This window comes from Thermobia domestica, chromosome 11 (assembly GCF_964235325.1).
Source record: "Thermobia domestica chromosome 11, izTheDome1.hap1.1, whole genome shotgun sequence".
NCBI lineage: Eukaryota > Metazoa > Arthropoda > Insecta > Zygentoma > Lepismatidae > Thermobia > Thermobia domestica.
The window spans coordinates 4,489,969-4,757,868 of record NC_137464.1 but is presented as its reverse complement, the minus strand read 5'-3'; the positions used below and the strand labels follow the sequence as shown (position 1 = coordinate 4,757,868).

General features: G+C 37.0%; 6 protein-coding genes across 11 annotated transcripts; 4 read left to right on the top strand and 2 right to left on the bottom strand.

The window, feature by feature from the left end:
- The first annotated feature begins 4,919 nt into the window (after positions 1–4,919).
- On the top strand, positions 4,920–59,929 carry LOC145663531 (cytochrome c oxidase subunit 7A, mitochondrial-like). 2 transcript variants are annotated; one of them, XM_081729639.1, is made up of 4 exons: positions 4,920–5,051; positions 8,531–8,722; positions 56,982–57,156; positions 59,751–59,929. In XM_081729639.1, exons 1-3 carry the CDS (start codon positions 5,037–5,039, stop codon positions 57,129–57,131), a joined length of 357 nt encoding a protein of 118 aa, XP_081585765.1. In that variant the 5' UTR covers positions 4,920–5,036; the 3' UTR covers positions 57,132–57,156; positions 59,751–59,929. The 2 variants fall into 2 exon arrangements, with proteins under 2 accessions (XP_081585765.1, XP_081585767.1); XM_081729641.1 differs by lacking the exon at positions 56,982–57,156.
- A 4,984-nt stretch (positions 59,930–64,913) lies between these two features.
- On the top strand, positions 64,914–106,901 carry LOC145663841 (uncharacterized). Its single transcript, XM_081729952.1, has 5 exons — positions 64,914–65,013; positions 67,162–67,314; positions 74,662–74,811; positions 83,269–83,415; positions 106,607–106,901. Exons 1-4 carry the CDS (start codon positions 64,987–64,989, stop codon positions 83,398–83,400), a joined length of 462 nt encoding a protein of 153 aa, XP_081586078.1. The 5' UTR covers positions 64,914–64,986; the 3' UTR covers positions 83,401–83,415; positions 106,607–106,901.
- Positions 87,337–101,812, top strand: LOC145663840 (uncharacterized). Of its 2 annotated transcripts, XM_081729950.1 has the most exons (5): positions 87,337–87,677; positions 93,233–93,459; positions 95,114–95,289; positions 96,502–96,598; positions 100,503–101,812. In XM_081729950.1, the coding sequence occupies exons 1-3, from the start codon at positions 87,605–87,607 to the stop codon at positions 95,141–95,143; spliced, it is 330 nt and encodes a 109-aa protein (XP_081586076.1). In that variant the 5' UTR covers positions 87,337–87,604; the 3' UTR covers positions 95,144–95,289; positions 96,502–96,598; positions 100,503–101,812. The 2 variants fall into 2 exon arrangements, with proteins under 2 accessions (XP_081586076.1, XP_081586075.1); XM_081729949.1 differs by lacking the exon at positions 87,337–87,677 and having other exon boundaries at positions 87,684–93,459; positions 100,503–100,651.
- A 7,032-nt stretch (positions 106,902–113,933) lies between the features above and the next one.
- Positions 113,934–155,527, bottom strand: Alg12 (Alg12 alpha-1,6-mannosyltransferase). 3 transcript variants are annotated; one of them, XM_081729948.1, is made up of 9 exons: positions 155,390–155,527; positions 152,972–153,097; positions 149,214–149,346; positions 145,016–145,189; positions 141,720–141,873; positions 133,101–133,245; positions 128,888–129,114; positions 126,850–127,095; positions 113,934–125,779 (listed from the first exon to the last, which is right to left on the bottom strand). In XM_081729948.1, exons 2-9 carry the CDS (start codon positions 153,095–153,097, stop codon positions 125,332–125,334), a joined length of 1,653 nt encoding a protein of 550 aa, XP_081586074.1. In that variant the 5' UTR covers positions 155,390–155,527; the 3' UTR covers positions 113,934–125,331. The 3 variants fall into 3 exon arrangements, with proteins under 3 accessions (XP_081586074.1, XP_081586072.1, XP_081586073.1); XM_081729946.1 differs by having other exon boundaries at positions 155,269–155,395; XM_081729947.1 differs by lacking the exon at positions 155,390–155,527 and adding an exon at positions 155,094–155,382.
- A 9,700-nt stretch (positions 155,528–165,227) lies between these two features.
- On the top strand, positions 165,228–206,255 carry LOC145663837 (thymidylate kinase-like). The gene is made up of 5 exons (XM_081729945.1): positions 165,228–165,436; positions 174,406–174,514; positions 180,353–180,443; positions 182,012–182,200; positions 201,082–206,255. The coding sequence occupies exons 1-5, from the start codon at positions 165,253–165,255 to the stop codon at positions 201,193–201,195; spliced, it is 687 nt and encodes a 228-aa protein (XP_081586071.1). The 5' UTR covers positions 165,228–165,252; the 3' UTR covers positions 201,196–206,255.
- Positions 206,256–217,996: 11,741 nt separating this feature from the next.
- On the bottom strand, positions 217,997–247,578 carry LOC145663836 (uncharacterized). Of its 2 annotated transcripts, none has more exons than XM_081729943.1 (4): positions 246,782–247,578; positions 240,049–240,180; positions 232,969–233,244; positions 217,997–220,488 (listed from the first exon to the last, which is right to left on the bottom strand). In XM_081729943.1, the coding sequence occupies exons 1-4, from the start codon at positions 247,352–247,354 to the stop codon at positions 220,243–220,245; spliced, it is 1,227 nt and encodes a 408-aa protein (XP_081586069.1). In that variant the 5' UTR covers positions 247,355–247,578; the 3' UTR covers positions 217,997–220,242. The 2 variants fall into 2 exon arrangements, with proteins under 2 accessions (XP_081586069.1, XP_081586070.1); XM_081729944.1 differs by having other exon boundaries at positions 232,969–233,241; positions 246,782–247,577.
- Between the last annotated feature and the right edge of the window lie 20,322 nt (positions 247,579–267,900).

The following is a 267,900-nucleotide window of genomic DNA, read 5'->3' as shown; positions in this document are numbered from 1 at the left end:
TAAAGCAAGTGAATGATGATGGAATAATTGGTGGAATGAGAAAGTGGGAGGAAACGGAAGTACCCTGGGAAAACCTACGGACAGATGTTGTCCATCACAAACTTACCTGGCCGGGGATCGAACCAGGGTCTCCACGTACCAGAGGTAAGTGTTTTGTTATTGTTTCTTGTATCTTTGATCTATCCCCTAATATTTGTGTGTTACTCTGTACATCACTGCAGTATGATGGCTTTCTTATTTCACTTTTTCTCCATTTGTTCGTTTCCTACCTGTTTTTAATTGTCTTGATTATTCCGTTTTCTTCTCTTACTTTTTTGTTTTCTAGTTGGAGATACTCGCTTTTAAACTCCGTGTTAGATTGCCATACTAGCAACTTAGTGCTTTTTTGAGGTTGATTGGCCAGCTTTTGATTTTTTGAAAGCTTCATCCACAGAATCCATGCTGAACTGAAAATTATACATCATTTGTGGAGCCATCTTTTTTGTTATTTCGTTCTTCTTTCCACTTGTTTCTTCCTCCACTTATTCTTCTTCATTCTCTTTCTATTGTTCTCTTGTTCGTTTTCCGAATCTGTCTTTTCTTCAACCGAAATATTTTTTTTTATCAGTGTTCTTTTTTGCCTTTAAGGATTTCCTTTTATTTTAATGATTTTACCTGCATGGTTATGACAACTAATTTTGTGCACCACACGCCTATACAGACAGCTTAGTTGCATATCTACATGCAAACCTTTAGAGGTTTCTCTTGTCGTCTTATATATCGGTAATTACTAGCAGATGCCCCATCTGTTCCTGTTAGTCAATACTTTGCGTTGTTCCTTCTGTACTTTCACCTGAACTCGAAGTCTTGCACAAAATTCAAACGTCTTGTATGGGGATCTATGGGAAGCAACCATGGGCGCTAATCCTGAGGGTGACGAGAGGGCCCAGGCCCCTAAGGTTTTCTTGGGCACAGTGCCGTAACAATGGGCAGTGCAAGCGGCACAACGCACCGGCACCCCGTCGAGGCCGTTAATTACTCATTCGGCTACTGAATACTTATATTTTATTATTCATTTCTTATGTGCGAGAGAAAATAATTGTCAGTTTTAAAATTGCCAGTAATTTTAGTAATATATTTTTTTTCTGTTTCTGAGGCTCCGAAACTAGAAGCCTCCCTGAACCCGTTTGTTACTCAATACTTAATACTTATATTGTTATTCACTTCTTATGTGTGGGAAAAATCATTGTCAATGTTAAAATTGTCAGCAATTTTATTACCATTTTTTGTTTTTGTTTTAGGCCCTCCTTATTTCTTATGTGCGAAAAATAATCATTGTGGTGAAATTCTAAATTACTTGTAGCTTTCGTAATATTTTTTTTTTCTTTTTGGGGGTCCCCAAGCCAAGGGGCATCGCTAAACCTGTTTATTACTCGGTACTAAATACTCATATTCTGTTATTTATTTCTTATGTGTGAAGAATTAATCTTTGTGAAATAAATAATATGAGTAATTATGGTAACGCTTTTTCCGTTTTTGGGCCTTGCCGATCATGCATTAACTTTCCTACGAAGGTCACTACGAACGTTTTGAGATGTGAAATAACTTACATACTTAAAATCAATTTAACACTTACATTTTCTCAAAGTATTCACCACTACACTGTACACACTTTTGCATCCTCGAAAACCACTTTTGGAAGCAGTGTTGCCAGTCTTTTTCTTCAAGTGTTGAAAGTTCATTCTCGTAAGCCACTACAGCTTCTTCAGGGCTGCAAAATCTTTTCCCACGCATGCGATCTTTGGTCCTGGGGAACATAAAAAATCACACGGGGCCAGGTCAAAGCTATACGGCGGATGAGTCATAAGTTTGACCTCCATAGATTCTAAAAACTGAATTGTGATGCTGGCCGTGTGCGCGGACGCGTTGTCATGATGAAGCAGGATTCCACGCAATCCAGTTCTTGGACTCCGTTCCCGAAGATTCTGGAACACTTTTGTTAGGCAAATAGTGGTGTACCACTGAGCAGTAACAGTCCTTTGTTCTTCAAGTGGAACAGTTGCAACATGGCCAGATTTGGAGGAAAAAGTTGCGACCATCTTCTTCCCCACACTTTGCGGTCGCTTCAGTTTCGTCTGGAAAGATCCAAACTGTAGACTGGCGTTTACTTTCAGGGTCAAATTGATAGATCCAAGCCTCATCACCAGTAACAATGTCAGAGACGCGTCGAGAATTGCCTCCATCAAATCTTGCAAGCATTTCTTCACACCATTCCACACGCATGCGCTTCTGCTGTTCAGTCAAAGTGTGAGGCACCCAACGAGATGAAACCTTCCTGAGCCGAAGATGATCATGAAGAATTTTTGTTACTGCTGGCGATCCAATGTTCACTGTAGATCCAATGTCCTTGAAAGTTGTAGGGCAACACAGCTGTTGCCGGACGTCCAGCTCTCTCTTCATCTTTAAGCGATGCCCAGCCTCTTCTGAACTTACCAAACCACCGAAAAATTGTAGTACGGGAAGGAGCAAGGTCCCCAAATGCCCCCTGCAAACGGTCAAGGCTTTGTGTCTCGTTCAAACCACTTCTGAAATCGTAAAGGATCATTGCCCGAAAATGGTCCCTTTCGAGCTCCACTCTAGACAGCCGAATACTGCTCACATCAACAAACAAGTGAAGGCGATACGGCCAAGCCGATAAGCGAGGCGAGTTAAAACTTGCTTCGCTCCTTCGCTCTGGATATCACTACCGAACGCAATTGTTGGAATTCAAATACTGTGCCACAACAATGCGTATCTCAAAACTTTCGTGGTGACCCTCGTATCAATTAAATTACAACGCAAGTTCTTTGAAAATGGTTACTTTATGGGAACAAAATCAGGAGCTAAAACTCCTCGACCATGGTTGTTTTATTCTTCTCTCATGGATAAAGTGTACTGTGAAACTTGTTGGTTATTTGGTGATAGATTGACAATATTCATGGTTGGGGACATCTTTCTTATAAAATAACTGTTCATGAGGGAAGTGTGATTCACATGGATACTACAAAGGTCAGAGTTAGTTGGATGAAAAATTCATTAGTATCAAGAAAATGACATAATTGGATCCATCAACTCATAAAAACATTTATCTACCTTTTGTTCAGATTTTTGCAGCGTTCCCTCTCGATTTGACCTTCAAATGACCTTGAACCTGACGTGATGGAGGTTAACTAACCTTGGATTCGGAATCAGAGACCCCAAAAACCCTAGTTTACCCTAATGAAACTTTTATACTTCATAGATAAAATGTCTACCTAATTATTATTTTCAGTTTACGAGGGAGCGTATGCCTTTAAGTGACGATATTAATCACCTGATATCTCAAAAACGTGGGGGTTAAGGGCTATGTTCCCATTCAGACTTTTCATCAGGGAACCAAAATACACAACATACTGTAATATCAGTCAATTTAAAGGAAACCAGATTTCCATAAGCTCTGAGCGGGGTCCTATTTGTATGTATCCTATCACATAAGATTCACTTGTCCGCAATTCTTGTCATTAAAACTTCAATTTATGTATAAATTAAAATATATTTATTTCTCGAACTCAGGTGGGCAATTGCCTTCCTGTTCCCCGGTGTTGTGCATAGCCCTGCCCGAAACAAAATCCTAAATACGCCACTGGTTTAGGCATTCTTAAGTAAACTCAAATTTTGGCATACATGTAGAGCAAAAGGAATTATTATTATTTTTGTTATTTTTATTCTAAAATTCGAGAAAAACTTTTAATCTCATTGGAATAGTTTAGGATAAAGGAATTTACTTATTACAAATTACGAGTAAAAGTGATTAGAAGTCCCGATATTCATCCAATACTGGTTTACTTTTGCACACCACATTTTGGAAGTTTTACAGATAAAATTCAATACTTTGTATGAAAAGGGAGATTTATAAAGAAATTTCTGCAGGCGATAAAATTGAATACAAAGTAATACATCAGTATTTTACGTTTACAAGTGTACGATTACTAGTGTAAAATTATTATAAGTGCTTTATGACGGATAAAATAAGTGAGTGCATATGGAAAATGACTGTATTAAATACTATTTTCCACCGGTGGTATATCTCTGCAGTGTACAGAAGCTGTATTTTATGTTTAAAAGTGGAGCGTTATAGTATGAAACCATGAGAAGTGCTATTGAAACTCGTATAATTGCCAAAACCTACGTGTTTTCACTACGCGTATACCCACCGTCGCTGATACGCCTGCTCCCTTCGGACGCACCCGCTCGCTGTCGCTCGAGCTCACCAGTTTCGCCCTGTCTGACTAGGTTAGATAGCATTCGAGCTTTTTAGTGACCATTTAGTACAGGATGTGTTGTTTAGTACAGGTTTGTGTTTGTTTCTTTTCACTGTAGTTCTTATGCCATACAACCGGAAGCGGTATATATACGCAAATCATAAAAGAATTGTAATTTATCACCAGATACTTCTGATGGCCCTCTTGAATTTTATCTACGCCAATTGCGAAATTTTCATGTCGACCAGAGTAAGTCATTTATGAGATAAGAAGAAGGAAATTAGTGAAAGAATTATAATTTTTCAATATTATTTCCAAAAGGAAATCTATATGATTCAATCATCATCTTTTATCATCATTCATAAATTTAATCAATTTTTACATTAAAATTACTAATTATATCACAAAGCAATTATCAAAACTCGGTGGTATACAAGGGCGCCCATGTTGTGGTTTCCAAGGGAGGGCAAGTATAAGCAACGTTTCAAATATAGTTTCAAGTTTTGCTGTAACTAATGTAAAAATTCTATTGGGTTTTCGATATTCCCAAGTACAATTTCCTCTTAGGGGTGGGGGCGATTGCTCCACCTTGCCCCCCCTGATGGGCGCCCTTGGTGGTATAGGTGACTGAGACCAAGGGCTGTACCTGAAAAAAACAAACTTCAATTAGGTTAAGAAAGAAGAAAAGTAGATCACGAGTTATGTGTTTTGATAATAAAATGCCGATTTATATTTCAGTATAATGCCATTAAAAAGGAAAAGAGAAAATGTCTGAATATGAAGATATTTCAAGTAAGTATTTTTAGTATGGTTGAGCAGTAGAATGTATTCTTACTTCAGAAAGATGGCTAGATAGATAATATTGAAAATAGTTTTATATATTACTCGTGAGATTCTGATGAGATAGTTCTTAACTGTTTAATACTTTTTCTACCGCAATTTAGATTATATATACATTTCTCATTTTCATGCTGTCCTATTTTATGTCCATAGGCATAATTTCATTATTTATGTAATTCATTGATCAGAAAACGCACTGCTAGTAAGTAATAAATTATTTCTTATTGCACTGCTGAGTGCGATTGGTGCAGATTAACTTTTGAAGGGCTCATTCATATGGCTTTCCGGGTATGGCTTTTTGTGTAATCTTCTGACCCGAGAGCGATATCTTTCTATAAGATATTCGGTATTATAGATTATGTAGATTTCGTATGTCGAAAGTTTCTAGATACTAAAATTCAAATAGCGTTGCTGTAGTGAAACATATCACGGCTTGTGTATAGCCCGCTCCCCCCAGTTCTTTGTCACCGGAACTGGAAGAGTCACTACTACTACTGCTATTACTAGTACTACTACTACTATTACTACTACTACAGCTACTACTACTACTACTACTGCTACTACTACTAGTACTACTACCGCTACTACTACTTATACTAAAGCCTCCTTACCACAAGATTTACATCTTAAATCTTGATAATATGTGATTCCGATTCATTATGAACTAATATGAATCGTTAGAATCACTATGATTCGTTAAAAATCACTGGGGGGAGCGGGCTATACTCAATCCCATATCACTTTTAAAAGCGTATGCCCTATAGTGCTGAAAGGTATTACTACAAGGATGCAGGTAGGGGCCTGGAAGTGTAGGTTATTTTGAGCCTGTTAGTTGGCACAATGTAGCTCAAGCTACGTGATTATCGTACAATGATATTTTACTATTTTAAGTACGGTTTAAATCAAGAGCAGTGCCGTGTTCATTTAGAAAAATGTTTGGGGGACTCTACCACTTCACCTGCGACCGTTTTTAATTGGTTTGCGGGGCGAAAAGGCCTGAGATGAGTCTCGCTCTGGGCGCCCTAGCACCGTAGTTATGGATGGAAATGTTGTAGTAGAAAGAAACCTTGTGAAAAAGGATCCCTATATCATATACGAGTAAATTTAGTCAACCTGGACAATTGGATCAACTGTAGCCCAGTCCACAATAAAAGATTATCTCGATCTCTCCAACCATTGAGATAGCTGGGTCCCACATGTACTTACGTCTGAGCAAAAGGGTGACCGCGTGAAGTGGTGCGGCTATATGCGTTTTGCAGGGGAAAGTAAAGATGTTTATAATGTCGTTACAGGTGACGAAACATGAAGTTACAACTATGACACCGAAATAAAACAGCAGTTGACAGTTTTTTTTTGTTTTTTTTTCAAAATGAAATTCCACCTTCGAAAGTTAAACGAGCACGGAGCGTAGGTAAATTTATGGAGGCATCTTTTTTCTCTAAGATAGGCAATGTAGCAACTATACAATTTGATGATCGAGTTACTTATTGGTTTCCGAGTGTCATTGAAGCTTGAAACTCTGCCCACCGAAAGTCTCCATTGTCTTTCTTCTTCGTCAGGACAATGCATAGTCACACACAGCAATAAAAACTTTCCATAGGAAAGTTGAATCCATTTTTTACCGCACTCGGCTTATTCTCCAGATTTAGCTCCTTGTAATTTTATCTTCTTCCCAAAACTCAACAAAAGTTTTGAGGACGTACCTTTCAAGCATGTGAAGAGGTTATCGCAGTGCATAATAATGAAATTTCTGGTTCCAAAGTGTATTGATGCTTGTGGAGATTTTTTGAAAAATTGTAAAAGGTTTTATGTAACTAAGTTGATTTTTCAGAGTATCTGGGAACTTTCGGCATGCCCTTCGTATCAATTCTTCGCCAAAATTAATTTTGTCGAGCAGGTGACAATAAGAAGTTTAGTTATTTGGATATGATAATCAATCAGTATGATGAGAGACATCTAACGAGCTAATTAGATCTTCGATTTCTGAATAGCATCTCATGAGGTTTCCATATGAGGGGTAAAAGTGAGGGGTAACGCGGGAGGATGCCCTCCCCCACCTCGAAAAAATATATACGGTGTCCCCGCAGTTCCTAAAAAAATACAATGAGCAAAGATAGACAGGGGGAACGGCGTGACGTCATGCTGCTACCTACCGTCCCCCTACCTTTTCAGATCCACTTTTACCCGTCCCATATAAAATAAATTAAATTGCGATTACATATTATCATTCTCGTACAGGCACGTCCTTTAGGAAACAGTATGCCAACGCAGACCTCTCTCAATTTAATTTTGCCCTGACAAAATTTTCTGAAAAAATGTCTGATAATAAATGTGTGGTTTTAGAGATATCTAAAGGAAAAGGTGGTAAATGTTACTATGGGAAATTTTATAGTAAATATTTTCATAAGAATTGCATGGATATTATATAAAGTATCACAAGTGATAATAACAGTAATTTGATAACCAGGCTAAAATGATTGGAAACAATACACTCAGGAGCGGAGCGGCGAATAGGGGGGTAAGAGGGGACAGTTGCTCCTCCACCTTTTGAAGTGACCCCTTAATGCATATAGTTTCATTTGGAAATGTAAAGTTTTCGAATGCATTACTGGTTCATAGAAAAAATGGTGCCATATAATATTTGTCGTTGCGTGAATACATATTGGTTATTTGTCTTCTAAATTGAGTTTTAATTGCAGTACAAAGTAATTAATATTGCAATTGCGTATTCCTTTAAATGTCGTAGTATATGCTTGTAGTATTTACTGTCTTTCATTTTCTAAGAACAATAACATACATTTAATGGCATGTGTGGAATAAAAAATTATAAGTTGTTCATTAATATCCAGTTTCAATGCAACTTCCACAAAACAAGCCTCATTATTCATTACTATGATTAATATTATTCTTTCTATTTATCTGTTTTGCAAATTTGTTATTAAATAATCTGATTACACAATTTTCCAGACAGAATTTTAAGATGTTCATGAGCAAGGAATCAAATCTCTTCTTACACCTTCCTTGTTTAAGAGTACAAAGGGTTAGTACCTACTTTCGTTGCTCTTGTCAATTTAATTAATAAAATATGAAATACGATATACGGCATTTTAACTGAAAAAGATAGTATCCAATTAGTTATACAACCTTTCGTCAAAGTGTTAGAAACAATCAGGAAAATAACAATGATATACAAATACTCAGATTATGTCTTCCCCCCCCCCCCCTCCTCACTTTTAACGTCCAATTGCCACCACTGAACTCACTTATTTATATGGATTTAGGTGTTTTCAAACGATAAAAATTATGAACGTTTATTGAATGTTGTTTGTTTAGTGCTCTTACCTATCCTTGATTACTTCAATTTTGTCTGTGTACGTAACAAATTGTTGCCAAATGCATCCTAGTAATCCTGAGACGTAAATGTTTTGCAGATTCCCAATTACATCGTCCAGACAATACGGAGATGTTGTATCGGTAAAAACCAGGAGAAAGTGTACAGAGTAAATGCTAAAGAGACAAAAAGAATTCCTTGTGAACCGCCATGTTGTGACGGAGGTCCAGAAGCTTCTAAAGATATTCCGGAAGGTTATATGAAACTGAAGCAACTTCAAGAAAACTTTCAGGTGACTTACAGTTGAAACATTCTTTTAAAATACTATAAAGATTCAGTGTTTTAGATTAGAGCTAAAAGATGGTACACGGAAGTTTGAAGTTTCCCATCAGCTTTTATCATAAAAGTTTTCTCTTGTGTACAATAGTAACAAGTATTACAGATAAAATGTAAGTTCCTCTAAGTAACTTGGTGATATGCTGGTGAGTTATTAGGAGCCCAATGACCATCATCTTAGCGCCTGTTGGATTAATGCCTCTTCAATGACCAGGCGTCTTAGGTCCGTTACACAGTCACGCGGAGCTCCGCGCGCGTAGTCCCGCGTGGCAAAATTGTTCTATTGTTTCTTATGAGTGCATACATAGTCACGCGGAGCCTCCGCGTGGCCCTATCCGCGCTTCGCCTTCGCGAGGCGGATAGGGCCATTGAGCAAATGGGTGCTTACATAGTCAAGCGGAACTCTGCGCGCGGAGCAGCCACATCCCTTTAAAATGTAAAGAGCAAGGTGCATAGTAGCAAAATCAAAGTGGAGATTGATCCAGAAAGACTTATTACAGAAGATGAATTAAGACCATGTTTGTGGTATCCCGCTTGCATAGAATACGAAAATCGTGAGATTCGCAATTTTTCCAATTAATTCATCGAACGACCGGACTGACATGTTAAAGTAATTGTGGAACGTTTTCTCATTTTCTCGCAAACCTACATACAGGGTCACAAAAGCTCCCTTCAAACTTCTTTGAGTAACTAAGGGGTGGCTTTGGAACCGCCTATTTTTCTGTGTCCTTCGTTTTCTCTTCTTACAGAGATAATAAGAAGCCACTATTGCTGTTTCGATCTTACTCATGTTGACTCGCAACACTGACTGAGGAGAATTGTATATGTAATCACGTGACGCGTAGCGCGTAGCTACGGATGACTGTAAGCACACACGCGTAGCGCGGAAGACGCACGACTGTGTAACGGACCTTAGAGAGTAGGTAGTTGACCAATTACTGGAGATTGATGACTTCCGTGGTATTCTGTCTCCTTTTATCCAAAAATGTTGCTGACTTTGAATTTACGTCACTTGTCGATTGTTGCCGATCTTTGACAACGTCTTCTTCGTGGTTGTCGTCTGAAGTGTGCTTACAGCCAGCACATGGTGTTGGAAGCACTTGGAACTTTGCAATGCACATAAAACTGATGCTGTTCAATAATTATTTTACCAGTCTTTTTCTGATTCTATTTTATTAAATCTAGATATGGTGTCACGTAAGAAGGACCCGGACAAAAGGGCGAGGACAGAAAGGCCCGAGTCAAAACGGCCCCGCGTGAAAAGGACCCCACGTTAAAAAAGCCTGAGATAGCCTGAAAAGATTCAGAAGTATAAAAACTATTATTAAATGAAAAATATTCTTTGGACAGTACCTGATTTATTTGTGTTGAAAGAACACATGTGAAAAAATATAAGATTAGTAAAAAAATATTGACAGACCAGCAATAACGATACGTGTGGAAGGAGGAAAAGTAAATGTTGCAGATGGGTATTGATGCGAAAACTGCATTAAATGGAGTATGGACCTCGAGGCAGATACTTTCGATTCCGCGATATTTGATATTACACAATATTTTTTGAATGGAGAGGCGTAGGTTTGACACATTAATTTAGACTAGACTTTTCCCACAAATGAGAATAAGAACTCATTTTTAAAATCTATGATCATTAGTTTGCGAGATAGGGTGCTACGTTTGACATTTTGTATCTAATAGACCAAAGTATCTGGACAGACAATGAGACACGTAGACGGAGGGAAGCAAAAGGTTCCAGGTGTGTGTTGATGCGAAAATTGCATTGAGTGAGAGTGTGGACATAATCTTGAATTCCGCCATATTGGATATACAATATTTTTTAATGGAAAACAGTATGTGTGGCACATCAATTTAGGCTTCCTCTTTCTTTTACGAGACAGGTGTGCTATGTGTAACATTTGTATCTAGTAGACAAAAGTATCAGGACAATCCAGTAATAATATGGGGGAGGAAAAGCAAATGTTACAAGTGTGTATTGTTGCAAAAACTGTATTGAATGGGAATGTGGACATTGTTCATCACATAAATAACATGAACCAAATTACTATAAAATGTCCTCAAGAGTTATGTTATCCCTCCAAGTTAATACAGTTAGTATTTAACAGCAAACATACGATTTACAACTTCCTTTAAGAATTTCGGCATGGTTGCTACAATTTTCCTGGTATAGTATGGGGAAATATTGTTCCACGCTCTATGCAAGGCTTTTCTCAAACCTTTTACCGTATCTCGTACATATTGACCTTACGTTGCAATTCTCCCAAAGATTCTCAATGGGGTTAAAATTGGTACTGTGAGGTAGGGTTTCGCGCACATTTGGGCAGTTTAAAACAATCACTTCTTTACAATATACACTTTGTTCGGGATCAATATCTTGATAAAATTAAAAGTCCTCATTATTTTCAATTTTTCGTATTTGGGTGAAAACTTGTCCTAAGAACGTTAAGATATATTTCTCTTACCAGAATCTCATCAACACACATTAACTCACCAACGTCTGATGAACATATATAACCCAAACCATTACACTTGCTCCTTCGTATTTTACGGTAGGCTGGAAGTTCTTGACACCTATCTCTGTATTTACTTGTCGAAAAACTATTATTAAACTATCATGTCCCTGCAGGTTTAATTTACGTCGATATACAACACATATTCCCACCAATTTAGGGCTTATCTTCATAAGCTCTAGAAAATTTTAGTATCTTATATTTCTTAATTCTTCTTTTGAATAATACATGGTTTCTTTCTAGCTATTCTACCATTATATCCTTCCCGTTAAATCCACACGGTACAATATACTGATCAGACAAAACGTTACAACCAGTTACTATTTGAACGAAGTCGTTAAGCTGTACTGAATATTCGAAACTGCACATTAAGAGCATCACGTACTCTACAATATTTTACAAATGGAAGCAAACGAACAGGAACGTTAAAAACACAATGAACACCCTCTTGATTACTTCCTTGTACCAATACTTTCCTCTGCTAGAAATATACGTCAAACGTAGCAACCCTTTCTCGTAAACGAATGGCGGTCGTTCAAAAATCAGTTCAGATTATCGTTCCTAGGAGGATCTAGCCTAAATTTGTGTCACACAAATACCTCTTTCTATTTAAAAATATTGTATGGTATATATTGCGCGGAATTCAAAATGGTTGCCATGATGTACAGTCATGTCCAAAATGATTGTCGCATATCTATAACTCTTTTTGTGGGAATGTAATTTGATAATGATTTTGCAGGGTACTTTTAAAACTGATTCTGTATGTATTATTGGGATATGTATATTTGTGGTAAATTTCATAGGAAAAGAATTATAAATAAAATTAGAATGAGTAAAACAAAATGTTGCTAAATGGACAAGAAAGTTTTATTTTCGTTTTACTGTTCTTATTTACTGCTCTTTTGACATGAAATTTACCACATACACCCTCCATTCCAAAAGAAACCGAACTTTTAAAAACAAATAGTACCACTAGTGTCATCTGTTGTAATATTTTACCGGTAGATGGCGTAGTCCCTCATTGACAACTGGTATAAATGTCATGACATTTGGATGCACGGCAACAAAGTTATTGAGTTTCAACTGTCAGTGTGTTGTGTACATCGGTCGGAAAATGAGTTTCAAACAACGAGCTGCAATTGAGTTTTGTGTTAAACTGGGTAAAACGTTTAGTGAAACGCACCAAATGCTACAAAATGCATATGGTGATGAGTGTCTATCCCGTACGCAAGTTTACGAGTGGTTCAGGCGATTCAAATCGGGTAGAGAGACGCTGGATGATGACGAAAGATCAGGCCGTCCCAGAACCGGATTATCGGAAGAGAACATCGAAAAAGTGCGTGAATTCATCAAACATAACAAAAAAATCGTCGGTGAAAGTTATTGAAATGGAATTAGGCATTCGTCAAACAACAGCATACCGCATTTTGACCGGTTTTGGGCCTTAAGAAGGTTAATTCGCGGTTTGTACCACACAAACTCACCGAAGACCAAAAAGTTGATCGAATTGCGCATTGCAAAGACATCGTTAAAAGTGCTCGGCAGGATCGAAACTTCTTGAAATCGATTGTAACTGGTGACGAGACGTGGTGTTTTGAATATGAGCCCGAAACAAAGCGGCAAAGTGCTGAATGGAGAGCGCTGGATGAAGGAACACCCAAAAAAAGTCGCTTGGTGAAGTCAAAAGTTAAGGTGATGCTGATTTGTTTTTACGATTCAAAAGGAATTATCCACAAAGAATTTGTTCAGCCCGGCCAGACAGTCACTGGAGAGTTTTACTTAGGCGTCATGAAGCGTTTGCTGGCAAGAATTCGTCGTATTCGGCCCGAATATCGCGAAATCGGCAGTTGGACTCTTTTGGACGATAATGCACCATCACATCGTTCGCGACTTGTAACTGAATTTTTGGTCAAAAATCACATTATTCGGTTGCATTACCCGCCCTATTCACCAGATCTTGCTCCGTGCGATTTCTATCTGTTCCCGAAACTGCATTTGGCGATGAAAGGAAAGTGGCACGCATCGATTGATGCCATTGAGAAGGCGACGACCGCCGTCCTAAAGACCATTCCAATAAATGACATGGAGAAGTCGTTTGACAACTTGTTGGAACGTGCAAATATGTGTATCGATGCAGAAGGGGAATACATTGATTAATAAAAATGATTTGTTCCAAAATGTACATTGCTTTTTTGTTTTTTTTTAAAACGTTCGGTTTCTTTTGGAATGGAGGGTGTACATGTCTTTGCTCATTATAAACATACACCGTGTACTAACATTATAAGAAATACCTAGCAAAATCGTTATCAAAGTATATTCCTAAAACAACATATTTATAGACGTGGAACAATCATTTTGGACATAAGTGTACATGCAATCCTTTAACGCAGTTTCAACACCAATACCAACCTGTAACGTTTTCATTTCCTTTGTCCACTCGGGTCTTTTTTACTGCCCTGCCATGACACTTTTTTCTCTTAGATACAGGTCAAACATAGCACACCCTGTCTCATAAACAGATGGCAATGTGTCAAACTGAGTTCCCATTCTCATTTGTGGGAATATTCAAGTCTAAATTGAAGTGTAAAATCATAGCCTTTTCCGTTCAAAGAAAAAAGTACGATCTGTAATATAGTGGAATTCAAGATGGCTTGCACTTTGACCACACTCCAAATCAATGCAATTTTTTGCAATAATATCAATTGCAACATTTAATTTTATTCCGTCCACCTTTGTCATTATTGTTCTGTCCCAATACATTTTACTAACCATGTTTACAGATCCACATGTACATTCTTACAGCAAAATTAAAGAAATGTTTTCAACAGAATATTTTTCATACTAATATGTGCTTTTATACTTTGATCCAGGGGCAGAAATGGAATTTTAGAACTAAGGAAACAGTCATTATTAGATAAAGTGTGATTGCGCCATGTCTCGAGAATACAAGCTCAAAGAGACGCGGGTGAAAGCAAACCTCCATGGAGAACCAACTTAAGCGATAACGATTGTTGCAGAACAAACAGCAACCAAACAAAATTAAGATCACCATTCAAGTTTCCTTTTTGTTACTAATAACCATTGATATTCTTCCTTCTGTTGGACAAAAACTTCAACTTACTAAGGGGACACTAGGCCCTATCTCCTCGTGCATCCCTGATTTCCACTCCTGCCTTGATTTCAGGCTTTCTGGCTGTGGGACCATTTCTATCCGGGCCCTTTTGACGCGGAGCCGTTTTGACTCTGGCCTTTTTGTCCGGGCCCTTCTGACAAGTAATCCCAGATATTTATGCGCTGTAAATTATTTGAATGTGTATTTTGAAAAGAGAAATTAACTGCTATGGTTATAAATAATTTTAAGGAAAGTAATTTAATTTTGGGAATTAAGAAACTTTGAGAACGGTATATTGCCAGTAGAGGGAACTACTTTGAGGGGAACAGTGCTTAAAATGTTGGAAAACGACCAATATAGATTTGGTCTGGTAATTGGACTGACTCCCTTGTACCGTTATACACTATATAACGGTAAATTGAGGGCCCGAGTGAGAGGAGCTGTGCCACCTCGACAAGAAATGGAAATAGAGTTTTCTAAAGCATCGTATTGCGTTAGTACAATAATAGGTCAATTTTTTACTTCTTAACTTATTATTAAGTAAATTATACATAAGGAAAAATATGAACTTCAATGTAAATGGCATTTATTATGAAATGCATGATATAATGTTTGTACTATACCATGTGGAAAAATCAATCATCAAAGAGTTTTAATATGAATTAAATACCTTTGCTTTAGTGACAATCATGTTCACAGATTTACATATGAACTACAGAAAGACAGCATATCTTCTGGAGTATCTTTACTGTCCATTATTTCTGTGAATTTTTAGCAAACATCACGAAAAACTTGATGAGTATGTAGCATTATTGCCATGAGATCTTTTAACTTCAGGGCTGATATGGGTCATCCATGTGAATCGATTAGTGGTAATTCTTCAAGAAGTGTAGTACATAAGAATAATCAACCACGAGATCTCTTCTGGTTTTGGAGCGGTAAAATGGCATCTTTTTGAAGAGTTTCGTGTCAAAATAGGTATATTTGAATATGAGTGTGCCTGGTAGTGTTCTATCAAATTTCCCCTCAGTTATTTACGTAATATTCTTACGCTTTTGCATTCGGTTGGAATGCTTTTGTCGTCGTTTTGAAGAAATAAAAGAAACGATAATCGTTAACTTCGGAAATATAGCTCACTGGTAGAATGAAGAGGTATCTGAGAAGACGACGAATGTTATAGTCTATAAGGAATACGAGTTGAAATAAATAACTACGACTATTAAAAAAAGAAAGTCGAGGGTTTTGGTTTGGGAAGAAAGAAAAGGAAAAGCGTTAGGACGTTTAGGACTTTAGATGTGTGTTTCGTACCTCAGCTCCTGAACGTCGACTGGTCATCTCCATGACTTGGCTTCTGTTCCAAATTGGCGTGAAAGTTGGAATAAACCTCTCCTGCTGTTGCTCACACTCGCTTCTCTCGCGCTTCTCGTGCACTCCTCCTATCTTCCGGGTCCTGGGACGTTTTATAACATCCAAAGAAGGAAGATAGCCATCGAAAAGACGGAAAACATCCTAAGTACGCACGTGTAAGGATTGAGGAAAATGCAAGGTAAATGGAATTCTCGACTTGTTTAATTATTAGTCAACAGTTACAGAACAGTTCGGTTACATCAGGTTATATAAGTTACACAGAATTACAAAGAATGAGAAATCGTCTGCTGAAGAGAATTATTAAATGTTTGCTGACTGTCTTATTATTCCAAGTTATGACTGATTTTCGTCATCCATAGAAAATAAAGAAAAGAAAAAATGAAAAAGTAAAATCGTTATTAAATCTTGAATTGTCTTTATACTGAATATTAATAATATGGGGGAAATCCAATATCTACAATATGAAGCTAGCACCGGATATTGCAACACTACTCCGCACTCTTTTACTGTTCAACTGCTAGTACCTCTTCTATTGCCGATACTAGCATTACCGGTAAGTGGCATAGCTCCTTTCACTCAAAATGCTCCTGGGGACGTATTCATGCATTCAGAATGTCTGCTGCAAAAAACGCGCGAGTTATGTCATTCGCAAAGAGTGAAACACGTTCTTCAAAACAATCATCACAAATCAATGGTTGTTCACAATTGTTTCAGGACGTCAATAATAAACCTTGAAACAATAATCAAAGAAAGGAATCTTTTATTCCTGGATAAATAAGTAGGAAGTGAACTTTGTGGTGGACAAACACTGTCTGCTTGGGTTTTCTCGGAGTTCACCCGTTTCCTCCCACGTTGTTCATTGCACCATTCCATTAATTTCTCATCATCACCGTCTCCTTTAGCCTAGCTGGCATAAACGTGGGACGTAAAACTCAAAGATTTCATTTCCATTTTCAGAGGAAATAGGTAGGTGTCAAAATGACCCCCGTGGTAGTTCTAGGTAAATCACCATTTTTTTTAAAGAAAACCAAATATAATTGAAATAAGGTATTAAGGATATAATCACTCTGGTTACACAGAAGAAAAGTGGTGCCATATGTTTTGCATATTTTAATTAATGTTCAAATTAAAGGATGGTGAATGACGGTGAGGGGGCAAAATGACCCCTTTGGTAGTTCGTGTGTTAACTCTCCACTCAACGTTGTGTGTGTGTGTGCTTCATCATGTTCTCTTGTGTTATGCTTCTTGTATGTTCTTCTTAAGAGAAGGAGGTGATGAATTTGAATATTTCACGTTTTTAAGAACTCTCAATGCTAAGTTAAATATAATGTCTGGGATGAAGAAATTCGGAAATAGGCCAGAACTGTTTCCACGTACTCAGAAGCTTCTTAAATCTACTAAGTCTGCTTACCGTAACTACCAAGTATACTTAGAAAACCTAAGAAAGCAAGAAGCTCAAAAGAAGAAACAAAACAACAAACAAAGAGAGAAGTGATGGAGAAATTAACAAAATAAAAAAGGGGCATGATGAGATTTTGGTCACTTTTTCGTGTGCTTTTGGTAACTTCAACTATTTGCAAGAGACCAAACTACTATGAGCACTGGGATTATTAAAATTAGGTTATATTAAAAAAGACAAAACAGAAAGATACAAAATATCTGTAAATTGAAAAACTGGATTTCTGGAAAACAATTAAATCAATCAATAATTTTCTTATGAGAAATATTCAGAACCAATGACGTAGCCAGGAAGTGGCAGAAGCGGAGATCAAATAATATTACAACAATTAACGTTAACAACAGGGTTAGAATATTAAAATAATGAAATTGCAACTATGTAGCCTATAGTATTAATTACCAAACGAATGTGTTTTGAGCATGGGACGAGGGAATTAATATTTTGAAAAAATCACTCACTAAAACTTGCTGGGGGTGAATAAATTGAAATAATGGCAGAATTTTGCAAAATAATTACAATAATTCGTATGTAATCAATGCACATGTAATTACTGGGTACAATATTGGTGCTTAATTTCTAATACAGTGAAACCTCTCTTAACGGACACCTCTCAATAGTGGACACCTTCATAAGAGGACAAGCTTTCTTATTCTTCCATGCCATAAATATGTGCGGTGTGATGTTATGAGAGAGAACACTTCCTTTTAGGGACATCTCTTATTTACGGACAAATAATCGGTTCCATCGATGTCCGTTTTGAGAGGTTTCACTGTATTACTTAGTTTAATAATAATAATAAATACTCAAATGTGTGAACTTCCTTTATTGAACTTATCACTGCGAAGAGCTGATATTATTATTATTATTATTATTATTATTATTATTATTATTATTATTATTATTATTATTAGTAGTAGTAGTAGTAGTAGTAGTAGTAGTAGTAGTAGTAGTAGTAGTAGTAGTATTGCAATAGTTGGGTAACAAAATATACTGTTTTCTTTGAGTTTGTTCAAAAAATGTTCACTATTCTGAGAGTACCCCCCCTTTTATTTTAAACATTCCCCCGAGTAAAAATTTCTGGCGTACTTACTGAATATATTAATGTAGAACTACGCCTATCATTTATATACGATTATGATCAAAAAGATAATAATGTCGTAATTCTGGAAACAAAAATAAATAAAATGAAATAAATTCCTCTTAGCCCAGCCATGCCTTTCTCCTCCACCAAAATTTCTTCACTTCTCTCACCTCAGAGAGGGTGTAGCCCTCTAAAAGGGAACTAGCCTATGGCTAGCACTATAAAAAGAACGTACGGAAAAGGTTCATAAGCTTCATAATACATTGTATACTTTTTAGATAGGGAAGATCAGGTAGCAGTGACGTATGTTATTCCTCAATCTTCCCTAATCATTATGCGTGTGTATAAAAATAGTAAATCAGAAATTCTGTCTCGTACAAATTGAATGAGAATCTAGGAAGAAAGAGGACAACCATGAAAAAAGTTGCTGATAAGATTATATCGCGAAGAGTCTTATCCCCATCCCCTCTTCACAAGCAAAATCTGAATTGACTCTAGGATACTAAGCCCAACGTTAGTTAACTATTAATAATCAAGTAATAGCAGCGCTTATTCTGATACTAAATGAAGGTGATACAATGTGTGCAATCAAAATACAATAATAGCAAACCAAATCGATCCATTTTACAAGTTAGTATTATTATTTACAAATATTTTTGAAGTAGTTCTTTTATGTTTACTAGATGGCAGCAGCTACAATATTGTAATTTCACAGATAGTTTCCCTGATTCGTTGAAATAACATAACATTCTTTTAAAAGCGCTAATAGAAAATTATTATGTTTTCGATACTTCTAAGATATACTTAATATAATGAATAACCTGTATGTAATTTTTACAATTTATCTCAGTGCTCATGAGTGTATAGATATATATAACCGAAATAAAGTGTTACTAACGCGTTTAAGAAAGAAGTTCGTCCACTCTTCTTTAGAAAAAATACTTTTTGGAAGGGGGCGATCAGGTAGCAGTCACGTTTGTGATTCCTTAATCGCCCCTAATTGTTATACTTGAGTATAAAAATAGAAAACCAGAATGTCTTCTGCCTCGCTCGAAACTGGGTATGGGTACGATGACTTTCTTCCGTGAATAGATTCATTTACTCTGATCACGAGCGGATCCAGGACCGACTTCGGGGGGGGGGGGGGGGGTTGTCAAACTGCTACTTCTAAGGGCTCCAAACTTTGGGATGGGTTTTATTTATATACATAAAATAGGAAAGTTTCCTCTTCTGGGGGCGATCGCCCCTCCCCTGGATCCGCTTCTGACTCTGATATTGATTTGCTCATAGGAATACTTTAGATTTTAGCGTGTTCTCTTCGCGCAAGTGAATTGGTTAGGAGTAATTCGGTTATTGAGTCAATTATTTTTCCGCACATCTATTTTGCACAAATGAGTTATTCGATCGTGTGAATTGAGTGGAAATTATCCAATCATATGAATCGCTTGGGTTACTGAACTCCTCTTCTGCACAATTTAATTAATTAATTTGTGACGAAATGCAATCTCGTGTATCATTTTTCCCATGCTATACGGACAGGTTGGATTGAGGTGACTGACTACCTTGGAAACTCGTTGTAAGCTTTATTGTGAATATGAAATTTCAGTGTGGTGTTGTTCTGCCCTCATCGTAGTTACTCTTGCATCCAGCTTTCATGCTAGGGTATCAGGTGAAAAAATAGGACTATCACATTTTATTTTGCCAACTTTACTTTTCGAGGAAACACTTAAGTTGCAGTATACTCTTGAGCGTTTTCCTGGGATATGAGTATTTATAACCATTTATTTCTTAACATTTTATTGTCGTAAGCTTACATGTTAACATGGATAAAGATAAAACTCTAAGGTCTATGTAAAAGCTAAATTGATGGGTTTGGTTTTAAACATAGAAAGCAATATACGATTGGTCCGTAGTAGCATATTCGTTTGTGGAGCGTAGGTTCTTATATTTTATTTTCGCACTTCATATAATTTTGTAAAGGACACAGTATTCATGGATTTTTTAAAATTATATTGCATTGCCCTATACTCTAAATGGAAGGATTGTTAATGAAAGTTAATTACCTCGGACTCAGTGTTTCTTCCGGACACTTATTTTGGGGGTAGTAACCCGCGGAGGACTGCGCGTGCGCCCCAGAAGTGACCAGAATAATACGTCTATAATATAGTAATAAATAGAGTACTACCAGAAATGCCCCTCCTACTACTCAGTGTGCTGCCCCGGAACACTTTTCCTGAAAGAAACACTGCTTGGACTCCGCTATACTCTATCCTAAGGGACACGGTAGCTCACTGATTGCCTTCCCGCTGGTCTAGTGCCCTGATCTAGTCCTGAAAAGTGGTAGAAAGAGAAAACATGAGACAGAAACTAAAAATAAAAAGTGGTAGAGTTCATACTTCTGGCGCGTGAGGTCCCTTGCTCGATCCCCGGCCAACTTCTGTATTCCTCTTTTGGAGTGGCTTTTTTGGTCCTATTATTCATATTGTCCCCTTGAAAATAAAGAAAGAAATCAGCCCATTCCAATGTCAGAAACCTTTAAGATTAGTGTTAGTATTAAACAACTGTAAATGAAGCAGGCTGTGTCATCAAACTTAAAATAGCAGAAACACAAATGATATTTCTTTATGTTCAGTCCACCTGAAAGAAACACACACATCAGATTCAAGTCACTGACAAACGATACTGAAATAGCAAAGTTAATATTTAGATTGTATGTTCATATTGCCCATGTGCAGGCTGGAAGCAACCCATCAAGTTGGTGATAAAATCTTAAGTGATACACATAAGTTGGTGATATTCTTTACAACACTATAATCACCAAAAGAAGGTTAATTCGATACATGGTATGACATTTTAATATATTGGATACTATAATAAATATCTTTAAATACATTGTTTAATTGTCCGAAATAAGGTGTGCTTAATAATTTTGTAAATGTGTCGAAAATAGTTAAATTTTTTACTAGATTGCTAAGACTAGAACAATACATCAGTGCATAATCATACAGAAAGATAACAAATACATTTATAACATTATTTCCTCATGTCTTCAGAGTGGAATATACTTTACCGATGCATTTTGTATTAATCTACGCTTCTGAGATAGTATAAAACGTAGTGTTTCTTACCGATAACTTCAACTCGCTCCTCATTCCGAGACTCAATCTTCGTAATACTTCTACAACTCCCTGGCTGGAAGAAAAGGCGGTTCCACCTGCAGCGTAAGAAACTAATCTGCTTGAGCTAGCTATTTATTGGCTGTATTCAAAGATATTTAAGTCACACTTACATTAATGGGAGAAGGAAAAACCTATCACCAATATATCACAAACTTAGGTACCTAAATTTATGTGTTTTTATGCAGGCCTATATCTTAGCATAGTACGTGTGTATTTTTCTTTAATATCTTACCGCAAGGAAGGTTAAATTCTTAAACCCCTTACTTACGCCACTGTATCAATAGTCCAAATGAAGCTAATCAAAAATGTGAAACTACTTTTTTAACGCTCGAAAAAATTTGGGGTTTTCGGCAAAAAAGAATAATAATAGTAACAACGAAAATCACAATTTTGGGAAAGTGAAAAAACCGCACATCTTCATCGCATTTGTACCGAATTTAGTGATGTTGCGTCTAAATACTCTGTAAACATCAGAAATCAGAGGCGGCTTTAGGATTTTAATTTTGGGTAGGCCTACTCCCTCGCTTATGGATACATATATATATTTGATTGATTAATGACAGTGGGAAATTACTTTTACAATAGTGGTTGATGCAACTTGTTAAATAATTATTTAAAATAACATAAATAGTGCAAAATAAATTCACTCTTTATTGTATCTTTTAGCGTTTATTTTTTTATTTCAAAATTTTTGGGTAGGCCCGTGCCTATCCGGGATACCCGCTAAAGCCGACACTCTCAGAAATTGTATCTGAATGAATTGAATGATACCAAATGATATGCTCTGGCTGGGAGGATGGAAAATTCATAGGACTATAAACATACCAGATTGACTTCCGTTCCAGGCGCTGCTATCGGCTGAAGGAATTCCATTCTCTTTCGCTAGGACTCTCTCGCAATTGTTTTCTATTTTAAAATTAGAATAAAAAATAAGCATAATGAATTTGCATAGGTGAAAACCAGTGATCGAGCTTTCATCTCTGTGAGCAGATCAGTAATCATAGAAAAAAAATTACCATGGTATTTTATATTTGCAAATAATAATAATATCTATGAGTGTGCCGCGAGAATTCAAGTTACACCCGTAGTGTGCCGCAAGTTGAAAAAGGTTGGGAAACGCTGCAATAAGCAATGATTGAATAGAATATTTGTTGACAAGTCAAAGTAGAATTATTATTATTTTGAAACGAAACCAGCACAATCAAACACTCTTTCCAAAGCTTCGAGGACAAGTGAGTCATTTGGCATTTTCCTGATTGTGATCTCAACAACAGGGATGTGATCCAGCTATGTATCCAAGTTTTCCCTCTCCCCTTTGTACCGGGATCGACTCCCTGATAGAGTTCTGACTGGATGAAAAGGTTGTGTATTATTGCATTCTTACCTTTCTACACTCTTAAAAATTTCCTTGCTCAGAAATGAGAAAAATGCATGTTCAAAACAAAATAAGTAATTTTTACTCATATTTGAGGAAAAATGTCTCATTATTTCCAAACGTGTTTTCATTTATGAGCTCAAGGCAAATTTTCAGGTTCCCATTTATGAGATTTTCTCACTTCTTAAAAATGAGAATGGAATAGTGCGTGATTTTCAATATCATAGATGATTTAAAAAACAACGATAACAATCTTACCGAAATAATATTACTACGTTTTACTAGGGAGTAATATTATTAGGGCTTAATTACTATTCAGGAAAGGAGATAATGGATTTCAGCTGTAGCAGAATGCGAATGGATATGAGTACGCAGTAGGTGATGCAGCTGAGGTGGCGTATGAATACACGTCATGTGACAGCGGCGAGGAGCAGCGTACATGTCAACATTCGAACGTAAGTTTGGGTGAATTGTAAACACTACCATAGACTAAAAGTTACTGTAGTATACTGTAGTATAGTAAAAGTACTGTAGTGTAGAACGCTGACTCCCCCCCTCATACAGGTTATATAGGCTATAGCAGTCAGGTTGGCTCTTTATGTATCAAAGCTCAGTACTCAATTTACATAATAACGAGTGCAGCAATAACAAGTGAAGGCGGGTTAGAGCCCCGTAGGACACGTTGTTTTCTATATTACAATAGAACGGGGAGGCATGTCAATGTTTTACACCCTTCGTCATTCGTTATAATGTGCAAAATAGCTTATGTACGGAAACAAAGAATACATAAGTCATCTGTGTAGTTGGAAACAGCGTTACAAAAGTGTGATTTATTATTATGGAATTGTAATACAAAGGTACTTTGTACCTTTCACCTAGCATAGCTAGGCGCCTCCGTTCTTTCACTAAAAGTAATCGTTTTAATGACACGCGTTTGCTGGTTATTTATGACATAGTACTGTACGCATTTGCTCTTGATTTAACGTAGAGGCTGTGGTAGCTCAGTGGTAGAGCACTAACCTCTGGTGCGATGAGGCCCTTGGTTTGATCCCAGGATTTCCAGCTTGCGGCAAGTGGGCTTGCTGTTGGATAAACACAGTGTGCATGGGTTTTCTCGGGGTTCTCCCATTTCTTCCCACTTTCTTCATTCCACTATTTTTTTCATTCTCATCATAATCGTCTCCTTTAGCCTATCCAACACAACTGTGGGAAGTAAAACTCAAAGATTTCATTTATTTTTTTTTAACCCAACGTCCCAGAATTGTGCTCCAAGGCTATAAGAGAGACAGTGATAGAGATGGATAATAATGGTGTAATGAAAATGTGGACGTACGTTTCTTGGCAGTTTTTGCATGGGTTTGTGACCTTGTTTCCAATCTGAATTGAATCCTAGCAGTGGAGTTTCAGCACATTTATGAGGGGCACAAACTGTCGCATTCCCCTGCAGTAATGAAGAAGGTGGAAGGTAGGGGGTGATTCCTGGAGCTCCAGACCTTCCCCGAAATCGCTACTTTTATGTAAATTTTATCTAATTTTAGGTACAATTTTACATGTTTTAATACAATTTGTCCTCGTATTGAACTTGGAGCATCTCTGAAATAAATTCCTGCGTGCGTTTCTTGTAGGAGGAAACTGAAAAGTCCTGGAAAAACCCACGAACACGGTGTTTCTCATGTAGGTAACTTTTTTTATGGTAGAGAAGTAGGCATATTGGACTACGATAACTCAGTGGTAGAACTAAACTCCGATGCATGGGGTCCTTAGTTTGATTCCACCTCCGTCAAATGGGCAGTGTGAGTAAACATACCGGTATTATGTATGTTTGCTCGGGATTCCCTCACTTTCTTCATTACAGCATTTTCGCTCATGATCATCATAACGTCTCCCTGAGCCTCGTAGCATAAGCGTGGGACGTTACACTCCAGCAGAAATTGTTCTGTTATTCTGAAGTAGACGGATAATTCTTGAATCTGAATTATCAAGAAGTTGGTATAATGTTGGATCAAACGGGACAATCTTGAGTAAACCACGCCGATGAAAAAGAAAAGTCTTGAGAAAGTCGACAGTGATGAAAAGAAAAATGTTCAACTGTCTGATGCAGTAGGAATAAGTAACGCACCTAAAATACAAGTCATCATGGTATTCGTGGAATTTTCATGAATTGAAGTGAAGATTAAAATGTTATGTTTTAAAAAATATCTATAACTGTAGGTGTTTATTTAGTATAAATTCTGGGTGTACTAATAGTTTGAATTTTTTTGCAGCTTTATATTTTGTTTATATTCTTTTCCGTCTTCTCGTATTTGAGAACCCTGTTTCTGTGCACCGTTTCTCGCTTTTGAGGGAGATATTTCTCAAATCTTTTTGAGAAATGTGTTTCTCAAAATTGGGGCAATACTTCTCATTTCCTCAAATGTTACTTTCTCAATTATAAGAAAAAATACATTTTTTCTCAAATTTGAGAAAGCATTTGCACCCTCAGAAATGAGACATAATTCCTCGCATTTGAGTCATTATTTCTCAAAATGATTTGAGAAAATCGAAATCTCACTTTTAAGAATGTATTAGTCGGTGCACAGATAAGAAACGGATGTTCTCAAATACGAGGAATATTTTCTCGAATTTAAGAAACCATTTTTAACAGTGTAGTTTTGCTTAGATTTTAAGATGGCAAGAATTTTTCCATTCGAAATTTTAACCCTTATTGAACTTGTGGAATATAAACCTTGTATATGAGATAACAGACTCTTTCAAGGACAGAACTGAAAAGCAAAAAGCATGGCGAGAAGTTTATGCAAGCCTTGCCCAGGATTTTGAGTTCATGGACAAAAAGAAACGAGAAACGACAGGTAGGTATAGTAGCCTCACTCTATAGGTAGCCACTTTCTCACAAAGGGAAGCCGCCCTCGTGTGCGGTTTCTTTTCATACTGTCCTGTTTGGTTTTTTTCTCCCTTGAAAACTGACTGACGGGCAATAAACTGAACCTAAACTGTTGCCAAATTTTTGTCAATGATCCTTTTTCTTTCCTTCTTTCTGTTAAAAGGATAACAGTTTGAGATAGATAGGCTCTTGAGTTGAATGCTTGAACACACACACTGGAGGGAAAGAGAGGGAGAGAGAAAAGGGGGCGAGGGAAAGGAAGGTACACGTATGGCAACGTTAGGCTTTTTCTTCTTCCAAAGGGACCACAAACTTTATGACGACTTCTTTGTGCTAAATTCAAAGTCTCCCGACTGGCTATCGACTGGGCGCGCTTTCTATATGCAACAGCGCAAATATGTCTTCAACAATTGGGGGGACGGGTAAGATCGTTCCCATATTTTATATTATATATATATATATATATATATATATATATATATATATATATATATATATATATATATATACAGTCTCGGTAGATAGTACAGTCTCGGTCTCGGTCTCGTCTCGGTAGATAAGTAGCGGTCTCGGTCTCGATCTCGTCTCGAGTCAAAAATCGCCGTCTCGGTCTCGTCTCGGTCAACAGATGCTTGTCCCGATCTCGGTCTCGGTCTCGAAGGCCAAGTCTCGGTCTCGTCTCGGGTCTCGTCTCGTATGTCTCGAAATAAATAGTGTGAAATTAAAATTGTGAAAGTATTATTAACGTACAGTCTGTCGTTTTCGCTTCTTATTTTTAGCCTTCATTCTTGACTTAGAATTATGGTATGATGTACCTCTTCGTACCTAATTTGCTAGCGCTAATGCTTTCCATGCGTGTGTTCCAGGTTCAATCATCAGTGTGGGTATAACATACATGGGATAAAACCCTAATGGTAACCCATATTTCACTTTGAGTAATAGACTTTGTCTCATATAGCCTCAGTACTGCCTATACAATTAAAATCTGTTGAATTATCTCCAATACTATACAATAGTTTATTTCCTTCCTTTGAAACAGAGTTGTTCAATACCTCCTAACGGATAACGCAACACATAGCAACACGAATGTATTCAATCGTACCGAAATTGAAATTTTACAATTGCTCAGTTATTATCCAATACATTCTGCTTTGACTGTCATTTTAAAAACAGAATTCAACGGTCATTATCTTAACAAATAGAGTAAATTATTACTACAATATATTTTGTTTCAAATTGATCAAATGCCTTATTATCGTTTCACACCTCAGTGTTTAATTGACACTTTAAAACAGGCACTTCCTTAACCTTGTGGTGGAAGCTACGGCACTCATTTTTGCTGTCTGTGGTCTCTGGTTGGATCACCAAACAAGTTAGATTCAAAGTCCGATGCTTCGTATAGTACACGTCCCACTTTATGTACATTCTGTTTCTTATACAAGTTCATAATGTCGTAATGTATTACATAAGCATATATCCAGTATCGTAACATAGATTAAGCTTATTCCTGAGCTCTCAGCGGTGCATGTGATCTTTATTAGAGAAAACTAAACATGCTTTCATTACGTTGAAATTTTAAATTGATTGAAAATTACTTGCGAAACATGGACATACATATTATATAAGTATATAGGTAATTCGAGCTATCTGTATCTATTTTCTCTGTCCCGGCAAAAGAAGTGATTCTTAACTTTCTAGTTTTCTTTTGTATTCATTTTCGTAGTTTTACTGCAATATGAAGGATCAAAAAAATTTTTTTTTTCGCTGTACGAATTTCGTTAAATTTTGGATCCGTTTTTACCCTACCTTACCTAGTAAATGTTATATATATTCACTGCTGGATGAAGGTCTTTCCAAGTCTTCTCCACAACTATCTATCTTGAGCTATTCTTTTTCAGGTCACTCCCCAGTTGTTCTTGATTTCGTCAAACCTTCTTGTATAAGGACGTTTCCTAGGCTGTTCTTATCTCGTGGTATCCTGTCTAGAATTGTTTTTGTCCATCGATCATAATTTCTTGCAATATGTCCAGCATATTTTCCAGCCCATGCTAAAAATAATTTTATTTAGTACCAGTCATTAATTGCCAAATAATTATTTCTGCTGTATACATTTGGCCTACAAATAGTTCAAATCCGCTACTTTTGGAGCACAGACACGCTAGTTTTTGATCTTCGAATCTGACAACACTGACTCAATGATTTAAATCAACACAATGTGAGGATCTTCATTTGGTCTAGTGGCTAGCACGCTTGACTTAATTTCGCGTGGTCCCGAATTCGATTTCCGGTGGGGGTACAGTTGAACGACTGAAGTGGTTCGGATTCCATTATAATCATTAGCTCCACGTCTCCTTTAGACGCCCTAGCATAATCGTGGGACGTTAAACTAAAACAAACCAAAACAAAAATCAACACAATGTGTATTACTAGCTGTAAGTCCTTGAATAATTTGCATATAGCTGTATGGTATGGGTCGAGTTTGAGGTAGTCGGTGGTCAAACTAAAACAAGTGAAATGTAACTAGGGTGTAATTAGAACTTTTAATTAACCATGGTTTTGTGTACATCACAATTAAGGCTTAGGGAAACACTAGGGTTACTGAAAAGTTATCAGTTACATTTAATTTCAGTTACAATTTGCATTTACATGTATTGCTGGAACCAAAACTTTGACATTAACATTAACATTATAAAGACTGTGAAAAGCATCGTCTTTTGAAAACATTCTTGTACCATAAAGCAAATTACGTGTAATTTTCAAATATTTTGCAGTTTAGCTACGTTATTTGCACTGTATTTAGAATAATATTTAGCATTTATTTAAGATGGCAACACTGCTTAAAATAATGGAACTGCGACTTATAATTAAAACCACCAGAAACTATTGTTGTAATGTTATAGAAGCAAACTAAAGCAACAATCATTATAAAAAATTAACATAAATACGTTATTTTAAGCAGTATAACTATCACTATCCAAGTGTTTGGCATCTCTGAAACGGTTTAAAATAATAATTGTTGTAAATGACATTATGATCACTGAAGTCTTTTGGAAGCATCTACATGAGGAGACGTGATATGTCCAAGGTGACCAGACGTCCCGTTTTAGCCGGGACAGTCCCTTATTTTCAACCGTTGTCCCGTTTTTTTCCTGATTCTCAAACGGGACGCCTAAATGTCCCGTTTTTAAGCAAACATGACCCAGGTGTCCCGTAATTATTATTCAAAATATAAATGGTCAATGCTAATTCTACACTCTTCCGTACCAACACGCATTGGGAAGGTTCAGGCGTGCCTAGAACTTCTGAATATTCAAATGAGAATTGAGTGTTCTGTGGTTCAAGTGGGAATTGAGTGGGAATTATGAGTGTTGAAGTAGTTTAAAGTATTTTTGGGTAGTACTTAAGTTAGAAACGCTGTGTTATTATTCTTACTTGTGTATTTTGTAAATTGAAAACACTGCTGAGTCCCAAAATGCAATGTATAAGTCTCCCCCCCCCCGTCGCCGATTCATATGCGTCCCGTTTTTGAAAGTAAAAGTTCTGGTCACCTTGGATATGTCAGCACGTTTTCGAAGTAAAGTCTTTAGAAAAAGTTAAATTTTCCATTTCTGGTAACTTTGTTCCTTCATTCATTCGAAATACATCAACCATGATCATAGTATTTGACGCTAAGATACAAATCATGCGCATTACACCGTGTATGCTATTTGAGATATAAGAGATCTCCAAAATGTTGATGTTTGTGATACTGTATTGTCCTTTGTTACACGGAATAATGTATGTGATATTGTGGTTTTATTTAATTTCTAAATTAGAAATAGGTAATACTTTACATAGTGCAATTTGAGAAAATACAACTTTATTTTGCGTTAGCAACACTGCTTCTTTATCTAGTGGTATTGCAGGGTATCTAGAAGAATTTTCCCTTCAATATTTCACACAAGATGGTACAAAATTTCAGCATTTTGAATATATATGGGTAATATAGCCCCTTAACGCTCAGGTATACACTGAATAAAATGAGTTTCAATTCTGCTTTGTACTGGATAAAGAGGCAAAGTATGGTCTAACCCCACCCTTGATCAGAGAGAGAGAGAGAGAGAGAGAGAGGAGATTATATACAATAGCAGTGGATTTTGTTTCGGGAGAGGCTTGAGGAACGGGTAAGAAACATTTGTGTTGTACGTGCAATGCGAAAAAATGATCATAAATATGTTTCGGGAGGGGCTTGAGCCCCATACCTACCCTCTAAATACGCCACTGTACATCAGTCAACTGTTCCCATATTAGCTCACACAGGAGCGAAACCAATTTTGAGTAAAGGCAAAATAACTATCAATATTCGAGACGAGACCGAGACTTTCGAGACTCACCAAGGTCTCGTGTCGGTCAAGTCTCGATTTATAGAGGTCTGTCTCGGTCTCGGTCTCGTCTCGATATGTAAAAGTCCGTCTCGGTCTCGGTCTCGGTCTCGTCTCGGTATATAAAAGTCCGTCTCGGTCTCGGTCTCGTCTCGGTATATAAAAGTCCGTCTCGGTCTCGGTACCATCTTTAATTAATTTCATCTTAGTTTCCTTTCTGGCGACCGGACACAAATAATCAAACTCCCCCCCCCCAAAAAAAAGCACATTTCAAATCGGATTATTAGGGGGAAAATTCCTCCAGTTCCAAGATTGGAGGGGACATGTCCCCTTCATCACCCCGGGATTTGCGCCAGTGTATGTATGGAGCAATGTAAAACAAAGTTGCTAATTCGAATCTTATTTAATCTACTATGACATTAGTGTTAATTGCATGGAAAACAAAGTAATATACATACATACAATATGTAACAGTGTTTCGACAAAAATTAAAACTAATATAGTTTGTAATGTACCGCAGCATCAATTCTCATGGAAACGAAAATAATATGTTTACGAAATCTATTTAAAACGGCACTGTCTAAATATGTTTAGCCTATTTTTTCTAAGTTTAGCCTATTTTTTCTAACTTTTGTACCGTCCTCCCCGTGTAACGTGGGTTCCTGTCACCACGGCATGGCGCGTCCTCAGATTGCGGATCGAGGAGAAGGCCTCTAGGTATAGAGGTTAGCTCCAGCTTGGGGGTTTGGGTAAGGCTAACAACCTCATCCTGAAAAAAAAAAAAAAAAAAAAACACTTGTTCAGAAATATTCACAAAAGCCTCGGACGAGGACTGATAACTTGGCACAATCTCAGCAAAAGAAAATGGACATGAGATTTGGAATATGGAATATTAGAAGTCTTTATAGGGCAGGCCCGTTAAAATCCGTAACGAGTGAGCTGGAGAAATACAGGATGGACCTAGTAGGAGTTCAGGAAGTTAGGTGGGAAGGAAATGGATCTGTGAATGCCGGAAATTTTACGTTCTTTTACGGGAAAGGAAATAAAATTCACCAGTTAGGAACAGGGTTTTTCGTTTACAAACGAATACTACCAGTAATTAAACGGGTTGAATTTTTTACTGATAGACTTTCTTTTATTACTCTTAAGGGACGGTGGTGTGATATTATTGTTTTAAATGTACATGTCCCAACTGAAGATAAGGATGATGATATAAACAACAGTTTTTACGAAGAAGTGGAACGGATATTTGACCAACTCCCGCGATACCATATGAAAATTCTACTAGGGTATTTCAATGCGAAGGTAGGACGAGAATATATTTTCAAACCGATTATAGGGAACGAAAGTCTACATATGGAAAGTAATGACAACGGTGTTAGACTCGTGAATTTTGCAACATCCAAAAACCTAATCGTGAAGAGTACAAAATTCCCACATCCCGACGTTCATAAATACACTTGAACATCACCAAACGCAAAAATCATAATCAAATTGATCATGTTTTAGTAGATAGAAGAAGGCAATCTAGCATAATTGATGTCCGGTCGTTTAGAGGGGCTGATTGTGACACTGATCACTACCTGGTAGCAGCGATAATACGAGATAGGTTATCGTTGAATAAAGGTAATATTCAATGTCCGAAAACGGAGAGATTCAATTTAAAGAAATTAGAAGAAAGCCAGGTAAGAGAGAAATACCAGATTGTTTTTCGAATAGATTCTCGGCTTTAGAAGATTCGGAGTTCACTAGTGTTGAGGATATCTGAATTGAAATTAGAGATAGCATTAAAATTTCAGCAAAAGAAAAGTTGGGACACGCGGAAATACGTAGGAACAAACCATGGTTCGACCAGGAGTGCATTAAACTAGCAGAGAAGAGAAAACAGGCAAAATTACGCTGGCTACAAAATCCGTATGAAATAACTACACAAAATTTCGCAGATATCAGGCGGGAAATTTCGAAAACTTTTAGAACAAAGAAACGCAATTTTTTAAAAGCTAAAATTAAGGAACTTGAAGATAATAGTAAAAATAAAAACATCCGGGACATGTATAAGGGGATCAGTGAATTTAAGAAAGGCTATCAACCTCGTGCTTATATATTAAAGAAAGTTGACGGTACAGTTCTCACTGATACGGATAGCATCTTAAATAGATGGAAAGATTTCTTTGACGATTTTCTTAACACGCAACCAAAAACTAGTGTGCGTGGAGAAAAGGAGATACACACCGCAGAACCGTATATTCCAGAACCCAACCGAATATGAAGTAGAAACCGCTATAAAGAAATGAAAAAAAAACACAAATCTCCGGGTGTAGATGAAATTCCGACTGAGTTAATTTTAGCTGGAGGCGAAAAATTGTAGAACAAGATACACAAACTCATTCTCCTTATCTGGAACAAGGAAGAATTGCCACAAGAGTGGAAAGAATCAATCATTGTTCCAATTCACAAGAAAGGCGACAAAACTGACTGTCATAATTATCGAGGCATTTCTCTTCTGTCAACATCCTATAAAATCCTTTCAAATATTCTATTAGCAAGATTGACCCCATACGCAGATGAAATTATTGGAGATTATCAGTGCGGAGTTAAACGAAATCGATCAACTATCGACCAGATATTTACCATTCGCCAAATACTCGAAAAAAAGTGGGAATACAATACTCCGGTACATCAACTATTTATTGATTTTAGGAAGGCGTACGACTCGGTTAGGAGAGAAACATTATACAACGTTCTTACATAACTTGAAATACCGAGAAAGCTAATTAGATTAATTAAGATATGTTTAAATGAATCCGAAAGTAAAGTCCGGGTAGGAAAATTTTTGTCCACGAGCTTTCACGTCGAAAATGGCCTGAAACAAGGAGAGGCGTTGACGCCATTATTATTTAACTTCGTTCTGGAATACGCTATAAGGAAAATCAAAGATAGCAACCAGGGCCTAGAGTTGAATGGTATTCACCAGGTCATAGCATATGCTGATGATGTAAATTTAATAAGGGATTATAGGAGGAGAACAGAAAGAAATGCAGAGATCTTATTAAACGCTTGCAGGGACATGGGTTTAGAAGTAAAGGCAGAGAAAACTAAATACATGGAAGTGAGTCGGGACCGTAATACGGCAAATTATGGATGCGCTAAAATATTAAATAATACTTTTGATAAAGTGGATAGTTTCAAATATCTAGGATCAATGTTAACATACAAAAATCATATTCACAAAGAAATTTCGTGTCGACTGAAAGCAGGGAATTCGTGTTACTATTTGGTTCAAAATCTCCTGTCGTCGCGAATTGTCGAGGAATTTGAAGCTTAAAAGATACAAAACTATAATCACGCCTGTTGTTCTGTATGGTTGCAAAACATGGTCACTTACTCTGAGGGAAGAACATGGATTGAAAGTATTTGAGAACAAGATCCTGAGAGGAATATTCGGACCCAAGAGGAACGGGAATGGGGAATGGCGGAAACTTCATAACGAGGAACTACATAATTTATACGGTTTACCCAACATTGTTAGGGTCGTCAAGTCTAGGAGACTTAGATGGGTAGGTCATGTAGCTAGAATGGAAGAAAGTAGAAACGCTTTCAAAAGCCTTGACAGGAAGACCAATTGGAAAGCGACCATTAGGAAGACCTAGGCGCAGATGGGAGGACAATATTAAGATGGATGTCGCAGAAATAAGAATACAAAGTAGAAACTGGATGCAGTTAGCTAAAGATAGAAGTCAGTGGAGAGCTTTTATGAACACGGCATTGAACCTCCGGGTTCCATAGGCCATAGAGTTAATTAGTTAGTTTAGTTAGTTTGTACCGTCCTCCACACCTGTTCAGAACAGTTTTTGTAGTCCTTGTTTTAAAAAAATAATTTTCCCGATTATTATTACTTTTGTTTGTTTTCGTATATGGAGAAGATATTTAGAAACACAGTGCAGAATATATTGAGTGTGTTGCTTACTACTTACTTACCACTGGCAACGATATTGTCGGGGCTTCCACAGATCTTGTCGGCTACGTGTGCAAAGTACGCCGACACCGACACCGATATTATCGGGGCTTCCTCCGATTTTGTCGGTATCGTGCGCAAACACGCTAAGGCTTTGGGATAAGGCACGTGCCTTGTAGACCCCACTGAAAGTCTATAGGGAGAAGACCAGAAAACTGTTGAAGATTTGTCGGCTGCGTCCCATTATGTAGGCATCCTGGCAGTGGAGGCACTGCTGCCCCCACTTTGTCATGTGATTCATAGGAGGAGCTGGAAGTCGGTCGTCTGCTTCTTATAGTAAATCCACCTGAAATGTAATACTCTGTCGTAAATCCATGTTGTGATGTTTACATACAAGATCATAAGGTATTGTTTGTATACAGTAACACGTGGTACATTACAATATATTTTTATTAAGTATTGGGTTGCTTTAACGTAATACAACGGGTGCTTAGAAAATACGGTGTCAGTGATGTACAGCCAGCCACAAAAGTAATTCTTCCCTAAGCGCTCAAATTCCATTACTTGGGGTCCAGGTCTTTTGCAGTTGTGAGAACGCCTAGACAGATGCAACCCAACTTACACCTAACTTTTCTCGGCACTGACAGCAGTTGGTAGCACTGAGTCAAGTCTGTATGGAAGTAAAATTGTGAGTAGATAACGCACGAAACATTTCTCCATTCTGAGATCAATTTTTCTGGTTTAGAGCATGTTGTCCAATGAACATATATTTCAATCTCACTATTGCTGTGTATGTAATGTATTTTTTCATTATATACTGTATAATCAAAGAAATAAAAACACTGATCGCATATGAATCAGAAAATGCTTGAAAGTAGCTGAAAATATCAAATCTAGAACAACTACTGGAAATAACTTTGTAAATGATTGCCTCCATTCAGATACCTTCTCCAGTTCTCCTCATTCCAACATCTTCTTTCTGGAGGAGAGAAGATCTTGCCTATCACACTCAACATGCATTGAAATTGAAACAAGAAAACTTGAAAAAGCTTCAGCCTGGCCGGGACTCGATCCCGGGTCCACCAAAATGGAAATTCAATGCGCTAACCACTCACCCACCAAGCCATTTAATCTTCCACCCAAACTAATATCTAGTTAAAATCGTTTCATTGAAAAATATAAAGATACTCAAATATAACCAAAAAACATATATAAACAAAATATAAATAAGAAGATATAAGCAACTAGTATGAGTGCTTAATGACTTACCCGAGATTTCCTTGTTTAACTCAAAAAAATGTTATATAAACGTTCCTCAATGAGGAAAATATCACGAAACGTTCTTCAAGTTGAGGCTATGCCATTGGCAGAGGCATAACTTGTGGGGTAAGAGGCAACTGCCCTCCCCCCCACGACTCAAACTCGACTCATCTCAAAACAGACATCTCTGAGCTCGACTCGAGAACTCAACTCGGAAAATTTCCTCCAACTTGACTCGAGTTTTTCTCAAGTTTCGATTCGATTCGAGTCAAAACGAAGAAAATCGAGCCAAATGCTGTGTGTAGTTTCAAGTACTTTCTTCAAGTATCCTACATAAACAATATAAATTATTATCAATGATGATATAAACTGAAGATAAGGATGATGATATAAACAACAGTTTTTACGAAGAAGTGGAACGGATATTTGACCAACTCCCGCGATACCATATGAAAATTCTACTAGGGTATTTCAATGCGAAGGTAGGACGAGAATATATTTTCAAACCGGACCATATTAAATAAGGGGATCATATTGACAAATCTGACAATAATATACGAATATATATTATTTCTAGTGCGCCTAATAGTAGACATTTTTTTTACGGAAATGGGCCCACGACTCATTATTGTTTTATTTACCTTTAGTGTGCTGTTCTGTTTATGTAATGTAGTGAACCTGTTTGATGCTTTACTTATAATTTCATTTTCGTATCGTATATGGAGTAACACAATTTTGTCTTAAAATGGGAGCCCCTTGAACGGCGGGGAGCTTCCCTGTAGGTGGGGGCAATGGCTCCCTTGCCCCACAAGTTACGGCCTGTCGTCGTGGCAATCATATTTTCTTCATTGGAAGGTATTATTTACGAAATTGATTTTTTTAATTCTGTTATTTCTTTATTATTATTATTATTATTATTATTATTATTATTATTATTATTATTATTATTATTATTATTATTGCAAAGTAGAGACTTGACAGCATATTTTATATTTTATGAATTTTCTGATTGGATTTCAAGTCTTTTTGTTGAATAATTAACACATTCCACTTCAGGGGGTTTGGAGGAGGGAAATATTACCCTGTTGCTTTTCATTGGTTTACTTGCACGCTACACCAAGCCTGGATACTACATTTCACCTTTCTATATCTACGGGAAGTACCCTAAAGGTTGTAATGATCATAAGAGAATAAGTGAATAAGTGATGAGATCAATGAACTTTGCGTATTAACAACATTTCAAATATCAGGTTGTCAGAAAAGTCATAACGTATTTCTGTAAAATACAACAAATGATAGTTTGTAGATATACTAGAGTTATTCGGATCATGCAATAGTTTGTCAAGAATAGCTAAGACGTTGAGCGTTTTGTGTAGTAGTGTTGCTCTTTGTTTGGTTTAGTTTTGCAGATTTGATCAGAGATGGCGTGTGTCAAGGAAAAGTTGACCTACCACTCACCACGACCCATTCTGACCCATGATTCATCACCCAACTTGGCCCTCTTTATCCCACTACGCACCATGACCCACTCCGACCCACCACCCCCATGAACCACTGACCCACCAAAACACATCGTCATCAAATCTGACACATGATCAAAGTTCTCTTCTCTACCGACTAAAGAGTTTATACTTGTAATAAAACCAGGTTGTCAAATTCTAACTAATCGAAGTTTGAATTTCTACGGCTAATCCCTCAAACACCGCTCTGTTACAATAATGATGGATCTGACCTTTACGATATAAAATGGTAAAGTGTTTGTCATGGGCAAACTTACGATGAATTTCAATTAAATTATCATGGTTTAATTATTTCCGTGTTGAATTATCGATACTTCTCAGTGGAAAAGCGGATGAAATTTGAAAGTCCCAAATCAAGGTACGTAGGCCATTACAGATAGAAGCTTACATTACAAATTTTATGTCTATTTTTCTCACAACTTTATGGGTTTATTGCCCTGTGCTCTAAGCGCTCCATATAATAAACAAGCTTTTAGCAATTATTATAAAGCGCATGGTAAGCATATATGGATATATGATGCGAAGCACTGTATTTTTTGTAGAGTTGAATTGAGTTGATTTTGGGTTCAACGTCCCTTTCAGCAGCGAGCCTATATGAAATGGACCTACCCCATGCCGTAAACGTCACCAACACCTAGTGGCCCACTTGCGGGTAAACGTCGATCATCAATATAGAGACGAGTCGAAAGATTGCCGCTAGTGTCCCACTGCCGGCAGGGTTCCGTCGAGTCGAAACAGATATCTCGCGTCGAGATGTTGAAGTTACCACCGCGTCGCAGCGAGGACTTCGTTTTGGTCCGCGCGCCTTCGGTTCGTCGCGGACAATCGCGAAGAGACCAACACGAACTATCGCCAGTCATGTGCATGCGGTTATTATTACATATTATTTTTTCCTGACGAATTGTTCCTAAAGTGATCTCCGAGGGTCAAGAATAACCACTGCCTCAACATTATGAAGTGAAAAATTTTGAGTGGGATAATTGTATGAATTTAGATGGCAACTTTCGTCGATCATTACAAAGTGAGTATGGGAGAAATATGAAATAAAGTAAATAGACATTTTGTTATAAAATTACATGGCGAACGCATTTTATCTTATCCCAAACAGTTATCGTCTCATATATACGGTTAAAATAGCAATCAGATTGACCAAATTAAAACGATCTCAACCATTTATCTCTTTACAAGCGACGTCTCTTTCATCGCCTCCGGGCGAAGTCGAAAAAACACCCGCCCAGTAGTCATAAGGTTGATGGTTCGAACCTCCTCTGGGGTACTTTTTTTAGTGTTTTTAGACTAACCTTAATGTAATCAAATCACACACATAGACGATTTAACATATTTTAGGGTAGTAATTTTGTGGTTCATTGGCGTTTTGTCGCGTCAGAAGATGCTGTCTACAATGCAGCGAGCAGAGAGGGTCGGTGGGTCAGAGTGCGTCATAGTGAGTGATGGGTCACGGTGGGTGGTGTGTCACAGTGGGTCACGCTGGATGATGGGTTGCAGTGGGTCACATGTTGTTGACCCACTGCGGTATTGAGGAAGGTTCGTTAGATTAATTAACTTTAAAAAATAATCCAGTGCCCTGAAACACCAGATTCCAATCAATTTAAGTATCTGTCCAATGCCGTACCGTGAAAAATCAGGGCTCGAGGCGAGAGCATATGGCAGCGCCTCCGTACATATGAGTTGTCAATTTAAAGTTGACTTCTCTGGACTATTATTTCTGCATAATACTTTACTATTTTATCAACAATGAAATCAGAAAGTTTCAGCATTATTACACTGGAATCGTAAAAGTGTGTAATTACTGAATTCACTACAGCTCCATTTTTTCCTTCTGCCAGAACAGTACTTTCCTAGAGCAGTGGCTTAAGCGTTAGTTTCGTAATGTTAGGGATGCGAGGTCGATTCCGCGAGTGGCAATTCAGTAAATTTTTACAATCTACAAAACTGATACTTCTGATGTATACTAACGTGAAAAATATTCAATTTCTCTGGGTCTAAGGGTTGAGACGACCTCCTTCACAGGTGAAACGCCAACAACACAAAATTACATCATCCGTATCAACTTCATTCGTAACCGTCTGGCAAGTAACGTGTTAGGACAAGAATTGATGAACATAAGGGCTAGACACGTCCTTACTGCTGTAGTATGGGCCAAAACTGAGTTCCAAGAAATTGTTGTTAGCTGTACGCAAATTGCTAATAGTGATCGAAATTACAATAGGGATCGCTACTCACGAGAATGATCCTATTTCAGATGTCACCTCTCCTTTCTACTTACAAGAAGGGCGAAACAAAATGCATGGCCGTCATCAGCTAACAATTCTTTATATTCAATTTCTCGTCATGAAATGATAATTCTATCTGTAAATCCGTATACGTAATAATATTATTGCGTTCATGTGTAAACCTAAGAAACATCTGACATTCTCTATATCTTTTCTGTTACTATGAATACCTCCGACTATGTTATTTTTTCTCTTCTTCTGTGGTAATAATAAGAATAAGAATAAGGATAATAATAATTATAATAAAGGAATAACATAAATACAATACCAGTTACATAAACATTATCTTTCCATTCAGAAAAATTAATAATTGCTACGACGGGATTTGAACCCAGGTAGCTACAATGAGAGTTTCCTGTTTTCACAATTTCTTTTAAACAAATCGCCTCAACCTGAGTATTGTTCGTTACTGGCACCTCATGTCCTTTCGACGTGTTCCAAACACTGCAGAACACGAACACCGAAATACTTAGGACAATTAAAATTCCGACCTTGCCCTTCAGAGGAATTCGAACCCCTAGTCGATTGAGCATGATGAACAGCAGCCTCATGATCATTTGTCCTCAATTTGTCACAAACTCCTCATATGAATATAAGAAAATAAACTACAGTAATAGTTATGGAATATAAACATAGAACTGTCTATTTCTACACGTGTTGATACAACTTAAAGAATGTGATATTAGGTTCTGTCGTGTTTTCTTCTTTGGAAATTAGAAGTAAAGACGAATTGTAATGTAAATCTCATCACGGCATCGGGACATTCCCGCAACTGATGACCAGCGCCGTGACTTAGATTATTTTCTGGGGGAGTTTGGCGAGGAAGACCCGGGTTTAATTCCCGACGGGAGCTCATGTGGTTAGGATTTCACGTTAATCAGTAGGTCCCGTTTCATATAGCCTCGCTGCTGAACGGGACGTTAAACTCAAAATCAACTCAACTCTTTTCTGGAGGACAAGCATTAATAAGCTTATTTGGGCCCCTACAAAAAGTTGATTTCTAATTATTGGGCACCTTCTCTCCAACTTTCTTTTAATTTTTATGGGCCTACCGGAGCCTGTAGGCCCTCCCGCACGGCAAGGTCTGCGGTTCCGTTAGCTACTCTCTGGGACCATTCCATACATGGCAAAATTATTAAGGGGACAATATTGATAAATCTCAAAGGCATATGAATAAATATGACTGAAATGGGTCCACGACTCATTTTTGTTCTATTTATCTTTTGTGTGCTGTTTTGTTTATGTAATGTAGCGAGCCTATTTGATGCTTCATTTCTAATTTCATGTTCCTATCGTATATGGAGTAAGAAAATTTTGTCTTAAAATGGGCCCCCTCGAACGGCGGGGCGCTTCTCTGGGGGTTGCCCCCTACAAGTTACGGCTCTTCCGATGACGTAGGCTCAACTGAAGAACATTTCGTGATACTTTCTTCATTGAGCAAGGTGTATATAACTTGTTTTTGAGGTAAACAAGGAAATCTCGAGTAAGTCGTTAAGACACTCACAGAAGTTGCTTATATTTTCATATTTATATTTTATTTATATTTTGTTTATATATATTTTCTGGTATATTTGAGTATCTTGTTTATATTTTTCCATGAAACGATTTTAACTAGGTATTAGTTTGGGTGGGAGTTTAAATGCCGTGATGGGTGAGTGGTTTGCGCATTGAACTTCTATTTGGTGGACCCGGGATCGAATCCCGGCCAGGCTGAAGCTTTGTCAAGTTTTCTTGTTTTAATTTCAATTTCAATGCATACTGAATGTGATAAGCCAGATCTTCACTCCTCTAGAAAGAAGAAGATATTGGAATGAGGAGAATTGGAGAAGGTCTCTGAATGGAGGCAATCATTTACGAAGTTACTTCCAGCAGTTGTTCTAGATTTGATATTTTCAGCTACTTTCAAGCATTTTCTGATTCATATGTGATCAGTGTTTTTATTTCTTTGATTATACAGTATATAATGAAAAAATACATTACATACACAGCAAAATTGATATTAATATTTGATGTTCATTGGACAACACGCTCTGAACCAGAGAGATTGAACTTAGAATGGAAAACTGTTTCGTTAGTCACCTACCTTACAATTTTACCCGTATAAACACCTGGATCGGGGCTACCAATGGCTGTCAATGCCGAGGAAAATTACGTGTAAGTTGGGTTGCATCTGTCTAGGCATTCTCACAAATGCAAATTACCTGGACCCCAGAGGTTAGGGGGGAATTACTTTTGTGGCTGGCTGTACAAAGTAAAAATGAACTTTTTAAAGGTAAATATATTCTTACCTTGTTTGATTACAGGCGAAGTTCGACCTATTCTGCTTCATCTTATTGGTCAACTATTTAATTTGGACACAATTCATAACATCATCCACACATTTTGGAGCATGGGAGTCCAACCATTCTGCATTTTCAGTTCTTTTTTTCGGTGCAGCCTCCCTTGCAGTTGCAGGATATGATGTGTAGAAGCTCCTTGGATGTAGGTGGTAGTGTGATAGGCTGAAGAATACACTTGCCATTTAAGTATGTATCCCCATTGTGAAGCGTCCAGATCATGTCCTAGCCACTGTTGTATTTGGTGGTAAACTCGGAGGAAATGTTGACATGCTGAAGCTCACATTGGAGGCAGAGTTGCTAAATTAATTGTGGTCTTGGGCACAAGCCTGTTGTACTTATAAACTCTCATTTGATCTAAAGATTTAAAATCACGGCCTTTATAAAGTTCAATGAGGAAATTCTTTCCCGCTTCTGATACCCTGTCATAATTCTTGTCAATCGTATTAAATATATTAAATATATTTGTCAATCGTTTCCTGTAATTGTGGGTTGTTTTCAAAGTATACTCCAAGTCATTTTCCCCTTTCTTGTAAACAGTAGAAACAGTATCGCTTCCACTTATGGCATACACATAAAGTATATGTTTTTTTTTTTTCATATCACCAATCTTGTTTTGGACATCTGAAATATTGTATAATCGGGCCGCATGTGACCTAACGCTTCGTAAAGTTGTGACGACAAGTTCAGATACGTACGATCAAGTTGTTGAATCTTATGTGAGTTATGTGAAAACTTACTACATCAAATTATCAACTGTAGTTTTCGATGGTTATGATGATGCTATCATATAAGAGCAAGAAAAAGCTCGAACGGTAAGGAAACGTAACTGTTCAAATATTTAAGTTGAAAGTGAAAATGGTTACATGAAAATGGTCAAGTGGATTTTCTGTCAAACAAATCAAACAAAATACAATTAATAAAACAATTGAAAATTCGTCTTGAGAAGGAATGAATCCACTTAAACGAAGCCAAGAGAGACGCTGAAACCTTAATAGTTACTACTGCTTAGGAAAAAGTCAAATGTATTCGCAAAGTGACTGTGGTACCTTCAGATAGTGACATTCTGGTAATGCTTGTGACGACGAGAAGCAACCATTAATCTCCTCATATCCAGCGTTGGTTCACATGCGGCCCGATTACACTATATTTCAGATATCCAAATCATGATTTTTGATATGAAAAAAAAAACATATATTTTTTGCGCACGCCATGACTGGAAGTGATGCTACTATTACTATTTATATTTTCATAACATTGAAAAAATGTCTTGGAGTATACTCGAAAAAAGCCTACAACTACAGGAAACGGTGTATATACTTAATACGACTGACGCAAATCGTGACAGAGTATCAGAAGCGGGAGAGACGTTCCTCATTGAACTTTATAAAGGCCGTGATTTTAAATCATTAAATCAACTGAGGGTTTACAAAAACAACAGGCTTGTGGCCAAGACCACAATGATTACCACAATTAATTTAGCAACTCTGCCTCCAATGTCAGCTTCAGCACAACATTTCCATAGAGTTTACCACCAAATATAGCAGTAGCTAGGAAATTACCTGGACGCTTCCCAATAGGGATGGAGACTTTTAAATGGCAAGTACGAGGGCCATCCGGAAAGTGGTACCCGTTTGCGCCGCATGAAGCGCTGACGACTCGGGGAGCCGCTGGGCAAGGTCAGACCGCGTTAGTGGCTTGTCTGCCTGCTCTGTGCGAGGTTGCGTGACGCTAGCAGTGCCTATGTTGTGTTTCTGCTCGTTTATAATGATTAAACGAATTGAGAACAATGCCAGTTGTGAAGTGAGGGCCGTGATTAAATTTCTTAATACACAAAACGTTCGACCTTGTGAAATTATTGGCAAATTAAGGAGGTGTATAGAGACAATGTGATGGACGAGTCGTCTGTTCGGCGCTGGTGTCGCAACTTCAACCTGGGGAGGGGGAGTACACACGACGAGGAGCGTTCAGGGAGACCATCTGTCATTACAGACAAACTTCTGAGGTCAGTAGACGAATGCGTGAGGAACGATCGGCGCGTCACAATTGATGAACTCTGTGAACATTTTCCTAATGTGTCTCAAACAATTGTTCATGAAATTGTCAAAGACATCTGCATTATTCAAAAATCTGCATGGTGTGTCCCTCGCATGCTCACAGATGAGCACAAAACCAAGCGCATCGCTGCAGCACTGACGTTTCTGAGACGTTATTCCGATGAAGGAGACTTTTCTGAATCGCATCATTACAGGGGACGAAACATGGGTTTGTTATGCATCACCTGAGAGTAAACGACAGTCCATGGAGTGGCATCACGCTCATTCACCAACCAAACAAAAAAAAAAAAAAAAATCAAGACACTTCCGTCCACCAGGAAACTCATGGCAAATATATTATGGGAACGACGAGGTGTACTGCTCATTGATTTTATGGCCCTTGGAGACACAATTAATGCTAATGCGTATTGTGAAACATTAAAGAAATTACGGCGGGCAATACAAAATCGACGGCGAGGTCTGTTGTCTACAGACGTCATTCTCCTTCATGACAATGCCAGGCCCCATGCAGCTGCGAAATCGCAACAACTTCTGTAGCAATTCAACTAGGAAACCTTAGACTATCCACCGTATAGCCCGGGCTTGGCCCCTTCGAATTTTCGTATCTTTACTAAGCTTAAAGACTTTCTGGCGGGAAAAAGATTTGACAGCGATGAAGAACTTAAACGAGGCGTGACTACGTATCTCAATACGCTGGCGGCGGAGGGACAAATGCCTCAATTTGCTTGGTGATTATGTGGAGAAGTGGTGTAAAGTATGCTCTTTCCAATAAAAATGTGTATATTTGTTAATATATACTACTGTGTCTTTATTGCACAAATGGGTACCACTTTCCGGATGGCCCTCGTATATTTCTCAGTTCACCAGACTACCTCCTGCACCCGAGAAGCTTCTACACATCATATCCTGCAACTGCAAGGGAGGCTGCACCGAAAAAAAGAACTGAAAATGCAGAATGGTTGGACTCCCATGCTCCAAAATGTGTGGACGATGTTATGAATTGTGTCCAAATTAAATAGTTGACCAATAAGATGAAGCAGAATAGATCGAGCTTCGCCTATAATCAAATAAAGTAAGAAAATATTTATCTTTAAAAAGTTCACTTTTACTTTGTACATCACTGCAAACCGTGCTTTCTAAGCACCCGTTGTATTACTTTAAAGCAACCCAATACTTAATACTGAATATAACTACCTAATGATGATTGCAAATATACACTTTAGGCTAGGCCTATAAAATCGGAAACGAGAAAATGGTGGAGAAGAAGACGCAACCTACCGTCAGATTAAAATAAGGAGCTCAGTGATTACGCGAATTACGTGAAAGCGCGACATGTTTGGTTTAAATGTTTATATACACTTAAGTACTGATCCTACATATAAAATATATATGCCATTGAAAAGTTATGTCGTTGGATTCATATAGTTTTTGCAATACTTGCGATACTAAGGCTTCCAAAATATTTTTAAAATGGAAAAACAAGGGGGCTATTTTAATTGTTTTATAAGTTTTATTTTTTCGTGCGACATTATATGATGTGAAATGTGTATCTCACAATAAAGCTAATTCTTTCTTCATTCATTCAGGCCCCGTTTCAACTCCGTATGTATATTCGTTCGTATTTAAGAACGATTCCAGCGATTTTTATAGCGTTTCTCCAGCGTTCCAGCAGTTCAGCCGTTTGAAATTCCATGAAGCGACCACGGGAGATTAGGGGACGTTCAGTATGTTGTTCAGAACATCAAATAGAGCAAATGTAGAAATTTTCAGCTACACATAATTATTTGTAACATTATTACGTAAAATAACCGGCCTACTCGTGCTGACACAATAGTCGCGTGAATGGCGGCCAATAATGCAGCGCGCCACTTGAACACACGTAGCTCCGTAACTATTAGTCTTATATGAACTATAAAAATACCAATGGAAAGATGAAAGTTTGGTAAAAAAATTTTTCACACGGGTAGTTTTACGATATCTGCGATAGGAAAAAACCAAGCAAAGAAAGAGCAAGTTCGTATAATTTCGACTTTTGAGGGGTTCAATGGTTTTGTGCGGCCTTGGATGATGTGTAGTTAAAGTAGGGATGCGCACGAGTCGAGTCGAGACGAGATTTAAGCCTGTCTCGACTCGACTCGAGAAAATGTCTCGACTCGTGTCTTGACTCGACAGTCTCTGTCTCGACTCGACTCGAATTCGAGTCGAGACGTCTCGAAATTCGAGTCGAGACAAAATATATGAGTTAAAATATACACACACATCACCCAGACCATTATGACTACCTACCTAATTGTTAGTATGTCCACCTTTTGGCACGAATAACAACGGCAACGCGTCTTGGCATGGTCGCAATGTACCTCGGTGGGTCGCTGGAGAGAGTTGGCACCACATATGCACACACAGATCATCTAATTCCCGTAAATTCCGGGGAGGGGGTGATGCGCCCTCACGTCACGTTCAATCACATCCTAGATGTGATCGATTGGGTTCAGATCCGGAGAGCGTGGGGGCCAGCACATCACTTGGAACTCGCTCCTGTGTTCCTCGAACCACTCCATCACACTCCTGGCCTTGTGACATGGTGCATTATCTTGTCGAAAAATGCCACTACCGATGAGAAACATGGCCGTCATGAAGGGATGTACGTAGTCTGCAAGCAGCATTCGACGCCTCGGCCGTCATGGTGCCTTGCTCGAGCTCCAATAGACACATGGATGCTCACTTGAATGTTCCCCGGATAATAATTAAGCCGCAGCCAGTTTGTCTCCGCTCCCCAGTATAGATGTCAAGGAGCTGTTCCCTTTGAACACGACGGATTCGCACCTTCACATCGTCATGATGAAGATGATATCGGGATTCATCAAATAATGCAACGCTCTGCCATTGTGCCAAGCTCTAGTGGCGATGGTAACGTGTTCATTTCAGTTGTAGTTGCCGATGTCGTGGTGTTAACATTCGCCGTCGTTAGGAGTGTTCGGTGCACTGTATGTTCAGACTAATGTTGTGAAGGTCTGTGAAAAAAAAAAACAGAAATATTGGGTAAAAAAAAAACAGTTTTTTACGGTTTTCCCGCAATGGGGAAAAAAAGGAAAATTTGGGTATTATCAGAATCATCATTTTTGTTAATCACAGAATCATTTTAGTTAATATGTTAAATCAAACATATTTCATAGAGATATCTTCATTGTTCTATGTAAAATTCCGGAAATTTTGAAACCATTAGAAAAAAATAATTTGTTCGGAAATATTGGCAAAAACAGGAAAATATAGTTTAAAAACTATTTGTTGGCCTGATGCTAGTAATCTTACTTGCTGTAATATGTCTGCAACATATACAGTGGGAAGTCGAAAATTCGAACTAATTGGGACCACAGATAGTTCGGATTTTCAAATTGTTCGGATTTTCGAAAATGACCAAGAAAATGCCATTTAGGCTTACATATACTGTACGGTATGTTCTTCTATCGATACAGTGGTTATTCAGTACATACAGTAATTACAATACCGTACGTAAGGCTACTTACATTTAATGTTTCTGAAGAACCTGCTTGTACTCTAAATAACACTGTTGTTGTAAGTCACACTTAAAACTTATAGGCCTAAGTAAAAAATAAGAATAAAAATACATGACGAACAATTACATATAAATTAACTTTTGTAAAAACACTGACTTCACATAACGTCGATGGACACGCTATTGTTTGTTTATTGCTAGCGTTAAGACAAAATGTAAAAAGCTTCTAGGGACCGCGTTCGGATTTTTGACGTTAGGATTATCGACGTCCTACTATATATACAATGTATTTCGCTAACGGAAAAATACTTAAAGCAACAGGTTTTAATTCTACTTTACACACATATACCGCACAAGTGAGTAAATTTGAGTAGCGAGAAATATATTAAGTGAAACTTCCGTTAGTTATTATTACAGACTAGCAGAATATCCGTTTTTCGCACAAGGAGAATACGTTTCATTTTGGACACAGAGGGCACCAAAACTGTCACCAATGAAGTTGTGGAGCCCCAAAACTATGAATTTGACATTAATACCGATAATTTTCAATTATCTTTACATGTCACCATCCCCCTTAGAGTACTAATGGGGCTGAATGGCGAGTATGGATTCGAGGCCATTTTCGATCATGTATATATCTATATCTATATCTATCTATCTATCTATCTATCTATCTATCTATCTATCTATCTATCTATCTATCTATCTATCTATCTATCTATCTATCTATCTATCTATCTATCGATCTATCTATCTATCTATCTATATCTATATATATATATCTATCTATCTATATCTATCTATCTATCTATCTATATATATATATATATATATATATATATATATATATATATATATATATATATATATATATATATATATAGATATATATACAGAGGCGGATCCAAGGGGGCTATCCCCCCCCTCTCTTCACACTGCATAAAATAGGCTTCAATCCTACTTTACACTGGATAAAACTGCAAACTATGGTTTAGCCCCTCCCTCGATCATATCCTGGATCCACCACTATACTGTATATAATGCTCAAAAAAATTAGGGGTTCAGCTGAAACATCACACAAGACCTTAAGATAGTGTATGAATAAGCTTGTGTTTGACTCATATATATCATACAAGAAGGAATGCTTTAAGATACACTAGAAAAATGGGGCACATACTGGTGTTGGGGCACGGAAAACCTTGTTCACATAGCTCATGACACAAGACGGTTATGTGTGTACCTCTCGAACTGCTCACAAACAGGCAAGGCAACAACACTGATTGTTCCTTAATATGTCATATGATCACTTCGAATAGCCAACAGAGCCTCGCACCTGCGTGGCATGGATTCAATCAGATTATCGATAAGTTCTTGGGGAATGTTGTGCCACTCATCCAGAAAAGCGACTTCCAGCTCTGGAATGGTTGTTGGATTTACTGGCCTAGCGGCAATTCGTCTGCCATGCATATCCCAGACATGCTCAATCGGAATGAGATCCGGAGAGCATGCTGGCCACTTCATCCGAGCGATACCCTCAGCATCCAGCATCTCATTCACTAACCGAGCTCTGTGAGGACGAGTATTGTCATCCATGAAAAGGAACGAACCACCAATGGCACCAGCATAAGGAAGAACAAGAGTTTTCATGATCTCATCCCTATATCTGAGAGCCGTCAAAGAGCTATTTCGGATGATGTGGAGCTTAGTACGCTCACCAATGCTGATTCCTGCCCACACCATCAGTCCACCACCATGATACTGGGATCTTTCTCGCACAAACATGGGATTGTGTCGTGTTCTACAATCTCTCCAGATGAAAACACGTCGATTATCAGGCTCCACACTGAATCGAGACTCGTCAGAGAACAAAACATTGCCCCATTCATTGCGTCCCAACTCACGATGTTCCTCTGCCTACGCTCTTCGATCAACACGGTGTCGTGCAGTTAATGGGACACACACCATAGGCCTACGTGCGTAAAGACCACCTTCTCGAAGGCGATTGCGGACCGTTTGAGTAGATATTGTGCGTCCTGTTGTTGTTCGGAAGGCTTGCGGGAGCAGAGTTGTATTCTGACGCCGGTTTCGACGAGCTGTTAACAAGAGATAACGATCGTCTCTGGCTTTGGTTGCTAGTGGACGGCTCTATCCTTGTCTTCTTCGAACACTTCAAATTGTTTGAAATCGATTCCACAATCGGGAAATCGCACTTTGTGCCACTCCTATGGCATGTGGCACCTCCCGCTGTAACTGACCAGCTTCCAACCTGCCGACAGCTCGCCATGCCAACGATTCTGGCAAATCACGTTGTTGCGCAATTTCACTACGTAGATTTGTAACGCACTAAACACAATGAGAACAAAGGTATCCTGGAGCTGGAATGTGTTAGCGCCACGTCACTGATCACGTGCACAGATGTTTCAACCTAATTTTTTTGATCAGTACTGTATATATATGTATATATTAGCTAAATATACCCATTCTTCGCATGGAAGTCAAGGCCTGTGGAAGTATTACCCTCATTTCCGCGACCGCGAAAACTATGGATCTGAGACTAAATCGATCATTTTGGATTACTTTTACATTTCTCGGTATATCCCCCCTCCCCCGCTGATTCTCGGTCCGCATACAATGGTAGCTGAATTTGCAAATCATCGCTAATGGAACTGTCACCATTGTTCTCAGCGATCACGAAAACTATAGATTTGACACTAATATCGGTCATTTTGTATTACTTTTACATGTTTCGGTATCCGCACCCCCCGCTGACTCCCGGCCCGTATTCAATGGTAGCTGAATTTGCAAGTGATCACTAATGAAAGTGTCACCATTTATCTCAGCGACCGCGAAAACTATGGATTTGACACTAATATCGGTCATTTTGGATTACTTTTACATCTCTCGGTATATCCCCCCTCCTCTGATTCTCGGCCTGCATACAATGGTAGCTGAATTTGCAAGTCATCGCTAATGGAAGTGTCACCATTGTTCTCAGCGACCGCGAAAACTATGGATTTGACACTAATATCGGTCATTTTGTATTACTTTTACATGTTTCGTTATCCCCACCCCCCGCTGACTCCCGGCCCGCATACAATGGTAGCTGAATTTGCAAGTGATCACTAATGAAAGTGTCACCATTTATCTCAGCGACCGCGAAAACTATGGATTTGACACTAATATCGGTCATTTTGGATTACTTTTACATCTCTCGGTATATCCCCCCCCCCTCTGATTCTCGGCCTGCATACAATGGTAGCTGAATTTGCAAATCATCGCTAATGGAACTGTCACCATTGTTCTCAGCGACCGCGAAAACTATGGATTTGACACTAATATCGGTCATTTTGTATTACTTTTACATCTCTCGGTATATCCCCCCTCCTCTGATTCTCGGCCTGCATACAATGGTAGCTGAATTTGCAAGTCATCGCTAATGGAAGTGTCACCATTGTTCTCAGCGACCGCGAAAACTATGGATTTGACACTAATATCGGTCATTTTGTATTACTTTTACATGTTTCGGTATCCCCACCCCCCGCTGACTCCCGGCCCGCATACAATGGTAGCTGAATTTGCAAGTGATCACTAATGAAAGTGTCACCATTTATCTCAGCGACCGCGAAAACTATGGATTTGACACTAATATCGGTCATTTTGGATTACTTTTACATCTCTCGGTATATCCCCCCCCCTCTGATTCTCGGCCTGCATACAATGGTAGCTGAATTTGCAAATCATCGCTAATGGAACTGTCACCATTGTTCTCAGCGACCGCGAAAACTATGGATTTGACACTAATATCGGTCATTTTGTATTACTTTTACATGTTTCGGTATCCCCACCCCCCGCTGACTCCCGGCCCGCATACAATGGTAGCTGAATTTGCAAGTGATCACTAATGAAAGTGTCACCATTTATCTCAGCGACCGCGAAAACTATGGATTTGACACTAATATCGGTCATTTTGGATTACTTTTACATCTCTCGGTATATCCCCCCCCCCTCTGATTCTCGACCTGCATACAATGGTAGCTGAATTTGCAAATCATCGCTAATGGAACTGTCACCATTGTTCTCAGCGACCGCGAAAACTATGGATTTGACACTAATATCGGTCATTTTGTATTACTTTTACATGTTTCGGTATCCCCACCTCCCGCTGACTTCCGGCCCGCATACAATGGTAGCTGAATTTGCAAGTGATCACTAATGAAAGTGTCACCATTCATCTCAGCGACCGCGAAAACTATGGATTTGACACTAATATCGGTCATTTTCTATTACTTTTACTTGTCTCGGTATCTCAACTTCCCCTTCCCGGTGACCCCAGGCCCGGTGCCGCATAGCATGAATTTGGAAGTTAATGCGATCGGAGTTTCACCATTTATTTCAGCGACCGCGAAAACTATGAATTCAACACTAATACTATATCTGTTATTTTCTACTACTTTTACATGTCCCGGTAAACAACCCCTGAGACCCCCTGGTTCGAATTTTGATAAAATCGTTTAACTCTGGTCTGAAGCCTGGACCAAGGTATTCGTGACTAAAATTTGGTAACTCTCGGTCAATTTGTCTGGTTCCCAAGCCGGTTCCGGTAAACGCCTCCCCCTGAGACTCCCCTGGTTCGAAATTTAAAAACAATTTTTCGTCTTGATCTCGGGCCTAGGCCAAGGTACCCCTGATCAAAATGTGGTAACTCTCGGTCCACTCGTCTGGTCCCCAGGCCGCATACAGACAGACAAACACACAAACAAACTATTTATTTTATTTATACAGTATTAGACTAGATAGATTTTTGCAAATTATACCAGATTTTCATATTATCTTTCCGAACTAATTTTAGAGACCCGCTCCTACTTATCTTTATATGTATACAGTATAGCTATATTTATATCTATATCTGGTCTTACAAATAATAAAGACTCTCTAAAAATATTCTATCAAAATGCTCGTAGCTTACGTGGTCGAACATGTGATTTCTTTTGTAGTGTATTAACTAACAATTACGATCTAATTGCAATCACTGAGACATGGATTAACGAATCTCATTATGATGCTGAGTTATTTGATAACAGATATACTGTGTTGAGACAAGACAGAAACTCTGTCAAAACCTGTAAAACAAGGGGTGGGGGTGTTCTTATTGCAGCCCTAAGTAAACATTGCATGTTCTTATTGGACAGGTGTGATGATAATTATGACTGCTTGATTGCCAAAATAAACAGTGAGGGGAAAACCATATATATTTGTGTTGTGTATTTCTCACCGGGATCTAATATTGAATTGTATAATGATTTATTTACTCGACTTGAAATTAATTGTCCTCAAGGTTGTCCTGTTCTCCTGATTGGTGATTTCAATTTATCGGAAATAAACGGTACGGAATTTAATTTTGAAACAAGCTCTTCTAAATGTAAGAATTTATATGAATTTATGTCTTATTATAATTTGGAATCATTAAATAATGTAACGAACGAAAATAATCGTACGTTAGATCTGGTTCTGTCTAATATAACGAATATAGAAGTCAGTAGGGAATATTGTCCACTAATTCCAGAAGATGTACACCATCCATCCTTAGTAATAAACGTGATGCAGCAGGGGACCGCGAAGATTAAAAAGAAAACTAATATATCAGGATATAATTTTAGGAAAGCTAATTTCTTAGAGTTGTATCTTGAATTCTCATCTATTGACTGGAACTGCCTAAAGAAATATGAAAACGCCAATGACCTAGTTGATAATCTCTATTATATTATTTATAGTGTATTTGACAAGTGTGTGCCACTTAAAAACAACTCAAGAACAGCTTATCCATGCTGGTTTACAAATGAAATTATCAAAAAAATCAAAACTAAAGCAAGGTATCATAAAAAATACAAATGTAATAAAGAAGTAAATTATCTCAATAAATTCAATGAATTGCGTAGGGAAATAAAGAAAGAAATTAAGCTAGCATACAGAGCGTTCATACAAGATTCTGAAAATAACATTAATAACAATGCTAATGAATTGTGGAATTTTATAAAAAATAAGACTAAGCATCTTCTTGGGGGGAAATTAAATTATGAGGGACGCGAACTTTATCATAATGATGAAATAGCCAATGCTTTTGCACAGTATTTCTCGTCAGTATATGTGCCAGATATAGGCTTCAATGACATTCCTACGAACAATTTATTAACTTATGTAAGTAACAAACTAGAGTTACTTACCATTGAGGAAATCACTCAATCTGAAGTAGGAATGGCAATCAAAAAATTAAAGCCCAGAACTGCTGTTGGCCCTGATGGAATACCTCCATATATCGTAAAGGGTTGTATAGATGCGTTTACATATCCGCTAAGCATTGCATTCAATCTCGCTTTAAAAACATGCGTTTTTCCGGATAAATGGAAATCATCTATAGTTTGCCCAATACCAAAAACCAATGATAAACATGAAATAAATAACTACCGGCCTATATCAATTTTACCTACTTTTGCAAAGATATTTGAACAAATCCTATACCGACGGATAATTGACCACATCCAACCCGTAATCTCACCATATCAACATGGCTTTATCCCACACAAATCAACAACAGCAAACCTTGCACTTATCACAGAGTTTATAGCAAATTCGTTAGATGTAGGATGTCAGGTTGATGTAATATATATAGATTTTGAAAAGGCATTTGACAGAGTTAATCACAAGGTACTATTACATAAGCTAGGCGAATATAATTTCTCTTCTCCCTTGATCAAGTTCTTTTCATCATATTTAAATCATCGAACACAAACTGTTATCTACAAGGAATATAAATCATCTGATTATATTGCATATTCTGGAATTCCCCAGGGCTCTAATCTAGGTCCGTTATTGTTCCTTTTATTCATTAACGATCTCCCTGATCATATATTATTAAGTAACAAATTGCTTTTTGCTGATGACCTCAAAATATATGGTAGGATAAAGACCATCCATGACTGTCTCGATTTACAACGTGACATGGAAAATATTGCTAATTGGTGTTCTCTTAACAAACTTAATGTAAACATAAACAAATGTAACATTTTATCGTTTACCAGAAACAAAAGTCAAATAGAGTTTGATTACTCAATGAATCAGATCTTACTAAATAGATTAAATTCAGTCAGAGATCTTGGAGTTATATTTGATACGAAACTGACATTTAATAACCATATAGAGAACATAGTTAACGAATCTTTCAAGATGTTAGGGTTCATAATTAGAATTGGAAAGGAATTTAACAATAGTACTACACTAACAAAAATGTATTATGCCTATGTGCGATCAAAACTGGAATATGCTGCTGTGATTTGGAACCCATCACAACAGCAATACAGACACCAACTGGAAAAGGTCCAATCTAAATTTATCAAATACTTGACGTACAAGACAACTGGAATCTATCCATATTATGAAAATTATCTAACATTAATAGACAACTTCTGTATCCCTACACTTGAACAAAGGCGAAATGTGACAGATTTGATTTTTCTCCATAAAATAGTACAAAACGAATTTAATTGTACAGATCTCATATCAACATTAAATTTTCATGTCCCAACACTTAAAACTCGTGCTAATAACTCTGGTCTGTTTTATTGCAAAAAAGTAAGGACCAACGTATTATTGAAATCACCAATTTGGAGAATGTGTTCTACTTATAACAAAATATGTATCAAACACAAAGAAATTGACATCTGCAATATGAACTCTATGTTTAAGAAAACTATTGTAAATGTATTATGTAATACACCAACACTATAATTGGGCTTATGCCTGTTGTGTTGATGGCAAATAAATAAATAAATAAATAAATATGCATATAACAAACGCAGGAATTACCCCATAAACAACGCTCCTGGAGGACCCCTTTCTCAAAAAATTTGCTGGGGAAACACTTGTACAAACTTCAGTTTTCGTACCGGACGATTACCGAGACCTGGTGAAAAAAAAACTCCTTTAGCGATCGAATTAAAAAAATAGTTCTCCTCAGGTTAGTATTCACTGATAATATTTTTATAAAATTTAAATTTGATGGGGAAATCAGTGGACTTTGAATACATCCACATCGTATCCACTGAGTTGCGAAATTGTGTACCTCCAGACATGGACGGCCGAAGAAAATTTTCTAGGGGGACATCTTCAATGTTTGCTATATTAGTATGGCATTTAATGTGCATGGTTTGTTATATTACGTATACATTTTCGTGAGCCAGGGAGGTTCATTCTTATCAAACACGGAGATTATGAAGGAGCAGATCTACTGTACAAAATATAATAAAAACATCTCTTTCGGATTTCTATCATCCCGCAGTCCAACCCCGAGACGGAAATATAAGAGATAGGCTTTTTGTTTTTAAACAAGATAACGTGTCTAGCGAATGCTTTACATTGTGAAGATTATATTAGTTAAAATTAAACGAATATAATTTTATAACTTAATATACATATTACTAAATGTTTAGCTCCCCGTTGCTATGTTGTTAGCGATGCGCCTTTCTCGAACGAGGTTTGATTCATGGTAGGAGCTCATGTGTTTCAAATCCGACATTAAACTGTACGTTCACGTCTTGTAGAGCTTTGCTCCTAAAAACGACGCTAAACTATAATCTAATTTAATATTACTAAATATTAAAAAATAATGACTTACCAATGTGACGTCATCAAATCCATTTTATACTTTCACTTAATCCAGTGGATATTAATATAACAATTACAAGACACACGCGCATATAAATACTCAGAAACAAGCATACACACGTACACATACACAAATATGAACATTTCAAATCTATTTACATGTGGTGGACTGCACTGCATCAAGCACTGTTATCTTCGTCATCTATTCATGTATCTGCATTTTCTGATTCATCCACAGATTTGTTATTTGTACGCATCAATCATTTTAGCATTTTCAGGAAGGTTTAGGGTTCGTTCTTCATTTAAAGAGTCGGTTCTCTGTATTGGAAACAGAATGAGGGGCGGGAGGGGGAATTTATACTTTATGAATGGTTAACATTTTAAGAAATATATACAAAACATGCCGCTTCCGATGCAGCACTGAAGCATTTCTTTTAGCGGTGTACTACTAGTGGTACCCTGATGATAATACCCCCTCCCCTCTCAAGTTGTAAAGTGAGAAGGGACAGAAACATCCCAGACACTCAGGGTTCAGTTGACAATAATAAAACTATGGGTAAGTAAACATCTTGTGCAGAGTCACGTTTTGCTTATTTTTGAACATTTCTGTGAAATCAACAATACAACAGTGGAAATACTAACTGGTTTTATTACTCCAACCATCGCTTCAACTAAGGGATAATTCCCAACGGTCAGTGAGCCATCTAAATTTTCGTTCTTTTTCTGTTTTCGTTCTCTTTCTCTTTTTCTGTCCTCGTTCTTATTCTCCACATGTTTAATGAAGTAGGGGGCGCCCAACCCCTCAACATTTGGACGTCTTTTCCTCTTGGTTTCGCCACTTGTTGAAGACAATCACCACAGCACTCCTCGAACACCTGACAAGTCCTGCGGTTTCCGAAATTCTCGTGCCGAGTGTTTCTGAGCGAGTACTTTCTTCAAAATAATATTAAAAATTATAGAAAGATTTTCGAGACATTCGAGTCGAGTCGAGATTTTTACCGGCTGTCTCGACTCGTCTCGAATTTTACAAAGAGTGTCTCGAGTCGAATCTCGACTCAAATTCGAGTCGAGTCGAGTCGAGATTCGAGACATGTCTCGACTCGAGCGCATCCCTAGATATAGAGATTTGCAGTGTTTCCTCTCGACTTTTGGAGACTTTATTATGCATTAATGAGTGCCTAGATAGTAGAGAAAGACTGTCTTAATATTTATATTACTAGAATTTTTTTTTATTTTTTTTTTTTGCTCAGTTAGTGAGACCTAGACTCTATATGTTTCAGATGAAAGATGGTTTGCCTATTTACTTGAAGGGAGGTCAAAAGGATAAGATCTTGTACCGAGCAACATGGGTGCTTATTGGTTTTGGACTCGCCATGTGTCTTCACTTCTTTTACATTGCTGCCAGCCCTAAAATGAGAAACGATGTGTAACAGTTATATTTCTTCTTTTGAGACCGTAAGTAGTATTTCAGAATTGTAATAAAAAAAATAATATTCTTACGTTGAAATCACGTAGAAACTCAAACTGAGTGAATTCTTGTTAAAAGTAATAGAGCATATTTCTAGCAGCGATTTGTGAGCTTTTTCTGTTATGCAAGAAGCTGTAAGTTAATTTCTGAACTAACTACATTATACCTTGGATTACGATTAGGAATTAGATTTTTGAGCTTTCGGTATCTATGCTTATGTTAATCCGTCATTTATATGGAACGATGTCCATCGGTGATCACACAGACCGGGAAATTGGGGAGGAAAAAAGGAATGCAGAAGAGAGGAAGCAGCCTGAGTACCATCCCGGCATTTGCCTGGTGTGAGTGAAGAAAATCCAGGAAAGCCTCACGCAGGATGGCTGGCCTGGAAAAAAGCTTTAATACTTTTTCAAGGCGACAGCGTTAATGACTTCACTACGTGGGGCCATGATATTACACGTAAATTTGTAAAATGCAACATTTAGTAACGAATTGTTAAATTAATATATGAATAAAATTTTAATTGTGCTCACCAGCTTTTCAAAGAATAATACAATGATTTCTATGTGTAATTTTCTAGTTCCGTATTGGTTCGAAAATAACCAGCACTTTTTGAAAAAAAAAAATCCAAATTTCAACTGCAAAATGTTAAGGTAGGTCTTTAATTCGCGTCCTTACAATCATTATAAGACTATTACACAAAAGTCAACTGAATTCACACACGTAACCCATTTGTTCAAAATGTTACAAAAAATAGTGACAGTACGATGTATTATAAAAGTATTCAGCAACTTTGCAGCACACCCCTGTGGCGTTATGCAACCATGATCTCACTAAAGAATGTGTGGTTGCCTATAAGCATGCTACTTTGCCGTAATTAACCAACAGACTTTGAGATGTTTCATGATCTAACTTCAACCATTACCACCAGATTTCAAAGAAATTTATGTGGATTCACCGGGGAGGCATACTCTTTCAAACAAAAAGAATATTCAAAATCGGTTTGTTGGAGTTATGCGTGAACATACCTACAGTATATAGATATACTGGGTGTTCCACTCGAAAGATGCCCCACAAACATTTGCTTAAATTACACTTAAAGGCTTTGCATAAAAATCAGGAAATGAAATGAACATGTTATACCATGTTTATGGGGATATAAAGGTGAGTCACAAAAGGTGCTGGAAGTGACCGCCTTCGACTTATGAACACAGTTGTACACGACGCTGCAGATTCTCGAATGTTCTTGGCAGAACCTCTGGTGTCACTGCCTGGATTTCACGGATAATGTTCTCTCGTAAATCTTCCAAGTTGTGAAGTTTGTTCCTGAAGACCTTGCCTTTTAGTCAGGTGGTATTAAATCAGGTGACAATGGAGGCCACACTTCTTTAGAAATCACGCTGCTGGGTAAAAATAATTCGACCTCAGCCATGGTCATTGGAGAAGTGTGTCATGTGGCACTATCATGTTGGTACCAGCCGAGGGTAAGTCCCCTTCATCGTCCAAGTGGTTCATAAAGTCTCGAAACATTTCGATGTAAACTGCACTTGTCACAGTAGACTTGAAAAAAAAATTGGTTCGATTATGCGACGCTGTGATATTGCACAGAACATATAGGCCTATATATATAGTGTGTGGAAATAAGTATGTGCTTTTATTATGTAATTAATTGAAAGTTACTTGAATCTTAAATGTAATAGGTAGTTTTCCCTTATTACCATGGGCGCCCGAAAAAAAAATTCTAGAAGGGCTCAAATCCCGGGTTGCTATTTTACGTTTGATATTTTTTATTTGTATTAAGAAAATTTTAATAAATTTAATACATTTTCGTGAGACAGGGGGGAGTTCGGGCCCCACCCTGCCCTTCCCTTCGGGCGCCCATGATATTACCAGGAAGTCTTTAAAATAAGAAATATCGCTTACTTGAATTTTGAAAAGGAAAACTGATATAGGTAAGAAGTGAAATTTAGATTTAAAAGCTGTAATGTATTCTGAACATTGATTTACCTATGTAAGTTACAGGAAAAGTAATGTAAGTACATATGCAGGCATTTGCTATATAATCAAATTATGTTATCATTTTGTCAAAGGACAGTAATTTCATAACATAATTCTACTTAATAGACATGTGTAGGGAAATAATTCAACAACATTGGCAATATAAACCGAACCTACACCACTTGTAGGTGGATGGTTGCAGTAATGTTCAGAATGTCACTACAAACTAAGTTGCAGCTGGAAGCTTTTTCACGTTTACAAAGTCATATTACTTCAGAAAATTACGAAATACTTTTTAAAATGAAAATAAATCAGGTTGGAATGAGCTCAGATCAAATTTTGCTAAGTTTCGATTATTGCTTTCGGTGTTCTGAGAACTAAGAAGATATATTGAAACGTTCGAGAGAAGTTTAATCACGTGAAAAACAAAATAAAAACATTTACTAGTATAATTTCTTTTCCACTTTAGTGATCTTTTAGGTGCTTTCTTTCAGTATTTATCTCTTTCTCTGACTATATATGTGTATATAATAATCCAATTAAATTTTAAATAATTACGTACTATGTATTTTTTTCTTTACAGGGAATGCTTGTCTTCCGGAGATGACTTGATTTCTTATATATTTACAATGGAAAACTTTGATAACTCTTTTTACGTAATCAATATGAACGTGTAAAATCATAAGCATGTAAATATTTGGAATTTTTATGTAATTTTATATCAGTATTTAAAATGAAATATATTTATAATTTAATCGAAAAGGTTTCAAATGTATTGTTATTTATGAACATATGCTATTTACAAAAATGTTTTGTTCTGAAAGTAATTCCATAAAAAAAATGGTAGTGCTTTAAAATTACCAACGAAAATATTTAACACAATATATTTTGTGCTAGATAAAAATAAATAACAGTCCTTCCAACTTCATTTTTAGACTTCCAAATTACGTTATGCATGAGTGTTAGGAGTCCTATAGAACATGTTCTTCATTGAAAAGCATCAGAGCAACAATGTAAGAGATATCGATTTTTTTCGGAATCGATTTGGCGTCCCAGGAATAGGTTCCATCTACTCCGTTAACCCTCTATTCAAACCAGAAGTTGTAGAAATTGACCGTTTCCGTTTTAAATGTTGATCACAATATAACAAAAAATGTAATCGATACCGACAAGGAGATTTTTTTAGGATCGATTCAGTGTCTTAAGAAAATGTACCATCTTCACCTGTAATCCTCTACTAAAACCATCTTCACCCATAACCGGAAGTGGTAGAAATTTACCAGTACTTCCAATTTAAATATTAGTATTCTTAGGCGAAATATCAGTTTCACGTCCCACGATTCAGGCCCGTATCCACGGGGGTCTAAGGGGCCGGGCCCCCCTAAGATTTTGCTGGCCCTCTAAAATTTTCATGGTAGGCTTGCAAATGAACTATAATGTGGTTGGATCGGCTCCCCTAAGTTCTACAGGCCCCTCCCCTACATTTTTGGACTGGCTACCGGCCTGCCACGATTGTGTCCTTTAGGCTAAGGGAGACGAACGATTAAGGAAAATGCCCCACGCCGTAAACGTCGCCAACATCTAGTGGTCCACTTGCCGGTAAATGTCAATCGTCGATATAGCGACACGTCGAAGGATTACTGCTCGTGTACCACTGGCGGCAGGTTTTCGTCGAGTCGAAACGAGCGAAGACTTCATTTTGGTCCGCGCTCCTTTGATTCGTCGCGGAGAATCTCGAAGGGACTAACACGAACTATCGCCAGTCATGTGCATGCGGTTGTTATTAGATATTATTTTTTCCCCCATTGTTTCTAAAGTGAGCTCCGAGTGTCAAGAGTAACCTCTGCCTCTACATCAATGATGTAAAAAATCCTGAGATGAGTGTGTATAATTGTATGAATTTAAATGGCAACTGTCGCCGATTATTAGAAAGTGAATATGAGAGAAGTATGAAATAAAGTAAATAGACGCAGGTCAATTTGTTATAAAATTACATTGCGAATGCATTTTATCTGATCCCAAATGGTTATAGTCGAATATACACGGTTAAAAAAGCTCTGATTGGCCAAATTAAAGACACCTCAATGATTTATCCCTTTACAAGCTAGGTTTTCTTCATTCCCTCCGTGGCGAAGTCGGAAAAACACTCACTTAGTAATCATAACGTTGGTGGTTCGCACCCACACCGGAGTACTTGTGCTGCTTTTAGACTCACCTTAGTGTAAACAAATCATGCATATAAGAGATTTAACATATTCTGGGGGAGTAATTTTGTGATTCATTGGCGTTTCGTTGCTTCTTTACCACTGGTGGTATAATTTTCAAAACGGAAGTGCGGCCATTGCGGATCGTCGGTGCGGGGCCGCCAATTTTTGGCGAGATGTTAGTTGTCCATTGGTGGTCAACCGATGGGGTGAATAATTATGGAAGCATTGAGAATATGGGAGACCCCGCACCTGGGTGTGGATGACATCACAACGACGCGCCATAACGCCAACAATAATCTGTCCTCTGAGGCGCATTTCAATGTATACAATGAAGTACCGTAATTGAAGAAAGATTCGCTATTGTTGAACTTTAAGTGCGGATGCGGTCGATAAAGGAGGGAAGGGAAAAGTTCGCCAACAGTTTTCCAAATCGTCAGATTCCCGCCAAGTTTCCAATTCTAAATCTGCTGAAGAAATGGAGAGCAACAGAATGGGTTGCGATTACGCCTCCAAAAGACCTACATCTGAGTTTTCAAGCAAAATGCACGAAATGATGACAACATTGGCCCAACGAGGTGGTACCTCCGACAGAACGTCGACGTGTGCTCCATCAGTTGCACATGCGGGTGTACATGCAATTATGGTGCATGAATTAAAACTACTTGACAAGATAAGCATGCCAAATATTGCAATTGACTCAATCAGATCATAGCGGATGGGTTTTTGGGCCCAGTTATCTTGTGGGTGATAAAGCTTGGTTTCATCTCTCTGGGTATCGGAACTCCCAGAATATGAGAAACTGGCCCCAAAATAATCTCCGTCTTTATTACAAACAACCAACAAAAGGTGGAGATATGGTGCGCAGAATTTGCTCAGCACATTGTTGGCCCAATCTCCTTTCACGAAGGAGGAACACCACGGTATCCCTCAGAACATCCTAAGAATTGCACGCGCAGTTGACCGAGTAGTATTGGCATTTTCAAGAAGACGGGACAATCTGTCCATGAGGCGGATCGGCGCCGTATTTCCACACGATGGATTGATCAGCAAGGACTTGTGCCCACCTCGGTTTCCAGATCTATCCACATGTGAGTTTTACCTTGGGAGAAATATGAAACACAAAGTGTACGTAAACAGTTTCCTTGCAGCAATTGAAGGACAATAACATATGTATAGCGTTCAGCATTTCTCATGCAGAACTGCAATCTGTCGTAGGAAAAATGCTATCTTATACGTAAATACGTCTTCAAGTCCATGACGACTACATTCAATATATACTCTTTTATTATTTTTTCAAATGTGCTGTACATATTATATACCGATATATCGATCGGAACTTACACAACTTAAAGGTGTTCAGATCTTGTGTCAGGTCTCTTTTTCTCTTTGATTTACAAAGGGAAGAATTCCTATCTTTGGAATGGACTCGAATTTAATTCATTTTGCGTATGTCTTGCTTTGTGACACGTAATTTGAATATGAATAAACCAAATTTAATTTAAATAATAGCTATCAATATAATAAATGCATTGATATTTGTTAAATTGATGCATTTTGGCAAAGCACGGGTCATTTTACTATAGAGACTTGAAGCAAGGACCATTTAACTATATGAAATTCTCGTACAATACCACGCTCTTAGCTAGACTGACATGGTATACTATACTTCCTAGACGCTGTTTACTCCCGATCTGTCTCAACCCACTTGTTTACTTCATTGATCTGGAAGCACATGGAGTTAATACTGTACTGCGCACACCCTACGGTTCTACGGCTTTTGCTTATTGATGTGACGTGGCAACAGTCTAGTGAAATTCAAGGACATGAAATAATGAGCAGCCAATGACAAGCGCACTGTCTTCTGCTTTAGACGATAGTGCTACGTGGTTAGAGGACTGCTCATACAGAGACACGACTATAAATAGTGTACCGTGGTGGGAACATCAGTTAATAGCTCAGATTATGATTACTAAATGCTGAACTAAGGGATGTAAAATATGGGGATGAAAACTGGTGTCCTACACGGAACTTAATTGTAAAGGGTTAGTTTGAATATAAATAAAATCCAAATGTTTCATTTTTTATTTAAAAAAAGTGATTAGTTCGAAAGGTGAGGTGAAGAAAGAAAGGTTTAGATTATAAATTAAAGGAAGAGCACTAGCCTGAATGATCCTTGGTGACTGGTGTTGTCCTCATCGACTGAAATGGTGAACCTATGTTTCCGGTGTCTTCTCTCTGGAGGAAACTGGAGACATTGGAGCTAGCTGATGACTGGAACCTAATCCTGTCAAGCTGCTAGGGGCGTTGAATCAAATCTTCATGTTGCTTGGGCCATGAATGTAGTTCTTTATCTCTGTTCAATGAATTAGGTGTTTTGCCAAGGAGTTTCTGCGGCGATGAACCTTCAGAATGATATTCAAAACAACATGGAGCTAAATGTCTCCAATAAAATGGTATATTCTTCACTCGATGTAACCTCTATCGAATCTTTATGTTGAATACCCCCCGTGGTTTTGTTAAACAGAAAGCTATGAATTTTGCGATCAGTGAACTAGGAAACACCAGGCTAGGCGGAAAGGAATGCATTTCAGGAAGCAATGGAAACTAGTCTGGCATTTATTGGTATCTTTTGTAGTGAGGAAATACATGCTTATTTAAACTGTCTGTGAATGTATATTATGAATAAAAGTTTTGTCTCGATTGAATTGAGGATTACGATGTTTCTATTAAAATTTAGTTATAGAAAGAAAATTATCTAATTAAATAATAATGATCAATTGTTTAATATATTCAATATTTTTATTAGTATAGGTACAATTACTTGTTTAATATCCAAGAGTAAGATTTAAATACAGATCAGTTAAGTTGGACAAGTAGAAATAATTAATAACTGTAATACCAAAAATCTCTCCACTGTTTCTCCGACTGATTATAACTAACCCTACTCAACCAAATTCCAATCACATACTACGAAGAAACGGACGAAAATGTTACACTACAGCAAGCGCCACGCACAACCTTGAAACTTCATTTGCGCTTGATCAAATTTCCTGTAACAGTGTTCAAACTATGTTTTTTTTTTTTTTTTTTTTTTGTATTGCAATAGATGAGTCTTCCAGTGCTAATTTCCATATGAACCTATTTACAAATTATGACAGAAGTACACATGACTATGAGTTACTTCACAACAGCTAGATACAAAAGTTTGGAGTTAAGTATCAAATCTATATTTTAACTATAGTTGTAAATTCCTTTCTATTATTCGAATCTGCACGATGTGAGCTAGGAAAAGAGCAAAAACAATGAAATAACCATTGTACTATATCTGGCTACACTTCCTTAATCATTTTATATTTTGACGTATATTTAGGGATTAAGATTCATCGTTTATTCTCATCCATTTTTCTCATGAATTCTTATAGTAAAAATACTTTATTACTAAACATTTCTGTATAACAAAACTCAAGTAGTATGGACGACTGACACCTACGTCTGCATCTGAGGATATAAAGTTCTATTAAGCAACAAAGAAAAAGACTCATAGTTAATAATCTTGGGCCTGGATTTTTAACTTCTATAGCAACAATCAATAATAAGAAAGGGAAAGCCAAAATGGCCTCTAGTAGAACTATATTACGCGTAAGTGTTCTTTTACTTTACAAAACACGACTTTTAAAATATATGATGTAGTTTAAAAAAAAATGTAAGTATTTTTACCTTCTAAAACAAGAATATATATTAATATTGAATTCAGATTAAGGGTTGGGTTTACATTGCTTATCAATTTGGAATGAGTCCTACCTGATGAGTGAAGAACATTCATTTGGAAAATTAACAGGTAGTCTAATTTCAGTGCTCAACCTTAAAAATAAATATCATTGTTAGCGAAATGGCTGATACTGTTAAGATAATCATATTGTCAAATGATACAGCAGCATCATTTCAGGTTTTGCTTGTGGTGGGTGAAGACGATCCAACATAACTAGATTTACACGTTTTCCATTAGTATTTTGGGGCTGTGGTGGTTTAGTGGTGGAGCGTTCACCTCTGGTGCATGGAGTCCTTGGCCCGATTCCAGCTCGCAGCAAGTGAGCTTTGTGGTGGACAATCACCGCGTGTAGGGGTTTTCTCGGGGTTCTCCCGTTTCCTCCCACTTTCTTCATTCAACCATTTCATTCATTTCTTACCATCATTGTCTCCTTTAGCCTAGCCGGCATACGGTACCGGTACGTAAAACTTAAAGATTTCATTTTAGTATTTTCATTAGTATTTTGTTACATTATTGATTAAAATGTATACCTATCCCAAACTCAGACCCAAATAACGCCACTGAAGCAATATGCAGTGGTGAAATTGGAAATAAATTACTGCCGATATGCGAGTATTCAAGGTGTATAAAATAACATTGATAACAGATAGCCTCAGTTCGCGTTTAGCGTTCTGATTGGCTCCCTGTCCGTAACGTCATATGGAGGTATTGTAGGCGAAGATTTTCTCGTTTGCCTGGCTGTTGCATTTTGCGCTTCACTTGTAAAACTGGATTTAAAACAAAATATAGGGTGTGCAAGCAGAAACTCGGCTCTGAAGTTGGGTGCCTTCAACAACACTCTTGAACGCATCCAATTTTGCCGTTAGTGCGACTATATGTAGCTTAGGCATTGCTGGTTTTGTAACAAGGTTCAGTCTGACACAAGCTGTCATATCGTTTGTATCAAGTGTAGTAGAGATGGAGGTCGATAAGCAACATTTACGCCATTGCATTTTCTTCTGTTTTTAAATGAAAAAAAAATGCGGCACAAGCAATAGAATTAATTAATTTGACTTTGAGTGAACATTCTGTGAGTAGTCCAACAATAAAAAAAAGTAATTTGGAAGATTTCGTGGCGCAACGTTTAGTCCGGAGTACGATCCACATCCAGGTGCAATGAAAAAAATGAGGACGAAGAACTTCAAGTGTTATTGGATGAAAATCCACGTCAAACGCAAAACGAGCTTACTGAACAGTTAGGACTTACTCGCCAAACAATATAACTTAGATTGCATGCAATGGGAAAGATACAGAAGGAAGGCCAATGGGTTACATATGAACTGATGGAAGAAAACAATCACCGAAGAGTTAACATCTGCATGAATTTGCTGTCGCGGCACAAAAACAAAAAACTTTTTGCACAAAATGTCACGAGCGATGAAAAGTGGATTTTGTATGACAGTACTAAACGCCGAAAAGTGTGGGTTGATCCAGGCCAGCCATTAACATCAGCTGCAAAAAAAGGAATATTTATGCCAAGAAAGTGTTACTGTGTTTTTGGTGGGATTGCAAAGGTGATCATCATTTACTACGAGCTTCTGGAACCTGGTCAAACTGTGACAGCTAAACGTTACCAGACCAGATGATCAAATTAAATGGATACAAAGGACCATTTCGCGGCCAAAGAAGTCGGAAAGTGCTATTGATGATTGACAACGCTCTTCCACATACAGTAAAAGAAACCCAGGAACTCATCTTCGCCTTAGGCTAGGAAGTTCACCAGCATTCGGCGTATTCTGCAGACTTGACGCCGTCTGATTTCTATGTGCAAACTAAATTCCAATAATAATAATAATAATAATAATCACAAACTTCATGAAAAAACACATGAAAGTCGGGACATTTTAAAGGCTTTCCGGAGCCATGTCGGGACATGGGACATATTCTCCGAAATTGGGAAGGTGGTAATCTTATTCCTAGTTACGCCAACGTAAGTACCCACAAAATTATTATAAGTAATTCTCGTTTTACTATTGCAGATAACTCCGCGCTTAGCGCATTCACTGCGAATGTTTGGAAGCGGGGGACTAGAGAGCCCAATTTCTAAGTCTGCATGTCCTGGAAACAAAACATCTAATGCTAATATTGCTTCTGCTTTTTTGAAGTTGAAAGAAATCCCAGAAAAGTATCAGGTAAATATATAGAAAATATTGTTTTAATTATTTATTTACCAAATACGACTCGTATGGGTCCCACTGTTACCAATTGCATTTTATGATAATATCAAAGTTCCAATTCAAAAGTCGTAAATTCCTGCATTATCAATGGACTAAACTTTATCCTTATCACCAGAACAAGGATGTTATAAAATAGAGGATCTGCCCATATGTACGAGGGTCATTCAATAAGTAAAGAGACAAAGTATATATTTTTAACACTAATCATTTTTTTTTTATTCAGGGGTGTTAGCTGGCAACCTTGGGATATGCTCTGATCTGCTGTTTCATAATTTGATGTCAACATAACTTCAAAAATATCAATTCATCATGGCAAGTCCTCTAGAAGATTGCACCTTAGAAGAACAGCGCTCAGTCATTAGGTTTTTAGTCGCAGAAGGTGTAAAACCAAGTGAAATTTTTTCTCGAATGTTGAGACAGTACGGTAACAGTTGTATGAACCGTGCGAATGTGTACAAGTGGGTTGATCGGTTTAAAAGTGGCCGAACAAGGTGATGAACCCCGATGTGGACGTCCAGTGGAAGTTTCTGGTTCTTCGTTGGAATCGAGGATTGACGGACTTATTCGTGATAACAGAAGAATTACTGTTGAAATGATAGCTGAGGAAGTTCAAGGTAAGTGTTGGAACTGTTCACAATGTCATTAGGAACATTTTAAAGTACAGAGAAACGTGTGCCAGATGGGTTCCCAGACGGTGCAAAGGTGGCTTCGGGGTAAATCGAAAGATTTCTTCGCCAAGGGAATTAGGAAGCTGCAAGAAAGATGGGACAAATACATAACTGTAAAGGGTGATTATATTGAAAAATAGCCTTAGTTTTGAAAGATTGAAATAAATCTTTATTGAGCTATAGCAATTTGTTTCTTTACTTATTGAATGTCCCTCGTATCTTCATCTTATTAACTTAATGAAACCAAAAACAACCGAACATCGGCACGTGTGATTGGCTAGTGTCGTTTCCGCCATCGTCTGATTGGCTACTGTCGTTTCCGCCATTAATGTTGGCTCAAAACATTGCGATTTTATTGGGCAGAGTCGGGGGGTGTAGAAACTGTGACGTATGGCTTGAAGATTTTGTTGTATAGGCAGATCCTCATTTTTTTTTTTAACATCCTTGCACCAGAGTGTGTTTAGAAAGTCGTTAAATACATAAGAGGGATTATAAATGGTTCATTGGATTTGCAAAAACCATATTAAAAATTTTATGGTTCATTCATTTTATAGTAGACCCTACACGTGTTTTTATTAAAGTATCTGGGTAAATATATGTAATGCGATGATTGATATATGTAATTCACCTAAGCTTTTAGCTACTTTTTCAGCACAATAGGCCTATTTAATACATAATGCTGAAACAAAGCAAATTAAATAATTTCTTCTTGTAGCATTTAGAGGCATTACAAATCTCAATAGATAAGGAATCATCGTTTATTTATTAGTCTGATAGTTTAGCCCTTTCTGGTTCTTTGTCGAGTGGAACACGACATTTAATCTCATTCATTCCAATCTAATGTCGAGTCACGTTCGACATGCTTTTGCAATTTATTCCGTCCAATGTCGAGTATAGCTTAGCTCACGAATCTCTGCCGCGATTGACACTAACGAGGAATTAGAATCGCGGCAGAAATTCGTGAGCTAAGCTCTATTAGCTGCTTGATTTCTTTGTAACTGCATCCATTGGGCAATCTTTATTGATAGAATGTACAAGCCTTTGTTCTGGCGGAAGGCTCTTCCGGAAGGATTTCTGTACACGAGCCACCTCCTGCCGACAGGACGCACCTCCTCAATGGAAAAAATGTTTGTCCTTCCGGAAGGACGGAAACCTTTCAGCAGTACGCATTTTAAAATATCATGCTCTCTTACTTAAAAAATATGCTTTTATGGTACAGTGCGTCCCACTAGCTTTCGAACCCGAAAAAAACGTTATAATTTCCGAACAAATATACATAGGAAAATGAAATTCACAATACACGTACCTTGTTTCATGCTGAATACATGACCGTCACAGCAGGTGCTGAAAGTGTCCTCCCTGGACGTCAAGACATGTTTGTACACGGCGTTCCATATTGTAAAAAGTCCGATGTAGAGTCTCCGGTTTGATCTCATGAATCGCATTCTCAATGCTGTTTCGCAACTCATGCAGTGATCGTGAGTTGTTTCTGTAGACAACCTTTAAGAAAACTCCATAAGAAGAAATCAGGTGGTAACAAATCCGGGGATCTTGGCGGCCACAATCCTTTGGGATTATCCTGTCACCAAAAAAGGACTCGATTTCTGCCATGGCCACGTTGGAAGTATGGCATGTTGCTCCGTGTTGTTGGAAATAGCCGCGACGCAGTTCTTGATCGTCCAGCTGATTCACAAATTCACTGAAGATGTGTAAGTAAACTTGTGTGTTTATTGTATCTTCAAAGAAGATGGGTCCAATGATACGCTGTCGGGAAATTGCACACCAAACTCCCACCTTCAAGGGATGAAGTGGAATTACATGGTACAAATGCGGATTTTCGGCGGCCCACACCCGAGTATTCTGCAAGTTCACATAACCGGAGAGATGGAACCAAGCTTCATCTGTGAACCAAGTATAGTCTAAGATTTCTGGATTGTCATGCAACAAAGCTTGCAACCAACGACAATACATCACGCGCTTTTCCCAATCTGTAGTCTTCAATTCCTGGACGACTGTAACGTGATATGGAAACAGCTTGGCTCTTTTGGCGGCTCTTTGCACAGTTGACTTTGACATCCCTACCTCTTGTGATAATCGACGCAGGCTCTTTTTAGGGGACTTCAAAAGACGTTGCCGTACATTCTGTACTGTCTCCTCGGACATCCGTGGACGCGCGCCTCCCATGTCCCGTAAGCAACGTTCCTGTTGTTTCGAACTTGTTTACCAAATGATGTATTGATGATTTCGATGGTCCTTTACGGCATCCAAATTCACGGCAAAATTCACGTTGAACGGTCTGATACGATCCCGATATCCAATATTTTTTAACAATGAACACGTGTTTCTGTATGGTGTACAGAACCATCCTCGTGATGCAGCGACTCGAGTCACACTAACGCACGCGCACCACGCCAAGCAGCACTTCTCCTGGCGCCACCTATCGTCTTTGTTTTGACGTGTGCGCTTCTGTTCAACCGTTTCTCGTGTTTAGCATGAAACAAGGTACGTGTATTGTGAATTTCATTTTCTTATGTACATTTGTTCGGAAATTATAACGTTTTTTTCGGGTTCGAAAGCAGTGGGACGCACTGTATAAGAGGAACTGCCAGTAAATGGATCGAGTTTTACCTGAAAGATAGGTATCAGGTAGTTCAAATTACGAACGATAAAAATGACAAAATTCGTAAGTTTAGTAGTTATAAAGGTAAAATACTAACTGGTGTACCTCAAGGATCAGTGCTCGGTCCATTGCTCTTTCTTATATACATTAATGATTTGACAAAAGAAATGTTGCCTAATAAGTGTGTTTTATTTGCTGATGACACCAATGTTATTATTACAGGTAACTCACGACATGATATTGAATGTACTCTAAACACTGCATTTTCACGATTAAGTAACTGGTTAGGTAGCAATAAATTAGTTTTAAATAATGATAAAACATCCTGCTAATTTTTTTATCCTCTTCAAAAAAATATTTCTTACGTAATGGTTAATAACAAAAAAGTTGACTTTTCTATTTCAACTAAATTTCTTGGTGTCACCATAGTTCGAAACTAACTTGGAATGAGCATATTTCTCAACTCAACAAAAAATTAAGTAGTATTTGTTTCGGCCTCCGTAGACTAAGAAGTAATGTCACAACAGAAGCTTTAGTTTCAATGTACTATGCAAAATCCCATTCTTTAATAACTTACGGTATTATTTTGGGGGGTTATTCTACTGAAGGTATTAGCACGTTTCGCTTACAAAAGAAAGCACTAAGGGTTGTGTTTGGATTGTCACCAAAGTGTTCATGCAAACCCATCTTTCGAGGACAAAAAATATTACCATTACCTTGTGTGTATCTATAAAAAAATATCTTGTTTACCGTAAATAATAAACACATATTTATTGAAAACAGTAACGTCCATAAATACAATACTCGATACGTTAATAATTTGCATGCTATCTCCCAAAATTTCTCGTTTCTTCAAAAAAGCGTTTATATGAGGGTCACTACGAAAGTTTTGAGATACGCATTATTGTGGCACAGTATTTGAATTCCAACAATTCCGTTCGGTAGTGGTATCCAGAGCGAAGAAGCGAAGCAAGTTTCAACTCGCCTCGCTTATCGGCGTGGCCATATCGCCTTCACTTGTTTGTTCACGTGAGCAGTATTCGGCTGTCTAGAATGGAGCTCGAAAGGGAACATTTTCGGGCAATGATCATTTACGATTTCAAAAATGGTTTGAACGAGACACAAAGCCTTGACCGTTTGTAGGGGGCATTTGAGGACCTTGCTCCTTCCCGTGCTACAATTTTTCGGTGGTTTGGTAAATTCAGAAGAGGCCGGACATCGCTTAAAGATGAAGAGAGAGCTGGACGTCCGGCAACAGCTATGTCAGATGAAAACATTGCCGCTGTGGAACAAATGATTCGAGAAAATCCTCGAACAACTTTGAAGGACATTGAATCTACAGTGAACATTGGATCGCCAGCAGTAACAAAAATTCATGATCATCTTTGGCTCAGGAAGGTTTCATCTCGTTTGGTGCCTCACACTTTGACTGAACAACAGTAGCGCATGCGTGTGGAATGGTGTGAAGAAATGCTTGCAAGATTTGATGGAGGCAATTCTCGACGCGTCTCTGACATTGTTACTGGTGATGAGACTTGGATCTATCAACTTGACCCTGAAAATAAACGCCAGTCTACAGTTTGGATCTTTCCAGACAAAAATCCACCCACGAAAGTGAAGTGACCGCGAAGTGTGGGTAAGAAGATGGTCGCAACTTTCTTCTCCAAATCTGGCCATGTTGCAACTGTTCCACTTGAAGAAGAAAGGACTGTTACTGCTCAGTGGTACACCACTGTTTGCCTAACAAAAGTGTTCCAGAAGCTTCGGGAACGGCGTCCAAGAACTGGATTGCGTGGGATCCTGCTTCATCCTGACAACGCGTCCGCACACACGGCCAACATCACAATTAAGTTTTTAGAATCTACGGAGGTCAAACTTGACTCATCCGCCGTATAGCCCTGACCTGACACCGTGTGATTTTTTCTGTTCCCCAGGATCAAAGATGGCATGCGTGGGAAGAGATTTTGCAGCCCTGAAGAAGCTGTAGTGGCAACACTTGAAGAAAAAGACTGGCAACACTGCTGCCAAAAGTGGTTTTCGAGGATGCAAAAGTGTGTACAGTGTAATGGTGAATACTTTGAGAAAATGTAAGTGTTAAATTGATTTTAAGTATGTAAGTTATTTCACATCTTAACACTTTCGTAGTGACCCTCGTATTAACTGTACAAAAATTTTCAATAAGTTACCTGACTTTCTAAAGCAAAATAAATCATATTCTAGTTTTAAATCTGCTCTTCACAAGTTCTTAGTAGATAAGTGTTACTACTCAGTAAATGAGTTTTTGAAGATAATGCATAAATGTGTTTTGTTAATTATGTTATGAATGTGTAAGCTTATAAAAGTCATGGTTATGTATGTATTTCTTTTTTGGTAAGTTTTTATAGCATTTATATATATATATAATTATTTTGTAATTTTGACAAGTGTATGCGTACTCGAGAATACTCTCATTTGTATGCAAAACAGGCAAATAAATAAATATACAATAAACAATATAACAGTAGGTTTAGTGTTTCCCAGTTATCACCGAAATTCGCTCTACTCCACACATGATTGGTGTTTGGTGGATCAGATGAGGAGCGTAAACGTACAGACGATCACCTTTAGAAAACCTCTCGCCATTATTAAACTAACAGTCGTACGAATATGATTCTTTCTTGCGCTAAAACGAGAGTACATGCTCTTTCCACCAGGAGAACTTTGTCCTGCTGAACTTATAAAAAGTACTCTAATTAATAGATAAATATGGCAGCACTTTTAGGACGGTATGTCCTGCCGGAAGAACGTTGTATGTTCTAAGGTTGAACCATTATTTTCACTCCTGCTTTAATAGATGGCGTTAATGTGGTAGGTTTTAACCTTGAAAGTAAATTGTCATATACCCAACGCTGTAGTTTGGCAGATTAATTAAGGTCTGTTCAGACAAACTCGGGAAATATAAAATAACCGCAAAGTGTTAGGGCATATGCTTGTTTGTTATATACAGTAACACAAAATTAGAAGGTCTGTAGATCAGCAAAAAAATCTTGTTTTTTTCTGTTCTCTTGAAAAATCGGTAGATCTACAGATAAATCTGTTGACAACGTTAATAAGCTTCACAATGATGTAATACACGATGATCGAAATTTCTTGTTACTTTACCTCCTCCTAATGATGTAGGAAAACAATATATTTGGAGCTTCATATTTAGAACTAAATGTAATGCGTATTACCTGGTTTGTTATGGATTCTAAAATTGGATCTATTTTCTGAAGGTGCATACATGTTGTGACCAAACAAACATCAACCAACCATATCCATTTGTTTTCATTGGGATCCAATGATACCAATCCGTGGGAAAAATCCCATTTTGTGAGATTTTTTTGAATTTTTTTCCAAAAGGGATTCTGCGGGTTGCTGGTTTTAAATATTACTTTATTGTGAATCTTTAAATAAATCCAAAATTTTGCCGCCCCCTAAATTCTGCCGCCCTGTGCTCGAGCACAGAATAGTACTTACCTAAATATAGGCCTGAACACAGTGCAATATAGGATTATGTAAATTGGTACCGGTATCTATCATATGTTAATATCTTTTCCTTCTTATAACCAGGGATGAAATGGGTGAGTGTATAGCGTATATCCACCAAATATACAAGCCTATTGTAATTGTGTATTAAGCCCTGTAATAGGTGCAAATAAATAAATAAATAAATAAATATTTTTTATAGTTCATCATTTACGAAAGAACAAGCCAGGCCCGCAACCAGCCACAGAGGTTTGACGGGGCCATGAATATGTTAGGAGGAGGGCAAGAATTATCTTACAAATATCTAAACTGTGTTTTTTGAATTAATAATAGAAATTTGTATTGAGGCCTGAGGGCACGAAAAGTTTAGGGGGGCAGGCCCCGTAGCCCCCTCTAGTTGCGGGCCTGGAACAAGCTTATACGGAGTGGACATATACTATAGTTTTGAAAAGTTCCAGCGTATTCTTACCAAAAATTGTAGCATTGCCTTATATTATACTATTGCAGACGACTCCGCGCTTAGCGCATTCACTGCGAATGTTTGGAAGCGGAGGACCAGAGTGCCCACCTTGTAAATGTCCTGACGACAAACCACCTACTACTACTAACATTGCTCCTGGTTATTTCAAGTTGAAAGAGATCCAAGAAAAGTATCAGGTACGTAAGAAAATATTGTTTTATTTATTTATTTACCAAATAGCTCTCTTGTAGCAAGACCACCCACAGATTTCATGGGTCCTACTGGTTTCCAACTGTATTTTATGAATATACCAAAGTGACAATTCTAAAGCTCTAAATTCCTGTATTATCAATGGACTAAACTTTATTTTGTCATCAAAGGGTGTCTCGTTAAACCTAGTTTAACTTTATGTAAACTAATCTGTAGGAAAAATGATGGTGATTTCGTCACTATCGGTAATTTGAAGAAAATCAGAATTGAATGAAAACCTTAGAAGAATTTTTTCTTGCCACCCTTCCCGGGTTTGCCATCCTCCACCTAAATGATAATAAAAAGTAAAATGTTGTAATGGACCAAAATTCTTCAAGTAATTGTTACAATTGCAAATTTCTTCAATATCTATATAGTCTCCCTGTGAACATTAACGAGAAATGGCGAAATTATTATAACCAAAAGACTATGGACGAATACTGAACAATTTTAATATTTGGTCTAGGAATTAATTCGTGCGGGTGGACAAGAGATGGCGCAACGAACGGAGCGTCCCACAGTTCCGTGTATCCACACATGTGTTGCAAACCCCTGTCATCGCGTATCGTTCGTAGTATAGGGCAGTGGATTAAAGCGTCAACAACACCAGTTTGTAGTTAAGTGAACATGGCGCAATTTGTGCCTGATAAAGTGTTTTTGCGGGGTGTCCTGCTGCATTACTTTAACATGCAGAAAAGTGCGACTGAAAGTCATCGTATTTTGGTGGAAGTGTATGGTGACCATGCTCTAGCTGAGCGAACGTGTCAGAAGTGGTTTGCACGGTTTAGAAGTGGTGATTTCGGCTTGGCAGACCAAGAGCGAGCTGGACAGCCAAAAAAATTTCAAGACGAAGAATTGACAGCATTGCTCGAGCAGGATTCGTGTCAAACGCAGGAACAACTTGCAGCAGCATTAGGCGTTGATCAAACAACAGTCTCCAAACGCTTGAAAGCCATGAGAATGATTCAAAAGATGTCACATTGGGTTCCACATGAATTGAAAGACAGAGACGTTGAAAGACGAAAAACCATTTGCAAATTGCTGCTTCAACGACAGAGCAGAAAGGGGTTTCTGCATCGAATTATTACGGGTGATGAGAAGTGGATCCATTACGAGAACCCTAAACGAAAAAAGGCCTGGGTGAAACCAGGTGAACCAGGTCCATCACAACCAAAACGAGATATTCACTGTGCAAAGGTTATGCTGTGCATATGGTGGGATATGAAAGGTGTGGTGTACTATGAGCTGCTGCAACCGGGTGAAACTATGAATGGAGAACGTTATCGACGACAATTAATGCGTTTGAAGCAAGCTCTGGCCAGAACACGACCAGAATGGGAGAACAGACATGATAAACTTATTGTTCAAGATGATAACGCTCGCCCACATGTCGCAAAACCGGTCCAAACCTATTTAGAAAATGTCGGATGGGAAGTTTTACCCCACCCGCCGTATTCACCAGACGTTGCTCCTTCGGACTACTACTTGTTCGATTGCATGAACAACGATTTGATTGGACAGCGGTTTACTTCTTCAGAAGATATCGAAACATGGGTCTCTGACTGGATCGCTTCCAAGGATGAGGACTTCTTTCGCCACGGAATCCGTACATTGCCTGACAGATGGGCGAAAGTGGTGGCTAGCGATGGACAATATTTTTCTTAAGGTATTTATGTATTTTGTGTTTGTACTACAGCTTCAATGTGTGCGTACCAACCGCACGAATTAATTCCTAGACCAAATAATTAATAGCATTTTTTATTAAAGCACAAAACACAACTAACTACTAAGATATATACTTAAGATATATTTGGACAAGTACAATTGAAACATACAAGTCGAAAGAGAATAAAACCCATGAGCTTCAAGTCTAACATTAACACAGGTTTGATTTTGACAAAAAGGTGTGCTCTTATGCTTCATTAAAAGCATATTTACATAGTATTTTCAACTGATACGATTATGGTAATTGGCTTAGTTTCTCGTTTTCTTTGTTACTGAAAAATTAATGTTATTAATACTTAATGTTATTGTTATAATACTTAATTTGTTAATGTTATTAATAAATTTTTTGGCTTTCAATTTTTCAAAATCTCTTATTATTGCATCCGTGTCTATTTTATTGAGTATTTCATTTCCTATGTTCAAAGTTAGTACATTTAATCGTTCTTGAGATATAGGGAATCACAAATAATTCTTTATTAATTTTAGCTGAACTTGTTTAATACACAACAAATTAGAAACGTGTGTGCCTTAATCGATATTTATCTTTGATCCAGTGGCGGAACTTCAAAATCAGCCCCCCCCCCCACAAAAAATATCCTTTCAGGACTCCTTAGGCCCAAAAAACAAATGTCTTTTCATGTCACTTTCCAATAACAAATCAGTCCTCTCATGTCTCTTTCCAATATACATTCGAAATCAGGCAATGAATAGCATAATGTAATCACAAGCAGTGGCGCACCGAGGATTTCTTTTAGGGGTTCGAAAATTTTTCAGAGTAGCCTACAAAATGCAAATAATTTTGTGTCCCCTGAAATTGTGCTGTTTCTTAAAAGTTATCACTTTCGAAATTTTATCCAGAAGTCCTAAGAAACTTTTTAGGGCCTTCATTTTCCTCCCATTTTCTTTCAAGTTTCGTAGCTTTCCTTTTCGATAAAATGCTTCATTTGTTTTTTTTTATTGTCGGCCATTATTATTACATGAAAACAAAGTACTATTGAAAAGTGAAAACACTTCATCATTATAAATTTAAAAATGCAAACGACTGAAGATAGAAACGGAAATATTGACGAGTGACAAATGGATTATTAGACATTAGCAAAGTGAGTATTAAGCAGTGTGCAGCAATTGTGAGCCAGTGATATTATGAACTTAAGTGAAAATTTCCTTCAGAAATGATCAAAAGTTCCATTTGTACCGCCCGTTTTTTCTTAGTATTCGCTTCCCCTCCCTGGACCAAGAGACAACATAAGCCTAGAGCCTTTCTATTTGGACTATGCCCCTCCTGGCACTGCTGACAATATGTGATTTCCCGTACCTTCCTCAAAAGAGGAGGGACAAGTTGCTGCGACCGAGATCTTTCAATTGTTGGATGCGGAAGCATTGCCACAATGAATTATTTCACAGGATTTACTGTGTTCTGTCTTGTTAGCCATTCTAAGTAGCCTACGATCTTCACTCGTCAAGACCAAAAGACTGAATGACAAATTGGCAACACAGCTGAGGTCATTTACTTATTTTCGCTACGCAAAGGGAGCGATTCCTCCGTCAGAGGACGGCGGGGATGTGGCCGAAGTATAGTTCGCATAGTTTCCGAGGGCACAGTTGGAATAGACAGGCTCTAGTCGCTTGAACTTCGTTAAAGTGCACTTCATTTACGCTGACCTTTCTCAACTCTTAACTGTGGTCATTAAACAGCAACAATATGCGGGGATACTGCACAATGTGGAGCAGCCTTGAAAACATTTCTTTCTACTCTGATAATACCACCCAATCCGTAAGCAATACGAGCAGTTGACTTCCTTTTGTTTGTTGATCCATTCCTAGTTCCTCCATATTTGGCAATTATATTTTCTAGCAAGGTCTCGGAAGGGTTGTTGGGAGAGGAATGAAGACCCTGTTACATTAGTATTTTGTGCATATGATCGGATTGTGGAAAGAATGACGCTGTCTTTAGTCGTGCTACCGTAGTACTTAATATAACATCTATTGGAAAGCTAAATTTCTCTATATTTTATCTCATATTCGTAAAATCTTCCATTTTATTAAATCTCCCTGCACCGCAGGAAAATTTCCTCAAACTTGCATCACTTTTGAGTGTGACATTGGTGTTAACTGATGTAGGAGTCCTTTTCAATTTTATAGGACTGTTTTACAGCCAACCACGCAAAGATTCGACTTTATTGTCCTTTTGATGTATTTTATCTGTATCTCAGTTTGTACAATATTTATTTGAAGCTATTTTTCAAAAAGTCTCATAACATATTCTCTAATAAATATCTATATTTAAACACAAAAGTCCTTTTCCAGTTGGCGCCCTCTTCACTCGGCGCCTCCTCCAAACATGTATTTAGCAGGATTCAAGATCAGGCCCTGGGTGTACGATTACCATATGCGGTTTCTTCGCAGGAGATCTGGGTTCAATCCCTAGTGAGATCTTAGTTCACTATTATCAACCAGAAACAAAAAGATCAAGCATGGAATGGCGCTATAGCTCGTTACCGAAACCCAAAAAATTCCGCACTCAACCATGAGCGGGAAAAAGTCGTGCTCACACTCTTTTGGGATGCAAAAGGAGTCATTTTGGAACATTACATGGAGAAGGGAGCAAAGGCAACCAGTTCTTCTTATTCATATCTGCTCAGAAACCAACTTCGCGCGGCAATTCGGAGTGAATGACGAGCACTCTGACTTCAGGTGTATTGTTATAGCGTGACAACGCTCGACCGTATACTGCCCGTTTGACATTTAGGCCTATCCAGGTTTCGAAATTTGAATATTTCCCACATCCACCTTATTAACCAGCTCTCACCCCTAGTGACTTTTATGTGTTTGGACCGCTCAAAGAAACGTTGGGAGGCAAGCATTTCAGAAGTGATGAAGAGGTGAAGAAGAGGTATGTTAAAAAAAAAAATTAGAATATTTACAGCACTTTTAAGATCTTCATTTCAACCACCCTTTTAGATGGGATATCGTATTAAACTGAAGCTCCACTTCTCGTATAGCCACGGCGATGAAAATCAATTAAATTCCAATCGCATCAACCATTTTGATATGTAAATTTATGTTCTCTTTAGTTGCTTGAGTTCGAGTTTAGCGTCCCTTTCAGTAGCAAGGTTACATGAGACGTGGTCCTACAGCTTGACGTAGATTCCGAACCACATGAACTCCCGATAACTCTCCAGCTCTGAAGATTATTTTCGATAGTGTAAACCGCAACAGGAAGAATTTCATTTTGGGATTTAAACTCAAAAGTCACTACCTAAGGTGCCGGACGTACACGGGGGAAATATCCCCTCTAAGGAAAACCCTATGAAGAAAAACTGCATTACTAATTATGTCCACAAGAAGCGAATTCGACTGGTCTGTTACTTAATCATACACTCCTGTAATCCACACAGATGAGGAAATGTATATTCTTCTGCAACCATTCACGTGAAAGATGCTGCTTTTTTTTTTTTTTAATAGAGAAATTGTGCCTATATAATTATAGGAGGTGTGTTCAAAAGGAAACCGAACTCTCGAAATAACGCGCCAACCGATAGAGGGAGCGCGCTGCGGCTACTGAGCGCACCTAGCGACAGGTTTAGACAACAAATTGCCATTTGCCTCGTTTCACTATAACAGTTAGTTGCCAAGCTACAGCCGCTGAAGGGAGCACGTGCACAAGCTGTTCATTGGATTAGTGATAACAGTGAAAATGAAAGAGTTTGAACAACATATTATGTCTGTGAAATTTTGCTACAAAACTTGGCAAAACATTTTAATTGCTTTTCATTTCATCCAGGATCACTTAGTCAAAAAAAAAGCATGAGTCGGTCAAAGATCAAAGTGATGTTGGTTATATTGTTTAACTGGTTTTCAATTCTTCGTCATGAATTTGTATCATGTGGTCAGATGGTAAACAAACAGTTGTACCGGGACATTTTAGCACCGTCGAGGGATGTTGTGTGCAGCAAGAGGACTGAATTATAGGAAAACCAGACCTGAATGGTGCACCATGCCAATGCGCCTAGTCATGCTTTCGCTTCTCATCCGCAGTTATCTGGCAAAACGTCAGACTCTCACCCTATTCTCCGGATTTAGCCTCAGCAGACTTTTTCCTGTGTCCCAAACTTAAAATCACTTTGAAAGAACGTCGTTTCCAAATAATAGAGGAGTTTCAGAACAATGCGACACGAGACCTGTGCACCATTTCAGAAAATGCGTTTGGGAACGGTGAGTTGCCAGTAAAGGGGACTGCTTTGAGAGGGACAGTGCGTAAAATATTGTGAAATAAGTAATACAGATTTTATAGCAAAAGTTCGGTTTCTTTTTGAACACATCTTGAATCTTTCGGACGGGAATTTTGAATCTCCGTTTTTCGTCTTTCTTTGTCAGGCCAGTATCTACATTCATATCACTGTATACGTATTTAGAAATAATATCCTAAGATTAAAGACGATATTACAAAACCCAGGAAGAGATGAACATCAAATTGTAGACCAAGACCCATAACCGTGCGTTCGCATATTCAGGGTTATCTTACCTCCAACGGTACTTCCCGGTGCGAACTATTTGTAATCTCGATATGTAAATACAAAGTACTGGATACAGTTCGAAAATGAAATCCCAGCAAAATGTTCTTTCCTACAGAGAACTATCGTTTGACCCTAACAGTACAAGATGTGCTAGGCATGTGCCATTTAGGTGCCCCAGCTACTTTTTAGGTACCCGACACTTGGCACATGTGATATTCATGTGCTAAGTATGTACTTCAGCTACTTACAGTTTTAAATACTTGTTACACTTAATTGATATTTGCAACTATGTACTACAAATACAGCATTTATATACCTGGCTGTTTCGCACTCTAATAGTCATTTGTTTTTATGTCGTCACTTGGGACATTTATCTGTCATGTTCTAGGTACGTCCTTTAGGTACATATTGTTTCAGATACCCTAACACAGTGGCGGCGTAAGGACGGGGCGAGCGGGGCCCCGCCCCGGGCCTCACTTTGTGGTGCCCCCTGGGTGGTAGGTAAAAAATAATTACTAAATAACCTTGTTAGCATGAGTCGTACAAAAAGAAAGAAAAAAGAGTTTTAAGTATCGTATATGATCACTGAAGAGAAACTGAATTTTAAAGTGAATGGGGCTAATTGTAGGACAAAATTCTAATCTAATGAAACTCACATAGAGTAAACTCAGACAGGTGAGAAACCATCAATAAACTTAACTATATGAGAAATTGCATAGGAGAAACACCAAGGGCGAAAACCGAACAAGAAAATTCTAGAAAACAGAGAGTTTATATTTAGAAATCGCATCGGTTGTATTATTATTCGCAATTTTTTTCATTATCAGCTTATTGTTACATTTTGTACATAAATTTGTCTCTAAATGTATTATTAGGACCATTACTTTCACTATTCCATCAAATCGCAGTACTCGTTTAAACTAGGATAGAATAGGTGTAGGATAAATTCTGGATTCTTTGTTGCTACGTTTTGTTTGTTCTTAAGATTGTTATTTCTGTCATGGGTTGTAGTTTCCGTTACACTTGAATCCTTAATCCTTTTTTCTATCGTGTCCTTTGTTTAAAAATGAATACAATAATAGCCCTGATCCTTTTTTTTTACCAGTCTGAAGGCGGTTGTGAGCATTAAAAAATAGACAGGAATGCTGAATGTCATTCTTATTTATTTAATATATCCCAGATAAATGTTGTTTAAACAGACACACCAATGGGAAAGGGGGAGGAGTAAACAGAAATAATGATTATGCAAATGAATGTCAAAAATAGCAGTGTGTAAATCATGATTGTTCGAGAAAGGGCCCCGATCTACTTCACTGGCCCCGGGCCCCAGTTTGCCTTACGCCGCCACTGCCCTAACAGCACAATATGTGCTAGGCATTCGCCATTTAGGTGTTCTAAATTCATCTCCCACATTTGATGCATTTGTTGCTTCTTTTTCTAAGCGATTGTCTACTAGAAGCAATAAACACATCAACTTTATTAGATGATAACTGTTGCCGATCATTTGAAAGTGAATATGGAAGAACCATGAAATAAAGTAAATAGACACTCGTCAATTTGTTATAAAATTAGATGGCGAGCAGATTTTATCTGATCCCAAACGGTTATAGTCGAATATATGCTGTTAAAGGAGCACTGATTTGCATAATGCAAAAGACCTTAATAATGTATCCCTCTACAAACGACGTTCTCTTTATCATCTCTGTGGCCAAGTCGGAAGAGCATGCGGCTAGTAACACAAAAGTTGGTGGTGCGTGCCCACACTAGGTTATCCCTGCATTTTTTATTTATTTTATTTATTTATTTATTTTTTTTGTTTAAAGTGTTGTTTAGACTCACCTTAATGCAAACACATTACGCATATAGGCGATTTAACATATTTTGGGGGAGTAATTTTGTGGTTCATTGACGCTTGCAGCATGGGGAACATACCTAGAACATACTAGGCACATTCCCCAGGTACATGTCAGGCATGTGCCTAGGGGCGGACATAAGACTGTGACTATTACTTGCCATCCATATGATTTCTTTCTCAGAAGTATATGAGGCACATACTGGACACATTCCCATGTACCTGAGGGAACATGATAGACACGTGCCTGCTATGTAATTGTGCTGTTAGGGGACTAGGCCGCACTGAAATGTTCTTTTTAACTGTTGCAGGTGAATGACGGACAACCAATCTACATGAAAGGATACAAGGATAAGCTTTTCTACCAAACAACATGGGCACTCACTTGGCTTGGTCTCTTAATGTGTCTTCACTTCTACTATGTGTCTGCTAAGCCCAAATGAAATTAACAGTCAAAGGTATAGTTTTCTTTAGTATTGGCTCCCGGCGTAGTTTCACTCAAGGTGTATATATGTGGTACTTTATTTCTCGGTAACTATCAGCTAGATCTGAACGAAATTTGGTGGACATGTAGCCAGTTCTCTAAGAAAGAAAGATTGCTCTATTTAGTGGCCGAGTTCGGCCAGGCAACAAACACTGTCAGTGCCGTGCCATCGGGGAAGCGAGCGGGGCGACGGCTCCGGGTGCTGAAGTGAGGGGAGCACAAAATTCGGGAGGAAAAAAGAAAAGAGAAGGAAAGAAAAAGAGAGAAAAATACTTGGAATATTACTAGTATGTAGTTAAATCCTCTTCCTGTTTTAGGAAGTGGTCCTATGATGTTACCCATGTTAGGAAAATGCATGTGTACATATAAAAAATGTAAAAAAAAAAAAAGTACTCAATATCAAGGAAAAGCAGGATTTATTTTTGAAAATTTCCTTACACTTCGCGTCAACCATGGTGGCGCTTCGCAGCTAGTCTGTTGACCTCACTCATATGTGCGGGTCGCCGTCGTATACTCTCGGCCCGGGCGTTGATTTTCTACGGCATACCACTGCATTTTGTCCCTTAGCTTTAACACTGGGAGCTTCTGAATTCGGTCCACCGACTGTGTTCCTCCTCTTGCTGCTTTTCAGTACACAATTTCCATGTTGATTGCAGTACGTAGCTTTAGATTCTTTTTTTTAAATAGTCGTTGTGTATTGTGTTTTGTGATCCAAATTTATGATGCCCATAACAAACTGTTCAGAATTGGAATGTTCGGAATTAGAAAGCGATGTACTGCATCAAATTAGTAAATTGCAGGAAAATAAATCAACGAACTACGAAATACCGACAAAAATAATAAAACTATGTAAAGAGTCATTAACACTCCATCTAACGTATTTATTTAATCAATGCTTAATAAATGATGTATTTCCTGATGCTCTTAAAATAGCTCAAGTAAGACCAATATACAAGAAGGGAGATTTTACATCCATCGAAAATTACATACCAATTTCACTGCTACCTACTTTCAGTAAAATATTTGAACATCTAATAAAGAGCAGAATATTGGATTTTCTCATACGCCAGAATATTATAACGAATGAGCAACACAGTTTCGTGTCCAACCAAGGCACCCAAACCGCTATCTATAGCTTTAATAGACCATATACTAAAAGGAATAAACGAAAATTTTTTTAGTACTCTGTAATTTTTGCAATATGAGTAAGGCGTTTGATATAATAAACCGTGAGATTTTTCTTTAAAAAAATAAAACCTAGAACACTACGGAATACGTGGGAACTGTCTCAAATATTCAAATCTTATTTACAAAATAGGAAGCAATCAGTCGAAATTATAAGAAATACGGGTGATACTCAAATAAAATATAAATAGACTTATCGAGAAATAAAATATGGAGTGCCACAAGGCTCGGTTCTAGATCCACTTCTGTTTCTACTATATATACATGATCTATCTAGCAATATAGATACCAAAATTATACTTTATGCTGACGATACTTCAGTTATTAACAAAGGAAAAATACAAAAGCTCTTCTTAATAATGATGATGACATAATAAAAAACATTCACTTTTGGTTTTGGTTTTAAACAACACGAAAACCAATCTATACTTTTCCACTCAGGACATGCTAAAAATATCAAATCTACAATAAATCTACAGAACCCATCCATATAGCTAGTTAACGAAACAAAATTTTTGGGCATAATAATAGATGAGCACTTCAGATGGAATAGTCATATCGAAGCAACTATACATAAACTAAATTCGAGGCTATATGCTCTAAGAGTGCTAAAAGACATATTAGCTTTAAAAGGCTTAATACAACTCCACTATGAGCCCATATACCCTATCATAATGTATGGCATTCTATTTTGGGGTAACGCAAATAAAAGCAAATCTATATTTATTAAACAAAAACAAGGTACTGCAAAGTTACATTACACAACAAGCTCCAAATTGTACTTCAAAAAGTTAATGATATTAACAGTTCTATCTATTTACATATATGAAGCAACCGTTTTCAGTCTAATGCAAAATAAAGATGAGACGAAATATCATCATTACAATACTAGAGATCAAAACAAAAAGTCTTAATTTACTAGATTATCACTGGTACGACAGGGCCCCAGACATATGGCAAATAAAATATGCAATGCTTTGCTCGGTCTATAAAAACGCAGAAAAACTTAATTTTATTAATTTTAACAAAACTTAAAAGAATTTTATAGTGTAAAAGAATACCTAGAAATATGTGTAACAATGTAAATTATTTTACCTATATGTATAATCATCATGTAAATAATTTATGTTTTTTATATATAATATTACACAAATATCATGTACATGTGAACTGAACCCACCAAACCCCATGTATTGGTCAGATGAAGTAAATAAATGAAATGAAATTACCCCTGCCGTTTTCCCTATCTAATGTGTGTTCAAACATTTGAATTTAACGAATTTCGGACTTTCCGTGTAATGACTGAAATTTTCCTTTTCTTTTTGCCTATGCAACAGAAATCCGTTATATATAGCATCTCAAAATAAAAAGAAATTGGTAATATCGCATGTACAAACATGTCCCCAGAAGCCTAGTTGTATTTGCAACTTCTTTTATGCGTATAGTCTAGTTGAACCTTCCAATATTTTTTGCACTGAGAATTGTTTTACTAAGAATTTACTGAAAACCGGCGACTCTCCAGTTTCGAAATCTTCTAGTTGTGATTGTGCTCACCTAGGTATCAGTCGAGGTAATATTGCTCCAAATATTAAGAGGAAAAAATGCAATACAAGAAAAGTAAAAGGGAGTTAAAAGTGGTGTATCAAAATGCATTGCGTACTAAATAAATAGACTGGAACTAGAGTTGTCACGTTTTGGTAAGCCTAAAATGGGATACAGTTACCAAACATGTGTGGAAGCTACTCAGCTTCAGATTTGAACATGGAATAATTTATTATTAATAATAAAAAGAAATACATAGACTGTATTCTTAAATTAAATTATAGTGAAAATTTAAACCAAAACCACAAGAAATAGAAAACTCGTAGCGTGAGCTTGTTGGCGGAACAAAAGTTATGAATCAGTGCGAACAAAGGCGGTAGGTTGAACAAAAGTTATGAACCAGTGCAAACACAGAATAACGTTGAGGGTTGGTTGAACACAAGTTATGAACCAGTACAAAGAATAATGTTGGCATTAGGTTGAACAGAAGTTATGAACCGCTACAAACAAACGAAGAATAAGGTTGCGGGTTGGTTGAACAGAAGTTATGAACCGGTACAAACAAAGAATAACGTTGGCGATTGATTGAACTGAAGTTATGAACCGGTACAAACAAAGAACATTGGTGGTTGGTTGAACAGAAGTTATGAACCGCTATAAACAAAGAATAACGTTGGCTGTGATTTCACTGTTGCCAACACAAAAATTTTCAGCGATAGAACTATATCAATAATTATAGATTCACATCGTGGAACGAAATTTACAAATGTCACTAAAAATTTCTACTGTATATTTTGTAGTTGGTGTCCCGCCATATTATGTGTCCCTCTTAGGCACAATTAGAAACGCTCACAATTTTCTTTAAAATTCGGGATGTCACGACTAATTTCAAACGGGGGTAACCCTAGCTGGAATCTATTTCAAGATAGAACACTCAGGCAGCAAAAACCATGTTTGGTCAGCAAAATCCATATGGTGCCTTCCATTTATATTCAGGCAGAACATGTACCATCACCATCTCAGATACTGTTGAAACTTTTTTTTATAGCAACTAGACATGTTTTTAAGAGACCCATATTTTTTTCTTTTGTCGAAAAAAATTTTCCCGCCAAGTAATGGGCCATCAAAGACGGGGAGTACAATTTATGAATTGTAGAAGACATGGAAAATGGTCAATTTCGGAGCCTCACCATTCGGCTATGGAGATAGGTAGAGTTATAATTCTTGTTGTGGTATCCCAGATAGCACGTAAGCTTAAATCAAGGGTCGCTTTCCCTTGATTTTGGCTTAGCAATGTACAGTTGATGCGACAAGCGACAATCAACGTTTATTTTCGCTTGTTTTAAACTTGACAAGAAGCTTGAATTTATCAACTTTCTACTAAGCCTATTTCAAGCTTGATTCATAACGCTTGACGTTCGTCGATTGTTTAGAAAATGGAGCCATCTGTAGGATTGGTGAGTAGTCTTAGAGATTTGGAGCTTGATTTCTTCCAAAAGGTAAACAAAGGTAAGCTATGTGTATAAAATGTAGTAAGCCCTACTTTAGCTTTAGTTACAAAATAAAAAGGTGATTTTTGTTAGACTGGCACGCTGAGTGCTTTTAGGATAATTTTACAGACTAGTGTTACTTCATTACTTTCCAAATATGGATGGAATTTTGATGTTTATACCTTTTATTTTTATTTTATTTTTTTTAAGTATGTGTTCACCCGTATAATGTATACCATATTTGGCATTTATTCCGAAGTTGGGCGTCCGGTTTCGCCACGTTTTTTCGCTGTCATCTCCTTTCTACACTTTCTGCAATTTGTTATTAGGTTCATAAATCCGTGCTCTTCACAAACTTTTAAAAGATTTTGCTCGTTATCAACGTATTGCTTCACAAATGTTAAAGCTGTTAGTTCATTGCCCTTGTACATTCGCCATGTTGATAACATAAATGCTCGTTACTTTCCCACAATGCAACCGTTTGTTTACCTTGCGCTAAGTAGTTCCCTCCGCTCGCCGTATAGTCCCATGTTTATAACCGCTTATATATAACAAAGAAATAGACTTTTCGAGACCCTTATATATTATTAAGCACACAAACGATCAAATTATTCATATCTTTTCTGTAAATTTTAAAAATTTTGCTGGAAACGGACGCCCAACTTGGAACTTAACCCCCATATTTAGCCATTGGATTCTTTAAAGTCAGTGATGGCTCTTGACAATTAGCATCAACATGGGCGCCCGAAGGGGAGGGTAGGGCCCGGGCCCCCCTTTGGCTTACGAAAATGTTTACGTAATATAGCAAACCACGTATATTAAATACCAGGCATAATATAGCAACCATGTAGATGGGCCCCTACCTAGAAAATTTTCTTCGGGCGCCCCTGAATATCAGTACAAAAATTAGAGGTTTAACTTCAGCAGACGGCTTTACCACATTAAAAATTTATAGGTGAAATACTTGATAACTGTTAAGGCATTACTTTAACAGACGGCTCTACCATATTTATATCGATTTTGTGGTCATTTTTCACTAGATTTGAGATAATACTGTTACATGTAGATAATTTTGGAACTTGGGGGCCAAAATCCGGTAAAATCACCGTGTTTACAAGAGAAATGAGTTGGTGTTACGTAACTCATTACTAACATAACTAACCAAACCTAACCTAACTAATCAAAAACACAGAAAATATAGGTGTTCTCATTTATGTGGATCGCTCACACGCCTGCTCGCTACGGACGCACCCCCTCGCTCAGCTCGGGACCCCCTGCTGCGCTCCTGCTCTAACTTGGTAAGATGGCATTCTTGCTTTTTAATGGCCACCTAACACAAGTTGGTTCGTGGTTTATGCACTAGCTCCTCATTTAGTGGGTATTCTACAAAAAGAAACCGGAAAATGCAATGTGTGAACATTTGGTAGAACCGTCTGCTCGAGTAATACCCAAGTATCTCAACCTAGCCTAACCTAAACTAACTTAACCTACCTAAACCATAAAAAATACACAATATATAGCAAGAGAGTACAAAATTTAAGCAAAATATTGCCCCCCTCATTTCCAAAAATATGCCGTTACATAACGCTTTACGTAGCATAGCTGAGCGAGCGAAGGGGAATAGAAGCCCCGTAGGACTCGTTTTTTCCTACTTTTTAATTTACACACGTTTGGCATTGCAACCATTGCAGACGGTCATTTTCCAAAGCTTCATATATACTTACTGCCATCTCATTCCTTGCTTGTATTCATCTGCCTACCGCCTTGTCAATTAGATCCACCAAAACATACTTAATTTCCCATTTCGTAGGATTCTATATAACAGATACGATTTATTAAGTCTAAACACATTAAAATAATTTATTTAATTAGGTAGAGCCATCTGCCAAAGTTAACCCCATATTAATAGTGAAGGTAGTTAAATGATAATGTAAGTGTTTTAAACTCAATAAATTGTATGTGCAAATGAGTATACAATGGAAAGTAAGTATGTTATGCTGGAGCTATTTGCCAGGGCGCAAGGCGGTTGAATACAAGCAAGGAACGAAATGCCAGTATTTGTATGTTCAGTTTTGGAAAATGAGCGTCTAGAATGGCTGCAATGCCAATCGTGTGTAACTTAAAAGATAAGCAAAAAAAAAAAAAAAAAATCCTACGGGGCTTCTAATCCACTCCGCTCGCTCAGGTGTGGTTCGTAAGGCGTTTGTAAAGTAGTGCCCCAAATCTAGTGAAAAAATCAACAAAATCCATATAAATTTGGAGAGCTGTCTGCTAAAGTAATGAAAATTACGTTTTATCTCTACAATCGAGGAGAAAACTGCTTTGAATTAATACATTGCCTAAGCTTTCTTGTTTTAGCTTTCACCGATACTCTACAAATTTTAACTGATGTGGCTTTCCCAAGAATCGGTACGGATGATATTTAAATACAGCAAGCCTGGACACTCACTCATTTTAGAATGCATCGTGCCTATCTTTCATTCCTTATGTTCTTCCTTATTTATTCGGAGGTTGGGGGCAAAATTGAAATAGTTCAAATGAAGAATATAAGTACTTATGTCCGACTTTATTTAGTAACAATTACTCATTCTAAGGTATACTTCATCAATCTTAGATTAAATGATATCACTCATTTCATCGCTTTACAATAAGTACAAGGAAAGGTTCGATCCGGTATGGACTTTTGGGTTTCGGGTAAAAGAACGATGAATTTCGAAAAATTACTTATTGGATATTAACAATATCTCAGAGTGGATTATTACGCGAAAATAAGTTGGCATATTAGTTTGAAGTTTGTAAGGTAAGAAGTCGAGGGTGTAAGTTTGAAGAAAACTAGGTTTTTCGTTGCTTACATTTTAATCTTTTTATCCTCTAAAAACAGTAACTTCTGTCTCTTCATTGATTTTAGTGCTTTTGTTTACTTTTTTTTGCTACCAGCTGAATGAAGTCTGGATCTAAAATCTCAGAAAAATATTTGCAATCTGAACAGATGTAATAAAGAAATAACGCTAATTTTCAGGATTGGCAAAAACCGTATTCTTGTTTTTTTTAAACTTTTTTTTTTACTTAAACCGGAATGTTTGCTTTAAACCAGGTTTCTTTTATTTAAATAGGTTTACTTTAGATTAAAGTGGAGTAACCGTTGCCCCTTTTTTTAAGAGTAAAGGTAATTTGAGGCTGATGATTCGATTGAACAAGGTCGCAGCCTCGAGGAATGACCGCAACCCGCTCACACTAGAGGTCATAGGTCAACTAGTTCTGCAAACGATTTACCAGTACATCATAAATTATTCAGAAGTCTACTCCTTCAGCATTGGTTAAGCTTGAATTTTCCTTGTCGGAGGCATGATCGTCCACAAGTTGAGTGGGGGTGGGATTTGTGAAAAATACTTTTTAACTTGTCTCTTTAATTGTGATTTTATTTTATCAAGTTTGGAGTTCCTGCCGAACTGCCTGTAGTGCGCTGTCACACTAGCGGATGGTCAACAAAACTTTTCCACAGAAGCTGATTAAGTGTCTAAATTTATAACATTGGAAAATAGATCGACGAAACAGAGATTTCTATTAGGTTTGACTGGTTTGTTAATAATAATAATAAAAAAGGTTTTATTTAGAAAGATAGTATGAATGGTCCAGAACTATTAGTCACTTCTTGTATTGATTAGCAAATTAAATTAAGCCTATATTTCTGACTTTGACTAAATTAGATCTTCTGTACTATGTAGTCTTTTAAAATTGTCCATTGATTTAATGTGTATAACTGTAGAGTGATTCCACTTTGCAGTTCTTTCCCTTTTGGTTCTTAAGTGGCTCCTAAAATATTCACAAGTATGCAAGATCACTGGAACGTATTTCTATCAGTTGACCTCCGTGGATGATGGGTCTGTGGATTTATCGCCTTTGTTATCAAGGGATTCTGGTTTCGAGTTCAAATGAAGAACAATATCTCTCGAGTGCAAACTGAGTAGTGGTTCGGATCTCACTTTAAGCTGTAGGTCCCGTTCTTCATAACCCCGCTGTTATGTCCTTAAACATAGAAAGACGAAGGTGGTTTAATTTGCCCGCACTTTCTTTTTCTCTTTGCCCGAACAAATGAATTTTACAACGTTTGAAATTTTTTGTATTTTCTTCTGTAATCTAAACTTAAATTTAGTTTTATTAGAAAGCACATTATTGTGGTAGTTTTTTTTTTAGCGCAGGTGACTAAATACTTTTTTTTCAGCAACTTAGAAATGTTAAGAGAAGTAAAGTTTTACTTTAAAAGGATCATTGTAAACTTATCTATTCTTTGAATGGATGACTAAATTAACATAATCTACTTTTATACATTGAGCAAACGTAATACTCTCAGGTTTAGTATAGTAACTTGTCTACACAGGCTAATGTATTTAAAGCTACTTCATGTCTGCTAACCAAATTCGGTAGTAGTCTGTACTGGGACCTATATTTGTAATATTTCCTATTAAAATAAAATTTCACAAGTCTTAAAATAATTTTACAACTCATATTTATTAGTAGCAGTCATTAAATAACTTTAAAATACATTAGTAGGCTTAAAATTGGAATTTACAACCGCGAGCAAAATTGACCCCTCTTAGTCTTTCACGTGACCAATTATAGTTTAGTCTTCCTAGGGTTAATGTTAAGATACACAGATGACTAATGATAGTGAATGATTATGAAGGAATTAGTGGCATGAGAACGGGAAAACCCTCACGAATATGATATTGTCCATCATAAACTCATGAGGTCGGAGATTGAACCAGAGATCCGTCGCACCAAAAGACAACGTTCTACCTCTGAGCAATCAACCCTTTCCTTCCGCAGTGCTGATGAATGATGTCATACTCTAATGACCTGGTCATAATTCTCCAACGTGGTGGTCTTCTACACACGTCTTCCTAATTGTGCCCCATTTTTCCCCCAAGATTTCTGATTAAATGAACAGCGAAATCATATTTAAATAAAATCTTTGAGTTTTGTCCCACAGTTATGCGGGGCAGCCTAAAGCAAACGGTGATGATGAGAATGAATTAAACGATGGAGTGAAGACAGTGGAGGGGAACAGTAGAACCCTGAGAAAACCCACGCACACGGTGTTTTTCCACCACAAACGTACACTCATGTCCAAAATTATTGTCGCATGTCTATAAATCTGTTGTAGGAATAAAATTTGACAACGAATTCGCCCTGTATTTCTTATAATGTTGGTATGTGTATAATCGGCAAAGACATGTATGTGGCAAATTTCATGTCAAAAGAGCAGTAAGTAGGAACAATAAAACGAAAATAAAACTTTCTTGTCCATTTGTCCATTCTAATTTACGTGCTTATAATTCTTTCCCTATAAAATTTTCCACAAATACACATTTCTCGATTATACACATAGTATCGGTATTAAAAGAATCCTGCAAAATCATTATCAAATTATATTCTTACAAGAAGACAGTTATAGATATGCGACAATCATTTTGGACATGAATGTACATTTTATTGTTTCAATGATTTGTGAAATAATATGTTTTCTAGTTATAATAACACCTTCAAAACAATATTTCCTAAAATTTATTGCAGATATCAGAATGGTATTTGGTCAAATGCAATCTGCTTTAGCTGACCTTAGTGAAAGAGTATCTTCCGTCGAGAAGAAGGTCGACACACTTCTAAGTAATGGTGTGAGTGTGAAAGCAGAGTTCATAAACGAAGAATCCGAACTTCTTGGCCTTCTGCCTCTGCGAACGTTGGATGATTTTCAAACATTTGAGAGAAAGCTTGAAGATTCTAACTTCGGAAAGAAATATGTAAGTGTCCTATCAAAACTGTACAAGTTGTGAAGGAGGTTTCAAATCTTTGTTATATCTTTTAATTTACGTTTTTTTGGAACATCTCTCTTTTGACTAAATGTTAGCATCAACTTCATTTTTGCCAATTTAACCATTATCATGTGCATTAGCTATCTATTATATAAAAGAGAACGCACAAATCCTTTGTTAGCTCATCACGCTAATACGGCTGAACCAATTTCTTTCATTTTTGGGGGGTTATTAGGATTTGGACCCTAGATGGTTTTTATCATATCACTTTAATTTTTAATTACCAGTGTCTTGAGATAATTGACCATTCAAGTGTCCATAACGTACAAATCCTTTGTTAGTTCATCATAGGTATAAAAATAAACGTATTTATATGCAACCCGCATGACCGTGTCACTCGGCGGGTTAACATAAATGACAGGCGCTATAATGTTAACATTTACTGCAATTTGAAAGCGAAAAAGTAAAAATTATCTAAGTAACAAAGTTTATTGCGTTCCGGGGTGACCGCAGCGAAGCGGGGTGAACGCTGCTAGTGGACTATAATTTTGATCAACTTGCCACTCATACTTGCTAATATAGTCATTTAGGCGGCAATTAAACCTTTGCAGTCATTTTTTTTTTAGAAAATATGAAAAACCTAAAAAAGTAGGTTATCTTGGTATTTTTCTAATTCTGTTTAAAACAGCACTTACATTGTCACAGTAGATTAGATATCTTTTATCAGTCTCACCTATCCGTCACGGTAAATGGGGATTCCTGGATCTGGTTTCTCCAGTCAATTTGTTTGATTAGTTTCTAACGTATTTTTAGTTTGGGTTCGGTTTTTCTTGTTGAGAGGCGTGCATGTGTATGTATATATTTTTGTGATAGATCAATAGTGTTATCAAGACATACATTTGAAGTTGAAAATAATTCAAGAAATTTTATTACTTATAGTCAATGAAGGAACAAATTGTATTGTGAAACTGATTTGAGGATATCAAAAGATAAATAATAGAACATCCTTGTAAACTAGTAGACAAAAAGTACCAAATCTTTACTTTCTTTATTCCTAAATTCTGTTACCTATAATTTAAGGTAAGTTGAGCCATTTTTAGCTAGTTTCTGTGCGTCATTTAGCTATTTTCTGACACTACTTGTTGGCAGCACTGATTAACGCAATGTTTCTTGTTACTTTTGGAAGTGTATGTAATTTCCATATACATACACACACACGCACGCACACACACACACACACACACACACACACATATATATATATATATATATATATATATATATATATATATATATATATATATATATATATATATATATATATATATATATATATATATAGTATTTTTTTCTAATTCGAACGGACAATGGTCCTTTTAAATAACCGCTATTCCGATATAAAGCTGAAAGTTACCAAATAAATCCCAGGCAAACAGTTTTTGTTAGTCACGTAGCCCATTTGATACGACCTTCTATGAAACTCAGAACCCCACGCCCTTCTTTTTTCACTAGTATCATTCATGCTTCGTGTTTTTTTTTTTTTGCCACTGGTAGAAAAACATAACAATATGGACCCTTATATATATTGTTTTTCTTTTCGATTTCAGTATGCATTAGATCTAAATAATTTCCATTCTTTCAGGTAAAAGTATTACTGTCAATTGGTGATTAGGATTTAAAAGGTTTCGTTCACAATGCAATAAGAAGAACTTTGTGCGACAAGCTCGCAATGGAATTCTCCTACTCTGGCAGGAAATCAAGCATCATGAAACAAAAAGCACACCTTTGGGTCCACCCAGATATGCAAAAGGATCCACAGTAAGTTGATTTGAAAAGTTGTACTGAAATATTTAACTTCATTTATTTATTTATGCTAGTAACCATACAAAATTCCAGTTTGCTAATTACTAAGTCTTACTTCTCTCGTACTGGACGTGTGTTCTCATATTAGTATGTCCCAAGCAATCAGAAGTAATTCTTCACGAATAAAGTATGCTTTGAGTACTTTAGGGTGCTTTTACTGTCAAGTAGTAAAATATGTAAATGTGTTCGCCCTTACTGGGTGAATATAACATCTGTGTAGAATATATAGGAAATTCAATAACTGATCCAACACTACATTGTAAACAAAGCTTTACTGGCAAAGTACACATTTAAACAAATCTTTGCTTGAAAAGGCATTCAAAAATAATTTGTAAGGTGTACGGAAAACCTAAAACCAAATAAAAGTCCAAGGTAGAAATGATTCCAGGGCTAAATAAAATCAATATTGTCAACGAATTTAAATTGAAGTACAGTGTAGGAATCACTACTGTGAAGTATAATTTTGCACCAGACTTTTCGTGTATACCTGTAAACTTGATACTGTCTACCAAACGAATATAACTTCGTTGGGTTGGCAACACTGTTAGTCTGGTAGTATTACATAGTATGCCAAACGGTGTCCCCTGCCGATATTTTAAAGGGGTAAAATTTCAGAGCTCTTTGTCTAACACTAGAACGCAGATAAAACACTAGAAGAACATAGCTTTCGAAGTTACCATAATTCCAGTATAAAAAGAGAAAAATTGCAGGCTTTCAAGACGGCGAATAGTCAAACTTTCGTTTTTCTGTCGTCTTCATCTTTCAATTTTTCGTGACAACGAAGTTAACCAAAACCTAATGTGTTTTTTGTAGTGTTATTTAAGGTGACTTTAAACGTTGACTCAAAACCATATCACCACTAAGGGCACCGGAAGAAAGTCATGTTACAATTGTATCGAAAAATGTAACTTCTCCATTATATAATATACCAAAAGTGTGGTGGAAGATAACTTTCTATAGTACCCTTACAGAAAATTCACAAAATAGGGGCCTAGCTTAGGTGACTTGAAAAATAATATAGGAATTAGTTTCAGCTCTAGGTATCCATGTTTACAAACCATACCATAATTCCGTAAAGCTATTTAAGAGGGAGATTTATTTCAAATGACAGTTTTTTAAAGAATAAAAATCGCTATTATTTGCTTGAAATTCTATCTTTCTTTTCAGCTGCTGTTCGTAAGATGTACACCGACGCAACAGAAGAAATGGTGAAGGAAGTATTGGGTCTTTGGCTGCAGCAGGCGAAGCCTAGACTACTGCGTATGTAAGTATAGTTTTACCTATTTTCCTTACAATCACGAGAAAGGTCCTAAAGTTCTTACCATCACTAAATAAGCTAGGAATCTGCAACTTAGTCCATGGACGCGTTCTTCTCTACATATACGTTTTGTATTCACTACATTTCTCACATCTATAGGTCACTAGATCAATATCATATGCATAGAATTCTGTACATTTGGAGGAAAAAGAGATTTCCACCGTTTCAATGCCTCTTACTTTCCCGGACCCCAAAATATGAACATCTTATTATAATAGTAGTAATTCTCCCTTTTTTTCTTCCTTTTAGGATATGTATCATAAAACGCTTATGTAATAATTTTAAACGAGAAGTTGAAATATCGAATTCCATGTTTCAAATCTTAAAAGATTTAGATATACCGACATTTTATTAGAATAATTGTAATCCGCACCTTTTTTCTCCTCTCCACATCGTTTCTTTCCCTTTTTACTAACATGTCAAAAAAAAGGCGGGCTGAAACACGTGGCAAAGTATTTTAAATGAGAAATCGAAATATTGAACTTCAAATCTCTCACCTTAAGGGATTAAATACTTTACTATAATAATTATAATCCCCATCAATTTTTCTTTCCACCCCTTTTCTTACCTCTTAGGCATATTTCAAAAGCGCTGAAATTCTTATCTACTTATTTTAAAAAATATTCAAATACCAAATTTCATGTTTCAAACCTTCATAAATTCAGAGATTTCGACATCTTATAATAATTGTAATCCTCACTCCTTTTCTTTTCTTTCTCACCTTTTTTCTTTTCTTCCTTTGTACTAAAATATCAAAAACCGCTTAAATATGTCAAATTATTTGAAATGAGACATCCAAATATCAAATTTCAAGTCTGTAACCTTAAGGAATTCAGACATATGGTCATATTTTAAAAATACGTCCCACACCTATTTTCCTCCCCTTCCCGTCGAATTTGCAAAAGTCCTTCCTTAGTGGTATCCTACGTAACAAATCCCATGTACTGTCCATATTTAACGTGTCTATCTTAAGCGATTTGGCCTGTGCAAAGATCGGTCGGTCACTCAATCACTTAGGTCTGTATTTTATATAGCGAGATGAGTTCATTTTTACGCACTCATGTATTAATACACAGTGAAATGAGATAAAATGTTTACCTTGTATGTACTTATTATTTTATTATCCCTTATAATTTAGCAGCTTCCTGTTACTTTCCTCGGAGGGTGGACATTTTAACTAAAATCGAGATTCATTACTGTTTACATTTTTGTTTTCTTGTCTTCTGGAAGAAAGTACCTCTGTTAATTTTATTTTTTCATTACTCCTATCTGCTGAATGAAATCTTGTTTTTTTTTTTAAGACTAACTTTTATTCCTTGATTAATTTTGGTGTTGATTACTTTTCTATACTGAAGGAAATTTCATTTTTTGAAAACTGCGATGTCACAGTAATAGAGAGATAGACACTTACTGTTATATTTGCCTTCTAAAAACATTTCCTACCTGCTGCATGAAAAACAGAAAGCAACTAACCTCTTTTTTTCTTGACTAATTTTAGTGTTATTTTACATCTTTTCTATCTATTGAACGAACTCATCTCTTGAGAGAAAAACTACAATACCACCCTCTTTCTTGATTGATTAGAGTTAATTACTTCTTTTCTATACTAAATAAAATCATCTTACATTCTGGAAAACTCTGCAATGCCATTGTAATAGAGAAATATGAAATTGCAGAATCTTCCAGACGATAAGATTATTTCGTTTAGTATAGAAACAAGCAATAAAGCACTATAATTAATTAAGATACAGAATGGTATTGTAGTTTTTTTTTCTCAGAAGATAAGGTTTCATTCAGGAGATAGAAAAGAAGTAAAATAACATTAAAACTAATCAAGAAATAGTTTTTTCCCCTAGAAGATAAAGACTTCAGCAGTTAGAAAATTTTGTTAAAAAACAAAATAATAGTAAATGCACATTTCTCTCTTACAAAGACATTCCCGAGTTTTTCGGAAGATAAGACTTCATTCAGTATGAAAAAGAAGTAATCAACACCAAAATTGAACAAGAAATGAAGGTTAATGTTTTATCCACATGATCAGCAGTGGCAGTAATAAAAAAATAAATTTAAAAAAATTAAGAGTAGTTCTTTTCCCCAAAGACAATAGGATGGAGCACGCCAAAGTATGAATATGCGTAAACACTCAACAACAAATTACCAGGAAAATAAATAGGGATACATAGGTCTTAAAATGCATTCAGAATTTGACTGGATTGAAGTAAATGAAGTGATTTTCCTGCCTTATGCCATGTACACTGACAAATGTTTCTGCTTTCAAAGATGGAATATAAAGAACTAGGTCGATAGGTTGCAGGAGTATTTATTACTTCTCTATAATGAATTGTGAAACGACGCTAATGACCCCGACACGACGTTCCATGAATATGGGTCAAATAAACTTAGTGTTACAGTTACGGTAGTGAGTCATCCCTTCTTCATTTGATATGTATGACTAAGGCAATATGCATGTTTTCGTATCAGTGATTCTTGTGTTTTGAAAGAATGAAACGTTGCAAAGATGTATTCCTCCGCTGTAAGGCTCAGGATTAAAATCCATTTGTTTTACTGTCACAAATAATTCCGTGAATTGTTGCTCAACACCTCCTTACGTATTAGTCGCCAGTAACTTTTTCTTTTTAAGAGAAATATTTCATTGAACTTCTAAGGTATGTTCCAAACTCGTTGCAAAATGGTACGAAGTTGTCCGTGTACACGGTACCTACTTTAGTAAATTCTACACTTTTCCTGTGAATTGCGAACTACACTTTCCCATGCGTTCTGTTGTACATGACGCAGGATAACTTCTTGTAGGTCATCATCTATGATTTGTGTTGCCCCGTGAAGAATACAAGGTATATAGGTTCACACACTTATGGCCTATCTTTCCGGTGAATCGTGAGATCAGATTGCATTTCATACAAGGCATGGAGAGAAAATTAAAGAAATATGTAAATATTTGTTCTTCCATCTCTCAGTGATTTCTTATATCAGTGATCACTTCGTTTGTTTTTCGTAACGCCGTGCTTATACAACAGTACCGAGTGAGTCAATATGACATTTTCTGGATTTATCTCAACTGATGTTCTCACAGAACAATGCACGTTTTCAGCTAGGAAAAAAAACTTCTACTGAAAATTTACTGGCACTAGAACATTGAAATAAGTAAAGTGAATAAATACCATGCAGTGGTAGCAGTGATGAAACGAGTCACATACTTCGTGACTCGTGATCCCGAAGTAGTCAGATCCCTGATCCTGTATGACCCAGACAGATCCGTGCGATCCCGAGACGACTAAATATCAGACTATGGGAGAGTATGTTGTAATTGTAACAAACGCGATTCTTTCCTTTCAAGTGTTTCTTATGAGTGATCGTCAAAATTTAATCGAATAAGGTTGTAAAACGTAAAATGTATAATATAAGGGATGCCGCTGAACCGAAATAGTGTTTGCGTAATGTTTGTGTATAGTAGTGTTTAAAATTACTTTATTAATTTTCAGTATGTGAAGATGAATTATATTGTATTTGACATAGTCAAGACACTTTAAATAAGAAGTGTCACACTGCAAATCTAACATCTGAATAGGTGAGCTCGATTAAGGAATATTAATTCACTATAAATATTCTACCGTAATGCTATAGAGATCATATTTGGAGTGCTTCCAAGCCATGGATCACCAGATCTGAGAAACGAGTGCCAGACTCTGTTGTCTTGTGTGGCACTTACTTCAAAGAATAAAATGTATTTTAATGAAAGCGTATTTATAAGGTAAACAATATAAATGTTTTCTTTTAACTGTGCAATCAATTACATGTTTTTCAGTACGTATTTCTGATCGTTATTTTGCAGAGAACGAAGAAATTCAAAACCTGTAGTGGAAGGTGATACCATTGAAGTTAAGGAACCCAATTAAGGAAATAAGTTAGAAATTATACAAAAAAAATGTAAATAAGTTCAATAAATAACATTGTAATACAAACTGATTGTTTTCATGGAACCTTATATCAGTTATTGCGTAGAATTTAGGGATAATTTATTTCAATTATGTAGTAGCAGCAGAATGCGAAATAATAACAGTTATGATCGGGGAGAGATAGGAGTAAATAAATAAGTAAAAAAGAAATTGCACTGGAAAGTTTTGAAATGAAGTTTTCATATATTGAACATCCAAAATTATTGAACTGTGTAAGGGTTAAGGATAATGCTTAACCACTAGGTTGTCCACTAACTACACAGATTTACTGTAAATAGTTTGTATACTTCTGACAGTGTCATTATTGCCTTATCTCTCCAGTAAATTATTGAGGATGAATTTTATTCCAAAATTTTGAAGTGTGGGAATGGCCATCCTCAGTATTTCGCACTCTGTGTAGCAGTGGTTCTAGGATTTAATTTATATTTCTTTCTTTCCTGAAATCTGATAATTTAAAAGTTTGCTTAGCCCTTGACGCTTGTCTAGTGGTGTACGTCTTTGGTGCGCCTAGGGTCGTGGTCGATTCCCAGTGGAAGACCTTACAAACACTGAACGCATTACTGTTCGGATTCTACAGGTCAGTGTCTCATATAACGCTTCGTGCTGAAACGGGACGCTCAACTTCAAAATCAAACTGTCGTTAATGGTAAACTAATTGGGTGCTGATCTGCCAGGTCGCATAGTATATTCACCAAGGAACTCAGGAAAAGTGTTGCTTTCTATGTTGAGATAAGATACTAATCTCAATAGACTGGAGTATGAGGTATATATTCAACACCAATATTGTGTGAGACATGGATTTGTAATTTAACATGATATCTCAATAATGTTACTCAAAAATAAACCTGAACCTCGTGCTGCAAAGACGCATAATAGACGAAGGAAAGAAGCATAATACAGATTGTGAAAGTATACATATTTTGCTTTGATTTTGACCGAACACAACTATTCTTTTTCAGAACATTGCTTATGTAGGTTTAACAGTTCTTTCGTCCTCACCTTTACGTTTATTTTTGCAGGATTGTTGTCTATATGAGTTTGATTTCATTTTGTATAAGGTTTGATGTGAGGTCCAGTAGTGTCAATCTTGATACAGATTTATTTCTGCACGTGAGAAAATGATTCATCTGGTTGGCGTCATGTATAATGTTTGATGTGAAGGTTAGTATAATGACCAGTGTGTAAGTTACATAAATGATGGTGTGTGTTCTTTTGCCATCTGAGGGTGTTTGGATATTGCCACCACTTTATTGGCATTCTTTTAAAAATATTGCAGAAACCATAGCTTACTACTATGTTTACTATTAATAGTAAGTATGGTATGGTTTCCCCTATATATATTTAAAAGAATGCCAATAAAGTGATGGCAATATCCAAACACCCTCAGATGACAAAAGAATACACACCATCATTTATGTAACTTACACATTGAACATTATACTAACCTACACATCAAACATTATACATGTCGCCAAGCAGATGAATCATTTTCTCACGTGCAGAAATAAATTTGTATCAAGCTTTACTGAGAAGCTTGCAATAAACGAGACATATTAAGCATGTGCTAAACTTGAAGTGGACAGCTTGAAATAAGCTTGAGATGACAAGCCTGTAGCAAGCATTATGTACCAAGTTTGATATAAACTTGAGGTAACAAGCCTGTAGCAAGCATTACGTACCAAGTTTGAAATAAACTTGAGGTAACAAGCCTGTAGCAAGCATTACGTACCAAGCTTGTAATAAACTTGAGCTGACAAGCTTGAAACAATCTTACAGTATAAGCCTACAATATGCTTGTCGCCTGTCAACTTCGTCGCTTGAATCAGCCTTGATATACGCTTAAAGACTTGTCGTAACAAGCTTGGGACAAGCTTATATCCTTGTCACGACAAGCTTATATCATGCTTGTGGCAAGCTGTTTCTGCTATCTGGGATGTACATAGGGATATAAATAAACTATATTTTATTATAGTTTGGTTTGCGCATGCGTATCTTTCTGTACATAAATTAACAAATGAACGTCAATTTATCTGAAAAGTCGAAGTTTGCGAATTTTTTTCGAGCACTTCCGGTTCGAATTTTAAAATTTTGTTTTCACGGTTGGTAAGACCTAGTTACCCGCTTTCCGAAAAAAAAAATTGTATCGCTTCTGTGGTCAACCGTTTTGTCGCAAAAAATTCGAGAAATTGTAAAATTTTCAAAAATCGCCATTTTTGGGCGCCATTTTCTCGAAAACACCATTTTTTAAAAATTCTGAAATTTTGTCAGATGGTTCAACTTTACCTGAATAATAAACACACCAAATACCATTCTCGACCAATGCTTCATGGATTAACTGCAGCCTTTTAAAGTTAGCGAAGTTTCGCTAATTTTGATGTCACAGTTAGCAACACTGGGAACAATGAAAGTGCAATGATTTGATGATGTTTGTGGTTCATATTCATTAAATGAAGAATAAAAGGTTTTCTTGGCTAGTTTTTTATTATTTTGAACAAAGAGGCTCTCTGAAATAGTAAAATGAGCCCCCCCTACTCCTCCGTTTTCTTAAACTGAAGTAACCTGAGGTGGAAATTACGATTACGAAACACACAAATTTTAAGTTTACTTGAAATGGCCATCCAATGAATTCTGATGATCTATAAAAGGCCTAAAGTATTACCTCAGTATGATTTGGAATGCTCCAGACAAAGTCTCAATTAAGTGCGATGTCATTACAGTGATCGGAAAATGACAAAAAGTTTAAAAAAAAAAAAAAAAAATCGAAACGTTTTCTTACGCGTTCCAAAGAAATTTACTGAATTTTTAATCATAACAATCCCAGCATAAAAATGGGTCACTCGGAATTTTATAGTATTCGACTAAAGTGTGTCAGTCCGCAACCTGAGAGGGAAGTGAGTGTGTGTGTGTGTGTGTGTGTGTGTGTATTGTGCAAATTTTAAGTTAGCTGCTACTGCATTGCTACAAATCAAAGGTGCAACCTGTATTGAAGCTGTCATGAGTGACCTATTTTCTTTAGTAGTATGATCCGTAGAAAGTGACAGCTGTCTTCTTCAAGAATGTGGTGAATGTCCTGGAGTGGAAGAAATAAGTGTGGTGTCTTTAATTATCTTTTCTTTCTTTTTTGAGTTTTACGTCCCACGGTTATGCCGGCTAGGCTAAAGGAGACGGTGATGATGAGTAATGAATGAAATGGTGGAATGAATAAAGTGGGAGGAAACGGGAGAACCCCGAGAAAACCCACGCACACGGTGTTTGTCCACCACAAAGTTCACTTGGCGGGGACTGGGATCGAACCCGGGACCCCAAGCACCAGAGGTGAACGCTCTACCACTGAGCCACCGCGGCCCCCGTCTTTAATTATTGATCCTGATGAAAATGAAAGTGGTTATGTATGCCATATGGGAGGATAATGATCTCGTTAAAAAAAAAAAAAAAAAAACTGTGCCACTTTCTGTTTTCGTATCGTACATTGCCGGTTTAACTGTAAGAATTGTAATTCATGACTACATCAAGAAAATCCAAAGAGAATCAATTGCTACCGAAAACTACCGTATAAAATTTCAAGATACAAATTCTATTTTACTTCATGTGGACTTCGTTGAAAACTGGACTGTTATTCTGCAAAGTGAAATTTAGAGTTATCACCGAAATATGAAACAATTGACAGTTTTGTTGTAATAAACGACGGTAAAACACACGATTCGGCTCATGTACTCATAGTCATAGACAAGATTCTAAACACTCGAAGAAAAGCGAAAATATATTTTATAGAAAAAGGTTTGAATACGTGAAAATAAGTGTCTACAATTTCCCAAACCGTGTCAGTGATTTCTGATGGTGCTGCATCCCACTTTAAAAATCGCTTTCAGATGTTCGAGATGCAGACAGGTCCGATAAAGCAGTGTTTTTGCAGTGAAATCGGCCATGCAAGGGTCTCTGCGACGGTAGTGGGGAAGGGGCAAAGAATGTGGCAACGCGCCATAGCCTTAGGCTAAAACAGATACACAGTATTAAAACCGCAGAAGAAAAAAATGAAATGAAATCTTTATGCCGGTTAGGCTAAAGGAGACGGTGATTATGAGAAATGAATGAAATGGTGGAATGCAGAACGGCACGAGCTGGGATTAAACAAGGACCCCAAGCACCGGAAGTGAACGCTCTACCACTGAGCCACCGCGTCCCCACTAAAACCGCAGGAGAATTCGTGAGTATAGTGCAAGTACAAACTCCGAGTATTACTCTCGTTTTATTACCTGGAACTGAATTCGACGACGTCCGGAAGAAAAAAGGGAAAGTATGCGACCGGTGACTGGTATTCAACGAAGTTATCTTTGGCTTTCGGAAAATTGCGAAGTTTTTATGGCAGTAACGGGTCACCATGGACTAACTTCATACTTCCCCCAAAATCGAACTTTTGCAATTCAAAGTGTAGATTTAAGGAATCTGCAAAAAGGAACTTTTGTTATATACATATACGTATGATAACCAGTGGTGCGTAGCAGAAATATTATGAATAAATCATGAATTACGTGAAGTTAGGGTGCTCTTTATGCTTCCACATGAACCTTCAGCAGGGTACAGGTTTCCAGAAGAGCATAAGAGAAGTGAAAATAAGTGTTTTGTGACTATCGACAATGTGCTACGCAGGGGCGGATCCAGGACGGACTTCTGGGGAGGGGGGGGGAATTGTAATACTGCTACTTAGAGCTACTTTTAAGAGCTCCAAACTCTGGGATGGGTTTTATTTATATATAAATAAGAAAGTTTCTTCTTCTGGGGGAGGGGGCGGCAATCGTCCCCCTAGATCCACTCCTGGATGAGTTATGAGTGAACCAACATCTATTGGAGCATCTGCACGGTTACATGCTATTAGCAAAGAAAACAACCAAGCAAATGATTGGTCCATGTAAAAAAAAAAAAAAAAAAAAAAAAAAAAAAAAAAAAAAAAAATTGTTTCCGAAGACCATTTTAAGTAAGTGAACTTGAAATTTGTGTGTTTCATAATCGTAATTTCCACCTCAGATTACTTCAGTTTAAGAAAACGTAGGAGTAGAGGGAGGCTCATTTTACTATTTCAGAGAGCCTTTTTAATCAAAATAATAAAAAAAAACAGCCAAGAAAACCATTTATTCTTCATTTAATGAATGTGAACCACAAACATCATCAAATCATTGCACTTTCATTGTTCCCAGTGTTGCTAACTGTGACATCAAAATTAGCGAAACTTCGCTAACTTTAAAAGGCTGCAGTTAATCCATGAAGCATTGGTCGAGAATGGTATTTGGTGTGTTTATTATTCAGGTAAAGTTGAATCATCTGACAAAATTTCAGAATTTTAAAAAATGGTGTTTTCGAGAAAATGGCGCCCAAAAATGGCGATTTTTGAAAATTTTACAATTTCTCAAATTTTTTGCGACAAAACGGTTGACCACAGAAGCGATACAATTTTTTTTTTTTCGGAAAGCGGGTAACTAGGTCTTACCAACCGTGAAAACAAAATTTTAAAATTCGAACCGGAAGTGCTCGAAAAAAATTCGCAAACTTCGACTTTTCAGATAAATTGACGTTCATTTGTTAATTTATGTACAGAAAGATACGCATGCGCAAACCAAACTATAATAAAATATAGTTTATTTATATCCCTATGTACATACCACAACAAGAATTATAACTCTACCTATCTCCATAGCGGAATGGTGAGGCTCCGAAATTGACCATTTTCCATGTCTTCTACAATTCATAAATTGTACTCCCCGTCTTTGATGGCCCATTACTTGGCGGGAAAATTTTTTTCGACAAAAGAAAAAAATATGGGTCTCTTAAAAATATGTCTAGTTGCTATAAAAAAAAGTTTGAACAATATCTGAGATGGTGATGGTACAATTTTATATTTTTTTGCCTGAGTTGAAATGGAAGGCACCATATATTTGATAACATAATTCATAAAAGAGCTCTGATACAATATTCTCTTCCTTTCCAGGTTATCTATAAGCCACAAACGAATCATACTCAACATGTAAACAAATAACTTCCTGTTCAACTGATTTTATACATTTTAATGAAGAGTTGTCCACTAGAAAATTTAATGTGAATTCATGCAAATAATATTTTGTATTGTGCGGTCTAAGGTTAATTGTATAAACAATATTTGAACTGTATCTCTGAATGAATACTTTTCTATTATTTTATGATGCTTCTACATGTAAATTAATTTTTTGAATATTTTACAAAGAAAATTAATAAATTAACACCGGTTTATATTTAATTAAAGCAAATTATGGTTTTATTATTTATTAGTTTCACGAAGTACAGCAATCGAAAAGTCATTTAGTATCATGAGAAAAAAAAATATGTACTCATATTTTTAATTTATCCGACGCATTCTCACACTTCTTTTTTATCAGATCCACAGAGTGAGGCAAAAAGATGTTAACATTAAATGGGTGTTCTTTTTGCAGTCAGTCAGATGGTTCGGGATTAACTGAACGACGAGTTCGGTAAACGTTGAATTGGTAAATGTGGCCCCCTCTCCCATGGCCAGCACGTTCCCCCGACCTGACGCCGTGATATTTTTGGTTGTGGGGCATGGTCAAGGATTGTGTATATGCCAGGAAACCTAGCAACTTGGACGACCTGAATCACCACATCACTCAGGTCATCATGCTATCCCTGCTGAAATGGCCCAGAAGGCCATACAATCGATAATAGACAGACTTCATAAGTGCATTGAGCGGGATGTGTGCCAAATTGAAACTCTATAGCCAAATCCTTGCCTTGTAATTTCACGTGAATAAACCCTCATTTAATGCTAACATCTATCTGCCTCACCCTGTATATCCTTTTTCTTGAATAAAATGTTTATATAGCAGTGAAAATCCCGCCATCGACTCTGGTAGAAGCCATGCAAGAATCAATATTATTTTACCTTTGCCGTTATGACACCACGAACTGATAGTACCTCGATGAACTACTTACGAAACTGGACTTAGATCGATCAGAGCAATGAGTGCTCAACTAATCGGCAAAGTGGTGTAAGTGTTGCTATTTTTACGGTAGTTATTCAGAGTAGTACTTTCGGACTATTATGCAGTAAAACAGCCAGAATTCCAAGGGAGTCACCTCAAAAATCTTTATATTATTACTTATTAAAAGTCTGTCATTCGACGTAGACGAAGGAAGCATTAAGTTTATTTGTTACGATTGAAGTAGAAATTTGATGTAGTTTCATTATAATAAAAAATTCAAAGTTAAACTCTGACCAAGGAAATCTAGACAAAATGTGACTCGTTACAGAAAAAAACTAAAAGTAAACACAGCTAGCAGCACTGAATACTCACAGTTGTTTTTCAACATGTATTTGAATGACAAAACATGCTGTACCCATTTACCTAACGTGTGTGGGTGAGAACAAGAAACTAATAATAATAATAAAAAAAGTAGGATGACACAGTCTTCTCTATTAGTACAGTGCAAATTTTAATTTGTAGGGCCGGAATTTAATCTTCTTGCATTAGGTTTACCTGGCATTACCAGTTCCAAGGATCATTGTTAACCGATGTCACTGAACCCATTTCACACTCTCCTTTACTGTCTGAATCATCATGTCACACGTTTCTGACCATCCATTGAATGATACATCGTTCTATTACATTTTCTAAAAAGTTATTGCTAATACTAATACTATTAAATATTTTACTAAAACTTTTTTGTTGTTGAAAATTACTGTTATAGTTCTATGAAGAATTTGTTCGAGCTAGAAAATCAACTGCGTCCGTCGAACTGCCCTCTTCCTTTCATGTAGAATGAGAGATTCATTTATTCCTGAATTTTTTCATGTTTTTCTCTTCACAATACAGTAATTAAATGATTTTCTGTCTTATAATGAGAATAAAAATGGAACATATCGTTATTTTCCCATTAAAACTGAAATGTTTAGGAAAGCCCAAAATTTCCTAGGCAAAAAAAAAAAAAAAAAAAAAACTTTCTTTTCAGAAAAATTTCGAGCCCTTGGATCGGTGGAGTAAGATTTGCATAAGCTCAGTCAGTATAGATGTAAAGATGTAGGGAATTGCCACTTCAAACTTATGGACGCAAGTTCTTGGTTGATTTAGGGTTTAGCGTCTCGTTCAGTAGCGAGACTATATCAGACGTGGATCTACAGCTTAACGCGAGATCCGAACCACATGAGCTCCCGCCAGGAATCAAACCCGGGATCCAGGTTCTGGAGTGGATATTAGGAGACGCGGTCACTCCACAGTGGTCCCAATTACCCTAAAACGCGGTCAAAATAGGACCGAGCGAAGTAGCTCAAGTGGTAGAGCGTTGGCTTCGCATTCGGGAGGTCGTGGGTTCGAATCTCGCTGCCGACCATCCTGACTGAGGTTTTCCAGGGTTTCCCTCAGTCCTACCAGGCAAATGCCGGGATGGTACCTACTAAACAGGCCCTGGCCGATACCTTCACAAATCCTTTCCATTGTTATTGTTGTTGTTGGATATCCAGTGTAAAATGGCCTCTGAGCTGTATCTGGTGATTGTTAAATAAATAAATAAATGAAATAAATAAAATTATTTTTTGCTACATTTCGCGTCCTGGTTGAATATATTCTAATTCATTACTTATAGTACGAGATAAAAACCATAATGAGGTACTTATAAGTTCATAAAATCTCATTAGAAGGACAGACAGACACATACTTGTTTATCACTGTCATCGCTGTGAGTTTCAGGGATAGAGAATCTCTTCTGTGACTTGGTTACTGAATTTAGAAGACCAATGACCTCTTGAGGAAGACTTCAGCTTTTTGGTTTCATCTGGAGTTGCAATCTTAGTGAGGAAACATGAGGTGTGATGTTTCTAATACGCGGTGTATGATGTCAATATTTGTTGCCTCTTTTGAAGTTTTCCTGGAGTGAAACTGCCTATATTCTTTAAAATGTTTATTCCTGGCATCTTGTGCTTCTTCTGACATTTGTCCCATGGGGAGCACTGCTGCAGAAACAATGACTGCACCGTAAACTAGAACTTTGTGGACAGAGGTAGGCATATAATACCAAGAATATAGGGAAACGAAGAGTTCGGCTGATTCATTACAGTAATTATTAAACGCATCAACTTTGACGGAAAAGCCACTTGATAACATGCCCAATATAACACCGAACCTATGAATCAGTTCATGATCTGTTTAGCTGACACTTATTATTTCTCAAAACAATGTCCTGACGGTATTACCGTTATTTGAAGAACCACTTCCTCCAGATTTTGGTTGGTCAACAATGATAACTGATCTCTCTTGAAGTTTTTCTGGATTGTTTGTTTTCGTCTATGAACTAGTGTTTCCTCTTGCTGGCTACTGCTTGATCTGCAGTCTATATGAAACATGGCGTAAACATTCAAACAAATCTTATTCAAATATGGAAAGTGAAAATTCCAAAATCTGAATGAGAATTAATCTATGTCTTTTCCTGTCAAAATACCCAATTGGTTCACCATTTCTGGGGTAGCTCCGCAAATAGCAATTCTGGATGGATGTTGAAGTTATGGCACTGCAAACTTTTCCATCTACCATCGTTAATGAAAGTTGATGTTCTATTTGTATTATTTTGCCCTTAATTGCATATTCAGTTTTGCTGAGATTCTTAATTTGCTGTTCGAAGTTGGAAGCTTCTTTTCTCAGGAGGGCCTGAGACTCTTTTCGAAACTGAAATTTAATAGATCGACAAAAAATGTGTGGAAGATGGTTTAAGATTGTGCCATCTTACTGTTGGCTCAAATCGGTCATTCGTGAAGTATAGTTGTAGTGGGAATAATGACATCAAGAATATGCCTGAAAATTCATCTTGTTCTGCCATTTGCGTGTACTGTGACTGACCACTACTCCCATCAAATCCCCATTTGGACAAAAATATCAGTGATTTTAGATAGTTTTTTTTTTTTTTTTTTTTTCAATACTGACTCTTGCACTTGTAGCAGTCAATGGTGGTATGATCTAGTAAATTTTAAATATTAACTTCAGAGTGTTCTTCTGATGGTTACATTTTGTGGCCAACACCGCTTTTAGCAACCAGAAATCTTTTATACTGTGTGATGGATAGATGTCAGCATTTAGAATTCACCTCTTGCCTGCCTCAACGAACAGAGCTAATGCGTTATCTTTTGTGTAGCTTCCAATAGGTCGGCTTTTTGAAACAGACTGCTAAGCTCTCATAATTTTAATTGCTAACGTAGGCGATTTATGCATTTCGTCAATCAGTTTTGCAGAATCTATGTTGCCACTTTCTCTTTCCTTCATAGCTGCTACAAATGTTAAAGATTCTGCACTCTTGAAAACTTGCTGGTTCACAGTTCCCTTTTTTTTTTTTCGTTCTAACGCTGCTGTAATCGAAGTCTGCTTCAGTCTTCCTCTCCTAGAAGTAGAAGAAGATGGAATTTCAACATTAATTTTGAAAGTAGAGTCTTGGTCCAACCACTTTGCGTTGTTTCTCAGAAATGTCTGTGAATTCCTTCCCGCCTTGTTCAGTCGGCGAAATAACTCGCTACAAAATCACGAAATATCCTTATCAATATGTTTCCGTTTCTTGTCTGAATCTTCTGTCCCTGTTTCTTGTATTACGTAGCTTAACAAGAATGCCTTTTGTTCTTTCCTCCCAACAGATTGTAATTGTAAAATCCTATACAACGTTTCTTGTAGACGTCGATATTCCATTTTCAACCTGTGTATAGGAAAATTTACTTGTAATAACATGTTGCTGCAATACTTAATTCTGAACAAAGACAGTTTATATTAAATTGGAAACAGAGTATAACACCCGTGCTTACATGAAAATCAATAGAAATGACTTTGTTGTTTTGCTACGGAGTTCATCTCTCCTGTTTCATTTGGCATAGCCAGATACTATTTACAATATAATTTAAAGTCGCAGGACACCGCAATTTGTTTTTTAGGAGGTAAATCTAGAAGAATCATATAACAGTAGATTTCAGTATCAGGAAACACCAGGAAAATTTTACAGCTCTGCATAATTACATGAATAGGATTTCAAATTAACCCTATAATACCCAGAGTGTGATATCATGGAATCAAAAAAATATGCTTTCAAGTACTTCTGGGAGGACAAAATGACAAGAAGTTCAGCAATAATCCAGTAGGTGGTGTTGAGCGTACTGTTACAGATGTGTCACAGTGGGCATTAGCAGCAAAACACCATTGTATTCAATATAAAGAAGTAAAATCCCAATGTTACATATATGTAACGCGGGGTATTATAGGGTTAACTTATAGTCACATTGCTATGTATTAACTCATCAAGAACCAACAGTGTACCTTAAAACGCATTATTTTATGGATATAACTAGAGAAAATATACAAGTCAATTCACAGAACACAATAATCACCAGAAATAATAAACACGGATGACTATATCTTGTATTGAAACAATGAGTATTTTACCACACTAACGCTGGAGAGCAAACCACACACACAGAACCTACTACTTCAAGCTATCAGTACTCTCTGGCGAGAGGCTTATCTCTTCGTGCCCTTCAGTTGTATTATTGCCACACATACTAGAGAAAATATACAGTCGAAAAACGTGGATATTCGTACTTTAAAAATTGCAATTTTGTCCGGGTTTTGGGCGTGTTGGAACCACTGTGCACTCAGAATCCAGGATGAAGGGAAATGTGCAAGTGGTTCAGGAGATGGTCGCGCGAAGTCCTCACAAATCACAAAGACAGGAAAATGGTTTAACCTGAAAACACAATTCGAACCGTTCCGAAGGAAGAGTTGAATTTTCGTTCATGGAAACCACTTTATTGCCAGGAACTATCGGCGGAAAAAGGCGAGTATGGGGAGATGATGGTTTCTTGGTACAAAGATTGGCCTGATCATTTCAACAATATTCTGTGGACAGATGAAGCCATGTTTTATTTTGTGGGGGCAGAGGGGAGATTATCGCAAACCTAAAACTCCTGATGAAATGGACGAATTAATTAGTTTATAGACGAAGCTATAGGTGGGCATTGCTCCCTCCAACTTTTTGACAAAAAATAAAAATGCCACCTATAAGATCCTTCAATTCTCATTTGTATTTACCGTGCCCCCCGCCCCCTCAGGAGACAATTCCTAACTCCGCCCATGAATTAGTCAAGTTCTTGCAAACGTACCATTGGGGTGTTTGCTGAAGACTGTCGAAACCATTCCCAAACGTTTACGGACACTGACAGGCAGTGATGGTGCTTGTGTGGAATTTTACCAATACGTAACAATCCTATTATCGTAACGAATAAAACGTTTTTTTTTTTTTATTTCTTTATTTCATTAAAGTTGACTAAGAATTCGAAGACTAAGAATTTTCAATAGAGAGTAAATTTCCGTCCACTCTGGATTTCTCCAACAATGACGATGACCAACATCATCTCGAAAGCATTACGTAAATAATAAAAAATTTGTTACACTTCCTTAGTATTTCTGTAATATTTTAAAGATACATAAGAATTTAAAAGTTACAATGAAAATCACTATTTTTCCCCATGTGACTTCAGTAAATTCACTGTTTTACATTTTTCAAAGCTAACCATTAAGAGTCTGACTTACTAAAAATAATACAAAATTTACCATTTTTCTTTTGTTTGTTTATTCATAAATGAAAGGAAATAATGAAATACAACTTACCACAATCATAGATAATGTTGTTCTACAACAGAAAATATGAACCTCAAGAATTTTTAGTGTTGCCACCCATAGAAATTACAGTACTGCCAGAATAATATTTTCCCCAAAAATCTAAATTAAGGCAGCGACTATAGGAACGAACTCAACTGCATTTGATTACGTATCGTGTTGTCTTGGAATCCTGTGAACTACTTTTTTTAAATAATAGCTATATTTAGTTTGTAATAAACAAAATAATTTCAACATAGAGTTATTAAAATTAAATAATAATGTTACTTAAAAAGTAGTTCACAGGATACCAAAATAACATGATTCGTAATCAAATGTAGTTGAGTTCGTTCCTCTAGTCGCTGCCGTAACTTAGATTTTGGGGGAAATGTTATTCTGGCAACACTGAAAATTCTTGAGATTCATATTTTCTGTTGTAGAATAACGGTATCTATGATTGTGGTAAGTTGCATTTCATTATCTCCTTTCACTTATGAAAAACAAGCAATAGAAAAATGGTAAATTTTGTAATATTTTTAGCATGTCAGGCTCTTAAGTTAATACTCTACATTTCACTCAATTGATTATAAGTAGCACTAACTATATGCATTTCATTTTTAAGTTATTATTTAATAAAAGACAAAAGCATCCCAAGAATATAGTTTTATATAATTCCACTCGTGATATACAACAGCATTTGTTGTACACATTTATAACATTTTGCAGATAAAAAAAAAATGTGTTAAATTTGATTCACTCTTAAGCAACGCACACAATATTTATAAAGCATTCAACATAATTTTCATTATTTCAATTTAGAGACATACTTATTTATACTTGTCTATTTAGATGAAGCGTTACCACATAATGGATGTTAGTTGCTTCTCTCAGTCGAAGAATTTATAATCGCTCGACTCCGACCAACTTTCTGTGATTGTATCTGTATGAACGTGTAGAGGATTGTATTGTGGCTAAGTGGTTAACGCAGCATTTTTCACACACTTTTGAAGTGGGGACCACTTTTATTGGTCAAAATGCTCTACAGATCACCCTCTTCTTGTCACCTTCAAAAGGAAATTTCTATTTTAATTTCCTGTATTTTTATATTCGTAAAAAGTAGAATGAACTAGAATCTCCTTAATTTTATATTAGTACTAGCTGAAATGACCATTCTTTGCACGGAGAAATTACGAAGGATGATAGAAAAAAATGTTACAAAGCCTATAATGGCTTATGTGTGAGAGACAGCTGAAAGATCAACACACCTGATGATATAGGACACACAACACTATAATCACAGTTTTTGTTCAACCGCTTATCACAACGGCAGATGAAGTTTCCTATACCATTTGTATAGAAATCCGACGTCAAGTTCTAGTAGCCACCGTGAGACAGCGGTTTGGACATAATCACACGCCAGATAATGATGGCTAGCCATTTTTTGCTTTAGTACAGGGAAAAAGTGATGTCACTGGGGCTAGGTCAGGGCTGTAGAAGGGGTGCTCTAATCGTTCCAAGCGTAACATTAGTGGTTGAAGTACTGGGTCTACCGTTGTGTCCAGGGTTGCCATTAACAGTATTGGTTCGACTTTCTTTAAAGGCACGACACCACTTCCCTACTTGTTGGTTTGAAATTTAAACTTTCCCCATACATCTCTACAATCTGTCTATGAATGCCAGTATGTGTAGTGTTTTCGGCCTACAGGTACAGCACCAATGACCTTACTTCTACTGTTGACCAATTTTCCAGATGAGCCATCATTTTTAATATCCGTTTCTCGGGTATACATGAGTAGAATCCGAAGTCTTCAAACCTGCACCAAGACAGACATGTTATTAATCTACAAATACATTTTCGTTAAGTTACAGTGCATAACATAAAATGTTTTATGCATTGTAACTTTTTCTCTATCATCCTTCGTATGTTTATCTAAAGTAATTGAACCCCTTCCTCCTCTTAACATATGTACGGAGGATGTATTTGTACTTAAAGGGTATCGGCAGTGTCACTATTCCTTTCATGGATTGAACATTAATATCAAACGTTTTCTATTGTTTCACATGCCATCTGATGGAACTGAACTTGAACTTTAACATCAGGAGGGTTACTAATAATCTCAGCAGCCCCCAAAAACTATGGATTGGGCACTAATATCTGTCATTTTCGATTGTGTCACCTCCTTACGTCTTCTCCTTCTCTTGCTAAAAATGTAATAAAACTAACTTAAGCCAGGGTCTACTCATGTACCAAAAATCATCAAAATCTCTGGAGCGGTCCAGGAGGAATTAGCCGTCAAACATATATTTACGTCATACCCTTTATCGAAAACGAGCTAAAGACATTCGTGTTCCAAAATAATCGATTCGGTGAAGCTAGGAGATGATCGTGGATACAAATATCGTTACATTAATTTTATATATATATACACAAGATGGCCCAATTGCCAACTCTTAAACGGGAATTTAAAAAACGCTAGGACATGGGTCCTATTCTTTTAAAGGAAGAATTTATGTTATCTTCCTACGTAGAGGGAATCGTGAGCTACTCAATATTCCCCCTCTCTTAGGGTACGCACCTTAACCAAAGTACCATGATGAAACAAATAAGTTATGCTATGGTCCAGTCAAGTGCCTATGGTCAGGATATGATCAAAACTCATCAAAATCGGTCCAGTACTCTACAAGGAATTGAGAGACAAACATAGCTACACTCATTTTTATATGTATAGGTTAAATATATGGAGTAAGTACGGTAATAAAGATCATAAAATGTCAGACTTTAGACAGAAAGTGAAGACGGCTGCTTATGTAATTTCCGAACTCTCTTTGAGATTCTCAATTATTTTGTGTAAAACGTAATTCACTTAAATATTTTTTCCTATCGTTTTTGGGCTAATGTTCAATTTAAGAGGACCACAAGAAAAAATCTCGAGAAACACTTGTGCTTCGCAGATCATAGTTTGAAAAGCGCTGAATTAGCGTTTCAGTTCTGTAATTCGGATTCTACATTAAGTTGTAGATGAACGCCTCATGTTGCCTCTGTGCTGAAAGAGAGGTGAAAGCTTGAATCTGGCCCAAACTACAAAACCGTATTCACTATTTTTCCTTTCTTTTCCAGTAGTTAATGGCAATGCAAAATCCTACGAAGATGTTTTTAAAATATGGCAAAATTATCAATTTTATATCTATAGAATAGGAGTTAAAACAATAAAAAACAAGCTAAATAGAAAAATAACAAGCCTCCACAATCAAACCAGAGTACACTTGCTAAGCTCTGACTGTCAATACTTAAGAGGCCTCATCCCGGCGAAATTAAAATACCGCTAATTTACAGTAATTATGTGATATCTCCAAATAGATAAAAGCTAATTGAAATGTGGAAGAGCGCCCTAGACAATATTATTTTGCGTGAGGTACCGTTATCACAAGTCACCAAGTGGCTTTCCGTTTTCAGCCGTTTAGAAACGCGAAAATAAATGCCGATTTTCAAAATGGCTGGAAATCGAAAGCAGATAAGTGAGTCGTTATAACGGTATCTCATGTAAAATAATATTATCTAGGGCGCTCTTGTTCCATATTTCAATTATCTTTTATCTATTTGAAGATATCACATAATTACTGTAAAATTAGCGGTATTTTAATTTCGCCGGGATGAGGCCTCTTAAGGAAAAATCTGTAGTTACACGATATGCAAAGTCAACCAATGCGATCACTACCTTGGTATTTGGTATTATTCCTGAGTAATGTTCAGAATAGCTGTGCTCGATTTGTATGACAATTTAAATTCGGTTTAGGTAAAAGATGACATTTACATCTTTGGTCGGAGCTACAACTGTACAATCGTCAGCAAATATATATATACACATCAGACATGTTTCACCACCTTTAGACATCCATATCATTCATCAGATTTTGAACTTCCACTGATAACATTTTTTTTTTTTTTTTTCAATATCGTGTCTGGACGGAGAAGTTGATTTTAGCACAGCTTCCTCTAACGTAAATTAGTGTGTTTTAATTTAGGATAAAAAACACTGAGTTCTTACGAAATTATCGATAAAAGAAATGTTTATCATAGTAAATCAACTTTTGAGCATTTTTACATTACAAGCAAGCACGTCTTTACGGTTAATATTCATGTTGTTACACTGGCCCTAACTTCACAGAAATATACTTTTCAACATGGTTGTATCAGTATGTCGGAAAAAATAACGGAACTTTTTTCTTTACAGACATGGCCGTGCCGTGGAAAATCAGCGCCCGGGGCGAGAGTATGCGACGGCGCCCCCATACATATATTCCAAGCAATTTTTCCTATCTTTTTTGTCCCGAATTTTTCGCCCCCTTACTTCGGCGCCCGGGGCCGTCGCCCCGCTCGCCCCCTCCCCCCCACGGCACGACCCTGTTTACAGATAACCATTATCTCCATCTATTGAAGCAACAGATCACCGAAAAGCAGGATATCTGCTCAACAAAAGGAAACCACAATTATGAGGACCGATTAACGGAGTGTCAAGTTATAGCAAGAAAAATGAGTGTATCTGGTGTCACCTCGTAACAAAAACATGATGGAGCAAAGAGTAAATGTTAAATTTTGTTTCAAACTAGGTAAAACATTTACACAAACATTGGAAATGATGAAACAAGTATATGGTGATGAATGCTTATCTCGTACACGTGTGTTCGAGTGGTATACGCGATTCCGGGACGGTCGAGAGTCCTTGGAAGATGACCCAAAGCCAGGCAGACCGAAAAACAAAAATCGCGATGATTTGGTGGAACAAGTGCGTGAAATGATCGCCCATGATACGAATTCGACTGTAAGATGGATGGCGGAGGAATTAAATACGTTATGGAACGTTTGTGGAAGCGAATCGTTCGGGATAAGGCCCGAGTATCGAGCGTCACGCAGTTCGTCTTTATTGCACGACAATGCACCATGTCACAGAAGCGTCGCAGTTCATGACTTTTTGGCTAAGAAACAAATTTGTGTGCTTCCACATCCTGCGTATTCGCCTGATTTATCGCCGCATGACTATTTCCTATTCCCAAAATTAAAATTGGCCATGAAAGGAACATTTTATAACAATGTTACACGTGTCCAGTCTGCAGTGACGAGGGTCATTGAGGCGATTCCGAAAAAGGACATTAAAAGCTCTACACTAGCATTGGTTGAACGTGCCCAGCGGCGTATTGATGCGGAAGGGATGTATTTTTTTAAAAAAAAAGAAGTACAGTTCGTAAAATGCCTAATTCTTTTTGTTTAATTTTAAAAAGTTCCGTTATTTTCCGGACATACTGTGTATATTATATTATGTATACACCATTGTAGCCAACAGAAAATATGTAGTTATTCAAAACACAATCTAGTCCCTTTCCTCTGAATAAAAAATGCAATAAGTCACACTCTCTACCTTTTTAAAATACACCCTACACACTTGACAAATATCAGGCAAGTCAGAAGGAATGGTTCACATGTGAAATTTTACGCCTTCCTTCCATGTTCTATACAAATTCCATTGGATCGAAGTTATAAACAAGAATTTAAAACATCGGAATCGTAACAGTGTCTTCCTCAGATTGTCTTTCCTTCTCTAAGGACATTAAAGGAAAGATTATCCCTACGTAAACAGTAAGAACAACAACCTAAGGACTTCCTGTTGCGGAGTAGAAACGATAAGAAGTAACGCTTTTTATTTTATCTATAATCTTTTACTCGGCGAAACTTGAACAAAGGAATGGTCATAATAATAATATAGGACAATCCGTATAGTATAGAATGTTTTTAGAATTCCAAGCATAACAAATCCATATTTTAGTACTTTCAAACTCTTAGAAACTACAATGTACGAAGGACACTTCGGGTCGTGTTATGAATTGCTATACTGGTCTCCAAGGAACGAATTTAAATTAGAGAGATGCATTTGAAGAAAAAGAAATTTTGAAATGTTTAAGCATTTAAAACACGGTCAGTTGCACAAAATCTGTACGTGATAGGATAAAATAATTAATTGTTTCCTGATCAGAGTATTAGATTGACCTATCTGTCATAAAATATTTAATGACGCAAAATCTTCACAGGCTTGTGTTATTAAACAGGATTCCCACCGACTTAAAAGCACGAAAAGTCAGGGAATTTCACGAAGCTGAAAAAAAAAAAAAAAAAAAAACGGAAAAGTTAGGGAATTTGAAGAACGGATTTTACTTTTCAGAACCTTTTTCTCTTTTTGACTTGCCTAGCTACTTGAAAGAGGATATTTTACAAAATAAATTAGTTTGTATTGCAAAATTTCTCAGCCTACACAGAAATTATATACATGGACATGCATAGTAGATAGGGGGAAATATAGTTGCTTCCTTACATTATATATAAACAAACCAAAGAAACCACTTAGAGTAACGGCGCATTTGTGAGCCTAAGCCCGCTCCAGCGCCATCTGTTAGCGATCGGCTGAATTACGTCGTCTAGCAGCGAGCACGTGGTCTGCACGCTGCGACGCCCTGTCTGTAACAGTCGTATGAAAAGCTTTCTAGATCTAATGGCCGTCACGTCTTGTTTTCACGTGACACCCCAGTTTGCATCACAACGCTGGGTGGATACTGAAAATTGGGAAGCATCGACCGGGAATCGAACCTGGACCACGCTCTAACCACTAGACTACAGTGTTTCCATACATCAGTGGTTCTCAAAGTGGGGTCCGCAGGGCCTAGCCAGGGGGGTCCGCGATGCCTAAAAATTGAAATGTGTTGTAATAACATGGAACTCTCAGCTGTTATGCAAGAAGTATTTTTAAGATTAAGAAACTGCAGCTGTGGGCAATACGAATACAAAACAATAACTACTAATCATTTGCAGTGCTCCAGGATTTCATTGATTCTTCAGGTGAAAAACTCTCTACTGAAATCCACAAAACACTTGTAGGACACTTTAAAGCACTGGCTGTAAGTTTTCGAGAATATTTCCCTGTCCCACAATCTGGTAAAACTTTGACTGAAAATCCTTTCACTAATGTAGAAATCCATGACATACAAAGTATGAATCTCTCTAACACAGAAGAAGAACAGCTACTGAAACTATCCTGGAACTTCGTGGAAAAATGTTCCCAAAAAAATGAAGTTTGTAGCTTTTGGTTGCGTGTACTTTCTGAGTATGAAGAGTTGTCTAAAAAGACATTGCATCATTTGATGCCTTTACCTACCACTTACTTATGTGAGCCGACTTTTTCTGTTTTCTGCAGTATTAAAACCTTAAAGCAAAATCGTCTTATGTAGAATCGACTCTTAAGATTAATGGTGACAAAACCTATTCCAGATTTCAAGACAATTATAGGAAAACACCAGGAATTTCATTCCTCACATTAGTGACCCCACATTTGAGAACACTGTTTATCAAGTAGATTTCCTTTAAATAATAATAATAATAAAAAAAATTGATTTTCAGTCTTGAGTTACTGCATTTTCAATTGAAATTTCGTTCACTAAGAAATAATGATGTGTCTTTAGAATAAACTACTTATTGCATTTTTTTTAAAAAAAAATCTTTTTCTTGTCAGTGGTAATTCCAATTAGTATATTTTTTAATACCATGTGAAATTTCAGATAGCATTGCAAGGGTCCGCAGATCACTTTCCGAATGAACAGAGGGTCCGCGTCATCGGAAATTTTGAAAAATGAAATGAAATGAAATTTTTGAGTTTTACGTCCCACGGTTATGCCGGTTAGGCTATAGGAGACGGTGATAATGAGAAATGAATGAAATAGTGGAATGACGAAAGTGGGAGGAAACGGGAGAACCCCGAGAAAACCCACGCACACGGTGTTTGTCTACCACAAAGTTCACTTGGTGGGAGTAGGGTTTGAACCCGGGACCCCATACACCAGAGGTGAACGCTCTACCACTGAGCCACCGCGGAAATTTTGAGAACCACACTATATACACCTATAAATTATATACAGCTATACATTATATACACCTATAAATTCGTAAATCGTGGGTCGAAAAGTCAGGGAATTCGTGCTAACCGAATAAGTGAAAATCCTGTTATTATTTACTATTTGTTGAATTTTCCGAGGTGAGCTATTATCACCTGTCAGTTTTCCTTTCATAAGTACTTAATGATGACTTGAGTCTAATGAAGTGAACTTTAAGAATTAAATTTTTAACGAGTGAAAATGTCCGACTGAGTTGCAGATCAAATGCGGGTCACCATCTTGCCGCGGCAGGGCGTTAGCCATTACACTACTAAGTAAAGTACCTCAGATCAACAGCAGATATTCGTTCTTCAGGACGGTGTTTCTTGATCGAACACGCACTAGAATGGTAAAACCAGCAACTCAAAAAAGAGTCACACATTTTCACTTTGAATTTATTTATTTAATACCTTCCAGAAGCGGACTATTTATACGGTAATGAATCATTAAGGATTATCAACAACTGTAATGGGAACGTAACTAGAAGAAAACCAAGTGAACACAGGTGAAAACCAAGTGTTATTAATAACTATAATAGAATAAGGTTTAAGGTGAAAAACCTAAAAGTCATACAGGTAATGAACTAAAAATAAATAAAAAGAACAGAATAAATGAAATGAAATGAAAATAGAAAATTTAAATTCAATTCATAGAAAATTCATACAGGTGAGATCACCTATGTTAGTCATGTTGTAATTGTAGTATTATGTGTATTGTGTGTTTGTAAATTGTGTTGTTGTATTTATGTTATTATGTATGTATTAAAATTTTCTTTCTCTTTTATTTCCAGAGTAAAGAATACCAACATAAGAAAAAGAAAACTAAGACCTGAGATAAGCATTTTAGGACTTAGGTCATAAAAGCCCTACCCCCTAGCACTTGGGTATACAAAACGAAAAGAGAGATGAGATAAACAAAAAAGGAGAGAGAGATTATCACAGGGTTAGGGACAGATGCGTCTGCTGGTAAGTCCGTAAGAAAACGACAAGAGCAGGGGTAGTGGAGGAATAAATAATAATAATAATAATAATAATAATAATAATAATAATAATAATAATAATAATAATAATAATAATAATAAAACTAGAAGGAAGTCGAACAAGGCTTGTAATTAAAGGTACTATATCACCGCATTTGCTTGGAGGAAATGGAAGAAAAACATTAGAGAACGTGGTTGGCTGGCCACCGGGATAGAATTCGTCACCTCCCGAATGGGAAGTAAACGCAGTCATCAGTAGCCTACGCATGCTCGGTTATATTTCATTCTAATTTCACCTATGGAAAATTAGGAATTAAAACGACTGTTTGTTCTGTTTCTCTATATGCTTCTTTGGTTTCAGGCTTAGACACACTTTCCTCAAAGGGATTCGTGATTACTAATCTAAGATCACCAGGGTTGGCGCTAGGCAATTTCCCGCGCCGTGCAATTCAATCATTTGTCTCCCCCCTCCTTTCTTCAGAAAGAAGAAATCTTAAAAGCCACAGTTTTAAGTATGCTGCTCCATCATAAACAACGAAGGGGAGGGAAAGAACACTCGCACTCAGAAAAGCCTGAATACTACAAATACAATCTCGTTGTCTGTTTTTTCTTTAAATACTGATCTATTATGTTAGTGAAAGGTAAAGCAAACACGTCCGCACAGGAAAGATAGTAATTCTTTTTATAGAATTCAGTATCGAGCTTCAATGTCAATACATCAGTTTGCAATTCCAGTGCAACTAGCACTTTTATCTTTATTCCTGGATTTTTCTACTACATCTATTAAAAAAAAAAAAAAAAAAAAAGTTTCCACCTACAATGATAAGGAACTTGCTTGTGACAAAGACAAAACTAGTTTTCATATCAAAACTGTGATAACTAACTAAATGTTTCCTACTATTCGAGAACTGAGTTCTTGTATTTGACATCAATCAAGCAATTCATGCTGGGATTTGTTTGATCATATGCTTTAGCATTGTTCATGTGATCTTAAACTAATGCGACCTAAACATGATTTAAGAATGTTGTACTCAAATAGAAGGTCAGATTAGTAAATTTAACTACCATCATTATGAAGTCTGTTTCCAACCAGAAATATTTATATTATTTTAAATAATATAGTTATGACAGATTTTGCCGCCCCGTGCACACGCACGTGTTGCAAATATGGTAGAGCCGGCCCTGAGGACCACTAGCTCAGCGTACTCGCCTTCGCTCCAGCTCGCGATCGCTGGGACTCAGGCTCGGGTTCGCTATCCATTTATTGAGCTCGTGAGCCGGACTTGCGAGTTCAGAGATCTCTGAGAGGTCTGGAGTACCGGGAATTATTGAAAGAAAAAGAAATGAAATCTTTCAGTTTTACGTCCCAAGGTTATACCGGATAGGCTAAAGGAGACGGTGATTATGAGAAATGAATGCAATGGTGGAATGAATAAAGTGGGAGGAAACAGAAGAACCCGAGAAAACCCACGCACACGGTGTTTGTTCACCACAAAGTCCACGTAGCGCGAGCTGGGATCGAACCAGAGACCCCACGCGCCAGAGGTGAATGTTCTATTACTGAGTCACCGCGGCTCCACTGAAAGAAACAGAATATGATTTAAAGCAGGATAAAAAGCAATCAGAAAATTAAATGAATAGGGAGGAACATGCTTAGATTGAAAGATACTATATGGCATAGGAAGTATGATTTAGAAGACACAAGAAACTCATACACCAATCCTACTTTCGTTTACTGCACTGGAACTGCATTCTGAAATAATGGAACGCGACTGTGACTCCTCAACTGCTCTTAAGCCAAAAACTGAAAAATCCTTTTTCTTTCTAAAGAAAACCCGCGTACGTATACAAAGTTACTGCAAGTAAAAGTTTCATCATGATAATTTCAAAGTTTCTTTTTCATTGTTTTTAGGAATTGTATAATGTAGACAGACCCTTAAAACACCTTTTGATGCACTGAAACAACAGCAATGTTGCCAATTCAGAGTGTTAACTTATAAAAACTACGATTTCCCTAGTTCCCCCTTACAGAGGCCTCATCCGATTAGTTATCGGTAGAAATGAAGAATTCTTTTTTCTGCTACATAGTTCCCAAGCTACTCCAACTAAATAAATTGAAAATTAACGATAGAACATCATATGTATGAGTTATGAGTCAATTTATATGTTTTGCAAAAGTGTTGATTTACACCTTCGGTTACATCTGGCAACACTGTGTGGTTCCTAGTATACTTCAATCGTTGCTTCCTAGTTTAAAAATATATGCATGAACAAGGCTTCATTTTGGTATAACCATTATTTACGTATCGCTTCAGGTTCAAAAGTTCTACTATTCCAAACTCCGGGTTGCATTGCATATTGGACACCCTGTAGATGTAGTAAGCGAGTCCAATAGACAAACATACAGAAGGGGTTATATAAGTTCCTTCGCTTATTTAATACTCTTATCTAGCTTTCAACAAATAAATATTTTCTGCTTGTTTCCGTGTCCGTGGGGAGTTACCTGTCACAGTATAATCTGCATAATTTCTAAGGTTTACTTTCGGATTGTGTAACACCGTTACAGTATTTTAAATAAAACTTTTAGCTGGCTGCAATCCGTGGGTTCTTTTTACTTTATTCCCGTTTTCTTTCACCTTCTGATTCTACCAATTATTTCATCGCGGTTGCTGACATCTATCCTGTACTCCATTTTCTGAGTAAGATTCTCTCTTCTCATATAAAACGACTCAAAATACTATTTTTTTAAATGCATATTTTACCTCCTAATTAGCACTTTTTCTACTTCCTCTGACTTGCACAGATATTCACCAGGTGATATTACTGACGCTCCTAATTAAACACCCAATTAATCAAGTAACCATTACAATCACGGACAAAATTTCGTTTCCATATAATCAAATATCAGAAGTAAATATTGATTAAATTGAAACCTATTTCAGTCCGCGACTGTATAACATATTAGCCTTATCACATAACAGAAAAATAGTTCTTAATTCCATGTATTTGTAACAATTCAAATTCATTTGTCAAATAACTGGAAACAAACGAACATTATAAAATGGCATTATTTCCTCTCCTATGTTTGGGTCACAATCAACTGTAGACGTCTTCTGGTAATGTTTTAGTCTCTTTTGGTTGTTGTACATCTACATTCACATCACACTTTCCACCTTTACTGGCAGAGCAGAGTTTCTGCGACGCCACAGTTCGAGGCTTTGGGCGCGTTTGGCACTCTTCTGAATCCGTCCCTTCACAAGGATCCTCTACCACACCACGCTTGCGAGAATAAGACGTTTCCTTCGCTTTTGTTGTTTCTTTCTTCTTTAGTATAAAAATCTGAGGCCTCATGCGGATTTTGATTGGAGGGAAGTTATTGTAATTTAAGGATATTTGAGAGAATCCTTCCACTGACTCTAAAATTTCATGCGTTTTAGAATATGGTTTCAGGCGCAGAGAATATTTACTTCTCGCTTCTATTAAAAGATGAGTAAACTCCATCATCTCAGGACCGCCTGGTTCTAAATCTTCTGTTTTATTATAGCTGTAACGATATAAACAATAAAATTCGTTAAAATTCTACTAGATATTACACAAAAAACAAAAGAAAAACTTTACAGTAAAAATGAAAGTAATAAATACCGAGTGTGACAAAAAATGTATACATACTTTGAACTGTCATAGAAAATTTATTTTCCAATCTACAAGGTTAAATTTCTGCGAAAAAAAATAATGTTATGTTTCATGAATAGGTGCTAGCAGAATTGTCAGTCTAGCTACACTGTCTCATTAGTAGTAAGATAGTAACATCAACATGGCGGACGGACGTTTGAGCTTTGAAGAGCAAGAATGTTGCTACAATTCAGAGATCGTGGAGACATGAGTATGGGACTTATCCACCTTCAAGGATAACAAGTACATGTCTACGAGGCAAATTAGAGGTTCACGGAACAGTGTATGATGTGCAGAAAACACGATCTATGTAATGTCGCACGGCTACAAGTGTTGAATTCTCAGTGGTGGTGCAGGAACTGTTTCAGCGTTCACCATAAAACCCTTCAAGGCAAGGACGGATTTAATTTGATTTGATTTGAGTTTTTCGTCCGTTTCAGCAGCAAGGGTATATGAGACATGAACCTACAGCTTAATGTGGGATTTGAACCACATGAGCTTCCGCCGGGAATCGAACCCGGGTAAATTTTCGGATTCGATATGTCCAACTCTATGGGGACAGTTCAAGTTGAGGTGTTTCTCATCTGGAAAGACAAGCTAATATGATATTGTATTCAAAAATCCAGCTTTTGTCTTCTGTGACAATATCTATTATACCCCCCTCCTAATTTCAAATCACCAACTATTCTGCTGCATATAAGTATGTTTTAATTTAGCCTGTACTCCTGCAAGAAGCTGATTCTTGCTGTAAAGGAACATTCATTGATATTCATCCCAAAAATCCCTACAGTTATCGTTAAGAAGTCTCTCTTCAACAATACAATGTATATTTTCCCTTGCATGCTAAAATAGTTTACCGGAATTTTAAATTAATGACCCTCGTGATTATTTTTCAATAATGCAAAGACATTGGAATGTGGAATACCAATAAAATGTACTTACCGCCACGTAGAATATTTTTGAGTGAATCGACTCACTCCGGTTTGAGCACTAAGTACATCTATATGAACAAAAACTGGATCTTTCGGGCTTTCCAATTGGTGCAGACGGCTAATAGCAACTCCTCCTGGGTAATTGGCCCCAGCAATGCACAACATAAACAGAGTAAAGAAGGCATTTAAAGCCAAATGGCATACAACTCCCATTGCTAGCAGCGAATGAACACTTGACTTTCCTCTGTTCTCCCAACTAGAAAAGAAAGAAACAAAAATGAAATAACCTTATTATTTTACTAATCCAGAGAATATTCTAATCTAGATATCCTAACTATATATAAAACTACATGAACTGACATAAAATAAAGGGGTACTCCCAGTTGGCGTGAAAAGTTGAAATTTGGCATGATTGTAGCCTTTTGGAATTAGTCCACAGGAAAATTGCCAAAAGTGAGTATTTTTAATTTTTAGAGATCTAAAGGGGGGAAGGGGATATGAAGAAATTTCCCACGTTATTTAAATGGGCTATTTTTGGATCTATATTCTCGTATTTTAGGTATTTGGAATTGGAATAAAAACTTGAAATTCGGTATGCTTGTACATTTTCTACAGGATTATTTACAAAATCATTAAAAATAAAAATTTCCAACTTTAGAGTGGTTTTCTGGGAGACTGGAAAATATTTCCCCAAGTTATTTATATGGGACACCTTTTACACCACAAAATTATTGGGCACTTCCTGTAGTGCTTCAATGATTAAATTTGACATGATCTCAGCTTTTCGGGATTAACCAACAGGAAAACTGACGAAAGTGAATATTTTTAATTTTTAAGGGGACTAAAGGGGCGATGAAGAAATTCCCCATGTTATTTAAATGGACCTTTTTTAGGACTTATAATCTCATATTTTAGGTACTTAGAATTGGAATAAAAAACTTGAAATTCGGTATGCTTGTACGTTTTCTATGACATACTGGTTACTATTATTCCAAACCATGAAAAGAAACCTTTTTGGACATTTTCATAGTGACTGACGCTGTGGATGCTTGATTGGAGGATAAACCATTTTTTTTTTTTTTTTTTTCAAGATGGAATCCTTGAGCGCCGTTTGTACAAATGTGTTAAGTTGCAGGGAACTAAACTACTAAAAGGCGACACTGGTTTGGTCTTATTTCAGGGTTCCGTCTATTTCAGGAAAGGAATGTGCTGACCAATCCTCGTGTGTCAATATTTCACACATCTAAACCCTAAACGAAGCTCTTTTCTTATCTATTCTATGAACGTTATCTTCAAAGTAAGGTCCGATTTGCAATAAAAACGGAACAAGTACCCTTTGTTAAAAAAAAAAAAAAAAAAAAAAAAAGGTTTTCTGAATTTATACACAATTGTCTATTTTTCTACATAGTTTCGTTGCAGGTTTAAATATTTATCATAATGGAAAAGGAGTATTTGGATATCCTTCTCATAGAATTCTGAGGCCTATAATGACAGCCAGTTATTCACAGATGTTTTCACTTCTTTCCCGCCCAGGAAGGTCTTGAAATGGCGGAAGAGGCGCTAGACGCAACATGACTGTATGGCAGCTGATAGAATTCTTCCTAGCCAATCGATTATATAAGATCTGAAAATCCACGTAATGGGCTTTTCCCGACCTTCCTTGAACAATCTACTCATTTTTGCACTTTCCTGTCACTCATTGCATTGTCACCATACATCTCATACACCTGGCGACGAATATCCGCAGCTGTTAAGTTTCTTTGTGTTAGGAACCAGATGACTGACCATATTTTATAACCAGTGGGCCACTTCATTGTATACAACGAGTGTCGGAAGCCTGCGAATGTAATAATTCCCAAGGGTTGAAATTTCAAACGCTATTCACAAACGGACCTTACTTAAAACTGGCTATCATTTTACTCGTCTTAGGAGTCTAATGTTATAAGAGATAACTTACACTTCACAGTACTTTATTTAAAAAAAAAAAAAAAAAAAAAAAAAAAAGCATTACTACACAATCTTCAATTAAAATTAGATACAATACTTACATTTTATGACAAGCTGACGCTGCTGCCATGTTTAGCAATGGGAATACATATATAATAAAGCGTAATTCTTTATGTGGCAGGAGAGAGTACAAAGTGACAAATCCCAGAGGTGGAAGAAGAATATTTCGGATTCTTGGATCTAAATAGGCACCAATGGGAACGAGAAACACAGACCACGCCATTCCTCTTGGGATTGCTGAGTAAAAATACCACAGCAATGGAGAAGTCTACGACTAAAATTAAGGAAAATAAATTTTACAATAAAATAAAATGTATTTTTTGTTTATGGATAAAATGGATATAACAGAGAAAAAAAGATACTTCTGTACAATATATCACAAACATTTAAGCATCTGAACTAATCTAACTATAAAAATGAAAAACAGAAATCTTTAGTTTATCGCACACTAATGACTATATGGTTAGCGTACGCAAGTTCGACACAAGAGACCTGGGTTCGATTCCCGGTGAAAGTTCATGTTGTACGGATTCCATGTTTAGCTGTGGATTCACGTCTAATATAGCCTAATTTCCTCCGCTATCATTCATAATATATACGAGAAATGTTCAAGAATTATTGTCACTAATATACAAAAAGTTGAACAAAAATATTGTGCTTCTTTCTGAATCGTGGTTACGTTCTCTATGTTTTGCACATAGCAAGTAAGCTTGGATTGTAAAAATCGAGAATACTGAAGTGTATGTCATGATGAAATACTTACAGATGAAAGCCCTAGAACACCAACTGAGAAACACGCGGATTTATAGTTAGTTATTGGGTGATTGTAGCTCCCACTCTCCTACCAAGTGATTAAAAAAAAAAAAAAATCACGTAAATTCTGCTGTTGCAGGCAAAACTGTGAACATTCTGTGGAACAATGGCATTTTCTTTTCAAGGTGTAATAGTTCTAGAATATAGGGGAAGAAGTGCATTGTTGAGTGGGTGATTTTGTGGAAAAATAAATTTCATTCTATAACAAGGAGAATTGTTTAACACTTCTCATTATAATTCAACCGTCAGAGGTATTCCGCCATGCAGATACTTGACGGTCCAAGCACAACGTAAGTTGTGGTACAGTCCATGTGCCTAGTGGTTAAGCACCGACGTCAATCATGACAGAACGTATGACTGTTCAGAGAACGGACTAGTTAACGCATCGGCACGGTGAGTCCGAAGACCAGGTTCAATTGCTGGTTTAGTTATGTATTTTTTTTTCTCTTTGTATATCAGTGGTTCTTATTTGTTACCATATACCGTATTTATTCGCGTAATTTTCGCACTTTTTTAGATGAAAAAAGTTGTTTTGAAACAAGGATGCGTAAATTATGCGGGGGAAAAAATTAGCCACATCAGTGAACATCATCTAATTTTTTCCCCAGTCAAAATAACACGAAAATACCAGTACACATTTTCTTTGTAGCAAGAATTGACAACAAACAACTAATTCTAAATTTGTAGAAAAATAACATTAAACAATTGATTAAGAAGTCGTGTGGTTTCTTACCTTACAACAATGGCTTTGCTGCGTTGCCAATTGTCCATTAGCTACCGTAATTGATTCCTGGAAAAACGCTGTTTCACAAAAAGTTTCCGCGTGCGCAAATTACGCGAGGAAAATAAAATATACAGAAAATGCCCTTCAAAATTGGGATGCGAAAATTATGCGAGGGCGAAAATTACGCGCGTATTTACGGTACTTTGTCTACATTTACTTCTATGACAATTTCTTTACAGTCTGTTAGAGAAATATTCGTATTTTCCTACACTGATCATCCATCGAGCTTACATCGTCTGTATTGTAATGTATCATGTGCTTCTGTTTGTAAACAATGACACGTGCTCCTGCTTGTAAACATCAAGCACATGGATTTACGTTAAGAGTACTACACCTCACGTGGGATTACTACAAAAAGGAGACAAGGGATCACCAACACCATCTACAAGTCATATGCCGTGGGAGCACCACCGCCCCTATATATTGGAGAGCACCCAGCGCACAGTCATCAGTTTGCGATTTGGTCTCCCCTCCTCTTGTTTCCTGGAACACTAGAAGTAACCCAACCTCAAAGCCTCTAGTCTGCTTATGGACTCTTGGCTTCCCTTCTACCTGGCTTAGCCTACTTCCGGGCTCTGTCGGGATCCCCAACCTCAGTTGCTTAGCCTGCTTCGGGGCTCTGTGACTCTTAAACCCTCACTGTTTGCCTGGGGCATTGAGGTTTCCTACGCCACTCTACCTAGTTTGTCCGGAGCTCTGTAGAGATCTTGTCCTTGGCCGCATGGTCTTGGGCTATCTAACTTCTACCTCACAACACAGAAAGTTGTATTGAAGTATTTCTGTAAATACTGTTGTTATTACAAGATTTTTTTAGAATAAACCGGTAATAGGTATCGATTCCGGACTCTGATTTACTCAACCTAGCACTATTTACTGCTGTATTAGCAGAATTTTTACAATACACTCAAGTCCATTGAACGTTAGCCCTTATTGCTATCATCGAGTTTTCTGCTCAAGCGAACTTAAAAGTCATAGTAATACGGTATTTTATTCAGCATGTTATGAATTCCGAAAAAGTATAACCGACTTTCAGTTCGCATATTACTCATTGTTTCACTAACACAGGCGTTAACTAATTTTACAACCTTCGGAATTCTAAATTCTTTTTAGATTCTTTCTCTTCTTCTAACTGAATCATACAATTTTCTGAAATTATCTTTTAGTTTAACGTCCCACGATTATGCCTTTTAGGCTAAGGCGAATGAATGATGATGGAAGAAACAGTGGAATGAGAAAGTGGGAGGAAACGCGAGTACCCCGAGAAAATCCATGGACAAGTGGTCCACCACAAAGTTACTTAGCCGGAGATCGAACCAGGGACCTCCACGCGCCAGAGATAAAAGCTTTACCACTGAGCCACCGTGCCTCCTTTCCTAGTAGTAAAATATATTTAATAGTTTAAAAAGGAATCTCGTTATTTGATTACTTTTTGTCTTATAAATTTTACAAACATCTTGAAATTGAAGGCAAATTAAGTAACACTATATACCTTAACTTAGATAAAATTTTGCATCTTTTTCTTAAGATTAACAACTATAAACCCAATAATTTATAAACTACTCTTTTATTTACTGCTTCTCATTAGGATCAGCAATTAGATTTTTGGACTTTCGGCATCTGTGGCTATGTTAGCCCGTCACATATGAGAGATAAAGTCCCTCGGCGATCACATTATTCAAGGAAAAAGGAGGAGGGAAGCAGCCTGGGACCTGTATGTTAGGCACTATCCCGGCATTCGCCTGGTATGAATAAGGAAAACCTCACTCACAATGACTTGCCTGAAAAAGCTTTTACTCTCTTTCGACCGAGTCTCCCCACCGAGAATCGAACCCGGGACTTGGGGCCGTGGGGCCGCGGTGGCTCAGTGGTAGAGCATTCACCTCTGGTGCTAGGGGTCTCAGGTTCAAACCCTGCTCCCGCCAAGTGAACTTTGTGGTGGATAAACACCGTGTGCGTGGGTTTTCTCGGGGTTCTCCCGTTTCCTCCCACTTTCTTCATTCCACCATTTCATTCATTACTCATCATCACCGTCTCCTTTAGCCTAACCGGCATAACCGCGGGACGTAAAACTCAAAAATTTCATTTTTCGAACCCGGGACCGTTTGCACCACATAACAGCACGTTAGCGACAATGCTACGCGGGGGAACAGCTTCTAATATTTAATTTACTGTACTGTTTCGGTGTTCCCTGGCACTTTTCTCACAGATGTGGCAACTCACCGAAACAATATAGTTAAAACCCTGTAAATAAAACAGTGAGTTCCTACAAATTATCAAAAACATCTGTCAATTCATATTCTTAAATAACTATTAACCTACTTATTTAGCGTGCCCTGGAAATCAGTGTCGGATGGTTACTTTGTTGAAGTGATTTCGGTTGCCATCTACTGCTAGACACTAACTAAAGAACGCAAGCTTCACAAAAATGATGTATGTTAAGCCTATGTTGTTCAGTTAGTGTTTAGCAATACGTGACAACTGGAATCACTTTAGCAAAGTAACTATCCGGTAAGAATTTACATGGCACATAAAACTAGGTTATTGGTTGTTATTCTTAGCTGTACATCCTTGTCCCAACTTCAGCAACATCTTCATTGGATCGTCCACCACACGTTTATAATAAAAGCATCGGTAACTTTATGTTAGAAAAAGGATACTCCCCAATGATGGCTGCGATTTAGAATAGTATTGAAGAATAGAACTTCGCCTTCGGGCCAAAGCAGTCTGTTCCAAAACACCGAATCCACTACTATAGTAAGGCTCAATGACGTAATTCCTGCTGGAATAGCAGACTTCAAAACACTAAAAAATGAAAAACAGTTTAATAACTACTTAAAAAGTTCATTTTTAAAATTCCAATTGTTTACTCTAAACTTCAAAGTAAGAACAACATACCACAAAATGTATTATTTTATTATTATTAAAATAATTTATTCAACTTCCTCGTGACTATTGGAGCACACGCCTTCGGAGTAGGGGGTCGCGGTGGCTCAGAGGTATAGCGTTCACCTCTGGTGTGTGGGGTCCCTTGTTCGAATCCCGCTCACGCCAAGTGAACTTTGTGGTGGACAAACACCGTGTGCGTAGGTTTTCTTGGGGTTCTCCCGTTTTCTCCCACTTTCTTCATTCCATCGTTTCATTAATTTCTTATCTCCACCGTCTCCTTTAGCCTACATGGCATAAGCATGGAACGTAAACTTGAAAGATTTCATTTCATTTCGGAGTAAAGACCTGGATTCGATTCCCGGACATCTCATGCGATTCGAATCTCACGTAAAGCTGTAGGTCCGCGTCTTATACCGCCTCGGTGCTGAATAGATCACTAAACTCAAAAATAACCAGCAAAAAATTTCATACAATACTAACCGTATGTGTTCGGCAGTGATGAGTACTCTCACACTTCTCATAATAATTACTCATTAATGCTGAACACATAAGGTTAGTATTGTATTGAATGTACGAGGCGCATCCAGAAAGTAACTTTCCCACGCGTCCCATAGCTAGGAAACCGTATGTTGCGCGAAGCAGCTGCGTGCACGTGAGAGAATAAGGTCCTAGCAGACGCAGGCGCCAGCGGAATTCTCTTGTGATCTCAGCAGCGTCGTAGCAGTGATTGAAGATGGACGTTCCTATTCCAGCTCCCGCCGCATGTGAAGTGCGAGCAGTGATAAAGTTTTTGAAAACATAGGGCATAGCGCCGATTGAAATCCATCGTCAGCTGTATCGTTGCAAAAATATCAATGCTGATCCTGTGCGCCTTGCTTTGTGTTCTGGAGTCAGTTCCTTCGGCACACAACTTCTTGAAAACAGACGCTCTGTGACAATGGTGTGCAATAAGGATCGGAAAAACTGCGAAAACTGACCGCTGAGTTCCGTTATTGTGAAGCGACGATTCTGCACGATGCGTTCCCGAACAAGATCCATGAGGTCATCTGTGATGACGGTTGGCCTCCCACTGCGCTCCTCATCATGTACACTTTGGCGTCCTGTTGCAAATTGTCTACACCAGCAACGCACCATCTGCTTGCTCTTAGGCCCATAGACCTGGCACAACTGACGATGGATTTCTATTGGCGCTATGCTTTGTGCATTCAAAAACTTTATTACTGCCCGCACTTCACATGCAGCGGAAGCTGGAATAGGAACGTCCATCTTCAACCACTGCCACGACGCTACTGAGAGTACTAAGGAAGTTCCGCTGGCGCATGCTCCATGCTAGGACCTTACTCTCACGTGCACAGTCACTTCGTGCAACATATAGTTTCCTAGCTACGGGACGCGTGCCTCCTTTAATATGTTGTATACGTCCAATTAGGAGTTGAGTTTGAGATTCAGTGTCTCGTTCAGCAGCGAGGCCATACGAGGATATGGACCTATAGCTTAACGTGCGATTCGAACCACATGACCTCCTGACGGGAATCGAATCCGATTTCTCACGCTGAAGATACGTACGCTAATCATAATGCCAGAGGGAGCTTATGTACAATTAGTCGACAACAAAGCAATATCTATTATCAAAATTGTGCTTAGGCTTAGATCATCGTTCCGTATAGGCTTATTTAACTAAAATTAATGAGTTTTCTCGCAGTTTTTTCTCTCGTTTCTATTTTATTATTTTATTCAAACCTTTTTCCCATCCCTTCCCACTTTCTTTAAGAGAGAGCTAGTAACAACCTGAAATACGAAGGTGAACATTGGTTAAAGATACTGAGGATAACTACTATTTATTTCTAATTGAGATCTAATGCGTATATAGTACCTTCAATAGCCACTTGCTTGCTTTTGGAGCATAAGTTTTTGGATTCGATTCCTGGTGAAGGCGCAGTATTTCTTATACCGAATCTCATAATTTGAAAATCGCTCTGTCCGAATAATCAGCGAAGGAATTTCATTCAGAATATGTCCGTTGCGAACCATTTTTAGCTCCCGGCGTAAGCATACGGGAGCTTCTGGTTTTACTCCAGATGTGTGTGCGTGAGTGGTCCTCTACTTCTCGATAACTACTGGTCGGATCTCAACCAAATTTGATGGGCAAGTAGCTCATCGTCTAAGGAATAAAGCTCATTATATTTGGTTGCCGAGCTTGGCCAGGCTCGGCAACAGAGGCTGTGTTCCATAGCTTCACACACCGAGAGCTTCTGAGGTTGGTTCACCAACTGTGTTCCCTTTGTTATTAACAATAAACTAACATGTTAACTCATTTCCTAATGTCACTTGATATCTCATCACTTACAGTCGATCACAAACATTGATACCTCAGCAAAGATTTCTGGCTGAAATATTCTAACGACACACTTACAATGTTAAGTCAATCAACAACCACGAGCACATTCTATAATTATGCTACGCAAAACAGAAACTGTTCGTAAATATTGCTACCGCTTAACTTAAAATCACGAATTATCTCGGGATTTTTATTTTGCCTATAAATTATGATCACGAAAATATTCGTGCAGCGCAAAAAAGCCTGACTGTAAATTTAAACAACGAATTCTTACGTTGCTTGTATTCGGCTAAGTACACAGGCGTCCACTAGATGTAGTCAACTTTCATCAGTTTTAGCTAGTAATTTGCTGATCAAGCAATTAATTATTCACGTAATGACCCTAGTAAAATAGTATATGAGGCGTATAGTTTCTAAATCCGCCATCTCCAATTTTCGTAAAAAATCAGATAAGTAGATTTGCTGGCATTCCTTTCCATGCCCGACACGATGAGAGACATTTTTGTCATTTGGTAGTTATAGTGAATGTCCAGAAAGCAGGAAAGTATTTCTAAAAAGAAAATTTTATCTCACATAATCCCTCAGTTATCAGTTTTTCCTGCTTTTCTCGAAACATTTTATCAAGGAGATGGCGGATTTAGAAACTATACGCCTCATATGTACATTATATAAATAATTAACTTTGCTGGTTCTGTTTTTTCGAAATAGTGGTATTTTCTTGCATAATATTACAAATTTCTGCAATATGAATTGAATGAAATGTTTACTTATAGTGCACTTGTTTTTCACGCTTACTAGGGAACACTGAAAGTGGCTTTATGTGTTCTACTCTGTTTTACAGCCTTCCATACAGCAATAAATATTTGTTCCTAAAAATATACTCTGCCATTTAATTAGTAGGATGTGATATTGGATTCTAAAATATTTTAAAATAATTTGACATGCATTACAATATATATTTGTTTTGCTTTTGCATAATTTGGTAACACTTATTTAGAACGTACATATTCGGGATTTTAATATTTTTTTTTTTTTTTTTTTTTTTTTTTTTTTTTTTTTTTTTTTTTTTTTTTTTAGAAAGTTTCATCCTAAATTTTCATCACCCTAAATTTCAATAAATTCAACAAACTGTATACAATATGTTGTAAACATTCGTTTTAGCTTTATTTACACTAATAAGTCTTCAAAAAGTAACACCAACAATAAAATACGTTTATTTATATCTTGAACGAGTATACTCGTGGTTTTCAAATCGGCAATTTTCAAGTGCTTATTTTGAGCCTAAATTTTGTGTAATTTTAAAAATATTTGCTTTCACTCACTATTACCTTCAATGTAGGACAAAAATAACAAATAAAAAAAAATATAAAATTTGGAACGTCTTTTGCGAAAAAAAATTATAAGTTAAGCGGTTAAAAATTACGCCAAAGGCATCATTACTATCAGAAAGCATTCAATGTGACTTGTCATGAAATACCCTTTAATTACTGTGTATTCGCAAGATTTTTATTGCTTGAAACTGTATTTTATGTAGAAAGGCGGTATCGAGTATATATCATCTACATTTCTGTTTATCTAGCTATATACATATGTGCAGGCTAGATTTAGGAGGGGTGCACATATATACCATCTGAAACGAAAAGCTGTCAGAGAAATAGCAACACTTTCCGAAACTTTCTGCCGTCATTTTTCCGTTCGGGGTTCAAAACAAAGCGAAGTTATGCAACAGCAATAGTTCGAATCGATATTTTACGGGTTTAAGTAAGAGGATTTACCAAGCAAAACAGTATTCTTCAATCACACCAAAGATGCCTCAAGGTAGTAAAAGATTTCGAATTTAATTCAAATATATATATATAGGGTCGACGCATAAGTTCGTGCGGTTCTTACATTTAATATTGTATTCTTATTCTGCTCTTCTGTTCAAATTCAAATACAAACATAACATAGACATAACATTAACATATTCTGCGAGTGTGACAATACATTGCATACGTTGCAAACACATTCAAAAACTTGCGCCATTTCCCGCGTTGTTTGACGAGGATTCTCATAAAGCAACTCATTCAAGCGATTTTCGTCAAAATCTGAAGATCTTCCAGAACGTGGATCATCAGACAACTCACACCGTCCTGCTCGAAAGTGGAAAAACCATTTCTGTACTGTTCTCTCAGCAATTGCTTCATTCCCGTAACCCTGTACAAATTGTTCTCGCAGCTTCTGCTGCACTGGTTAAACTCGAAGAGTAAAATGTGACGGAAATGATGACTTTTTTTAACTTGACATTCCATATTAGTTTGTCTGAAATATATACAATAATACGTTCACCATCAAGAACACCCGTGTTTCACAACACACAAACTCCAAACTACGATAAAACAACGGAATAACGATAAACAATCGCTTCACGCCGCATCGTTGCCAACCCAAAAGAAAACCGTATGAACTTATGCATCAACCCAATATATATATATATATATATATATATATATATATATATATATATATATATATATATATATATATATATATATATATATATATACTTTATTATCCTTGTACACTCTCTTTCGTTAATAGTACTATGATTAGAAGAAGACTAAAACTAAATTATAGTAATCATATAATAAATTTATTTAAAACTGTCATGCAACAACCTATAAGCGAAGGAGGTAAAAAGATATCTGCTTTCATTTCGCAGTTGCTCGTCAGTCAAGCATTAGAAAAAGAAAAGTAATCTCTTCCGCTCGGTTGCCAAGACAACGATAACGTTCATTCTAACTTTGGAACTAATTATAACTTAAATAAAAATAAAATTTGGCCATTGCAATCACTTACTGTCCCTAATTAAGAGTTACAGTTTCGGTGATATATCATTGCCTTTATCAGATACATTGTCAAATACAATTAAGAAAGGAAATGAAATGAAATCTTTGAGTTTTACGTCCCACGGTTATGCCGGTTAGACTAAAGGAGACGGTGATTATGAGAAATGAATGAAATGGTGGAATGAAGAAAGTGGGAGGAAACGGGAGAATTCCGAGAAAACCCACGAGTATGGTGTTTGTCCACCACAAAGTCCACACGGCGCGAGCTGGGATCGAACCAGGGACCCCAAGCACCGGAGGTGAACGCTCTACCACTGAGCCCTCACAATTAAGAAAGGAATAGTGCACATAATTAGATAAAAAAAAATCTTTCAGTTTAACGTCCCACGATTATGAGTCTTACGCTGAGCAAGATGGATGATTAAAGCATGTGGATGATGATGGAAGAACTGGTGGAATGAGAATATGAGGGCTCATAGTGGTCTGGTCTCTTGTAAATAGTTGAAAAGTGACCAAAAGCCCACGAAAAAGTGACCAAAAACTCATCATGCCCATTTTTTCCATGTCAATTTCTCCATCACACCTCTGTTTTATCTTTTCTTCTTTACTTCTTCTTTTTGAGCTTCCTCCTTTCTTAGGTTTTCTAAGTATGCTTTGTAGTTACGGTAAACAGACTTAGCAGATGTAATAAGCTTCTTAGTAAGTGGAACCAGTTCTGGCGGCCTATTTCCGAATTTCTTTATCCCAGACATTATATTTAACTTAGCATTGAGAGTTCTCAAAGCCGTGAAATATTCAAATTCATCACCTACTCTTAAGAACATACAAGAAGCATAATACAAGACGAACACGATGAACCACACAAACACACACGCACAACATTGAGCGGAGCCTTAACTATCACGAGAGAAAACTAAGAGACTATTATGATAGAAGAAAGAATAGACACAGAAGGGTTCTCAACCCCACCTTGAGAGCTTAAGCATCCACCAACCATCCACTGTGCTTTAGAAAGAATAAAAGCTGAAGTGAGAATAAAGCTAACTGTTTCACATGTGACAGCAAGTGCTGAAGCTTTCAGAAGAGTAATGAGGAACAAGATTCTGCCTCTTTTCATTTATTTTTATAATATTTTTCTTAGAAAACTGCCAATGCAAAACATAAATCACACGAAAAAGTCACTTTACCTCCCAAAAAAGTAACTTTTAGTGACGAACTTGAAAAAAAGTAACTTTTAGTTAAAAAAAAAAAAAGTGACTCGCTATGAGCCCTGTAATGTGGTAGGAGACAGAAGTACGCTGAGAAAACCCACGGACACAATGTTGTCCAACACAAACTTACTTGGCCGGAATCGAATCAGGGACCTCTCGCACCAGAGGTAAGCGGTCTACTACCACTGACTCGCCGTGTCCTCATAATTAGATAAGAATATGATATGAATTACATAGGACAGACAGGGAACGAGTCAGAAAAAAAGGATTAAACAACATAAAGAAGAAAAACAATGCGGTTTACAACATATGAGAGGTACACGACATGAAAGACTGAAAGATGTACACTCATGTCCAAAAGACTGTCGCATATCTATAACTGTCTTTTTGTAAGAATATAATTTGATAATGATTTTGCAGGGTACTTTTAATACTGATACTGTGTGTATAGTCGGGAAAAGTATATTTGTGGTAAATTTCATAGGAAAAGAATTATAAATATGAAAATTAGAGTGAGTAAAACAACGAAAGAAGGTTTTATTTTCGTTTTATTGTTCTTATTTACTGTTCTTTTGACATGAAATTTGCCACATACATGTCTTTGCCGATTATACACATACTAAGATTATAAGAAATACCGGGCGATTTCGCTATCAAATTATATTCCTACAACAACATATTTATAGACACACGACAATAATTTTGGACATGAGTGTACCTAGGTAGAAGGGCTAGAAAAGGAACGAAGAAATAGAATTTAGCGATTAGATTTCTGGGGTTTCCGCATCTATGGCCATGTCAGGCCATCGCGTATGAGAGATGACGTCTCTCAGTTATCATACTATCTGAGGAAAAAGAAGGAAGCGGCCTGGGACCTATATGATAGGTACCAACCCGGCATTTGCTGGTATGAATGAGAAAAATCCAGGAAAACCTCACACAGGATGGCTGGCCTGAAAAAGCTTTTTACACTTTTTCGATCAAGTGTCCCCACCGGGAATCGGACCCTGAACAGGAAAGAAGAAACATGGAAGACCCACAATGGAAGAGAGATTAATGAACTGAACTAGTACTCTAAGTACATATGATTTGTGCAACAAGGTATTAGATAAGATAGAGAAAGAACAAAAAGACAACATCCAGTGTATTATACGATATAAGGATAAGAACGCGTGTGTGTTTAATCAAAAGTTAAAGACTTTTAAACGGGAATTCAAACCTAATTAAAAGTTGAGCTCTGTACCTAACTGAAATTTATAGCTGCAAAAACGAAAAGAAGAATAGTACTGACTGTTAGAAATGACCTTCTCTCGTTTTCTGAAAATATAAGCTGTAGCCACACATCATATTTTCATGATGTGCTTAATGAAACCAATAATATATCGTTCAAACTTTAACATAAAGTAGTAGTAATAATAAGTGTTGCTTCGATCACATTTCATTTATAACCAAGCAATAACGTTTCGTTAAGGTTAAGACTTTCTGTCTCCATTACAATCAATCATATCCTTTCTTACCAATTTGCCATGATACAATAAAAAGATTTAACATTCAGTACAAACATAGAGAACATTGGTAACTGACTTAAAATTTTGCTTCATCGAAAACTAGAGAAAGGAGAAAGATCCGTTATTTCAGTTCAAATAAATGAGTTTAATTTAAAGCAAAACACGACGATTACCATATCAAGAAGGACCGTATGATAACACTAATTTTCCCAAACCTATTCCAAAATTTTCTACGAAAGCAAGAATATTATCAAGACCGAACTGCAGTGTTAAATTTAATGTGCACGGAGAAACAAGAAAGCATGTTCATTGCTAATAGCTTTACATATTATTACAAACTTTGCCATAATAGCTAGTACATTATTTGTAGCAAAAGCTTCTAACACTAAACATGTATGTCAATTAACATTTTAATGGCTTAAGCGTATTTTTATTATTTTTAATATATCAAACAGCTACCTATATTACGAAAGAAAGCACATAAATCAAATATATACCAAATCACCTGACAGGATCAATGCGTTTATAATACAGTTCCATGAGAAGTATAAGACCAAGGAACAGCGCTAATTCAGATCGGAATATAACGATTGCCAGCGCAGAAAACCATATAAATCTTCCATGACGTTGCTTTAACCAACTATCCAACGCAAGCAGTACTGAAAGAGAAACGAGAAAGTAAACAATATTTAAATACGTAAACAATATAAGTAAGATTGCCAATGAACACATCTAATAACTAAGATAAAGTATTTAGAATTCCGCACAATACACTAATTTCTCCCGACAATTCTAGCGCTTAAATGAGACTGCACACTCAGAACAATCAAAGTGAGTACATAAAAATGAGTTAAAAAGTTTCCACTGAAATGATACAATAAAAATTTTATAAAAACGATTAATTAAAAATTTACAAAAAACCAACATATCCCTAAACAAAGAAGAAAAAAGTGTTAAGGTGGGGGGAAAAGAAACAATAACTAACTCTATGGCCTATGGAAGCCGGAGGTTCAATGCCACGTTCACAAAAGCTCACCACTTGCTTCTATCCTTAGCTAACTGGATCCAGTTTCTACTTTGTATTCCTATTTCTGCGAGATCCATCATAATATTGTCCTCCCATCTGCGCCTAGGTCTTCCTAATGGTTGTTTTTCGATTGGATTTCCAGTTAAAACTTTGAAAGCGTTACTACTTTCTTCCATTCTGCCTGCATGACCTATCCATCTGAGCCGCAGTTCCTCGTTATGAAATTCTAGTTCTTCTTGGGTCCGAATGTTCGTCTCAGGATCTTGTTCTCAAATACTTTCAGTCTACGTTCTTCCCTCAGAGTAAGCGACTAAGTTTCGTAACCATAGAGGACAACAACAGGCTTGATTATTGTTTTACATATTTTAAGCTTCAAATTCCTCGACAGAATTCGCGACAACAAGAAATTTTGAACTAAATAATAACACGAATTTCCTGCTTTCAGTCGACATTTAATTGCTTCATGAATATGGTTTTGGTCTGTTAATTTTGATCCTAGAAAGTATCAACTTTGTCGAAAGTATTACTTGATATTTTAACGCATCCATAATTTGCTGTATTACGATCCCTACGAACTTCCATGTATTTAGTTTTCTCTGCATTTCTTTCTACTGATCTCCTATCATCCCCTATTAAATTTACATCCTCAGCGTACGCCATAACCTTGTGAATACCATTCAGCTCTAGACCCCAGTTGCTCTCTTTGCTGTAAAAGAAATATTACAAACAGTTTAAAATTTTCAAAGGCACGAAATGTTCAGAGATTGTTCATTGATCAAATAGAGTTTAAGTTCCTCTTCTGCACTACGGCTACATGAGACGGGACCTACTGTTAAAATGAAATTTGAACCACTATTTACCTTCCTTATTGGTTTAGTGGCTAGCGCGCGCATCTTTAATCACTGGTTCGATTCCCGGTGGGAAAGCACACAGTATTACAGTAAATCGCATTCCAATGTCAATGTCAGTGCCAATGAGATTAACCCAAAAGTTGTTAAGAGATTTTTATTCACTATGTTGTCCTGATGAGAAAAGCTTCATAAAAAGTACTTTTTACACTGGGTATTTGATTTTAAGCGGTGAAGCAATTTAATCTTTTGGATTTTGGACTCAGTTTCCTTTCATATGCTTAGGAAGATCTGAAAGAGGAAGATGGGTGATGCTTTTAGAATCACACTGAAATTATACAATTGCTATCTTGTAAATAACTAAGGAATGTCTTAATTAAATAATGGTAGTAATTCTTACAGCTTCTAAGGTTGGTTAAAAAATCTCAAGGAATTCCTCTTCTGCAGAAACGAATGTGGCTACGGCAGATCATATCACCTGTGTAAGTTGAGTGAGGAAGTTTATGTTCATAGGCAGTTGTGGGTCATGAACACTATCTTGAAATCAACTAACAAAGGTGTTGATCAAACAAAACAAGAGTCTTCCGGTAAACATAATGCTATAATTAACTCAAAGGCACATAAATTGTTATAGTTTCTTGAAACTTGTAACGATTCAAGGTCAGCCCTGTCTCTGTTTCCTGCAGATAACGGACGAAGATCCTGACAATGCAAGAGAGTATTAAGGTCATCTGACGCCATAGCTGTCGACTTCATCAACAGATATTCCGAAAAAAGTTCCACAATTTCCCACGGCATCGTCGCAACATTGATAGCCAAGTTACGGGAAACAGGTAATATGACAGACAAATCTTGCAGTGGCTGTTCCGAAACAGCTACTGACGAGAAAATGTCTACAGTGGCTCTGACATCTTTTGACAAATATCCGACAGGAAGTAAACAACGTCTATCTGTAGCGTGTGGTGTCAGGTGTTCATTGTGAAAATGTTGCATATCCAAAAGTTATTTCTGTACAAGATACAAATGCATCAAACTAGCAGAGGATGGCCCACATAGGCGGATCAAATTCTATACCCAGGCTTTACGCCAATACCAACAAAATCCTTTATTCGAATAGAGTATTCTGTTTTTCACCTAGATATATTCCCACGTATGGCAATATAAACTGTCAAAACCACCGGTTCTGAGATGGTGGTATGGAGTGGAATATAGGGAATCCGTGCTACTGCACCCACACTCATCGACACCATTCCGCATTAGCTCCAATTGCTTCACGATACAGTGTTGGTATTCCTTCTCACAGAAGACGGCATTTTCTCTTGTTATTCCCAGTGCGATGACATACTACTACACTACGGAGAAAAATTTAGTCAGTGGTTCCACATGCATTTCTCAATCACTGGATTCAGAAAAGTTATCCTGTAGAATGGTCACCTAGATCACCTGACTTCACTCCCCTGATTTTTTCTTCTACGGGGTTACTTGAAACATATATATATATATATATATATATATATATATATATATATATAAACGCAACGACCACCACCTTCGTCACTGCATCATGGAGATCGCAAATGCTCATACGGTACAAAATGAATGCACGCCGTATTAAGTGTGTTCGGCACGACTGACAATACATTAAGTATATTTTCTAGGTACATTTGTGTGCCTCAGCACATTTATGAATCACATGATCTATCTTAAGCTCATAAAAGTAGATTCTGTGTGGATGAAGATTTTATAGTACGCATATATCACATTCACAAAGATACGTAGTAAAAAGAGAATTACTGTTCATTCGAGAATAATTAGAAAAGGGCATTAATAACAAAAAGTAAACTTTAAAACATAATTGGAGAAATGTGGAACTACAGGAAATAAAAACATAAGTCAATATATAACCTGGAAACTTATTATTCTTACCTAATGGTAAAGCCATGATGTTTGGCAATGGCCTACTGAGATAATACATGAAGTGATACTGACTGACCGTCACAGCTACAAACCACACAGCGAACCGAGAACCAAAAGACGCCTGGATGCTTTGTCTCAGCATTTTGAAGGCAAATATTACACATAATCCCAGAACACCTCGAACTGTAACAGAAAATCATTGCATGTAATTAAACATGGTGAATACAATGCGCAGTAACATACTTTTTTTCGGGCTTTATTGATAATATTAAAACATATAAAAGAAAAAATTAAATCTTTTAGTTTAACGTCAGACGATTAGGGAGATGAGATGGATGATTAAGGATGGATGAACTGGTCAAATCAAAATGTGAACAGGAACGGGAGTAGCCTTTCGCCACAAACGTACTTGACCGGGGATCGAATCAAGGACGTCATGCACCAGAGAAAACATATAAAAGAAATCAGCTTAATACATTTCGGTTTTTAAATCAGTCGACCCACATATTCTTGTATGGTTGCCTGCAAAAGTGAATATCCAGTATTTTTGTAAGTTCTACCTCAGACCAGTGGTCCTGTAACGTATATGGCGCTTGTCGAAGAAAGAAAGAAAGGAAAAAAAAAACTCTTTGTAAGAATTGTAACATGTTTGTAAGTGAGCAGTTACGTAATTTCACTTCTAACCAATAGAGGTCACCTCTGCCTAGGGTAGATACATAGGCATGAGAAGTTCTCTCGTTGGACAGAAGATCGCATGACAAGTACTGTCATGTGATTGTATGCTTGCTGCGGGGTGTGCGTGGCGAACCACGTCATTTTGCTTCAGTTATGTATTAGGCTCGGAACTAAATTGTGAAATTGGTGTTTGGTATAATATAACCTAAGGAATTACTATGTTTCGACAATACGTATGGCTTTAAAAATTCGTGAAGGCTGAAGAAGACCAAGAAAAGGGGAATTGAATAGTGGAAAATTCTTACAATGCTGTGTTAAAAATTAATTTAATTTGTGAATCGTAATGTGTAAAGTTTGGTGGAAAGTAAAGTGGAATAGCCCTGATTAAAACAAGGTGGTATTCTTGTGCTGTATGGGGACTAATGGGAGGTCGAAATATTTAACCTGTTTTTGGAGAGTAGTAGGAGATTTGAAATTATTTTCGCCCCCTCATTATTTCCTATAGAGCGCAGAACTACTTCCTTTTTAATTGGTTCGGATCCCAAGGAAGAAGTCTTTAGATTAGTAAGTTATGATAGCAAATTTAGTCATATGAAGCGCATATATTATTTGACTTAAAACGATTCAATACAATTGGCACTAGGAAAATATTCTGTTGGAAGAGTTTTACGTAACAAGTCGCGTTATTACATTTGGAAGGAATTAACTTGAACTATTTGCAAAAATTGTTAAAAGTCGTTGCAACTTGCGTTATTTTAAATGTTATTAAGAGAAAATTTAACTTTGAGATATTTGCTAAATTTGTTAAAAGTAGTTACAGCTTGCACAATTTCGTAAGTTAAAAGAAAATTGGTTTCTTCAGATACGGGAATTAAATGTTAAGGATTTGTTGTTCGGAAATTCTAAAGTTTATAAATTCGAAACCTATTAACGTATTTGTTCGAAAATTGAGTCTTGGACAATATTTGGCTTGTTGGTTCGTTTAAAATTGTTGTTATTAATCTTTTTGGGGTTGTAATAAAAAAATTGTTACTGTTGGAAGAACGTTTTTCATATATTTCCTGAACTAAAAATAAGCTTAGTTGCTACCAGAAAAAAAAAAAAAAGAATTGTTTTCAAGTGTTGACTTCTCTGCTACCGGAACGAGAAATGCGGAATCCAACCCTGACTATGTGCTTGTGATTGGTTTGGAGGCTGGTAAGAGGATTTGAAAAAAATGGAATAAAATCTTTGAGTTTTACGTCCCACGGTTATGCCGGTTACGCTAAAGGAGACGGTGATGAAGAGTAATGAGTGAAAATGGTGTAATGAAGAAAGTGAGAGGAAACGGGAGAACCCCGAGGAAACCCACGCACACGGTGTTTGTCCACCACAAAGTTCACTTGGCGGGGGCTGGGATGGAACCCGGGACCCCAAGCACCAGAGGTGAACGCTCTACCACTGAGCCACCGCGGCCCCGTAAGAGGATTTGACCCGGGTCTGGTGTATAGTTTCTATATATTAGACAGGGAACACCTGGCTGTTACCAGTGGCCAAACTAATCACTTAAACATGTGGTACGTGCAGCATACAACAAAGCACCTGAAGCAGAATGACGTGGTTCACCACGAACACCCCGTAGCAAGCACGCAATCACCTGACAGTACTTGTCATGCCATCTATTGTCCAACGAGAGAACTTCTCATGGCTATCTATCTGCCATAGGCAGAGGTGATCTCTATTGTTTAGAAGTGAAATTACGTAACTGCTCACTTACAAACATGTTACAATTCTTACGGTTTTTTTTTTTTTTTTTTTTTCGACAAGCGCCACATACGCTACAGTTCCCAAACTTTTTTGACTGAGAACACACTTTACTGAACGTACAAACAGATTCTTAAGAAAGGAAATGTTAACCACAATCCAGACTAGATCATTCTAACAAAGAATACGATCCAATTGAGAAGTTCCGTTTCCGCAGCGATAAACCTTCGAGTTTTTTGACTTATAGACTTGGTATTACATATGATAAATCGGGGAAATAATCAATTTTAATCGTACCAATTCTTCGGATTTAAATGGCAGTTCAGTCGTGCATATGCCACTCTATATATTATTATCTTAAAAGTTCAATAATATATAAAAAGTGGCATATGTACTTAAGTACAACTAACTATACAACCACGATAGAATAATACATAAATAGTCTCAAACTCCGATCTTCCGCCAATCAAAATTTTCCTGTCTTATTCCACAAGTATGATTTTTTTCTTTCTAAGTTTTAAGGACTTTGTACATGCTTCAGGAATAATTATATACAGGGTGAGGCAAAAAGATGTTAATATTAAATGAGTGTTCTTTTTGTTCTTGTTTAGCAGATTAAACCATGGCGTGTCGATATTCCATTGAGGAACGAAGGAAAATAGCTGCCTGGATGGAGGTTTTTCAGTCCCCTAGCATCGTACACAAAAAATTAACGGCCTGAACTGGACGGGATGCACCCTCGCGCCTGACAATTGGCAGTATCTACGAAAAGTTTGTAAAGACGGGATCCAGATCAAGACGATTTGCAAGGAAAACAGTCGTAGAAAGATATCTGTCCGAAATGAAGAGAATACTTTCAGCGAGAGTACCTTCAGCAAGACGGAGCCCCTGCCCATTACAGTCAGATGGTTAGGGATTACCTGAATGACACATTCGATAAACGTTGGATTGGTAGATGTGGTTCTCTCTCATGGCCAGCACGTTCCCCCGACCTGACGCCATGTGATTTTTGGTTGTGGGGCATGGTCACGGATCGTATGTATGCCACCAAACCTAGCAACTTGGAGGACCTGAAGCACCGCATCACTCAGATCATCGCTGCTATCCTTGCCCAAATGGCCCAGAAGGCCATACAATCGACAATGGACAGACCCCATAAGTGCATTGAGCGGGATGGATGCTAAATTGAAACTCTGTAATCAATTGTCTTGTAATTTCAAGTGAGTGATTTAATGTTAACATCTTTTTGCCTCACTCCGTATTTGGCTTTTATTATTTACGGTTTAAGTTTGTTGGATGTACCAGGTTTGTTCCTCTGCTCTTGTTAATAATGAACTGAAATGAAATGAAATTTCTAGTATTTCATCCAAGGCGAAAGGAGACGGAGACGATAAGGACGAAATAAAAGGTGTAATGAAGAATGTGTGAGGAAACGAAAGTACCCCGAGCAAACTTACGAACATGGTGTTTGTCCACCACAATGAGCACTTGGCGCGAGCTGGGATCAAAACAGGAACCCCACACTAGAGATGAGAGCTCTATTAGTGAGCCACTGCGCACTCTTGTTAGTAATGAATTGATGTCATCTTCTTGGGTGAAGTTTAGAGAATCTCAAGACGATTCTAGGTTCTATAAAACTCATTCCAATTATTTTTTTTTCTGAGGAATCGAACCACAGCACGATCGCTTATATAACTCAAACCGAGAAAATTTACTAAAAAAGTTTTAATGTTATATCTTGTATTGTCAAATATATCTGTACGGAACACAACTTTTAGAATTTACTCACCAATATATTGTGCGCAAAATTTGCTAAATCCCAAACTGTTGGAAACAGCTACAACTGGTGAGGCCAACGCTGAAATTACAATGGGTCCAAGAAAAGTACGAGGAACAACACCCGGAAATTCATGATGATCATACTGTAAATAGAAAAACACCGAGATTACATATCAAGTCCTCTTTATACAGCGATACCTTTCTATGTTGTCTATCTCTGAAAGTAGAATCTAACAGAAAATAAATGTATTTTATAAAATACTATTATAGATTACATATATATACCATAAAGCAATTTGAAAAGTAATCATTTTGTTCTCTCTTCTTCTGTATCTTGTTATAGTTAACTTTAAAGTAGGGTGACCAGATTTTAGTAAATAAATAAATTATATATATATATATATATATATATATATATACCATGTCGATTGGTTCCTTATTCTATTATTTGGTAATCCTATACACCTGTATACTTGAACCACTTTTGCTACAGTGTTTATCTAAATATAATAATAACAATAAAATATATGTACACTGGTGCGCAAAAAAAAATTCCGTAGCCCGAAAGGTTATTATTTGTGAGTATAATTAATTAATAACCATGTGGAAGACATATTTTTAATTTTAGGTTTCTTTTATTCATTTATTTTTTCAGAAATGTGTATGCTTTCTTCTACTATATATATATATATTGTTAAGTGATACACTATGATGCATGTTTAATGAAACAGTGGTAACAAACCAGTAGACCGGAAAATATAAATACAATTAGTCTGTTGTATATGCTAATCATATATTTTTAACTCTGTTCGTTATCAGGTAGCATAAAAGGTATTTAAGCCTTGCGCACAAGATGGCGTTATTGTCACACAGCTCAGGGTATGAGTTGCATCGCGTCAGACCTAACACTATTTGGCAACTGACAGCTGAACTTAGTAGATGTGCAAAAAAATGTTGGAGCCAAGAATTGGTTATAATTTCTTCGAAACTCCCTGACCCCTAGCTGAATTTCCTGACTTTCCCTGGTATCTGGCCACCCTGGAAATGTATTAAAGGTTTCCAGCATTCTTAATATGATTATGTACTACACTGCAAGTGTACAAAATAACCAATTCATTTATAGGTAATTTATGACTATTTCAATGGTCTCCCTTCACCCCTCACAGTCTCCTTTTCCATTCCCATTTATAATTTTTACCTAGGGCTCCCACTAGCCCAACCGTGGGGCACGAAACAGACCACAAAAATAAAACAGAAACAATATCTAAATTGTAATTGGCAATTTTTTCTTTTATTGTGCTGCCAAAATACTTGAGCCGTGGCAAAAATGTGAACTAAAGCTCACACCCTCACACACCCACGCGTTGAGCCCATAAGGGTTCAGCTGTTGCTAAGCGAAAGAAAGCCAGTGGAATTCCTTCAGCTGATAGCAGCGTTTGCAACGGAAGACTAGGGATCAAGTCAAGGTAGCATATCTATAGGTCATTCTTACATTTTCGATTCATTCAATGATTCCGATTTCAAAGGAACTGATTCCTCGCAACAGTTCCTTCAATGTTCCAAGGAACCAGTTCCTCCGAAACGAAGTTGGGTTAGGAGTCATGATGGTTCCTACTGTCTAATTATGTTTACTAATTATTTTAAACACTGCTTTTTGAAGTAACGAGAAAATTACTACTATTCTAATTTCCACTCTAAGAATAGAATCATTAAAATATTCCCAATATAAAAGTCCGGGTAAAAATTTTTCCCTGACTCACAATGAAAGTCACTGACTTTCTCTGACTGGTAGATACGCTGTCTTTTCGTCAAATATATTTGGTATAAATAAATAAATAAATAAAATTACATAAAACGACTAAAAAAGTTATATGTAACTTAGAAAATAGCATCAAATTGATCACTTTGGACATTCAATTCTTAAACATTTGTAAGCAAGAAAATAAAATACCATTAAAATAATAATAATAATAATAACAATTAAAAAGAATAGAAAATGCCCAAAAAGATTTTACAACACCTGCAACAAAGGTTACTAAAGAACATCATTACGAAAAAAAAAATCACGCTAGAGCCTGTCTATTCTACCTGTGCCCTCGGAAATTATGCGAACTATACCTCGGCCCAACCCCCGCCGCCTTCTGACGGATGAAACCCTCCCTTTGCTTAGGGAAAAAAAAGCGAATGACCTCAGCTGTGCTGTCATTCAGTCGTTTGATCTTGACGAGTGAAGATCATAGGCTACTTAGAGTGGCTAATAAGATAGACCACAGCAAAGCGCGTGAAATAATTCATTGTGGCAACGCTTCCGCATCTAACAATTGAAAGATGTCGGTCACAGCAACTTATCCCTCCTCTTTCAAGGGAGGTACGGGAAATCACATATCTACAGTAGCGCCAGGGGCACAGTTGAGATGGACAGGCTCTAGCACTTTATTCAGAAGTCAGCTTATATTGACTGTAAGTTTGTAATTTAATCTGATTTACTCTTAGGCAGTGCATTTTTAATTCATACTAATTTTGCCTCTATGTCAACTTAACTTTTTTCCTTCCATAGTGTTCTCCAGAGATATCCCTTAATGTTCTAAAACTGTGAAGATGTAATATCATGAATAGAGGTATCATTACCTTAATAACCTATTGTGTGTACGTGCGAATTCAATTATATATAAAAAGTTATAATACATTGGCACAGTAAACCAGAAGTTTGGGTTCGATTCTCGGTCCAATCGTACAATTTTTCACTATATGTATGTGAAGATATAGCTTTGCCCGAGTTTTCTCAAGCCGGAGAAAAAGCGCTTTTTTCTTCGAAATATCGCTCTGTCATTTACTGCGCAGCTATAGCGAATGTTGCCAATTCCATTATATCAAAGGTGAATGAAGCCCTTTCAGAGAGACAAAAAATAACTTTTAAAATATTTCATTCATATTTTCGATGTTATTATTTACTTGAATTTTACTGCAGAGTTTTCCCACACAAAACCCCCAAAATGTTTTATGGATCAAAGCAGAATGCTCTCGTAAAATGTACTGCCTAATAATATGTACTAATTAATATATCGGGTGTTCTAAAAATGGCGCCCACGGACCACACAGCTCTATTCTAAAGGTCAAAATAAAGCGAAAATGTTATATGATGGAATACCCTTCGGGGCTTCCTTCAGCCGCTATGGGGAATCAAAATTTTACTATGTGGCAACATCGCAGATTAACTTGGAGTCATTAGCGTTACTCTACGAATTCATCAAACAGTTACATCGATAGTGATAACTGGCGCTAGTGTCAACGTCTATTGACTTTAACTGTAATCTGGCAAGAATCGATGTAATTATTTGACGGATTCGTGTGAATGCAAACTAACATATTTCTAAAGCTAAGATCTCACTTAGTACCCGAAACCGGTGATCATACTCAGGATTTTACCTTCTAATATATTTTGGCCCTCTGGCCATGTATGGCCATGTAAGCATGCCTGCAAAATGTAAGCAAGTGTATCACTAAAATTTTTTTTTCTTAGTCCTGTAAAAGAAAAAAATAGCGCCAAGTATACCGAAACACACATTGTGTCAATGGTCATAGAGAGGGCTAAAATATGGTGAAAACCGAAATCCTAAATAGACGCACTGTTTCAGGGCACAAGGTAAGATTTTAGTTTTAGTAATATGCATAGTATAATTTCCATCAATAACTATATCTTTAACCAACAGTCCGCTAATCATGAAGTCTAGAATTACCGAGCACTAACAAAACGCTTTCTGAGCTTACCTCTGTTAGATTCCATCTATGATACAGAATATCATGCATAGCTTGGAGGTTAAAACTTTCCTCAACTTTTGTGTATGGACAATACAAAAGATGAAATGATGCTACAAATATCATTAACCGATCCATCTGAAAAGGAAGGAAGAAAAAAAAAATGCTTAATATAACTTGGGGCAGGAGGTCAATAAAATATTTTAGTTCACAGAAGGTAAACTAAACGCGCGCACATTATATAGATTTTAAAAAACGTAACTTTTCAAATTTATCATTGTATAATTCTGTCACTTTTGATATTAAGTCAACTAAATAGATCAAATTATTAAACGGATAATTGAAAACACTAATCCGTTTCTACTATAACAGTTCATTGTATATTTACTAGTTTTCTTGAATGGTTTTCAGAAATGCAGCGGTCACATATAACATATTAACGTAACTATAGAAAAAAAAAATGAGTTTTAGTGTATATTATGAAAAGGACTTGCAGGAAGCACTTTCGAATTTGAACGACAATCTGGGAAAAACATGCAAAATGAAGATCATTACCATCCGGGGTGGTTGTTGTTATAGAAACGAAAAACGGTACTACTTTTGGGTTAACTTTAGTGGTGCCTCTCAGTTTTTACTAAAAATTACGAAAATTTACAGGAGAAAGGAGGTAAGAAATGGTGATTTGGAGTTATAAGATCTTTAGGTGTATCAGGTTGGGAGTTTAATACGAGAAATTATATGTAAAAGTTGGTACTATTTGCAAGACGCGAAAGCTTCCGCAGTTTTAAAAGACAACGTAACCTAACAATTTTTAATGTTTTAAAAGCTTCTTTTCTAGGTTTGAAACTGGAGGGGCACTTCTTAAGTTCAGCCCTAGTTTTCATCATGAAAACAAATTGTGAATTTTCGAAATGTAACAATAATATTTAACGCGCCTGCTCCTTACGGACGCATTCTTGTACAGGTCCCAGGGTCCTGCCGTGTTAAATCAGCGCCCGGGGCGAGAGTATACGATGGCGCCCCCATACATATATTCCAAGCAATTTTTCCTATCATTTTTCCTTTTTTCTCCCGAATTGTTGTCCCCTTACTTCGGGGCCCAGGGCTGTTGCCCCGTTTGTCCCCCCCCCCCCGCGCCACGGCCCTGACAGGTCCCCCAGCTTCACTTTACTCTGACGCAGCCTAGATGTAATACTAGCTTATAGTAACACCTACCAGTTTGGTGCGCTTATCGCACTGTAGACGTCGTTGCGCGGAAGAACTACTTTCTACAGTGAAAAGGTATCAACTCTGATGCTAATGTAAACTTAGGGTTCCAGCTCTTTTCTCTTAAAAAAAAAAAAAAAAAAAAAAAAAAAAAGTTACAATTTTGGTAATTTCTCTTCACATTTGGTTAGTTTAGAGTAAGTTAGGGCCTATGTTTAGCAGAAGGGGTCCAGCTCTTTTCTCTAAAAAATGTTACTATTTTGGTAATTTCTGTTCACATTCGGTTAGTTTAGGGTAGAGTTGGTTAGTTTAAGTTAGGTTAGGCTAGTTTAGGTTACGTTAGGTTAGTTTAGTTTACGTTATATTAGTGTAGGAGTCCCGCATAATTTTCCAAAAAATGATAGAATTTCGCTTAATTCTACAGTTTAGGTTAGTTCAGGTTAGCTTACGTTAGTTTATGTTAGGTTAGGTTAGATTGGTTATGTTATGTTACGTCTAAGTACTTGCATCACTCATTTCTCCTGTAAATTTTGTGTTTTTTACGTGCTCTTGGACCCCTTGTACTAAACATACCCCTAAGTTAGGTTAGGTTAGTTTATGTTAAATTAATGCAGGGGTCCCGCATAATTTTCCAAAAAATGATAATTTGGCTTATTTCTACTAATATTAGGTTAGTTCAGGTCAGCTTAGGTTAGTTTATGTTAGGTTAGATTTGGTTACGTTATGTTAATTCTAAGTACTTGCATAATTCATTTCTCCTGTAAAGTTTGTTTTTTTACTTGCTTCTGGACCCCTTGTAATAGACATACTCCGTTTTTAGTAATAAAGGTTCTTAATAAAGTAGAAACCCTTGTTTCCAAATATTTTTAGCCCCTGTACGTACGCTGGAGTAATCTAAATCAGCAGGCAAAAGAAAAAAAGTAATTACCTTCCTAAATGTAGGCTAGGAGAAGGCAAGTATATTGATATCTAGGGATGGATGAAACCTCAAGATTTTTGTTCTATATACTTAGAATCAGGGATGCAGGATAATAAAATTATGACTAAACGAAAATGCAAAGAAAAACGAGGCAAAATTCACATTAGATTACTACTAAGCATACTTGAACTTTATCAATATTATATTGCTCAATAAAAATCGCCATTTGGACATGAAATATATGCAGATCCACAACCGTACTACACAGACACTGTTTATCCACTACCAGGCAGACGACACGATACCGAGTATTCTTCTTCTTTTTCTTCTTCGACATCTTCTCCAACCTTGAACTTCTTTCCAATGATTATCTTCTTCTTCGGTTAAAACTAGCAATTGGTTCTTCTTCTTTAGTGTACAAAAGTATTTGTTTATACGAAACAGTCAATATGAGGAAAATATGGCGGTGACTACAACGGAAGATGCGCTTGGTCATTAGTGAGAAAGAAAGTTATTGATTTAATGTGCATATACAATCATATTTCACACCTGAAATGGTGAACGACAATTCATAATATGGTTTCTATTAAAAAGTGAAAAATGAAAACAAACAATCAAAATGTAAAGTGATACTTTTTGTTGTGTGATCCGTTAGCTAAAATGTCATGGTGTGTTCTAGAAACAATGAATTAGAAATTGACGGATACAACCTAAGGGACCTCCTTTTTTAAGTTTAAAAAAGTGGTGAAAGCTGTCATATTTTAAGCTAAGTTAATAGTAATAAAATTCTATAGTAAATAATTTTTAGATAGGTAAGGCCGTGCCTTCATTGCTTCCGAATGCGATTGCGAATGCGAATGTTAATTTCCCAGCACGTGTAAATAAATTGGAGTGCCTCGACTAGTTCCGACCTGCGAATTGCGAAAACCCCAATGCGAATGCGAACGATCCCAACATGCTGGGATTGTTCGTCCGAATTCGTACGAATGGAGAGTCGTCTGCAGTGAAATTGAGCACTGCATGAGAGAAGAAAGTTTGTTTTGCGTGAAAGCAGACGACGTTGCGAGGTGCGGAGATAAAAAAATACAACAAAAATGAAAAAATGTTGATGCTTTAATAAATTGTTTTTGATAAAGTTTCATTGTGGATCCAAGCTCATCCAGATTACCACATATGACACGTCGTGAACAAATTATGGGCAGTAGTAAGTAAAGAACTTAGAGTGGAACATATGTATAATTTTCTTTGTTTTCCCTTTAAAATGTGAAGATTTAATTAATACACGAACCGCAACTTTTTATTTAATTTATATTTCCTCTTAGTTCCTCAAATAATGATTTTACGAATACATGTAATTATTGACTAATATGTTTGAAATAGGAGGAATGTGTTTTTTACTCATGGAGAAAATTTTCTTAGAAAATCGCTTGATTTTGCAATCTCTAATTTTATTTAGTTATATTTTAAACTGAAAATAGCGGTTACCACAAAAGCATAATAATAATAGGAGAAACATTCACTCTATTTTGCACACAAAGGAAATTAATATATTTTATTATTATTATTATTATTATTATTATTATTATTATTATTATTATTATTATTATTATTATTATTATTATTATTATTATTATTATTATTATTATTGCTCTGAAAACTTTAAGATATGAATTTTCAAGCAAAAATATTTCACATTGAAGGTTTGAAAGAGACATTGCAACTTGATTCGCATTCACAAAACTTCGGATGTAGTAGAGGCACATGAATTCGCAGTTCGCATTCGCATTCGCGTTCGCAGTCGCATTCGGATGCAATGTAGGCCGGCCTAAGGTTTGTAAATATAGTCTGCTTTATGTAGATACGTTTCGCCTGCAGGAGACTTATGTTAGTCGAACTCTTTAGTATGGCACTAATCGCGTTTCAAAAGGACTCTGCGTAAGACCCAGTAAATTTAGTAGGTAAGGCATTAGGTTTAGACCTCCTTTTATTTTATGTTAGGGTTAAGGTTCGCATGAAAATGGCGGAAAGTATGCAGGTAATGAACGAGCAATTGATTGGTACAGACTTAAATAGCTCAACAGGTAATTCTTCTAATAAGGACAAAATCAATACAAATAATGAAACAAATACGGAAGTTTAATATGAAAATAACGATAAATCAAAGAATAGCGAGTCAGATTGTGAAATACATACTAATCTATATCAAAGTCACCATCGCACTCCGTATTTCGTATTCCTTAAATCGAATGATAAAGACTTGGAAAAAATGCACCCAATGGGAATAAGTAGAAACTCATACCTTGCAGAAATTAAAGGCATTATGAATTTTCATACTATTGGTAGAAATTTAATTAAAGTAACATTCGACTCAGGCAAGAATGCAAATGCACTCTTAACACGTGATATTATAAAGAATAACAATTTGTTAACATTCATACCGACACATGCTGTGTCATCAATGGGGATAACTAGAAATGTAGCTCCAGATATTAACACGGACGAACTATTAACAGATTTTGATTGTTCAATAGAAATTTCATGTGAGACGCATATTTAGAAACGATAAAAACAAAAAGAGGGTCCTTACGGGAACAGTACTTCTGACTTTCAATACGCAATACTTGCCGAGAGACTTTAAACTTTATTACCAAAAACTAGACATAGAACCGTATATACCGCAAGTAAGACAATGCTCTAAATGTCTTATATGTCCACATCCAAAAAAATGTAAATCTAGTAACACACGTTGTAAAACTGGAGAGACACATGAAACTAACACTTGTATGTCTTCATTAAAGTGCTTTCATTGTACAGAAACCCATGAGGCCGACTCGAAAGAATAAAGGGAATACCAACGTCAACATAATATAATACACTTAATGGCTACAAACCGTATCTCATTTAATGAGGCAAGTAAGTTAGTACCAACAATTTCATATCGTAAAATTATAACTTCAAATGTACCGGTTGGGGTACAAAGTTCCGTAAGTGGCATGAATCAATCTACTAGTAGCCAACTGACAAAACAATTATTCCTTCTTCAACAAACAGAATAGTAAATTCACACAAAAAGCGCAACCTTCCTTACAATCAAACAACATAATTTTTAATAAAGAAAGTCAAAGCACTAATACTCAACTCAAATCGTTTAAAACACGTAAAGAATTAGAAGAGGATGAGGGGAGGTAGATTCCATGGCAATTCAATCTGACATACCTTGGATGGTTTTTAGTTGCCAAGGCCGCTCCACTTCCAAATCTACAACAAAGACAAATATATGACTTCGCAAATTAAAACGGCTACCCACTTCATTTAGTGAAAAATACAATGAACAAACTTTCGCTTTCTCAAACAAAAACAAAGATCAATCTTCATATCAGAGTGCAAGTGCTTAGTATACACAATCTGATAACTCTATTTCTAGTACAGAAAAATTAAATAAAATTAAAGAAGGTTTATCAAAAATGCTTAACACTTCCTTCTTAGTACAAAATATCAATCAGTCCCCAGATCACATTCAAAATATAATCGAACAAATTGTCCTGGTTTCATAATGGCAAATAAAGTTTTAACTTTTCTACAGAGGAATGCACAAAGTCTAAAGGGAAAATTACATTTATTACAATTACTTATCAATATTTACAATCCTCATTTAATTCTTATCCAAGAATCATTGACAAAAACAAACTCACCTCTAAAAATTCCAGGTTATATTATATATGAAAATTTAAGATATGACGGTTGCGGAGGTGTGGCCATTAGTATTAAGTTTGATATCACACACTCGAATATAAATTTTAATGTTAGCACTGCCACAAAACACACAAATTATAGGTACAGAAATATCAAATATTTCAATTATTAACATATACTCTCCACCAAATGTCATTCTTTCAACAAAGATATGGAATGATATTTTTAGACAAATACAAAAGCTATATGTAATAGCATCTGATTGTAATACTCACTCGGCCTTATGGGGGAGTTCACATACAAATTCTGCTGGACGAAATCTTCAAATTACATTAGTTCAAAATAAATCCATTTATTTAAATGATGGTACACCCACTCGACTTACCTTAAACAATAATAGTGCTCCTGATGTAACTATTACTAGCCTAGAATTATATCTAAATTGTAACTGGAGTGTTTTCTATAATCCTATGGGTAGTGATCATTTCCCTATCATCACTCAATTAACATGTAATAACAATACTCAATTATCACATATCAACTTGGTGCCCGACAGACTGCAAAAAGAAAAACTTCATTATATACCACATACCCTAAATTGGTCCATATCTATATTCTTCCAATTCCGAATCTTTCTTTAGTAATCATCACACAGCTTACAGTAACCAAACTATGGACAGAAGTATTAATAAATTTACAGACATAATCAATCATATTGCAGATACTTCGGAGAAAAACTCTAAACCTGGACCAAAAAGGGTAAACATAAACAAATAAGAAATATATACAAAAAACATTTTGCTGGAATTCTGAATGTCAAAAATGGGTAAATTTGTGTCATTTACATCTTAGAAATTATTTTAAGGCTAAAACTAATGAGAATTTTGCAAAGTATCAAAAAATTAAAGCAAAAATGAAACAAAATCTATTAAGTATCAGGAATAAACATTGGGAAGAATTTTGCAACAAACTTTCACCATCAACATCTTGGCCCAATATTTGGAAATTCCTTAAGAAACAAATTCATCCTTTTCAATCAGCGATAATTTCATTTGACGAAAATAATAATACATGGATAGACGAGTTCCACAGTAAAATAACACCAGCTTATGTAAACCCCGATAGGAATTTAATAATAGAAGCTCTATTAAATAACAATCATGATATGGATAATAAAAATGTAACGACACCGATGGATGAAATTCTACTTGCACTTCAGCAACAAAAACAGGATTCAACTCCTGGGCATGATGGAGTGAGATACTCACATATTAGAAATCTACACACTTTAGGTATAAAAGTCCTTTTGAATATGTTCAATAAAATCTAGGAATCTTCGCTTGTTCCAAAGTCAAAGAAAACATATTAATAGTACCAATAAAAAACAAAAAAAACTGTTGGTCAGGCTGATAGTTACAGGCCTATAGCCTTAACGTCTTGTATATTAAAATTATTTGAACTAATACTAAATAGGCTAATGTGGTACATACAATTTAATAATATTTTTCCTCCAAACATAATAGGTTTTCGAGCCATAAGTTTAGATATTAAGGGAGCGTGTGATAATGTAATATTAGAAAATGTAATTAATTGTATGCATAAAATTAAAATTCATCCAAAATTTGTACGTATTGTACACAATTTACTCATAAATAGAGAAATATATATCAAATTAGAAAGGTATTGTAATGCTTCTAGACAGACATCTAAAGGTGTAAGCCAAGGTAGTAAACTTAGTCCTTTATTATTCAATATCTATATAGTAGATTTAATTAATTTTATAAAAAAAAACACGTTAAGGTCTTTGCTGATGCAGATGATATCGTTCTTTACATAACTACGTCTAACATTCAAAAAGACTTGAGAACATTAGAAATAGTCATGAAAGATATTATAGGTTGGTGCCATAATAATGGTTTCACCATAGACGGGAACAAAACAAATCTTATTGTATTTTCAAGGAAAAGAAAAATTCCAAATATCGGTATAAATATAGCTAATATAGAAATAAAACAAAAATCTAGTATCAAATATTTAGAACTAATTTTAGACTCTAGAGTTAATTGGATGTCGCACATCAATAATCTTAAAGTTGATATTAACTATATAATTAATGTGATTAAAAGTCTAAGTTACAAAAATGGGGTACCAACCCTAAAGTTTTACAAAAAGTTTATAAACTTTGTATTGAAGCAAAGTTATTTTATGGAGGCATATTTTTGTCATCCAATCCATATAAGAATGTTTCCTGTACGATAAAAATTTAATATGATGCTCAAAGAATTTTTTCACAACCTAGAGATAGTCCTCCAAACGCACTCTTAGAAGAATCTGATACTATCCCCATTGATTTGATCATAGAAAACATGGCAACAAAATTTATACTTTCTCGTTTAGCGAATAGCACAACTATAATCAATACAAGCCTATTGCAATTAGACACCTTAATCTCAAAGTTAACCAATAAAAAGGTGAAGAAAAATAAAACAAATGAAAACTACTTTTAAAAAACTACCATGGATTTAATTGGCATACAGAAAACTTCATAATTTAGCATCTTCAAACCAAAAGTTCCCTGTACTTCCATGTTTTTCGATAAATTTTCACAGAAATCTTCAACAGAAAAAATAATCATGCCAAAATATCCTCGAACCATATACAAATCTACAATTCCTTCAGCTTTTTACTCGGTATGGCTCAACTATATACATAAGTTACCAGGATATACAACATTTATTTTCACTGATGCTTCCAAAAGTAAAGGACTTCCAGTAGGCGCTGCTGTATATTTACCTCAAAAAGATATTACACAAAAGTATAAGCTCCCGTCTAATACATCAATATTTCAAGGTGAGACTTTCACAATCAGACAGGCATTATTAATAGTATACAAAGAAAAATTAAAATATGTTTGTATTTGTTCAGACTCATTAAGTGTATTAAAAAGCCTAGAATCTACGAAATGGAGCAAAGAAACTTCGTGGATAATTTTAAATTTGAAATCTCTTATTACTAAAATCAATACAAACAAATCTTATGTAACTTTTATTTGGACAATGGGTCACACATGTATCATTTTACATAATGAAGTTGATACATTTACAAAGGATTCCTGTTATATTGGAAAATCTGCTAATATTAAATTACCATATCATAATTTTTCAATTTATTTAAAAATCATGCTGAGTCTATGTACCTAAGGAGAAAAACATCATATCGTTTAGGCCCAGATAAATATTATTGGTCCATCAAATCTATTAATGATATGCCATATATACCAAAACTAAAAAAAATGGAATAGAGCAGACACTATAGAACTAACGAGATTTCGACTGGATACTGCCTTAACTCCAGAAAAACTTTATTTGATGAAAAAACGGGATTCGCCATCATGTCGGTGTTTGCTGGAGACTGGTTCACTTGAACACATTATTTTAGAATGCAATCTTTTTAAGGAATTTAGAGAAACTATGTTCAATCTATTCTCTATATATATTTATCGTATGTTCCTTATAATATTAAATCTATATTAGCAAGTAATAAATTAGAAGTATATAAGATTCTCATATATTACCTTAAGAAGAATAATTTAAAATTTAAAAAAATCTTACTACTAAAAAAGCAAAAAGTAGGGATTATATATGTTATATCATAAATTATATATAAGTTATATCACAAATCTAGGAGGTTGTCTTTTTATATCAATAATACAGTCTATGATACACTATAATTTTAAAAAAACGGGGTCCTCTTATAATCCCTACTCAAGAAAGTGAAAAATCTTAAATTTAGTGCAAAAAGACAAAACTTGGAAAGAAGAAATAATTATTTAAGCAGGTGAAATGGGTCACTCCCACACCTTTTATCCTCTCACTATAAGAGAGGAACAAGAACAAGAACAAGAACAACAGTTAATTTTTCAACTAGTTGAAATATAAGCAGTGCGGTACAAACGATCGAGACAAAAGACGCTTATCTTCAACCTGAAGAAGATTATGATGACATTTTAACATTCGTTTCATTCTTTTCCTTATTTCATTAGTGCAAACAAAGACTAGTTGGGCATGAATAATGCATATAGATATGAGGCCTTATGCAGAGTCGTTTTGAAGCATGATTAGCGTCATACTAAAGGTGTGACTAGTGCAGGAAACATATGAAGGGTAAGGGGAAAAAACACGGAATGTCCATGTGCGTGCTTTGTCCCATCTGTTGGTGTCTCTTGGTACTACTTGACTGTATATGCCATGCCTGCGTAGATGTAGTAATGTCCATGTAAAAAGGGGCGAAAAAGGTGCAGTTTTACTGTACGGATCCAGAGATTGAAAAATGTATGGAAAAAAGTTGGGGAAGTCTTTAATTTGCCCATTTTATGTCGAGAACAGAACCCAACGAACTACTGCAGGGATTCTAACCCGTTCATACTCCTACTGCTACCCCTACTCCTACTTCTACTCCTATGGATCCATATAGTAAAACTACACAGCGAAAAAAATTAATAACCCTATTCTTTTTACGCGCTTTTCAGTATTAAAACGCCATTTTCTCGAAAATGCAGTTTTGTGACATTCCTTCTTTTTTCCTCTTACCCTTCATATGTTAGTCGAACAACGACTGCATAAAGGACTAGCTCGGGAGAGTAACGCTCGCGGAAGTAGAAACGAGAAACACAGTTCTGATTGGTTGGAGTTATCCACTTCTTGCCACGTTGCATTAAAATTGCAGAAATCAAACGCTTCCTGCTGTCGGCCTTGGTGGCCGAGTGGGCTATCGCTATAGGCTAGTAATAACAGTCTCTTTTGGCGTAAGTTCAAACCCGGCCCGAGGAAAGTTTTTTTAAACATTTTTTTACATTTTTATAACACATTAAATTAAAATAATATGAAAATAATACTTAAAAAAGTGATTTGTTTACTTTTGTGCAGATAAGTAGTTGTAGTACTTATCCCTTGTACTCCATGCTATAGGGCTCGTTTTGTTCCCCTTGTACTTCATGATGTAAATTTTGTGACCAACTTAAAACAACTGGCTAGGATAGCGCGTAAAACAGCTGGCTAGAGTAGCGCGCGGAAAAAACGTATTTCCGGGAGTATTACTCTCCCGAGCGGGTCGTCTGCATAAGACCAATGGATTTTCACGAATGTTTTTAGTGAGTTTTCACCCAAAATTGGAGTAATTTCATCTCTCATTTGGTGACTCTTTGTCTCAATGTCTTGCTTGGCAATACTGTTTTCTAAGAATGGTTTTTACTGGAGACATAGAGGATCAAAATGTACAAGCAGGAAACATAGTAGCAGGACTGAAAAATAGAAGTTTTAGGATTTACACTTGAAGAAGGAGAACAATAGTTACTTGAACATGAGAAAGAACTGAAAAATAAACTACAGAAATATACAGCAATTATAAAAAATAAAGCAATGTGGTCATACAATAGATATGAGGTGTCAAGAATACTATGGAAACAAGTAGAAGTACCGGCGTTAACATATGTAAATGAAGTAATAACTTTAACGAAAAAAAAACAGGAATATTTTACAACAAGCACAAAATCAAATAGGAAGTTTTGTCCCAGGAGCAAATACATTAAGTGCAAATGTAACAATAACAGGAGAGATGGGATGGAGTGATTTTGAAAAAAGAGAAGTTAGGAGTAAAATAAAATATCTTGGGTGATTAAAATTTATGGAAGAAACAAGATTAGTAAAAGTTGTGCATGACGCCACTAAACATATGAGAAAAGGGGACACAAAATGATTTAGGAGAGTTAGGAAATTAGAAAGAAAATATGATCAAACTACCCGCTGGCACAGAGAAAATTATAAAAATTGGGGGGGGGGGGAATTACAGAAAAAAACAATTAAAGAAAAAGCGCAGAAAAAGTGGTATGAAGAAGTTGCCAAGAAGAGCAGTTTGAAAGGAATATACACATATAAAAAGCGTTATGAGAAAATTAATTATATGGACAATGATTTACGAAGCATTTTACTTTTCAAAGCCAGGTCAATGAGCCTTGAAACAAGGGTAAGATGGAAAAAATTTAAAGAAGTGAACGAAAAATGTCAACTATGGTTTAAAGAAGATGAAACACTAGAACACTTATTGTTAAAATGTCAAGAAACCCTAAAACATGGAAATGGAACGATGGAAACATGGAAGGGAAACATGGAAATGGAACGATGATATGAAAAAGGAAGGGAATTTGGTTAAATTAGCTTGGAGGCTAGGCTTTAATGGAAATGGAAAGGAATTAAGTGAGAAAGAAATGAAAAAAAAAACAAAGAACTTATTGAATTTTGGTGGGAAAAGAAAATGGAAAACGTTAAATGAAAAAAGAGCAGTACTTTTTTCACTATTTTTTTATTTTTATTTTTTTCAGGAACCAAAATTCCGAAGAGAAGGAAGGAAAATACCTTGAACCTTGAACCTTGAAAAAACCGCGGAAGACAGAAGACAGGCGCGCGCGCGCGCGTGATTTATGTTGAAAAGTGCATTAGTTCGTTCATCTCTGAAAATATTTGTAAGAAAAATGGGTGGATTATCGCGAGGAGCATTGATTGTTGTAGAAGGTTGTGACAGAGCAGGAAAAACAACACAATGTATAAAGCTTTTGGAAGCGGTGCGAGAGAAAGGGATAAAGGTGTCTTCTATTAACTTTCCAGGTAAATGCTTAAGACGAATATTCCTTGAATTATTAGAACAGTATTAAATTAAAACAGGGGCGCACCCAAGGGGATGCACATTCCGAACCCCCTCCAAAGTTTTCTAAATCGACTAACATTTGTAGACTTCGTTAATCTGCCGCAGATGGCGGCTCCGCATTAGACCAACAACCTGTTTTCAGCGCTGTATTACTATTTATTTATTTATTTTTATTTTGTTATTGTAATATACTTTACTTAGAAGTATTCTTTCATTTCCTGTTAATCACTATTGTTATTTTTGTGTTTTATTTTCTTCTGGTTATGCTTGTGCTCTTACCTAAATGCGAATGCTTCTATATTGCATAACTGCGAACAATTAATGCCCTTAAAATATTAAATGTTGTAAACTACGCACCATTGGCAAATGAACGAAAAGAATGAATTCTTGCTACTGCGATGGAAAATATAGCGTCGAAAGTGTTACTGCAGAGGGATTATTTTTTGTACTGGTTTACGTTTGGTGCACCACTACAAAGAATTATTGAAAAATTAATTTTTTTTCACTAATCTCCTTATTTGTCTCCTAAAGTTTCCGCCAGCCTACATGAATATATATTTCACATTTGGCATAGATAAAATACAAGAGGGCCACCAGAGGTAATTGTTGAAAATTTACAATTCTTTTATAATTTAGGTATAAGTACTACTTCCGGATTGTCATAAAACTGCATAAAACGCCAGTGAACGTGTGCTAGGTGGCCACTAAAAAGAACGAATACTATCTAAGCGAGTCGGGGCAGGGCAAAGGTGCTGGGCCCGCGCGGGGATGCATCCAAAGAGGGTAGGCGCATCAGTGATAGTGGAGAACTCATAAAACTAGTAAAGCATACTTCATATGACATATAACAAGTGTTGCATATGGATGGATTCCTTCGTTCCTTCAGGAATAATAAAAGGATGTTTTTTTGACATTAAGATCTTTTCCCACTTCAGACACTTATTGTTGCATTCGTAAAGTAAGTCTTAACTACAGTTCGTTAAGATGCAATGTCGGTTTCATTTCTTTCTGCTGTACATTTCTGTTTTTTCTTCACTTTTTGTAGCCTACACGTCATTTGTGAATAATACTGTCGATTCTAGTGATTTAAATTATAGCTGATTTAGTATTGCATATTTTGACAAAAAACTAAAAGTAGCAATGGCAGTGTATTTTACTACATAAAGGAATGAACTAATGGGTTATTGCATGGCTTTGTCAGTGCCAGATTTTTAATCGATTTTTTGCGATAACATTTAATGCAGACAGTATTACCGAGCGAGCGTTAGCGAGTGAAGGCGCGCTAGAACCCCGCAGGGCACGTTCTTTTCTTTCTTCATTAGTGTTGGCTCTTCATTACTAAACAGTTACCAACTGATGTGCTACGTAAGTCCCCTGCATGGCGAATGAGTATTTCCTACAATAATAAGGAATCAGTAGGTTCAGGGGTAAAACTGTCGCAGATGACGGCCCCGGATAAGACTCACATAAGCCTTTTTTCAACGTTGTATTACTACTTACTTATTCTTTCTTTAATGATGGCCATTAACTTTGGGTATCTTTTAGTTTCTCCCCCAATCACCCACGGATCATTCCATGTGAAATCAACCAAGCACAAAACCTCATGGTGTCAGATTTCGATGAAACTTAATGTACTTGTAGGCCCCTATGAGAGACGATCATGCACAAAATTGGAGCCTTGTACGCTGTGTAGTTTCAGAGTACAGGGTGGTAAAAAAAATTGGACAAAATTGATGTTTTTTGTAGAACGTTGTTAGCTTCAATTGACCATATCTCCCGTAAATATTGAGTTAGAGAGAAAATGTGACATACCATTTTGAAGTGGAAAGAATAGGCTACAAGATATGTCAGGAACAGTTATTTGAAAGCAAATATTTTCCGGGAAATCCTGGGAAAATTGTGTATCAGTGATATCTCAAAACATGCCAATTCGATTTTCTTGAAATTGGGTATCAAGGTAGCCCCATATGTCCGGCATAAGTGTGCCAAATGTCAACTTGGGCCAAGAATGGGCCTGGAGTCTATAATGATTTTCGTGTGAACATGTCGGGAGAGACTCCTGGGGTGCCAATGTGGCAACTCACAAATTTGTCAATACTGGTGAAGTAAGGTGTAGGAAATATTTAGTTATTACTGATCTGCTAGAAGGGATCTATTGTCAGTGGTGCCTGTGTTGAAGCAGTCTACTTACTGGCTTCTTTCATTTCTTTGTTGCTGAACCTGTATGTACGGCCAGTTGCAGTTATGGGATCAACAGGAGATATCATGTCACAAGCAGGCAGTGAGAGCGCATCTGGTATATCTGGATGTACAAGGGAAGGTGTTGGGCCATAAGGTCTCAGAAAACACAACTTTGCTGTTTCATGTGTCTCGTCGATTTGCAGAACACAAGCAAGCCACCGTAGGTGCAAGTAACAAAGCTCCTGATTCTGTCAATGGTAATGCCAGCTTGTGAACCATTTACCGCAATTTCTAACTCTTCCTTAAGAGTCGGCGGGACTCAAATGACCTTGACAAATCGAAGATATCAGTCTTCTTCAGTTTCTCCTTGCAGTGCAAAGTGCCTCCTTATTTTGGCAACAGATGGAGTTGTTGCTGAAAGCAAATGGCACCCCCTTCCTTTTCCCCTGCATGTGGTCAAAGTTGGACAGCGGAGGAGGGGGATGGTTACGGCTATAAATGGAACAAGGATGATTTTTTTTGGCTTAAAAAAGAAAGAAAACTGAAGAAAAAAGTAAGAGGGACCAACATGATAGCAACCATAAGCGCCGTGTCCAGCCATTCAAATATTTACAGCGGTCACTAACATACCATAGAGAACTAATCACTTGTCGCCTGTCTCTTTCTAAAAGGATTCTACCTATGGTAAATAACAGAATATTGCGGGATGAGTCTGACATAAAATGAGTAACCATGCCAATATTAAAAACACAGGAGTGTCGATATTCTAATTTATTTAGGATCTACGTGGTTAAAAGAAAGAAAAAATATTGAGGAAAAAAAATTGAAAAGCAGAAAACCCAGGCAAAGATCTGAAATATATTGACAATGACTCTTTTGTTAGTGGAATCCATATTCTTATTTTCTTTTTAAAATATGACCACCAGATTTACCCCCCTCTCACTCTCGCGTTCACATTCGAATGGTCCTGGGTTCGATATCAGAGACCGACCATCCTGAGTTTTTCCTGTACAACAGGAAAGGGCCGCAATGTTTCATTCAGCCTTGGGGACCAGCTTAGAGGGACAGAAGGGAGCATATGATCTGCTTGGCGTTGTTTTTTTTTGGGGGGGGGGGCGGGGGGAAATAGACCAGCTCATTAAAAACAGAATTAAAAGAAGCGTCACTTTCTTCAGGAAGATACAAGGAAGTAACAGGTGTTTGTTTCAAACATTAAATAAGTGTTCACATATTTAGTGGATGCACATCAAATAAAGGCATAGCCATGGGGCAAAAGATCAGGTGCTTTAAAGAATTTTCTGTGTTGTTCCTTTACGTACCAATTTCCCTCACCTTGACTTTTTTTACGCGGGAATGTTCCACAAGTTGTCGTTCAAATCTCTGGCCACATAGCACATCTGATAGAGCATCATGAGAAATGAAAAGAGCAAACTCTAATGTGCTATGGACCAGAAGGATAGGAGCTATGGGACTTCAAAATTTGAATATCCATAAAATTATATCATGGAATTATGTACGTTTAAAGTAAATATCTTGAAAACTGTTAAAGCAATCAAAACAGAAGTTGCACGACTCAATGAGCACAAAATGCCCTGTCAAAACCCACAGTGTTGCCAACTCAGCATAAAAATATTTTGTTTGAAGTACAAGTGTGCACAAATTTAAAATGCACTATTATCACTAAACATAACAGTGAAGTGTAGTGGTACAGTGTTGCATATTGTTGGAGCTACGTGTGCTGAAAATGTTCAATGGAGAAGTCTGATATGTGGCAACAGATGGTAATAAAGGAATCTGGATCTCATTATGAATTTAGTTCAAATGCATAACACAGATAGTATAACATAGGAAAATATCAGCAGTGTCACAAAATATTGAGGCATTTGAAAAACGAAATTGAGTAATGTCATTTTTACGTTCTATGTCAGCTCCGAAGCTATATAGGACGGGACCTATAGTGTAAAGTGAGATCCGAACCACTATAAAAGATAAAGATAATAATGAAATATAATGTGAAAAGTACAACAAAAACGTCCGCGGCGTGATTGGAACTCGCGATCGCTAATATATCGGTTGTTTAGCCTTCTAGACCACACGGCTATCCGGGCCGACTAAAAACAAAATGAGGTAGTAATAAACAAATTATATTTCCAATGTAAATATGGTAATATTACAGTGTACAAATATAATCATATGGTTTGTAGGAGAGGAAACAAAAGAATATGTCACTAACACGAAAGACATAAATCAAGAAGGTACTTCTCCAAATATTGACAAGATAATCTGGAGAACCAGTTTACAGAATTAGGAAACCAGCATGATCTCCGCAACACTAAGAAACAGAATGAGTTTCAAATTTTCAGTCAGAAAACTTATCTTGTTATCGCGTATAAAAGAGTTTCTATGCACTAAATGGTCGTTTCACTTCACACAAAGTCTTGCTGCATATTTATACTTTCAGAAATTATCCAAAGGTCGTTCAACTGTACATTACGGGAGAATTCTAGAACACTGAACCGATACCTGTACAACAGATAGTAACCTACCATAACATAGCCTAACCTCTCTAATTAATCTTAATTAACCTTATTTAGGAAGGAATTTTTACGAAAACTTTGTTTATGCCATTGTACATCTAATGAGCGTCCAGCGTTACAGAACCTTCCCGTACATTACACACTCAAAACATTTTAGTAAAAAATATCGTGAAGAACAAAACATTCTCAATTAATCTTTTCACTATTTCAACAGTCGATCTCCGTAACAGTAAGGAACGAAAATGTGTTTCAAATTTTCAAACACAAAACCTCTCCTGGTATCACGCAACAGAGCTTTTTATTGACTGAACGATCGTTCAACATTACACGCATTAATTGGTGCATACTTAAACTTGCACAAATCAGAAGGTGCGTGTTCAGTAGCCACGACATGGATTTAGCTTCACTTAACACTCCACTAATAGCATAAATTGCCTTCTAGCCTGGATTTTTCTCCAAAACGAAAGCTATCTTCTTATTCAATGCATCCCCAACCGGTCCTTTCACACCTACCAGAGAAGCAACTGTTGAGCGAACAATGTCAAGATTGTCTGAAAGGGTAGATGATGATCTCTCCAAGGATTAAATAGCACTACTGAGACATGAAAAATTGCTCTGAATGCAGGAAATATCATGCTTCAACTTCCCGTCATCAAACATTTGTTTCGCTATTTCTATGGAAGATGCATCTTCAGAATCAAAATGTAACACTTGTTTCACTGCATCAAAGTTCGTAACATAGTAACACACAGCATCAATCTAGCTTCCCCACCTCGTTAGTACCGGCTGACGAGGAAGAGGTAGTTCAGGGAACAGTTCTTTAAATTTCTCAACTCTACTGGGAGCCTTCAAAAATACCTTCTTTGTATTTGAAATTAATACATCCACTTGTGAAAATCTAGAACGAACAAATTTTGCAACACGATGAAATGCGTGGGCAAGACAAGTTAGATGTAACAGCTTCGGATACAATACTTGCAAAGCTTCTGCAGCTTTGCACATGTACGGTGCTGCATCAGTCACTAGAAGGAAGACATTGTTATGCTTGATACCATCAGGCCACAAAAGTCCCATAGCATCATTAAAAAGTTTTGTAATGGCTTGATGGTTGCATCGCGGCAACAAATCACTAGTTAACAGGATAGGCTAGCTGACTTCATTATCTTTCAACAAACCTATTATAACATTACCAACATGTCGCCCCTCTACATCAGTTGTTTCGCCAATTGACACCCAAATAGGACCATCACTGATTTCCCCACTAATCGAGTTCATTGTTTCCACATATAAATCAGGCACGTAATGCTTTCTGATTGTAGATTCATCTGGAACTGTTTCGTGTGTGTATTGTTGCAGAAATTCACGAAGTAATGTATTGTTTAGTTTCCAAATAGGGGTATCAGCACATACCTTAGCACGGCACAGATCACTTGAAAACTGAGACTTCCGTGGCCCTGGACTACTTTGAGCTTGAGATTAAGTTACTAGCAACTGCTTTTGTGGTTTAAGTTTTGAAGCTCGGGTCTGATGGCGTGATGTGGATATGTATTACACAACTTGGGAATGTTGAGCGCATGAGACACCCTTCTCACAAACCTGGCAATAAAGCACTTTTCCATCTGTGGAAAAATGCTCAAACTCTTCCGTGAAATGCTTAAGTCTTATTGACAACAGGGTTTTGTCCTTTGGCATCTTGGAAACAGGATTTGCTGACAGCACAGGAGATTAAATATTCAATAAAATAGCTCACACTTTCCCTATGGCATGCGTTGTGGCGGCAGGCGCTTCACTTTTGTAAATCAAGAGTCTAGCCTTACCAATTGCGTGAATGCAAACTTCCCCATCTGATTTAATATTTTTCGCCAAAGGAAAATATTAGTGGGGCGAGTTTGCGACAAAAACACGATAGGCAATCGTAAAGCCGCGTCGCGATAGTAATTCCATTGAATTATTAATCTCACGTAAGGATGTGAGCGCTACTACCGCGACCGAGAGTGTACGATTGCTAATCAAATCAGGTTGTTTCTAACTCTCTCTACCAATCCGCCAAACTACGCTTCAATACTATTTTAAAAGGGTGAAACGCAGTGAAACAATAAATAAATAAAAATTAAAAATAAAGCAAGCCCTTTAAATTCAGAGAGGTGAGTATTTTCTTCTTTTCAAAGTCTATTGTTGAACAGTTTTTGTACGAAAAAATCCCTATAAAACATGAAAATACCAAGAAATATGTAAAATTATGTGCTCATGAGTAAAATATGTAATTATATGTACATAAATGTAAAATATGTAAATATATGTACTTTCAAATGGGTGTTTTTAGGCACTATGGGTCACAAATGACATTATTACCCTGATTTGGTATAAAAATATAACCCCTACAAAAATATGTAATTAAATAATTATCCGGGCCCTAATAATTACGTTGAATACAGTTGCACAATGCGAACTATGGATGTTGTATCCATTTCAACTAGTAAGCCCGGTAGCTTAAACCTTTGGTACAATGTCGAGTTGTGACATGTTAGTTGGCTTCCAGAGGCAGAAGGGTGAGGACGTGTTAAGTGTCGCTTGCGCGCCAACATTGTGTTTTGTTTTAAGCTGCAAAAAAGTGCCAAAAAGCTCACGAAATGCCAAAATCAATGTATCACGATGAAGCTGTGACATTTAAGACTGTTTACAAGTGGTATGAGCAATTCAAAAGTGGCATAGAGTCGGTTGAAAACTAGCAACGATCGAGACATCCTTCGACGTCAAAAACAGACGAAAAGGTGCAAAATGTGACACAAATGATCTGTTCAAACAGACAAATGACTATTAGAGAGCTTTCCAATACATCTCTTGTATATAAACATCATGTATAGGTCCGTGGTTAAATAGGCATATAGCTTCCTTCGTCACCCCGAAAACGCGCCGTTTCACACCTTGCCTTTTATCTGCCAGTTTTTGGCCGGAAAAAGTGGTCCTGTCTTCCGATGCACCTTACTCACCAGATTTAGTACCATGTGACTCCTGACTATTCCCCAAAATTAAAACCATGCTTAAAGGAAAAAGTTTTGACACCATTCCTGACATTGGGAGGGCCATGACAGAGCAGCTGAACGCTCTTCCAAAAGAAGCCTTCCAGAAATACTTCCAGTCATGGATTCAACGTTGGGATAAGTGCATTGCCAGCCAAGGGTTACTTTTCTAATAAAATGAAACTACTGTCTAATTTTTCATTTGTAATTATCATAAGATAAGATTTCGTTTCCTTTTTTTCTAATGCTGCTGTTTTCTTGTTTTTATTTGCGCAATTATCCAATATAATGTTGAGAAAATAGAGGTATGTCTTTATTAATGATTTCCTTGTTTAAAGCGTTTTCGATTTGTAATTAACTGATACATGGAGAAAAACATTTTATTGTTTGTATGTACTAATACATGAATATTGTACACTCAAGTCCAAAATTATTGTCGCATGTCCATAAATTGTTGTTGTAGGAATATAATTTAATAACGAATTCGCCCGGTATTTCTTATAAGGTTAGTATGTGTATAATCGGCAAAGACATGTATGTGGCAAATTTCATGTCAAAAGAGCGATAAATAAGAACAATAAAACGAAAATAAAACTTCCTTGTACATTTTGCAACATTTTGTTTTACTCATTCTAATTTTCGTATTTATAACTCTTTTCTTATGAAGTTTGCCACAAATATACATTTCCCGATTATACACATTGTATCAGTATGAAAAGTATCATGCAAAGTCATTATCAAATTATATTCTTACAAGAAGACAGAATAGATATGCGACAATAATTTTGGACATGAGTGTACAAAAGCACAAAGGGAATGTAGTCGATTAGTTTTTGAACCAAATTACAGTTGAGTACCGTTACAGTGATTTGATCGAGCCCGAACAAAATTCGTTATGCATGATCCCCAAACAGTTTTTTTTTTTTTTTTCAATTGTGTTCTGTTCTGAAGATTATATGTTGATAAATACATATTTTTAAAGTTAATTCTGAAACAAGGCATGCATTGAGAAACAGAATAGAAGAAAGTAATTAGAATCAGATCAAGGTTGTTATTTCAATCCAAGTTTTGAAGTATGTTTTACCTCCTCCTCAGAAACTGGCTACTTTTGAGCTGGGGAAAATTTCAACAACTTTGCTTTTAACCCGCAGCTGTACATAATTGAACGGGTGTCTTTATTTACTGTTGCAGATCGCACTACGTATACTGGAAAGCTGATAGATAGTTATTTGAAGGAGAGCACTGACCTCAATGATAAAAGTATCCATCTCCTGTTTTCAGCCAATAGATGGGAAGTTGCGTAAGTTTTTCAAATTTACAACTTCAATATTTACTATGGGATGCGTATTAATACTATGGGATGCGTATTAAACAAATCAATAGAATTTCTTACCTTTAATATCCGGTTCAATGATTTATTATTAAATCATTTCAGCCTACTCTGGTATCTTCTTCAGTATTCCATAACCTAGTTACCGTACGTACGAGATTCAATGAAAGAATCCAAAAGAGTCCAACATACGGAAGATAGTTTTAATGAGTTGGTTCATGGGCTACTGAAGAAGACATCAAGGTATGTTCAAATAATTTACTAATAAATTAGTGAACCGGATACTAAAAGTAATAAATTTTAGGCATGAGTTCAACTTTTTTTTTTCTAATATTATGTTGAAATCTTAAATTTTTTATCTTCAATAGTTGAACATTTACAGAAGCTGGATAAAAAGTGTTATTTCTCTCATTTCCTGAGATACATGAACTATAGTCGTAGAGATTGTATTTTATAATGTGTCTGATGAAGGCAAAGATACTTTGCCGAAACTGTAACGATATTATTTATTAGGTAGTATACAGATGATGATCAGAAAAATGGAAACACCTGAACGAAATTGCAACTTACCAGATTAATATGGTGTCGGGCCACCTTTCGCCTTCACAACAGCCTTGATGCGACGTGGGATGGAGGCATAGAGGTCGTGAATGGTAGCAAGTGGAATTTTACACCAGTCCTCGTGCAGGGCATCGGCCAGTTCTGTAAAAGAGGATGGAGGTGGAAATCGTCGCTGGAGTCGTGTTTCCAAGACGGACCACAGATGTTCAATTATGTTAAGATCTGGGAATTGGGCGTGCCAAGGGAGGTTTTGAACTTCATCCCGATGTTCCTCAAACCACGCTGCAACAACGCCAGCTGTGCGAATCGCTGCATTATCATCTTGGAAGATGGCGTCATTGTCCGGGAACAACATCCGGACCATAGGATGCAAGTGGTCTCCTAAAATTGCGACATAATCGTTGGCAGTGATTCGTCCGCTAAGTGTGACCATGGTATGGCGGCCAATGAAAACCAATGAAAACCATGATATGGCGGCCCACAGCATCACCGAGCCGCCGCCATGTTTCACAGTTGGGCGGAGACACTGCAGATCATAAGCTTCTTTAGGCGTTCTCCACACATAAACACGGCCCGTGGTTGGGAATAGGGTGAAGGATGACTCATCCGACCATATCACACGTTTCCAGTCCTCAACGGTCCAAGTTGCATGGTCGCGGCACCATTTGCGGCGTGTGAAAGCGTTATGGTCCCTGATGAGCGGTTTGGCCCGTGCAACACGACCCCGTAAGTTCATGTCATGTAATTCGCGGCGGACTGTGATTGTCGAAACAGGATGGGGAGGTACTGATTGAGTTCCTCCGTCACTTGCACCGCAGTGGCACGACGGTTCTGCGTGACAATCCGCTTTAATACCCGGCGTGACATGTCACTCATGATTTTCTTCCGCCCACTGTTCCGCTTCCCCGATGTGGTTTTCCCGTGTGTTGTGTAGGCCGTCATCACCTTCGACACTGTCCCAAGCGACACACCTAACACAGTAGCCACTGCCGTCACACTCCACATAACCGCGCACCAACAATTTGCCCTCTTTGAAAATCTGAGAGGTCTCCCATTGTACACCACCTCCGTCTGCTGCAGCCACTGGACACTGCTGTTCCACTGCGCCTGACGTAGTATGGAGACCGACCTAACACACCACCACCAGCGGTCCGGCGCTGCGGTCGCCACGACATCACTGCCAACCCGTATATCTGACGTGTTGCCAACTACAAGTGTTTCCATTTTTCTGGTCACCATCTGTATAGTTTAGTCAGAATTTGTCTTTTATAAAAAGTAATGGCAACAATTGTTAAGGCATTATGCACAGAAGAATACCTGTTACATTTTTTCAATGTAATCCTGTCCTATCTCTTATCACTTGTCACTAGGGACGTGAAGTTTTCGTTTTATTTTATCCCTGAAATTGGTGTCATTTTTTTTTTTTCCAAAATCGGTGTTATTTTTCGCGATTTAATACAAGCAAACAGGGGTTATTTGCTTTATTTTGTAATGGGTTTGAAAAGCAAGTAAATTGTAAACATAGAGAAAGTGGTCTGTGAAAGTTTTTAAAATTAAAAGAATAATTTTAAATTTTGACATTTTAAGTTTAAAAAAATAAATTATATTTTTGGACTTACCATCTGAGAAAAAGTGGCTCGATATCCTTCCTAAACTTGTATTCATTTAATGTATGATTTGAATACACATATCGACTAAAAACCACACTGCATTGTTTCTTAACATTTTCTTTACTTCAAAAAACACTCAATTCACACTATACTTATCTAAAATGTAATTCATAGCATCGTGTTTCTTAACATTTTCATCACTTCAAAAAAAAAAAAAAAAAAAAATCAATTCACAATATACTTATTTAAAACGCAATTCATATCATTATCAACACACATTTTCACTTAATGGTGAATTTGTACTTTCTTCAATGTTTCTTATTTTTGAAAGGACAAAATTGTCAATATTTCCACATTTTCTTCTTTTAAGTTTTTGCCTCCTTATCGTAACTACGGAGTTGTATTCTGAAAAAATGTCTTTCAGAATCAACGTTAGAAGCTGGTAGAGCTATTGCTTCAAGAACACAGGCACTAAAATCTCAGGGCAAACTTTCACTAACTAACCGGTCTAAAAATAACAGGACTGATGGTCTTCTGTAAATCACATGTTGTTGCAAAATAAATTTGTGTTATTTTATGAGTATTACCGGCCAACATTACGATTTCGCAAATATATCGCTTTATACAGTGCATTTCGGTGTTATTTTGAAAAAAATACAAAATTCGTGTTATTTCGCGATTTAAAAACACCAAAAACTGCCTTCTATCATATATTTAGGTATATCTATATACTTTACTTTCCTTTTTTTAAGTTTTCGATGTTATCGTTAAAACGAAAACTTGATGTCCCTACTTGTCATACATATGGAAGACATCGTACACCACGAGTACATCAATCTTTATCGATGTCCCGCAAGGATCACCATATGGCATGGATGATGGCTTCTCTTGTGTCATAGTGCTCCCCGCGAAGTCGTTCCTTCATTTTGGTGAAAAGGTCGTCACAAAATCTCTGAAAACGTTGTTGTGCACTGTGTCCACGTGCTACTTTAGTCGTGATCCACGCACGTTGTTAGTCTTTCTGAAACATATTTTAATAGCGTTTCCACTTTTCTTTTCTACTTTATGGCACTGCTGTTTTTGACTGAATAACACGCAGCCGTCACCACTGACCATACTCCATCGCCTCACATTCCCTTTTCACGTATGGAAATCTTGTAGTGCTGAGACACGACTCCCTGAAGTAAGAAGTGTTGCCACTACTTTTTATACAATATGTGTATTTAATTTTGCGTTTATAGTGTTGTTTCAGTCAGAGGTGTGAAAGTATTTTATCCTGAAATAGTAAAATATTAAACATAAATTACCTATAATTATATTAGTAGTATACATGTTGAGTTACTATTAGTGGCGGCGCGGTGGCTCAGCGGTAGAGCGCTCACCTGGTACGTGCGGTCCCTCGTTCGACCCCAGCCCACGCTAAGTGAACGTTGTGATAGGCAACACCATGTGTGTGAATTTTCTCGAGGTTCTCCAGTTTCAGCTCACTCTTCATTTCACCATTATCATCTATCTCATCACCGTTTTCTTAGCAGCCTCCTCAATACTTTATTATTATTATTATTATTATTATTATTATTATTATTATTATTATTATTATTATTATTATTATTATTTAAAGACTTGCTTTACACGAAATGAGACATTTTCGTGTTGCAAAAACAAGGGAAAAATTTTCCCTCTGTACTGTTGGTGCGTGGGATATTGTATCGTGGTCTCTCGTTTAGCAGACCTGAATGACATCTTTTAGTTTTGCGTCCCACGATTATGCCCTAGGCTAAAGAAGACGGTTCGTCATTGACAGTAAATTATAATAAAGAAATTCAAAGGAATGAGTATGTGGGAGGAAACGGGAGTATCCCAAGAACACCCCACGAACACATTACCTGGAATCAAACTAGAGACCCGCCGCACCAGGGCAACACTAATTATTTTATTTGATTACTTCTTTCTTCGATCGTATCTCCTGTATACATAGTTATTATCCTAACGTATTTCTCTGCCACTTCTTTCTTCCTTAGACATACCCATACTTTCTTACGTGGTACTCTGTTGTAGGCCTTTTCCAAATAAATAACGACCATACGCAATCCTTTTTGTTCTCCCAGAGTTTGTTTAGGTATAAAAATTGCATCCGTTGTACTCTTTGCTAGTATAAATTCAAATTGGTCTTCTGTTGATGTTTCTCCCCGTAATTTTCTTCCAAATCTTCATCGTTGTTGTTCTGCTGTTTCGAGAGTCCTGAACAACTCCCTTTTCTTTGAAAATAGCTACAATAATGCTATCCCCCCATTGACTTGGCATTTCCCTGTTCTCAGCTTACTACACTAGATCCCATACAATATCTATACCTTCTGGCTCCAAACTCTTCCGTGCTTCTATTGGTATGCCATTTGGACCTATCGCTTTTCCTGTCTTCATTTTGTTTAACGCTTTCTCTGTTTGTTCCTGGCTTATCTTCGATGTTGTTCCAAGACTTGTAGTTATATTTCTGAAAACTTTAGTCGGATTTCCTTCATTTAAAAGTTTTTTCAAAATAACCGACCCATCTCTGATTCCATTTTCATCGGTAAGCACCAGTCCTTGGTCGTCTTCCATTTGCGTAATATGAGTAATGTCTTTCGTTGTCTTGTCTCTATTTTTGCCAACCTGCGTAGCTTCTTCACTCCTCCTGCTGTTTTAAGCTCGTCATACGTTTCATTCCAGGCTTGTGTGTTTGCTCTGGCCACTGCCGTCTATGGTACCGTCTTGAAGCTACATTTTATCTTCATCTGTCTCAGAAGCACTCCGTTTGACTTTTTCTTTGAGTTAATAGCTTTTTGCATTTCTTCATTTCAACACCACGTCTCTTCCTGCAGGAGGACTCTTTGTAAAGGAGAAAAAATACACTGTAAGGGTATTATTGTTAACAATATTTTTATAGTGTAGTTCTTTTCTTGACAAAAGGAAAAATACCTAGTAGTAGGTTGTAATTGAAATATACGGACTAAATAATACAAGACAAGGGAAGAAAAATTAGATGAAAATGAAAAGTCTGGCTCAGAATAGGGGAAAATGGAAAGATGCGTCAAACCAATCCAATAGAAATGAAAAGTCTGGCTCAGAATAGGGGAAAATGAAAAGATGCGTCAAACCAATCGAAAGGTTGCTGACTTGAGAGAGAGACGCAATTATGTACTATATGATTATGGAAAGATAGGATGAGCTAGGAAAGTGTATTTTCATCCACAAGATAGTTGTTGATGGTATATACCTGGATAGTCTACCGCTTGACCTGCTACATGGAATTTGTTTTTGCTTATCTGATTGCGAAGTGCTTTCTAATTTGTTTGAATTTATTATTATTATTATTATTATTTATTTTATTTTATTTTATTCATTTTTTATTTATTTATTTATTTATTTATTTTTTGTCATTGTGTAGAAGCACAAGATATTAGATAACTTTCACATGAAATAGTGTTCCTTTTAAACAAGTTTTTTCTTTTTTCATATTGCTCTAATCCTTACACTCATTGAAATTTAAGTATTAAAAAAGTATTCTGAAGTCTTTTCTTGGGGTGATTAGATCTGATAATCAGGAGTTTGCTGTGTGTGTGATCTGACATTAGATTGGATAATTTACTTTATATTTCAGGCCGAAAATGGAGGATCTTCTTCTGTCGGGAACATCGCTGATTGTTGACCGATATGCTTTCTCCGGGGTTGCTTTCTCAGCAGCAAAAGAGGTAGGATTTTATTACATTTTTTCTGAACTTAAAGATACGATTAGATGGATAGCAAATAGTTAAAAGAACAGTAATCTTCAAGAACTAGGTAAAATATGCAAAGATTGTTGGGTTTATATCGGTCCGAATTAGGAACGCCACTACCATCTGAAGAATGACGCTAGTGCGACACGTCTGCTGTTGTATGTCGTTAAATGGCGCCTAAATTAAATAATTATTTGGAAGATGGCATAGTCCTTTTCTACATACGCTTAATGAAACATTGTCGGGAGAAGGCTTCAGTGACTATTGCGAAAGTTACTGTAGCCCGTTGCACAAACGAAACAGTAGCTCACGAAAAACATAGGAAGAAGTCTCCAAGGCAAGTGACACCCGTAGTACTGGAGGGAATCTCCCGATAGCAGCCATCGGCCGAACGTGCGATGAGCCAGCGGATTCAATCTGGAGCTTTCAACTATGAATGCAGCCTTCGTAATTGGCATCGTCTGAGGTGTGTCCATAAGGCCCGCGCACTCTACTTGCTGCCGAACCACATAACATAATGAAAAATGAACTGCAGGAAATTATATGAAGAACACTTGGCAGGGTCCAAATGGCAGACAGTCGTCACAATGAACAAAGATTAGGTCACATTCGGGCACTGACATACTGTGACAACGATGCTAAGTACCACTGCAACTTCGTTCGCAGTTATCAGGAAAAGGTTTGTAATTGTTATGGCATTCATTTATGCGGGGAAGTCCGGAATACACAAGGTTGATAAAAACGTGAAGATGAATTCAAAGTATTTCCAGAAATCCATTATGACACCTATCTTTCGGATCGACATCTTACAGTTGCACGGTACGGACGCCAACTATATGAACATGAGAATCCATATGTACAAGGCTTCAAGTAATATCGCCAGAACATTTGTACGTTTTTATCAGGAAATGGAACATGCATTAGAAATGTGTCGTTCTGTTTCAAGACATTCGTATGGAGAACCCCGAAGTCTTCATCGTTGGCTTCTTGAAAAGATATCTTCAACATCGCCGTCCACACACCCTCGCTGGTGTCTTGGAAGCTTACGGGGAGGGGGGGGGGGACCAAATTCCCACGCCCGTGCTTCGCCACAGTTTGCCCCAGTGGCAACATTGATGTCAGGCGATAATCCATAGTACTGGAGATCCAATAGAACACAATCAGTGCGGCGGCGAAGTTTCTCGTATGGTAGGTACCCCTTCAAAATTGGTCCGATATAAACCAAACAATCTTCTGTCAGAGTTACTCCAAATCTGAAAACGGAAATGATACGAAAAAGCCAGGGAAAATGGTACTTTAACTGGAAATTAGGAAAAATTGCGGGCTTTTGTTTAGGAAACGATTGTTTTTGTTTTTCGTTATATTCCACCATTGGGTTTTTTCTCGGGTTCTGGTTTTTTTAGTTTCTACTTTTTCTCCGTCCTTATCTAATGAAACATTTTAGCGAAAGTGCTCTCATAAGGTACTCATTTAGTGTTGTTGATATTATTTTCTAGTATATATATATATGTGTGTATATATATATTTAACGTTTTTAATTGTAGGGCATGGACTTAGATTGGTGCAAATCATCGGATATTGGACTTCCAAGACCGGATTTAGTTCTCTTTTTGGAATTAAGCGAAGAAGCGGCTTCTCGTCGAGGTGGTTATGGTGGTGAGAGATACGAAAAAGAGAGTTTCCAGAAGAAAGTGAATAGCAATTATTTAAAATTAAGAGACGATACGTGGAAGGTAAGTAGTTTGACGTGCTTGTGAGGTTGATATTACTAAATAGTAATAATGTAAATAAACTAATGGAAAGTACTATTTTAAAATAGAGAATCAGGACTCAGAATAAATATGGAATATATATATATATATATATATATATATATATATATATATATATAAAACTAACTAACTAACTCTATGGCCTATGGAACCCGGAGGTTCAGTGCCGCGTTCACAAAAGCTCTCCACTGACTTTTCTATCCTTAGCTAATTGCATCCAGTTTCTACTTGTATTCCTATCTCTGCGAGATCCATCTTAATATTGTCCTCCCATCTGCGCCTCGGTCTCCTAATGGTCGTTTTCCTATGGGTCTACCAGTCAAGACTTTGAAAGCGTTTCTACTTTCTTCCATTCTAGCTACATGACCTGCCCACCTAAGCCTCCTAGACTTGACGACCCTAACAATGTTGGGTAAACCGTATAAACTATGTAGTTCCTCGTTATGAAGCTTCCCGCCATTCCCCATTCTCGTTCCTCTTGGGTCCGAATATTCTTCTCAGGATCCTGTTCTCAAATACTTTCAGTCTATGTTCTTCCCTCAGAGTAAGCGACCATGTTTCACAACCATACAGAACAACAGGCATGATTATCGTTTTATATATTTTAAGCTTCAAATTCCTCGACAGAATTCGCGACGACAAGAGATTTTGAACGAATAGTAACACGAATTCCCTGCTTTTAGTCGACATTTAATTTCTTCGTGAATATGATTTTCGTCTGTTAATATTGATCCTAAATATTTGAAAGTATCCACTTTATCAAAAGCATTATTTAATATTTTAACGTCTCCACAATTTGCCGTATTCCGGTCCCGACGCACTTCCATGTATTTAGTTTTCTCTGTATTTACTTCTAAACCCATGTCCCTGCAAGCGTTTAATAAGATCTCTGCATTTATATATATATATATATATATATATATATATATATATATATATATATATATAGAGAGAGAGAGAGAGAGAGAGAGAGAGAGAGAGAGAGAGAGAGAGAGAGAGAGAGAGAGAGAGAGAGAGAGAGAGAGAGAGAGAGAGAGGGAGCTTCAGAGGGAAAGGGCAATATTTTGGGAAATGGTAGCGTGGATAATTCTTATCAAGAAAGTTCATACGAAATGGATCCTATTGTCAACAGTTTGAGAGCTACAGGTTGTGAACCATTTTTGATTTTACGTTGCTTAATTGCTTACCCGGTAGTGTTCATCCTGCAGCCCTTCCCCCGACAGGGCCTTTTTTTAAATCTTTTTTGGAAAAATGTAGGACCAGAAAGAAATATATGCAGTTCATATTTATTATCCATGCAAGCATCAGTATCTAACCTATTTTAGTTGTCTCGATCTAACTATTCTCAGTATAAACTGACATAAGTCATATTTTGTACTTAATTTTTGTTTGTTAATAATTTTGACACTTTTTTTTTTCTCTTTCACCATCATCAGAACACTAAGAACGAATAAGTTAGGAAATCTCAGGTATTACGGATGATAGGAATGCGATTACCTTCGTAAACTTAAGTATATTGTTTTTACTGTTACATTATTCTTAAGGCTGCGTTGTTCCTTGTATCTTCATTTTTGCTTTAGTCTAGTCTACTTTATTAGTATTGCCAGATTGGAAAACGTTGAAAAATTTCTATATCTCATTCCTTATTTATACATGGTGTCTCAGTTGAAAGGAGCCTCAGATATTCAGTTTAAAAAAATAAGTAAAGGAAGGTGGAGAAGAAATAAAACAAAATTTGTACATGACATACCTGTATCTTAGAGAAATGAAGTAAAATCACAAGAGGTGCTGGAAAGATCCTTTCCCAACTTCCAAATACATTTGAAAACAACGTTGCAAGTTTTTCAATATATCTACCAGAACGTCGGATGGCTGAGGTAGAATCATTTTTCTTTGACAGAATAATTTCAAGAGCATTATATCTTCCAAGGTCACCGGGTTTGACCAATCAGACTTCCTGTACGGTCACCTGAAAGGAAAGGTCTATAGGAACAAACTACGTACCCTCGTTGAATTACGGGAGAAGTCCTGTAACAGCTCGCGGAACTTCCTTGTTACCATCCTTCCTTGACGGCTAGGGTGTACAGTGTTGCCGCCTCCACTTTCTCAAGGAATACATTACATTCTCTCCAAATGTCGTTCTAATCACTCAATTATTTACGCAATGGCGTGATTTATTTCGGGGCTGCCTTCGAGTGGGACATCCTTTATTATATGTATTGAAAGTATGACACTCATTTCAGATATTTTTAAGGGGGGAGGGGACCGTGGCTCAGTGGTAGAGCGTTCACCTGGAGCATGGGGTCCTTGGTTCGATCCTTGCACGCGCCAAGTGAGTTTAGTAGTGGACAAACACCGTGTCTCGGAATTTTCCCGTTTCCTCCCTATTCATTCCACCATTTCATTCATTTCTTATCATCACCGTCTCCTTTAGCTTAGCTGGCATAACCGTGGGATGTAAAATGTAAGGATTTCATTTAATTTCATTATTCACATATTTTTCACCTGTAATACGAGTACCTTAGATCTTCTAACCCATCCTTTCTTAATGCTCTGAAGAATACGCCAGAGAAAAATCCAATGAAAATATTAACAACAAAAATTTAAAATGAAATACATTTTAGATGAGTGTATGCTTAAAATATGTTAATGCATAATCGTGGAACAAAAAGTTTCTTGCGTACTGTAACTTATTATCCTCATTATATTCACTGCCAGTTACATACTGTGGAGCTTTGTTAGTATTGGAGCCGCGGTGGTTTGGTGGCAGAGCGTTCACCTCTGGCGCATGGGATCCCTGGTTCGATCCCAGCTCGGGCCAAGTGAACTTTGTGATGGACACACACCGTGTGTATGTGTTTCCTCGTGATTCTCTCGTTTCCTCCCTCTTCCTTCATTCCACCATTTCATTCATTTGTCATCATTACAGTCTCCTTTAGCCTAGCCGGCGTAACCGTAGGACGTAAAACTTAAAGTTTTCACTTCTTTGTTACATATTCTTCATTCGCTCCTTTTTCTTCAACTTTTCTCATAACTCAACTGTTTGCTAAAACCATAAATCAATGCTCATCTATAGAAGTTAACGCCGAATTTCCACAACATATAATACGACGAGAAAATTATGGATTCAGATAATAATTCTTGGATATCAGTCACGATGTTAACCTATTCTGTACAGATTAGTAACACGAATTTCCTTCCAATGATATACTTTTTTTAATTTCTTTGCTTATGTCGTTCATGTGTGTTACAATTACGCTTAATTTAATTTATGTAGAATCTCTTCACGAATAATTAAATTATTACATCATTATTGATTATACCGTTGCACTGTAAATACGTTCTTTCATGATTATTTCTTAATGCCCCGAAATAAGGCGGAGCAGAAGAGATAATATACGTTACATTTAGTGTAACAGTCCATTTGAGGACCTGAGCAACTCCAATGCCATCTATCAGCGACTGGCTGAACTACGCCCATCCTAACGACAAACACGTGGTGAGAGCGCTGCGTCACCTTATCTCTAATAAGCGTATGAGGAGCTCTCTTGATCTAGTGGCCGTCACGTCTTTTATTTACGTGACTCCCCAGTTTGCCTCACGACGTCGGGTAAACGCCGAAAATTGGGAAGAGCTGGCCGGGAATATGTAAGTTACTGTATATGGTTTAAAACAAAAGCTTTCACTCAAGAAAGAAGAGAAATCTTTTATGCAAATTAAAAAATAATTAAATATATGATTGAAATATTGTGTATGTATAAAATAAAACGTAATGTGCTAACCTGTGTAATATGAAACAATTGTGTGGGTCAAGTGAAACATAGTCAAGTAGGTTAATAACTACTATACTCTACGCACAAGTTAAAGGAATACCGTATTTGCGCGAATATAGGCCGCTTTACTAAATTTACGAGAAAGTTCAATTAGACAGTACTTTGAGTTGCATCTCTCTCCTTCCCCTTCTTCAACGCTCGCATAGCTAAGCGTGATTCATCACCAACAGGACATGTTTTGCGAATTTGGAAGTCTGGTGATGTGACTAATTTACGCGACAGTGTAAAGAAGTTCAAAGTTGATTATTCGAGAAAAGTTGATCATTTGGTTTCTGAGTGACTATGGGAAAGAAGCGTACTAGTTACACAGCGAAACTTCAAGGTATCAGCTATGCAAAGGAACAAGGAAAGCGGGAAGCTGGACGCAGATTTGATATTGATGAAAAAAAACTTCGTCGGTGGTGTGCAAGTGAAGAGATACTCTTAAATAGTTTGAAAAGTCGGTGTTCATTTCGAGAGCAAATGTGCAAATATCCAGATGTGGATAAAGATTTGCTTGATTTTGTAGTTTAAAACAGGAAATGTGGATATGCCGTTGCAATTGAAATGATTCAATTTGAAGGCTGCAAAAAAATACGTGTACATGTCATTTTAAAACTGATGATTTATGATCTGAAAGGGGGGGGGGGAGGAAATCTCGATTGTAGACCGCACCATGATTTTTCAAGCTAAAATTTAGGGGAAAAAGTGCGGCCTATATTCGCGTAAATACGGTAATCTCTTTCAACCTTTAGTGACATAAAAGAGCACGATTCAGTTGTGAAATAAGCTAATACCGCTAAGTGGAATCTTTCTGAAGTTATTCAGTTTCATGAGAGTTCAAATAACCTTTGTGAAGCGTGACTCGTTCATTGGTTATAGTTGACAACAGTCAAGAATAATGGCGAGAAGTGACAGAGTTAGGTTGTGTAAGTATTAAGGTATATACAATGTCCATTTGATAAATAACCAGAAAAGTTGCATAAAAAATACAAAACTTTGACAAAGTTTGTGCTGTGTTATTTTTTTGGTAGTGTCCTAGAACTATTATCAGATGGGTCTGGCACGCCTGTGTTGCGAACGGGATGCTGGGAATCACTGAAGCAAGATGTCAGCACCGTTTCAGGTTTGCACCAACGTAGAGCATCAGAGTGTCATTAGATTTCTGTTAGCTAAAGGGTTGAAACCAATCGGATGGCAGTGTGATATGGTGAAAGTTGTTTGAGTCGAACACAAGTGTAATACGCCTGTTTTCCCGTTTCAGTTCATGAACTCTATAAATGTTGTTCTCCGTGACTGCACAAACAGAGCGTCCTGGGTGTGGCGAATCTTCAACACTTGTGATACCCCGTTTGAACTTATCTGCCTACTCATACTCTTGTGTTCGACTTAAACAACTTTCACCATATTGCACTGCCATCCGACGGTGCATTTCGATTGGTTTCAACCCTACAACTAAAAATATTTAATGTTACTCCGCTGCTCCACGTTGGTGTACACCTGCAAGGGTCTCACCCATCTTGTTTCACTGATTCCTAGCATCCCGTTAGCAAGACAGGCGTGCCAGACGCATTTGATAATAGTTGTACGACACCACCAAAAAATAACAAAGAAGCACAGACTTTGTCGAAGTTTTGTATTTTTTTAATACAACTTTTTCGCTTATTTATTGAATGGACCTTGTATATGCAGCAGGGTTGGCTCGTTTAAACCTTGGTTCAAACCGGCTAGTTTTTTCATTAAAAAAAATAGTTTAAACCAAAAAACGAAAAATGTTCTTAAAATTGTAAGTGTTTGTAAAATCTTGATGAACACACTTTTGTGGGTTATCACGTTTCACTCCCGTTATATTCAGACCATTCATTACTTAAAAAGATTATACTACAAAAGCAGCTTTTTTTTTTTTTTTTTTTTTTTAATATATAAGTTTATGAATGTTTGTTTTGTGATTTTTTATAGTTTATTATTATTGCTATGTAACTGCAATCAAAGAAAAATTCTAAATATTATTTCGTTTCAATAATTTTTACTATTGATAAAATACATCGAAATGCCGTACTTTTTTGAGTGGGGGGAAGGGGGTCATACAAACCCCGCGAGAGGCATTTAGTGAAATGAAGAAGTATCTTTGGTATCTATTTATGTATAAATGGATCAGAGCCAAAGTGGACTCAAATAATTCGTATCTTTATTCACTTTTCTTACTGATATGCAAATTAAGTCGTTGTATTTCTTTAACTTGGACTAATAAAAGTCGTTGTTAACTATAGTACGGAAGGTATAACACGTCGTTGGCTTCCCGCGAAAAGTTGTAGTGACGTTTATGGGGAGTGGCCAGGTTGGTTACTCGTAGCTCGCTGAGCACAGTAGACGGTTGGTAGTGATTGGCTATCCTCTTACCACACACTCAGTGACGAGCAGGTCCAAGCGCAGGAAGCCAACGACGTTATACCTTCTGGACTTTAACTTGGACTAAATTAGTTCTTCTGTACTCTTGTAGTACTTTGAAATTGTCCACATGTAATTCTGTATAATGGTTTCACTTCTGCAACTGTTTATCTTTTTGTCCTTCTGAAATGACTTTTGACAATTATATTAACAAGTAAGCCTACGTAAAGATCAGTAGAACGTATTTTTATCAGGAGACCTTCGTGAGTGAGTCGGCAGACGTATCTCTTTGTGGCCAACTAGTCCTGGTTCCGAGTTCAAATGGAGGACAATTTCTCTCGAATGTAAGTCGAGAAGCGGTTTGGATTCCGCTTTAAGCTTATGAGTAGTAGTGGCCCCGTTATGGCCGGCCGAGTCAGCAAAAATTCCTCGATTCTGATTGGCTGAGAGAAGTCACGTGACGTTAGGCCCCGCCCACGCGGGAAATTCAAATTTTCAGGTCACGTGGTATGACGTCATGAGTCACCCTGCGGGGAAATCCCTCACCAGGGATTTTTGAAATTTGTTCCCTTTTACGGGTAAGATGTGTGATTCTGATTGGTTGATAGCTGTCACGTGATTTTAGACCCTGCGATATTTGAAAATTCGTTCCCTTTTACGGGTAAGATGAATCCTTTGGTACCCCAATGCTGATTGGTTGATAGAGGTCACGTGATCTTAAGCCCTGGGATTTTTAAAATTCGTTCCCTTTTTATGGGTAAGATGAGTCCTTTGGTACCTCGATGCTGATTGGCCGACAGAGGTCACATGATCTTAGACCCACCACACAGTGAACAGGTTACATGGGAAAACCCCTTACTTATTTGTTTTATTTTATGTGTAAGATGCGTGTTTTGGTACCTCAATTTTGATTGGTGGATAGAAGTCACATGATCTTACCCCCACACCACCCCACCCCCCAGTCCATGAGGGAAATACAGAGCGATATGACGGCGATCCATCCTAGACCGGGATTTTTTTTTTAATGGTTATGCGTAAAGTTCCCATGAAGGGTTCAACCTCCTCCTTAAATAACCCTTTTTTGGTATCATGATATTGTACTGAAGTTTACCTTAAATATTATCGTTCTCTTTGACAGATAAGATGATTACCAGCTTTTTTACCTTGATGGAGATCCTGTCCTTGAATTAGTAGTCTATGTCTCTGGAAGTAACAATGGTGAAAGAGAGGTGTCGCTTGTAGATTTCTTATAACACATTGTTGTGAGTTTAAGCGATTTTTTAAACGCTCAGTAAGCGCTTCATTAATGGAAACAGCGTTGCCAGATTTTTTTCTACCTAAACTGCTCCGATTCTTTTCGAAACGGTTCCGCAGAGTACAAGAAATTTTAAACTAAAAAATTTTTCGAACTAAAAAAATTTTGTAACTAAAAAAATTTTAAACAAAAATTTTCAAACAAAAAATTTTCGAACTAAAAAATTTGAAACAAAAATTTTAAAAAAAATTCGAACTAAAAAATTTAAACTAAAAACTTTCGAACTAAATTTTCAAATCAAAAAATTTTCGAACCCAAAAAAAATTCGAACTAAAAAAATTAAAAATTTTTCGAAAAATATTTTAAACTAAAAACTTTCGAACTAAATTTTCAAATCAAAATTTTTCGAACTAAAAATTTTAAAAAAATTTCGAACCAATTTTAAAAACAAGTTTCGAACTAAAGATGTAAACCACATTTGAAAGTTTTCAAATTAAAAATTTTTTCGAACTAAATTAAAAATCAAATTTTGGACACTAAAAAATTCTTTAATTATTTTTTCGAACAAAATCATGTAAACCAAATCTTGAATATATTTTTCACCTTAAATTTTCAAGATTACCATGATTTGAAAACAAGTGTTCAGGGTTTCAAGAAATAATAAAACATATTTTTTTTCAACTTGTTGTATTTAACGAAAGGTATGTGGTCTTCCTATACATGTTTATTAACATAATAAATACAGGATCTAGTTAATGAATATGTTGGACGCGTCATCATCTTCGAATCTTGTAGACGTATCCTGTAAAGAAAAAGAAGAAACGACGGATTACTTTAAGAATTTCTTTTTTTCTGAAACAATAAAAATGAGTCAATATTGATAAGAGAGAAATAAAACTTACTCGTAAATGATGGATCTGTTTAGGCTCATCTTCCTCCTCGGGTACAGGATCACTGCATTTTTTTTTTCACCGATGGATGTTTATGAACTCTTCTGGGTACTGCATTTTTCTTGGTGTTGCTCCTTTATGGTCAAGGTTCCTCCTTCGGTACGAAATGACTGCATTTTCTTCCACTGATGGTGTTGGTGGTGATTTATGAATTCTTGTGGGTACTTCATTTTCTTCTTGGTGTTGGTTTTGTGATTAAGGAGTGGAAAAAAGGAAAAGGAAAAAAGAAATGGTGGCCTCATTGGGTGTTTACAGTTTTTTCTTCTTTATCTTCTTTTTCCAGTTCCATCTTCTGTTTTTTAACGTACCCGTACGGAACCGTATCATAGGAATTGATTTCTTTAAATCGACGTTTTGTGTACTGGATACTGTACATTTTTTCTTCTTTGCGTGTGACGATGGTATGGTCTTTGTTCCTGCATATCTTATGGGGGATAGTGATGGTGACTTGTCCACGGCATTGATTTGTAATCATTTCTTTTAGCGTATTGAAATTTAATTGTTGTCCTGCATTGTAGTTTAATGTAAATCCTCTAATTTTACATATGTAGCTGGTGACGTTGGTATCCGGATTGTATATTTCTAGGCTGTAATTTTTTGGTCCTCCACTGACAAATGTCTTGATGTATGCTCGTGGTCCATAAGACTCCATCTCGTCCGATAAGCATCCCAAGTACGTTGAAGGTTCAATGGTTGGCTCCCCGGGCTTCTCCGTAAATATTACAGAATCCGTGTCGAAATATAAAACACGTTCCTGCAACATTTCCAGGTACTTGTACAGTTCCAGACGTGCCTGACATGTTGTAAATGCACCTAACACGACATTGGTGTTTCGGTTTTGAACAGGCACATGTTCATTGTACTCCCAGAACGCATACAACATCGTATCATTGATGGGTACAATTTGATGGAGTTTAATGTCGGGGGAAGTGAGTTTTTCATAAAATTCTTCCGGCCGATCAATAATTGTGGTCTGGCTAAAGTTTGATCTTTGCGAAAGTTTTCCCCAAAGAGCATTAAGACAAAGCTTAGATAAACTTCTTCGTGTAGGATTATTTTCAATTTTGGACGGATCCAATGCAATACCTTCACGCTCCAGGACGGTTTGTATGAATTTTGATTTGTCTTCTTCGGTGACACAGGAACTGGGCCAGCCAGACGCTTCCATTTTTGATTTTAAAAACGTATTGATATATTCCGTGAACAAGCCACCTGTTTTCGTGATGGGATCATATTGTTCAATGTCATAGTCCCAAATTTCAAAAATTTCCACTGGTTGATATCCTAATTCTACTGCTTTCTGGATTTCATATGATACCCATGTTCCAGTGAGGCACCGCTCCTGGTCGTTGTGTGTACACGTTGCTGTAGGGTCTGGGTTCATTTCTTCGGCACACGCAGCACACAGTGGAAAGAGTAGTTTCTTGTTACATCGGTAAGGCAGGAGACCATGATAAAGATGGCGACTTGGTAATATCGACATTTTGATTAGACCATTGACTTTATTTATTGGTGGTATATTTTCATCACCCTGTAGATAAATTCGTGGATGGCCTACAGGGTATTTAGCACACTTATTGATGTAAGGATAAAGTGAGACAATATCGAAATATTTTATTACTTCCCCTGCTTTTTCGTCGACTTGGTGGTACAATTTCACGCAATTGGTCCTTCCTCCAAAAAAGCTATCTCTTGGATTTAATGGTCTGCGGTTCATGTACGGGTGATTCTTCAGATACGTCGCCATTGCAGGATTTTGTTTTAAGAACTGATTAAATTCGCACTCCCACATTTCATGTACAATGTACCCCAATTCACGCAGTCTTGCATTTTTGCGTTGCGTTCGTTCATAACGGAATTCCATGGTGTCTTCTGGATTGCTGTAGATGGGCTGATTACGGCCTGTAGTAAAACATACTTTACACCCGTGGTAAAAACAGCCGGCATGCTCGTAGACGTGCTCCTCTAACGTCTCAGGATCTTGGTAGTAACCATCAACATGGAATCCCGCAATAAACACTTCTTTTTGTCGGGCCGCATGTAAGATTTGTTTTCCTTCGCTTTTTTCAATGTAGGCCAGCCATTGCATTGCAGCGATCGATTGGGTACTTCTCCATCGATAGCCATGTGCCGGTAGAATTCCAATGGTGTTGGGTTTGAGGAAATTCCGGCGGAATACTAAATTGGAAGCACTGGCAATCGTGATCGTCTCCAAGAAGGGATTCACTTTGGTTTCTGTTTCAAATGACGTCATAAACGAAACGCATGCTTGTCGCAGTACATTGACATCTTGAATACAATACTTGAGAATTTCTTTCTGAAAATCAAACGTGTCATTACGATGATCGTTGTACCACTGCATGAACTTGTTCCTGTCTTCGACGACCATTTCATCTGCACCATAATACTTTGTTTCTGGAAGTGGTCCAATATACGATTGATTCTCCTTGGTGTTGAAGAAATGCGGGAAGTAGCCTTTGGTTGCGGGTAAATTGAACGCTTTTGACAATTTACTTAATGCCATAGGCAAGAAGTTCAACGAGTCAATGAACGTCAGATTATTCAAGGTTAAACTCAGTATCTTGGTCCCATTTAATATGACGTCAGGTCTCCATTGACATTGTTCGACCATGGTCTTTAGGATGAAATGTCCATCGTAGCCCTTAGCGTTGTGCGCGACACAGAAAATCCTATTTATATTGGGACGACGTTCCCGCAAGTACTGGAGAAAATTATAAACTGGATCCTCTCCTTGGAAAATATGCTGGCGCTGACCACACGTACTGCAAGACTGCTGGATATTATTGTTTTCAACACATGCGTAACATACTTGTTCTGCAACCAATAAATTTGGAATGTGTACATACGTATTATCGCCAATATTCGTGTCCTGCATAGATTCTATATCATAGAATATCAATAAGGCTTTCTTTGCGTGCATGAGTGAAGGAACACCTGGTTTCAAGCATTGGCGATCAGGAAGCATAAAACATTGATGGGATCCTGGAACAATCTTCTTACAAACATTGCAAAAGATCTCATTGCAATCATGATGTCGTTGTCCAGTATGCACAAAAGAATATACTCTGTAACATCTAGTACATTGCTTCACCATTTTGCATATAGGTTCCCCTTGATGATATACAATATTACGATGATTGTTAAAACATTCTTCGCCGTAAAATTGCCGATTGCAGTCGTTGCATAATATCGGCGTTTGATTCTTGTCGCATAGAGGTCTCTGTAGACATTTGGAGCACGTTACAGGACAATTTTTTACATGTCTGTTACGATGATCATACTTTTTATGGCACGCCTCACAGTAGAACTTGGTTGCAAAACAAGCAGTTAAAGATTGGATGATGTCAAAATGGCCAGCCAAACAAATTAAATTTATGGGAGTGCGATTTTCATCGTTGGGCCCCTCGTACATGATGTCACGGCCTGAGAAACTGGTATACACAGTAATTTTATATTCTTTAAGGTATGCCTGGAATTGTCGTATTTCATTTACACTGGCACCATGATCCAAAGTGACTCCTGCATTTGAACATAACGCATTCACTTCATCGTCCACAATACATTTCGATTGACGTTTATACTGCTTATGTCGTTTCATATCTACATTCTTGTATTTTTTCAGGCCAATAGCAATAACAATGGCGTACGCCAGGCACCTTGAGTCTTGATTTTTTACTCGTACAATCCCTCGTTTGCAACGTAACAATTCTTCATTTTGAAGTATTCCTTGTGCTAAAAGATCTCCATATCCGTATCCTCTTGGAATATCCACACGATGAAAATGAACGGTGAATGGCTCGTGCAGGAGAAATGCATTGTTACTTTGTAACACTCTTTCGAATGAGGCCCACATCGTTTCCAGTGTCAGGTTTCGCGCTTGGCGAAAACTCACCCAAAACGGTTTATTCGTATTCCGTGGTGATATTACTGATAAACCAACCATCGCCTCATCGTCGACATTGGCTAACAAATGGTCCAGCATTGCTTGGAAACTATTATGTACATACTGTATGATATCGGTTCCTACGGGCGGTGCATTAAATTGAATTTCGAGCATTCTACCCTCAATGTTAAATCGTCTATAATGACGAGTGATTTCATTGCGAACAGTAAAACCCGATTCGGCCATGTTAATAAAAGGAGAAAACTAACAAACAGGTACGGTAAAACAAATATGTAATGTGGGGAAAAAAGGAATTGAGCAGCGTGAATTTACTACAAAAGAAAAGAAGAAAGAAAAATCTTAATCACTTGATAAACAGGAAATCATAACATTCATGATAAATTCTTAACTAAACAATTCATGTAAAGGTCCTGAGTTTGATTCCCTGGCGGTGACGTTCAGAATCTCATTATGAAAGCACGTGTACTAGAAATCAAAGTTTTTTTTAAAAAATAATTATGTTACTGAAATGAGTGTTTTATTGCTGTCAAACTCGAGAGCATTACATCAGCATGTAACTGACCTACCATTCTATAGTGATAAAAAGAATGCATGAAATGAATGAATGTTTCATCAGTACTGAGATGTTAGAAAGCACGCGTAAGCATTTTTTTTTTCCCCACTCACAACGACCTTTAAATGATGCGTTTGCAAGTTGAAGAGATTCATCAAGCATTAACGATACACATACGTAATTGTCGAAACAAAATCTGTATAGCGTATTTTTTTTTTTTTATTATTGTGACTAAGCGGTTAGCGTACATGGTTCGGACGTGGAAGGTCCTGGTTCAAGCCTCGGTGGGTTTGCTTTCCACGTCGGGGCATGTCAAACCTTTTCTGTAATTTAATATTCTCACGCGTTATCATACATTCTTTTCAAAACTAAGCTAAATGGTTGACGTGCACACCTCATAATACATAAACGTACATAAATCGTCTATAATGACGAGTGATTTCATTGCGAACAGTAAAACCCGATTGGACCATGATTAAAAATGAAAACAAACAAACAGGTACGGTAAAACAAATATGTAATGGGAAAAAAGGAATTGAGCAGCGTGAATTTGAGTTGATTTTTTGATTTTTAGTTTAGCGTCCCTTTCAGCAGCGAGGCTATATGAGACGTGGACCTACTGATTAACGTGGAATCCGAACCACATGAGCTCCCCGCCGGGAATCGAACCCTGGTCTCCCACGCCAAAGGCGCGTATGCTAACCGCTTAGTTCGGGAAATCATAACATTCATGATAAATTCTTAACTAAGCAATTCATGTAAAGGTCCTGAGTTTGATTCCCCTGGCGGTGACGTTCAGAATCTCATTATGAAAACACATGTACTAGAAATCAAAGTTTTTTTTTTTAAATAATTATGTTACTGAAATGTGTATTTTATTGCTGTCAAACTCGAAACCATTACATCAGCATGTAACTGACCTACCATTCTATAGTGATAAAAAGAATGCATGAATGAATGAATGTTTCAACAGTACTGAGATGTGATAAAGCACGCGTAAGCATTTTTTTTCTACTCACAACGACCTTTAAATGATGCGTTTGCAAGTTGAAGAGATTCACCGAACATTAACGTTACACATACGTAATTGTCAAAACAAAATCTGTATAGCGTAAAAACTTTTAACCACATATTCATACACTCGTGGCTAAGCGGTTAGCGTACATGCTTTTAACGTGAAAGGCCCTGGTTCAATCCTCGGTGGGGTTTGCTTTCCACATCGGATCGCTGTCAAGCCTTTTCTGAAATTTAATATTCTCATGCGTTATCATACATTCTTTTCAAAACTAAGCTAAATGGTTGACGTACACGCCTCTGGCCCTGGTTCAATCCCAGGTGATTGCTCGAATATCACGTTAAGCTGAAGGGGCCGCTAATGCTTTCAAAGGGAATCGAACCATATTATTCTCAGGCATAGTTTCTGAAATTTTGTAATGCATTCTTTTCAAAACTAAGCGCACACATTTTCTGGCCATGGTTCAATTCCCGACGGGTGCTCGCTGAAGGGACGCTAAACCATATCATTTATCGTGCTTAGTTTTAATGTGTGGGGGTTCCTGATTCGTACTCCCACTTTCCCATTCCACTAATTTCTTCATAGTCTAAATATTTCGTACTAAAAGTAAAACAGTGTATTCGTGATCCACCCCCACAAATATAAAATAAAAATGATTTTGGAATCTTGGGTGACAAATAAAATCTCACTGAACTTACCTCAAATTCAATGAACAAAAAGTCGGTGTAGTAAAGCTTCTTAAATGAAGACACTTTTCAAGAACAGATCTTCTTCACACGATAGTTGAGAGCGATGTAGGATTTGAAAAATGAAATTTAGATTTTTATTTAGGTCGTTGTGAAAACGACGTCACCGTCAGCCAATCAGAAACGAGGAAATTTATAAAATGACATCACAACGAACCAATCAAAACGCTCGCTGCTTTTCGTCATGAATCACGAACCAAAACGATGTGTAACAATCGATCGTGACGTCATTCACGTTTCTCAATAGTTACAACATCTAGTATCACAGTTCTGATCCCAAAATGCTTTCTGTCAGGATCATGTCACTACTTGTCGTAACTGTGACGACATTTCATTTTCCTCATATTCCATACGAGAATGTCAATGTTTGCTTTTTTCATGAATCATGCTGACACGTTCGTAGTAAAACTAAAGTAATGCGATCCGCTGACGTTTGCATTTTTTCAATCATATGTGCTTCTATGTCGTCACACAAAGAAGTCTATCAGCATTTTATTTTAATCCACGTTACACTGTCAGATTTATTTTCTTAAAGTATATGTGTATCCTTTTCAAGAACCATGGTTCGAAACCCACCAAGCATAATTAAATCCGAATTCATTCATAGCTAAGCGGTTAGGATACACGTCTTTGGTTTGAAAGACCTGAGTTCGATTCCTGGAGAAACATTTCTTAGGATTTTTCAAAAACTTGGTTTCAATTTCTAGTTCGAAAATTTTAAAAGTTTAGTTCGATAAAAAGTTTGATTTGAGAAGCGTTACACTGTCAGATTTATTTTCTTAAAGTATATGTGTATCCTTTTCAAGAACCATGGTTCGAAACCCACCAAGCACGATTAAAACCGAATTCATTCATAGCTAAGCGGTTAGGATACACATCTTTGGTTTGAAAGACCTGAGTTCGATTCCTGGAGAAACATTTCTTAGGATTTTTCTAAAACTCGGTTTAAATTTCTAGTTCGAAAATTTTAAAAGTTAGTTCGATAAAAAGTTTGATTTGAAAATTTTTAGATGTGATTTACATCTTTAGTTCGAAACTTTTGTTTTAAAAAATGTTTTAGTTCGACAAAATTTTGTTTCAATTTTTTTTAGTTCGAAATTTTTTTTGGGTTCGAAAATTTTTTTGTTTGAAACTTTTTTGTTTCAAAATTTTTTAGTTCGAAAATTTTTGTTTAAAATTTTTTAGTTTTGAAATTTTTTAGTTCGAAAAAATTTTTAGTTTAAAATTTCTTGCACTCTGCGGAACCGTTTCGAAAAGAACCGGAGCAGATTCGGTAAGAAAAAATCTGGCAACACTGTTTCCATTAATGAAGCGCTTACTGAGCAATAAATCGCTTAAACTCACAACAATGTGTTATAAGAAATCTACAAGCGACACCCCTCTTTCACCATTGTTACTTCCAGAGACATAGGCTACTAATTCAAGGACAGGATCTCCATCAAGGTAAGAAAGCTGGTAATCATCTTATCTGTCAAAGAGAACGATAATATTTAAGGTAAACTTCAGTACAATATCATGATACCAAAAAAAAAAGGGTTATTTAAGGAGGAGGTTGAACCCTCCATGGGAACTTTAAGGATAACCATAAAAAAAATCCAGGTCTAGGGTGATCACCGACATATTGCTCTATATTTCACTCATGGGGTGTGTGGCGGGTCTAAGATCACGTGACCTCTGTCGGCCAATCAGAATCGAGGTACCAAAACACTCATCTTACTCGTAAAAAAAAGGAAACGAATTTCAAAAGTCACAGGGCTTAAGATCACGTGACCTCTAGCATCGTGGTACCAAAGAATTCATCTTACCCGTAAAAGGGAACGAATTTTCAAATATCGCAGGGTCTAAAATCACGTGACAGCTATCAACCAATCAAAACACACATCTTACCCGTAAAAGGGAACAAATTTCAAAAATCCAGGGTGAGGTCGGGGTGACTCATGACGTCATACCACGTGACCTGGAAAGTTTGAATTTCCCGCGTGGGCGGGGCCTAACGTCACGTGACTTCTCTCAGCCAATCAGAATCGAGGAATTTTTGCTGACTCGGCCGGCCATAACGGGGCCACTACTACTTTATGTGACCCCTTCCAGCATAACCAGGTTGTTGCATAATAACACCAAGGCGAAACTTATTTCTGATCATATATGATATGAATACATAGAGCAAATTATTCAAAAAAAAAAAAAAAAAAAAAAAAAAAAAAAAAACTGGTTTAAACCCCAAAAAAAGCTTTTTGATTTTTTTCAATACAAAACATGGTTTTTGCCAACCCTGATATGCAGTAGCAGTAAATTCAGCAGGTATTGACCAATATAGAATAACACACAAATTTAAACCTGAACTGGCAGGAGATTGAAGCCGGAGCCCTGTTAGTGCAGTGATCAGACGTATTATATAGCAATTGTTGCATTTTCGTTAGTTTATTTCGCCTTCTGTGTGTTTTTCGTCTTTGATGTATGTGTAGAAAATAGTGGATTTTACATAGAAACAATAGCTAACTTGTATTATGCTGCAATATTTGGCATAGAATAAGGGAACGCAGATACAAGATCAGGATTCTGCAGTTTTCGGCTTATCCAATAACGTAGACGTATTCGATCATAAGAAACTCAGTATAATGCGCGAAACTACAGCACGAATAAAAAGAACGCTTTTGTGTCGTATTATGTTAGAACTAAAAATCTTAAATTTGGACTAGGGCAGCCTTTATGAGAAAAAGATTGTCATTAATAGTTTCATTCAAAAAATTTGGTTTCGATTGATAGCTATTCTACCTAGCCTTCCTTTTGATCTTTTATGCTGAAAGGCGCGACATAGGAACAATTCGTTCTTTACGTGTGTGACTTCGAAAGATTTGTTCTATGTAATCTTAAGTAGAAGGTGTGATCCAAAAAATACGGTGATTAAAAAAAAAAAAAAAAAAAAAAAAGCAACTGCTTACGCTTCAACTATTTGATGTAATTTTTCCGATAGTCTTATCCGTTGAGACAGGTAGCGTCAAGTTCGAGCATATTCTGACTTGTCAGTCAGCGTCCAGAGCTGCTAGAGTGAGGATGTGTGTACCGTGTCTGTCGCGCATTATGGATTTCAAAGAACGCGTGAACATTAGTCGGTAGAAGACGAACAGCGTTTGGAACGTCCATTAACTTCAAAGACAGAAGAAAACGTGCAAAAAGTGGCAAAAATTGTTCGTTCAAACAGACGAATAACTATTCGAACCTTACCGAAGAACTTAGAATGTCGTACGGGTCCGTGCAAAACATTTTAACCGATACTTTGGAAATGAGAAGAGTGAGTGCAAAATTCGTTTCCCACACCTCGCTTTTTAGTTTTGGCCGTATATATATATTTATTCGTCTGTCCAGATCCACCGTACTCTTCGGATATATCACCATGTGACTTCTGGTTCTTCCCAAAAATTAAAACTGTGTTTGAAGGAAAACGTTTTGACACCATTTCTGACATTGAGAGGATCTTCATAGAGTAACTGAACGCCGTTCCAAAAGAAGCCTTCCAGAAATGCTTCCAGTCATGGATTCAACGTTGGGATAAGTGCATTGCTAGCCAAGGATATTAATTTTGAAGGAGATTAAATCAAATTTCATATAAGCTTATTACTTTGTTTCTAATAAAATTATTCACCTTATTTTTAGATCACACCTCGTACACTTTAATATATTATGAAATACCTCGTAAATATTTTAATTATACATTTTTTGTTAGTTTCAATAAAAGTAGGGCTTGGCAGCTAATTTTTAAAAGAATAACCTAATGTTAGTCCTGTCCTCTTGCCTCGCCTAGTTGGAAAGAATGTGTTCGCGAGATGCAGGGTTCGATTTTGTGTGGGAAAGCCTCGAACACATTACAGTTCTTCAGATCCCATTTGAAACTGCAGATGTTGTCCTAAATACCCTGGGTGCTGGACAGAAAAAAAAATTATTACAAATAAATAAATAAATAAATCAAGGAACATGTCATTATTGGAAAGGATTACTAAGAAGAACTGTCAGCTCTTTGACGTCTGCGTTCACCTTTTCGAAGCGTCACCGAACAAGAGAGCTCTGGCTCTGGCTGTCGAAATCATTGCATCGTGTTAAATATTGCAACATACGGTAATACAGATTAGTAATTGTTATTAGTTATGTCAACAAAATGTGCCAGACGCTTTTCTTATTATTGTATTTCACTTTTCTCTAGATTGTGAATGCTGAAAAAAGTGTAGACGAATTACAGAAGGAGTTGCTGGACTTGGTGTTAACAGCCATTGAGGAAGCTCGCAGCAAACCACTACTAAAACTGTGGATCAAATGAGTTTAGAGGGTTAATTTAATTTGTTTTATCTCATTCTTCAACATTTTATTATGCCAATTTGGGTGAAACTAGTCTATTAGAAGTAACTATAGACACATTTCGTAACTTAAGTGGGTATAATATTTTTTATAAGTAATTAAATTGGAGACCTAGTGAAATTTTTGTAATTTTTTTTTTTTTTTTTTTTTTTTTTTTTTTTGTTACTGAAGAAAATTGGTTAATATAAATACGACACAGTGATTTCCTTTAGATTTTTGAAAGTACTGTTGACGCTAGTCTGTTAAACTGAGATAAAGTTAGATTTTTTTATTTATTAGATCTTATCCGTAAGGAAACATGAATAATTACACTATCTGAAATCAGACTGCCTCATTACATAATAAATACAGTTCTATAATTTTGGACATGATCTCTGAATTTCAGTTGTCATTCCAGTATGAGAAATTTTATTTTCTCATAACGGGAGTGACTGGACTAAAAGGCCTTTTGACGTTCCTTTTGTGTCTGCATTTTCTCACATTTTTCCTATGCTCTATTGGATAGGTGAATTAAAGACTGCTAGATTTATACAGTCTGATTACGATTCTTCGATAATTAAAATCTAATTTGTCATTGTTTTGATGTGTGTAATATACTTTGTTGTCATTATTAAAGTGGTTTTTTTTTTTTTTTTTTTTCGGAGAATTTAAGAAAGTTACCACGTTTTCGTCTTTTCTGACTTGAGTGGTCTTACACTTGAGAAAGGAAAGTATGGTTGTATTTTACTCCACTGGAAGCAGGATTTAGGCATCTTTGGTTAGAGAGGTAGACAAGGGTCTTCCAAGTGGAATTCTTATCCAGGAATCTCAAACTGAAGTTTGATATTGGCACGTTCTTTACTGCTAATATCAAGTGTAGTTTCCGATAGGGAATACCTTCTATTTTCTAAAAAAAATACTTTGTTCTAGAATACAACGTAACATATAGATAAAAGTTAATTGTTACTGAGGACGTTAATAAGCTTATTGTGTATTTACCCTTTAATACCAGTTATTTCTTGAAAGTGCACTAAAAATTCAAAATCAACAAGCTTACATTGTAGTGCTAATCAATACTCACCTGCAGTCTTCTTTCTCGGCCCTCGTCTGTGGATTTGTTTACGAATTCGTATATAAAATTAATAGCATGATTAGGGTTAGGACCTGGAAAGTAGAGGGTCTAATGTTTCTGCCACTGAGTACTGCAGTGAGTATACATATTAGTTGTTGGTTCTGGGTAATCACCTCAATATCTTATGGCTTCTATACATACTAGCATCAGCTAATTTGGCGTTGGCATCAGACAATTCGTTTTGTATGACCTGCTACTACGTCATGGAGTTGGTAATGAACTACATCGTGAGCTCAGGTGTTCTTATTTCATTTCACGTAGTCTAACTATAAATGATTTATTTTTGGGTCATGTCACTCTAATTTTTTATTTCTGAGATTTTCTGCTACTCTTTCTAGTGTGTATTAGCTAGCAACATGTAAGCTCCAAATATGATTGAAATATTTTCTATATTACAAGTAGTATGTGACACTGTTTAAGAGCTCCTTCGTGGTTAAGCGGTTAGAGTATGTGCGTGTGGCAAGGGAGACTAGGGTACGATTCTCGGCAAAAGCTCATGTGGATTGTATTTCATGTTAGTCAGTAGGTTCCGTCTCATATAGCCCCGCTGCTGAAAGGGTTGTTACACTCTAAATCAACTCAACTCAATAGATACTTAAATAGTCTATACTTTTCATATTAAGAAATATGAAAAAAAAATATTCCAGCAGAAAAAAAAACTAAGAAATATAACACGACAAATTATTCCAGCAGAAAAAAACTAAGAAATATAACACGACAAATTATTCCAGCAGAATAAAATTAAGAAATATAACACGAGAAATTATTCCAGCAGAATAAAAGCTAAGAAATATAAAACGAAAAATGATTTCAGTAGAATAAAAACTAAGAAAAATAGAAAGAAAAATTAGTCCAGCAGAATAAAAACTAAGAAATATAAAACTAAAAATTATTCTAAGAAATATAAAACGAAAAATTATTCCAGCAGAATAAAACTAAGAAATATAAAACGAAAAATTATTCCAGCAGAATAAAAAGTGTGAAATGTCAGGGTGTTTACTGATACAGGAAATACTGGAAATATACTGGAATTTTGATTCACATCCTGAAAAAATCATGAAATTTATAATTTGTCAACAATACTTTTTTGTAAGTGTTTTAATTGTCTTAGAAACAATTTTGTTTCCATTGAGATTGTAAATTTTTCGAATATTGTATACATTTTGTAATTAGACATTTAAAGCAATTGGTAGAGTGGAGAGCTGTGAGGGGAGTTGGGAGACCCTTTAAAAAATGTTAAAAGATCATTGTATTTAAAAAAAAAATAAATAAAAACAAGGTTAACTAATTATTAAAAATAAAATATTCTTTTGATGGTAAACAGTTACAAACCTGAAATCACCAGGAGTGTGATTATTCCTAAAGAACTTTAAAAAAATCATTGTATTAGGTACAGGAATTTTGCTGATAATTATACTGTATATACTGGAAATAAACTGGAATTTTGAAAAAAAAAAAAAAAAAAAAAAGAACAGTAGACCGTGAATATAAAACTAAAAATTATTCCAACAGAATAAAAACTAAAAAATATAACACGAGAAATCATTCCAGCAGAATAAAAACTAAGAAATATAAAATGAAAAATGATTCCAACAATTAAAACTAAGAAATTTAAAACGAAGAATGATTCCAACAATAAATACTAAGAAATATAAAAAACGAAAAATTATTCCAACAATAAAAACTAAGAAATGTAAATATATATATTGCGCATGAAAATTTACGCCTAAGATGTAATTTTATTGTACTGGGTGGGATTTATGGATTGATACTTGTCTTACACCTTTAAGCAATATTAAACAAACATTAAAAATGTTAATTAAAATTTTAGTCTACATGTCATTAAGTGTATTATTTATTGTTGTGTTACTAGTGTTAGAATGAAAAGCTTGATGAGGGTAGACTTCAATCTCAGTTTCATCTCAATAGGTGGCGTGGTTATCGTTCACCATCAATTTTTAAATTTACAAAATAATTTTTTGGCATTTTCTCAAAAATTTCGTTTCAAGATTTTCACCTGGGGACATTGTAGTTTAGTGGTTAGAGCGTTAGACTCACGTCCACGTGGTCCCGGATTCGATTCCCTGCTGGTGCTTCCCAATTTTCGACGTCCACCCAGCGTCGTGAGGGAAATTGGGAAGTCGTATGAAAAGAAGACGTGAAGGTCACTAGGTCTAGAAGGCTGCCGATACGCGTGTTAGTGACAGGGCGACGATTTTTGGACCCGTTAGACCTAATAATAATAATAAAGAACATAAGAGGTATGTTTATGCTTATCTACAAAACTCGGGGGCATTCAGCTAGTAGACAAGGGATAGGATATTCATTTCTTTTTCCAGGCGGTTCTTAAGAGTATGTATATCAATGAAAGAGGAAACAACCATTTTTTTTTTTAACACCCGAGATTATCAGATGTGTTAAAAAAAAATCGGATATTTCCTCTTTCATTGATACATAAGAAATCACAACTGTTAGAGATGTTCGGTATATGAACATAGGTATTGTCGGAGCACAGCAGTGGTTTGTAGTCCGAATGAAGAGCACCAATCTCGAGAGTGAGTGGCTGTTCTGGGAAGTGGGCTGGACGACGTAGTGGTTAACTCATCGGCATGGTATGCCGGAGGTCCCAGGTTCGAGACTCAGTCCAGTTACTCACTTTTTCACTCTGTGTGTTATAGTTGTAAAGAGTGTTTGCAAAATTCGGAATTGAGCTATAGTAAAGATCGCTCACAGTAATTATCAAATCAAATTGTAAGCCTTTGTATCGTCTTCAGAAAAGAGAACAGAAGAGAAGAGGGCTGAGGTCATTTTTTGGAGGTGCTAACTTAAGTTTGCCTCATATTCATATACAGGGTGTAACGGGAGGTAATACAAATATTGCGGTAGGTGATTGTACGTGGTATGTATTCACCGGTTTATTACTAGTAGTACCATTAATGAAAGTACATGTTTTGGCGAGTGCCCAGCAGTATGTCCTCAAATGCAAGTGATAGTTTCTCCAGAAACTGAAGGAAAGTTTGTCCATTGAGGTTATTGTCTAGGACGATTGGGTCAATGAGTATGTCGTTCACCATGGCACACTACACATTAACCAAGAATCTGTGCTGAAAATGTGTGCAGATGGTGGCATACCAATTGGCATCACACCAATAATGCCAATTGTGGCTATTACTTATGCCATCTTGCGTAAAAGTAACCTCGTCGGTGAACATGGTGTACGGGATTAAGTGCTCTTGTAGCGTTACCCATGTACAAAAGGCCACACGTTTCTCTTCGTCACCATTATGAAGGCTTTGTTCAACTGTTTCAAATATGTCATTTCCCAATCAAATCATTTTTTAAAAAAAAAAAAATCATTATTACATCCTCTCAAAATTCATGTAAACTTTTTTTTCTGATCAACATCTACTCACCCAAAATTTGTGTAATTAAATTACATAAAAATATACTGAAATGCGAAATATGAATTTTTAAAACGTTTTCCGTCCAATTACCCCCTTCTACTCTATCTTCTTTTCTCTTGATTGAGGAGGATCATAATTTTGTTTTGCTAGAATTATTAGTCGTTCCATTTTACGGTAATTTACTTTGACAATAGCATCGCTATTATTTATATCTGCACCTTGTATTTAATGAATTTGTATCTACGTATACTATGTATTTAGTATTTCCATATGTCCTTTCTAGATTTTTTTCCAAGTGCTTCTGAATGTAATAATAAGTAATCCTTATTATGGGTAAAAGTGTAACCAACGAGTTTTTGCATTTAGGATTTCCTTCACTTTTTTTTTTCTTAAATTAATAAAATCTATAAATCTATAGTGCAACAATTGCAATTCAAATTAAATATAAATATTTTGTATACATATGTATATTTGTGATACAATAAAAAATTAAACTTTTAAATCTCGTTCAATTTGTTTTTCTACTGTTCTGTCTTTTAACCCTTTGGAGACAGGCGTGGCATGTAAAGACAGACTTAACGTGTGTCTAAAGCTGCCCCCTAAAGTGTCAAAATATACTAGTTGTTCCTTCGAACCGTCGGCCGTCTCGAAATTGCTTGTATGCCAGCGACATTTCTTGGCATCAAGTAGGAGACAGCGCAACTAGCGACAACTATTAGTCTGACTGTGACTGACACACTGAGGCATCTTCTTTTTGTAACAAGGATTCTGTTGTGAGACCTTTTAATGTACCTCAGTTTACAGGATGGTGTTTATGACTTGCAGCATTGTTTTGGAAAGAGTAGTTGCATTGCTTGACAATTGCTAGAGAATAAAGCCGTATTGACTCAAGTTTTGGGAACATAATCCAGATACTTTAAGTGACCAATACATCAGTTCAGAAACGGCTCCAGTTTTATTGACATAAGATGGCAGTGACAGGACATGATGATAATCCCTCAAAAAAAAAAAAAAAAAAAAAAAAAAAAAAAAAAAAAAAAAATTAAAAAAAAATAAAGCGTGCGGCCACCTCGACAGCACAACATTCTGTTTTGGTATACTGTCGATGAGTGTATCAAGTAGAGCCTGGGATAGTAAATTCTTCCTTAAAGGCAAATTTTCAGTGCTCCGTGGTAGTAGATTCATTTGCTTAACCCGTCTTCCGAGACCATCCCAGGCATGTTCGATGGGATTAAGATCTGGGAAATATGCTGACCAATCCATACAGGTAATGATGCCCTTACTCTCAATTGTCACTGTAACTTGTTTAGTTCTGTGTGGGCGCGCGTTGTCATCCGTGTAAACAAAGCCAGAATATCACAACACCAAGGAAGAGACAAACATATCCTTTTAAGATGTCGGTAAAATACCTTTCTTGTAACTGATCCTGCGTCGAGCATGTGTAGTGGGGTTGGTCTGCTTTCCATTATGGCCGCCCATACTGCAATTCCAGGAGTCCCATATCTTACATTCCCATATGGCCGCCCATACTGTGGATGATATTGTGCTCTCCATTCTTGACACAAATATATGATATGAAACACTTTAGTGTCTTCCGGATGTATAATCCAACACTTGTTCAATTGTCGTGAAATAGTTATGGAGAATACAGAGGTTGTTCAGTCTACATTTGGCCAATTTTGACTTACCTAAAAATTTAGAAGAATCCATGGCGCCAGGTCCGTCTAAGTGCTCGATGTGTTTCCCTTGGTTCCTAACAATAGCCCGACAGCGTAATTTCCACTGTAATAGGCTTCTCTGAAGAACTGGGAGGGGAATCTTGTCCCATTCCCTTTGCACAGCTTTCCAAAGTCCTTCCACAGTTGTCACGCCATTTCTTCAAAGCCCGCTTCAGCAATCCAAATCCACAATAGTCCATAGAACTTGCATCTGGAAATTTAACAGGTACCTCATTGAAAGGTATCACCTGTATACAACTTGCCTCCTCCATCTCCCTGTAGAATGCGAGGGACGATCGTGAGGTATGTGATGAGGCCTTGTCCATGTGAATGCGCACCAGATTGGCGTCATTCCCGTACATTTTTGGAATCTCATGCCCGTAGATAGGCCACATGATCTGCTCCTGAAAATACTGCAGATTTATTTTGCAGTTCTTCGCCACCCTACGAATCTTCAGTTTACCTCGGTAACAGTAGCCAGTAACGACCATGAACCCTTTTGGGAAGGATTCTTTACAGACACGGACCCACCTTCTGAAGTTCTTGACGCCTTTCTCTCGGTACATGATGGCTCTCGGTCTGCCGCAGTCGGAAAGCTAAATCCATGCTTCATCGAGCGTTACGACGTACATCCACCTTTGTTTTGCCAGATGCCGTTCGTACAGCTTCCGGGCGTTACACTTTCGTTCCTTTTGGTGGGCATCCGTGAGAAGATGGCCGCGAGCTTTCATGACTTTCCAGCTTGAGTTGATGGTGTAACGTTCGGCTCACAGTCCCAAAAGACACGTCAAGACGATTAGCCATAGATCTTTGTGTTGGCGGATTTTCTTGCATTGCCATTTTGCGAAGTTTCCTTTGCATGGTGGAGGTGGTCTTGGTGCATTCCCGCTTCCTAGGCAACTTCGTTGGTGATCCCAATAGTGGAGCTTCGTTGCCCTTGTACTTTTTAATAACATTTTTTATTCCACTTAAACTGATGTTGCAACCATTCTTCTTGCACTGTTTTCTCATGACAGAAACACTAAAGTGGGCGCCATAAAGAGCCGCAACATAGCCTTTTCAAAACCGGCTTAGTTTGGGCGGCATTTTGGTCACAGAGCGGAAACCCACACACTTGGAAGTTAACACAACACTCACAACAATGGTCCTGGTTTGTGCGTTATTGTCGTCCGCGCGGAAAAACAACTCCGTTCCCAGGAAGCCACTGCACAACACTGCAGGACGCCACGAGCCAGGTCAGGTGAGTCCATTCTGCCCGGGAGGGGGAAGGAACGAAATCGGCCAAACGTAGGCTGAACAACCTCTGTACATGGACACCAGAAACATGCCGAGTGTTAGATTGATTCTTTTTTACCAACTGGCCTATCTACCGATCCTGTCGAACTATTTTACACGTTCCAGGACCTCAGTTCCTCTTGTAGCAGCGACTTTCTGAAGCCGGGAAATGACGCTCTTTGATACGCCCATCATGTCTGTGACAATTTGACCAGCCTGAAGCCGAGCAATAACTCTGCCATGACCGTAATCATATAGATTAATCCAACCCAACAGATTATTCACTTTGCATTGACAACGTACTGTATTCCATGTACCGTATTTGGCTGTATTTCATGGGTGCCACCTTCTTACACCTTGTCACAGTTTCTTTTTTTTTCTGATAATGACTCCTACAAAGCACGCATTTCTTTCTTTTCAGTCATGACAGGTTTTAATAGGTATGCGCCAGCTATGAAGCTAAATGCGCTGTAAAAGTAAGATTTTTTCTCAGGTGACTCAGTGGTAGAGCGCTTACCTCTGGTTCGATCCTCGGCCAACTAAATTCATGGTGGACAACATCGTGTCCATGGGTTTTCTGGAGGTACTCCCGTTTCCTTCCACTTTCGCATTCCACCAATTCCGTCATCGTTCACTTGCTTTGATCATCATCTTTCGTAGCCTAAAGAGCATAATCATGGGACGTTAAACTAAAAGATTTTATTTTTTCTCTTGTTTTTTTTTCTTTCGTAAAGTAATTAAGCACTGCTTATAGGGAAAATTGTTTATTTTTGTTTTCATATTTAACTTTTTTTTTTTAATTTATTCTTACCGCCAAACTTAGAAGTGTTTCTTGTTTTCCCAAAGTTTTCTCTAATATCTTTGTTTATAGTGTTTTAAAAACTAGAACGTTTGGAGAAACATGTGGTACACTGCTGCCACTTCGTGAGCATCCCGGTGAGACATCAGGTGCAACTGTCCTGGGAGTCTTAACGAAAAGGAAAATACCTAAATATTGGTTTGTTTGGATGGATGAAAGGATATATTTGTCGTCCCAGTTTGTGCATGTTAGGAGGTAGGAAGGGAGTTATATGTGTGTTTTTTAACCACTTCGTTGAACAAAGAAACGAAATACTAAAATAGCTTCTTTCCTTCTGAAGACACGTGTTTACTAGCGGCAACATTGGAATGTTAAGGTCTGTTGCCAAGGAAACTCTCCACCCACTGTTGCTAAAATGATATTTATGATTCGACCTTCGCTGAGTGACCGCAATAACTATGTGACGTAGATTCCCTTCTTCAAAACAGATCTGCACGTGTTTTTGAGCTGTCAATTTGTTTTTATAGTACTCGCGCCCAGTCGTGAAGCTTGGGCTCTAAACCAATCACAGCAATATTTTGTTTGAGCTCCGATGAATCGGAAAACTTCGGTACAATTCGTGGAGTCGCTTCCCGAGCGCACACTTGGAAAAACGTCAAACAGTTGAAATTAACCAACAATGTTGTCAAACTTTGAAGAGATAATAAATGAGTATTAAAAAACGCATTTAAAAATTACCAATGATAACAATGCGCAACAATAACCACTGTAACACTTATTCTAAAACGATAACAGTAACACAAATAATAACAACAAAAATATAACGCAACAAAATACAATTAACAAAACGGAACTTGGCGCCAAACCGACAACACTGTACTCTCGGGGAGATGTTTTCCATGTAGCGCGAGAGACAACACTGACAAAATTTGATGGGTGGGGGTTGACAACTGGAACACACCCTCGCGTTCTATTGGGTGGGGAAATCGATAGATCTAGGTCAAGCTTCACGACTCGGCGCGAATACTATAGTTTTGAAAGCACTTTAATGTTTCTATTGGTTTTCTTTAAGGTAATGAATTATCCTTTGTTGAAGTAGCAAAATTTTTTTTTTCATAATTATAATGGAGATTTTAATTAATTGCTATTTTTGAAATAATAATAATAATAATAATGAAATATTTACATGGAGAAACTATACAACACAACAACTGAAAACACAAAAGCTAGAAATCTGACAAAGACATTGGCTAATTTTTTCAGTTTACAAATTTTTCAAAAGTACGCTGCCCTCTTCGTCTCGCTCAGATCTGGTAAACATCTTTGCTTGAATTCCGCTGCTCTCCCTGATGAAAATTGGAAAATTAGGGTTGTTGTTCAAGTCAACATAGTGATTCTCAAAGAATTTCCGCCTGTGCAAAATAATTGAAAATGACTTGTCGCACAATGTCTACTATTCGAGTAAGTAATTAATTTGTAGAAAGTATCTGTGAAGATTCTGCTTGAGAAAAACTATTGTTGAAATTTAAATTCCTTTTTATCTTATTGTATTTTCCTCAACTTGATTTCCTTATCTTTGTTGTCTTGAAAATAAAACCCTTCGCTATTCATCAATGTATTTATGAGAGTGTCTGACTGCTTATTACCTTATAACATGCCTCTACCATGACGTTGTTATAAAATAGAAGTTATATAACATTACGTTATAATATACCTCTTAATAGTAGTACCATTAGTAGTAGAACACTTGGTGCATCGAAATTTTGCCTCACTTTTATTTGTTTTGGAATGAAAGATAAGAAATTGGATTTTTCAAGTTTTATTACAAAAGGGTTGATAGTGAATTGAGGAGATAATGAAACTGGGGGATCGGGGATTTTTAAAATTAATAATAAAGTAAATTAATTAAATGATCTGCTCGTTGACCTGAAGGGTCAGGCAACATCGATGAGAATTAAGTTCTGATAGCTGAAGGCTATGTTCAGAACTACATCAAAATTAAAGTAATTTGATTATACATGCCAATGTAAGGCTATGTGAGCGGAAATTTAATAAGTTCCCTTTTCCCTCAATCATGAAATTTTAGAGAGCATGAATCTGTGGTTTTACTTATATGGATGATCCAGCAGACCGCAGACTTCGAAACTGGGCAGGCACCACTACTTAATCTCACATGTTAACGAAGCACTAATTAACTTTTTTATCTTTGTGTTGCAAGTTGAGTTGCTGGGATTGAATTCGTGGAAGAGAATCTCACTTCTTTCGCCGTGACTAACTCGTATCGTTGATCAAGTGTAGATCGCTGTTGGGCCCTGGATTCAAGTGTCCTGGCTTCGCAGCTGGTTGTAGCCGTTATTGGGACCTTACTCCTCTGGGACTGGAGTCTGACGTCATCTGTTCATCGTTCTCCTTGAGGTCGTCTTACAGTATGACGGCGTCGCGCTACTCCAAGGTCTGGCAGACAATAGATCCCATGGACTGCAGGCTGATAGCTGATATAATGGATAGTACTTCTGCGCTATTCGAACTCTTCAGACATCAACTACAACATCAGTGGAGCAACCTTAACGTACGGGTCCAACTGAACAAGTAAACTTTCTACATCTTAATTTTTAATACGTTTATATTTCCGTATTTACTAGATTCCGTTTATGCTTTTCACCAGAGAAAGTTTTCGGTTGGTGGAACACCCGTGAATTCTGTGTTGATTTTAGCCTTGTTTATTCCTGGAATAACTCTGTCTCTTCTAAAATAACACTGTTCACGAGATAGTGTTCCCTGTCTGACGAAATGAAACTTTTTAATATTAAAAACATTTTTCATAAAAACTATAATTCTGGCTTAATGCACGTTACAATCTAAAGAGTGCTTTTCCGTGTATTGATCTTGTTTAAAATTTATATCCTTTGAAATGGCTTCATTCTTTCCTGTTGTTACCATTATGGAATTAACTTCACTTTGATCTATATATTTTTAATGATTTATGAATTTTACTGTTGAGAATTATTTGTTACTGGCGCTTTGTTAAAAGACATGTTCTTATAACTCTGTGGCAGTGCATCCAGTTTGGATTTCGTTGAAGTTACGGTGAATGTGTCATTTTCTATACCATTGCGTTTTTCCCTGAAAAGGTCTCTTGCCTAAATTTTGTAACTTGCTGTTTGCTCTAGTTTAATTGAAATTTATACAAATTAGAGTAGCCTAAATTCCTAATTTTTCAACTATTTACACTGTTGACAGCTGCTGCATAAGAAAAGGCCTGATTTAGGTGTATGTTGTGTTTTAGTCATTAAAGAAGATATGTAATCATTTTGTGTACAGTTTGTTTCTTTCTTGTCCTTTCTACACATTCCAAAAAGTGCTTTATGCTTCTGTGATCGATATAAACATTTGCTCTCATTCTTACGAACTTCTGCATTATGATTCCCACTATTTTTTTTTTCATCGATTGTCCTTGTATGTGCATTTAGAAGTTAGGTGACCATATAACCAACATTCATTACATTGTTTTATAGGAAGTATATACAGCTTAACCGGTAGACTTAGGTAGTAAGTTAACATTTTGGGAGTAACGATTGTGCATTGAATTTAACTGTGACTGAAGAGATCACTGTGGTTCAGTGGTAGAGCGTTCACCTCTGGTGCATGAGGGTCCGTGGTTCATTTCCAGCTCGCACCAAGTGAGCTTTGTGGTGGACAGGTATCGTGTGCGTGGGTTTTCTCGGGGTTCTTCCGTTTCCTCCCACTTTCTTCATTCTATCATTTCATTCATTTCTCATCATCACCGTCTCCTTTATATCAGCCGGCATAACCATGGTATAAAAGATTTCATTTCATTTTTAACTGTGACATTTGATAGGTATAAGATTGTTCATAGAGTCCATGTGATGTAGTCTTTGAACTGAAATAATCGGTTTGTCGCAATTTAAATCTTCCATGGTTATCTAGAAGGTCTTCCATGGATAACTCAGTGCACACATCTGTGATAGCTCCCGTTGAGTTTATTGCATAGTCAAGTATATATGCAGACCAATTATTTTGCCGAAATATTTCATGTTGTGTAAATGCGTTAGCTTCCTTTCCTGTTTGAAACAAAATTTTAATGGTATTCCTATAAATTTTCTTAATATTATTTACAGCCGGAGTTTTTGGCAAAAATAACTGTCTACGAATATCCAATAGTGACATAGTTCCATCTTATTCTGGTCGGTATTAAATAATGCTATATAAGGGCGAGATGTTCATTTGTATACATATTTGATAATTTGATAAGTATCTTGTAATAATAAAACCAATTTATAGATTTTTTTTAAATTTATTTCTTTGAAGTTAAATCTATATCTTTTGAATGTCCACCAGATACCGTTTCAACTTCAATATTTGTTTGTGGTAGGTTTTTAATCTCGTTATCCGCCATCTTGAAATATCTTTTCCGCGGATAGCAAATTCACTAAATTTAACAATATTTATTAACATTTCGAAGTCAACTATGATCCAGTTATTGGAATAGAGACGCAAGTCCATTTTAAACTTATTTTCACTTGATAAAAACACACACAAAAATAATAATGTTGAATTCTCATTTTCTAATTGCAGTAAATCATTCAACCACATATAATCACCTATGTAATCTCAAACTCCCAGTGCACGCTTGCCTCTACTGATGGGTGTAACCGGTGCATACATTTATAAACACAAAGTTGTAGCTTTATGTGTGTTTGTTTCGTAGTATAAAGGTAACCAAGAAAGTTCTGTCGCTTTATGTGGAGGTATGTATTCAATTGGCCCTCACACCGTGAGTTGGATGCGAATGGAGATAAGTCGAAGGTCAGTTGTTGGTGTGGATATATCCAACATACTGTCTGGTTGTGGCAGTTCAGTTACAGCGTAAACTTGCGTAAGGACGAAGTGAACATGAGACCTCCACATAAGGGCGTATATGCTGTACGAGTTCAAACGGGAGTCAAAAGCCACTGCAGCGGGGCGGAAGATATGCCAGGCCTTTGGTGTGGGTGTCGTGACTATGCAGACAGTACAGCAGTGGTTTAGCAAGTTAAAGGACCATAACGAATCACTTGAAGACAGCACATGAACAAAATGAAGATCTTCAGGAAGCAATTGAGGCGAACAGTGTCCAGACATGTGAGGAACTGGGACTACAATTCAAACCATTCGGCAACACCTTCATCAAATTCAGAAGCTCTACAAGTTGAGTCGGTGCGTCCCACTTGATTTGACTCCAAGCCAGAAGAGAGCACGAGCAGATACCTGTGTTTCTCTGCTGTCTTGTCTGAGGAAGGAGACATTTCTGGACAGGGTGTTGACATGTGATGAGAAGTGTGTGCTGTACGAAGCTCCACAGCGCCGTAATCATTGGTTAGAATACTATGAACCGGTTCCAAAACAGCCGAAACCAGCACCGCACCAAACGTAGGTCCTCCTGTGTGTTTAATGGACTACTACCAGCTGGTCAAAGCACCAATGCAACTGTGTACTGTCAGCAGTTGAGCCGTGTTCAACAAAACTTCAAAACTGGAATCAGCACTTCTGAATCGCAAAGGGGTCCTCCTGTTACAAGACAACGCTAAGCCCCACGTGGGTAGGATGACCCGGGACACCATTCTGCGCCTTGGATGGGAAACACTATTTCATCCGCCATACTTCTCGGACAATGCACTGTCCGATTATCACCTGTTTCATTCCTTGGACAATCACCTTCGAGGACGCGAGTTTAAATCCCTAGTAGAGGTGCAAGATGCACTTGATATGTTCTTCGCTTCACGGTCCACCAAGCTCTACTGCGATGGAATCCAGGGCCTTCCAGATCGTTGGCAGAAGGTTGTCGATGCTGATGGGGACAATATTTGATGTTCCAGGTACGTCTTAGATGACATATCGATGTTCGAAGGTGGTGGGTAAAAAAGCGACAGAACTTCCTTGGTTACTTTTTATAATTGTCAAGTAATGTGTGTGTATATACTTGCATGAAACAAGGAAATCCGAGGCAATCTCGAAACAGGCATTGAAATTAACTGCATACCGGAATATGGTGAGAACATTATCACACAAACAAAAATTATTATTAATAATAAAAAGCGGTGTTCTTAGGTCTTCTTAGAATGGAAGGGCAAGAAAACAATAGTTTGAAACGTCATGTTGATATTCCATTGTTCCTTGCTCTATCATGCTGTCATGTAAACACTGCGCAACTATTTTTCTGTTATTTTTCCCCTCCTATCTGATGAAGGTTTAGCGAAAGTGCTTATAATGTACGTATTTTAGTATGTTTGGTTGAATTAAATCACACAGTTCACACTTGGGGTGCGCTTCGATTGCATTCAATGTGTTTTTGTCCTAATACCAATTAGTCGAATTTTCACCAAAAGCAAGATTTCTGACTCGAAAGCCAATATTTCGAAAACCAAAGCCCTCAGACCATAATATTTCAAATGTTTACTCGCCTCTTCAAGGTCTATCAGTATACCAAGAAAGAATTAAGGGCAAATAAAAATAGTTACCTGTGACGTATGTGTATTTCAAATCTTATTGGAGGATTTGATACGTAACTCTTAGGAATTTGGATAAAAATAGGATTATCGACAATTTAATTTGGAACTTTACCCATACGGTGAAAGTTTATTACAAGTTTTACTTTTGATATGCCGCTAGTGGATTGATTAATTCACAAAGGAGAAATGTGATACTTTTTCGGCGTTAATAAGACGTTTATTTAAGATATGTAAACTTTATAATGCTGAGTGGGCCAAAAGTAGCCTTAAAGTTCTTTCACTACTGGTTTGACTTTTTAGATCTGTTTTCCAAACAATAATTCCAAACCAGTATTATGTATCCTTTATCTATGTTTTAGAAATGTTATTGAACTATACCACCCATGATCTCGATCGCGGATTTCAGTTCTGCGAATTGATGCATGACCAAATCTGTTTGAACCCCTGACTTTCACGATAAGATCGTCTAGTCAGATAAGGCTTGCTTCAAATTGTGAATTGAGCTCCTTCGTGGCTAAGCGGTTTGCATGCACGCCTTTGGCGCGGGAGACCCGGGTTCGATTCCCGGTGGGAGCTCATGTGGTTCAAATTTCACGTTAATCATTAGGTCCACGTCTCATATAGCCTCGCTGCTGAACGGGACGTAAAACTAAAAAATTAATCAAATTGTGAATGAATCATTTCTCAGCTGAACCAGCCTGATGGAACTGTTGATGAGGTGAATTATCTAGAAATGCTTCGTGAACTCAGTACCAGAGCTAACTTCGCCAAATTGTTCTTCCAGCAAGATGGAGCATCTCCCCATTATGCTTTGCCAGTAAGGGAGTACCTTAACCAAGCCTTTCCATAACGTTGGGTCGGAAGAAGGGGTAGCATCGAATGTCCACCACGTTCACCCTGACCTAACACCAGTGGCAAAAACAAGACTTACGAGAGAAATCCCCTCACAGTGGGCGAGTTAAGAGAATACATCTCAAAAACATTTATTGAAAGGGTCTATGGAGTTGCAATGATGTGAAAAGACTTTTGGGGGATATGGCTGGAATTCACCTCAAATGTAGAAGAAACCATGTAGATTCTATATTTCAAAAACAAATTGTCCTAAAATGGATGGATGGAACATAGTCAAACAGCATGAAACATTAGCATTAATGTCAATGGAAAATCAATAAAAAACAAATAATTTCTCTACTTATCTCAAAAACCAAAAGAGGGAGATGGTTGAAATTCAGTTCAAATGTAGAAGAGACCATGTAGATTCTCCATTCAAGAAAGAAATTGTTCTAAAATGGATGTAATATAGTAAAAGCTCACGAAACATTAACATTAAAGTCAACGAAAAAAATTAATTCGTCCACATATCTCAAAAATTATAATAAGGAGATTGCTAATTGAAAGCTTATTGCAAAGACATATGGAAGAGCTTACAAAAACGATGTATAGCACATAAGGTAAATATCAAAGAACATTGTCAAAAGTCAAGTTGTTTGAGCAAAATCAATAATAATGATAAAATATATATATCTTCTGCGAATTACCAGGGCGCCACACGCGGAGATTACGTGCTTGAAATCTCACATGTGGATTTGGAATCTCCAGACTCGATTTAGCACGCTACGTGACTTTTGACCTGATCACATGACACAGTCTGGTCTTTATGACAAACTGGATAGGCTCTTTATGTAGATAGGATTTGGTGTCCTAATGTTATGGAAGGGTACGAAACATATTGCAATGTTTAAGAGGGGCAATTTCAGGAGTTAGGAGATTAAAAACAGAAGGTAAGTGAAGTGTTAAGTAAATACAGCATTGAACAAATATGATTGTAACAAATGCACACAAATATACTGTACAGCGCATACTTACCTACCAAGTGTGAGGCTACTTTTGACCCACTTCGTAAATTGGTTATTTTCAGCACTTAATATACAATGAATAGAAAGTAACTTCATAAAAATATTTAACTTTATTCTCTGTAGTAAACAGTAACATAGTGCTCGAATACAATACGCCTATAATTTCTTTTAATGTTAATTAATTACAAACATTTTCGGACAACATATTTTTGATGTCCATCAGTCAATTACAACCACTAGGTATGTACAGTGAGAAATAACTACCTGTACGCCTTATATTCTCTTCGGCGAAACCGCTTCACTGGTTTTGTTAGTTCATTTACTTTACATATATTAACCGCTAACCTAAAGTTTAAATATGTAGCAACCATGTGTTATTTTGGTATCTAACAGCGTTCATGTGAAATATATGTACAGGATTATTAAATTTAATATCCTAAAACTAAGGTTTGCCATTTTATTTCTTATATTATATATATAAATTATCTCTGCAATTGCACCATTGCATACTCGAGACAATGGTGCAGAGGAATTAGTTATTATATGGCCCAATACAACAATAAAGATTAAAAAATGGTTAGTCTCCATCAGACGTAACTAACTGCGTTACTGATGGTGGAAACATTAGTAACTTATTTCCCAGGTCCTATTTAATTGGACATAGAAAATGGAACCATTAATGACAAGGCGCACAAAACATCCACATAAAATGATTATCCTTGTACAACTTTTCATATGCTAGTTAGGAATGTGATCAACTGAGGTAGCCAGCCGAATCTATATTTTGTCCTGTAGTACATGTTGGACGATTTTTAACAACTTTTTACAAGAATAGTTCAAGTTATGTCACAGAAAAATTACAGTACTAGTATTACTGATAAAAAGTGGTTTCAGTATATTTACATTTTTCAGTGTGAAACCTAATCTCAACTATTTCCCAAACAATTATTTTATTTTATTAATTAATATATTTTGTCAACATCGTGAATATTACAAATTGTTTTAATTTTCAAATATAGTTTTAAAAATCTAAGAGCTAAATATTATCATTTCTGACAGAAAAAATGTATTTCTATTTTTTTTATGAAATTTTGTTTGAATACCATATCTACAATTTATTCAGGTCATTCTTTTCGCTTTGTTTTTTTTCTTATTTAATTAAAATGTCGATTCATAAAACTACATAAATTAAATTTGTTATCACGTAGTTATGTTATAATCAACATTAAAAAAATATTTTCAGAAACATTTAATTTCTCACTATACAAGTAATAAGTTATACCTTTTCAAATAAGAATTGTACACTTTCTTTTCAGAATTATCATAATTGTACACAAGATGATATAATAAAACTAGTATATGTCTTGTAACTAAGAAAAGTTACTCGTGTGTGCATGAAACTTGCTACGGTGTTATCAGACCTTGCTTAGAAATAAGATATTTTTAGCTTTTAAATCTTCTCTTGAGGACATCTTGTATTATGGGAAAATAACTAGGACGATCAGACAAGAAAGTAATTCCATGTACTATTCTGAGCTTAAATTCGTACGTCTTAGTTCAACATCATCATTAGAAATATATATATTTAGTATAAAAAAAATCAACAAGTTGCACAAACCAATAATTATTTTACGTATATTTTGACGCCCAACCACTTAGGTTCTAAGAAATTGGAACTTTTTTTTTTCACTTCCTCATTCCTAAAACAATCTCCTGTTGTGAGGACTAGAGTATCACATTCTTTAGAAACTCCTTTTTCACATCGTTAACACAAAACAAAGCTATATTAACACAGTCTTTGATGCATCTGGAATGTATCTAATATATGCATGCCTCATTACAAACAAACAGGCGAACGGGTACATAAAATTAAAAAATATAGATATATCACACAGTCATACTTCAGGATACAAATCAAGCATTAAACTTGCTTTATAATGGAACATCTCATATCATTGAGATCGGCAAGAACAAAACTAATATACATACATTTTTATTGATTTTTTTTATATAATATAAAGAAAAGTATTAGCATATCTTCGTACAATATTAATTTCGAACTGAAAAATTGCTTTCTCAGTTTACATAACTCTTTGATATAAGCAGTTACACTTTGAATGATACACTATGCATAAATAAATACAAAAAAAATATTAAAATGTACATCTTAAAAAAGATGAACCAATGAGTGGTGACTGCGTCTTGTTTTCTTCCAAATAGTAGGTTAAAGATTTTTTTCTTAATTTATATCTTGTATTTGTTGTTTCGTTTATATGTAGAGTGGGTTCATTTTCTAAATTATGGCTTCAGTATATATATGTAGACATAAGAATCTTCTTAGCGTTTGCGTGGTTTGTTGGATAAGATATGCTGGCATTTGGGAATATGCCTTTCGGCTGCAGCCTCGTTGAACTTCCTGCCACAGTGAGGACACTGAACGTAGTCAGAGGTGTCGATGGGTGGGGGAGGGGGAAGATCGGAGACTTTCCCTCCAGCTGCCAGATGTTGTTGCACCATTTTGGCACTTCGAATCGTTTGGATGAATTCTTCGTGTTTCTTACGCCAGTCGCTTTTCTTCACAGGCTGTTGAAAGAAATATATATATATAAATTGAAAAGTTCAAATAAATAAGAATGCGACTAGTGGCTTACATAAAGGAAGGGGATCCGGGTTTTAACACCTTACCCCACCCTTCAACAAGATATTTTGAAAAAATAAACATTTGCCATATGTAGACTGACTGTAAAATTCGTACTAAGTGCCAAAATTAAAATGTTGAGTAAAAAGCCCAGGTTTTACTCCAGAACTGATAGCACATAGGCCCAAGCGCATTCTTCTAACGATTATTTGAACTACTTCCATAGTGAATACTACATAGTCCGTTGTTCACTGAGCAGTGTTAGGCACACAGTGGCGGATCCAAGGGGGACGATCGTCCCCCCCCCCCAGAAGAGGAAACTCTTATTTTATATATACCTATATAAATAAAACCCATCCCAGAGTTTTGGACCTCTTAAAGGTAGCTCTAAGTAGCAGTATTCCAACCCACCGCCTCACCCCCCAAGAAGTCTGTCCTGGATCCGCCCCTGTAGGCACATAGGCCACATTTTAACATTAAACCGAACTTTTCTATTTTTGACACTTAGCACGGATTTCATTTTCAGTCTACATATTAAGATATATTACAAAACCAGCGTGTGTTCTGAAATAATATGAACTTCTCTCCCCTTTTGTGAAATTCCGTGTACGCCACTGGATATGTTTACAATGCACTTAGGTTTTATATCCAGTCTGCAATTAACACAATGAAATTATGCTTATGCAAAATGTAGCGTGAGACATCTAAAAATGGTCAGCGTGAGACATAATTATTATTCCGTAAATAATTAAATTTACTCATAGTTTATGTGGTAACTGTATGCAGTGAACAGCAAATGCATTACTCATAAACGTAAATGTAGGTTAATAACGAAATACTGTACTCAGTATTCGAATTAGTGGGAAAATGACGCAAAACACCTGTGTGTACATATTACATATTAAAAATCTCGACGGAACTAACCAATCACGCGATGGTTTATGAATTTCTTGGGAGCAAGTCAGTAATAGTAATAGTTGTCTGCCGTATAATCCTGCGGATACTAGTTTCCGATCGAAGTTTGCTTGTAACTGCTGGATCAATTGAAGATTTATTTTCAAATTGCATAAATTATTTTCTGTGATTAAATACATACCAGCTGAGAATAATTGGGGGCCTGGGTGAATAGCGGTCTAACCAACATCTAAATATCTAGGTCCACAACATAAATAAAAAAACAAATTACAAAATAAATATACAATGTAGCATACAAGTTGAGTTTCGTTGTATTAACTGCCAAATATGGGCTATGTAAAATAAGTTTCAGAAGAGAATGGACAACTTTAAGAGTATGTTTCTCATTTTTAAATTATTGTTGGTTAGACCATTATTGAACGCCGGTCCAGAATTCCTGGCCGTTATGGAGAGGTTACTAAAACGTTGGAAGAAATTAAAAAAAAAAAAAGTTGTCCATGCCCGTATAAATGAGACGTAGACCTACAGCTTAACATGGGATCTGAACAGGGGCGTCATTTAGGGGGGCAGGGGGAGGCATTTCCCCCCCCCTGAGTTTCAGATGTATATAGATTTTATCAATAGAATAGTAGTAAATCAGTGAAAAACGCGAAATTTTACGTATATCAAGGGGTCTTGCCCCCCCCCCCAAGCAAAATCTGAAATGACGCTCCTGGATCTGAACCACATAAGTTCTTGCCCAGAATCTAACACGGGTCTCCCATATTGAAGATGCGCACGCTAACCATTAGCCACGAAAAAGCTCAAAAGTTTGTTCATATTATAGAGGTGTCCCGTAAGGGATGTTTCACCGTATTTCAAATTTAAATCAGATTCTTTAATTTTCCTTTCGTAGTATGATCTCATGTATGTAATTGAATATTTAATGAGCCACCGCATCTGATCAAAGGAAACTAACAACACTGACCTAACCTCAAATTCTAGTTGACCGATAAAATAGTGATAGTGAGGTTGTAGCTTTCGCTATCTAAATACTATATAAACTGCATCAGTTACCTACTTTAAATAAATATGACCAAGATAAACAGTCCTTTATTTGCTTGAAATGTAAAACCAACTTGGACATACATATACAGGGTCGGATTCGGAATTTTGTGAGGAGAGTGCACCAATAACTACACAGGTCTGCAACCAAAAAGCTATTTGCATAAGATTAGCTGATTTTTATGCTTCTGGGTGCACCGAAGTAGAAAATGACCCCCGTTTCTTCCTGGGACGTCAAGTTTTTGTACAATCGAAATGTAACGTGGTCAAACAGGTAGCTGGAAATTGCTAAATTGCAAATGCATCACACGAAAATAAAAATGAACATGGAAGATTAAATGTATTTGTGCTCCCCGAAACATGAAAATACATGTATATTGGTCCGGATGGGGATCACTGACATATATCGTAATGTGTCATGAATGAGAGTACGAGATTAAAAAAAAAAAAAAAAAAAAAAAAAAAAAAAAAACTGTTCATTAAACGAATTTAGTAAGATTACATCTTAGATTTGTAAAACGTTGGTAAGTAGTTCTGGCTACACTGTTTGTTGTTCAAATACTACGAGTACGCGGGTTTTGGTTGGCCCTGATATTAGAAAACTAATATACGACGAAGATTTCATCAGTTCAATGACTCCAACTCAAAAAGAGGCTTGGGTTGCCTTTACTGAGGTCATCAAAACGTTTTTGGGAAACCGAAAAGTCCCACAGTACAAGGAAATGGTGGAAAAAATGTTGCACGCGTTCCGAAAGCTTGGTTGCTCCATGAGCTTAAAAGTCCATTTTCTTAACTCCCACCTTGACTACTTTTCTAACAATGTGGGAGCAGTGAGTGAAGAGCAGGGGGAGCGTTTCCGTCAAGATATCAAAAGAAATAAAACGACGGTATCAGGGGAGCTGGAGTGTTACGATGATGGTAGACTACTGCTGGATGTTGTTTAGGGATCTTCCGGCAGCCACCTTCAAAAGGACAAGCTCCAAACGAAGTTTGACCTTAAAAGAAGACTATTTCACAAGCAATCTGATTGAGGGTGGTATTACTTTTTTTGTCTTCACGTGTGTGCGTGTTTCTGTACATTAATTTGTGTTACGCTGTTAATGGTGTTCCTGTAAATCGCATATTTGTGTTCATATTTTTGTTCAACAATGACCACCCATTTGTTCGAAACCCAGACGTCCCAGGACAAAACGGTTGCCATTCCTGGATTCAGCGCACCCCAACACATACGCATTAGTTAACTAACCCGAAACAGCTTAGCATTGTTTTATTTTTGCAGACCTGTGCTACCAGTACATTTGAGTTCAATTTGGATTTTCTAAATGCCTTTAGGCATCTGTGGTATGAATGAGGAAATGCCCTGGAAATGCTAAGTGTTTGTTCTCGGTGAATCCTTTTCTTTCAACTTTTAGAAAATTGACTTAAACTATCGATTTTGCAAAACTTCCCTTTGTTTTAAGCCCAAAAGGAAACATGATAGCATTTTCGGAAAGTGTTGCTATTTTCACTCCTAGCTTCTCATTTTAGATAGTGTATATTTACAACGAAGGGGGGTGGGGGATGGACGTGCACTTTTGCACCCTCCCTAAATCCGGCCCTGTACATATATGCCTTTCAAATTTCAAATATATATTTCTTAATGATTGTAAAACTTCCCTTACATCTGTTCCATATTTTGTTGTAGAACGATATAAAATGCAATAAATTAATAATAGGGGATGTTTACGTAATTCTCGAATATTCAATAAAAAGGACACAAACACATCCTATATCTATCTTTTAAGTTACATTTTCTTTCATATAGATTTTTAATATGTTTAATCTTCTTTACGATTTTTAAAACGTTGACGATGCATTTGATATTTATCAGACAGCTTTGAACAAATGTAACCAATCTGACAGCGAGTATTCGAAGTTGAATCATAATGTGGGAATCTGAGTGTTAAGATGAAAGAAAAAACAGTATTATACATTAAGTTTACGATAAAATCAATAATAATATAACAGAAACAAACCATCTATTCTGATAAGTATAAAGGGAACGTCATACACTATTAATGACTTATGTCTACATTTTATATTAATCTAATTACATGAAAAATAAAAGTAATCGTAAAGAGGTACCTAACGTATATGTGTAGTATAAGGCTCTCACACGTATAAAGACACGAACGTACTAAATTGGGACTACTGATTACAACTGGTGGTTCAAATGGTAAGTTAAACCTGTAGGACCTGTAGGCCTCGCTGTTAATAAAGGACTTAAATACAAGTCGATTCAATAAATGAACTACGTTAGGTGATTGGGATGAAATTCATATTTTGGTTACCCTTTGGAACAATGGAAGGACATGAAAAGCAAATTACTTACCAGAAAATTGTAAAAGAAATTATCACAGAACATTAAGAAAATGCTATATGCACTTTCGTTAAACGATTCATCATATGCGGAGGGGAGATTTGAAAAAAATGAAAAATCTAGGTGCGTGCTACACTGATTAGACAGTTTAGTTTATAGATGAAACACCTGCATGTGAATCGCGTCAAATTAATTTCAATTCACCTCCTTGGTGTTATGATGCCTATAGTCAAAATTGCCAGCATGAAACCTGTAAGCAGATTTTTCTATATCTTGAAAATATGTTTGTAATTGTAATTTATTTTTATTTATTTATTTTCTTAGTTGCCTATTATCTGTCGGCGTTTCTTGTTTGTTTTAAGTTTAATATCCTTCTTTTAGCACCGAGGTTATATTAAGTCCCAGCGAAAAACAAAAAACGTACAGCTGCCATTTTTTTGCTCTTTGTGAGTGTCTGTTAGCATTTTGGCACCCACCTCACACACAGTTTGTGATAAGCCAGCTTGTCAGTCTAATCCGATGCACTGGCTCTCCAGACACTTCTTGAAACTGTTTGGTGACTTCGGTTATTGTGAACGGGCGATTGGATTGCACTTTTTCATTAACATGTTCTACCAGATCATCCGTCTGAACAGTAGACCTTCCTCTACACTCATCGCCATGAACATTTGAATGCTCTTCCCGTAACTCTCTGCAGTATTGCCTCACCTTCCTTTCACTCATTACTGTCACTCAGTTCCCGATGGATGTCAGGTACATTCTGTCCTTTGGTGTTGAGCAGACGTAGGACAGATTTCTCTTCCCATTTGGCGGGATTTTGTTGTTGAGCAGACGTACGACAGATTTCTCTTCCCATTTGGCGGGATTTTGTTGTTGAGCAGACGTACGACAGATTTCTCTTCCCATTTGGCGGGATTTTGTACTATGGCAGCCGTTTCACCTTAGTGCTGCTATTCGCAGGTACGTAGCTCCACTCGGATGATTCGATTTCTGTCGCAAGCACAGAATACTACGGCATACTCAACTTCATCATGTTGCCAACCTCGCGTAAAAAATATCGGCTTTTTTTTATCCTGTATGCTTCATACCTTACCTTACCATACAGCTCTACAGCCCTGGGTGGGCTTTGGCTTCCTTCACCAGGCGCCTCCATTCTTTTCTATTCTTTGCTTTTCCTTTCCAATTCTTAACTTTCAATATTCTCAGATCCTTGTTTACATCCTCGTACCATCTTTGCTTTGGTCTACCTCTTCTTCTCGTGGAAAATATCTTTTCATGTAATATCTTCTTTGCTAGTCATCCTTCTCCCATTCTTTCTACGTGTCCCGTTCATCGCAGCCGTTGCGCTTTTATAAACCGTACAATATCTTCTCCTCTTAAGATGTCTTCTATTTCTTTGTTGGTTCTTCTTCTCCATTCGTTATTTTCTCTGATTGGCCCGAAAATCTTTTTAATTATTTTCCTTTCGAATATTCGTAGTTTTTCTTCTTTTTCTTTAGATAACCTCCATACTTCTGCGCTGTAAGTGACTATTAGTCTAATTGTCGTTTTGTAAATCTTCATCTTTGTTTGCCTGTCAATGCTTTTGTTTTTGAGTATTTGTGCATTAGCATAATACGCCTTGTTTCCTGCTAGAATTCTTTCTGTGATTATATTTGTCATGTTGTTCCTGTTATCTATTGTCATTCCTAAATATCTAAATCTGTCTACTTCTTCAAATGTTTTGTTTCCTATTACAAACCTTCCCTTTCTTCTCTTATTTTTATCTGATGTCTGTGTGCCTCAGGATTGTAGTTTGTTCTTTTACACATACCGTAAACTGGGTATACTTTGGCCTATTTTTATTATTATTATTATTATTTATTTATTTTCAAAATTCCCATTCTAACCTCCTAAGATTAGGGAGGTAATTTAATGAGATTTCTCCTTGTTAAAATGCAATCCTTTGGCTTTCTTTTGAAAGCAGTAAGAACTCAGTGTGACCAAGAATGATGATTATAGTTCCAATTTTTTGATGCCGTGCAAGATTTTTCATTATTGGGGTAACTTTAGCCCATTTGTCAAAATGACTAATTAATACATGAAAGTATTATAGTAGCACTGTATTTAAGAAGCAGAAGAAAAGAACAGGGTATTATAAACACATTGGTGAAATTATCAATGTTTTTACTCAATTTCAATCGAACGAGAAATGTCGTCTGATGAAAATATTTGTATTTTACTTGGGTGGATACGAAATATCTATAAAAGAATTCAACAAATTTCTGAATGCTTAACTTAAAATACCGATATTACCAACATAGGTGTGAAATCACTTTGTTCAATTTAGAGGCAAACAAAAATATCATTAAATGAAAATCTCTCTAAGTGGATGAATACTTAACATCCGAAAATAACCGGTACCATACTGCTCAGTTTTAGGAAAAAAATTCGTGCAATTCAGGCACTGTATAATATCCTCTTTTAGAAGCTAATGGGGGGTTAATCTTCCTTATTTCATCGCATCATTTGTACACCATTTTACCATTAATATTGGACCATTACCAACACAGAAAATATGGGTCAATGTTACCCCACGCAATTAAACGCTTAATAGTTTGTGCGTAATTGAACAAACATTTAAGGCGTTAGCTTATCAATATTCGCTAATGAACATGTTTTTATATTCTACTTGCTTGTGCATTCAGGATATGTCACTTTAATGCAATGAAGAAAAGTTGTGGAACTTGAAATATGATAAACGTTTACTTGCTAACACTTGCTAGCATTTTGCTTCCCACGTTCTGGAAACAAATCACTAGCGCCAATATTCATGTGATCTCAATGTTATAATACTTCGATCCACAACTTTTCTTACTGATAGAAAACATAATAACCATGTAAAATGAAATCAAATGTTTCTCCTCCTTTGGGCCAAATTTGCCTTTAAAAGAGCCAAAGTATACCCAGTTTATGGTACCTAAAAGTTCCACATTTTGTAGATCTTTCATATTGATTCATCATAAATTGATGAATTCATATTTCTTTTACAATATATCTCTATAAAAACAGTAGCTCCGAGGGTAAATATACAGGGTGGCTCCAAAATAGATATACACCCCTGCATTGATCTAGTGTAACATTCTAGTTTATGAGTTCATTTACTTCGGCTGTTCCGAGCTTAAGGTATAAGTAAAAAGACATTAAGAACAAATAATAAAGAATCAAGTCTACGTGATGGATAACAATAAGAAATGACATACTTTTGGGCCACCCTGTATTATGTCCTTCCTGGATAATGAAGTGTAGACAATCGAAAAGCTAGATCTTGTTTGTTAATTGGTTAAAGTTAACACCCCTTTACAACACACAGACTATATGAGACAGAAACCAGTAATCGGGTTTATTCGAGGAGTAGTGTCTGTCCCGGAGACCGGGATCATAAAGGACAGTAAAAACGTAAATTGACCGCAAATAAAAGTAGTTTTTAGTTTGTATATTTTATGCATGTTCCATTATGTGGTGTATCATCTCAATAATTTATGTTTAGATAATAAATCCAGTAGTTTAGATTACATTGAACTATACATTAAATGTGTAAAATATGGGTGAAATTTAAGTTTCATTTTGTTAGTGGTTACATTTCTGCTGAAGAAACATTACAAGTGTGCTAAATACAGAAGTACAACTCAAAATAATTTCTACTCTATGTGCTTTGTACCTGTGAATAACTTCTGACTTGCTGTAATAAAAGATAAAGGAACATGTTACACAAAAGATTTTTCTCTTTTAGATTCATTAGAATGGAACATTTATACAGATACAGTCCTAGTTCATGATTGTTCTATTTCTTTCATATTAAAATCATAACGAACACGGACGACTCTTGTGTACAATTATGGATGCTTATCAAAATAGTAGAGAAAACTTGAAATGTAAGGAGCCCGGAAAAAAGAAACGGAAGTGGCACAGAACACTGAGAAAAATGTAACAGCAGGGAAGCTTAAAAATCTTCCTAGTATGAGATAATTTTGAAAGAGTTCTAGGAACGTGAATCATTGGAAAACAACGCCTCGTCGTTGAAGTATATAGAAAATTACAGTTAATTTAATGATCCCAGTTTCATTTAAACATTATTCTTCCCTTGAAGATTTCCGCTCGTACTTTTATGTCTAAAAGCGACACTTCACAATTTGAAAAGTCAGTAATTTTAATGAGCGATAATCTTCAAGGGAAGATCAGTGCTTTAGTGCGAAAAACAGATCATTAAATTACCTGGAGTTTTGTATATACTTCAATTATATTTGTTTTCCGATGATTTACGTTCCTTTAATTGTTCTAAGATTACCTCACAGTAAGAAGATTTTCCTTTTTCAAGGAGTCTATTATCAGTTATGGTACCGATAAAGGTAGCAGCGACTGCCGAAATAATTTAACATTAATAACAATCTCAAACGGATGGTGAGGTTAATACAATTTTAACCATTAACTTTTTTTATGTGCTGTGGGATTCCTATGTGATGAATATTTTCTGGTACCATTTCAGGAAACAGTCCTGTTACTATCAACTGGCAGACACTACTTGAAGAACGATGACTTCTGAGGATTTTTTTTTTTTAATTATTATTCACTGGAGTCCATTTCTCGATATTTCAAATTGTAAATATTGTGTGTGTAAATGGTTGGGGTCTTATATTGTCTAACTTATGTATAACTAAACCAAACCAAACCATTTAGCGTAATGGCCCATGTGTAAGCCTAAGCCTGCTCCAGCGCCATCTGCTAGCGACTAGCTCAACTACGTCCACCGTAGCGGCGAGCACGTGGCCAGTCCGCTGCGACGCCCTGTCCCTAATTGGTGCGTTAGGAGCTCTCTAGACCTAGTGGCCGTCACGTGTTTTATTCACGCAACTCCCCAGTTTGCCTCACGACACTGGGTGGGCGCCGAAAATTGGGAAGCACTGGCCGGGAATCGAAGCCGAGACCACGCGGACATGAGTCTCTGGTAAAAACATGAACAAATAACACATTGACAGATTTAAAAGAAAAGAAGGGGGAGATCTATATAGCAATAAGAAGCATGCGTGGTTTCACTTATGTAAACAAGTGATAGCGGTCAGCTCCCGAAAGAGTGTGTCGTTCTCAGTGTACCAGAACTCCATCTGTAGGATGCAAGACTTTCAAACTGAGTCTTCTGCTTCAGTTTGTGTCTGTTGCTTCTGATATCCATTAAAGGGAAGTCCGTAAAATCTAAAGATGAGTATACGTGGGTCGTTCAATATATGTTTCCCTAAGCTGTAAAATATTTAGTTTTTAAGATACATTTGTAAACTATACACCCATGTGTAGGTGGAAAATGAAATGAAATCTTTGAGTTTTGCGTCTCATGATTATGGCGGTTAGGCTAAAGGAGACGGTGATGATGAGTAATGCATGAAATGGTGGAATGAAGGAAGTCCGAGAATCCCGAGAAAACCCACGCACACGGTGTTTGTCCACCACAAAGTCCACTTGGCGGGAGCTGGGATCGCACCCGGGACCCCAAGCACCAGAGGTGAACACTGTAGATCCTTCCTCACCTCTCCACATAATCTCCATTAAAATTCAGGCATTTGTACCACCGTTGCATCAATTTGTCCAAATCCTCTGAAAAAATCAGGGCTCTGGCTATTTAGCACTCCTCTTACATTTTGTTTCACTTCATCACCAGTTGACAGAAGACTAGGTCGCTTATATCAAACTTGAAGAATTCTTCTTCAGGGAAACACAATTCGACATAAACGACCCGCTTTTCTTCCTCCTTGACTATAACGCCCACCAGCACTCAGCACGCAAACAAGACACAAAATTGAAAATTAGGGAGGGGATGGCTGCCCCACTCTCCATATAGCTTCAATTTAGCGCCAAGTTACTTCCATCTTTTTCCAGTGTTGAAGTCTGGATTGCAAGGTGACTGTTTTGGAACAGATAAAGAAGTGAAGAGAGTGCTAAATGGTCAGAGCCCTGACTTTTTTTGCAAAGGATTTGGACAACAAATTGGTCGGGGTGTCTATCGGTCACGAAAGTCGCGAAAAAAATCACGAAATCAGAAACGGTCATGAAAGTCAAGAAAAAGTCACGAAATTTAGCTTTTGGGTCACGATTTTTTTATTTGTACAAATAAGAGTACAGATTGGAAAATTTTGTTCTATAGAACGTCAAAATTCACCATCAACAATGTTTATGATCGACTTTAGACGCTACCAAATTTCAAGCAAAGCATGCTTCTATTGCGCGCATGAAAATTCGGCCTAATTCGCACCCAAATTCGCTCTTCAAAATGTTACGAAATTTTATTGTTTGGTAAAGAAAAGGTCACGAAAAAGTCACGAAATTTCATTTTGGAATTTCAGTAGACACCCTGTTGGTGCAACAGTAAGACAAATGGCTGGATCTCAATGGGAATTATGTGGATAAGTGAGGAAGGATCCACTTATACATGTATGTATAGTTCATAAATGTATCTTCAAAAATAAATACGAGGGGTAATCAAGAACTTCCCAGTATGATGATGTAGTTTTGGTATTTGTGATCCTATCACAATGAATCTCGTACAGTGCTGTCCTTAGATTGACTAATTATGGATTTCGCAATTGTGAATGGGTCATAACACCAATGTACGAGTAGGGGCGCGCGGTGGCTCAGTGGTAGAGCGTTCATCTCCGGTGTTTGGGGTCTCTGGTTCGATCCCAGCTCGTGTGGACTTTGTGGCGGGCAAACACCGTTCTCGTGGGTTTCCTCGAGGTTCTCCCGTTTCCTCCCACTTTCTTCATTCCAGCATTTCACTCATCTCTCATCATCACCGTCTCCTTTAGCCTAACCAGCATAAGCGTGGGACGTAAAACTCAGAAAGATTTCATTATTAGAGATAGTTTTAAAAACAGTTTAGCACCAACGGATTTTAACTCTTCGTGAAGCTAAAAGTGGGCCTCAAAAGTACCCGTTTCGCCACCGTAGAATAGATCAAAATAAACGCGACGGCTTAAGGTGGATCACCATCCGCAAGAGTACATATTTTAGCTTATTCCTTTAACTACTTCGTAATAAAACGTTACATATTATAAATATTGTACTATAAGATAGAATTATGTTTTAGCTACAACACAAGACACTGATTCATTTGGTTGTGTCTTCTGATATCGAAAAAAGTAACAAATAAAAGAAAAAAAACTTGATTCATTTTACAATGAGAACACAAGATGGCACTTGCTGTTAGAACTTACTAGAAGTGCTCAGTTTTACGAAATGTTTATTTGTATGTGTAAAGTATTTTAAAGTAACTATCTTGTTACGAAATAGATATATTGTTTGACCGTTTTTCGTATTATGTTTCACATTGTATTTCAATATTAATTTACATGTAAGGTAATGGATTTTGAGAAGAAATTTGCGCAGAACACCATAATGCGTTCTTGCCAAATTTGTACGTTTACTGTGGTAGTCACAATAAGAAAATTCTAGATTTTAGCGCTAAGGTTCGAGAAGCGGAACTTAGCTGTGAATTGTGGTTAAGGGTCAAAAACTAATTTCTCCAGTAAGTATCCAAGCAGAATTTCATGATTACTTCCTTAATTATCTGGCATCAGTAAACATTCAACACTATCTGCAACGCCGCACTATTCAAGCAGCGTTTAGCATACACCGAGAACACCTAGTGATCCACCTTAACTTGGAAAGATACCAAAAGAGGACTGTCGTTGATTCTTCCAGCGGTGGAGCAAGTGTGTGTATGTTTCGCAGGTGTCTGCTTTGAAAGCGATTAAGTAAATGAGACTTATATTATGAAAATAGAGCTGCAACATAATTCCGGGAACTTTCTGACTGCCCCTCTCATTTTACAGCTTAGGGAAACATATATATTGAACGACCCACGTATTTGCTTTAAATTAGGTATTTTCGGCACAAAATACAGGAGCATGTTTGCTTATTTATAACACACCTCTTCACAGGCTTATATTACGAATACATGTTAGAGAAACAGCCTTGGTCATGTAATTAAACTGAAGTGACGTGCCCTTTCACTAGTCTATGTTTCAATTAAGTTTTAACTAATCCATACTTCAATTAACTGTCTTATTATGAAAATTACCTTCGGTTGTTCTTGCTGCCTTCTTGCTTGCCTTACATAAGCTTCCGCCTCGGTACCTTTGACTCTCATTTTCGTTGGATCAAACGCCTTCCTCTTCTTCTTCGAAGTCTTCACACAAATTGACTCATGCGTCTGGATACGATCTTTCGCAAAAGCTCGTCCGCACACTTTGCATGCCTGGAGGTCATCCATGTTGATCTGCGTCAAAGGCTTCCTCTCTTTTGGTTGAGGCGATGTGGATCGCTTCTCCTTTTCTTCAATCTGTTGAGGCCTCTGCTTTTAAAAAATAAAGAAATAAAAAATAATTATTATAGAATAATAAAACTATAGGATAAAACATTTTTATTTAATGAAACATCTTAAATTAGCTTATTTGACAACTATACTTAACCTACAAGAGTCTAAGATAAGCACGAGAAAAGCCTACCACCCAATGTAAAACTGGTTATTAAAGGCGATGATGAAATACATAAACGATACGTCATGAGGATTGAATAAAATGCACTTAAATGAAAAAAAAAAAATTAAATTACCAGGAGTTTTGTATATACTTTAATTATATTTGTTTTCCGATGATTCACGTTCCTTTAATTGTTCTAAGATTACTTCACACTAAGAAATTTATTTGGGAATTAAGAGATACAAGATGTCCGAAAAAGATTCTACCCTTTTCTTTATCTTTTTAGGTGCCCAGTTGTGGAGAGAGATGTCAGTGACAAGAATTGCTGTTAGATACCCCAAGTTTTGATTGAAATGCCTACCGTTTCCAAGACCACAAATTTTTCACGATGGTGCCCACACAACAACAGAAGGCATTTTGTGCTGTGGAATGCGCAACATCTGTTATCACAGTTCAGCGCAACTTTCGGCGACAATTTGAAGTCGATCCACCTGACAAGAACTTTTTAAAGCGTTGGAATACACAACTCATGGAGACAAGTTGTCTATGCAAAGGCGAAAGCACCGGCCGTGCTTCGCATTCAGAGGAGACAATGACTTTATGGGTCATTTTTCTTTGCAGAAGGAACTGTAACGAGACACTCGTATCTTGACATGCTCCAAATGTGGCTGATAATACAACTTGAAGAAGGCTCCCGAGATTTCATTTTCCAACAGGATGGAGCTCCACCCCATTTCCATAATGACGTGAGAGGGTAATCTGAATGAACATCTCCCACAGCGTTGGATAGATAGGTTGCACTAGTCCTGAAGATGAAGCAGTGTTGATAAGGCCCCTGAGGTCTTCAGACGTGGCACCATGCGACTTCTTTTCATGGAGCTTTGTCAAAAACCGCGTCTTTGTCCCATCGAGATGTGACAGAGCTGCGAGAGCCGATCACAGAAGCCTTTGTTGCCGTTACGAGAAACATGCTTATTCGAGTATGAGAAGAAAATTGACTATCGACTAGATATCTGCCATGTCACGAAGGGCGCCGATATTGAATCTCTGTAAGGTAGGCAAAGAAAAAAAATAATATATTACCTTGTGTTTGGTATTTAGAGGATTCTAATATCACATTAGGGGGTCCGAGGATAATTTTTGAAAAGAATTCTTTCTTTTTCGGACACCATGTATAAAACTATCAATTTAAATAACCACTGAAAGAATTTGAGGTCCAGAAGCAAGCTAGAAATTGAGAAGAAATGGATCTGATTTGTCTTCATAATAGAATTTGAGAAAAGTTCTGTGCATCTCAACAGTTTCCGTACATAGTTATAACGAATATTTTTCTTTCTTCAGGTGAGACCTCAAAATGACTTGACACGTAATGGAACGCAGCGAGATTCTACTCCTTGTTTGTTCCTGCAGCACTGCGCAATTACATAGATGTTCAAAGAGAGAAATAGCACAGGAAAGATTGTTATTCGTGATATTATAATGAAACTCATCGCAAAGCTTCGAAAGATGGAGACTGTGAGAGATCAGTTCATTTGCTACGTCCATAGACCGCTCCCGACATGAAAACGTTAATAACTTTAAAAAGAAAGAAAAACGAAAAAAAAAAAAACAGTTGGAAAGACTCCTTGACCTCAAGAAAAGCATCAAGTGCTAGCGCAAGCTGCAGTCAGTGGGTAGCGTAAACTGCAAATGACATAAGGACTAAATGCAGCTAATCCAAAATTTTGGTGTATGAACGGCGGGTCGATTATAAGAATCTACGACCAACTTCAATAGAAATCTACTTTTCCTGTAAGGCATACGTTACGCCAACGGAGATATCAATGCCAGAATAGAGCAAGACAAATCCTTATTGAATATTGAATGGTGACTGTCAAGACTCAAGTTTCCAGGAAATTTGTGCTCCGGTGTGGCTTATAAGGGGAAAGCTAATTGGACCCATCTTGTATCTTGAAACGTTGCAGGAAATAGTGATGCTGCTGGTGTTGAATGCGAAGGGACATTTTCTGAGACGCTTTCATTAGGATGAAGTGTTCCACATTACGATCCTTCTATGCGCCAGTGACTGGAAAGTCAGGTCTAAATACAGAGTCTTTCAAAACAACACCGACAACGTTTGGGAGGCGATTCCTGACACCAAGATAACACGAAAAGTATAGATCAACCTGGGTGCACAAATGCATCCTTTCGGAATTATAGGCTGCCGAAAACATGAAAAATGAACTTTAAAGATCTATAGCTCCAAAACTATGGAACGTACCTAGTCGGGTCAACACTTCACTTAGGAATTAGTATGTGCCCTATCTAATTATCCAAGTTTCAGAATCCTGCGATACTTCCGCAACAATTTTTATAGAGGTAGTTAGTGAATACTTCAAATTATATGCCCGTAGCCAAATTCCCTCTATAAACATTGTTGCGTAAGTACCTTAGGATTCTGAAACATGTATTTTTGGATAGTGCACATATTAATTTCTAATTGAAGTCTCGACCCGACTACGTTACGTTTCATAGTTTTGGAGCTGTAGAGCTTTAAAGTTCATGTTTTCGGCAGCCTATAACTCCGAAAGGAAGCATTTGCGCACCTAGGTTGGTCTTACTTTTTGTCTTATTTTGGTGTCGGGAATCACCTCACAAATGCTGTCGGTGTTGTTTTGAAACATCCTGTATGATGAAAATGTTCATATAGTGAGACACCGAACTCAAATGTATGCACAAGGTCATCAATGAGCAGGATTACAATAATTTAAAATAAGGAACCTCAACACAAAGAATAATTAATTGGATTAAAATTTTGGGAGCGTTCTAACTCAGGCTGTTGGTGGCAAATGCTTTCTATACTATTGCGAAATGTTTGTTGGCTGACTTTGTACCAGCAACTCTACACACTATTATTGTTATCATGGACGTGCGCAAAGGGGGAAAGGTTGTCTGTGATCCCTCCTTGGAATTGAAGTGAATCAATAATTCGGATTAAGTTTCTACAAGACCAATTTTCTAAATTTAATTCTCCAATAATTTCTTTATTTCTTCGCGTTTCCAACTTCTGTTGTAAAAATATCTATTATATATACAGTCAGCAAACTTACATCTATTATACATATAAGAGCACTTGTCTTTTTTGCCGTGAATACCGAGATAGTACCTTGTAAATCAGTTTCTGGCTGACTCCTTCCAAAGCTGAGCCTTATATGCCCAGATGCCATAAATATTTAATAATAAATAAATGTAGAATCACAACTTTTGCTTCCTCCTGTGAAAAAATCCTGCGGACGCGCACGATTATAGCTGTAATAACAATCTGTGTGCACGTAATGTAAAAGCTATGTTACTTTTTCTAAAACGTAGTGTTCTAAATAGTATTTGGTATTATTTTGCGTTTTACTGTATTATATAGTGAAATGTGTTCTTGTATTGTTCTACGCATTACTATTATTCTTTGTTTAGCACTTCTATTAAAGAAGGCCAATTGGATTGACACATCTTGCGAAGAAATTGTCTTCTCTATAGGGAAAGATGGAAGGAAAACGAGGAGTAGGAAGAACACAACTGATCGATGATTTACAAACAAACAAACAAACAAAAAGTTAAAAGAGGAAGCTGAAGATCGAGAACCGTGGAAAAAAACATTTGCATACCCAAACCTTTATAAACAAACAAAATAATAATAATAATAATAATAATTCCAGGACCTACCAGAGTATTTAATAATAATAATACTTGTATTCTTATAATTACTTTATTTCTATTGTATTATCTATTTTATACTTTAATGCATTAATAAAATACACGTATGTCCATAATTACTGACAATTTCTGTACCTATTAAACACATATTGATATTAGAAAGATAAAAAAGAATGCTAATAAAATATAATTTAATCTGATGTTAACAGTTGGATTGGCTAACAAGGATTAATTGAATGGCCTTCCTACTCTCCAGACTCCAACCCTTGTGTTTTACCACTTGGATCACCCTAAGTTGCTGGTCTTAGTAGGATAAAATCTGAGGCTTGCACTACCTGTAGATTTGTCTCGTTGACACTTGGGCATTTTGTAATGTAAATGAAATTTTTAAGCTTAACGTCCCACAGTTATGCCAGCTAGGCTAAAGGAGACGGTGATGATCAGAACGAATGAAATGGTGGAATAAATAAAGTGGAGGGAAAGGGGAGGACCCCAAAAAATCCCACGCACACGGTGTTTGTCCACCAGAAAGCCCATTTGGCGCGAGCTCGGATCGAACCAAGGATCCCATGCACCAGATGTGAACGCTCTACCACTGAGCCACAGCAGCCCCTACACTTTGTAATGTGTGTATCGAGGCTGGTGAGAACGCATTTATATGGTTAGGTCCTCGAAAGCACATTATGTGACATCCCCTATATATGGAAACTTGGAAGGGGCTGCAGTGGCTTAGTAATAGAGCGCTTCCTCTGGTGCGTAGAGTCCTTGGTTCGATTCCAGCTCCCAACAAGTGGACAAACACCGTGTGCGTGAATTTTCTCAAGGTCCTCCCGTTTCCTCCCTCTTTTGTCATTCCACCATTATTATTCATTCCATCATCACTGTCTCCCTTACCCTTGGTCTATAATCGTGGGCATAAAACTAATAAATAAATGGAATACTTGATTTTTAAAGAAAAAGGTATTTCATATGTTCGTAAATTTTACTTTCAAAAATGCGTATAACTTGGGCAAAGATTTCCTCAATATCAACGCGTGAAACTCCGCAGCCAATGTATACATACAGGCAAGGGCGCCCATGTTGTAGTTTCCAAGGAGGGGGGGGGAAAGTAAAAATTCTATTGGGTTTTCGATATTCCCAAGTACAATTTCCTGTTTGGGGGGAGTGGCCCCCTTGCCCCCTGATGGGCGCCCTTGCATACAGGATAGAACACTGAGATATGCCCAAATCTCAAATGGGTGATTCCTTAAAAGACAGGGAAGAAAAAGTCTATATAAATATATACATCATGTCATCATTTCAGAGATATATAGGGTGTTCAAAAATACACTTAGGGTCTACTAGATGTCAGGAAGCCTATCGTGGAGGAAACCTACTGATATTTTACGTTCAGGGCCATTTCAAAGCTCTTGTTTATTCGTTGCCTACTGGAGAAGTCTACAATCAGGAGAAACACATTGTTGGAGGCTGCAAAACTAATCAAAGAAGGCAGGTCGTGTGCGTGCGTCCATGATCATCGTATTCGTGCTTGTCTCTGCGCAAATCGTGGTGGTTTTGAATACTTACTCCAAGAATGCTGTTCCCAGTGTGAGACCATGTTCCTGCATTCTCCCGAGAGACGTGTCTCGTTCCTAAGGTTGCATTAATTACATGTTGCACCTAGTGCTCGTTGAGATCATTCCATGTTCCCCCTTAATTACACTTACAATACATTGGAGATTGTTTCCAGTGTAAAATAATATGAATGTGACTCTGAGATTCATTGCTGCTATGTTCAACTCTACTTCTATACCCAGCGACTTTTGTTTCATCCTATATATCTCCAAAACAGTGCAATATCACACATACAACCTTTGACCAGAAAGTTCGGTGTGTCTATATTTCGAACGGATTGTTGTCTTACTTGAAACAGCAGTTACTGTCCTTCGAAGTAATCTCCATTGATGGTAATGCACTTCTGGGAACGGCTGTACAAGTATTGGAAGGTCCTGGCCTACTCGTCTTTAGTAATGGCCTTCAGTTGGGTCGTAACATTAGATTACAATGGATGTCCGAAATGTTCGAAAGCATCTTGTCCTTCAGAACTGATTTCAATTTGAAGAACAAGAAAAAGTTTGAGGGAGACAAGTCTAGGAAGTAGGGTGGGTGATTGAGTGACACAGCTCCCTGTTGGTCAGGAACTGCTGCACCAGAAAGGCAATGTGTGTCTGAGCACTGTCGTGGAGCAGGGCCCAGTTGCCTTGCTTGGCATACTGATGGCGTACCAGCTTGATTCGTTGCAACAGACGTTTCAGTATTTCAACGTACGTAGCGGTATTTAACGTGGTGTCCTCAGGGAGGGATTCTTTATAGATGAGACCCTCAGAGTCGAAGAACACCACGAGCATATTCGTTCGCCGCTCCATTTTGGTATCCATTTTTGGTTTCAACCGCACGCACTACACTTTCACTCTACGATAAGCACACTCGTAGCGCCGCCGCTCGGGAACTTATTTAGACATGTCCGGCGCGTGATGCAGCGGTGGCGCACTCTTACGATCATGAGCAGTATGACGTTATTCACCGAACTTTTTTAATTTTTTTTATTTTTATTTTTACCAATCATCAGATACAGCTCAGAGGCCATTTTACACTGGATATCTAACAACAACAATGAAAAGGATTTTGGGAAGGTATCGGCCAGGGCCTGTTTAGTAGGTACCATCCCAGCATTTGCATGGTAGGACTGAGGAAAACCCTGGAAAACCCCAGTCAGGATGGTCGGCAGCGAGAATTGAACCCGCGACCTCCCGAATGCGAAGCCAACGCTCTACCACTTCAGCTACTTCGCTCGGTTTTTGGACAGAGATTGTATACTTTTTTATTGCATTTACCCTGTATCTGTAAAAAAAAAAAAAAAAAAAAAAAAAAAAAAAACTACTTAAAGGGTGACAAAAATAGTAACTTAATGAATGTTTTGTCAGACAAGAAAACATGAAATGAGTTGTACTTACTCTGCCCCCTGTAGGAGTTTTCTTCATGTTCTCAGCTGGTGAAGTGGGTACCTCCGATGAGTGATTAACAGCTGATGATTTGGCAAGAGGACGGCGAGCCACTGGGCGGCTGGGGGATGGAGTGACTTTTGACTGCAAAACGAAAAAAAAAAAAAAAAAAAAACACAACAACATTAGAACAATCCAGAAAGAAACATTTTTTCGAGTGTTTACAAAACTTATACATAAAAAAAAGTGATAGGGCCTTATGCAGAGTCGTTTTGACGTATGATTAGCGTCATACTAAAGCCCTGACTACTGAAGGAAACATATGTTAGTCGAACTTTTTAGTATGGCACTAATCATGCGTCAGAACGACTCTACATAATGCCCATAATGTTTAATGACTTAACGTATTACACGTGGATCGTTCATTATTCTCTAAGCTGTATATATACAGATATATATACAGATGGTGATCAGAAAAATGGAAACACCTGAACGAAATTGCAACTTACCAGATTAATATGGTGTCGGGCCACCTTTCGCCTTCAGAACAGCCTTGATGTGACGTGGGATTGAGGTATAGAGGTCGTGAATGGTAGCAAGTGGAATTTTACCCCATTCCTCGTGCAGGGCATCTTCCAGTTCTGTGAGAGAGGATGGAGGTGGAAATCGTCGTCGGAGTCGTGTTTCCAAGACGGACCACAGATGTTCAATTATGTTGAGATCTGGGGATTGGGTGGGCCAGGGGAGGTGTTGAACTTCATCCCGATGTTCCTCAAACCACGCTGCAACAACGCCAGCTGTGTGAATGGGTGCATTATCATCCTGGAAGATGGCATTATTGTCCGGGAACAACATCCGGACCATAGGAGGCAAGTGGTCTCCTAAAATTGCGACATAATCGTTGGCAGTGATTCGTCCGCTAAGTGTGACCACAGGACCCAATGAAAACCATGATATGGCGGCCCACAGCATCACCGAGCCGCCGCCATGTTTCACAGTTGGGCGGAGACACTGCAGATCATAAGCTTCTTTGGGCGTTCTCCACACATAAACACGGCCCGTGGTTGAGAATAGGGTGAAGGATGACATCCGACCATATCACACGTTTCCAGTCCTCAACGGTCCAAGTGGCATGGTCGCGGCACCATTTGTGGCGTGCGAAAGCATTATGGCCCCTGATGAGCGGTTTGGCCCGTGCAACACGACCCCGTAAGTTCATGTCATGTAATTCGCGGCGGACTGTGATTGTCGAAACAGGGTGGTGGAGGTGTTGATTGAGTTCCTCCGTCACTTGCTCCGCAGTGGCACGACGGTTCTGCGTGACAATGCGCTTTAATACCCGGCGTGACCTGTCACTCATGATTTTCTTCCGCCCACTGTTCCGCTTTCCCGATGTGGTTTTCCCGTGTGTTGTGTAGGTCGTCATCACCTTCGACACTGTCCCACGCGACACACCTAACACAGTAGCCACTGCCGTCACTCACTCCACATAACCGCGCACCAACAATTTGCCCTCTTTGAAAATCTGAGAGGTCTCCCATTTTACACTACCTCCGTCTGCTGCAGCCACTGGACACTGCTGTTCCACTGCGCCTGACGTAGTATGGAGACCGATCTAACACACCACCACCAGCGGTCCGGCGCTGCGGGCGCCACGACACCACTGCCAACCCATAGATCTGACGTGTTGCCAACTACAGGTGTTTCCATTTTTCTGATCACCATCTATATTTTTCTGATCACCCGGAAGCCCCCTAAATACGCCACTGCATATGCATGTGCATGTACAGTTTACACATGTATCTTATATATATATATATATATATATATATATATATATATATATATATATATATATATAAGATACATGTGCAAACTGTACATGCACATGCATATGCAGTGGCGTATTTAGGGGGCTTCCGGGCTTAAGCCCCCCCTCCCCCGAAATCTTACTTATTATAGTAAAGTATATGAAATATCTTGCAGAATTTTCACATTTTCAGGCAAAGCCCCCCCGAAACAAAGTAGTAAATACACCACTGTATGTAGGTGAGTCCTTCCTTACCTCTTCATATAATAATTCTCATTGAGATTCAAGCATTTGTCTCACTGTTGCACCAATTCCTCCAAATCCTTTGTAAAAAAAAAAAAAAAAAAAAAAAAATCAGGACTGGCTATTTAACGTTCTCCCATATTCCGCTTCACTGCATCTGTTTCGAAATGTTCACCTTGCAATGCAGACTTTAACAAAGATGGAAGTAACATGGCGCTAAATTAAGGCTGTATGGAGAGTGGGGCAGCTCTTCCCATCCTAATTCTTCAATTTTGTATCTTGTTTGCGCGCTGAATGGAGATGGGCGTTTACCGTCAAGAAGAAGAGACCAGATCGGTTATGTCGAATTGGGTTTCCCTGAAGAAGAGTTCAGATTCGACATTAAGCGAACTGGTTTCCTGTCAACTGGTGATGAAAAACTGAAGCGAAATACAAGGAGAGTGCTAAATCGCCAGAGCCATAACTTTTTGCAAAGAATTTGGACAAATTAGTGTAACGGTTAGACAAATGCCTGAATCCCAATGTGAATTATGTGAAGAGGTGTGGAAGGACCCAAGTACACATGTACACTCATGTCCAAAATTATTGTCGCATGTCTATAACTGTCTTCTTGTAAGAATATAATTTGATAATGATTTTGCAGGGTACTTTTAATACTGATACTATGTGTATAATCGGGAAATGTATATTTGTGGTAAATTTCATAGGAAAAGAATTATAAATACGAACAAAATGTTGCTAAATCGACAAGAAAGTTTTATTTTCGTTTTATTGTTCTTATTTACTGCTCTTTTGACATGAAATTAGCCACATGCATGTCTTTGCCGATTATACACATACTAACATCATAAGAAATACCGAGTGAATTCGTTATCAAATTATATTCCTACAACATATTTATAGACATGCGACAATAATTTTGGACATGAAATCTGTAAGTTTTACGTCGCACGATTATGCCGGTTAGGCTAAAGGAGACGGTGATGATGAGAGATGAGTGAACTGCTGAAATGAAGAAAGTAGGAGGAAACTGGAGAACCCCGAGAAAACCCACGAGCACGGTGTTTGTCCACCACAAAGTCCACACGGCGCGAGCTGGGATCGAACCAGGGACCCCAAGCACCGGAGGTGAACGCTCTACCACTGAGCCACCGCGCCCCCCTTTTGGACATGTGTACGTATAGTTTATAAGTGTATTTTCTTTTACAGCTTAGGGAAATATATATACTGAACGACCCACGTATTATATAATTATATCATGGTATTTGCTTGAAGCTCTTTCATTTACCTAACCTCACCCTCACCTTTTCAGATTTAGTAAATAACTTCAACACGATAAAAAAAAATATATACGGAAAGTATCCCAGACAGTATCTACAAAATGCTATTATCTAGGTAAATAAATAAGTAATCGTTATCACATCTTTTATTATAGACCAGAAATTTGGGTGCGCAGTTTATGATCTCAAGGTAGTTGGGCACCCAAATTTAGACACTATACGGAGAGTCTTGGTCACAACTATTAGCTTGTGTAATATCGTTTTGTAGATACTACTTGTCATAGTTTCTGCATTTTTCGTATTCTTCAGGGGGTTAGCTTAGGGAAGAGGCTTAAAACCAAGATATACAAAGGTTGTCCAGAAAGTCCCAGACGTTTTGACCTATCACGGCAGTGGGCAGGGCTAGAGGCGCCATCTTGGTGTCAGAACGTTGCCATACTCAGTACGCATCCAGGTGCGGTAGCGTGAGAATTGTGATGCTCTTATTGTGGTTTTTGTAACGCGTTACAATGTGCGCTGCAATAGAAAATCCCGCCTCTTGTGAGGTGCGTTCTGTGATTAGGTTTTTGTTGAAGAAAAAAAAAAAAAAGCCAATTGAAATCCATCGCCAACTGTGTGAAGTATACGGACATGGAATAATGAGTGAAGGCCGAGTGTTTTTTTCACGAGATCACACGTAAAACACAATGTCAAGCGTACGCGAGAGCTTTTCGATGTTTTGGATAGGAAGTGTTCGATCGCCAACGATACAGTTCGGATTTCGTGCCAAGCGACTACTGCCTCTTCCCAGCGATCAAGACATGGCTCGCTACACAACGCTTTGATACTGACGCCGAACTGCATGCCGGTGTAAGCCAGTGGCTGAAATGGCAGGTGGCAGATTTCTACCGTTATTATATTGTAAAAATAGCTTAAGGGTGCACTTTCACACTTATATAATACAATTTGGTTTCTTTATTCTGTTACATTTTCTTTCAAAACGTCTGCTACTTTCTGAACAGCCCCCGTAGTTCAACTCCATTATAACGCACCAAAAGGACCAGGGGCGTCATTTAGGGAGGCAGAGAAGGGTAATTGCCCCCCCCCCTGAGTTTGGGATCTCTATAGATTTTATCAATAAAATAGTAGTAAATCAGTGAAATACGCGAAACTTTACTTATATCAAGGGGTCTTCCCCCCCCCAAGTAAAATCTGAAATGACGCTCCTGAAAAGGACCTAAGTGATTCATACTAGTGGTGTCGAAATCGGTTTTTGAAAAAAGTGAAATTTCCTAAAACCGAAATGTCGGTTTTCAGAAAACCGCGATACAAATATAAATGATCTCAGTCTAACTGGATGAGATTTCAAATTGAATTTCATGAGTTGCATGTGTAGTGATCTTAAATAGGGATATACCTTACGGTATTTTCTATTTAGATGTGACTTGTACAACCAACGAACTATCCCTTTGGCACAGTGCTGTATATATTACCATAATAGTCTTGGAGCAAATAAAGTTAAAAACACACATATAAATCAATACAATTATCCCGATTGATAGATGCTTTCACAATTGTTAAAAGGTGTAATTAAAAACAGTAAACATTCTTTCTGCTTTGAAAAGGACAAACATGGTTTCGCTTATAAAACCACAAAGGTTTTACTGGTTTCCCACACGGTTTCGCGCGGCTTTCGCTTTCGAAAAGAGCTTTCTGCGGTTTTCGTTTGGAAATCCGCTTTTGCGGTTTCGGTTTCGTAAACCAAATTTAGAAAATCGGTTTTCTCAAAAACCGAAAACCGCAAATGTCTCAAAAAAATCGACAGCACTAGTTCATGCTAGCTTTGCTATCTTAAATAACCTAAAAATATAAATTACTGAACAATGCAGCGCTTATTTAAAATTTATAAATGTGTAATAGTTCCGCCAACTAACTGAACATATTGCCTTCATCGGACACTGTAACAAACAAGAGTGAAAATGAAATGAAATCTTTGAGTTTTACGTCCCACGGTTATGCCGGTTAGGCTAAAGGAGACGGTGAAGATGAGAAATGAATGAAATAGTGGAATGAAGAAAGTGGGAGGAAACGGGAGATCCCTGAGATACGTGAGATATGAATCGCATGAGATGTCCGGGAATCCAATCCAGGTCTTTACTCCGAAGGCAAAAATATGAAATGAAATCTTCCATCAGTTTTACGTTCCATGGTTATGCCAGCTAGGCTAAAGGAGACAGTGATTATGAGAAATTAATGAAATGATGGAATGCACAAAGTGGGAGGAAACGGGAGAACCCCGAGAAGATCCACACACACGGTATTTGTCCACTACAAAGTTTACTCGGCGGGGGCTGGGATCGAACCCGGGACCCCAAGCACCAGAGATGAACGCTCTACCATTAAAATATAAGATAAAACTGCTCCAAACTAGATATAAAACCAAAAACAAAGAGAAAATAATAAATATATGAGAATAATAAATACAGGGTGTTTCAAAACAACACCGACAACGTTTAGCAGGTGATTCCTGACACCAAGATAAGACAAAAAATATATAGACCAACCTGGATGCACAAATGCTTCCTTTCGGAGTTGTAGGCTTCCGAAAACATGAAGAAATGAACTTCAAAGATCCATAGCTTCAAAACAATGGGATCTACTGTCTTCGGGTCAAAACTTCACTTAGGAACTAGTATATGCCCTATCCAAATATCCAAGTTTCACAATCCTGAGATACTTCCGCAACCATTTTTATAGAGGTAGTTGGTGAGTGCTTCAAATTATATGCCCGTAGCCAAACTCCCTCTATAAAAATTATTGCATGAGTACCTTAGAATTCTGAAACATTTATTTTTGGATAGCACACATATTAGTTCCTAAGTGAAGTCTTGACCCGACTACGGTAGGTTCAATAGTTTTGGAGCTACTGACCAGTGCCGTGCCGTCGGGGAGGAGCGGTGCCGGGCGCCGAAATAAGGGAAAACAAAATTCGAGAGAGGAAAAATTACTTGGAATATTACTAGTATGTACTTAAATCCTCTTCCTGCTTTAGGAAGTGGTCCTATAATATTACTCATATTAGGAAAATGTGCACATATACAATATGGAAGAAAAAACTAATAAAACGTGCTCAAAATCAAGGGAAAGCAGGGCTTATTTTTGAAAATTTTCTTCACGTCAACCATGGTGGCGCTTCGCGACTGGTCAGTCAACCTCATTCATATGTACGGGGGCGCCGTCGTATAGTCTCGCCCCGGGTGCTGATATTCCACGGCACGGCACTGATACTGACAAAGATCACTAGTACTCAAACACTGCTAAAGTTGAACTACGGTAGTAAACACCAAGACTATGTTACGTTAGTATTTTACATCACTACACATTTTCTATGGTACACAATATTACATTTCCGAATACATGAATGATTACTTACTGCGGAAGTTGTCAAGTCAGTGACTCTGGAACTGGTGAGGTTAGTATTTCGAGGACTGTTGAGAGAAACAGTTTGAATTGGAACCCGCGGACTCGCAAAGCCTGAAGTTCGTGGAATCTTTGGAGTTTGAGGCTTAATCACACTCGGAGGTTGTGATTTAGTTACACTTTTAGTTTGTGGCTTAGATATACTTGGAGTTTGTGATTTAACAGCACTTGGAGTGCGTTGAGTCGTAAGACTTGGCTTTCGTGGGCTATTAAGGTATGGATTTCTTGGACTGGCTAGATTTTGAATCCGTGGACTGGTGAGAGACTGCTGATTTTGTGATTTGACCAAACTTCCAGAGCGCGTAGTACTGATTGCTGTCTTTGGCGGAGGAGGTGCAAGAGTGGATTTAGAGTGCCCACTAGCTTGTAGAAGATTAACGCTTGAGCGTGGACTGTCCAATTTTGAATTGCTGAGTGGGGTAAGCTTAATACTGGAGCGTGGAGACACTAGGTTTAGTCGGGAGCTAGTAATAGATATAGCTTTCCGAGGGCACGGAAGTGATCCTGTTGTTGTACTCCCAGACATTCTAATCTTGCTGTAACATCGTGTTCTGATATATTCGGGTGCGTGTTGAGCGCTGCGATGACAAAATGTCTTTCCTGACTCACATGCTTAAACCAATTAGCCCTAGTACTAGTTAAAATCTTAACCCTTTCCTAACACTAAGAGTACGTATTGTTGCTATGGCTGAACATAACAATATGGCAACAATATTCTTTCTCATCATTGCCATACCTTTGTTTTAATTACACACAAATATTTTGCGATTAACATTTGTTTATGCCATGGATATTAGAAAAAGAGGTGCAAATTTGTTACAGGAATATTCATCAGACACAAATTGTTAGATGTTTATACTTAGCACATGTTGTATACTTAATGAAAAATTCCAATTATGTTTCGCAGAATTATTGTTAAATGAAGATGGCAGGATATATTTTCCTATCTACAGTTTGTTATACTAATGACAATACAATTAACCGAAATCCGAAACTATTAAAACACTGAAAACTTGTATTAAAATTTTTTCGGCTTTTCTCTAAGTACATTTGAAAGGCTAAAAGCAGGATTTTGTTTCGTAAAATTGTGTTTCAAGGAATATACACTAGCGCCCCTTATTTACTCTAAAAGAAAATTACCGATAGCCACAGTAAGATTTCGTTTTAATTTTCTCTGAATTCAACTATTAAGGTACGAATGACAAAGCATACGACAGAAGTGCAAATTTTGAAGAATAGCTTAATATTACGTACTCCTAGTACTACAATAAAATTCGAACCCTATAACGTTTCTAATCTTTTGAAAAGTAAAATATTGTTTTCATCACAACAGTTCTGAAGTAGGATACGACTCAATGCAGTGCAATATCTATTTGTGTGCGAAAATAAAAATTGTTTTCATGTTCATAAAGTAGTTGTTATACAAAGAGATGTCATGGCACTTAAATCTGCACAATAACACCTGATGATTCCCATTTAATGGGCTTACTACAATAAATATTACGAAATATAAGCTTCAGTCCTTGTTAAGTTATGGAATAATTTTCTGGAGAGTGCTAATAATTTCAGTGTTACTATTTTGCGTCTATAGAAAAAGGCAATAAGATCTATTTTTAATCTATCACCAAGAGCCTCATGCAAAAGGGTCTTTCAGTCAAATAAAGTTTTAAGTGTAGTTTGTCTGTACCAAGGATGTTATAAAATAGAGGAACTGCCCATATGTATCTTCATCCTATTAAATCAATGAAGCCAAAAAAAAAAAAAAAAAAACGAGCATCGGCATGTCTGATTGGCTTCTCTCGTTTACGCCATCGTCTGATTGGCTACTTTCGTTTCCGCCATGATTGTTGGCTCAAAACATTGCGATCCTATTGGGCAGAGTGGGCAGAGTAAGAGTGGCGAAACTGTGACGTATGGCTTCAAGATTTTGTTGTAAGGGCAGATCCTATATTTTATAAGATCCTTGGCTTTCATGTTCATAAAGTAGTTGTTATACAAAGAGATGTCTTAGCACTTAAATCTGCACGATAACACATGATGATTCCCATTTAATGTGCTTACTACAAGGTATATTATGAAATGTAAGTTTCAGTCCTTGTTAAGTTATGGAATAATTTTCTGGGGAGCTTCCTATTTCAGTGTTACTATTTTTCGTCTACAGCAAAAGGCAACAAGACCCTATTTTTAATCTATGACCAAGAGCCTCATGCAAAGGGGTTTTTCAGTCAAATAAAATTTTAACTGTGCCTTGCCTGTACATGTACAAAAGTGTCATATATGTAAAGAGAAATGAAAGTAGTTTTCTTCATGTTAACGATGTATATTCATACAACACACGACAAATGAACAACACATTTACATCATATCAAAACTATATGTGCACCAAAAGAAGTGTCTTTCCTATGTCCACTAAGCTGTATAATAAGCTCCCGATTTACTTGAAGGATATCAAAACCATTCAAAAATGAACTGTTCAATTTTTTATCTAACAAAATATATTATGACAGTAATGAATATTTGGGTAATACTTCGTAAAATTAATGTAATATCAATTATATTGAAATATCTTAATATTATTTGATAAGTCCTATGTACTGTGGTCTCTGACTGATAATGTACGAAATGGATGAATAAATAATGAATTAATTTAATTACAAGAATTTAAATAATTTTCCCATATATTTGATACATGTAGATAGCGTTCTTTTTTTTTTTTTTTTTTTTTTTTAAAGTAATAGCTTAGTCACAAATGTGATGGCGCGAGAAAATGGAAGAAAATAGTACTAAGAAAATATTTAATTTTTTTGTGTAATAATTTTCCTGCTTAAGAGTTGTTCTTTATTAAACGTTTTTTTTAATACAAATAAGATGCTATTTTATATGGATAAGATTTAGTTAAAGTCAGGAAAAATTGAAATGAAATGAAATCTTTGAGTTTTACGTCCCACAGTTATGCTGGCGAGGCTAAAGGAGACGGTGATGATGAGAAATAAATGAAATAAAGAAAGTGGGAAGAAACGGGAGAACTCCGAGGAAACTCACGAACATGGTGTTTGTTCATCAGAAAGCCCATTTGACGCAACCAAGGACCCCATCCACCAGAGGTGAACGCTCTATCACTGACTCCCGCGGTCCCGCAGGAAAAATTGAGTTGATTAACGTTACCAATATCAATACATAGCGTAAGATATTCTTTAAAAGGATCATAACATAAATAGTAGAGTAAAGTTCCAAAAATGGACATGAAAATATTAGACAATACAGATAACTGTTTTGATACTACTTATAGAAGGCGTTAATATAAGCGTTGTAGGCGGTACAGACAGTTTAAAATTATTGAAAGAGTACATTTTTCTCGTGGAGGATTAGAAATCTTTTAAACTAAAAGTGTAAACGCAGCCTTCTTTCTCTTCTTTAATTAACCGGTATTGAAACATTGAAGAAGTTAGCAAACAGATAGAAAGAAGTACTAAATGAAACATAACAGTTATAGTCACTCAAACATATCTAGATATATTTTCAACTTTGTGATGTGTGGTCAGCGTATTGACTCTCAGGAATCATTGTGTCTGTCTTTCAGGGCCTCTGAGTTCAGGCAGCTCCCCAACTGCCTCGTAATGTTCGATCAGCACCACAAAATTGTGTTGCTCCCATCGGGAACAGAACCAGCAACAGGCAAGCCGCGCGCGCTAATAATTTGGCTAACAAGGAGATTTTCGGAAGTGTCACTCACCGATTTGAATGCATTTTTTGCATACTTGTAGAACATCGAAAAATAATCGACACGTTATTTTTTTGTTTTGTTTCGGCAATGGTGAAGATTTAAGGGTGGAAACCATACTGCCAGGCACGTTTTAGGACAGCTGATACAGAATCTGTTTGAAATTCTCTACTTAGCCAGGAAAATTAGAGTTGGCAGGGGTTAGTACGAGGAGGTTGCAGACCAATTTGAAATTCTTTTCTATTGATTTGAAACCCCTTTATTTTAATGAAATGCTTGATTAAAGTGGGTCTCTACACCTCTCCCTATTCGGGGTGCTTATGTATAGTGAGTCCCCTCGCCTCTCACTGTCAGAACTCCATAGTCTGTTCTCAATTGTGATAATTATGAATTTATTGAGAAAATACTTTACAGTATACTGATATTATAATATTATAATGATATTTCGTTAAAACAAAAGTTGGCATAAACATTGGAAAACACTTCGCATAATGATGCATAAACATTGTTTACACCAAGCTCGCCTTATTACAGCAATAACTGTGACAAATCGCAAAATGCAAAACAATCTTCTTCCAAATAACAGTTTTTGTATCACGCATATCTAATAATATTTGCAAATCTGGGAGAAGAAAACAGATTATTAATCAGTGATTTGGATCTAAATTATATTATTACAGAGATGCAAATTTATTATAGTTGTAGAGGACAATATCAGTAAAATGTCTCAAGAAGTTTTTCCACGGCCTAAAGACGAACACATCAAGAGGCTGAATCCTACCAGTTGTTAGTGCAGAATGGTTTGTATTTTGAGGTACTCTTTTGTTCGTAAAATAAGTTGAAAATTCGATTAATTATGACCACTCCACGAATCTAATTACAAAATGGACTTTGCATTAGACGCTGGAAGAAAAACCATGATCTGATGTTAATTTTCCAGAATTTGATGCTTTCACAAGCATATTTTCAGATTAAAAGAGGTTGTTTTGGATTATAGGGTCAAATATTTCATTCTTTCCTGCAAAATAATTAACAACGGTGATAACACAGCACCATTTTCAGAAATTAAAGGCTGTATGGTGTAGCTGTGAGTCATCGATTTATTGACTGTGTCTCGCACTTTCTACTGTTTGTCTCTCTGTAAATGCTATAGTGCGAGATGCAGACTCATTTTAATCAAGCATCCCATTAAAATGAATACAGAAAGGAGTTTCAAATTGGTCTGCAACCTCTTCGCAGTAATCTCTGCCAACTATAATTGTTCTTGGTTAAGTAGAGAATTTCAAATCAGAAGACATTTTGTAATTGTAATCACTATATTGGATCCACCATTTTGAATTTTGTAATTTTGACATCAGATTCTGAATCAGCTGTCTGAAAGAAAAACCCTGGCAGTATGTTTTCTTCTAAATTAAATGGTTGTTTTCGGTTTATGCTTAGGGACCACCCCTCGCGTTCAAAGGGTGGTTTCCACCCTTAAATCTTCACCATTGACGAAACAATAAAATACGTGTCGATTAGTTTTCGATGTTGTACAAGTGTGCAAAGTTTCATTCAAATCAGTGACACTTCCGTAAGTCTCCTTATAAGTAGGAGCTCTGTAATATTTAAGAAAAGGTGAACATCCAATTTTCTTTATCATATTTTCTTGTGCAATCACAAATGATAAATTTGGATACACAAAAGAAGCTCAAAAAGATGTTGAATATAGCATATAACTAATTTTTTAAAATGTTGTGTAGGGTAAAGATAGAGCTTCTGGGAAGTACGTCTTTTTGAACAGACTGTACAATACTTTTTTTGGCGATAAATTATGAAAAAATGTATAACATCGGGAGATTACAAGTAGAAGATACTGCATATAAGCAAAGTTCATTCTCGATATCACTGTACTAACAAAAGGGAGAGGGTAGAGTCGGGTCAGGCCCCTACCTACCCTGCCCGTACTAAGGTGGATCACCACCCGGAAGTCAGTATATATTTTAGCTCATTCCCTTAACTACTGCGCAATGAAATGTTACATATTATAGATATTGTACTATAAGATAAAGTTGTGTTTCAGCTGCAACACAAGACACTGATTCATTTGGTTGTGTCTTCTGATATCGAAAAAGGTAACAAATAAAAGAAAAGATTTGATTCACTTTACAATGAGCAGATGGCACTTGCTGCTGTATCTTACTAGAAGTACTCAATTTTATGAAATGTTTATTTGAATGTGTAAAGTACTTTAAAGTAATGATCTTATTAAGAAATAGATATATTGTTTGAACGTTTTTCGTGTAATGTTTCACATTTTATTTAAATATTAATTTACATTTAAGGAAATAGATTTTGAGAAGAAACTTGCGCAGAACGCCATAATGCGTTGTTGCTAAATTTGTAGTTTAATTCCTGGATTCTAGCGTTGCAGTTCGAGAAGCGGAACTTAGCTGTCAATTGCGGTAAGGGTCGAAAATTAATTTCTCCCGTAAGTATCCGAGCAGAATTCCATAATTACTTCTTTTATTATCTGGCACCAGTAAACACTCGACACTACCTGGCAACGTCGCACTATTCAAGCAGTGTTTAGCATAGCGCCGACAACACCTAGTAATCCACCTTAACTCCAGGTTTTCCCAGGTACCCATTTGACAGATCTATGTAATACCATGAGCTGTATGAAACTAGACATTTACAGAACGAGAGAATAAAATCCTGTCTAATATAAATAGCGGATTGATAACCTACCAACAATTACGTTGATCAATCCACGGAGAAATGATAAAGAGATGAATGAATGATAATACTAGAATTACGAAAGTGGGAGGAGACGGGAGAACCCCGAAAAAACCTATGCAAATGGTGTTTTTTCACCAGAAAGCCCATTTGGCGGGAGCTGGAATCGAACTAAGGACCCCAAGCGTCAGAAGCGAGCGTAACTTGAACGCATCTTCTATCCGTTTAAGAGTTACTTTTAATGCTCCTGAGGGAAGAAATGGAAACGGTCATACGAATTCTTACCTTATCAGTACCCCTAACAGCTAACATCCGACGAAGAAGCAAGCTTTGCTGCCACTAATTATTATCAGATACATACACAAGAGTTGTAACCCACAAGACTAGATTTGGGGCTGTTTCGTCTAGAAGAGGAGCCGAGAGAGAGCTGTCTCGTCTCTAAAAGTATATCTGTTGGTATTAGAAGAGTATTGTCTCGTCTCGTACTTCGTTACAAAAATTCTATCTAGTCTAATCTAATGGAGAACACCAGTTAAGAAAGAAAACAGTAATGTATACAAAAGAAGAAATCCTGAACAAATGTGAAATAATGAAAGGTGAAAAAAATACATAAAATCTTTCCCCTACCTTTGTGATTCCCATGCTACTTGAATTTTATGAGTTGGTTGTGTTTTCTTGAGGATACTCCAACGCAAGACGTTTACGTGGTGAGGCTGCAGCGCAGAATATAAGTTAAAACAAGGCTATCGACCCTTTTGCTTCTGTCTACGAGCTGTCAAATACTGCTCAGCACGCTACGCATTTTTGAAAAGGGCGCACTGAGGAAGGTAAGATTGCCTCCTACTCAAGATATGTCACTCGCTCGTTAATAATGAAAGCAAATTAGGTTCCCGTTTCAATCTCTGCTCTAAATTAGCAATTGATTTCTTAAGATAACAATAATGCGCTTGTTTACTTTTTAATTAGCACGTGTTTGTCTACTTAAGTCCTAGCGTGTTGCATACTATCAGGATACACAGAAGCTTTCAAGTGTGTAAAATGTCGTGTATTAAGAAGGCGCCATGCCATAGCTAATTAGAATTTTTTTTATACCTTTTATAAACAGACTTTCTTCCAGAAGTTTTTTCCTCGTGCGGTGCAAAATTTATGGAGTTGCATTGGGACACTAGTTACTAAAGGATGTGCCTTCCACAAGAATAACTTGTCATGGCAATTTAACTCATCTTTGCCGCGGTGGCTCTCAGTGGTAGAGCGTTCATCTCTGGTGCATGGGGTCCCCAGTTCGATCACAGCTCGCGCCAAGTGAGCTTTGTGGTAGACAAACAACCGCGTGCGTGGGTTTTCTCGAGGTTCTCCCGTTTCGCCCCAATTTCTTCATTCCACCATTTCATTCATTTCTCATCGTCACCGTCTTCTTTAGTCTAGCCGGTATAATCGTAGGACGTAAAACTTAAAGATTTCATTTAATTTTTGGCGGGCACGGTGGCTCAGTGGTAGAGCATTCACCTCCTGAGCTTGGGGTCTCTGGTTCGATCCCAGCTCGCGCCGTGTGGACTTTGTGGTGGACAAACACTGTGCTCGTGGTTTTTCTCGGGGTTCTCCCGTTTCCTCCTACTTTCTTCATTCCACCATATCGCTCATCATCACCGTCTACTTTATCCTAACCGGCATAACTTTGGGACGTAAAACTTAAAGATTTCATTTCATTTTTTTAAATTTAATTTCTAATTTATCATTCCAGTAGGCAGTTTGCCAACTCTGGAGAAAGGGAGTAGGAAATCCTTCGTAAGTATTAGGAATGGCCAAAATTTTCCGGAATCGGAAATTTCATTTTCCAGAATTCTGAAAAATTCTCGATTTCAGAAAAATTCCGAAATTCAGAAAAAATCCGGAATTCAGAAAAATTCTGATGTCGGAAAAAATCGGAATTTTTCCGAAATCGATTTTTTTAATTCCGGATTTTTTTCGAATTCCGGAATTTTACCGATTTTTCTTCCCGGATTCCTGAAAGTAAAAATTCCGGGATTGGCCATCCCTTGTAAGTATGTCTGGAAGAACACTATTTATAAATTTAATCAAAATTACTGACAACCAAACTACAATGTAATATTATTATCTTATTTGTTAATTGAATCATTTAGGTTGGCAAATTGTATCTAATACTATGAGGTATGTAGTTGTGTGATTAAAGGAATTTAAAATAGTGTTGTTTACTTGTTGTTATCTTTTATATTTCTTTGTGAAAGATGAAGATGAAACCGAGATTGATCCATCAGCTTTGATCATCATCCATTATTTCCATGAATTATTGCATCAAATACAAAACATGTATTTATACCTCACTGATTTCGGTGACTAGGACTTAGATCTGAAGCTTAAGATTTAAAACGTCATTGAGGCTAAGAAAAAAATAATAAATAAACGATCCGCTCGGGAGAGTAATGTTCCCGAAAGTACGTTTTTTTCGCGCGCTACTCTAGCCAGCTGTTTTACGCGCTATCGTAGCCAGTTGTTTTAAGTTGGTCACAAAATTCATATCATGGAGTACCAGGGGAATAAAACGAGCCCTATATTATGGAGTACAAGGGGAACAAAGCGAGCCCTGTGGGGCTTCTAACCCGTTCCTACTCTACTACTTATCTGCACAAAAGTAAGTAAATCACTTTTTTGAGTATTATTTTAATTTAAAAAGTGTTATAAAATGTTTTAAAAAATGTAAAAAAAAACTTTCCTCGGGCCGGGTTTGAACTCACGCCAAAAGAGATTTTTGTTAGTAGCATATAACACTAGCTCACTCGATCACGAAGACCAACAACAACAATCTTTAGATTTCTGCTATTTGAATGCAACGTGGCAAGAAATGGATAACGCCAACCAATCAGAACTGTGTTTTTCGTTCCTACTTCTGGGAGCATTACTCTCCTGAGCTAGTCCTATAAATAAGATTGATAAGCATTTTAATAGTGAACGTATAGACATAACAATTGAGGAAGTGGAAATCAAAATGGCTGCCGGACAGATAAGTATATCAGTATAAGCTCTAACTGTTTTTAATTTTAATTTTTAAACTATTTTACTTTTAGACATTTGTAATAATTAGTTTGATACAATCTTTAATATACTTAGAACAATTTATATATGTCCAGCGTCAGTATTCCCAGTTATTTCTTTTTATATATATATAGTGTAAGCGATTTTACTTTGAAAGGGTTATTCGTCCTCGTTGATGGCCATTTTGATTACAGCTTATGCTTTAACTTTTAAATCAATTTCCACATTTAAACAATTTTAGTGATAAAGTCGACATGGCTTTATAGCTGCGACTATAACGATAAACATCCACAAGGTTAGAATAGAATAGAACACTTAAAGATTACGAGTATATCAGTGGTGCCCCCCCTTCATGTCCATGACGCACCCCCCTCAATTGTCTATCCATAGGTGTTCTTCCATGAAAAAAATCTTTTCGATTAATTTTTACACCCCCTCAAACATATTTATATAGATTTTTAACCCCCTCCAAATATTTCAATGACGCAGTTTGCGTCATAGCCCCCCCTTGTGGGCACCCCTGAGTATGTACGATAAAAATCAAGGATCTTATAAAACAGAGGATCTGCCCTTACAACAAAATCTTGAAGCCATATGTCACAGTTTTGCCATCCCTACTCTGCCCACTCCGCCCAATAGGATCGCAATGTTTTGAGCCAACAATCATGGCGGAAACGAAAGTAGCCAATCAGACGATAGCAGAAACGAGAGTAGCCAGTCAGACGTGCTGAATCTCGGTTGTTTTTTGGCTTCATCGATTTAATAGGATGAAGATACATATGGGCAGATCCTCTATTTATAACATCTTTGATAAAAATAGTATGTAATAATAATATGGCTTAGGCCTATATATAAGTTTATTTTGAACAATATTTCAGTTAGTGTAATTTCTGTAATTAACACAAGGATGACATCTATTTATCATACTGCCTCTTTATGATCAAGTTAATAAAGCACCCTTTGAATGTGTGTTGTCTTAGGTTCGATTCCTTGGATACACACCCAAGCGATGAGTCGTTATCTCACTTCCGAAGATCTAGGTAGCTTAGGTTAGGGTAACTTTAGCTCACAACTGGGGAATAAAGCCTTTTTAATGTAAATATAACAGTAGAATATTTTATGTCGGTCGTTTCTGCGTAGTTACGTATTTTTGTTCAAGTATACTTCATGTGTATTGTGGATATTATGGCTTAATCTAATTAGACCCTATATGGTCTTAATATTATAATATACAGGGTGGCCCAAAAGAAAGGGAACCGTATACAGAACCGTACTGATCAGATCATTGCATTTTATATCATTTCTTATTGTTATCCATCAGGTAGACTTAGTTTCTTTATTATTTGTTCTTAATATGTTTTTACTTACATCTTAAGCTCGGAAGAGCCGAAGCAAATAAACCCATAAACTAGAATGTTATACTTGATCAAAGCAGGGATGTATACCTACTTTTGGGGCACGCTGTATAAGTAATGTTAATATTTATAATTGAAATTTCTTTTAAGTAACCTTAGATATGTATCTCAGCTATGAAACGGGGCGACTAGACGTCCCTTTTTAAACGGCATTGTCCTCTTTTTCAGAGAGTTGTCCAGTATCCCGAGAAAAGTCCAAACGGGACGCAAGATGTTCCATTTAAAGAAATAAATAAGCGTTCCGGTTGTGACTCGTAGTATAATCACAAAGTGTTGTTTGAAGCATATTTGTTATGTGGACTTCTGTAGTGTTTGGAAGGAAAATATATTCAGTCATTAAAAAAATATATGAGGCAATGTTTCTAATCCTAATTCCTGTTAAATGTTAAAACATAATGTAAATATTAAAATTGAAATACGGTTAAATAAATAAAAATCTGGTTATTTTGAAAAGTTAGAGATTTCTTTCTCAGTGGTGTATCATAACACAATGACAATACCCAGTTATTGTTATATCAAATTAATCCAGTTTCCTTGCTGTCCGGTTTTTTGTTCTCTAAATCTGGTCAACCTACACTTGGGTCACAATTTTTGTCCGGGTAATCCGAGTCTTCATCTCGCTTCCCTGGTCCTGTCAATTGCTAATGGAAAGAAACACCTAACTGGTTGATAGAGATGGTTCGGTCTGATGGAATAATAGCTTTTATTGTTGGCACGTAGAAATTTTCATTTATTGCCTTCAACTCGAAGTGCACGTACCACTTTCCATTCCAGTTCAAGCGACAACTTGGTAGTCAATTATTTCAAGTGATAATTTGTTGATGGTCAATTATCTAAGATGATGATAATTCATTGTGGTCAGTTATCTCAGATGGTGATAATTTGTTGATGGTCAATTATCTCAGATGATGATAATTCATTGTGGTCAATTATCTCAGATGGTGATAATTTGTTGATGGTCAATTATCTCAGATGATGATAATTCATTGTGGTCAGTTATCTCAGATGGTGATAATTTGTTGATGGTCAATTATCTAAGATGATGATAATTCATTGTGGTCAGTTATCTCAGATGGTGATAATTTGTTGATGGTCAATTATCTCAGATGATGATAATTCATTGTGGTCAATTATCTCAGATGGTGATAATTTGTTGATGGTCAATTATCTCAGATGATGATAATTCATTGTGGTCAGTTATCTCAGATGGTGATAATTTGTTGATGGTCAATTATCTAAGATGATGATAATTCATTGTGGTCAGTTATCTCAGATGGTGATAATTTGTTGATGGTCAATTATCTCAGATGATGATAATTCATTGTGGTCAATTATCTCAGATGGTGATAATTTGTTGATGGTCAATTATCTCAGATGATGATAATTCATTGTGGTCAGTTATCTCAGATGGTGATAATTTGTTGATGGTCAATTATCTCAGATGATGATAATTCATTGTGGTCAATTATCTCAGATGGTGATAATTTGTTGATGGTCAATTATCTCAGATGATGATAATTCATTGTGGTCAATTATCTCAGATGGTGATAATTTGTTGATGGTCAATTATCTAAGATGATGATAATTCATTGTGGTCAATTATCTCAGATGGTGATAATTCGTTGGTCATCAATTATCTCAGGTGATGATTAAGTATCTCAGATGATGATTATTCGTTGATGGTCATTTATAGCAGATGATGTAACCCCTTGGTGGTCAATTGAATTGAAATGAAATGAAATCTTTGAGTTTTACGTCCCATACTGAGAAAAAAATGCAGGTGGCGTACTTAAAAAGGTAAATTACATGCATAATTCCTGTAGTTTTTGGATTTAACGTACAGCAGACGTATAACTGAAAACACATGTCTTATAATTCTTTCTGTATAAGTATTTCATCTATAGTACTTTCCGTATGAAACAATATAAGCGGTAAGGATCTCACATACAAATGGACGTATATAACATATAGCTGACGAATGTAACATAAGTATATGCATGCGATATACGGAAGACTGTTACATGTCAGACATCCTACAACGACATGGTGTAACATATAAGCGGGAAAGGGGGCAGTACTTATGTAGCATATGGATAACGTATGCTCCGTACAGGTTTCTGTAGTAAGCAAGAGGATTTCGTATATTTGTACAATATACCTCTGTCCGGAGAAGGGAATTTTCTCAGTGCACGCTTGTGTCGGCTAAGCTAAAGGAGACGGTGATAATGAGAAATGAATGAAAATTGTGGAATGAAGAAAGGGAGGAATCGGGAGAACCCCAAGAAAACCCACGCACATGGGTTTGTCCACTACAAAATCCACTTGGCGCTAGGTGGTATCGAACCAGGGATCCACGCATAAGTGGTGAACGCTCTATCACTGAGCCACCGCGGTCCTTTGGTGGTCAATTATCTCAGGTGATAATTCGTTTCTGATAAATTATTTCAGGTGATAATTCGTCGGTGGTCAGCTATCTCAGATATTGATAATTTGTTGTGGTGAGAATTATTTGAGGTGGTAATTGATTGGTGGTCACTCAATCATTATCATCTAATTATCATTACTTAGGTGATGATAATTAGATCTCCAAACAGTATGATAAAAACCTTCTGAAGCCGAAATATATTATGACACACCAAACATTATAAACATCTGTTCAGGAGTCTTTATGTGATGTTCCAACCCCCTGATTATTTATTTCAATTATATAGGTTATTCATAAATATGAAATAGATTTATAAATAGATTATTCCATCATTTGCGGATTAGATTCTCATTAGGAATATATGTTGTTAATTTATACCACGTAAACATCCATCCAACCTTGAGAAATTAGCTTTATAATAGAACCAAACAAAACCTAACAATTTTATTTTGCATAGAAAACAATTGAATTACGGTGAGTCACACCTAAACTTCAAGAACAAATGAGAGGAGATGTAAAAACAAATTAGTTTCACGGACGCACAACAGGGGCTGTGGGTTCTTCTAATGGCGGCTCTCAATGACCGACATAGCACAATCAAAAACCACAATCAGTTCCGTGTTATGCATCTCGGCCTGTTGCATAATTCATGAATCAAAAATGAATGCTTAATGGGCGTTCTCCACACAAGGAAGAAAGAGGTCGCCACCGTACAATATTCTTCCAAGAAGTCAACGGCACACAAATACATTCCATGTTTTTTAGTTTTCTTTTCAATATAAGATTATACTTACAAATTATAAATAAAAGATGCGCTACATTACAATTTTGAGTTTCCTCATGGTTATATGGTTACCGTACGTACCTTCAGTTCGGAAGACCCTAGTTTGGATTCCCGGTGGGAGCTCATGTGGTTCGGATTTCACATTAATCTATAGGTCCACGTGTCATATAGTCTCCTTGCTGAAAGTAACGGTAAACTCCAACTCTACCATCTAAACCAAGTTACAATTTAAACCCATTTCTGCTGTATTTCTTTCAGTAGTAGATCTGGCCCAGGGCCGGGGGCCTAGGATCCCCAGTTTTTTCGAGTGACAAAAATAATTTAAGCTATTATTTATATATTTTTGAAAGTTTATAGTAAACTCATGATATGCCTATCACAGTCTGGGTTCTGGCTGCAACTTCAGTTTTTAAATTCTAGATCTGCCACTGATTTCTTCGATCATTTATTACAAATTTATAAATCCGAATAAACTATAGACTATCAAAAGGGAATCGTGCAGTGACGACGCTAGACACAGGGGAGGACAAAGTGGTGAATGCCTCCCCAGTGGCTACGCCTGCCCACAGACGTTTTTATTGTTATATAGCTCAAGTAACATAAAACTATTTCTTTTGACGCACAGATAATAGTTGTCCCCCCCCAAAAAAAAATCTTCCTCTTCCTTAGCTCCCCGAAGAAGCTAAAGCTGGTGTTGTTCTAAACTCAGACATTTTTTGTCGGGACTGAAATTCCTTTGAAAAAATTATTCACGCTGTTGCATTTTGAGATCCAACAAAGTATACTTATATGGTTCGAAATAGAATAAAATACGAAATTCTGTACGTAACATAAAAGGTCTGAAGTTTTTAAAGTTTTTATGTCTTTCGTCCTTATGCAACATGAAGGTCATGAAGGATCCACTACTAACATGGGCTCTGGTGCACACACCATCATGCAAAATCAACCTTAACACTAGGAACTTCCAACAGAGCTAGATTTTTGCGTTGGCCACGAGGCGGAACAAGAATTAAGCTATTTTCCTCTCATCTTGTATATTTGGTAGAAGTCCCGTCTCGACTCTTGAAGAAGTATTTCTCGTCTGGAAAGTTCCCTTCTCTCATTACGTAAATTTATGCCCAATTTTTTCTTAGTTTAACCTGACAAGAGGTCCATGAATGGTGCGCTACAACAACATTTAAACTATATTTATTATTTGAGTATTTTGTAATGACTTGCGTATCTTTAGCTGTTCGTACAATTACTCTATCAACTTCTATAGTGCTGCCAAAATGTTTTGAGCCGTGGCAAAAATGTGAACTATAACTCACACTCACGCGTCGAATCAATAAGGGTTCAGCTGTTTCGAAGCGAGAGAGCCTTAGCGAAAGGGAGTGGAATTCCTTCAGCTGATAGCAGCGCTAGGAATAGAAGACTAGGTATCAAGTGAATGCGGTGTATCTTTAGTTCTTTATATGAACCATATAATACTAAAAGAGTGGTTAGGACCTAAGTCTTGGATAAACTAAAGAATGTACAATGTTTACATTTATTTTACATTTCTTAATTTATTACCTTTGATTTTTTTAATTCTGTAAAATTTCTTGTAAAGAAATTATCATTTCTAAGATAAACGCGCCTGAATTCGACAGGCACCCGAATTCGACATACCTGTGCTTAAATGTTGTGAAATAAGCGTAAGATGTCATCCCTGCGATCGTGAATAGAAGTTGCAACATTATGGGAGTGTCTTTTCTCGTGTCAAAAGTGCGGTTACAGTAGATGAGTCATACGCATGAAGAAAAGAAGTACATTATTGTGTGTGTGATACACTCTTTGAGAAAAAAACACATAATCTTAAGAAAATCATAAGACGGCAGGTTATTTTCGTAAGACTTTTATTAAAGTTAGGTTTGCTTCAAGCAAATAGTGGTACTTTAATGTTGTAAAGGAGTTTCAATCAGTGCGTCTTGTTTTCTTCTGTGAGGACAAAGGTTGTGATGTAACATGAACGAGGGGTTGTCGAAAACACGAGCCTTTATTTGTAACGTGAACCGGATTTCGACAAGGTTGCCGAATTCATGCTCAGTAGTGCAAATATAATTTTAACTGAATATCTAAACGCACAAGTATGTTCAAAGTCTTTCATAAAGCTATTTGTTGCATAATTCTCCGATAGTTGTAACCTCAGTTCGATATGGAATGTCGAAATCAGGTTCCTGCATGTCGAATTGAGGATCATCGAAGTAACTACTCAGTTCAGAAAATTTAAGTTGTGTTCTTTTGCCCGTCTGATAATTTCTGCATAATAATAAAACAATATTTGAAGCTGAGAAGAGATTACTACTACTAATAATGCCGACTTAATGTTTTACATGGATATAATTGAAGGTGTGGAATTCAGATACCGCAACTGTCGAAACCAGGTGAAGTGTGTCGAATTCGGGTTCCATTGGCAAGTTCCAGTTTCATAAAAAAATTTAACATTAGCATTTGAGCCTTGAAGTGACTTTTAATATTAGTAGAGACTGTACATTTCAAGGAAAAAAATGGGCCAACACCGACCAATATCATGTCCACAATAGGCAATTGATTTTGAAAAAGGTTCTTAACCTATCGAAATCCGATGCGTTTACCTTACTATAATGTTCACAATAGTGATGATGAGTTTGGTTCTTTATCCGGAATCGATTCATTACAATCCATCCGCAGTAAGAATTCGTTTTTTCGGATCGAATCTTTTGGTTCCAGTAAGTTGTATGATTCTGTTTTCTTTGGTTTTCCAAGTTGATTCCTCCAAAACGGGATTCGATCTTCCTCTGAATTGAATTCTTTGGTCGCGTTGAATTGAATAGTTCCGAGATCCCGTATTCGTCTTCAATATGATACTTCATTTGAGTCAAACTAGTCAAACCACTTTTGTCAACTGTTGGAAACTTGGTTTTGGTAGGGGAGGGGAGGGGGATAAGTAAAAACATATAAGACAGAATTGACATGCTTCGAAGTATGCGTAGAAAATTCCATATCCTTCCTATTTCTTAAAAACAGAAAAATAAACACATTGCTGAACAAGACTGCACTTATTTAATATGAAAACACATTTACACGTGACGTTTCGATCTTCTAGTCAAGATCCTCATTAGACGTACACCTGATCTTGGCTAGAAGATCGAAACGTCACGTTTAAATGTGTTTTTATATTAAATAAGTGCAGTCTTGTTCAGCAGTGTGTTTATTTTTCTGATTTTATTTGCAAGACGTATGACTATGATTGTGTGTCACTTTCTATTTCTTGTTCTTGTTTTCGTTGAAAGCATAGAACAAAAGTTTGTATTATTTCTAGGCATGTGCAATAGGTTCATTATATAACTCTTCGTCATGCCGGTATATTTTCCTGTTCTTACCTATTGTTTCTGTTCGCTTTTATCCATATCAATCCATCAAAGTTGGGTCTACTCGTCTGTTATTTGATTCCATCAACCGAATCCATTCACTCAATCCATCAACTACACTGAGTGAATCCATCTTCTTATTCTCCTGATTGAATCCGACTTTTGATTCAGCTAAACTCAATTCGGTTCTTTTCAGAGATTCCATCCTATCATCCCACTGAAGGTTCTATTCTTTTGGAACGAATTCCCAATACTAGTTCGTACGTTAGTATAAAACATAACCAGTGTAAGTTCCATAAATGTAGCAAATTGGCTTTGGAATCTACTATAAACAAATGATACCAGAGGTACGCTTTCAAATATGCCATGCTTTGATCCAGCTAGAGTTTTATTGAAGGGAGGGCACAATATTGCTCAGTAGTTGAGCGCTCATTTCAGGTGCGAAGAGTTCTTGGTTTGATCTCAGTTTATGTGAGTTTGCGGTAGATAATATAGTTTCAATTAGTTTTCTCGGGAGTTTCCCGTTTCTTCCTTCATTCTCTCATTCCAATCATTCTTGCATAATAATCATTTACGCTCATTACTGTCTTCGTTAGAATAAAGGGAACAATCGTGGAACAAAAAAAAATGAAGGTTTTATTTTATTATTTTAGAATCTTAATGTTGAGAGATTCATCAGTGGTGATTAAAATGACGTCTCATTAAATGTAATGTACTCACATCAAAATAATATTGAGATTTTCAATCGTTATCTGCTATTCCTGATCATGAAATTACTCATTTAGCTTATCAAATTCTTGAAATATAGAAATAAAGAATTTGTTCATGGCGTCGAAGGGTTAGTGGCTAAAACGACACAAATTAAAAATCTCAATCATTCGAGAACTTTTAAAATTTTATGCATCATTTGCTGCAATTGGATGATAACTAGCTTTTGATGCTGTCTCATTGAAATTGTTTGAAATGCTGTGTTGGTTGAGGAAGAAAATTAACTTCAAGCTTCGAGCGAAAGTCAAAGAATGGAATCGAGGAATAAAGAAAGTAGAAGGAAATCAGAGAACTCCGAAGAAACCTATGCACACGGCGTTTGTCCACTACAAATTCCATTTGGCGACTCCTGAGATTGAGCCAAGAACTCCATACATCAGAGGTTTCTTATACATACTCGAAGGCCTAGTCCCATTCTCTTCTTCAAACGACCTTTTCTGCCGCATGTGATTCTGGGTGATTTCATGTGGCGATGCATTAAATAATTTCAGTCCATATTCCTTTCAGTAACACCTGCTCTTTGCTGACCTCGAATCAAGACAGGGGAGCGATCTCCCCCCCCCCCCAGAAGAGGAAACTTTATTATTTTATACATAAATAAAACCCATCTCAGGGCTTGGAGCTCTTAAAAGTAGCTCTAAGTAGCAGTATTACAACCCACCGCCCCCCAGAAGTCCGTCCTGCATCCGCCCCTGAATCTAGAAGGTAAAAACTGGGAAGGGCAGTCAGACCCAGACTAGATAGGTATATCATGAGTTTACGCAAATCATATTAATTTTAAATCCGTTTACACACTTCGTTAACAGGTACCAAGGGATCCGATCCTGGGGGGCCAAGGGGGTCCGGGATCCCCCAAAGATGATGTGGGCCCCCCTTATTTTATTTAAGATCATACAATATTTGGCATAATTTGAATGCAATTTGTCTTAAAATCCTCATATATGCCTTCTGCATCTGAATAGGCGCTCCTAAATTTACAGAGAAATCGGTGCCCTTGACAGGCACTAGGAATATCTCATGTTTCAAACATTCTCCCATAAAGAATAAAAGGCAACACTTACTATATAAACTTTCAAAAATTTATAAACAATAGCCTACTTTAATTATTTTTGTCACTTAAAGACTGAGGGCCCTACGTCTCCAGGCCCCGGGCTAGATCCACCTTGTATATTTCACATTTTAAGAAGTAGTCTATTTTTATACGACATATGGTCGAACAGCCTCCTACAAACTGCGGGATCATTTAGTTCTTAAAAGTGATAACAGATGGCTCTGCTAATATAAGGGAGGTTGGTTAAAGCGTCCACAGATGGCTCTGAAATCTTAAATTGAACTACCAATTCAATTTTTAAAATATTATAGTACTAAACCACAATTTTCATAGTAAAATATTAATACTAAATAACTACTAATATTAAATATAGTACTAAACTACAATTTTATTTTGACTGAAATATTTAGGAATTTTTATAAATATTTTTTAAGTTTATTTAACACAGTTTTATAGATACTATTTCACTCAATTTCTACATTTGTGATATTCTTCTTTTCTTTAAGTTTTCACCAAAATTAACCAAGAAACAGTGTACACCACGTGAAGAAGTTTGGTTTATATGGCGTGATATTTTATCAATATAGAAACCGGAAATAATAGTAGATTTTACCACTTCGGGTGTAAGTAGAGATATTATAGTAGAAAAAATAGATCTTTTAATTTTACGTCCCATGGTTATGTCGTGTAGGCTAAAGGAGAAGGTGACGATGAGAATGAATGAAATGGTAGAATGAAGAAAGTGGGAAGAAACGGGAGAACTCCGAGAAAACCCACGCACATGGTGTTCGTCTATACAGCGAACTGGGATCAAACCAGAGATCTCATGCACCAAGAAGTGAACGCTCTACACTGAGCCACCATGGCCCAAAGTCAGAATGGAGCTGGAATATATTCCTGGGACGCTTAATCGATTGCGGAAAGCCACTTCCCGCTATTAATTTCAATTTTTGCTCTATAGTAATCGACGTTAAAAGCTGAAAAGATTACTTTTAGGGATGAACACGAGACGAGACGAGACAGAATTTTATTGACAAAATTCGAGTCGAGACACAGCTCTTCCAATAGAGAAATATGCATTTTCCGAGACAAGACATCATTTTTACAGCACATTTTCGAGACGAGACAGCGTCAAATCTTGTCTCGTGCGCATCCTTAATTATTTTTAGACTTCCAGTTCGAATACAATCTTTATATAGAAACCCCATTTCTAACTTTCGATCCTCTACATGTTCGCAAATATTCATCATGGTCCATCAATTGGTTCTTGAGATTTATTGTATCACGGACGGACGGACGGACATATTTTTCGTCTCCCAGTGAACATGCAACCAGACAAGGTAAATATATAAAGAAGCAGTGGCGGATCCAGGATATGATCAAGGGAGGAGCTAAACCATAGTTTGCAGCTTTATCCAGTGTAAAGCAGGAGTGAAGCCCATTTTATCCAGTGTAAACCTGAGCGTCAAGGGGGTGGCTATAGCCCCTATAGCCCCTCTTGGATCCGCCACTGTAAAGAAGTATAATATGTAGAATGGTGCCGAGCCTTAAGGTAACGTAACCTTCAGTTGTATCAAATCAAATGAAAACCTTGCTAACCTTCTTTTGTCAAATCAAATGAAAATGAAGTGAAATGAAATATTTTAGTTTAACGTTTCACAATTACGCCCTTTAGGCTAAGGGAGACGATGATTAAGGCAAGTGAATGATGATAGAATAATTGGTGGAATGAGAAAGTGGGAGGAAACGGGAATACCCCGAGAAAACC

What these genes read in the sequence shown, in the direction of transcription:
- LOC145663531 (XM_081729639.1), top strand. An exon ending in AACTTCAAGAAAACTTTCAG is followed by an intron (nt 8,723 to 56,981) that starts GTGACTTACAGT and finishes TATATGTTTCAG; the next exon opens with ATGAAAGATGGTTTGCCTAT.
- LOC145663841 (XM_081729952.1), top strand. Translation starts at nt 64,987, where the DNA reads ATGGCCTCTAGTAGAACTATATTACGC. An exon ending in AAATCCCAGAAAAGTATCAG is followed by an intron (nt 67,315 to 74,661) that starts GTAAATATATAG and finishes ATACTATTGCAG; the next exon opens with ACGACTCCGCGCTTAGCGCA. An exon ending in AGATCCAAGAAAAGTATCAG is followed by an intron (nt 74,812 to 83,268) that starts GTACGTAAGAAA and finishes TAACTGTTGCAG; the next exon opens with GTGAATGACGGACAACCAAT.
- LOC145663840 (XM_081729949.1), top strand. Translation starts at nt 93,136, where the DNA reads ATGAATGTACATTTTATTGTTTCAATGATTTGTGAAATAATATGTTTT. An exon ending in CTAACTTCGGAAAGAAATAT is followed by an intron (nt 93,460 to 95,113) that starts GTAAGTGTCCTA and finishes CCATTCTTTCAG; the next exon opens with GTAAAAGTATTACTGTCAAT.
- Alg12 (XM_081729946.1), bottom strand. Translation starts at nt 155,310, where the DNA reads ATGGCGATTTTTATTGAGCAATATAATATTGATAAAGTTCAA. An exon ending in ATAATATTGATAAAGTTCAA is followed by an intron (nt 153,098 to 155,268) that starts GTATGCTTAGTA and finishes CTTCCTTTTCAG; the next exon opens with ATGGATCGGTTAATGATATT. An exon ending in ATAGATGGAATCTAACAGAG is followed by an intron (nt 149,347 to 152,971) that starts GTAAGCTCAGAA and finishes TTCTATTTACAG; the next exon opens with TATGATCATCATGAATTTCC.
- LOC145663837 (XM_081729945.1), top strand. Translation starts at nt 165,253, where the DNA reads ATGTTGAAAAGTGCATTAGTTCGTTCATCTCTGAAAATATTTGTAAGA. An exon ending in CTTTCTCAGCAGCAAAAGAG is followed by an intron (nt 180,444 to 182,011) that starts GTAGGATTTTAT and finishes TTTTAATTGTAG; the next exon opens with GGCATGGACTTAGATTGGTG. An exon ending in TAAGAGACGATACGTGGAAG is followed by an intron (nt 182,201 to 201,081) that starts GTAAGTAGTTTG and finishes ACTTTTCTCTAG; the next exon opens with ATTGTGAATGCTGAAAAAAG.
- LOC145663836 (XM_081729943.1), bottom strand. Translation starts at nt 247,354, where the DNA reads ATGTCTGGGAGTACAACAACAGGATCACTTCCGTGCCCTCGGAAAGCT. An exon ending in CTGACTTGACAACTTCCGCA is followed by an intron (nt 240,181 to 246,781) that starts GTAAGTAATCAT and finishes TTCGTTTTGCAG; the next exon opens with TCAAAAGTCACTCCATCCCC. An exon ending in AAACTCCTACAGGGGGCAGA is followed by an intron (nt 233,245 to 240,048) that starts GTAAGTACAACT and finishes ATTTTTTAAAAG; the next exon opens with CAGAGGCCTCAACAGATTGA.